The sequence below is a fragment of the Pongo abelii genome, chromosome 11, assembly GCF_028885655.2.
Source record: "Pongo abelii isolate AG06213 chromosome 11, NHGRI_mPonAbe1-v2.0_pri, whole genome shotgun sequence".
NCBI classification, from domain to species: domain Eukaryota; kingdom Metazoa; phylum Chordata; class Mammalia; order Primates; family Hominidae; genus Pongo; species Pongo abelii.
In genome coordinates this window covers 94,183,691-94,472,048 of record NC_071996.2, presented here as the reverse complement: position 1 = coordinate 94,472,048, position 288,358 = coordinate 94,183,691, and the positions used below count along the sequence as shown (strand labels likewise).

Here is a 288,358-nt window from a genome sequence, read left to right as displayed (position 1 = left end):
AACCATTTCTTTCTGTGGCAACCAGCTTCCGTTTCTCCCCTTCATTTTTTGGTGTCTCCTGTGGCCAGCCCCCTCTCCTTCACCCTGGGGCTGGACAGGAAGGCAGGGAGGGAAGAGCTGAAGCTGCGGCTTCTCTGGTGTGTTTCTACCAGATGCCTGGCAGCCTGTGAGCCTCTCAGCTGGCACGGGGGTGAGGAGACCCAGAGCTCGGTGTGGGGAGGACAAGAGACCTACACACAATGGGATCCCAGGAGATGAGCAATAACCCCACTTCTGGCTCAGTCAGCCGTGTTTGGCCTGTTTCCCCAAAAGCTATAATTTGCTTTGTTTCTGTGCCAGAGTGGGCTTCCCCAGCATGGGAAAGGATTCCTTTTTGGTTCATCCCCACAGTTTCCAGAAGCCTCCCTGCTTCAAGCTGCTGCAGTGTATGTGTCTCTACTGAAGGATAATAAAGTTGTCTTTGGAAGGAGCATTCCTGACTCAGCCACTTCCTACCTGTGGGGCTTTGGCCTCAGGTTCACCTTTCATTGTGTGGGGATGATAACAGTCTGCAGAGTACCAGGATTAAAAGAGACTAGACAAGTCTGTGATTTTCAAATTGTGCCCTGAGGAGCCCTAAGGGTCTGGAGGACATATCTAAAAAAAAACTGCTCTGGCAATGTAGGGGGAGCTCCAGCAGTTCGATATCACCCCCTTCACTTACACACACACACACACACACATACACACTTACACACATACACACTTACTTTAATCACAATAGTTGGTTGGCCTTGCCTAGAAGAGCTTGACCCTCTCCAGATTACAATCCTCCTCTTCCTCCCTGTGCTTTAGAGCTGGGGTTTCTAATCACTAGCCTTATGCAGCTATTTTCAAATGGGGCTTCCCTGGAGCTGCACTGGGGTTTGGATACCCAGCCTCATATCTACTCTGCCCCCACCCCTTAACCCCACAGGGCAGCTCCGCTTTTCTCTGTCTTATGTAATGCACTGTGGTTCTGAGTATCGTTGGTAGCGAGGCAGCAGTCTAATGCTCTCAGTCTGAGAAGCCCCTGATGGAGGGCATCTGGAAGCACTTAGGGGAGCAGTAGTGATGAGGCATGATGCCAAAAGGCATGGGGACTGTGAGCAAGAATTGAGTGGGACTGGGGCTGCCTCAATGCAATTGACTTGCCAGCACAAGGGCTCCAAAGACTTCTTAGTCCCAATACTTACTACTTGCCAATTGCCTGAGACTGCTTTCTTTCTTGGTTTCTGCCAGTTTCAACCAGAAGGAAGAAGGAAGCTGTTCGGCTTAAGCCAGGACATCACATGTTGTGGGAGCAGCGGCTCAAGGAGGGGCGGATGCAGAAGCCCAGGTGGCAGAGTGCAGCTGCCACCCACAGCCAGCCCTGCCTCTGACAGGGGATACAGCCTGCTGGCATGAATGGTCCATGCCACCATGCCGTGTGAGGGACAAGGAAACTCCTCCTCAACTGTGAAACACGCAACACACCACATTCACATATGCGACACACATTTTATTTTTGCATCTATAATTTTTTTGTCATTTTACTTTATTTTTATTTGAATTGTTTAATTTTGTCACACAAAATGTGAAATTATGTCACCCAAAAGGAAGAAGCAGTGTCTGTCAACAGATAAATGGATAAACAAAATCTGTTTATACATATACATTCAATGTTATATTATTCAGCCTTAAGAAGGAAGGAAATTCTAACACATGATACAACGTGGATGAACTTTGAGGATATTATGCTAAGTGAATAAAACAGTCACGAAAGGGCAAATAGAGTATGATTCCACTTATTCAAGATATGCAGAGTAGTTGAATTCATACAGACAGAAAGTAGAATGGTTGTTGCCAGGGTCTGGAAAGAGGGAGGAATGGGGAATGTATTAGTCCATTTTCACACTGCTGATAAAGACATACCTGAGACTGGGCAATTTACAAAAGAAAGAGGTTTATTGGACTTACAGTTCCACATGGCCAGGGAGGCCTCACAATCATGGTGGAAGGCAAGGAGGAGCACATCACATCTTACATGGAGGCAGCAGGCAAAGAGAGCTTGTGCAGGGAAACTTCCGCTTTTAAAAACCATCAGATCTTGTGAGACTCACTCACTATCACGAGAACAGCACAGGGAAGACCCACCCTCATGATTTAATTCTCTCCCACCGGGTCCCTCCCACAACACGTTAGAATTATGGGAGCTACAAGATGAGAGTTGGGTGGGGACAGAGAGCCAAACCATATCAGGGAGATAGTGTTTAATGGTTACAAAGATTTAGTTTAGGAAGATGAAAGAAGTTCTGGAGATGGATTATAGTGATAGTGTACAACAATGTGAATGTACTTTAATACTACTGAACTGTACACTTAAAATGGTTAAAACAGTAAATTTCACATTATGTATACTTTACCACAGAAAAAAGGAGTTTTAATGTTTGGTTATGAAATATTTTAATCATACAGAAAAATACATATCAGCCACTTGTGTAAGTCTTTGGATTTAATAGACACATTTTGTCATGTTTGTTTCTTTTCTTTGAGAAATAAATCATCACGGATGCAGCTAAACCTTCCCTCCTTGTTCCAGTTGCATTCATCTTTTTCCTCCTTTCCTTGTATGTTTTAATGTTTTACTGTATAATAATACACTATTTTGTGTGATGTTTTAATCAGACAAAGAATATTATATTTTCCAACTTACTTTTTGTTGTATTTTTGGAAATTGTACCACATTGACCTATGTAGTCCATTCATTTTTAACCTCTGAATATTATTTGGTTGTTTGAATCCCCCACTGATGGACATTTAGGTTGCTTCCACTTTTTTGCTACCACTGCAAGTGCTGCAGTGAATATCCTGTGCACATCACCCTGACTGCATGTGTAAGAGTTTCTCCGGTGCACAGTCCTGCAGTGGAAATTTTGGGTTGTAGAGGACATGTTTTTCCACTTCACTAATATTGTCAAGCTGATCTTTGAAGTGGTTACACAATTTGAATTCCTACCTTCACTGAAAAAGACCTCTTGTTTCCACCATTGCCCTCAACAAACTTTGGAATTATTACTTTTTTTCCCATGCTAATGGATGTGAAGTGGTATCTCACTGTGAGTTTAATTTGCATCCACCCTGCCCCAAAATCAATGAGAGTGAGCAGGTTCTCACAAGCTTACTGAACATTCCAGTTTCTTCTTTGAAAAATTGCTTGCTTCCTAAATGGTAATTTCCAGAAGGCCAAGGATAGTCTGTGTTATTTATAGTTGTATATTCATTACCTAGCACAATGCCTGGCACATGATAAGTAGGCATCATTACCTGCTGAATGAATGAATTGCCAGGCATACTGATAGGTGCTAGGTAAAAATATTATTTTAAAAACATTAATGAAAGTAGGTGCTATAAATACTCCTGACCTTGAAGTTCATAGAAGTTAAATAATTTGCCAAGGCCACACAGCTATTACACGGTGGAACCTGGACTCAACTCAAACCCTGCTCTGTCTCATGCCAGAGCTCACACCCTTAATACTACAACATCCTGCCTCCCCTCGAAACTCAGATGGAAGACAAAAGAATAAATAACAAATATATTAAGGATCTTTAATGCTGTTAACAATTCTTTGTTATAATTTAGCTCCTTTATCTTGATTAGATCTCTCAAGAAAATAAAAATGTGTTTCAATGTCTGAAAGTACAGTTGCTTTTGGAAAGTATCAAATGATTTTCTTAGTTTGGAGGCCTTGTACCAGGCAAAAAAAAAAAAAAATGCTCCTCTTATTTAAAAGAAAAGCTGGCACCAGCTGCTACTGTTTCTAGATCATTTATATCTGTAACCCATACTTTTCACCCAAGTAGTAAGCTTACCCAACTGCCTATAAGATACCTCTTAGCTTGCCTCTCCAAAATTGAACTCTAGTCACCATCTCCCCCAAATCTGTTCCAGCCACAGCTTTCTCATCCCAGTTGATGACAATTGTTGACAGCCCCACCATTTCAGTTGCTCACAACAAAAACCCGTGCTCTTTCTTTCCCGGCTCACATCCCTCCCCCTCAGCCTATCTGCTGGCTCTGCCTGAACAACACTTGCAAAACTTAACCACGGCTCACCACCCTCCACTTTCTCTCCCTGGTCTTATCATCTTTGTCTCTGCATTCATTTCCTAATAGGTGCCCCTGTTTCTTCCCTTGCCTCCAACCATCTATTGGCAACACAGCAGTCAGAGTGATCCTCTTAACATTCAGATTATGTTCCTCTTCTGCTCAGAAGCCTGCAGTGACTCTCCATTTCATTCAGTTTAAAAACTAGAGTCCGTCAAAGAGCCACAGGCCCCACATAATCCTGCTCCTTACTCCTTCCCTGAGCTCATCTCCTATCTCCCCTCATTTGCTCCTCTCTAGCTACAGTGACCTCCTTACTGTCCCTTTCATATGCCAGGGCACTCCTCCCATAGGGCCTTCAAGAGAGCCCGGAGAGCTGCTCCTCACATAGTCATGTGGCTCTCTTCCTTTCCTCCTTCAAGCCTTTGCTGAGATCTCATGTTTCAAGTCCCTCCTGAGCACCTACTAATAACTTGATTCTTCCTCCATCTCCAACCCCTACACTTCCAATCCCCTGCTCTAATATTTCTCTTTTCCAAATCATTTATCACATTCTAGCATGACATGTATCAATACCATATACTTCATCAATAATGTCTGTCACCCCCCACTGGAATATAAGCTCCTCCAGGGCAAGAATAATTTTCATTTTGTTTACTGATGTATTCCAAGCAACTAGAACAGTGTCTGGCATTGTTAGCACTCAGTTATTTGAATTTAACAGTGTTTGCATATCCAATAACCTTCCTCTTCATCCCTTTCTTACTGAGAAAATTTCAGGTTTTTTTTTTTTTTTTTAAACATCTCACTCTGTCACCCAGACTGGAGTGCAGTGGCGTGATCTTGGCTCACTGCAACCTCCACCTCCCGGATTCAAGCAATTCTCATGCCTCAGCCTCCCAATTAGCTGGGACTACAGGCATGTGCCACTACACCGAGCTAATTTTTTTGTATTTTTAGTAGACATGGGGTTTTGCCATGTTGGCCAGCTGGTCTCGAACTCCTGGCCTCAAGTGATCTGCTCTCCTCTGCCTCCCAAAATGCTGGCATTACAGGCATGAGCCACCGCACCTGGACAGAAAATTTCAGTTTTGATGGAGAGAAAATATCAGTCCTTGAGAACGAATCACAGCCTTTGCCAGTAACTGGTCCTGAGGTAAGCATGTGGCCCCACTTTCAAAACTCTAAAAGTTGCATTTCAAAAATTCTATTGCAGCCAGGCTAGAGGAGGCATATGATCTTGGTTTGATCAAGTAGATTTAATGGTGTTAGACTTGGATTGTGTATGTGATCACTATGACTGATATCCTGGCATCCATGGGGATGAAAGAATCTGGTTCTCAGAATCAGCTCAGGTGGGGATCTGGAATTATAGCTGCTGCAAGGTAAGTGGTAATCATAGGTGTGCTTCATCAATAATGGCCCTGTGGTTTCATTGTGCATTGTCCCTAGAGGCAGTTGCCCTAATTGCATTGTTCCTGGTTAAAAAGACTGTTTCCTGGCTTTCCAAGAAATTCTATGAACTATTTACTATATTTTAATAGGTCCTTTCCTTCTTAAATTACCTAGAGTGGATTTTGATGTCTGCATCTAAGAAATGTGACTCCAAGATAGTGCCATTGAAGACATCATTCATTAGGTCTTCAAATTAACCCTGGGACTCATTTCCTCTAGATTTCTTACAACAAGATAATCAGTGTCATAGTGATTTAGTAAATAGTTAGTGTATTTTCTTATACTTTCAGTTGAACACACATTGTTGTAAGTCGTACATAGTTCTTTAGTCCTATAAAAGATCTTCATGTGCTCTTGTTTTATTTTGTTTTGTTTTTTTGGTTAAGAAAAGTGAGGACACCTAACCATGGCCTGGAATGTGTGAGAATGAAACAGAAAGAGAGCTGAAATTCTCTGCCTAATGGAATCAGAAGGACTCGCATTTCCGTCAATAGCTTGGAGTAAGAAGTGAAAGATGTGTGGGGGTTATGAAGAGAGAAAGAATAAGGCACTTCTACCTAGTTTATAGAAAGCTGGGAAGAGCATCACTCCCTATCAACAAGAAACAAGCGAAAAAGCAACAAAATAATAATTTTCTTGAACCTAGTTGAGAGCACAGGGAAACCAATTAACCTAAAATATAAGGAAAAACAGGCCCTTCAAGAAGATGGGATGCAAGCACTGGCTCAAGACACAGCAAAGAAATGGAACTGGTTGCCATCCACACAGGTAAGCTAAAGTGTTTAATAACCTGCTAAATGCCAATTCTGACGATTTCCAGGAATTCCACAGACACAGGGTAAGATTGTAGCCCCAGAAAGTCCCCTCTCCACAAACCTCCACCTCACACCAGGCACTCAGAGAAAGGTTGGGGGCAGGGTGGGAGACTTAGCAAACCTCGTTTTGTGGTGGATGTCTAGAGGAGAGGAGTGGCGGCCATAGTGGGAAGATCCACAAACCCTGTCTGGAGCCATCAGCTCTGTGGAAAGAAAGCCTTAAGCTGCTAGGTGAGCAGGAGTAGCCCGGTCAATCCCAAGATGCAGATGAAACCCACCGGGGTGGCAGAAGGGAAGAGACACCCTCAATACAGCATTCGGATCCCAGGCCGTTAGAGGACTTCTATCACTGGGGAAGTGGCAGGAAATTTTCCCCCTCAAAATTCCTTTAAAAAATGTAAGGCAGTTTGGCTGCCAGTGGTAAAGAGGCAGGAGCATGAAAAAAATTTTGACTCCCAAGATCCAATAAAACAGGTTTTACCTAAGACTGAGGTTGGATGAAGGCAATATAGGACCACTCCCTGATCCCCTCCACCATCAGGCTAACGAGCATTGAGTAATAAGCATAGCCATTTGCTGATGTGGCAAAGACAGGGTATGAAGAGAGATCCACTCTGAGATGTAGATATATGAAGAAGATATAAGCTGAAGGTAGAAAAAGAGCATTGAGAAAATCTCTCTAATATAGACAGGAGACAGGGAAATAATGGGTAGAAGAGGGTGGTTCCCTGGCAAAGGCCCCACACTCAAGCCTGGAAACCTGCGGCCCTAAGTGGGAACAGGCATTCCTGCTTTCATGCCCAAATGTGCCTTTTGGCCCACCACGTCCTCCTATCTTGTACCCATATAAACCCCAAACCCCAGGTTCCATGAGCAGAAGAGCAGAAGAGCAGCACAGCAGAGAAGAAGAGAAGAGAAGGAGCACCTGAATGTTGAGAGGAGTTCAGATGGGGATGGTCAGAGAGGAGATCGGCTGCAAGACAACTGAACTCCAGGGGAAGATCATCTTCCCATTCCATCTCCTTTCCAGCTCCCCATCCATCCTGCGGTGAGCCACCTCTATCCAGCAATAAAATCCCTCGCATTTACCATCCTTCAATTTGCCTGTGTGACCTGATTCATCCTGTATACTGGACAAGAACCTGGGTACCAAGAAGGCACTGAGCTAGTTAACACTTAGGCTGTCTGCAGATGGCAGAGCTAAAAGAGCATTGTAACACACCCACTGGGGCTTTGGGAACCACAAGCACTCACTCCTAGATGCTACCGTGGGGCCGGAGCTCCAAAAGCACTCACCCCAGCTTCTGCACCTGCCTGTCTGTATGCTCCCCCTCCCATAAGGGGTTTGAGTGCATGGTGACCAAACAGATGAGCCACATCTCTATCACACATCCTGCGAGGGGATTGGAGGACTCTTCCGTTTTATCTCCAGCCACCCAGTCTCTACCCTAAACACAAGATAATACTAAAGGAATTTAAAGTTGGTGGTACCCTAAGGTAACCACAGCAACAATAAAACCCAACCCAGCTCAAACTCTTAGATTGATTCAACTCCCCATGTGAATGGCCTACCAGTTGAAGAGGCATGCTCATTTTTAGGCATAAATTCCATTTAACTCAGTCTTTCCCATTCTATATGTCATATCCCAAATTCAAAAAAAAAGTTACAAGAGAAAACAAACCATGAGATAAAATAATCAACAAAACCAGGCACATAATATCAGACAGGAAATTTAAAATAACTATGAAAAGAAATTCAGATACTGTCACCAAAACAAAAAACTGGCCATCAATGAATAGATCTAACAGAATGCTAATTCAAGGATTCAAGCATGGATGGAAGTTGGAAAAAAAAATGAATGAGTGTAACAAAGTTTTAGGACACAAAGTCAATACAGAAAAATCAGATTTATTTCTATATAATAATAGTAAACAATTAGAAGTTGAATTTTTTAAATGTACCATGCATAGTAGTATTAAAAACATGAAATACTTAGCCATAAATCTAATAAAATATATGGAATATTTGCATACTGGAAACTAAAAAGAATTGATGAAAGTAACCAAAGAAGACTTAAGTAAATGAAGAGATTTGCTGTGCTCATAGATTCAAAGACTCAATGTTGTTACTAATTATCCACAAATTAACCTAATGATTCAACTTAAATCAAAATCACAACAGGACATTTTATAGAAACAGACAAGCTGATACTAAAATGTATATGGAAAAGCCAAGAAGGTAGAATAGCCAAAACAGTTTTGAAAAAGGACAAAGTTGTAAGGTCTTACATTACTTGATTTTTAAGACTTCCTATAAAACAACATTAATCTAAACTATGTTATATTAGTAAAAGGAGAGACCACTGGAACAGAAGAGAGAGTCCAGAAACAGAGCCACATATACATGGTCAATTGATTGTAATTGATCAAAGTAATTTCATAGAGAAAGAATCATATTTTCAATAAATTGTGGTGGGACAATCTGACATTCATACAGGAATGTATGAATTGGCACATACCTCACATCATACACAAAAATAGATTTAAATTAAATGTTAAAACAAAAACTATAAAATTTATAGAAGAAAATCTTTGTGACCTTGAGTTAGGCAAAACATCTTCAGATAGCACACTAAAAGCACAATCCATAAAAGAAAATATTGATAAATTAGAACTAATCAAAATGTAAAACTTCTACTCTTTGAAAGACACAATTAAGGAAATGAATAGACGAGGCACAGAATGGGAAAAATAGCTATAAAATACATGTCTGATGAAATGTTTATACCTAGAATTTACAAAGAATCTTCAAAACTCAATAATAAGAAAACAAAGCACCCAATTTATTTTAAAAATGGGTGAAAGATTTGAACAAACACTTCACCAAAGATATACAGGTGGCATATAAGCACATGAAAAGATTTTCAACACTATTAGTCAGTAGGGTAAGGCAACTTAAAGGCAAATGAAAACCTCAATGAGATATCACTATGTATTCTTGTTTTATATGTGTGTATGTGTGTATATACATATATATGTGTGTATGATATATATATAAGATATATATATATATATGTTATATATATACAGAGAGAGAGAGAGAGAGAGGTTCTTGTTATGTTTCCCAGGCTGGTCTCAAACTCCTGGCCTCAAGCAATCCTCCTGCCTCAGCCTCCCAAAATGCTGGGATTATAGTTTGAGACACCATGGCCAGCCCCCACTACACATTCTTTAGAATTGCTTTTCAAAAACCCGACAATGTCAAATACTGATGAGGAAGTGGATCAACTGAAAATTTCATACATGATTGGTGGGAATGCAATGTGGTACCACCACTTTAAAAATCATTTGTCAGTTTCTTATAAAGTTAAACATACACTTACCTCATATTTCAGCAATTTCATTCCTAGTTATTTATCTAAGAGAAATGAAGACTTACATTCACATGAAAATTAGTATACATATGTTTATAGTGGTTTTATTCATAAATACCAAAAATAAAAAACAGCTCAAATGTCTTTCAACTGGCACATGGATTTTTAAAAAACAACTGTGGTATAGTCCTACAATAAAATACTGTTCAGCAATAAGAATGAACAAACCACCAATGCGTGCAACATGACAGGAGTCTCAAATTCATTATGCTTAGGAAATAAAACTATGTAGTATATGATTCCTTGTTAACTCCTTTTTTATGAGTTAAAAATAATGTTTTTATTAAATTCTCAAAAAGGCAAATATTAGGGATGGAAAACAGATCGGGGTAGCTAAGGGCTGGGGATAAGATAAGTGCTGCCAGAAAGGAGCACAAGAGAATTTGAGGGGGCAGCAGGAGCGGTAACAGAAATATTCTGTCTTGATTGCAGTGATGGTTATACAAATGGAGCTTTTGTCAAAATTCATAAAGCTGCTGTACACTAAAAAGTGAATTTTAACCATATATAAATTATCCTTCAATATGCCTGACTTTAAAAAGAAAGAGTGGCAGAGGGACAGAGAGAGAGAGAGGAAGAGACAGAGAGAGAGAGGAAGAAAAAGAAAAGGAGGAAGAAGAAAATGACGACACAGGTAATCCGGGACTTTGAGGAGATTAGATGTTCTCCATGAAGAAATTACTAAGAAATTTTAAGAGAGTAATAACTAAATTTCATTTCCATCCTTGGTTACCGTAATCCTTAGGAAAAATTTAAAAAGTGTCTTTTACCCCAGAGAGTGTAGTGGGAAATCCAAGATCTGACAGGATCTGAATTAATTTTTTCTTTTTTTTTTTTGAGATGGAGTCTCACTCTGTCACCCAGGCTGGAATGCAGTGGTGTGACCGAGGCTCACTGCAAGCTCCATCTCCCAGGTTCACACCATTCTCCTGCCTCAGCCTGCCAAGTAGCTGGGACTACAGGTGCCCACCACCACACCTGGCTAATTTTTTTGTATTTTTAGTAGAGACGGGGTTTCACCGTGTTAGCCAGGATTGTCTCGATCTCTTGACCTTGTGATCCACCCGTCTTAGCCTCCTAAAGTGCTGGGATTACAGGCGTGAGCCACTGCACCTGGCTGATTTTTTTTTTTTTTTTGAGACAGAGTCTCGCTCTGTCGCCCAGGCTGGAGTGCAATAGTGCGATCTCAGCTCACTGCAACCTCTACCTCCTGGCTTCAAGCAATTCTCCTGCCTCAGCCTCCTGAGTACCTGGGACCACAGGAGCCCACCACCAAGCCCAACTAAGTTTTTGTATTTTTAGTAGAGACGGGGTTTTGCCATGTTGGTCAGGCTGGTCTTCAACTCCTGACCTCAGGTGATCTGCCCACCTCCGTCTCCCAAAGTGCTGGGATTACAGGCCTGAGCCATCATGCCTGGCCTAAGGATCTGAATGAAATTGAACATGGCAGCCTTTCCTGTATTGCCACTCTGCTGAGGATGGTAATAATAGCTGCATGCTATTAAGGAAAGATACCAGAATCTACGGGGTCCCAGGACTCAGGTGAGTGGGGGTATGAGTTAGAGGCAAAGGCAGGGGACACCAGAGAAGTGGACAGGTTTGGACTGACCCTGGGGTAGAAATGGGACAAGCTCCCCTTTTTTTCAAAGCTACCAGAGATGATAATCCTTGAATAGACATAGGCAAACACTTTATCATTCCAGAAAAACAATCCAGAAACTCAGATGTTTTCCTGTACTGCATACCATCAAGTTGTAATTAATCAACCTTTCATGCTAGAATGTAGAAGCATAAACACAGCCCTAATTCAATAATTATCTCATTATTTTACAGCTTTGTGAATTGTCAACACTACAGCAGATACATTAAGCATTTATCCCACTTAGTTACAAGAATATAAAAATCCGTCTTTGCATAGATTGCTAATTGCATAGATTGCTAACAAATATGTCACTGCTCTTAGCTCATTTTATGTAAAATGAATGACGTTTTTTATTGTATTTTTTAAAATGATGTAAGATTCAATTCAGACAAGAGTTCTAACGCTACTCTTTAGAAATGCTTTCTTATAAATTAGTTAGGTTCAGGATTTTATTTGATTTAGGTCAGCTTTTCATAAACAGATACGCTGAGAATAACTTGTCCTACTTGTAAGCTTGAAAAGAGAGAGAAGAAGCTTGGCAAATAAATCAGTTTGGAAAATGTGGCACAGTGTTTCCCCTTGGTATTCACAATTCACATCAGTATATTAGATACTCTCAGGAATCTTGCAGTAAGGAAGCTTGCTTAGCTGTGTTCTGGTAGACTGTGAGCCTCATGTGGACTGGGACTAGCTGTATTTTGTTCAGTGCCCAGCAAAGCTCCTGAGACAAGGGGGCACTCTGTAACTCTTTTTTTGAACAAAGCCAGTATTTCCCACACTTTATTTGACCAGAGATTTTTTCTTGCTGTAACATCTGTTTAACAGCCTGCATATCATATCAGGGTTCTTGGGAATTGCTGACTTCGCTATTCAAAAACATAAAAATCAATGCACAATTTAAAAGGAAAATTTGAATTGCCCAGAAAGAAGAAAAGAGAGAAATTTTTATTTAAAAAAAAAAAAAAAAAGTGATGTTCCAACTGTCAAATGTAGTTGTATCCTTCCTCAACCATTTAGAGTTCAGCTCTGGGGGCTTTTTTCCCTTGGGCATTGGAAAGTTCATTCAAATGATATTCTAACTTTTTACCACTGTCAGTTCATGTTTTTAAATGATGTGTGTGGGGGCGGGGGCGGGGTGAGAAATAATAATGTGAGAAGCTACAAATCATATATTTTATAGGGGTTAAAAAAGTTCAGTTAATCATAGTCCTTTCAAGATTGATTTTCACAACTTATCTGGTCCCAGAAGGGACTAGAAATAGGAACTGTCAAAATAGATTAAGGAAGCCAGTCTTCAGCTATGCAGATCAATTAGACAGAAAGGTGCCAAAAATCTAATGGTACAGTTCAGTTCTTTTGTGGGAGGCGAGGAGTGGGAGAGGACTTCGGGTGGAGGGGCATTGCAAAGGCTTATGAAAGACTTTGGGATGACAGAAGCATTGTCCTGGTGGGCAGGCCCGCTAGAATACACCGCTCTCAGGTTTTCCCCAGCCCCCTTGACTGCCCTTTGCTGTCACAGTTGGAAACATTCTTTGTTCAACTGAGGAATCTTCCAGGGAGGTGCTGACAACACATATTGCCTGCACATAGACAGAACGCTTCCTGGTTCCTCCTTTGCCACATCGGTTTCGTGTGAATTGCCAAATGCAGGGAGAAGCAAGTGAATTGGACTGCCCCGGGCTCGCCATTCCTGGAGATCCAGCATGAATCATCAGGGGTCACTTAGGTGAGCAGAGTCACTTAAGGTGCTGTAGGATAAAGGACTTCTTAAAGGAATTAGACCTTTCACACGTGTGAGAGGAGCTGAGCAAGTACAGGTGTGTAAGGACGAGTTGGAGATGAGGGAGTCACGAACCAGTCACAAAGAGGAGTTAGTTACATTCGTGACTAAAGTAGGACGGTGAAGCAGGGATTCATGGTGAGGTCTACAAATCATTGTATCAGCAGCTCCCAGCCTGCCACTAGATACTGGCCTACAATATCTAGTGGTACAGCCCACTATCTAGTAGCAGGCTTGGAGCTGCTATTGTTCAGCAGGGCCAGCAGTCTGGAAGAACTGGACGCGGAGCGGAGTTTGGACAAGTTTTGTCCGTCTGTCACCACATATGACCCTGAAAAGATTTTCAGAAAGTAACAGCCACTGCCTCTCTTTTGCCTTTCAAATCTCATGCAAATTCCATTCTGGCCATCCCTAACCTGACACCTGCAAGGAAGAGGACTTTGGAAAACAGTCCCCAGCTTAGATACTTTGACAGCACAATCTCCCACACAGAGTACTTGGCAGACTGAAAACATGAAATATGCGTGAAGCCCCTCTGATCAACATGACCACTCAAGCCTAAGCTCTATACAGCTCCACATGCTCCTCAGCTCACTGGTCTTTGACCGCCTATTTTTCTGCAAAATGGCATGAAGACATTGTCTTTCCCAATAGCTATGGTTATCAGAATGTGGCAAACCTCAAAAGGAGTGTCAATACAGTGTCATTCACAACAGAATATTCTGTCCTCTCCTATTACTCTACTTCAGACTACCAGAAGGCCCATGGAGACACCCTTGTAGCTTCCATGGCAAAAATGCTGGATTCAGAAACACAATCCAGGCTTTAATTAGCAAATTATGTAAAATCAAGTATTACCTGGTCTCTCTGCCTCAGTTTCCCTATATACAAGTTGAGAAGGTGGAGGAGGTGATTTCTAGAGAAATTTCTAGTTTGAACATTATATAATTCTACATCTGTGGCAACTTTATGTCTGGGGAGGCGAGTCTGCCATTTAATGCAGAAAATGAAACTCCACCAGAGAAAACCTCTGGTATGTGGAAAAGAAAAGGCAGTAGTCATCTTTTCTCATTAGCAGCACCAGATTCTGCTACCTCAGCTGGATGCTGTTTAGTCATCTGCAGTAATAACCTCCATTCCCAGCTCCAAGCTGCTGCCTGGGCCTAGACCGAAGTCTCTGTGGTTATGAGTCACAAGCCCATTAAAGCCAGGAATTGACACAAGACCTTGAAAGGCAATTTGCCTTCCATACTTAGCTTCCTAGGAACTGGTTTCTTCCCAAAGAGAAAATAGTATATGTGGTTTATGAAATATCACGTAGTATTTCCTCATAAGCTCATGGCTCTAGAAATGAATTCCTAATTCTCCAATTGGAAACATCTAGATTTTTGATTTTAGCTATTATTGTCAGTTGTTGGATCCACAGCTCCTCATGGGCCATTAAGTCTAGTGAATGCAGTGCTGAACAGAATACAGTCATTGATACAATCTACTTTTATCTGGGAAGTCTGCTGAGGCTACTTGTCCTTTTGGCATTTTCCCTTTGCTAAATGTTAAGGTATGGGTTCAAAGCAACAAGGCTTTGCAATATCAGCAAACCTCTAAGGGCAGTCCTTCACCCCCACAGGTATGTTCACCTTAGCTCCTTGCTGTACTACTAGATGTCTAATAAATATTCACTGATGGTCCCCTCCCTACTGCTACCACATGATAAATCAGGAGGGAGGTGGTGCCAGCCCTACTTTCAAAGTACTACAACCAGGTCAGCCCACACTCCCTAATTTCAAAGCCTGAGAAGAAGCAACACAATTTGCAGACTATAAAAGAGCTTTGGGGATTGGATAGAAATGGAAACCCAAGTGGTATCTTCTGCAGAGCAAGCACAATGGGCCCCGGGGAATGGAGGGAAGTGGCTGCATGGACAGTGTTATTACTAAAATTTGGCCAAGGGAGACAAAGGGCAAGGCTGAGGGTGGGAGCATGATCCTGGGAATCCAAAATTAGTGCCTGAGAGGATAGAAGCACCAAAAAGAATGAGTGAGGGACAAAGAGAAGTGAGGAAAACCACAAGCGTGCTGTATGGGATTTAAAGACACAGCAAGATGTTAAAGATGTCTTCATCTAAGACATCCCAAGGGAAATGGAGAGGAGTGGGAAGGTTTTCTCAGAGTATCCATTTTCCTTCCAATTTCCCAGGAGAGGTGACATTTGTGCTGGTGTTAAGGGCTGAGTTGGTATGAGTTAGTGATACTACACAGGCTATGAAGCCAGAGTTTGGCCCAAGCAGGGCCCTACTCTTTACTAGTTGTGTCATTTTAGGGCAACTGTGCCTCAGTTTCCTCATTCATAAAGTTCATTCATTTGAAAAATCTTTGCTGACCATTACAATATACCACACAGCATTATGGTGAATAAAACAGATAAATATTCCTTTTCCCTGTAGCTTGCCTTCTAATGGATGAGAATACTACTATTACTACTAGTAATACCCATCTCATAATGTTGTCATGAAGATTAATTCGTGCATACACATCAAGCACATAAAACTGTGACAGCCCATAATTAATGCTCAATAAATGCTGGCTATTACTATTACTATGAGGTGGGCAAGCAAGCTGAGGCTATTTCAGTAAGAGATGGAAAAGGATGTAGTAAGTGTGGAAATAGCAAGAAGTTAATTATGATCATAGTGGTGGGCACCTGGGGTAAAGATAAATTTGGACAGTTGATCTGGGGACAACTGTTCCCTGGCCCTTGAGCCACATCTTTTATATCTTGAGAGGCAGAAGGGTTCAGGCTCTGGGGAGTGAACCTCAGCTCAATTACTCACTAACTTACATCACAGGTGACTCCAGGTAAGTAACTGGAGCTTTTTGTGCCTGTTCCCTCATTGGTAAAATGTTGAGATCTACGTCACAAAATCAAAGGGAAAATTAAGTGAGTTAATATTTGTGAAGCTCTTAGAACTCTGATGTCATAATTCAGGAAACATTTGATAAATATAGGCTGCAATTAATTATCCTCATTACTAATATTTCTATCATCTTCCTCCACTCTCTAGTTTGGCAACATGTACCATCATAATGTGTTATTCTTGTTTTTTGCCTTTCCTGCTATTCCCAAAATAACTTGCCAGGAAGTTCTGCTTCTTCCTTGTACTGAGTCTTTCCAATACTTCCTTTCTCTCCCAAGCCTCCTTTGCTAGTTTAGGCCCTTACTCTTTGTTCTAAGGATACAGCAGCAGTTTCCCAGTTGGCCTTTTTTTCGTAAGCCATCCTTAACCCAGTCTGTTTTTCACAAAGCTGCCAGAATAATCTTTCTAAAAGAGTGTTGTCCACATGTGCATCAATCTGTCTTGCCTATTGTACATCTTAGTCTTATTCTGGCATTCAAAACCATTTTATTAGCTCTACCATCCCCAACCATCACCACCACTGTTCTACAACCTCCCTCCACCACTCCCAGGATGGCTAGTTCAAGTACAAGGCAGAAAAAGGCACCTTGCCCTCAAGATATTTGACTGCCATCTGCAGCAGAATTGTTGCTATCAGCCAGGGTCTCATCAGGAAACAGACGATGTGTTCAAAAAGAATTACTTACAAAGCTATGGGCAGGATTTAGAGAAAGAAATAATGGGGAGTATAGTACCTCAGGACTTGTAACAGTTGGAAACCATTATCATCCACTAGGCATGAAGGTTCAAGGGCAGGGCATAGTCACCACAATCCAGAGAAAGGTAACCGTAAGAAAAGGGCTGTTTGACAAGAACTATGACATTAAGTAGAGGGATGTGCCCAAACCATGGTGACCCAGCAAAGAGAGAATTAGGGGGAGAAATACTCCCACCTCAGATTTCTTTTGCCCTCTCATCTTCTCTGAATCCAACCAGAAGTCAGAGAGCAAGACAGCCCATGGAGACAGTTCATACAGGGCAAGTTCTTGAGAAACAAAGAAGGGTAGAGAAGTGTAGAAGTGGATCAGGAGGAGTAAACAGGAGACATTCAGCATAATTGTAATAATAAACATAAATCTATGATGACCCTATAGTTTCACAACTGCACAACCAAACATAGCAGCCCTACCACTGACATATGGCCATGCCTATTGCCACCTCTAACCAGTGTTACATTCCCATCCCCCTAACCTTCACCACCAGGGCCAAGATTTGACGCAAGGGAGGTTTTGTGCAAATTAGAAAAAGACATACCTTTACTCAAGATACCTGACTTTCATTTGATGGAAAATTATTGGAACGTACTGTGTTTGTTAGAATAAGCCATCTTAAGGCCATCTACCATAAAGCATTTATAATTATCAACATACAAATCTACTATGCCTACAATGTGCGTGTGGCCCATGACTTCAGTATGGCAGCATGAGGAGTGCCTTAGACTCACTCCCCAAAGAAACATGCAAAATTGGAGGAAACTATTTAAAAACAACAACATTTAAAGTCTCTGGAAGTTGTCCTATAAGCATATAGCAAATGAAGAAATATTTAGGAAAACCTACTAAAATTTAATTTCAAGAACATAGAGATTCTATGACATTTTGTAGTAGCTCTGCCAATGCCCCATAATGTTTCAGTTTTGTTGTTTGAAGTAGGACCCAGAGTTCTTTGTCTCATGACCAAGAAAATTAAGGAGTGAGGATGCAAGGGTGAGGTTGGAGCTAAAGTTTAACAAGGCAAAAGGAGAAAACTCTCCACAGCAAAGAGGGGGCCAAAACGAGGATTGATACTCTTCAGTCAAATACAAGGGCTTTTATAAACAGGATTGTGGGCAAGATATTTCATTTATATAAGGTGCAAAAAACCAGTTAGGACTGGTGTTTCATTTACATCAGGTGCAAATTCCTGAAAGCTCCTCCCTGTCCTTTTAGTGCATATGTAGACTTTTAGCTTAGGTCACTCCATTACTGTGCATGTGTAAGGGGGTGGAATTCTCCATTGCAGATGTGCCTGATTCTGTGTTACTCCTGTTAGTCATGTTTCAAGCAAACCTCCCTGCACCCCTGTGCAAACTCCCTTATCTAAGTATATCCAAAAAAGGAAAGGAATGTACTCACTGAAGCCTACTGTGTATACGTGACCCTTGCTGGTTACACAGAAAGCATCTTTATGGTAGACCTTGCCTCCTTATCTATGCTTGCAGCCTGACCTTTCAGGCTGTTCTTTCATTAGAAAAAACAGAATTCTACTACGGACTTGTCCTAGCTATCTGCCTAACTGGTTCCTTTCTCTTTTCCCTCAATTTGAAGCATAGCCAACTCCCTCTCACAACCAGCATTATACTCCCCCTCCCCATCTTTCCTCTTGTAGCTCAGTTGATGAAAGCTTTCCTCTGGAAGGTGTGGCCAAGAAGATGGAGCTCCCTCTCCCCTTGGCTCCCCATCAGGGCTGCCATATCTCACCAGGAGAGAAAGGCCACCAGCATTTCTTATCTCTTCTTACCCTGGATTAAAGAAACTAAATTCCTAATGAGTGCAGTTGAGACACTGGGGACTGTTTTCTGTCACTCACTCACAGGACAGAGGCCCTATCTCAAGCACGGAAGGCCAGGAATACTGAGACCTGATTACTCTCAATTCAGCTCACTCATAGGGAACATGGATGTTCTATCCTGGAACATGCAAGCCAGGAAGATCAGAGGCTGTTGCCCCACCCAGCACCCAGCATATTTGCTTAGAGATTTTGACCAGGGAAAGAGGAAGTCCATAAGCCCTATAGCTCTTCCCAAAGAACTGGACTTTAAATGAAACAAAATGTAGGCAAGTTCAAGTCTAAGGGTGCTCTTGAAAACAATAGCTCTTTTCAATATAGAGCAACAAGCTAAACAATAGACCACCTAGCTCACCAAGGAAAGGGACAGCTGAAGAGAGCCTTCTTGGGATCATTTAAAAAAAACTTAAAACTATCCTGGCCAAAGGGCCTGAATTTAATTGAATCAGACTGCTGAGCAATTTATGCTCCAAAAGATTGTCATAAAACAATAGCACAATCAGCCAGTAATTAATGTAACCTAACAGTTGAGTGTGATACCAATTGAGGCAGACAGGTTAACAGAAAGATCAGGAAAAGAGACAAAGAGAGTCCTGCTAGAACCACTGTCATCCCAAGGTGATTGTGTACACATCCAAGCCTGCACCATCTGAGGAACATCACCAAAGGCTTCACACTCTGGGGGAAATAGACTACACCAAAACTGTCTAGCCAAGTCACTAAACAAATAAACAAGCAAACAACAAAAGCAAGCTCCAAAGATGAGTGAGCGGAATCAATACCCAGAATTGTTACAGTATATTACCTAAAATAATTTTCAGCAAAAAATTACAAGATAGACAAAGAAAGAGGAAAGAGTGACTCATACAAAGGAAAAAAAAAAAAAAAGCAGGCAACAGGAACTGCCTGTGATAGGGCCCAGATGTTGGACTTAACAGATGAAGACTTCAAAGCAACCATTATAAAATGGAACTAAAGGAACCATTATAAAAAAGAACTAAAGCAACCATTATAAAAAAGAACTAAAGGAAGCCATGCTTAAAGAAGTGAAAGAAGGTATGATGACAATGTCTCATCAAATCGAGAATATCAATAAAGAGATAGAAATTATAAAAAAAGAACTAAATGAAAATTCTGGAGTTGAAAAGTACAATAACTAAAACAAAACATTGATGAGAGAGGGTTAGCAGTAGATTTGAGCTAGTAGAAGAAATAATCATCACACTAGATAGATAGAGACTGTATAATATGAAGAACAGAGATTGAATAAAGAGAAATGAACAGAGCACCAACATATGTATAATGGGTGTGCCAGAAAGAGAAAAGAACAGAAAATTATATTATAAGAAATGATGAGGCTGGGCACAGTGGCTCATGCTTGTAATCTCAACACTTTAGGAGGTTGAGGTGGGAGGATCACTTGAGGCAATGAGTTCAAGATCAGCCTGGGCAACATAGCAAGGTCCCATCTCTACAAAACATACCCAAATTAGCCAGGCATGGAGGTACATGACTGTAGTCCCAGCTACTCAGGAGGCTGAGACAGGAGGATTGCTTGATCCCAGGAGTTAGACGCTGCAGTGAGCTATGATTAACACTGCATTCCAGCCTGTGTGAAAGAGTGAGATCCCGTCTCAATAAAAAGGAAGAAAAAGAAACAACGGCTGAAGACTTTCCAATGTCAATGACCCCACTTTCTATGTTATGCTTTTTGTGTAGCAAGAAGCATTAACACGTGACATATACACAGGGCAGTCCTGAGTTCACCACAACAACAACCACCACCGTCACCGTCCCTGAATCTTTTTTTCTTTTTCAAAAGAGCAGTTGTGCTCTAGCCAGGTCAATCTTCATACTGTCATCTAAACTTGTCTTAGTCATTCTAGTCTACACGTCTTTCCTTTGACATCTTTTATTTCCGGATTACCCTTTTGATTTCTTTTTATCAGCACAAACCCATCATTTTCCCCAAGCCTCCCTAGTCCCTGGATTTTTATCTAATTGCTCATATTGCTTACACGTTTTTTGGTGGTGGTTCTGTCATTTTCTTTAAATATCCAAACAATATTTATTTAATGTGTATTATGTTTCAGGCATTGTACTGGGCATTAGCAAAGAACAAGACAGAGACTTTGCCCTAATTATTCTACACACAAGCAAATGAATAAGTAGCATAATTTTGGATAGTAATAGGTGCTCTGTAGAATGTAAAGCAGGGTGACCGAGATTACATGGAAGAAGAGGGCTACTTTAGATAGTGCCCAAGGAAGGCTTTGCTGATATGAGAGCAGAGACTGTATGAGAACAAGCAGCCAGCCAGGTGAGAGTATGGAGAAAGGACTTTCCAGGCAGGGGAAACAGCACAGGCGAAGGCCTTGAGGCAGGAATATTCACAGAGGGTCTAGAGAAGAGTAAATAGGACAATGTGATTGGAGAGTAGTAAGCCAGTAGGAAAAGGGTGGGAGACAGAGTTTGAGAGGTGGTGGGGGCCTCTATCATGTAAGGCCATATTGGCGTGCCTCGTTTCTCCCTGAGATGTCAGTCTGGGAGTGCCAGGCACTGGTAATTTCCTGAAATACCCAAATCCTACCTTCTTCCCTGCCCAGGGTCTATCTGCCCAGGGAAAGAAAGGCAATTGCCATACCCAGGGCTCAGAGTCCTTGTTCTTAAAACTGAGCACTCGTAGAGCCAAGATTGAGTACCAGATTCACCAGGGGAGCAGGGAGAATGTTAGCCAAGGGATAGAGACCAGCAATGGATGATGGAGAATGATAGGACCCCAGTAAGTCAACAGAATACATTTACTGTAATATTATTTACTACACCCTTAATCTGCGTCAAGTCCTTTCTATACACAATGCCATTTAAACTTGACCACAACCCTGTGAAGGCAAGGCAGGGGAAAGCAAGGGAGGGGATGAAACGGGAAGTCCCCTCAGGGTGCTGAGAATTCCCCCAAAATGCAGAATCTTGACTGAAGTACATCTGACAGGAAAGCCCAAACGCGTCTAGAGTCTTGAACTCCTTGATCAGAGGCTTTTCTGAAAACTGCCCCTCCCTCTGGCTGCCCAACGTGTGGCGGGTTGAGAAGCCTTATTAAAGGCCTTTCATAAAAGCTCCAGTCGAGGAGCATCTGCTCCTGGTGTGTGAGAGATTACACAATGAGTGATCTTGGCCAGGGAGACCCAGCCAGCTCCAGGCTCCGCTGGGGAGACAAGATTTCAAAAGGCAGCCGCTCAATTAGGGAAACAGCCTTTCCTGGCCGTGCCTCTGAATTTCATTTCCAGCACAGGCTCCTCTGGTTAATGATAAGAAGCCCAAGATAAGAGCCTGCTTGTCACCCGAATGGCTTCCTTCCTGAGGGAGGGGAAAAAAGGAAAGAAAAAGATTAGCACAAGCATCAGACTCCTGATTTAGGTTTCCTTCTGAAATAATAAAATAAGTAAACAACAAAGAGCTTTTTACCATCAGAGGCTGTGTGGATTTCTCTTCTTGCACTGCCCCATTCAGGTTGTGTTTTATTTTCTAAGGTTGACCCTCTGCATTGTAGGGCATTGTATTCTCTTTCTATAGGAGGCACTTAATGGATTAAATTTGCAAAGAGTCAATGGCAATCAGCCATCCATTAGAGAGGTCTATTTACATGCAGTCACTCCTGTAGTTTTTGAAGAGCACGGAATTAAAAGAAAAAAATTGCTGGAAAATACAATTATGAGACTCTTTTGTCCCTCTTGCCTCCACCTCTTTATAACCTTCCATCTGCTAAGGGGGAAGGGAAGGCGCGGTGTAATGATGTACGGACAGATGCTTGAAGGCTGGGCGTGGCTTCTGGGGTAAAAAAAACGAGAATCAGTATCAGTGCAGTGTATGAGCCTCCTGGTTCTTAGAGTTTTCTATTCAGCTGCCGGTGTTATCCTTGTGAGTGCATGGAAACCACCCTGAACAATCCAATTTAGAACAGCTTTTAAAATTCTTCACAAAAAGCAAGATGGCCTCAATTAAAATTTGAGATTCAAGCCTGTCAGCGTGGTCACAATTTCCGAGTGGTTCAGGGAATTTTACATCTCCTATTCCATGTAGGATTTGCACTGGTGAACCTTTCAATGAAATGACCATGTTATTATTTGTAATGTTTGAAAATCTGCACATTGAAGATTCTGTTTTTTGCTGTTAGTGTGCTTTGTGACCTTTATATTTAACACTGTTATTAGCAGGACATAACTTATTAATGGAGAAAGCTGGTGGCAAACCTCAGGTCAATGCCTTTTCTAGGTCACATTCCTTATGGGTACAGAAATAGGATATCTGTCTGATTTGTGGAAATCACACAGCTGGGAAGGAATGCTGAATCAAGGTTCTTATCTGAAATCACTTTTTAGAGTAGAAAGATTTAAGTATTATAAAATATTAAATTAATAAAAATTCAGAAAGCTTTTCTAAAGTTGTATTGACAGCCCAAAGCAAAATGAAAATCTATTCAATTCAACAAATATTTATTGACTATGCTAGATACTTCTGTGAATATTAAGATAAATTTTACATGACCAAGTATCAGGTCTTCCATTTAGGTTCAATCAATTGCATAAACTTACAATGAAGCGGCTTTGTTGTCTGGGGCATACCAAGGCTTTGTCTTCACGTGCCAGGAACATTTAGGACACAGACACACACAAGGAGTGGGTTTAGAAGCAGAAAGTTTAATAGACAAAGAAGAAGAGAGAGAGAGAAAGCTTCCTCATGCTGAGAAAGCGGGGTGCCCAAGAGAGGTCTCCAAGTGGAAGGGGCCTGCTGATGGTGAATATGCCGAGTTTTATAGTCCAGTTTGAGGAGGGGATGTCCGATTTTCATAGGACTCATAGATTAGTTTGATTAGGTATGATGTTTTACATAGCACGCGGGGAAGGCTAGTTGCCCCACCCTAATCTTCCTATGCAAGTTGATCAGTGCCATCTTGTCTACTCCTCACAGCACACCAGGCTGGCAGAGAAGGGAAGATGGAGCCGCCATCTTGAAAATGTCTGGTCCTGGCTGGGCACGGTGGCTCACACCTGTAATCCCAGCACTTTGGGAGGCCAAGGTGGGTGGATCACGGGGCCAAGAGATCCAGACCATCCTGGCTAACACGGTGAAACCTCGTCTCTACTAAAAATACAAAAAAAAAAAATTAGCTGGGCGTGGTGGCGGGCGCCTCTAGTCCCAGCTACTCAGGAGGCTAAGGCAGGAGAATGGCGTGAACCCGGGAAGCAGAGCTTGCAGTGAGCCAAGATCGCGCCACTGCACTCCAGCCTGGGTGACAGAGCGAGACTCTGTCTCCAAAAATAAAAAAAAGAAAATGTGTAGTCTTTAGTTCCTGCCAGCATTCGTCCATGCAAGCTCACAGCTTGCAGGCTTTTCTTTGTTAGAAATGATTTGGGGCTGCATTTCATTAAAAAGAAAAGCCTTACTGAGGACTCACATGCCCTTGCTATCTGCCTAAGTAATTCTTTCTTAACTCCTGTATCAAAAATACATAGGATAGATTAATTAACAATACATGGATAGATTAAGAGTTCATGCAAACAAGGCTTTGAACCTATGGTGTGACTGGAAAACAACTCATGAAGCTTTGTGCTGCACCAATTGAAGTACAATATCTAGGTAAAGGATATTGCCTCAGAGTCTCCCCTCTGGTGGGTGCATGTCTGGAGTTTTACATTCATTCTGGGCATCACAGTGCTCTATGCTGTTTTGAAGTGGACATTGACAAAGTAGAATCCACACAACGGAAGGCACATGTGTGGTACATAATCTTGGAAAACATCGTACGAGGAATAGTTGAAGGAGTGGAGACTATTTAACCTTCAGAGAATCACATTTAGGGAAGTCCTAGCATCACAGAATTGAAGAGTGAGAATAACCTACTCTACATCTCTTACTTAACCTTTGTCTTTTACAGATGAGAAAACAGGCCCAGAAAAGGGCAATGCCATGCTGGTCTCCATCTACAGTCTTGCTTAAGCCTGGTGGTTTTATTCCTGTAGTACCAATATTCACTACACATCTCAGCTTTTGCTTCTGGTCAGCTGTTGATTCCAGTTATCAGAAGGATGGACCTTCTCTGCCCTCAAAACAATCTGAGTGTTGGAAAGAAGAGCAGGCCAAGAATCTAGTTATTTTTCCTTTATCTATTGCCTGGCAAATTCCTGCTTATCCTTCAAGGCAGCTCAAATGTCACCTCATTTCTGAGCCCTCTGTAAAAAGTGAAGTAGAAGTTCCTCTTCAAAGAGACTTTCCTCCCCATCTAATTAAGAACAAATGTAACTTCTCTTAGAAGCAAAATTTATTCAAAGACCTGTGCTAACATTCTAAAATATCTGCTAGCCGTAATAAAGAAATCAATATACTTTGCGTTCTTAACTCCCACAAGTTTGCCTAAATATTTGCCCTGGCATGCTTATACTGGTCCAAGCAAGCCTTAGGTCATAGCCTGTTCCTCTTCCTTATTTGGAGGTGTTTTTACTTTCTAACACCTCACAGTCCTCTTTGAAAATTAATCACACTCTCCCATCATTTCCCGCAGCTTTCTGGAAACATCTCATTGTAGCATCTATCACTTGAATTGTAATTGTTTACTTATACATCCATCTTTCCACTAGATTTTGAGCACCTGATCCAGCATGATTAAAGACTAGGCCTGACTGATACTATGACTGGGCATCCACGTATGACCTCTCCATTTGACTAGGGCTTCCTCACAGCATGGCTGCCTCAGGGTAGTCAGGATCTATGAACAAGTGTTTCTGTGTACAAGGCAGACACTGCATGGCCCCTTATGGCATTGCTTCGGAAGTCACATATTGTCATTCCTACCATGCTGCCAAGATTCAAGCAAAGGGGCCATAGAAACTACCTCTCTATGAAAGAATTGTCGAAGAATCTGCAGTCATGTTTTAAAACTGCCACCAGTTGATAGAAAACAAAGTTACAAATACATAAAATACTATACATAATATGTTTAGTGGTGGTACACATTATAAAGAAGAATAAAGTAATACTGGAAATAGAAAGGACTGTGACTTGGGGAACTAGGGTTGTGATTCTAAATAGAATAGTCAGAGAAGGCTTTATTGACAAGCTGGTGTTTGGGCAAAAGTTGGAGGAGGTGAATGGACTATGCTGATCCCTGGGCATGACCACACCAGTGAGAAGGAACAGCAGTGCAGTGGCTCTGGGGCAGCACTGAGCCTGGCATGTTCAGAAAATACCAAGAGGGCCAGTGGGGTGGGAGCAGAAGAAAGCAGCAGATGAGGGATGGAAGGCAATAAATAAGCGGGAGACTCAGATCCTGTCGGGCCTTATAGCACTAAAAGGACACTGGGCTTGATCTTGGGTGACATGGAAGCCACTGGAGGGTTCTGAGCAGATGATTGAGTGTATGCCAGGTGTTAACAACATCACCAGATCAGATATAGCTGAAGGGCAAAGCGAGGAGACTTTAGAGGGCCAGTGAGATGTTCACAAGAGAGTTCGTGGTGGCTAGGGGGATGTTGTAGAGGGAGTGAGGAAAAAAGGCCAGATTCTGCGTATATTTTAAAAATAGAGCCTGTAGGATTTGCTGCTGGAATGGATATAGGTTTAAGAGAAAAATACAACTCAAAGATAACTCCAAAGTTTTTGGTCTGAGCAACTGTTTGGAGTTATGTTAGCTCAGCTGAGGAAAGTTTTAGGGAAAAGACTAGGAATATAGTTTTGGATATACTGTCAGTTCTGCTATAATATGTGCTCCTAAATATTACCACAAAATTACACAATAAAAATCACCAGGCTTATGAGGGGAAAAAATGGTATTGAGGGCATAATACTCAAGGATGTCCTCAGTGACACATTTAAAAAAGAAAGAAACCTAAGGCAAATAGAAATACAGTTTCACACATACTAAATGGTTAAGATATGCATAAATACTACAATCAGTGAGTGAAGTACATCACCTTATAAAGACCTGAAGTTTGTGGAAGTAGGCTGCAGGGATGTTATTGGGAAGTGGTGAAATAGGGTTGTCTGAAAAATAATAGGAAGTTTTTTTTCAGTAACACCAGATGTGGATGGGTGTGGCCTCATAGTCCTTTGTTCAAATTGGCATTGAACATCACAGTTAAATGAGCTCTCTCAGGCTTGAATCCTGGTACAAGTTGCTCTTCCTTTGAGATGTAGGTCCTCAAATGTATGCATTTATAATAGTTACCTGTTTCATCAAAATTGCAAATTTGGTCCAAAGTATAACTGTCTACTTTAACTTCTGCATTGCTGGAAATTTTTCTGCAAATTCCTCATGTGCCTGATAGCTGGAGGCTTTGGAAACTGTAGCAATGTCTGAAACCTTGCAATGAGGCATCAATAGCATGAAAAGAAGTCACTTCTGCAGGATTTGAGGATTGGAGATTTCCTTTTGAGTCTTTTGTGTATAGATAGTGCCTTCTCATGAGAAAGATTTTTCCTGTACTTTTTACTATTTGGTCTTTAATCTATACATTCAATTGTCTTTCCATTTATTTTGTATTTCTAGTCTTTGTTCTTGCTGTCAAAGTTGTCCTAAGCATGGATTTTTTAAAATTTCATTTTTGTGGCATTGTCTATCATTGTCTACAATGTGAATTTCCTTATGCCTATTGCTCAGGAGATATCACAAACAGCTAATCCTGCATGACGCTGTTCTGCATGACGCTGTGTTAACAGAAACATGGATCAGAACTTTGTTCATGCTAAGATTTGTCAGCTACAAAGGGAGCACATCATTCCTTCCAATCTGCATGGGTTTCAATGAATGTGGTGCTGTGCAAAATGAAGATTGCTTATATCCTCCCAATTTTGTTTTAAACTCCACATTGTTATTTCAAGCATCTCCTCAATACTTAAATATTTCTCCAGGCTGGGTGTGGTGGCTCATGCCTGTAATCCCAGCACTTTGGGAGGCTGAGGTGGGCGGATCACTTGAGGTCAGGAGTTTGAGACCAGCCTGGCCAACATGGTGAAACCTTGTCTCCACTAAAAATACAAAAATTAACCAGGCATGGTGGTGCATGCCTGTAATTGCAGCTACTCAGGAGGCTGAGGCAGGAGAATTGCTTGAACCTGGGAGTTTGGGAGAAAGAGACTGCAGTGAACTGAGATCGTGCCATTGCACTCCAGCCTGGGCGATAGAGTGAGACACCACCTCAAAAAAAAAAAAAAAAAAAAAAAAATCTCCTTTTGTATGCACTGCTTAGTGTTTTTGAGCCAGGACACTTAGAACTATGTTTAGGATATAGAATGAGAGTTTTTTTGTTTTTGTTTTTACGTAGAAAAGTTCATGAAGGGGAAAGAATAGCCAGACATAACTTAGTAGGATAACACACTTTGAGGTGAGGTGGCTGATGGATGGTGGATGCAGTTTTCTGCATTCACCTAGCATTTCTCACAGACAAAATTGCACATAAGCAAAGGTAAAATTGGTGTTACGCTCAAATTATACCCTAGTGTATCAATCGCGTTGGAAGAAATTAACAATTTTAAAATGTTACAGCAGAACTGGCTGTATTGAGCTTGAGATGCTTATTGTCATGCAAATGGAGATATTGAATAGACATTTGTCTAGAATTCAAGGAAAGAATCAAAACTGGAGATATAAATGAAGGCGCCATCAGTTTAAACATATATTTAAATCTGTGAAATCATCCAGTGACTATGGACAGAGAAGTGATGCAGACTGAGGTCCTCTAACATCTAAGGATTAGAGAGAGAAGGAGCAATTGGCAAAGGAGCCTAAGAAAGAACAGACGGTGATGAAGGAGCAAAGCTGAAGACAGTTCTAGAAACAAAGAGATTAATGTGTTTTAAGGAGGAAGGAATGACTAGCATTGTTAAATACCGCTGGTAAGTCAAACAAGACGAGGACAGAGAATTGACAGCTGGATTTAGTCAGGCAAAGTTTATTGGCTACCTTGAAAATAAAGGTTATGGTGAAGTAGTGGGAGCGAAAGCCCAATTACAGAGGGTTTGAGAGAGAAAGGAAGGAAAGGAAAGAAACTGGAGAGTATGAACAACTCCATCAAGAAGAGCCAAGAATTGGGAAAATAATTGGTATGGGATATGGGGCCCAAAAAATTTTCTTTTAGGTTTTTAAAAATGTTTTGATATAGTAAAAAGTATAGCAGATGTGTATGTTGATGGAAACGGTAAGAAGAAAGGGGAAAAAATGATGATGCTCTGAGGAGAGGAAATAATTGAAGGAGGTCAGTCTTTCAGTATGTGGCAAGGAAGGATGGGATAAGTGTGTTATCCTACTAAGTTATCTATCCATCCAGGTAGAGGAGCTGGCCACAGACAGGGGTGCAGGCAGTTGGTTCACGGAAGCAAGAGGGACGGCAGAGAACAGAGGTACAGGTACAGGTAGGTATGCACACCAGGTGACAGAAGCTCTTCTCATAGCTGTGTTTTCCTCAGTGAAATAGGAAGCAAGTTCATCATCAGCGTAAGGACTTGGGGGGTAGGGAGATTGAGGAGAGGTATAACGTTATGATACAGTTTTCTAGGAAATAGGAATAAACTAGGAAAATATAGTAAGGTGGCTGGGCAGCAGGAAGGGGCCCGGTGGAAATTAGTGTTCATGAGAGGATAATGGAGGGGATAATCCTATAAAGTACTTGGAACCGTGCCTGGCACATCATAATAGCTCAATCATTGATAGCCGTATATTATTATCATCATACCACACACTTCACTCTTAAGAAATTTTTTTTTTTTTAAATGGAGTCTCGCTCTGTCGCCCAGGCTGGAATCCAGTGGCGCGATCTCAGCTCACTGCAAGCTCCGCCTCTCGGGTTCATGCCATTCTCCTGCCTCAGCCTCCCCAGTAGCTGGGACTACAGGCACCCGCCACCAAGCCCAGCTAATTTTTGTGTATTTTAGTAGAAACAGGGTTTCACCATGTTAGCCAGAATGGTCTCTATCTCTTGACCTTGTGATCCGCCCACCTCGGCCTCCCGAAGTGTTGGGATTACAGGCGTGAGCCACCGCGCCCAGCCACTCTTAAGAAATTTTAAGCAATCTTAAAAGGGGGGAAGGTAATTTAATACTTAACTAATGTAGCATCTTACAAGAATTTTTCATTACCATTTCCCACTACAAGCTCCTGCTTTAACTAGATCAGAGTGTGTATACTGCTTGAGAGACATACTCTGGGGCTGCTATGTAGACTGCACAAGCTGTGCTGTGCACAACTCTGGGGGTGCCATTCACATTCCGTGTGGCCCACGTTGAGCTTCCATAGCATCCTGTGTCCCTGGTAACAGGGATCAATCTTATGGTAGACATATGGGCCAATCAGATTATTTTGGTAAATTGGTGTAAGGAGTTGGGAGAGAGAGTTTTCTTTCTCTTGGGTTGCCGAAGCCGGGAGATGCTGTATACCATTGTCCCGTAGAAGCTTTCAACTGAGTTTCTATACATGTCCAACTAATGCTCTCCATTCCTTCTTTAGAACATACTACATGATGCTAACAGTACTTGGAATACTTGCTCACTGCTTCTAGTTTACTCTCTTGTTTTGCTATGTCTGCTGTTACTAGTTGAGTTATGTCCTACCGAGAATTAGTTGTATTTATTCCCAAACCTGTTTATGATTCTGTTCTTGACTATAATTTTATAGCATAATGTATGCAGTATAAATCAATAATATATGAATATGTAACTTTTATTTTCCAGGTAGCCAATAACCTCTTCAGGGCTAAATCCAATGATCATTGCTCTGTACTCATCTTGTTTGACTTATCATCAGAGTTGTACCTGTGAAAATGAAGTCAGATGCTTTGGAAAGACTTGATGAAAGCAAAGTATTACACAAAATAAAGTTGTGATCAATTTAAGTGCGGACAAGAAAACTTTACAAGATTGAAAAAATCATAAAAATTTAGATTTAAAAGCATCTGTAAGTTCTCCCTCCACTGTAAAGAAACCAAAACTAAAAATTATAGACAATGCACTATGGAGTGGTTTATGCAAGAAAGATAACTCAGAACTCTAATCAGAAAGAACTTGGCCCTTCATCAAACAATTGGTGAATAAATTTACATTAAAATGGTTTTAAGTAAAATAAAATATTTAAGATATGTACATATCATTTTAATAATTTTGTGCTTTAATCAACTTTTTTTTTTTCTTTGAGACAGAGTCTTGCTCTGTTGCCCAGGCTGGAGTGCAGTGGTGCAATCTCAGCTCACTGCAACCTCCACCTCCTGGATTCAAGCAATTCTCCTGCCTCAGCCTCCTGAGTAGCTGGGATTACAGGCATACACCACCATGCCCGGCTAATTCTTTGTATTTTTAGTAAAGGCAGGGTTTCACCATGTTGGCCAGGCTGGTCTTGAAATCCAGACCTCAGGTGATCTGCCCACCTTGGCCTCCCAAAGTGCTGGGATTACAGGCGTGAGCCACCATGCCCGACCTAACTTTGTAATTTACCTACCAACTCCCAGTCCTGACCTCATAGGATAAGAATGATTCTATAGCAGCTCTTAATAGTTGTATGTTCCAAATTCACTAGGAGGCAAAATATGGACAGTAGAGGGTCCCATAAATGTCACACCAGGGCAGGCATTGAATGGGAAGGAAAGGCTTAAGTCAAGGTCTGACCAGGAGTGTAGTTTATATTGTTGATGGAGAGTGTTCCTTGATGCTTCTATAGATCTAAAGAGGAAAGAAAAATATTGAGGGCTTTTAACTAAGGCAGGAGGGTTGGTGTTTCCAGGCACAGTATGTAGATATGGGAGGTAAGACAGGCAGATAATTCTAAAGTTAGAATTCACTAGTCATGCAAACAGCCACAGGTGACCACTGATCCTGGGGGAAAGACTTTCTGCTGTCTGCCCCATTTCATGCTGCTAATAAGGCCTGAGTAGCCTCAGGCTCTAAGCTGCTACCCAGAGGCAAAAGGACATAAAAAGGCCTCAAGGTAAATCTTGACCCAATTCCAGAAAGCATGACAGATGCTGAGATTAGTTCACATTGTGAAAGATTATAACATTAATTTTTAGCATGTAGCTTAGTCTTGTTGAACAAAATTATTTGAAAGTAGGAAAGCAAAATACTCTCTATTTTAGAAAAATTATTTCAGGCCTAATTCATGACCTAGATTTTTCTGTACTCAAAACCAAGTCCATATATACTCAATGCCAGCAGGCCTAGGAAACAATTTTCATTCCTATTCAAATGCCACATGAAAAAAGCAAATCTTACACACCCACCTTGCACTTAATCATTGTATGATCATAGTCTTTAAAGTCCTCATCAGTTTTACTAAATGTCAGAGGCCTATTTTATGTATTTTGAGAATTATGCCATAAAGCTAGTTTGATCACTGATACAATAGAAGTCTAACTCGAATTCTCTGCTATATTCAGGATTAACTCTCCAGAGTTTTATGAGGTTTTCTCAGGCAATTTGACTACTATTAGGTATAATTATACTTGGCAATCAACTGTTACTTTTCTAAAGACATCCACTTGCTATGCAGCAGAATTAAATAGTAACCATGGAATCTGAATATCTTTTATTTCAACAAGAAATTTTGCAATCACATATGTTCCATTTGCTTAGACAGATACTAACCTGCTAGGCATCCCATGTTATTAACACCTGTTTAGAGCAATGGCTAATATTTGTTTAAGGCTCTATGAAATCATTGCTCCATCTACAGAAGAAAGTGATTGTAATAAATATATAGAAAGAACTGGAGGCGTAACAGACTAACTTTCCCCAAATATTTGGGGGATTTGCTCCTCAATGGAAATCTGACTACACAGCTCCAAGGACAAGCAACAAGTTCAATCCAAGGAAGCTTCCTAATGATCTTCGAATTGCAAGTGAACATTTTTAGAGCAGTTAAGTTATAATCTTTCATTTGTTTATTAGTTTTCTTTCTTCAACATCAAACATATTTGAAGGTTTTCTGAGGCAAATGTAAAGATAAGATAGGACATGCTTATATGGAACTTAGAAAGAGAGTTCAATTACACTATTTAAAAAAAGAAGCAGGCCGGCGGCCAGGCATGGTGGCTCATGCCTGTAATCCCAGCACTTTGGGAGGCCGAGGTGGGCAGATCACGAGGTCAAGAGATCGAGATGGCCAACATGGTGAAACTCTGTCTCTAGTAAAAATACAAAAATTAGCTGGGTGTGGTGGCGGGTGCCTGTATTCCCAGCTACTCGGGAGGCTGAGACAGGAGAATTGCTTGAACCCAGGAGGCAGAGGTTGCAGTGAGCCCAGATCGCGCCATTGCACTCCAGCCTGGTGACAGAGCAAGACTCCATCTCGAAAAAAAAAAAAAAGAAAGAAGCAGGCCGGGCGCAGTGGCTCACGCCTGTAATCCCAGCACTTTGGGAGGCTGAGGCGAGAGGATCACGAGGTCAGGAGTTCAAGACCAGCCTGGCCAACATAGTGAAACCCTGTCTTTACTAAAAGTACAAAAATTAGCCGAGCATGGTGGCACGCACCTGTCGTCCCAGCTACTCAGGAGGCTGAGGCAGGAAAATTGCTTGAACCCGGGAGGTGGAGGTTGTGGTGAGCCGAGATTGTGCCACTGCACTGCAGCCTAGGCAACAGAGTGAGACTCCATCTCAAAAAAAACTAACTAAATAAATAAAATAAAAAAAGAAGTAACAAGGCAGTCCAATTCTAATTGCTGGTTGAGAGGTGCCCGACAATAAGTGTCATGAATTACAGGGAGGAATGAATCTTCCTAAGTTATTGTGCAGGATGGCACCCAGGAAAAGCTAGGACTTCAGCGGGGTCCTGAAGGGAACACTAGAATAAAGTAGGTAAAATGCATAGGATGAATGAGGAAAAGGAGAGAAAAAGACAAGGGGATGGAAATGATGATGCTTGTTTAGAGAGCATTGACTCTTCCAGGCTGCCTGTGACAGAGGGCTTGAGAAAGGAAGTTAATGACTAAATTGGTTTGCATGTGGTTGGTACTTATTATGTTTTTGTTTAATTTAATTGAAGGCACACTGGAGGAGAGTCTTGAATGCCAGCCTTCAGGTAATAGAAAGTCTTTGAAGTCTCTTGAGCAGGGGCCTGGCAAAATAAAATGACATCAGGAATTCCTGCTGTAGTTCAGGAATAACATAACAAAGGCCCGGATTGGGCCAGTCAGTGCATTAGCTACAGGGATTGGTTCAGGAAAGTGGAAATATGTACCAAATGTATCCATGCAGAGTGAATCCCTAGATTTTTGTGAGATGTTTAGGAGAAAAAAATAGGCCTCCGTGTGACAGAATTCTGGGCAATGAGATATAATTTGAAGTTTTAGACTGGGACTTCCAGGAAAACTCGTTTAAAAAGTTAGGCTCCACAGGTATGCACCATTTTTGCTCTTTTTGCTTTTTCCCTCATTCCTGAAAAGTGGAAGTGCTGACTGGAGCCACGTAAGAAGGGCCAGGAGACTTACTGAGACCTTAGTCTTGATGCTGAGCCACCCAACCAACACTAGCAAATATCTTCCTGCCTCTTACTACATGAGAAAAACTAATGCCTATCTTATTAAAGCCACTGTTATTTGGATTTTCAGTTACAGACAGCAAAACAGCTTCTGCTCACTTCTTGACCTTAATTTTCCAGTCTCTTCTCCCTCATTCCATTCTCTTATCCTTCATTTACACTTTCTGCTGTAGCAACAGCAAACTACTTTCAGTCCCACCAAGAGTCATGTCTTCTTGCTTACAGGCCTTTTATTAAATATATGCTATTCCCTTAGCTCCTCTCTCAACCTCACAATCTTCTCCTGGTTAATTGCTGTTCAACCTCTAGGTCTCACTAGAGGTGGCACTTCTTCCTTAGAGATGTCACTTTCCTAACCCCTACCACCACCACCATCTCACTTGCTTTCTGGATGCAAAGCCTTTCCTATGTATTCTAAAGCACTTGCTACTCTCCATGAGAAAAGTTATAGGGTTCTTCTGAGAATGCCATGCCTTCAAAATGCTCAACATATGGGAAAAGCACAGTGCGGGAGGAAGGTGTACACATCCAGGTTAGTGGTGTAGTTTCAGTCTTTCCCAGAGAGCCTTGCTGCCTGATGACCTGTCAGACTGCTGGATTCCATTACTCCCAAGAGATGATCTTTTACCCAATAGAGTGGAAAACAAAAAATAGAGCAGCTTCGTTCTTATCCTTGACCGTATTATTCTGACAGTCCACCTAAATCATAGACAGGCTCAGCCTATCCTTTTCCTCTGGAAATTTAATCTTTAGTTCACTTTAACATTCTGTGATGTAAAAGAGCCAACAGCATCTATTGTCAGTTTTATTCTGGTTTCAACCTTTATAGCAATATATTTTTCATTTAAAAATTAGTATTGTGTGGTTGAATAATTTTCTCTACCTTGTATTCCTTCCTTTTGCTTCTCTCTTTTCAAAGTGTTGGTCAGTCCTACTCTCTTGGTCTCCAGAAACATTTGTAGCAGGTCTGGAACAGTAGAGGAAGTTCTGGCTGTGTCCTGCAAAAGTCTGAGCCCTTAAGGAAATGCTTCTTTGCCCCTTTTTTTTCTCTCTCGTTAGACCAGAAGAGGATTACCTGTCACATTTGTGGGGAGAAAAAGCAGAATGTGAGAGATAGAAAGCAAGTGAGAGTGAGAGGTGGAAATAGAGTTGAGGTCTGAGAGGGTGAGAACCAGGAGCAGAGGGCACCAGTGCAGCCCCTTCCAGAAGGCCAAGGGAAAATGGCTGCATAGTGCATCTGGGGAAGGGACCACATGCTTCTGAGCAAACATTTCACTGGCGCACATGAGGCGTGGAAACAGCAGAGAGACGCCAGGCCTGCAGGCATTACACAGACAAGCATGATGGACGTCACCATGGTAACGTGTATGAACAAGCAGAAGCTGTTCTTCTGCTCTCCCACCACCCCTTCTTGAGGTCTGGGAACTTCTGGAACAGAGTTCAATGTCCAAGAACTCTGGCACCTACACTGGCAGGATGGGGGAGAAGCTCAAGGAAGATCAACGTTCTCAGGATGATTGACATCACCCTGTGTCGTGTGGGTTGTGTCCTACACAAAAGTGCCTGGCCAAGGGATGGGGGTAGAGGGTGGGTAAAAATCCAGTGTTCTCTGCAGCCCAAGCACTGCACCTAGAGGAAGAGGCTTTGTAATTTGTCTACCCAAGGTGTGTTTTGTGATTCTACTATCTGGAAGAGGTGCTTTCTGGAAATTATGTGCTGATGGAGCCCTGAAAGTTAACTACTCCCACCCACCAAGAGTCAGAAATTAATGTAAATTATAGACAAATTCCATTTTCCACTCCTGAATTTGAGTTCCATATTCACCATATAATGTTTGTGAGGCCTACATGATGAATTGCTGAGAAAATCAAATGAGATAACATATGTGAAGAAATTATTTTAAAACTGGTGAAATGCACACAAATTTAAAGCATTATCATCAACAGCTTTGAGCTTTGGGGCCAGAACACTTCCTTTTGGTTCATATTATCAATATAAAACATTAAATTTTTCTTTGTACTTTACTTGGAAGTGAAAAGGGTTCTGCCTAAAAAATTGCACATGCATTTTATTTATGTCATTGCAATTTGCTATGGAATTGTCATTCTAGGCCCTTAGATCATTTATTTATTTAACAAGCACAACACATGTTCTATGTACTATTAAATGAACACTGATGACACTAAAATTAAAAAATATAAAGTACCTTGAAACTATTAAATTGTTCCCAAAGGAATCAGAAAAGCAAACTTTCACAATGCCAAAATAATTTCCTCTTTTGGAATATCAGAACAAGTTTAAAAGGAAAATATTGTTTGTACATAAAACTAACTGGTTTTGCCCTACATTGTCACGGTAAATTGAATCATATCCATAGAGCTGTACACAGGAACTCTATTTTTGGAATGGAATCCAGTAAAACTTCTATTTTGGCTTTATAAAGGTCTTTCTCTCTTTTCCATTCCTAGCTCATTTTATTTTTTAAGCTCTAACTAAAATTACTTAGTAAATTATTTTTCAAGATGTGAATTCATTTAAAAAGTCGGTCTGCTGTAAAATATCTTTTTGCCATCAAAGTTGAATGATCTCACTTTCCCGTATTCTTTTGTTTAAAGATGATGGAAACTGGTAGGAGGGAGAACTTGGAGGGGGGAATGTTTGGAGCCTTCAGGACAGCCTGTGACAGGAAGTCCCAATGGAGCAACAGTTACAGGAAGTGAGGAGCCTTTCTTCCCAGAGTCTTCTGCAGCTGTGTGGATCGAGGAGGCCACATTCCTGGTTCGACCTCCACTTAATTACTCTGACCAACAAGTCCTCAAACTTTGTCCCCAAAGTTGTAAGGCTATTCATTCATTCATTCATTCATTTTTTTTTCAGACAGAGTCTTGCTCTGTCACCCAGGCTGGAGTGCAGTGGCACAATCTCAGCTCACTGCAACCTCTGCCTAATGGGTTCAAGCAATTCCTCTGCTTTGGCCTCCCAAGATGCTGGGATTACAGGCATGCACCACCACACACAGCTAATTTTTTTTGTATTTTTAGTAGAGACGGGGTTTCACCATGTTGGCCAGGCTGGTCTGGAACTCCTGACCTCAAGTGATCCTCCTGTGTAGGCCTCCCAAAGTGCTGGGATTGCAGGCCTATTTTTTGATTTAAAGAAAAGTTTTAGGCCAGGCACGGTGGCTCACACCTGTAATCCCAGCACTTTGGGAGGCCAAGGCGGGTGGATCACCTGAGGCCGGGAGTTTGAGACCAGCCTGACCAACATGGAGAAACCCTGTCTCTACTAAAAATACAAAATTAGCCGGGTGTGGTGGTGCATGCCTGTAATCCCAGCTACTCGGGAGGCTGAGGCAGGAGAATCCCTTGAACCCGGGAGGCGGAGGTTGCAGTGAGCCCAGATCGTGCCATCGCACTCCAGCCTGGCAACAAGAGTGAAACTCGGTCTCAAAAAAAAAAAAAAAGGTTTTGACTCTTCATCAGTGAGAGTCTAGCCACTGCTGTGGGCTCCACCCACTAAAGAGCATCTCTCCTCTTGAGTGAACCATTGCTTGAGACTGTTCTCAGGCACAAGGTGGAAGAGCTCGGTAAAACTAAAAAATCTTTAATGAAAGAATATCAAACTGAAAGTCTGCCAGATTTTACGTGTTCTTACCATCCACCCTGTTTTCTTAGTAAAAGTTTAGTATCCTAGGGATACCAACCAGTTTGGATAAAAATTATATTAATAATTTAAAAAATCAATTGGTTAGAGGAAACAGAAGTTACTGACTTAGAGTCTGGGGATATTTATATTTAACATATTATATATAATATACGTTTAATATATTATATATATGTTTAATATATTATATATAATATGTGTTTAATATATTATATATGTTCTATATATTATATATAATGTTTTATATATATATGTTTAATATATTATATATGTTTAATATATATAATATATTATGTATAATTTATATTTATAATTTTATAAATGTAAAATTTTGTGAATTTTATAAATAATTTAAATGTAATAAATATTATAATTTAAAAATTTATAAAATTACATATATAATTATATATTTTATATATATCTATAATGACTTTTCTAATACCCAGGGTGGGATAAAATGTCCCAACAAGACACATTTACTTTTGACCTTCAGAGAAAAAAAAAGTGATTTCTAGCCTTTTTAATAAGAGATACCTTTAAACAAAAAGAAACATATTAAAGTTGAGAGAAAAATTTTCATTGATAGAAATGAGATGTTCTTGAAATGATTGCCTTTGTTTCCAACATCACAGTGCTCAACTGCCAAATACATTATGACCTTTGGGGAAACCATAAAATCTCATCATTTAAATGTATATTAATTCTTCTAGGTCCCTGGGTGTCATTAAGTAAATTACCAACCCAAGACATCTTAGGGTGTCTTTGGGGCCTGAAAATACGTATGCTTATATGTTTTCTCAAAGAAGGACGAGACCCCAGGATGGTTGGCCTGCCTGCCCTTCTCCCTGGGAATATCAAAATCAATCTATTTTAAACTCACGTTTAATTCTAGGAGGTTGCTGTCTATCAATGCCAAGAACCAGCTTTTGCTGAATTGTAATTGTGTGCTTTATAAAGGTTTGATACAATTGACTCTTCACCCTAAAAGTCTCCTAACACTAGACCAGTGTTTCTCAACATTATAAATTATTGTTCTGATAAGGAGTCCTTGCAGACATTTATTTTTCCAATTGCCACTGATAAGGACAGAAGGCAGGGAAATACTGGGTAGAAGAGGGTGGTTCCCTGGCAAAGGCCCCACCCAGAAGCCTGGGCCTATGGCCCTAAATGAAAACTTCACATCCCTATTTTTCTGCCTGAATGTTGCTTTTTTCAAAACCACCCTGGCCTGCCACACCCCCCATCCTGTACCCATAAGAATCCCAGACTCCTCTGGCAGAGGAACAGAGCGGCATGGCAGAGAGGGAGAGAAGAGACGAAGTGTCTGAATGTAGAAGAGGTAGCTGGATGGTCAGAGTAGGTTTGGCTGGGGACAGCCGAATTCCAGGGGAAGATTATCTTCCCACTCCATCTGCTTTCCAGCTCCGCATTCCACTGACAGCCACCATCATCACTCAATAAAACCTCCACATTCACCATCCTTCAAGTCTGTGTGTCCTGATTCTTCCTGGATGCTGGACAAGGACTCGTGTACCAAGAGGGAAGGGTGTAAAAGGCTGTCACCCTGACTCTTCACTGAGCTGGTTAACACGTAGCTGTCCGTGGACGGCAACTGCTAAAATAGCATTAATTGTAATACACCCCTAGATACTACCATGGGGCTGAAGCCCAAAAGCGCTCACCCTGGCCCCAGCACCCATTCACTTGTGTGCTCCCTCTCTCATAAGGGGTTTGAGTGCCGCGGCGAAGTAGGTGAGTCACACCCTTGTCCCAAGTCCCATAAGGGGTCCAGGGAACTCTCCCATCTCACCACCCCGTTTCCAGAAAATAAATACTGGAAAATAAGACTCTGTCAGGTAGGTTGAGCCATATTTAAGTTACTATCCCTGTTGAGAATATATGCATTTAGACCAGGATTTCTCAATCTTGTCACTTATTGACATCTGGGGCCAGATAATTCTTTGTTGTAGGGGGCTGACCCACATATAGTAAGATGTTCATAGTAGGATGTTTAGAGCATCCTTGGCCTTTGCCCACTAGATGCCAGTAGCACCCTCTCCCTGCAAGTTGTAACAAACAAAAATATCTCCAGACATTGCCAAATGTCCCCTAAGAGACAAAACTGCTCCCACACTGCATCAGACATGTAAACAAGAAGAAGGTACATAAAAGTATAAGAAAAGTCAGAACTGCATTTTTGGCAAAGTGCAGGCAAAACTATTTTTTAAATGTGAACTAAGGAAAAGGCTAGGAAAGAGAAGGTGAAATGCAGAAGACAATACTATAGCAAGAAAAGTAAAGTGGGAAAGGCAAGGCTGTGTAGGGACAGGGGTAAGAGAATGGTTAGGAAACCAGACCGTTTATTATTTGTCCTGGAGGGCCTGCAGCTGACCTCATTCTCCTCACCTAACCTGCCTGCTCTGTCCTCAGGGCTCCCAACACATTAAGGGCCTAATAGCAGTTTGTTTGCTTATGTTTTATTTATAACTCTGTGGATTGGTTTCTTGACTTTTAATCATTAGCTCTGTCTCTTTTACTGGAAGATTCTTAGGGAAATATTGGCAGGGTTTGTCCTGACTGGGTTGAGTTGCCAGGCAACCAGGCCTCAGGTATAGCTGGAGTTATCCAAGTGAATGAGAACTTTGACTTCCTTGCCAATCCCTTTTCGTAATCAGTAGCATTCATCCCTTCCTAACCGATTCTCAACAAGTTAAGAGATGATCTAGACCAGTCTTTTGCAAAGAGCTCCACCTCCGCAACACACAGAGTAAAATTATGCTTTAATCTGTTTGGGGCATATCTGTAAGATTTTATTTGAAAAAAGAATTCCTCCATTTGAAATAAAAACATTGATCTTTTAGGGACTGTTAGTGACATCCTAGGCCCTCACTTTGCATACAGCGCTGATAAAAGGGCTAAAGGTATTACAGCAAACACACATAAAATAAGGTACACGTACCTTACTACATCTTATCACAAGGAATCCTGTGAATCTGAGGGACCTCATTTGAAACCAGCAATCAAAATGGTTTTGTTAGGAAATCCCTATGCTGATGACAGGCCCACCCAAGAATGGACATCAGTGACTTAGCATCATCAGTAACAGCCCTACTTAGATTGGTATGAGTAGATTTAATCTCTACCTGTAAGAGTTGGATAATACTAAGAAGATTTAGGAGAAGTACAGCAGAAATGTGTAAAAGGTAGGAACCAGAACAAAAGGATTAAGTAATGTTAGTTTGTTTTCTTGAAAGGGAAAGACCAAGAGATAATTTAATACACAAAAGGGAGAAAGATGGTTAATAGTTTACATGATTTTATTTTATTTTATTTTTTGAGACGGAGTCTCGCTCTGTCGCCCAGGCTGGATTGCAGTGGCGCAATCTCGGCTCACTGCAAGCTCCACCTCCCGGGTACACACCATTCTCCTGCCTCAGCCTCCCGAGTAGCTGGGACTACAGGCGCCTGCCACCACTCCCGGCTAATTTTTTGTATTTTTTTAGTAGAGACAGGGTTTCACCAGGTTAGCCAGGATGGTCTCGATCTCCTGACCTCATGATCCACCCACCTCGGCCTCCCAAAGTGCTGGGATTACAGGCGTGAGCCACTGCGCCTGGCCAATAGTTTACATGATTTTAGATGTCATGAGTCTTACAGACATTTAATCTTTATAGTAAACTAGAGTGGAAGGCTACCATTTGGCCCCTAATAGTCATTCTTCCCTTTTCTTCCATGGTAATAAAATTTTCAGCTGCCCTGATGGCCATGCAAAACAAACACTACCTTTTCCAGCCACCATGTATGTGGCCCTTTATCTAAATTCCGGTTGTTGGATGAATGCATTGTGATAGACTTTGAGACCCTTTATTCTCTGCTTCTTTCCCCCTGGCTGCTGGCTGGAGAGTAAGCATAGTAGCTCAGCCAGAAGCAACCATATTGGACTTCGGGGTACTTTGGAATTGAGGGCTACTAAGGGCAGAATCATTAGATGAAAGGAGCCACAGTCCCTAAAGGCATGGAGTGCTATACCGACTCTGGACCAGCCTCCAGACATACAGATGAAATAAGTGTCTATCTTGTTTGAACCACTATTATTTGGGATTTTTCTGTCACTCCTAACTTAACCTAATCTTAACTCATAAACCTGGATAATGGCCATTATCCTCCTCTCCAGATGAGGAAATAGAGGCTCAGAGTTGTTAAATAACTCAAAGCCATGCAGCTAATAAAGTTCAGAGTGCTTTGTACTACACTGTGTTTAAATTATTGTATAAATTTAGAGCTAGATGGTAGAATGAAGCTTATCATTGCTGTTTGCTATTTCTGGGACAAATAGGACATAGGTTTATCTTACAGTAAGAATTTGGTAAACCTGTCTTATCACCCAATCCCCAATTAGGAAAAATCAAACTCCATTAGTAAATTTGTATCTGTGGTTTAAATGTAGACCTGCCTGACAATGAGGGGTGATCCAAATTTACTCAATTTTCTTTGAACAAATGTTCAATGAGTATCTTCTAACTGCAAGGCACTGCAAGGAACTGGACATACAGAAATGAACAAAGTAGAAAAATTCTTGCCCTTATACAGCTCTTTTTTTCAGTAGCAGTAAACATATGATACATAAAATAATAGTAAACTGATAATATTTAGGTGGTGAAAAGTGTTGTGAAAAAAACTGAAGCATGGAAGGGAGATAAGGAATGTCATTTTTAGTAGTGATGGTAGTGAGGTGTGTGTGTGGAGGGATGGTGGAATGCATATTAAAAAGAATATGCAGGGAATGCCTCACTGAGGTGACATTTGAGCCAAGATGCAATTTTGGTAAAGGAGTAAGCAAGGTGACTATCTGTAGGAAGAGCATTTTAGGCAGGTGGAACAGTCAGGACTAACACTCTGAGGAAGAAGCATGCCTGCTATGTGCTAGCATTGCAAGGAAGCAAAGCATGAAATATGAGATATGGTCAGAGAGATGATTGCAAAGAGCCTTGTAGGTCATTGCAAATAATTTGACTTTTACTCTGAATGGGGTGAGAAATAAATAGAGGGATCTGATCGGAAGAGTTAATGATTGTCCTTAAACATTAAAAGGAGACTGCCATGTAGAAAACTGACTAAAGAGGCAAGAGAGGCAGCAGGAAGAACAACAGGAGGCTACAACAGTACTCTAGGTGAGAAATGATGGCAGATTTTGGTTCCAGGAATGGCAGAATAACAAGTATCAGACTAAACCTGTCACAGATAACAAGTATAAACTCTGAACAAAAATTTTTTTTTTAATTTTAAGACACGTAAAGTGACTCAACCAGGCAGAAATGGCAGTAAATTCAACCCTTAAAAGAAGGGAACCATGCTAAGTGAAACTGTGGATTTTCACTGGGCAGCAGGATTTAGTCTATACGACACCTAGAACTCACTCAGAAAGCATAGTCTTACTGACTTAGGGAGACAGAAGACAGAGTTTAGGAGTTATAAAAGCAACTGAAAATTGAGCAGAGAAATCTCAGAAAAAAAAGACAACACAGACTAGAGGACCTAAAAATCTGCATATAAATTCCATGCAAGTCTTTGGATGATCTCTGAACTGCATCAAGTGGACTCCATGGAAAACAATACATTTAAAAACATAAAAACTGACTAGAGATCTTAACTAGTTTGAAGTTTAAGTTCAGGTAAGTTAATTGCCTACTAGAATAACTGGATAACAGAATCCAAGAATCTCTGTAACATATCATCCACAACAATGTCTAGCACACAATCCAAATTACTAGACCTGTAAAGAAACAGAAAAATGTGATTCAGTTTAGAAAAAAAGTAATCAATAGAAACTAATCCTAAAATGACCAGATATTAAAATCAACAGACAAGAACTTTAAAGCAGCTATTAGAAATATGCTCAGGGACTTAAAGGAAAATGTAGTCATAATTATTGTGAATCTCATCAGAGAAATGGAAATGGTAAAAAAGCGAAACTTTTAGAATTGAAAAGTATCTCTCAAACGAAAAATTCACTAAGATGGGGTTAACAATAAACTGGAAATAAAAGCAGAAAGTTCAGTGAAGTTCAAGATAGATCAATAGAAATAATCTAATCCACGGAACAGATAGAAAAAAAACATGAAAAAAGTTTTGCTTTTTTTTTAATTACTAGAGTTTAAGTGACATATGGGACAATATCAAACAGTGCAATATCTATGTAGTTAAAGTTATAGAAGAAGAGAGAGAGTACAGACCTGCACTACTAAAATAACAAGGGAAGACTTTTTTTCAATCTGAAGGGAAGTAACACCAGATAGAAACATAGACTTTCAGGAAACAATGAAAAGCACTAAAATGGTAAACATGTGAGTAAAAGCATTTTTTAAATTTTTTTCTCTATTTATTTAAAAATTTTCTCACTTTTTAAAGCAAATAATATTGTATTATTAAATTATGGAGTTTATAACATACATAGATATAAAATACATGAGAAGGATGACACAAAGATAGCAGAAGGTAATATTGGAAGGCTCTTACATTTTACCTAAAGTTGAACGATGTATACATAGTTCTAAATTAACCAATAAGTTAAGGATACATATTGTAATCACCAGAGTACCCTCTAAAAAGAAATTACAAAGATGTGTAACCAAAGAGCCAATAGAAGTATTAAATGGGAATACTAAAATATAACTGATTAACCACTCTCCTCCCTCCAAAAATGACAGGAATACTAGAAATGGGGGGTGGGGGTGAATAAGAGACATAGATTAGAGAAAAAACAACTAGGAAAAATGGTAGTCCTAAGTTCAACTGTATCAATAAATACATTAAATATAAAAAGATATAAACACTCCAATAAAAGGGCAGATATAATCAGACTGGGAAAAAGGAAAGACTGCACTATGTGTTGTCTACAAGAAATACATGTTAACTATAAAGACACAGATAAGCTCAAAGTAGAAGGGTGGAAAAAGGCATACTATGCAAGCTGCAAGCATAAGAAAATTGGAGTGGCTGTATTAATATAACACACTGTGGTCTTCTAGACAAGAACTATTACCAGAGATGAAGACTTTTCATAAAGACAAAACAAAGTCATCGGGAAGACATAATCATAAATAAGTATGCACTTAATAATGGAGCTCCAAAATGCATGAAGCAAAAACTTACAGAACTAAAGGAAGAAATAGAAAAATCTTCAATCAGAGTTGGGAATTTTTAACACTCCCTTTCCAGTAATTGCACAGCAGATAAACTAAAAGAAAATTAATAAGGGCATAGAAGATCTGAGCAACCCTATCAACCACCTAACCTCATTGATATTTATAGAACACTACATCTGACAATTCTAGAATACACATTTTTCTCAAATGTACATGGAACACTCACCAAGAGAGACCTTATGCTGGGGCCATAAGATAAATCTCAGTATACCTCATAGCACTTAAATCTTACAAAGTATATTTTCTGATCACATCTAACTAAATTACAAATCAATAACAATAAGATACTTAGAAAAATTCCAAATATTTGGAATATTTAATATTCCACATAATAAAATTCGACATAAATTCCATATAATAAATAACATGAGTCTAACAAGATATTACAAGAGAAATTAGAAAATTTCAAACTGAGTGATAAGAAAATACATCATATTTATGACATACAGCTAAGTCAGTTCTTAAAGGGAAATTTATGGCTACAAATGCTTATATTTTAAAAAGATAAAAGATAAAAGTTGGCCAGGTCCAGTGGCTTACGCCTGTAATCCCAGCACTTTGGGAGGCTGAGGCAGGTGGATCATGAGGTCAGGAGTTTGAGACCAGCCTGACCAACATGGTGAAACCCCATCTCTACTAAAAATATAAAAATTAGCCAGGTATGGTGGCGCATGCCTGTAATCCCAGCTACTCAGGAGATTGAGGCAGGAGAATCGCTTAAATCTGGGAGGCGGAGGTTTCAGTGAGCCGAGATTGTGCCATTGCACTCCAGCCTGGGCAACAGAGCGAGACTCCGTCTTAAAAAAAAAAAAAAAAAAAAAGGTAAAAGATTTAAAAATCAATGATCTAAGTTCTACATTAAGAAGATTGGTGGAGGGGAAGGGGAAGAAAATTAAACCCAAAGTATGATAAATGAAATAATAAAGAGTAAAACTAACCTAATATAAAATAGATTAAGAATAAAGAAAATCAACAAAGCCAAAAGGTGATTCTTTGAAAGAACTGATAAGGTTTTTGAAATGCTTTGCAAAAATGATTAAGAAAAAAAGGGGGCAAACAGGAATTACCAGTATCCATAATGAAATATACCTTTCAGGCATTAAGGGATAAGGGCATATTATGAACAACTCTATGCCAATAATGTCCAAAATTTGAATGCAATGAAAGTGACACAAATAAAATGGAACATAGCCCATATCTGTTGAAGAAAATCTGTTCATGCATTATCAAAAGAATTCCCACAACAGAGACTGCATGCCTAGGTGGTTTTACAAACGAAGTCAACTAAACATTTAAGGAATAAATAATACCAGTCCAACACAAACTCCTACAGAATATAGAGAAAGAGAGAACACTCATTTTATGAGGCCAGTATAACCCTGATAACAAAGCCTCAAAAGAAGAGAAAATTGCTGGGCGCAGTGGCTCGTGCCTGTAATCCCAGTGCTCTGGGAGGCCAAGGCAGGTGGATCACAAAGTCAAGAGATAGAGATCATCCTGGCCAACATGGTGAAATCTCGTCTCTACTAAAAATGCAAAAATTAGCTGGGCATGGTGGCACGTGCCTGTAATCCCAGCTACTCAGGAGGCGAGGCAGGAGAATTGCTTGAACCCGGGAGGCAGATGTTGCAGTGAGCCAAGATTGCGCCCCTACATTCCAGCCTGGTGACAGAGCGAGACTTCGTCTAAAAAAAAAAAAAAAAAGAGACAGAAAATTACAGAACAATATCCTTCATGAACATATTCTTACAAAATTGTAGGAAATCAAATCCAGTAATATGTAAAAAGAATAATATTTCATGACCGAGAGTATCTATCGCAAGAATAAGAAGTTGGTTTAACATTCAAAAATCATGTGATACAATTACCAGGATTAATAATTAGAATTAAGGAGAAAAAATATATTATCTTAATCAATACAGAAAAAGCATCATTAATTTCAAAACCAACTCATGATTTTAAACAAACTAGGAATATAAGGAATTTTCTCAATTTGATAAAGGGCATCTATGACAAACCTACAGGTATTAATACCGTCATGCCTTAGATGACATATTACACCTTTTGCCCTAAGGAGCAAGAACAAGGCAAAGATACTCACTCCTGCTTCTAGTTAACATTGACTAGAGGGGTTAGCCAGTGCAATCAGGGAAACGAAAGGCATAAATGTTGAAAATTCAGAAGTAAAACTCTATTCACAGACAATATGATTATTCACGTAGAAAATCCTAAGGAATCTGTGGCAGACACACCCTAAGGCAGGGGTCTCCAAGCCCCAGACCAGGAACTGGTACCAGTCCATGGCCTGTTAGGAACCAGGCCACACAGTAGGAGGTGAATGGTCAGTGGGCAAGCATTACCACTTGAACCTCCTGTCAGATCATCAGCAGCATTAGATTCTCATAGGAGCATGAACCCTATTGTGAACTGTGCATGTGAGGGGTCTAGGTTGCATGCTTCTTATAAGAATCTAATGCCTGATGATCTGAGGTGGAACAGTTTCATCCTGAAATTATTCCCCACCTCCATCCGTGAAAAAATTGTCTTCCATGAAACTGGTCCCTGGTGCCAAAAACATTGGGGACAGCTGCGCTAAGGGACCCCAGTGAGTTATACCTTTATATAATCCCCTCTTCTTGAGTGTGCAGAACCTGTGACTTGCTTCTAGTCAATAGCATATGACTAAGGTGATGAATTGTTTCCATGATTATGTTACCTTAGGTAAGATTTTGTCTCAGCAGACTGGAGGGAGAGATTCTCCTGCTGGCCTTGAAATAAACCACTGTGTTGTAAGAGGCCTATAAAGTTCCACGGAAGTATTATTGAGCCAAGTTCATTATGTCTGTGCACAGCAAGCCATTTGTTGTGATGATGGGTTTTGCACAAAAGTAAGAGTTTATTCACGGAACAGCCAAGTGAGGAAGTAGGAGAACAAGTCACAAATCAGCCTCCCAGAAGATGGGGTTTTAGGAATGTTTATGGGATGGAGGAGCAAGGTGATCCAAGGTATGGGAAAGGTGATTGGTGGGTAGGAAATGTGAGATAATTGGGGTTTCTGCGCAAATGTAATTGAGCTACATGGCTCTTCACATGGTGCATGTTCATAAAATGGTGGTGTCAGATGATCTGAGGGTGGAGTTTTGGCTCTCTGACGTCAAAAGGTCACTCTTCGGTCACCCGTACAGACCCAGAGTGGAAGGGTGGGTGGTCTCAACCAGCTTGAGTCGGAAAGAGCTGCTCCCTAGTTTCTGAAAAACAACTTTAAGTACCTGTTGCTATAGTGACCCACAGTCAGAGATGTTATCAATGAGGACGCTAGTGGGAGTTATGTACTGCTTGGCTTGCTAGTGGGAGTTTTAAGATCAACTAGAAGTAAGTTATTAAAAGCAAGCAAGGCCAGTATCCTTGACTGTATCCTGTAACCCTGCAAATTTTACATATTAATTATCATAGTTGCTGTGTGAATTTTCTACTATTGCAAAACAAATAACCACAAAATTAGTAGCTTATAACTGTGTTTTAGCTTATGGTTTCCATGGTTCAGCCTCTGGGCATGGCTTACCTGAGCCCTCAGCTCAGGGTCTCACAGGTTGCACTCCAGGTGTCAGTTGAGCTGCCTTTCTATCTGGAGATCAGGGTCCTCTTCTGAACTTATGCTGGTGTTGAGAGAATTCAGACCCTGTGGTTGCAGGGCTGGGGCCTCTGTTTTCTTGCTTAGCTGACACCTTGAGTACAACCTGTGAGACCGTGACCAGAGGGCTCAGGTAAGCCATGCCCAGAGGCTGAACCATGGAAACCATGAGCTAAAACACGGTTATAAGCTACTAATTTTGTGGTTATTTGTTTTACAACAGTAGAAAATTCACACAGCAGCTATGATAATTAGTATGTAAATTTTGCAAGGTTACAGGATAGTCAATATACAAAAATTAATTGTATTTCTGTATACTAGTTGCAAATAACTGAAAAAATAGAATTTTAAGAATTCCACTTAGGAGGAGCCAAGATGGCCGAAGAGGAACAGCTCTGGTCTACAGCTCCCAGAGTGAGCGACGCAGAAGACGGGTGATTTCTGCATTTCCATCTGAGGTACCGGGTTCATCTCACTAGGGAGTGCCAGACAGTGGGCACAGGTCAGTGGGTGCGCGCATCGTGCGCGAGCCTAAGAAGGGCGAGGCATTGCCTCACTCGGGAAGCGCAAGCGGTCAGGGAGTTCCCTTTCCTAGTCAAAGAAAGGGGTGACAGACGGCACCTGGGTCACCTGGGCAGTATTTGGGTCACTCCCACCAAAATACTGTGCTTTTCCGACGAGCTTAAAAAACGGCACACCAGGAGATTAATATCCCGCACCTGGCTCAGAGGGTCCTACGCCCACGGAGTCTCGCTGATTGCTAGCACAGCAGTCTGAGATCAAACAGCAAGTCGGCAGCGAGGCTGGGGGAGGGGCGCCCGCCATTGCCCAGGCTTGCTTAGGTAAACAAAGCAGCCAGGAAGCTCGAACTGGGTGGAGCCCACCACAGCTCAAGGAGGCCTGCCTGCCTCTGTAGGCTCCACCTCTGGGGGCAGGGCACAGACAAACAAAAAGACAGCAGTAACCTCTGCAGACTTAAATGTCCCTGTCTGACAGCTTTGAAGAGAGCAGTGGTTCTCCCAGCACGCAGCTGGAGATCTGAGAATGGGCAGACTGCCTCCTCAAGTGGGTCCCTGACCCCTGACCCCCGAGCAGCCTAACTGGGAGGCACCCCCCAGCAGGGGCAGAATGACACCTCACGTGGCCAGACGGGTACTCCAACAGACCTGCAGCTGAGGGTCCTGTCTGTTAGAAGGAAAACTAACAAGCAGAAAGGACATCCACACCAAAAACCCATCTGTACATCACCATCATCAAAGACCAAAAGTAGATAAAACCACAAAGATGGGGAAAAAACAGAGCAGAAAAACTGGAAACTCTAAAAACCAGAGTACCTCTCCTCCTCCAAAGAATGCAGTTCCTCACCAGCAACGGAACAAAGCAGGACGGAGAATGACTTTGACGAGCTGAGAGAAGAAGGCTTCAGACAATCAAATTACTCCGAGCTACGGGAGGATATTCAAACCAAAGGCAAAGAAGTTGAAAACTTTGAAAAAAATTTAGAAGAATGTATAACTAGAATAACCAATACAGAGAAGTGCTTAAAGGAGCTGATGGAGCTGAAAACCAAGGCTCGAGAACTACGTGAAGAATGCAGAAGCCTCAGGAGCCGATGCGATCAAATGGAAGAAAGGGTATCAGCAATGGAAGATGAAATGAATGAAATGAAGCAAGAAGGGAAGTTTAGGGAAAAAAGAATAAAAAGAAACGAGCAAAGCCTCCAAGAAATGTGGGACTATGTGAAAAGACCAAATCTATGTCTGATTGGTGTACCTGAAAGTGACGGGGAAAATGGAACTAAGTTGGAAAACACTCTGCAGGATATTATCCAGGAGAACTTCCCCAATCTAGCAAGGCAGGCCAACATTCAGATTCAGGAAATATAGAGAACGCCACAAAGATACTCCTCGAGAAGAGCAACTCCAAGACACATAATTTCAGATTCACCAAAGTTGAAATGAAGGAAAAAATGTTAAGGGCGGCCAGAGAGAAAGGTCGGGTTACCCTCAAAGGAAAGCCCATCAGACTAACAGCGGATCTCTTGGCAGGTTGGGTTACCCTCAAAGGAAAGCCCATCAGACTAACAGCGGATCTCTTGGCAGAAACTCTACAAGCCAGAAGAGAGTGGGGGCCAATATTCAACATTCTTAAAGAAAAGAATTTTCAACCCAGAATTTCATATCCAGCCAAACTAAGCTTCATAAGTGAAGGAGAAATAAAATACTTTACAGACAAGCAAATGCTGAGAGATTTTGTCACCACCAGGCCTACCCTAAAAGAGCTCCTGAAGGAAGCGCTAAACTTGGAAAGGCACAACCGGTACCAGCCGCTGCAAAATCATGCCAAAATGTAAAGACCATCGAGACTAGGAAGAAACTGCATCAACTAACGAGCAAAATAGCCAGCTAACATCATAATGACAGGATCAAATTCACACATAACAATATTAACTTTAAATGTAAATGGACTAAATTCTCCAATTAAAAGACACAGACTGGCAAATTGGATAAAGACTCAAGACCCATCAGTGTGCTGTATTCAGGAAACCCATCTCACGTGCAGAGACACACATAGGCTCAAAATAAAAGGATGGAGGAAGATCTACCAAGCAAATGGAAAACAAAAAAAGGCAGGGGTTGCAATCCTAGTCTCTGATAAAACAGACTTTAAACCAACAAAGATCAAAGAGACAAAGAAGGCCATTACATAATGGTAAAGGGATCAATTCAACAAGAAGAACTAACTATCCTAAATATATATGCACCCAATACAGGAGCACCCAGATTCATAAAGCAAGTCCTGAGTGACCTACAAAGAGACTTAGACTCCCACGCATTAATAATGGGAGACTTTAACACCCCACTGTCAACATTAGACAGATCAACGAGACAGAAAGTCAACAATGATACCCAGGAATTGAACTCAGCTCTGCACCAAGCAGACCTAATAGACATCTACAGAACTCTCCACCCCAAATCAACAGGATATACATTTTTTTCAGCACCACACCACACCTATTCCAAAATTGACCACATACTTGGAAGTAAAGCTCTCCTCAGTAAATGTAAAAGAACAGAAATTATAACAAACTATCTCTCAGATCACAGTGCAATCAAGCTAGAACTCAGGATTAAGAATCTCACTCAAAACCGCTCAACTACATGGAAACTGAACAACCTGCTCCTGAATGACTACTGGGCACATAACGAAATGAAGGCAGAAATAAAGATGTTCTTTGAAACCAATGAGAACCAAGACACAACATACCAGAATCTCTGGGATGCATTCAAAGCAGTGTGTAGAGGGAAATTTATAGCACTAAATGCCCACAAGAGAAAGCAGGAAAGATCCAAAATTGACACCCTAACATCACAATTAGAAGAACTAGAAAAGCAAGAGCAAACATATTCAAAAGCTAGCAGAAGGCAAGAAATAACTAAAATCAGAGTAGAACTGAAGGAAATAGAGACATAAAAAACCCTTCAAAAAATTAATGAATCCAGGAGCTGGTTTTTTGAAAGCATCAACAAAATTGATAGACCGCTAGCAAGATTCATAAAGAAAAAAAGAGAGAAGAATCAAATAGATGCAATAAAAAATGATAAAGGGGATATCACCACCGATCCCACAGAAATACAAACTACCATCAGAGAATACTACAAACACCTCTACGCAAATAAACTAGAAAATCTAGAAGAAATGGATAAATTCCTCGACACATACACTTTCCCAAGACTAAACCAGGAAGAAGTTGAATCTCTGAATAGACCAATAACAGGAGCTGAAATTGTGGCAATAATCAATAGCTTACCAACCAAAAAAAGTCCAGGACCAGATGGATTCACAGCCGAATTCTATCAGAGGTACAAGGAGGAACTGGTACCATTCCTTCTGAAACTATTCCAATCAATAGAAAAAGAGGGAATCCTCCCTAACTCATTTTATGAGGCCAGCATCATCCTGATACCAAAGCCTGGCAGAGACACAACCAAAAAAGAGAATTTTAGGCCAATATCCTTGATGAACATTGATGCAAAAATCCTCAATAAAATACTGGCAAACCGAATCCAGCAGCACATGAAAAAGCTTATCCACCATGATCAAGTGGGCTTCATCCCTGGGATGCAAGGCTGGTTCAATATAGGCAAATCAATAAATGTAATCCAGCATATAAACAGAACCAAAGACAAAAACCACATGATTATCTCAATAGATGCAGAAAAGGCCTTTGACAAAATTCAACAACACTTCATGCTAAAAACTCTCAATAAATTAGGTATTGATGGGACGTATCTCAAAATAATAAGAGCTATCTATGACAAACCCACAGCCAATATCATACTGAATGGGCAAAAACTGGAAGCATTCCCTTTGAAAACTGGCACAAGACAGGGATGCCATCTCTCACCACTCCTATTCAACATAGTGTTGGAAGTTCTGGCCAGGGCAAGTAGGCAGGAGAAGGAAATAAAGGGTATTCAATTAGGAAAAGAGGAAGTCAAATTGTCCCTGTTTGCAGACGACATGATTGTATATCTAGAAAACCCCATTGTCTCAGCCCAAAATCTCCTTAAGCTGATAAGCAACTTCAGCAAAGTCTCAGGATACAAAATCAATGTACAAAAATCACAAACATTCTTACACACCAATAACAGACAAACAGAGAGCCGAATCATGAGTGAACTCCCATTCACAATTGCTTCAAAGAGAATAAAATACCTAGGAATCCAACTTACAAGGGATGTGAAGGACCTCTTCAAGGAGAACTACAAACCACTGCTCAAGGAAATAAAAGAGGATACAAACAAATGGAAGAACATTCCATGCTCATGGGTAGGAAGAATCAATATTGTGAAAATGGCCATACTGCCCAAGGTAATTTATAGATTCAATGCCATCCCCATCAAGCTACCAATGACTTTCTTCACAGAACTGGAAAAAACTACTTTAAAGTTCATATGGAACCAAAAAAGAGCCCGCATCGCCAAGTCAATCCTAAGCCAAAAGAACAAAGCTGGAGGCATCACACTACCTGACTTCAAACTATACTACAAGGCTACAGTAACCAAAACAGCATGGCACTGGTACCAAAACAGAGATATAGATCAACGGAACAGAACAGAGCCCTCAGCAATAACGCCGCATATCTACAACTATCTGATCTTTGACAAACCTGACAAAAACAAGCAATGGGGAAAGGATTCCCTATTTAATAAATGGTGCTGGGAAAACTGGCTAGCCATATGTAGTAAGCTGAAACTGGATCCCTTCCTTACACCTTATACAAAAATCAATTCAAGATGGATTAAAGACTTAAACGTTAGACCTGAAACCATAAAAACCCTAGAAGAAAACCTAGGCATTACCATTCAGGACATAGGCATGGGCAAGGACTTCATATCTAAAACACCAAAAGCAATGGCAACAAAAGCCAAAATTGACAAATGGGATCTAATTAAACTAAAGAGCTTCTGCACAGCAAAAGAAACTACTATCAGAGTGAACAGGCAACCTACAAAATGGGAGAAAATTTTCACAACCTACTCATCTGACAAAGGGCTAATATCCAGAATCTACAATGAACTCAAACAAATTTACAAGAAAAAAACAAACAACCCCATCAAAAAGTGAGCGAAGGACATGAACAGACACTTCTCAAAAGTAGACATTTATGCAGCCAAAAAACACATGACAAAATGCTCACCATCACTGGCCATCAGAGAAATGCAAATCAAAACCACAATGAGATACCATCTCACACCAGTTAGAATGGCAATCATTAAAAAGTCAGGAAACAACAGGTGCTGGAGAGGATGTGGAGAAATAGGAACACTTTTACACTGTTGGTGGGACTGTAAACTAGTTCAACCCTTGTGGAAGTCAGTGTGGTGACTCCTCAGGGATCTAGAACTAGAAATTCCATTTGACCCAGCCATCCCATTACTGGGTATATACCCAAAGGACTATAAATCATGCTGCTATAAAGACACATGCACACGTATGTTTATTGCGGCATTATTCACAATAGCAAAGACTTGGAACCAACCCATATATCCAACAATGATAGACTGGATTAAGAAAATGTGGCACATATACACCATGGAATACTATGCAGCCATACAAAATGATGAGTTCATGTCCTTTGTAGGGACGTGGATGAAATTGGAAATCATCATTCTCAGTAAACTATCTCAAGAACAAAAAACCAAACACTGCATATTCTCACTCATAGGTGGGAATTGTACAATGAGAACACATGGACACAGGAAGGGGAACATCACACTCTAGGGACTGTTATGGGGTAGGGGGAGGGGGGAGGGATAGCATTGGGAGACATACCTAATGCTAGATGACGAGTTAGTGGGTGCAGCGCACCAGCATGGCACATGTATACATATGTAACTAACCTGCACATTGCACACATGTACCCTAAAACCTAAAGTATAATAATAGTAAATAAAAATAAATTAATTAATTAAAAAAAAAAAGTCAGAAACACTTAAAATGTATTCTTTCTGAAGCCTGCTGCCTGGAGGCTTCATCTGCATGATAAAACTTTGGTCTTCAAACCTTTTATCGTAGCTCAGACATTCCTTTCTATTGATAATAACTCTTTTAACCAATTACCAATCAGAAATTTTTTTATTCTACCTATAAATCTGGGAGCCCCGACCTGCACTCTGCTTCAAGTTGTCCCGCCTTTCTGGACTGAACCAATGTATATCTTAAATGTATTTGATTGATGTCTCATGTCTCCCTAAAATGTATAAAACTAAGCTGCACTCAACCACCTTGGGCCCGTGTTCTCAGGGCCTCCTGAGTGAGGGCTGTGTCATGGGCCATGCTCACTCTAATTTGGCTCAGAATAAATCTCTTTTTAATAATACTTTTCAATTTAATAATAATTTTTAATAATAAAATAAACATTTTACAGAAAAAAAAGAATTCCACTTAGAATATCCTCAAAAACTATACAATTATTAGATATATATTTCTATATATATCTAGATGTATCTATATATATTTATATTTATATATAAGTACATATATAAATATATATATTTCCACATATATAGAAATATATATATATATATATTTAGATGGAAGTCTCACTCTGTCACCCAGGCTGGAGTGCAGTGGCGTGATCTCAACCCACTGCAAACTCCGCCTCCCTGGCTCAAGCGATTCTCCTGCCTCAGCCTCCTGAGTAGCTGGAACTACAGGCACACGCTACCATGCCTGGCTAATTTTTGTATTTTTAGTAGACACAAGGTTTCACCATGTTGGCCAGGCTGGTCTTGAACTCCTGACCTCCAGTGATCCCCCACCTCGGCCTCCCAAAATGCTGGGATTACAGGCATGATCCACCATGCCCAGCCAGAAGTAATTTTTTTAAAAAGAAACAAAGATGCAAGATTTCTACATCAAAAATTACAAAACTTGGCAGGGAGAAACTGCAGACCTAAAAAAATGGAGAAATATACCATGTTGACAGCTTGGAAAACTCAAAACTAAGATGTGATTTATCTTGCCTATCATTCTCTTGCAATATAAAATGTGCTGCACATCCTGGATTCCCTTTTCAGAACTGAGGCATTTCCTCAGCTGCTTGGAGTGTTGGCCACTTATGGTCCTCAGCTGAATCTCTTTCTTAGAATTACTCTTGGCTGAAGAGAGCCCTTTCGGACAGGCTTCTTTCAATGATTGTTGCATGCAGAAATAAAGCTATAGCCCCCTTCCCTTAAGGTGGAACAACTCTGAAGGGCCATCTCAGCTTCAGAGCTCCCTGTAGAATGGATTGAGGCCCTTGTTGCAACTGTGTTGCAGTTTGACTTCCCCCTTGCCTAATCCTTCTTTCCTCAGGCCTCACAGGTATTGTTCATAAAAGCACTAGGTAATAAACTGCCTGGTTGTAAATATCAGAGTCTCAGAGTCTGTTTCCTGGGAACCTCACCTAATATAATACCTAAATTGATCCATAGATTTAAATGCAGTTCCAATCAAAATCCCTCTAGATTGTTTTCTAGAAATAGGTAAGTTGATTATAAAATGTATAGGAAATGTGAAAGACCTAGAAGAGCCAAAATAACCCTTAAAAATAGAAGCAAACATAGAGGACACACACAATCTAATTTCTAATCTAACTCTAAAACAAAAGAATCAAGCAAGTATGATATTGGCTTAAGATAAATATGGAATGGAACAGAATAGAGAATCCAGAAATAAACCCAATTCGGTGAATTGATTTTTGACATGGACACGAATATGCCGATTTAATGGAAAAAGGAAAGTCTTTTCAACACATAGTGCTGGTACAATTGAATAAATATATAGAAAAAAATAATTTCAACTTCTACTTCATACCATACACAAAAATTAATTTGGGATTAATTATGGACTTACATGTAAGGGTTAATACTAGAAAGTTTTTAGAAAAAAACAAAATAGAATATCTGCAAACTTAGAGTTGGTAAAGATATCTTAGAGAGGATATAAAATGCAATAAACATAAAAAGAAATACTGATAAATTGAATTTCATTAAAGTTAAAAACTTCTCACCAAAAAATAGCATTAAGAAAATAAAAAGGCATCCATCAAAGAGAAAATATTTGTAATACATACATCCAACAAAGGACTTGTATCCAGAATATACAGAGGCTTCTATATATCAATAATAAAAACACACACAACTCAGTAAAAATAGTGGGCAAAATATCTCAACAGACCATTATAAAAATACACCAATGGCCAACAGGCACATGAAAAGATGATTAACAGCATTGTCATCAGAGCCATACTCATTTAAACCACAATGAGACACGCATCCCACTAAAGTTAAACCATTAAAGTGGCTTAATGGCCAGGCATGGTGACTCATGCCTGTAATTCCAGCACTTTTGGGAGGCCGAGGTGGGCGGATTGCCTGAGGTCACGGGTTCAAGATCAGCCTGGCCAAAATGGTGAAACTCCGTCTTTACTACAAATACAAAAATATTAGCCAGGCGGGTGGCAGGTGCCTATAGTCCCAGCTGCTCTGGAGGCTGAGGCAGGAGAATCGCTTGAACCCGGGAGGCGGAGGTTGCAGTGAGCCAAGACTGCGCCATTGTACTCCAGCCTGGGCAACAGAGTGAGACTCTGTCTCAAAAAAAAAAAAGCCTTAAGGTAAGTGTTGGTAAGGAAGAACAATTGGAATTCACATACATGACTGTGGGAATGAAAAATGGTACAAAAACTTGGGGAAAACTGACAGCTTGTTAAAAGTTAAATCTACCTCTACCCTATACTTTCCTAGTTATAGAGTAACTTTCTAAAATAAACTACTTATACATGCAACAACATGGTTGCACCACAAAAACATGATACTGAACAACAACAACAAAACAGACACAGAAGAATATATATTTCATGATTCCATTTTTTTATATTCAAGAATAGGTAAACTAACTTATGATGATAGACATCAGTACAGTTGCTTATGGGAAAGGTGACTAAAAGGGGTCTGTATTAGTTCATTTTCGTACTGCTATGAAGAAGTACCTGAGACTGGGTAATTAATAAAGAAAAAGAGGTTTAGTAGACTCACAGTTCCACATGGCTAGGGAGCACTCACAATCACAATGGAAGGTGAAAGAGGAGCAAAGTCACGTTTTACATGGTGGTAGGTAAGAGTGCATGTGTGGGGGAATTGCCCTTTATAAAACCATCAGATCTTGTGAGACTTATTCACTATCATGAGAACAGCATGGGAAAAACCCGCCCTCATGATTCAATTACCTCCCACTGGGTCCCTCCCATGACATGTGGGGATTACGGGAGGACAAGTCAAGATGAGATTTGGGTGGGGACACAGCCAAACCATATCAGGGTCATTGGGAACTTTCTGGGGTGATAAAAATATTCTACATCTTGAGTTGGTTGATAATATATACATTTATCAGAACTCATTAAATTATATAATTAATACCACTTAATCTCACTGTATATAAAGTGAGATTACCTTTAAAAACATCCATAAAAAATATTGAATCCTAGCAAGCAGATATGCTTTTTGCAGGTATATGAGTTAGCAATTCTGAAATTATTTTATGTGTGAGCAAATGAACATTTTATATGGGAGCAAATGAATGAAATATGTGAGTAAATGAATTATTTTATGTGTGAGCAAATGAACATGAACATATATATATATATATTCACTTATGTATATAAAGGACGGTGGGAGTGAGGTTTCTCACTGCTGGAGAAGGCAGTTGCAAATCTGGACAATGGGAAGACTTGAATGGAACCTGCAGCATTGGATTAGAATTGGGAGTATCTGTATGAACTTAACGTTTTTAAAGATAGGTAGATAAGTACATGATAAAGTCAGGTAGATAGATGATAGATTATATGATAGATAGATAGATAGATAGATAGTAGATAGACAGATGTTTTCTAATTTACGCCTACTGAGAAGGCCTAGAAGCAATAGCTCCTGTAACAATGAGCACACAAAGAGCCCATAGCTTTGTTTGTAAATACTATTCCCTACTTGAAGGAACCAGGGTTCTTTGTAGAAGTAGCTGATTCCAAGGCTGGGGCAGGAAAAAGACAAAATGAGCCTGGAACATCATGCCAGAAAGTAAGGAAGTGCTCCAAGATAAATGGGAACATAGGAAAAGGACATAGGAGCCAGTTTAAAAAGGCTATCACTAGCCAAATCTGCCTCAAGAGAGCATCAAAATGTATTGGAAAATGTAAGGAATATAACATACTGAATAAGATGAGTCACTAAGTTCATATGGATATAAATAAATATGCAATACATAAATTAATGGGAGAGAAAGGAAAGCTCTTCTGTACAGAATAATAGCAACTGATAAACGTAGAAGAAATACTGGAATTTGAAAATCACCAATGGAAGCTAAAATTAGTGGTTGAAAACTTCATGAGGAACAGCATATTTATAAAGTCTTTAAGAATCTGCTCACAAAGTACTTATTAATTATAAAGGGATGGTGGCTCATGCCTGTAATCCCAGCACTTTGGGAGGCTGAGATGGGTGGATCACCTGAGGTCAGTAGTTCCAGACTAGCCTGGCCAACATGACAAAACCCCATCTCTACTAAAAATACAAAAAAATTAGCTGGATGTGGTGGTGCACACTTATAATCTCAGCTTCTCAGGAGGCTGAGGGAGGTGAATCCCCTGAACCTGGGAGGTGGAGGTTGCAGTGAGCCGAGATCATGCCACTGAACTCCAGCCTGGGCAACAGAACAAGACTGTCTCCAAAAAACCCCAAAAAAATTATAAAGGGAGAAAAAAATAACAACATTGAAGAACCAGACAGATACCACTTTAATCAAGTAATCAAGGTTCAGAATCAAGTATATATATGTGTGTTTACGTATATACTTGTGTGTCCAGAATTGGTGGGTTCTTGGTCTCGCTAACTTCAAGAATGAAGCCGCAGACCCTCGCGGTGAGTGTTACAGTTCTTAAACGTGGTGTGTCCAGAGTTTGTTCCTTCTGATGTTCGGATGTGTCCCCAGTTAGTCCTTCTGGTGGGTTCGTGGTCTCGCTGACTTCAGGAGTGAAGCTGCAGACCTTCGCAGTGAGTGCTACAGCTCTTAAAGGCGGTGCATCCAGAGTTGTTTGCTCCTCCCGCTGGGTTCGTTGTCTCGCTGACTTCAGGAGTGAAGCTGCAGACCTTTGCGGTGAGTGTTACAGCTCACAAATGTGGCAGGGACCCAAAGAGTGAGCAGCAGCAAGATTTATTGCAAAGAGCGAAAGAACAAAGCTTCCATAGCGTGGAAGGGGACCCGAGTGGGTTGCCGCTGCTGGCTCCTGTGGCCTGCTTTTATTCCTTTATTTGGCCCCACTTACATCCTGCTGATTGGTCCATTTTACAGAGCACTAATTGGTCCATTTTACAGAGTGCTGATTGGTCCATTTTACAGAGTGCCGATTGGTGCATTTACAGCCCTTTAGCTAGACACAGAGTGCTGATTGGTGCATTTACAATCCTTTAGCTAAACACAGAAGTTCTCCAAGTCCCCACCTGATTAGCTAGACACAGAGCGCTGATTGGTGCATTTACAAACCTTCAGCTAGACACAGAGTGCTGATTGGTGCGTTTACAATCCTTTAGCTAGACACAGAAGTTATCCAAGTCCCCACCCGATTAGCTAGACACAGAGCACTGATTGGTGCGTTTACAATCCTTTAGCTAGACAGAAAAGTTCTCCAAGTCCCCATCTGACCCAGAAGCCCAGCCAGCTTCACCTCTCACTTGTGTGTATGTGAGGGGATAAGTATATGAGAGAAGGAAGAAAAAAGAGGTGAGAGAGAATGATGAAGCAACTAAAGCAAAATATAAATCATTGGTACATCTAGGCAATGGGTATATGGAAATTCTTTGTACAATGTTGGCAACTTTTTAATACTTTTAAAATTATATTGAAATCAAAGCAAATGATGGCTGCTTGAACCACAGTAGTAGGGGTGCATGTCCTAAGAAACAGTCAGATTTCTGAACATATTTCAGAAGTAGAGTCCAAAGGATTTGCTGACAGCTGGGCTTGGGGTGTGAAAGACAGGCATCAAAGACGACTCCAAGGTTTGGAACCAAAGCCAATGGAAGGAAGAAGTAAACATTTATTTAGATGGGAAAACAGTGGGTGGAGAAAGTGTGCAGACGTGGGAATCAGGATGAGCTAGGACCTAGGATGTTTGAGCTGTCTATCAGCCATCCAAGTAGAGCTGTTCAGTAAGCCATTGAAATACATATCTGGAGTTTGGGGGAGAAGTCTGAGCTGCAAATATAAAGTTGGTAGTCATCAGTTTATTTAAAGCTGTGAGATGATTTAGGGAATTAACACAGAAGACTGGATTGAGACATTCTTGATAAAGACCTTCCTATTCTCAATCTATAAATAGTATGTAAACCCACAGTCTGTATTTAGCTATTTGCATCCTCATAGAGGAGTTCAATATCTTCCACTAATTTATTCACTTACATTTTCTAAAACAAGTATTTATTATTTTCAGTATGCAAGGCACCATCTCCATATGCCTATTATGCAAGCACCAACATGTCTATAAGATTCCACCTAGGTGATATGAATTAGTAGGTAGCAAGAACAAACAATCTAGAGTCATATATCTTATCATTCTGCCTATGCTGCTTAACTGCCTCCTAGAAATTTATTGCCCTGATAAACTACAAATATGTTTTAGGTAATATTGTGCAATGCCTTTGCAAGATAAAACACATAACTCTATTTTCTCACCACTTCTGGGAGAGCAAGGGACAAAGCTTATCACTATTTTGTTTACTTGTTTTTTAAAAATAAATCTACTGCTCATGAAAGGTTACAATAAATTGGAGAAAACTTAACCCAAAGACCCCTAGAACTGAGTTTTCTATGTCAAATCAACCCATGACCTCTGTGAGGCAATGCCTTCCCAAACTAAACAGTTATAGAAAAATTTATTCAATCCTTTGGTTGTTTTGGCTTCTTTTTTTTCTCACCTTTTCTTTTAAATTTTATTGTAAAATTAAACACTAATACAGAAAAACCACACGAATCAAATGTATAGCTTACTGAATTACTATAAGACAAACACCTCCAAGGTCATGAAACAGAACTTCACCACTTGCCTTGGAAACCCCCTCAATGTGCCCAGCCCAATCACAGTCTCTCCCTTCCCCATAAGTAACCACCATCCTGACTTGTTCCTCTGGTCTCTATTTCCTGCCAATAGGACGCTGAATCCAGAGACAGGGTCTGATTCAGGTTCTATTCCCTTGACAAATTTATAGGCAGTGTTTTTGAAGACTATAGAGGCATATTGTATCTGGTTGTCTCTGTGATTTTAGAAACTGTTGATACTAAACGACTACAGCCACTCATCAGAGGTTGCAAAATGGTGATATTCTAGTTCTATCGTTTCTTTTTCATTTCTTAGTTAGAATACTTTCATAAAGTGACACTTCCCCTTATCCACTATTTGTTTACAGAGTAAAACGTTTCATATAGGAAATGAAGGATAAATGTTTGGTTTTTTGGCTCTATTTACCAAGATAATGATTTCATTTCGTATCCTCCAAAACTAATAATTATGTTTTTATATTATCATGAAATCATGGATTTAAACCTATTTGATGAATTTTAATCCATTATTATCATTATTAACATTAGCAATTATCATTATTAACTCAAAATTTTCCATCTTTGGCAATGGTAGCCTCTTCAGGTTGACTCCTGAGTCCTTTAGACATGACCCTAGTTGTCTTTGATAGCTCCCTAACCATCTGATATGACAAGATGTTCCAGGGTCGTCTTGTTCATTTCCTGCATTACACCTGGAATCAGCAATATCTCCAAAGAGACCTGGTCCTTTGCAGTGATGAATGGTATTGTAAAACCACAAAATAGATGCTAGAGATGTTTACCGCTGCTGTGTAGTTATTGTTTCTAGGTCTTTTTCTTTTTCTTTTTTTTTTGAGACAGAGTTTCGGCCTCGTTGCCCAGGCTGAAGTGCAATGGCATGATCTTGGCTTACGGCAACCTCCACCTCCTGCGTTCAAGCGATTCTCCTGCCTCAGCCTCCTGAGTAGCTGGGATTACAGGCATGCGGCACCACACCTGGCTAATTTTGTATTTTTAATAGAGACGGGGTTTTTCCATGTTGGTCAGGCTGGTCTCGAACTCCCAACCTTAGGTGATCTGCCCGCCTCAGCCTCCCAAAGTCCTGGGATTACTGCCTCTGTGTCTTTTCAGTGGACATATCTGGGAATAAAATAAGACAAAGGATCACATAGGTTTGTATTGATATCTTCACTGAGGTTTTATTTAATCTCTTCTCTACTTTAGTATCACCTTTCTTCCATATCAAGGAAGAATCTTGGTTCTCAAGGACAAAGGCGATGATAGATTTAATATCTCAGAATTATTCATTTGTTTTATTCTATTTTATACACAGTCTCAGAATGGCAATAGTAAGACTAATACCAATATAACCAATGAAATTATTCCCCCTCTCCATTTTAAACAGTTGATTAGCATTCTTTCTTAGCCCTCAGTTAGTCTTCATTCTAGGGACCCATGTACTCAATGTTCACCAACAGTCCTTATAGTAGTCAATATTTGTCTAGTTATTTTATCTGAACCTCATTTTCTAAAAGATTTTTCAGGTAGGGCTCATGAGAATAATATTCCCGGAGTTCTGTTGGTGCCTATTATAGTTGAAAGTCATGCTAGATATAGAATTCACACTTGTTTCCATGAGGATTTTAAATATCTTAATCCATATTTTTTTGCATACAGCATTAGTGTTAAAAAGTATAATAATCTCTTTTCCTTATAAACAATGTGCTCATTTTTTCTTTTTTCTTTTCCTTTTTTTTTTTTTGAGACGGAGTCTCGCTCTGTTGCGCAGGCTGGAGTGCAGTGGTGCGATCTCGGCTCACTGCAACCTCCCCCTCCCAGGTTCGAGCGATTCTTCTGCCTCAGCCTCCCCAGCAGCTGGGACTACAGGCGCCCGCCACCACGCCCAGCTAATTTTTTGTGTTTTTAGTAGAGACGGCGTTTAACCGTGTTAGCCAGGATGGTTTCGATCTTCTGACCTTGTGATCTGCCCGCCTTGGCCTCCCGAAGTGCTGGGATTATAGGCATGAGCCACTGCGCCTGGCCAGCAATGCGCTCATTTTTTTCTAGATACTCAAAGGATATCTTCTTTTTTATTTTTTTGAGGCAGAATCTCATTCTGTAGCCCAGACTGGAGTGCAGTGGTGCAATCTCAGCTCACTGCCACCTCCGCCTCCCGGGTTCAAGAGATTCTCCTGCCTCAGCCTCCCGAGCAGCTGGGATTACAGGTGCACTTCACCACGCCCAGCTAATTTTTGTATTTTTAGTAGAGACGGGGTTTTGCCATGTTAGCCAGGCTGCTCTGAACTTCTGACCTCAGGTGATCCACCTGCCTTGGCCTCCCAAAGTGCTAGGATTACAGGCATAAGCCACTGCACCCGGTTACTCATTTTTTGCTTTTAATTTTTAAATATTTTATATTTAAATTTTTTTTCATTTGGAAGTAATTTCATATTGGCAGAGAAAGTCGTAAAAAATAGGACAAAAAATTTCTATCTACCGTTTACCTATTCCTCGAATGTTAATATCTTCCATGCTTACAGTACAATTATCAAAATCAGGAAATTAACACTGATATAACTCTATTGTGTAATGTACAGACCTTACTCAAATTTTATCAATTGTTCCGTGACGGTCCTTTTCTTCATCAGGATTCAGTCCAGCATCACACATGGCATTTAGTTCTCTCTCCTTAGTTTCTTTTAACTTTGAACAGTTGCTCCATCTTTCCTTGTCCATATTTTTGAAAAGTGTGGGCCAGTTCTTTTGTAGACTGTCCCCCACTTTGGGTTTATCTGACATTTCCTCATGATTAAATATCAGTCAGGATTTTTCAGCTTTGGCACTACTGACATTTTGGGCCAGATAGTGTTGTAGGAGGCTGTGCTCTGCGTTGTGTTTATTGTATGTTTAATAGCATCCTTGGCCTTTACTCACTCAATGCCAGTAGTATTTTTCCAGTCTTGACAATCAAAAAGTCTCCAAACATTTTCAGATATCTCCTGAGTGTGAGAGGAAATGAATCCCAGCTGAGAACCACTAATTTATGTATTTTTGGCAGGCAATATACTCGACTGATTGGATGAGGGCCACTCACATTATGGACGGGAATGTGCTTTATTCAAAGTTCACTGATTGAAATGTTAATCTCATCCAAAAATGCCCCTACAAAACATCCAGAATAATGTTTGACCAAATATCTGGGAACCATGGTCCAGCCACGTTGACATATAAACTTCAATATATTTCAGGTTTATGTGATTTACAGCCAAAATCATTCCTGATACATAGTGCTATTTGAAATTTATGAAATTACTTTAATATTCCAAACATTTCTCTTCCTAGTTCACCTTAACCACAACCACACAAAGTACTTCCCTGATCTGTTTTTACTTATTCTTCATCACCTACATTCTCAACCAAGATCGATGATTCTGAAAATCTTACCTCTCTATTGTATATCAAAGGTCCTAGGAAACACTTATAAATATTTACCTATCTCTAGACAGAGGATTTCTTTCCTCACTTTTATTCAATTGTTTGCTATGGTATAGACCAGTGATATCTAATATGATACCTACTAGCCACCTGTGGCAACTGAGCATTTTAAATGTGACTAGTTTGAATTGAGGTGTGCTGTAAATGTAAAATACACAGTGAAGTTTGAGCCGTTAATACAAGAAAAAATGTAAACCATCTCAATATGTTTTTACATTGATTTCATGTTGAAATGATAATATTTTGGATATATAGGATCAAATGTTATAAAACATATTAAATATTAAAATTAATTTCACTTGATTCTTTTGACTTTTTTAATGTGGCTGTTAGAAAATTTAAAATTACAGGCCGGGCGCGGTGGCTCACGCCTGTAATCCCAGCACTTTGGGAGGCCGAGGCGGGCGGATCACGAGGTGAGGAGATCGAGACCATCCTGGCTAACACGGTGAAACCCCGTCTCTACTAAAAATACAAGGAAAAAAAAACAAAAACAAAACAAAACTAGCCGGGCGTGGTGTCGGACGCCTGTAGTCCCAGCTACGCAGCTACGCAGGAGGCTGAGACAAGAGAATGGCGTGAACCCGGGAGGCGGAGCTTGCAGTGAGCCGAGATCACGCCACTGCACTCCAGCCTGGGCGACAGAGCAAGACTCCGTCTCAAAAAAAAAAAAAAAAAAAGAAAATTTAAAATTACATGTGTGGATCGCATTTGTGGCACACATTATATTTCTATTGGACAGTGTTAGTATATACATAGAAATTTTTTTTGTAATTAATCTGTCAATATTATATGTACATTTTATAGGCTTTTACGATTTTATTCAAAAATATAAGTTGATTTGTTTTATTTTTATTCTTTTAAAAGGGCTATCTGGAGCATTGTTAGCAGTTCAGAAAAACAAAAATTACAATGAAAAATCAAATGGGTAAGGAAAGGGTTATATGAACAGGGACTCGACTCAGCACTCCGTGTCCAAAAAGCTTAGCAATTTTCCCAGCTCACTGAATTGTGGGAACTCAGCTTTTCCAGGGAATAAATACGCTATTTTTAACAATTTTATTATACAATTTGTCACAGGCTGTCTCATGAGAGTATCAACAATCAGTTTCAAATAGAATCCAACCACAAACACTTCTCCACATGGGACTCGAAACATCTGGCCTGCTGGAGTGCCCTCCGCCTCAGGCGGTGCCGGCGGTCTGACTTTGATTCTCACTCTCCTCGAAGGCTTGGTCATACTTCCCACACTGGAAATAAAAAGGGAGGAAACCGTCTTTCAGAGGCCAGCCTTCAGCAGGTCTGAGTGCTAGGCGTCTATTCCCCCTGACTTAGGACGGCAGGCCCTTCCAATGGAGGCACGTGCTGCATTCCACTGATATCACTGACTTGATGATTTATGTGGCATTTTCTCTAATGGTCGAGATGACAGCTTTGGTCTAGAAAAAAAATCAGCCAGCTTCTCCAAGCTGAAGAGATCATTATATCTGCCCTGAGAAGAACGCTTCATACAGGAGGTTCAAATTTGTAACAGGCACAGGCTGCTGTGTTCCCCACACCTTCACATGAGGCAGAAAAGGCTCATGACTGGAAAAATGAAGCAAGTAAACGTGCTCATTCAGCCAGGGGCACCAAAGCAGTGAAAGACACTGAAAAAGGGATATCTAGGGGAACATGGGAATTACTTAAAGAGACCCCAGGCATCTTACCTCCCTTTCAGCAATATGACCCTGAAAAGTTAGAAACTGAGCATTAAAAACTCACTGATGTTGTTGGCTACGTGGAAAAGCCCCACAGAACCAGGCTGGGTGGCTCAGGCCTCAGTTAAGGGTGTGGTAATCTCAGCATTTTGAGAGGCTGAGGCAGGAGGAGGATTGCTTAGCCTGGAAAGTTGAGGCTGCAGTGAGCAAATATCGTGCCACTGCACTTCAACCTGGGCAACAGAGACTGTCTCAAAAAAAAAAAAAAAAAGAAAAAGAAAGAAAAGGGCCGGGTGCAGTGGCTCATGCCTGTAATCCCAGCACTTTGAGGGCCAAGGTGGGTGGATCACTTGAGCTCAGGTGTTTGAGACTAGCCTGGCCAACACAGCAAAACCCTGTCTCTATTTAAAACAAAAAAACCCCAAAATTAGCTGGGCGTGGTGGCACACACCTATAATCCCAGCTACTCGAGAGGCTGAGGCAGGAGAATAACTTGAACCCAGGAGGCCGAGGTTGCAGCGAGCTGAGGTTTTGCTACTGCACTCCAGCCTGGGGGACAGAGCAAGACTCTGTCTTAAAAAAAAAAAAAAAAGGAAATGGCCCATGATATATTTCTTCCTAATGGGAAGAAATCTTTAAGGAAGAAAAACTGTCCCGAAATCATATTTTCCAAGTACAGGTCTCAATACAAGTGTGTCTTTAAATGAGACATGTAGAAGACTCTGGCATGACACTTTGCCTCACCCATATTCAGTAGGTAGGCACACTCTCACTCTCCTGTGATTCACATGGGTATACACACACTTAAGTGTTCTCAGCAATGATAACAAGACTCACAAGAAAGCATTTGCCTCAGCGGAAAACAGATTTCTTTCATGGAAAGAGTCTTTCCATGAAAAGAGTCATTATCAAAGTATTTGAAAATATTTAAGCAGAATTGATTGAATAAAAATTTACTAGAAGATTAAATATATTTGAATGAATATATGCCATTCTATCTTAAATATTAATGCACCTTTTGCTTTCTGCCACACTCACAATTATATAAAATAAGTGACAGAGAAGATAGAGTTTCAACTTGTTAGGTTCAATTTAGAGTCACTGCTACCATGATTAAAGTCTTTTAACTGCAATGACAATGTAACATGTAGCACATGTACATATTCCGTACACAAGGCACAATTTTGCTTTCCAGGCTTTTGGGGGGAGTATTATACACTTTTATGTTGTTATATAGTTTTCACAATATTCCTTTCTATGAATATTTGATGGATAAATGAATGAATGAAAGGGAAGCAATAATACAGGAAGATAAAGAAAATAAATGCAATTTTGCAAAAGCAAAATAGTGACCAGGCACGGTGGCTCATGCCTGTAATCCCAGCACTCTGGGAGGCCGAGGCGGGTAGATCACCCGAGGTCAGGAGTTCTAGACCATCCAGCCTGATGAACGTGGTGAAACTCCTTCTCTACTAAAAATACAAAAATTAGCTGGGCATGGTGGTGCATGCTTGTAATCCCAGCTACTTGGGAGGCTGAGGCAGGAGAATCACTTGAACCTGTGAGGCAGAGGTTGCAGTGAGCTGAGATTGCACCATTGCACTCCAGCCTGGGCAACAAGAGCGAAACTCCGTCTTTAAAAAAAAAAAAAAAAGCAAAATAGTATTTATATTGGAAGGAAGTTCTCACAATATGCCTTTTAACTTTAATACCTCACAAGAATTCATGTGATTTGCTGAAAAGGTTTGCCTACCTTTTCTAGTTGGCAAATAGTCTTCCCACATCAATAGAGGTGACAGCTATTTTGTTTGTTTGGTTTTTTCCCTTTGAAATGGGAGAAGCCTGTGTGATGGGCCCTTAGCTGGGAAGGAGATAGCACTAACACATTGCAGGACCATGATTGAGTTCTCCCTCTTGATAATGATGTTGGGTGAATGAGTAGATGCAATATTTACATCTTTTTTTTTTTAAGAGCCAAGCTATTAACACTCCGCAATTCCTCCTTCAGCAGTTCATGGTGTTTTGCCTGTCCTGAAATTCCCTCTCACCATAGATAGACTGTATTTCAAAAGTTAATTTAGTGCATTGTTAGAGACCATGAATATCTTTTGCCATAAAAACTGTTCTAAAAGATGGTTTGGTTCCCTTGCTCATCTCAAATTTATTCATATACTGTGGCTGAAACACCTCATGTTTGCAATATGTAGTTGAAAATAATAATATTAGTAATTGAAAAAGAAAAATAATGAAGTAAAATAACAAATATTTCCAATTGAAGGCTTAGGGAGAAGCTTTTTTTTTTTTTTTTTTTTTGAGACCAAGTTTCGCTCTTGTTGCCCAGGCTAGAGTGCAATGGTGCAATCTCGGCTCACTGCAACCTCTGCCTCCCGGGTTCAAGTGATTCTCCTGCCTCAGCCTCTGGAGTTGCTGGAATTACAGGCGTGTGCCACCACGCCCAACTAATTCTGTATTTTTAGTAGAGATGGGGTTTCGTCATGTTGGTCATGCTGGTCTTGAACTCCTGACCTCAGGTGATCCTTCCATCTTAGCTTCCCAAAGTGCTGGGATTACAGGTGTGAGCCCCTGCACCCGGCCGGGAGAAGCTTTAACTGGAAAAATTTGAGGAGATAAAATTTTATATGTATTTTCCAGTATTTTAGAGGTTGATCATACTGGTTTTATTTTCAGTTAAAATGCTTTTTCTTTTGTTTAGAGGAGGATAATTTGATCTATTCATCAATGAGAATGTAAGCTTCAGGAGTCCAGGGACTTGTTAATTTTATTTGCCATATGTCCCCAGCACCCAGAACAGTATCTTACATAGAGAGGAGTTCAATAAATATTAGGTTGGTGCAAAAGTAAATTGTGGTTTTTGCCATTACTTTTAATATTTATTGCATTCATTCATTAATTCAGCAAATATTTATTGAACATCTGCCATGTTCCTGCCACTATAAAGAAGGTGGGAAATAGAAAAAAAGAAGTTGAGCAAAACTGAAGAAGTCTCCACCTTCATGGAGTTACCTTCTTATAGGAGAGAGAGAAACTCATAGAAGAATCACATGAATGAGTGTAAACCTGATTTAAAGTTAGCTAAGTGCTCAAAAAGAGAGTTACTTCGCCATGACTGGCGCAGATTTTTGGTTCAAAGATTTTAATGAAATTGAGGAAGAAATATCATTCTTCCGAGGAAACTGACAGGCTAAGGAGCAAGAAGGAAGGAGGTCATAAGAATGTGCGCACGCAGAAGAGAATGAACTCTCCAGACAGGCAGTGAGCCGAGCTAATAGAAGAGAAAGCAGAGATGGAGTGCGGAGCACAGCCGCATACAACACCCCTATGAGGGGTGGGGAGAAAGGAAGTAGAGAGGACATGTCCTCCCCGGGCGCGCAGCAATGCTGTCCAGAGTGGGTCAAGGGGAATGGAATGGGGGTGGGGTGTGGGGAGACAGCACACAACTTCATCCAAATACACAGGATGTTTCATGATTTAGAAAGTTCCCATGCTGATTAAAAACAAAACAAAACAAAACCCAAAATCATGTCCTTTGCAGCAACATGGACTGAGCTGGAGGCCATTATCCTAAGAGAACTAACGCAGAAACTGAAAACCAAATACCGCATGTTCTCACTTTTAAGTGGGAGCTAAATATTGAGTACACATGGACATAAAGATGGGAACAATAGACACCGGGGCCTACTTGAGGTGGGAGAGTGGGAGGAAGAGGAGGATTGAAAAACTACCTATCAGGTACTGAGGCAGGAGAATAGGGTTTGGAGACAAGGAACATAAGGACTTCCTAGAACTAAATCAAATGGAAAACACTTCAGCTATAACAGAAAATATCCTCTCCATTTACACAGGGCGTACAACAGTAAATGACTTTGTAACTTTACTTCATCCTCTTCATTTACATAGAGCGTACACCAAGTAACCAGTGGAAACCTCTAGAGGGTATTTAAACCCCAGAAAATTCTGTAACAGGGCGCTTGAGCCCCTATGCTCGGGTCCACTCCTACTGTGTGGAGCGTCCTCTCATTTTCAATAAATCTCTGCTTTTGTTGCTCATTCTTTCCTTTCTTTGTTTGTGCATTTTGTCCAATTCTTTGTTCAAGACACTAAGAACCTGGACACACTCCACCAGTAACAGTACTATGCTCATTACGTGGGTGACAAAATAATCTGTACACCATGTAACAATACCCATGTTTGTTAATACCCATGTAACAAACCTGCACATTTGCCCTGAGAACCTAAAATAAAAGTTGGAAGGAAAAAAAAAGTTCCCATGTTGACTCTTTCTGAAAAGCTAATTGCATGATTTAGATAAGTAACTTTAGATTTAATAATAAAATAATCATTTTTTATAATTGTTCTAGCAGACTAATTGGAAGGATAAATTTAAGAATGTAATTGAACACTTTATTAATTAGAGAGTATGTTAAGGCATCCAATTTGAACAACTTTTTGCCATTGCCGAATATTTCCTCCCACTTGTAATCTCCAGTCCTTTAAACCCCCATCCTTAGCTCTGCCTTTCCTGCTGCTCTGTTCACAAAGCTTGGGCAGTTCTCCTATCTCTCTCAACCTACTTCCCCATGAATCTGTCATAATGGTCTACAGCCACAAAGGCTAATGCTAGTCCATGCCGCAGAAGAGAAATGGAGAATTTTCCCCATGGCGTGAAAGGAAGTTACATTTTTCCAGTAGTGGGGAAGGAATTAACAGTGACCTCTCGGGGCCTGACATCTGGGACTTTGGATGAGTAGGGTGGATACAGTCCAAACTGGCATCATGGCATTGTATTTTGTTCTTTTGCTTTTTTCAAATTTTAACCCAAGTGTCATGGTATTTGAGGGACAGGACATATTTTTAAGGAAGGCAGAAAGACACAGCCTTATGTTGCAAAAGAGTTACAAAAATAACTCTAGTACTTCCTGATTAGACACATCACAGATGAGATCTGCCTGTTTGCAAGTGAGGTTAAAGTTCAAGGAAATTAGCACATAGCGAGATTTTCTGTTTTCCTTCTTTGTAAATATATACCCATGTGCATATGCACACAGGCGTGCACACACACACACCGTCTTTGGAGCTAAGGATTTTGGACACTTTTTATTTTAAATAACAGCTTAGTCTCAAGAGACTATCATATATATAGTTTTACAGAATAAAATACATTTGATTGTTTTAAATATCCATCCGTCAGTCACAAGCACATGGAAATCTTAGAAACAGTACTGCTAAGTCAGGAAAGGTCCCCTCCCCATCCCCCCTCCCCCGCTGTATATAACATTTAAATGCAAATAAGGCTTCCCATGTTGAAAAAGTGCCAGAAATAGGAGTAAGACTTTATATAGTAGGCAGCTGAACCCCAAGAGTTTAAAAGGGAACAGTAAACTATCCTCTCTTACAAATCTTAAATGAAACACATGTAAAACTCTGCATATGCAATTATTTCTCTTTATGGTCCAAAGCACCAGCTGTGTAGGTTCAAAGCCATCTGGGACCCAGGCAGCAGTTTGCCAGTCTACCTCACCTCTATCAGCTGTCATTCACACCAAGTGCTGAAGGACATGCTTAAGATGCTCACACCACTGCTCTCCCAGTTGAAACTCCAGTCGTTGAAAAAATATTTTCAACTTTTCGCCATTTTTGTTTGTAAAAAACATATCTGGTCATATTATTCTAATTTTCCTCTGTAACAGAATTTTATTAGAGAGTCTAGAAAACAAGAGGAAAGCAATAGAGAAAGTAATAGCCTGGTTAAAGAAACAAGAAACCACATGTTATTCAGAATACACTTCTCAGCAACCAAATCTATCCCCAAAGGCATAATACAGACATGCCTTTTTTAGGCATTTTCTGAAAGTGTATCATTTTTGTAGATTTTATTTCTCATCATTTTACTCCCCTGCAATAGCTTGTGTTTCTGTTTTTCTCTAACTGGAAATGGCTTCAAACATGTTGGCTCTTCCAGAAGTGAGGAACTTCAGGTTGTCACCCTGATGAGCATTGTGTTTCGTTCTGGAGGCTGCATTTTAGAAGGGACACCAATTGCCTTGATGCAGGCCAGCTGGGGCCAGGATTCATACCATAAATGAGCAGAGAATTGGAGGGTATGAAGCTGATGCTTCTTGTGGGAGGAAAAAATGCTACTGTCAGGTGGAAGAAAGCAGAACTCCAGAGTTGCTTCAGAAGACAAGGCGGAAGGTATAGTTGTAGTTTTCATACAGTCATTCTTCAATCAAATTTTCGTCTGTGATACATTTTACTGTGTGTCATTTTAATTTTTATCAATTTAATTTTGAGTTACTAATTTTTCATGAGAAAATTGTGAGCAACTCGCCTCACATATCTGACTGCTTCAGGGCCAAACACCAAGGCCAATTATTTGAGTTCCTGCTTTGCATCCGTCCTGAGAAGGTTGGGGGGTGGAGAGAAAAGAGAGATTAAAGAGGTTGAGACAACCAAGAAGAACGGGGCAAAGTGAGCATTAAGAATTGTCCTTGAAAAATAAGCTTCTACAGAAGTGCATACTACAAAAGCTCTGGGGGGGTGTGTGTGTGTGTGTTTATAAACCAGGATTAAGATCTAATGAAGCCAACTCTAGAAAGAACAACCAATCTACTCTAAAATGTTCTCCCTAAAAAATTAAAGATGTTAGGGCTCTCAAATCTCAGCAGCTGCAAAATCCCACCATGATTTTGCCTATCAGAAGTAGCTAACATTGGCTCACTTTAGCCTCATGATACTCAATCCATTTCTCTTAACCTTCCTATTAAGTAAACGGTATGGGTTGCAAGCAGCCACAATTTTTCTATAAACAAATGTAAGGGCCTCATTCTCATATAGACTTAAGATTTCTTTCTTTATACATGAACACTATCAACTTAAAAATAACCATTAGGAAACTAAGAGCAGAAGTATCTAAATGCCCAGTGTCTCTTTAGGCAGCCAGAGGTCTGTTCTTTCCTCCTTCCTTTGGGAAAAATCAGGAGTATCACTTTGACTTGTCTGAAAGAGTGCTGACTCCAGGAAAGCGCCATCTGAAATGCAGTTTGCCTAACAAACCTACTCTTCATGTGTTTAAATAAGCATAAGGCCATTAGCCTGAGGTCGTTTTCATACTTTGAGATCCTACTTAACAAACTGCAACCTGTCTTAGGAGTATAACAAACAGCTGTTTCAGCCAATCACCGGCAGTCGGCTCATCAAACCATGCCCAGATAAGGCAGATGCCTAGCTGTAGCCAATCAGGTGATTGCTCTACTTTGCTTCTGTGTCCAGCCTATAAAAGCTCACTGCTCACAGTCCTGGGTGTAGCTTTCTGAACCTCTTCTGGTTCTGAGTGCTGTCCAATTCATCAATCATTCTTTGTTCAAATAAACTGTTATATTTGTCTGAAGTTTTTCTTTTAATACATGCAACAAATTTCACTTTTCCTTAGAAATTTACGTTGGCTCTGCCACAAAAGTGAGTTCTGTGGGACTCAAGTAATAATTTCATGGAGGTGGGGAAGATGCAAATGTGTTTGTGAAATGGGTGTTCGTGCTGCAGGATAGTTTATACTTATGATATAGATACAATTTTGTTTTGGAATATGCACTATCTTAATTAGCTTAGAGATAACTCCTATTACACAAGGGAAAAAAAAGACCAAGGAAAAATTTATGTAATTGTTCATATCAATATTACTTTACTTAGGACAGACTGGTAAAGAGGACATCTACTTGTGCCCACTTCCTGCCACAGGGATGGTCCACAGGAACCGAAGGTCAGCGCTTTAAACAGGTATTACAGAAAGCTATAGGGGTGGGGAGGGTAGAGGGGAGTGAGAATTGAACTACCATAAATAATTATCTTTCAATTGGACAACTTGAGTAAACAAGGACAATGAGAGTTTCATGTTTAAAAGAACTAGAATGCTTACGAAAGTAGAGGGTTAAATATGGGAAAGAAGTTATGCTTCTGTCTGCTCTATTTATTGAAAAATATGTGCCAGGCACTGCCAGTTTCGGCTTTCACATTGGGGTCCCATCTGTCCTGTGCTTTAAAAAAATGTCAGCATCTTCCATTGACATCCGCTGCTGTTAATTTCCTAAATGAAACAAGTGTTTGGGCATCTTTTCCTAATCCTCCTTGGGGAGCCTGTAGGAGTGGAAACCCAGAAGACATAAAATGCAGTCTAGTTCTTCCAGTAACCACAAAACCTTGGACCAATGACTGCATCTCTCTGGACCCTGATTTTTCTTCTCTGCAAAGTGAAGGGATTGGAGGGTACAGTTCAGCAACTTCCAACCTTTGGAGTTTTTGTAAAGGGTCCATAAGTTCACATGAACCAAGTATTGTTTGTTGACTGTATTAAATAAGACCTGTAAACACATGTAATGACATTTTCCAAACATATTTAAGTGTGCTATAATTAAGAAAATGCAAATTTACTTGTCTCGAACTTATACAAATTATATATTTGGCCCAATCAAAAGATGCTAAAAGCATGACTACCATCATGTAGGTGTTCATGAAGACATTAAAAAATGGTCTTCATACTAGAAAACGTTGGGAAACATCTAACTGGATGACATAATTTCTTCATATTTTAATATTTTGTTGATATTCTTGAAACCCAGTGTATACAGGGAAAATATTCTTTTTAGAAAAAAGTGCTTTCCTTCACTATCACAATCCTCAGCATCCATATTCTAAATCAAGATGGCAACCTTTGAGACATTAATGTACTTTCATTTGAATGGCAGTGTAGAGTTTCTGCCAAGCCATCAACTGGCATTTCTGGCTAATGACACAGATTTGGCAAGACTGGTTGAGGTGAAGTCTAAGAGCAAAATGGCTCATTTCAGGGATCTAATTTCAGTCTAAATGCATTTTATTAGATCCATGAAAAGAACACATGCTGATGCAGTTATTGTAAAGTGACTGACTTGCTCAACCAAATAAGACTTAATGGCATATTAATAGAATAATTTAAATTTCTACACTCAATACAAAGCAGTTCCTATTACTAGAATGTACCATGTCTCAGCAGAAAATATAATAAAATCCCAGCGGTGGCCCCAAAGATGGTGTATTCAAAGATGGGTTTGTTTTGGGAGGCAATTGGCAACCATGTGACCAATGATGACTTACTGCAATCCAGGAGAGTAGAGAACTATACCAGTCTCCCTGATTAGACCACATGTGCTCTTCAGAGATGGCAAGGATATGAATAGTGTGTCTGCATCTATACTATCAAATCACACTTCAGAAATAGACTTCTTCAAACAAAATTTGCCCATGTGCTTCGTGTGGTTTGAGGACAGTTCAAGACACAACACAGGGAATCTTCATCTGTGGGGCTTTTTTTCTAGTGGAAAGAACAAATTGGTGGGTGAATTTCTTTCCCTTTTAGTAGTGTTTCCACAATAGCTCCCAAGTACTTTCCATTTAATGCTACCAGTTCCCATTTCTTTTTGAGATCCAAGTCCAATTTGTGCTAGGAAGTAAAGAGTTACCAAATAGTCTCCAAGATGAGCAGATAGACTAGATTCCAACTACTGCCATTTCCTGGATCTTCACACTTACTCATTCATATTAATACTGAGACACAAAAATTTCTGCCCCATTTAAATTCAAAGCCACAGTAAAGTGAATGTATTTTCCAACAAAACAAACACCTAGATATCTATAAATATCTTCCTATTTTTGTTTATAGTCATCCACATGCTACAAAATAATGCTCAAGGTGGCAGTAAGTTTTCTCCCCTTCTCTGTAAATGGTATGGCCATCTGAATAGAAACTTATTTGATTTCCCCCTATCAGAAAGTCTTAGGTAGTTTTATTTGACAATGCTGAGTCCAATCTAGTAGGATACAATCCTAACTTCTAAAAGCAGCTGTCCCCAACCTTTTTGGCACTAAGGTCCAGTTTCGTGGAAGACAATTTTTCCATGGACAGTTGGGAGGGGGGCATCTCTTAGAGATGAAACTGTTTTACCTCAGATCATCAGGCAATAGATTCTCACAAGGAATGTGCAACCTAGATCTCTCGCATGCACAGTTCACAATGGGATTTGCCCTCCTGTGAGAATCTAATGCCGCAGCTGATCTGAGAGGAGGTGGTGCTCAGGCAGTAATGCTCGTGCTCCTTACCTCTTGCTGTGTGGCTGGGTTCCTAACAGGCCATAGACCGGTACCCATTCATGGTCTGGGCGTTGGGGACCATGTCTAAGAGCTTCTATTCTAAAAGCTGCTGTTTTCAAACTTCAGGAAATTCATTTCAGGTCATTTTAGAGACAATATCATGGAGAATTAGTCTTGATGGCCGCTCTGCTTAAAAATGGCATTATTCCATTCTAGGATTTAAGAGACAACAGAATGGAAATATTACCATATGAGTTACATTGCTCATATGTAAGAGGGTGAATTTGTAGTATACTGCAGCTGAAGGACTACTTTCAGGTTTCTGAAGGATGGAGGAAAATGTTTGTTTTCTGCTATGCAATGCCTCAACAACCTTCCACTTCCTTTCAGTATATGAATTTAGACGGATACAAAACTTATTCATTTCCTATTTGACTTTCTCAAGCAATTGATTCTTATTGGTACACATAAAATGACTAAGTTAAATATGTTTTCCTTTGACTATAATTTGCTTCTCATGAAAAAATAAATGATGCATGTCTTTACTGCTACTAAAAACAGTTCCTCTGCCTTTTTGGTACTGCTCCTCTCTGTCAATTAAAATCCCAATTTCAGGAAAGCTGAGCTGGCAGAGATTATTTTTAAAAAGGCAACTCTGAATTTAACTAGCTCAGAATTGCACACAAGAGATGGATTACTGGGAAATGAGTTAGAAAAATCTCTTTAGAAAAAAAGGTGGGAGTATTAAAAAAGTCAAACAAAGATACAAACCGCAGTTCTGGCACCATCTGGCCTCATCTATACACTATTATCATTGAACAAGATAACTGACTATAATATTTAAAGAATTAGAAAAACCCTCAGAGGTCTCTCATTACCTACTAAAGGAAGAGGGAAACAGGCAGTCTCACCTAAAAACAAGAGAAAATATTCACATGCATTTATATAAGACAGTAATTTTAGGAAGACTTTATGGAAAACTTTAAACGAAGATGACTAGTAATATGGCTAGAAACCACTGAGTCAATGGAAATCCAAAATACCACATAAAATTAGAAACTGTTAATTTACTTCAAGGAAATATCTCATATTTTCCCCATCCAATCCCATTAGGAACTCCCATGCTCAAATCCCTGTGGCAAAAGGAAAGGGCTTTATGTTCACATTTTTAAAACTCTGATGAACTATCACTACTTTCTATACCTGAAAAAGTAAATTTATTAGTTTTAATGTCTTTTTCCTCTGCCTAGCACCCAGAGCTTAGGACCTGTCACTAAGAATTATGAATTTCACTTTTCAACGACCATGCCAACATATTTCAAAGCTGTAATAATGAACACAGTTTAGTGTTGACACAAATAAACAATGTAATAGAAAAGAAAATTTAGAAACAATGTAGTGAAAAGGCAGGCCTTTTCAATAAAAGGTGTTGGGTCCGCTAGATGTCTATATGGGGAAAAAATGAATCTTGACCCCCTACATCATTAAAAAAACTTTAAAAAAATCAATTAGGTTTAGGGATAGAGTTGGCTCAAGGTGGTCAAGTTATAATGAAATCTTCCAGGTGTAATTACGCCGGATGCTTTCAGGTGGACTGAAAATCTAAATGCGAAAAGTAAAACAATTGATATTCTAGAAGAAAACATAGACAAATATCTTCATAATATTGGGTAAGCAAATATTTCATAAACGGAAAAGAAAAAGTACTCACTATAAAGAAAAGAATTGATAAACTTGATTACATACACTAAAACAGAGTTTCTGTTAATCAAAAGACACTGGTAGAAGAAGAAAAAGGTAACCACACACAATGAGAAAATACATGTCACATACATAAAGAGCTCATCATATTCAAAATATATACACAATTGCAAATCAAAACAAAAACTAGACAGAAAAATTGGCGAAATACTTGAACAGGCACTTTACAAATGGTTATATCCAAATGGCCAATATTGAAAAGGTAATTGAGCTCATTAGTCATAAGGAAATGAAAATGAAGGCTAAGATCCATAAGAAGAATCTTTAAGAGACTGATAATACCACATACAGCAAGCATGTAGAACAACTGCAACCCTCATGCATTGCTGGTGGGAGTGTAAACTGGTATATAGCTCCTTTAGAAGTCAGTTTGACAATCTACTCAAGCTGTACATATGCTTACCCTATAATCCAGCAGTTCTGCTCTTAGGTATATATCCAGCGGAAGTGTGTATGCATATTCACCAAAAGACATGTACAAGAACATCTGCAGCAGCACTATGTACAATAGCCAAATAGCCATCAACAGTAAAATGGACCACAAAATTGTAGTCTACCAACATGAATTATACAGCCAGGAATATGAACAAACTTAGCTATGCATAAAAAATACGAATGAAAGAAGCGAGGCAGAAGACTATATATTGTATGATTCAATTTATATGAAGCTTTAAAATGGGCACAATGAATAAATGTACTATAAAACAAGATGTATTACTTTTGTGGAAGGCTTATGACCAGGATGCAGAAGGGGGCCTCTGGGTGCTATCTTTGGGGTGCTTGTTTTGGGTGCTAGTCTCATGGATGTGTTCACTTCCTTGTTCGCATTTCTGATGTATATATTACAAAAATGTATATTTTTAAAGGGAATATGATAATTCTGTTACTCCGTGAGCCCCCTCTCCCACCAGAAAAAGAAAAAAACAAAGTTGGGGTGAATACAAAATAACTGAAATAAGGTAGTCAGTTTATCTTTCCCTTAGTACTGCCAGGCCTTTGGGTGAATATGGAATTAAATTCTGTTCCCTATTCCTCCTTGAAATACTGAGAAGCTGAGACTATTTTCCTTGGTTACAAGTAGATTTTTGTTGAATTTCATGGAACTGACCAGAGGTGATCTAGCAACCGTGCCAGAAAAAAAGTTAATGAGAAAGAGATTGTGGCTTTTGCTGTACTGTGATTAACTCCAGATTTTGAAAATGATCTTCAAACCAAAGAAAATGAGGCAAACATTCCATGATCTGGAGGAAACCAACTCAAAACAATTAATTTTCTCCTGTGTGGCAAATGAAATAAAAGCTGATGAGACCAGAAGGCATGTGCCACCTCATCAAGGTCATGGCTTCCTAGGGTTTAGCTAACAAAAACCTAAAATCAAAGAGCACACAACAGAATCATTAAAGTAAGACTCAAAGGAAGTGCTCCTCCAATAATAACGCAACAGAAAATCTTCAAATGTATGAGGAGAACTTACAGCTGTTTTTCTCAACAGGAGGAAAGAAAAGCAAAACTACTGCCCTTCTTTCTCTTCCATCCTACCCCTATGCATCTAATTGTTTTAGTGAATTTGAGTACCACAATATTCATGGAAAAACAATGTCCAGATTAAAAACAAAGGCTCTTAATATGGTACATTCTGGTTAAAACTCATTGTGAGAACAGACACATTAATGAATTTACTAAATCCTTCCCCAGAAACTTACCCATTTTAAAGGTACTTGCTATTTCAAGATTTCAATGAGCCTAAGAAATACCTTACCTATTATATATGAAAAATAACAGATAAGAAGTTTTGCCTTTTATATTTGGCCTAAAAGCATTTTGAACCATGCTCTAATTATCATAATTATACTCAATTACATGAACTTGAGAGTTCTCAGCATATTAATTGACATGGCATAATAAACAGTTCATTCTCTTAGATTTCTGCCAAATCCATAATATTGAAGATACCTCTATGATTCTCAGAACTCTTGGCCTGCTTCTTTGCCATTACAGACATACCCCCATCACCCCTGGGTATGAGCAAAGGTTTCAAATTTGAGCTGAAGTCCTTACATTTGAGTTCTGGGTCCAAGTTATTATTCAAGAGTGTGCAGTACAAAACTGTAATCAAGCCATTAGAGAATAACTATTCCCATACTCCCTTCTTGTCCTGTGGCAGATGGAAATCAAAGTCAAGAGTAGCTGCATCAACTACACTGCATACCTTGGCAACTACCATGTTCTATTTGGTACCCATTACCTGTTTACTTTTTTCAAGCCCATCAGTTAGTCACTCCAGGGTCTGGGCACTCCTAGTCACTACTGGACTAGATCTAGGAGTCTAGGTCCTAGGTGACTAGGTCTAGTCACTCCACTCACTCCTAGAAGTCACTGCAGGGGCCGGGCCGGGCAACCTTCTAAGTTATGGGTGGGAACAAGTTAGGGCTGTGAGGCCAGGCCAGAATACACAGGAATTCTGGAGTGTCATGAATGCTTTAACTTTCCTTTGCAGGACAGTGACAGAAACCAAGATAAAGGAGTATCAGTTTCTTGCTCACTGTAATAGAGTGATGCCAGTTATTGGTAACCTCTAGTCAGGCACTGGGGTTGGCAGATTTGGCAGGTATGCCTCACTGGGCCACGTGCAGCCAGAGGGAAGCTTTAGACTAGTGGTTCTCATATTTGGGTGAGGGTCACCAAAGGAGGACTTTTTAAGGCGTAGACGGCTGTGTGTAGCTATAGAGAAGCTCTAGTATTTCCCTTGGTGGTTCTCAGACTTCAATGTGTGTGAGTCATCTGGAGATTTTTCTTTTTTGAGACAGGGTATCACTCTGTCGCCCAGGCTGGAATGCATCTGGAGATTTTCTTTAAAATGTCTGTTTTCAAACTCTATTCCAGAGATTCTGATTCGGTTAGTATAGGGTATGGCCCAGGAACTGGCATGGGTTTTGTTTTTTTTGTAATTTTTTACAAACGAGCTTTCTAGCTGGGTGCGGTGGCTCACGCCTGTAATCCCAGCATTTCGGGAGGCCGAGGCAGGCGGATCACTTGAGGTCAGGAGTTTGAGACCAGCCTGGCCAATATGGTGAAACCCTGTCTCTACTAAAAATAAACAAATTAGCCGGGCGTAGTGGTGCATGCCTGTGGTCCCAGCTACTCAAGAGGCTGAGGTAGGAAAATCACTTGAACCCAGGAAACGGAGGTAGCAGTGAGCTGAGAACGTGCCACTGCACTCCAGCCTGGGTGTTGCAGCGAGACTCTGCCTCCAAAAAAAACAAAACAAAACAAAACAAAAAACAACAAGCTTTCTTTGTGATTTTGACCCAGATTGATGCGCGGTGACATTTTGGGAAACACTGCTCTATAGTGGGTCACCTGGGCCGTAGTGGCACTCTCCTTTGTAGTGTGGTCAGGTTATTACTGCTCTTCCCAATGGGGAATGTGAAGGGCTTTCACCTTGGTACATAAGGAAGCTTTCTGGCTGCAGTTCAGCAAATCTTTCCCAACACGTCAAGTCACAACCCATGAAGAATGGGTTCCATGACCAAAAACTATTGAATACTTCAGTGACAAGACTGATTGAACAATCTGCAAATAAGGTATTTGGAAAAATCTAACAAGTAGACCTATGGGATATTTCTCCTTTCCATCCTAGTCTTCCATCCTCAAGTTCCATTTAGGAAGCAACCCAATGATAATGAGTAGGAGACCAGGTAAATCCACCACAGCACATCCATACAACAGAAGAATGAGCAGCTCTTCATGATATTCTGCTAGGTGAAAAAGGCAAGATAAACAACAATGGCTACAATATAATATACTAGCTTTTGTCTACTAAAGCACAAGAACGTAAGAATCTATTTTGATTTCCTCTTGCAAACATGGACAAAGTAATACAAAAGCAACTAACAACAATGGTTAATGTTTCGAGGAGGGTGGGAACTAAGCAGATAGCTGGTTGATAGGATGGATAATTTGTAATGTATATATTTTAACACTTATATGCTGAACAATGTGAACACATTGCATATTATTTAAAACACCACACCCTCTCATTCCCAAATTTCTACTCATCAGTATCAGGAACTACTAATCTACCACTTTAGGCACAAGGCAAGAAGAATCTAAGTAATTACATCCTCTACCTGCACCAATAAACACAAAGACTTCTGATAATTTCTTTATGTGAGCAATTTTTAAAAATACAAGTCAAGAGAAAATCCCCAGAAAATATTTTCAATTAATGTTTCTGGTTTATAAAAGATAAGTGAAATTCAGTTACACACAGAACATATAATGTTTGGATTGTAAAACCTTTCTGAGAGATGATACATTGACAAACAACATATGAAAATAGCTTGAGATACAAAAATACAGTTGTGATTCAGGAAATGGCACCAAATTAGAACAATTTTATTATTTAACATAATACCAATGTATATACATTATCCTCCCAAATAAGAAACAATTTGATTCCAAAGTTTAAAATGTAGTTTCCAAAATGAACCCTTGTAAATTTGAAGAAAAAGAAAGCCCTGCAAATTACACAAATTTTGATCCATGACTAAAATAGGCACCCTGTACCAATCGCCTTTCTTATACAAAAATGTATATTATAAATAAAACTTTCAAAAAAGATCTTGGATGTTTTATTGCACATCATACAGAATGTTTACTGCTATCTGAGTGGCTTTTAGCCCTTTACTTTGTTAGGTGTTTAAAATATCTACTCAAATTTGGGTGAAAACAATATTCTGGAGATATTATCATTTCGAGGATCATATATGGTATTTACCAGAAACAGAAACATATAATCTTACTGCACTGCTTCTGTCACTTTTTCTAAAATAAGAATGACTTCTATTTTCTACTGTTACAAGTAATTACCAGAGGTTTAAACAAATTAAAAGTCCTGTTCAAATGTCAGTTTTCTTTTTTTTCAAACAGAAACCACATGTAGAGGGATTTAACCTGGTCATTCATTTCTGCCCCCTCTTAGGACCAGCCCTTCTTGAAGCCTGTATTGTTAAATATCATACTACAGGGTTCCTAATAATGCTGTCCATCATTAACAGTTATTGTTTTGGTCTCACCATTTCTAAACCTTCTTAGATGTCGTTAAACCAGCACAAACCAGCCAGAATGCAATGGTCTCAAAAACAAAAAGGTTCTTAATAAGTTTTCATACCATCTAGCACAGTGCCCAGCATAGAGTAGGCATGGAATAAATATCTGATGAATGAATGCAGTATCTTTTAAGACCATTTCCTATACTTATATTAATTAATGATTTATGAGTAATATGCTGATTTAGGGTACACAGATCTAACATGATGACTAAAGGAAGAACATATCAGACATGAAAATAGACACTGTTAGTTTCTACAATCCTGCTCCAGGACAGAACATGTATTTGAAAGGTTAAAACTATTCCAATAATAAAAATTGATTAGTCAAATATTTTTATTTTGCCAAAGAACTCTAAAACCCTTTGGTGATTCCCAAACATACAATGAACCCCAAATAAAACAAAACCAAATTGCACTATTACAAAGAAACAAGTCCATGAAAGTAGAGAGGAGGCGCCAGTTAAGGGACAGCAACTTCAAGGAGACGGTTGTTTTTTCGTTTACATGTTGGGACACTCCCATTTTTCTGGTTTCCCTGAATAAACTTCACACATACTTTGTCCTGTCTGAACTGTACCAGGAACCTAGGAGAAAAGAATAAAACAAATTATAGTATACACAAAACAGCTCATGATTACAATAACACTTGCTTTTGTATTTTAATGGATACTGATCTTGATGAGTACAGGCTGCGCATCCCTAACCTAATCCAAAAATCTGAAACACTCCAAACTCTGAAATGTTTAAAGCACTGACATGATACTTAAAGGAAATGCTTGCTGGAACATTTCAGATTAAGGCTGAAATGTTAAGTATAATGCCAGTACAGTCTATGTGCTACCTAACAACGTTTCGGTGAACAATGAACCACATATATGATGGTGGTCCCATAAACGTGGAAAAATTCCTATGGCTTAGTGATGTCATAGCTCTCCTAATGTAGGGCAATACACTACTCATGTTTGTGGTGACTGATGTAAACATACCTAATTCACTGTCAGTCATATATGATGGGGGTCCCATAAGATTATGATGGAGCTGGCCTATACAGTCATACCATTTTTTTGTCTTTTATACTGTATTTTTACTGTACTTTTTCTGTTTAGACAGATGACTATTTACCATTGTGTTACAATTACCTACAGTATTCAGTACAGTAACATGCTATGAGCAGTTGGCTATACTATAATACACAGCCTAGGTGTGTAGTAGGCTATACCATGTACGTTTGTGTAAGTACACACTCTATGACGTTTGCACAAAATCACCTAGTGACACACTTCTTAGTACACATCCCCATGTTAAATGACACATGACTGTATTCCAAAACAAGAAACTGGGAACACTTCTTGTCCCAAGCATTTCAAATAAGGGAGACTCAACCTGTATCACTTCTTCCCATGAGCACTTCTTACATAGAATTGTATCAATGCAATTGACCTCCAGTAGTCCTCATTTAGCCCTAAGAAAACTAAAGTTCATTAACTCATCATATTCTAGTAAGGTAGAAAGGCTAAGAATTATTTCTGTGTTTCAAATGGAAAGACCAACAGGTTATATTTCCATTTTTCCATGGCAAAAATGTGGGAGGGGCTCCTACTAAATTATCAACAAATTGAGAAAATGAGGTAAAGAATTTCACAAAACGGGCCTGGCAACCCTCTAGTCTATGGCTTCTAAACACTGGTTACTCACACACGTCCTACATAGTTTTTGTCGTATCCGCATAGTATGCTAATAGCTATTGCCAGCTTAAATGTACTTCAAAATAATAGTGACCTACAGAATATGGATAAAATCATGTGTTTGATCTACCACATATATCTTTAATACCCATTAAAATATTTATATAAAATTATAAAAATTTAAAAAATCCATTAGTGTATAGAAATTAATTCATGGATTAAAAAATCCATTAGTGTATTTTTCCCTCAGTGTATCATGTGGACCACTGCTGGGATAAGAGATGACTTTAGGTGTACAATTGAGCATCCACACAGCGTTCTTCACACCATCCCTGTGCTGGTGCTGTGAGGAATCCCCAACTGTATATGATAAGATCCCTGAACTGAGGACAGCATCACTGGGGGGACATGAGAGCTGCATCGCTGGGCCAGAAACCAGGTCTTCCAGTTCCAAAACCAGTGATCTCTTCTCTGTACCATCATAATTAGCATAGCATTATGACATTTTCCATATTCTCAGGGATGGTTTTCTCAGTCAATGGCACATTATTAAAGTGAGTCAACCTAACAACCACTGACCACTTACTGACATCCACCAACGATGTGAGGATCCACAGCTCTGCTCTGTATACATTAGTTTCAGTTTCAAAGTCTAAAGAGGCCACATTTTGCAAACATTATCTGCTAGAGTGACACAAGGCAAATGTGTTTCTAATTCATCAGTTGTTTTATAAGGATAGTGCTCCTGATCTTTTAAATGGGTTCTTCATTTTCAACTTGAAAGCAATGAGGAAAGGACAGCTATAGTTCCAGATTCAACTATCTGAGCTATATCTCTGGCATATATACTTGTATGTATGTGTCTCAAAAAAAAAAATCTTTCAGGTTTATTGAAAATTCACACATTTTAAAAATCAAACACTTTTACATTTTTATTTTCAAAGACCACTTGTGGCTGGGCACAGTGGCTCATGCCTGTAATCTCAGCACTTTGGGAGGCCAAGGCAGGCAGGTAACTTGAGGCCAGGAGTTCGAGACCAGCATGGCCAACATGGCAAACCCACGTCTCTACTAAAAATACACAAATTAGCCAGGGATGGAGGTGCATGCCTGTAATTCCAGCTACTCAGGAAGCCGAGACAGGGGAATCGTTTGTAGCTAGGAGGCGGAGGAGGCTGCATTGAGCCGGGATCACACCACTGGACTCTGACCTGGGTGATAGAGAGAGACTCTGTCTCAAAATAAATAAAGACCACTTGTAAGTGTAATAAATGTATAGGAACTTCTTTCCCCAATAACCTTGGTCTACATTAACTGTTTCCATGTCTATAATTCATGATTAAGATTCACACTAGAGGCCAGGCACGGTGGATCATAACAGTAATCCCAGCACTTTGGGAAGCTGAGGCGGTCGGATCACCTGAGGTCAGGAGTTTGGGACCAGCCTGGCCAAGACGGTGAAACCCCGTCTCTACTAAAAATACAAAAATTGGCAGGGCGTGGTGGTGCGTGCCTGTAACCTCAGCTACTTGGGGGACTGAGGCAGGAGAATCCCTTGAACCCAGGAGGCAGAGGTTGCAGTGAGCCAAGATCTCGCCACTGCACTCGAGCCTAGGTGACAGAGCAAGACTCTGTCTCAAAAAAAAAAAAAAAAAAAAAAAAGATTCACACTAGAAATAACAACAGACAAGATATACTGAGGATTTGCTACATACCACACTGTTCTTGGCCATTTACTATGTTATTAGATCAGGCTTGAAGACAATCCTAGGACGTAAGCACTATTATTTATCTTCACCTCATAGAAAAGAGAAAATCCTCCTCCAACAAACAATAACATGGAATGTATTATTTCATGGCATTCATACCAGTTAGAATTTCAAGGTAAAAGGAACATGGATTAGTTGTTTGGATTTCAAATATTCAGAAAACCAATTGTATAACTTAAATGGTATATGTGTATCTATTGTATACACGTGTATACCTATATGTATATACACACACATATATTTAAAATGTTTAATGAAACAAATTCACTTTAGTTTTTACTCTATTTGGGAACTTGATTTTAGAAATATAGTCATGCATCATCTAATAAAAGGGATACGTTCTGAGAAATGCATCACTAGGTGATTTTGTCATTGTGCAAACATCATAGAGTGAGTGCATTTACCCAAACCTACATGCTACAGCGTGTTATTGTACTGTAGGTAACTGTAACACAATGGTATTTGTATACGTAAACTTAGTAAACATAGAAAAGCTACAGTAAGAATAGCATAAAAGATAAAAAATAGTGTACTTGTCTAGCGCCCTTACCATGAATGGGGCTTGCAGGCCTGGAAGTAGCTCTGGGTGAGTCAGTGAGTGAGTTGTTAGTGAACGTGAAGGCCCGGGACATTACATTACTGTATACTTTATAGGTAATTTTTTCTTTCTTCAATAATAAATGAACCTTTGCTTACTGTAACTTTTTGCTTTATAAACTTTACAATTTTAAAAACATTTTTGACGCTTTTGTTTTGTTTTTGAGGCAAGTCTTGGTCTGTCTCCCAGGCTGGAGTTCACTGGAGCAATCATGGCTCAGGGCAGCCTTGACCTTCCCGGGCTCAGATGATTCTCCCACCTCAGCCTCCTGAGAAGCTGGGACTACAGGTGTGTGCCACCATGGCTGGCTAATTTTTTAATTTTTTTGTTGAGAAGGGGTTTCGTCATGTCGCCCAGGCTGGTACTGAACTCCTAAGCTCAAGCAATCCACTGGCCTTGGCCTCCCAAAGTGCCAAGATTACAGGTGTGTTGAGCCACTGGGCCTGGCTGTTTTTGGCGCTTTTGTAATAACACTTAGCTTAAAACACAATACTTTGTACAGCTGTACAAAAATATTTTCTTTATAACCTTATTCTATAAGCTTTTCTCTATTTTTAAAATTTTAATTTTTTTATTTTTACTTTTTAAACTTTTTGTTAAAAACTAAGACACAAACACATTAGCCTAGGCCTACACAGGGTCAGGAGCATCAATTTCACTGTCTTCTATCTCCATGTCTTGTCCCACTGGAAAGTCTTCAGGGGTAATAACACACATGGGGCTGTCATCTCCTAAGATAACAATGCCTTCTGAAATACCCACTGAAGGACCTGCCCGAGGCTGTTTTACAATTAACTTTTTTAACATGTAGGCATACACTCTAAAATAAAGATAAAAAGTACAGTATAGGCCGGGCGCGGTGGCTCACGCCTATAATCCCAGCATTTTGGGAGGCTGAGGCGGGTGGATCACGAGGTCAGGAGATGGAGACCATCCTGGCTAACACGATGAAACCCCACCCCTACTAAAAGTACAAAAAATTAGTTGGGCGTGGTGGCGGGCGCCTGTAGTCCCAGCTACTCGGGAAGCTGAGGCAGGAGAATGGCGTGAACCCAGGAGGCGGAGCTTGTAGTGAGCCGAGATCGCGCCACTGCACTCCAGCCTGGGCAACAGTGCAAGACTGCGTCTCAAAAAAAAAAAAAAAAAAAGTATAGTATAGTAAATACATAAACCAGCAATAACATCATGTATTATCATTTTCAAGAGTTACATATTGTACATAATTGTACGTGCTTTTACTTGTATACAACTGGCAGTGAAGTAGGTTTGTTTACACCAGCAGCAGCACAAACATGTGAGTAGTGCCTTGCACTATAACATTACAACAGCTGTGACATCAATAGACAGAAGAATTTTTCAGCTCCATTAAAATCTTAAGGGACCACTGTCATCTGTGCGATCCACTGCTGACCAAAATGTCATTATGTGGTGCATGACTGTATTACACATCTTGCAGGTTAGCCTTAAAACGCAATCTAGTTACACACTGAACAGCTTAGAGGTTTAAGGACTAGAAACTATAAGGCAGTTGAATCTCTGAATGAATTCAATTCTCACTTCTATATGTACAAGTTTAAATTCCACTGAAGAGGCCAGGTGTGGTGGCTCATGCCTGTAATCCCAGCACTTTCAAGGCCCAGGCGGGCGGATCACTTGAGGTCGAGAGTTTGAGACCAGCCTCACCAACATGGAGAAACCCCGTCTCTACTAAAAATACAAAATCAGCCAGGCGTGGTGGTGCATGCCTGTAATCCCATCTACTCAAGAGGCTGAGGCAGAAGAATCCCTAGAACCTGGGAGGCGGAGGTTGCGGTGAGCCAAGATCGCGCCATTGCACTCCAGCCTGGGCAACAAGAGCGAAACTCTGCCTCAAAAAAAAAAAAAAATTCCACTAAAGCGTAAACAGGACTTTGACTCTCTTTCCATAAACTGACATCCACTTATCCATAACGATTACAGAATCTGGGTTTTTTAAGAGTAACTACTTCTACTTCTGGGAAGGATAAAGCAAGGAAGGGCTTAGTCACTAAACTGCATGTGGTTTTCAACACTGGTTCTATAGAGCTGGTGAAGCCACTTAGGGCTGACACATAAAGGAACAGGCGCCCCTGCCTATGACTTTGAACATTTTCGTTTAAATTCAAAATGTTCCCCAAGGAGATTTACGATCCTTACCTACAAACTTCCTCTCCAGGCTTCCTGTGCCACCTGGGGAAGGGACCCACAGGTGCTACGTAGAGTCCTATGAACTATTTTATTTTTATGAGACCAATCAATAATTAGGGACTGGCGAATGAAAGGCATTATAATGCTACCCAACGTTTGTTTTCTTCATGTGGCCACATTATAAATCTTCGCTCAGACAACTGTTTACTGAAAGCTTACGGCATCCAGAACATCACATACACTCTGTGACAGGGCAGGGCCCTTGCTGCCCAGAAGCGAACTGTCCCCCTTTCCCAGATGGCACACCTTCGAACACAAGCTGTGAGAGCTGCTGAAGGAGCTCTGTGGTTGACTATGTTTAGGAATCACACCACACGCTATCCCCGCAAAGCTCCTCAGGAGAATCACAACAAGATTTCAGGGGCTCTGAGATGTAATGTAGTGAAGAAAGATTTTAAATTTCCATCACAGAACAATTTTTTCACAGTACATCGTTATTAGCATCCTGTATGAGCAATGTTCCTAGAATCCTGGTTTGGGAAATGCTTAAAAATAGCAGTACTTTGTGGTCTGGATGTTGGTGTGATTCCCTTTCTGTGTAAAGATGAGTTTATTCACATAGTGGGACAACTATGAGACTGCTTCGTCTGTACACTGAGGAACTTCTGCTGTCTGGGATACATACGATCTTCCCATGATGAGTGAGAATTAGCAGCCCCACCAAAGCCCATTCTCCCAGATTATGAAAAACTTCAACTATTATAAAGGGATTTTAAAGCTCTAATAGGCCCTAATGTGTTAAATCCTTAACTGAAACACACCAACTAGTATCTTTTTTCCTAATTTCTTTGTTTTATGAGAAAGGTCTCATTAACTAGAAAAGTTATTTAGTCCAAACAGCAATTTCCAATATAGAGTATACATGAAGCCCAACCTCCCACCCAAATCTAAACACTTCAATAAGAACTTAAGAAAAGCCCACGGCATTGAAAAATCCTAACATATCAAAGAGAGTCTGACTTACAAAGGGGCAGAAATGGGTGTAAATTTATTTTAGAAAGACTTATAGGAAGAGTTGAAACAGAATAGACTAGAAAATTCTTAATTAGAAAAGAATATAATTTCCTGAGCAATCTAGACATGCAGAGAAGTATATAAGCAGGTAAACGATCTATTGAAAGGTAACCAATTAAGTATAATCAACATAGTAACTCAGATTTGTCCAAAAAACTTACATAGATAGATACAATACATCGGGGGATGCCCCAACCTGTATGCAAATAACTAACTTCTATAATCAGAACCCTAATGAGAAATTGAAGAAGCAAATTTCAAATTTATACCAGTCTCAGATGTCACCACATCAAAGAGGCCTCCCTCTTTTTTTTTTTTTTTTTTTTTGAGACGGAGTCTCACACTGTCACCCAGGCTGGAGTGTGGTGGCACAATCTTGGCTCTTTGCAATCTCCGCCTCCCGGGTTCAAGAGATTCTCCTGCCTCAGCCTCCTGAGTAGCTGGGATTACAGGCGCCCACCACAACGCCCAGCTAATGTTTTTGTATTTTAAGTACAGACAGGGTTTCACCATGTTGGCCAGGCTGGTCTCGAACTCGTGACCTCGTGATTCGCCTGCCTTGGCCTCCTAAAGTGCTGGGATTACAGGCACGAGCCACCGCGCCTGGCCTACTCTCTGACTCTTAACCCTTTTTTTCCTCCATAAACGCTTGTCGTTAGCCAAACTCTTATCAACTATTTCATCATTTTATTTGTACATACTGGTCTCTTCCACTAGGATGTCACGTACAGGAGGCTGGAGACTTGGTTAGTGTCATTCACTGCCCATTTATCATGTGGAACAACTACTAGACACATACCTGGTACTTAATAAGTAGTTGTAGTAATGAATGAGATCAGAGAGCTGAACTAAAACAAAAAAGCTAAAAGAGAAAAAGAGTTTTCAAACAATACATGAACGTACTCATCGGAAATCTCAATATTGAGCTTCTGTTTGGTTTGGCTGAGAGTCGTGCGATAGAGCTTGGTGGCCATTTCAATCAGGTGATCACTGCTGAAGAGAAAATCTCCTTTACTAGCTGCTTCTGAGCCCTGCAAGGACAAACCAAGAGTTGGTCATAATTAAAGATACCTTAGAAGGTCAATATTTACAGGCTTGGCTAAAAACATATTTACAGTCTCTTTAAAACATCAGATTCTGGAATCCATTCTCCCAAGGTAAACAATAATGACAAAAACAGTGTTTCTTCCAACTTGCTCAGAGCACTTTAGTAAGGTTACCTAACCCCCTCCTACCCAAAGTTGGTGGATGCGGCAGAAGCACCATCTGCATCACTTGGAGCTTGCTAGAAAAGCAGAATCTCAGGCCCTACCACAGCCCCAGTGAATACGAAACCACAACACAACCTCCGGGTATGGGTTTACACATTCAGGTTTGAGGAGCATGGAACTATCCTGCAACTCTTCTGAAGGACTTGATTAAAAAACTTTTCAGTGATTTGGTTAAAACCCTAACGACAACACTTCCAACAAATATCCTAGGGCAGTGGCTCTCAGCCTTAGCTGTGCAAGAGAATCATCTGGGTTTATTTAAAAAAAAAAACACAAAAAAACCATGATGCTTGTGCCCCTTCTGAGAAATTCTAATTTGATTTCATGGGGGTATGGCCTGGGCATCAGCATTTTTAAAGTTCCCAAGCTGTTTAAATGTGTCACTGAGGTTGAGAATCACTGTCCTAGTATTTGATATGCCTCCTTTAAGTTAAGATCCAAAGTAGGGTAAACAGGCTAAGGGAAGCTTTGAGGATTTTTCTAAGTTTAGGGTCAGCCAGAGAGTAACATTATTAGCTAGACACATGTCCCTACATATGATCAATATTTGGTAGCTTTTGTTTACTCAGTGACTGTGTATTATGTGACAGGCCCTGTTCCTCCAGTGTCTCATTTAATCCTTAATCCTTACAACAATGCTACCAAGTAGGCACTCTTACTATCCCCATTTTAAAGATGAGAAAAAGTAGGTAGGTACACACAAATTAAATGCCTTGGCCAAAATCATCATAAAGTGAGTGAAACCAACTCCAGAACCTACATGTAACCACTGCATCCAAGCCAGGAGTCCTGGTTAAGCTAAAGGCACAGAACACTAAAAATTACTTAGGTTAAAATTAACTGGCGGTTATTTTATTTTAGTTGTATCCTTTAATATAAACCCCCAGATTAGAGATGAACATTAAGACATTTACTAAGTTGATACATAGAAGAAAAAACAGGAGAAAACAAAATTTAAAACATCTTGATATTTCTATGTATTAGTCTCAAAAAGTGAAGTAAACTGGTCAATAAAAGTGATTAACTTTATTCAATTACTGAAAAACCGAGTCCGAGATTTTACATAGGGGCGAATATCCAAAATTTGCAAATTAGCAAGGCAGATATTAAACTGCCATAGGATGATCAGAAATGGAAATTTTTTAAATCAATGGCTGAGAGATTAAGCACAGAAATCTTCTGTTGAACCTTTACCTCTTTGAGGTGGACGGCGAAGAAGCCATCATTTTGTGAGCTCATTGACACCTTGGTCACATCCACCAAGGGAACCTCTGACTTGATTTGTCCAGACTTTTGGTCAGCAAGAAGGAGATTATTGTTTGTTAAGAGGAAAATCCGAGATGTACTCTAAATCAAAATAAAAAATAGTAGAAAACCAATGATCACAAATACTCAAAAATGGTCCATGAGTTTAAGGCATTATTTGCAAAAATTCCAATATCCTTCAACAAACATACCTATGTAAACCAAGAACACAGTAAAGAACATAAATAATGTTTTATTTCATAAAAATGTCAGAGAACAAGCAAAATTCCACCTAAGCTTAAAGTTAAGGGGAAATAGCCCCCTTCACAGTTAACTCTACTGAGAACATGAAATGCAAATTTTTACATTCAGAAAACAGGGTGACTATCCCAACTAATAGGTACTTCTTATCAGTCTTCAAGGTTAGCATTTTTACCTTCCCATTAGCACGGTTAATTTTGTTCACGACTTCAGCAATGATGATCTTTTCTTCAATGGCATCTTTGAGTTTCTTATACTTGGGGTTCTTGTTGATTTCCAGGTAAGCCCCTTGGAATGGTTGCCCAACACTAAAGGAAAAAAATTCCTGCACATTAGAAATAGTTTCATATGAAAGTACCACTAAAAAAAGGAAACAGGTCAGTTGATTCTAAGGAGTAGCTGACAACTTCATAAAAACTGATTTCAATTTATTTTATATATTACACTTGCATCTGTCCTAAATATAAGTTGGAAATGAAACCTTAAACCTATTTCAAATACATTTTTGAGGTGATCATGGCATTTGGTGGGCAGGACTTTGATAATAATCTTATCACATGGAACAATCAAGATAGAAATCACTCATAAGAACAACAGCTAAGACTCAAGTACATGGCCTCATGTGAAGGAAAAGGCAATTTCTTCTAATCTGTTAATATAAAGTTAACAGCTGCTCACAAAGGATTTACTAACGCCTTCAAACAATATGTGGCAGTGAAAAAAGAGCTGAAATCATTACCGTCACCTGCTCTAAAGAAAAATTTCATTTCTTGTAGAGAATAAGAAAATCAATAGGCCTTCTGGGAAAGACCAGATCCAGGGCAATCACTTTAGAAGAAAACTATAGAACACTTAATATTAACATGTAACTGTGGTTCTAAGTAGGCAATGCAGATGGTCTCTGACTTGGTTTGACTTAGGGTTTTTCAACTTTACAGTGGTGCTCATACAACCATTGTGTTTTTCACTTTCAGTACAGTGGTCAATAAACCACGAGATATCCAACACTTTATTATGAAACAGGCTTTGTGTTAGATGATTTTGCCTAACTGTAGGCTAATGTAAGTGTGCTGTGCATGTTTAAGGTAGGCAGGGCTAAGTGATTGTGTTCAGTAGGTTAGGTGTATTAAATGCATTTTCAACTTATGATATTTTCAACTTCATATGACATATGACAACTTCATAAAAATTGACTTCAATTTATTTTATACATTACACTTGCATCTGTCCTAAATATAAGTTGGAAATGAAACCTTAAACCTATTTCAAATATATTTTTGAGGTGATCATGGCATTTGGTGGGGAGGACTTTGATAATAATCTCATCACATGGAACAATCAAGATAGAAATCACTCATAACCCATATGATGGGTTATCTGTGTGTAACTGCATCATAAGTTAAGCAGCATCTGTATATGAAAGGAGAATCAAGCCTCTTCTCCTAGAATATGCCTCCAAATGGACAGAAGTAACCAAAGCAAACATTCAGAATCAGGGCAATTTTTTTTTTTTTTCCAAACAAACTAATTTTTGTAAAAGGTTAACTGTACACTTATCACTAAGATGTCAATTTCCCTAAAGACTTGTCAGGGGACTCTTTCAGGACAGCTTCATCAAAGGCACGAAGGAAAAACTGCTGCTTCAAGGAATCTATAAGCTTCATTTTGAGCTACAAAGTTCTGGCAATTTGCAAATACAAATTTAAATGCTTCTGTTGTGGGTGGAGGATCAGGGAAGAAAAATCCATGTAGGTGGTCAGCGTTTCACAGCTCTCAGGATATAAAAGGCCAACTCCCATAAGAGCTGCCACTTTGCAGGGTGGTGGGAGGCTGAATTATTCCACCTCTCTCACTGCTGTGGGGTGAGTGTGCCACTATCCCTGAAAACTGATAAGACTACCCAAAAAGGACTTGGCTTGAAGTTAACTTTTTTTGGTTCCTATTCAAATGTGTTTTAAATTATAAAAATGCTAACAGGCTTTTAAATTGTTTCCTCAAAGATGTATTTTCCAGCCTGTAGTTTCTGAAGAGTCATCCACAGGAAATGTTCATTAAGGTTACTCTCTAATTTAAAAATGTATAAAAAAAAAAGCTGAATAAAATTAGTTGCTGAAGCAAGCACACAAATTCTCCTGTTTGAGTATGCTTTATATAACAGGCACTTTGGACAACTTTGGATTTAGACACTGTGTTTGACTTAAGGGAGTATATATCACCTCAAGTAGCCACAACAGCTAACCAAGGAAGTTGTACAATTTAAAATATTTAAACCCAGTGAGTCTGGCAATGTATGTTCATTTAATCCTTTAAAAGGAAGATATTTTAAATGTGTATAAAGTCACAAAGAATATAAACATAATATATGTAATAAATGTGAATATACTCAGCATATAATACATTCTTTCTTTGGCCATTCTTTGGGAGAAGCTTAAAGTTGTTATAGATTTGGCTTGAAATTTGGCTTTTATAAACACCAGATGAAAATGGGATTAGATTGCTGGGAGAAAATGATGAATGCAGGAGATGTAAGACTATTCGGATAAACAGTCTTTACCAAGGACGTCACTTGCTGAACTTGGGATTGGTGTTCCTTCTTTTTCTGAGTCCACGGTGTCTAAAATAAAGGAACTGAATGTGCTGTACAGGCCACAGAAGTCATATCCGTTGAGTTAGCAGACCAAAGGGCACCACGGACCAGTGCTCAAGCAACACTCAAAAAGTACTATCCTGGCTCGCTCTTTCATTTACCTTACAAATAAGTTTCTGACCTTGCTTGTTATGGCAGGAAGACTGGGATGGTGATTAAAGTATATTGCCAACAGAAATTTGGCTAGTCTTTGAAAACTACGGAAAAGGAACAGGAATTTACAATGCAAACGTATCTTAACAGCCTATATAACTTTTATATTAAATGACTTCTAATTATTTAGTAAAGTGTTTGAGCTAATGCTAATGGAGTGAAACCAACAATCGTAACCTCATTTCATTAAACTGTACTATAGAAGCCATAGCTCAAATAAATGTGTTTACATCAAGCTGATTATAAAATGATTCACAGAACGAAAAATCGCTCATCTAAGACTGAAATCAAACACCAGGCAAAATGGCGTACAAATATACTTGAGAAACTTTTATAATCCTGAATTTTACGGGTAAAGCAAAGCCATAATACCTAGATGGGTATAAAGCCTTCTTGTCTTTGAAGAGTTCACTGGCTTCTAGTTTCTCTTCATAAATAAGTTTCTGCTGGTCTGTGAATTGGTCCCTGTATTTTTTACACTGTGAGATATGAGAAGAAAGAAACAAAACATCATTTATATAAATAAATCATTACTCATTCTTAAATATGCTAAGACAATTTATCAGCAACAAGAGTAAGGGAGAGTACAAAACATTCACTAAAAAGGCCAAAAACATTTTTCCCTTGTGGGTTTTAAAAAGTTTGTCTTGGAAAATGTCAGAGTATTATTTGTATTGCAGAACCTGGGATGCTTCTTCAGAACACACCAGGGCCTAGTGGGCATGGGCCTTGCAAGTACTATTTCCTCCCACTATGTCAATCCTTGGAAATCCTCTAGTCCTAAGGCTGTCACTCTTCTAGAGAGACTCACAGTAAAAATACTGTGCATCACAATCCACTAAGCACGTTTCCACACACATACGCACAGAGAAAACTGACACAAAAGCATCACAAAACAATACTCAATCCTTTCTATTTATTGTACACTCTGCTATTTTCTATTCTATTGCATTTTATTGAAAAATGCTGGTAGTAATCTACTAAATTGATTTCATGACCACAAATATGCTATGACAGTTTGAAAACCACTGCTCCAAATCCCCTCACTACCATTTTACAATAGGGACAAGGGACCTGAGATATCCCCTTTCACTCCATCCCTGAAGCTGCAATGAGAGGAGACAGTGGCCAGAGGAGCAGGGCCAGGTTTTTTAGATGAGCATTCCTAGAAATTCAGTTACAGGTGTGGTCAACTGCTACTGAAATAATTGCATGAAGAAATGTGAGCATTGCTGCTGACCCTTTCCATGGAAAGGCTCCCTTCAGGAATAAACAGCCCTCATCTCCCACCTCCAATCCAATGGAGGGATGGGTGAGACTGCAAAGCCAGGGGAGGGCAGAGGTGGTGCAGATCCCCATCACTGGGAGCTCCCTGTCATTATTTCTGAAAACAGTTTCTGGGTTAGACTCAAGAAAGGAGACAAGCCATTAAGAGGTTCATGAATCTCGCCAAATTGGCTGTTAGAGAACAGAACTCAGAATCCAGTTCCTTATGTTGTATGGTACCACTTATCAAGCTAATCAGCGATAATGTCACTCTACACATAGATGATTCTGATAAAAAAACAAGCCCACCGTGCTGGGCAGGAAAGTTTCCTGGAGGATGTGTGTACTGAGCATTCACTTACTAAATACATGCCCTTCCATCTAATGATTTTATTACATCTGATAACTGCATATATTTAACATTCCACATATCAACTGACTAGGTTATCAAAATAAGGTCAACATCTATACAAGTGCCCCACGTGCTCCATGCTGGGCAACATCTAAATTACATGCTGTGTCCTCTTATATAAAATAAGAAGCTAAAATAAAAGGCAATATAAAACAGATTTCCAGCTTCCCTGTAATTTAGATAGAGAATGTGTTACTATCTTTAGGGACAGGGAAGAGCCTTTTTTCCCACCCTTCAAAGTGTGTATGTTCACATGTATTATCTGATTATGTGTTCTGTACATCTGATAAAGTAAACTCTTCAATTTGCAGGATTTAACTATGTTGCCTGAAGGTGTCCAAATTTTATGATTTCTCTGTCCTACAGTATTCCTTTACACAAAGAGAAAAACATATGAACAAAAAACTGAACTACTTGAGAGCAGCTGGAACCTGGAATGGAAAGAAAATGCAGCCCTGTGCTCCCCGTTCCAGCCAGGGCTGAGAGGTGACCACACAAGGAATGCCTGGGCCGCTGCAGGGGCTCTCATAGAAACTCAATATGGTGCATGGCGGAAAATCACCAAAGTCCTCAAGTAATCCTCTTTGAGGTAAAGGAAGAATGTGTTACAGTTTTGATTTTACGTAAGTTTTCAAACACTCAAAACAAATAAGAAAGTCTCTGAAAAGATGTAACATGACATTTTTTACCCTCCACAAGTGGAAAATCCTTTTTAGCTCCTTGTGAGTAGAATCCAAGAATAAGTAAGGTCTTGAGGGCCAATTCTTGTCTATTGGAGATAAGGAAGGCATCTTATTTTTCATTTCCAAGAAGTATTTTTGCACCTGTGTTGGGTTTGACAGAAAATACTACATGAGGAAAATATGCCACAAAAGACACTGTTTTATATACATCATGATCAAATACACCAGACGATAATAGAATTTATTTAACTTTGGAATTTACAAAACTGTAACTCATCTGGGAAGTCTCTATTCCACTCTTTCATACTGGTTGGGGAAATATGAGTTCCACCAAATGGTTAAGAGAAAAGAAGAATACTAATGCTAACACTCATATTAACACTAATGCTAATACCAGCTAGCTCTATAGAGCTGTATTGTCTAAAATGCAGCCACTAGTCACACAGGCTATTTATCTTTACATTTTAAGTAATTAAAATTAAATTAAATTTAAAAATCCAGTTCCTTAGTCACACTAAGAGGCAGTGGGGGCTGGCTCCAGAGTTTGTAGTCTGTTCAGCACTACATACACCTCTCTGAAAGATGGAGAACTCCAGAGTCCATACGGGTGGAGCTGCACAGCCTGGCTCCCTGTCACCCCTCTCCCCACTAATTTGCTTGCCAGCCTTGCCCTGCCACAGCTCATGGCAGTTTCACAGGGTAAGGCCCTGGCTTTCTTGGATCCACTTTCCCCCAAAAGGTCTCTCTGTCAAATAAGGCAAACACTGTATTAATAATATACGGGCCACTAACAACTCTTTCTGACACAATTCTACCTGAATTTGGGAGAAGATGATTTTAAAAGATAACTAACTCTCAGTGTCACCGCTATGATTTAATTATTATTTAAAAAGTCACTTTTGTCATTTAGGAAAAGGCACATTTTATGGAGTCGTTGATATTAAGTGGGTAATTCCACAATGCTGATTAGCCACAGACATAAAGTGTCAACTTACAATTCTCTGAAGCGTAAACTCATAGATTTTCTTTCCAGCATTGGCTCTGAAGAATTTCCTGTATTCTCTACGTACCTTTAAAAAGAAGATGTAGGTTACAGTGGTTAATGTGTGGCTGGTACAGGTCCATAACGATACACCTCTATTAAAAATGAAAAAGTGTCAAACAAGTCAATTTATAAGTGTCCTTTCTAAATTTAGTAAAATAATTGAAACACATTCACATAGTGGATCTTAAGTCAGAGAGAAAGAAATTAAGAGATGTAAAACGATGAAACCAGAATGAATTGATGTTTTAAATCCTCTTAGTAGTTTTTGAAGAATCTGATGATTTGACAAGAAACATTTTACAGGCACAGCTGCAAACTCATCCCAAATTAAAATACATTAAAAAATTATATAAAATAATGTTCTCTTCAGATTGTTTTGTAAAAGGCAAAAAGAAAAAAAAAAAAAGTCTGAAGAACTGTATGTTTCCAAAAGCCTTGCATAGAAGATAAGGCTTTAGTACTACACTCTGAGAACTGAATATGGCTAAAAATAAGAATTTAAATAGAAGCTTTGAAACTACCATTATCTTCCATTTCATTGCATTAATTTTTCTCCATCATCTCTACTCCCACCAAACTTTATACTTAATGCTATCAGAGCACTTAAAACATCATATTATAGTTTTAGTTCACACATTTTTTCCTTGCTACATTGTTATATTTACTTCATATACTAATGTCTAACAAATAACAGTAACTAAGTGGAGTGTTTGTATAACAAATGAATACATTATATAGTTAAATTTTGAAATTGAGGGAAAAATATCTTAAGTATTTATTACCATCCAGATATAAATGGGAGAGTTAGAATTTAGCAAAATATTAGCCTATCTGAATAATTCAGATATTACATATCTTTTTTCTTTTCTCTCTAGTTTTCTAGGTTTAACTGCACATGTTCAAAATATTTCCACATTAGGGGATGTAAGCTAGTAATCTTCTATCCAAATTCAGTTTATAGATAAATGTTTTGCATGCATATTTTTAAGTTAAGAACTTAATATAACAATTCAGACTGCAGATTTCTCTTAAAGTTGTCTAAGATCTAGCAACATTGAGGCCTAGTCCTATAAAATAAGGGCCAGGGAGACCAAAGTAGCTGCTGTTGCCTTTAGATGAGGCATGCATGATCCAAACTACACGAGTCCCCTTTGCTCCTGATCCACCTCCCATCTGCTGCTTTCCTCATCTGTATGACCAACCTGGTCCCTCTGAGCATTTGTGCACCAGATCCATTCTCTACATCTAAAGATTGTTAAGGTTTAAAAACTGTAAGATATAACCATACAGGCAGTTTTTCCTTTTACAGGCATACCTCATTTTAATGCACTTTGCAGACATTGTGTTTTTACAAATTGAAGGTTTGTGGCAACCCTGCATCAAACAAGCCTATTGGCACCATTTTTCCAACAGCATGTGCTCATTCTGTGTCTGTCACATTTTGATAATTCTCACAATACTTCAAACTTTTTCATTATTATTCTATCTGTAAGATGGTGAACTTAATCAAGAGACAATGTATGTATTCTGACTGCTCCACCCATTGGCCATTCTCCCATCTCTCTCCCTCTCCTCGGGCTTCCCTTATTCCCTAAGACACAGCAATACAGAAATTAATTAATATTGAGTTAATAACCCTACAATGGCTTCTCAGTGTTCAAGTGAAAGGAAGGGTCATACACTTCTTACTTTAAATTGAAAGCTAGAAATGATTAAGCTTAGTGAGGAAGGCATGTCAACAGCTGAGGCAGGCCAAAAGCTAGGACCCTTGTGCTAAACAGTCAAGTTATAAATGCAAAGGAAACATTCTTGAAAGAAATTAAAAGTATTATTCCAGTGAACATACAAATGATAAGAAAGTGAAACAGCTTCATTGCTGATAAGGAGAAAATTTTAGTGGTCTAGATATAAGATCAAACCAGCCACAACATCCTCTAAGCCAATGCCTAATCCAGAGCAATGTCCTAACTCTCTTCAATTCTAAGAAGGCTGAGAGAGGTGAGGAAGCTGCAGAAGAAAAGTTTATTAACTTCTCATGAGGGTTAAGGAAAGAAGCAGCAAGTGCTGATAGAGAAGCTGCAGAAAGTTATCCAGAAGATCTAACTAGATCACTCATGAACGTGGCTACACTCAACAACAGATTTCCAATGTAGACAAAACAGCCTTCTATTGGAAGAAGATGCCATCTAGACTTTCATAGCTAGAGAGGAGAAGCTAATGTCTGGCTTCAAAGGACAGGTTGATTCTCTTGTTAAAGGATAATACAGCTGCTAACTTTAAGTTGGAGCTAATGCTCATTTACCATTATAAAAATCCTACAGCTTAGGAATTATGCTAAATCTACTCTGCCTGTGTGCTCCATAAATGGAACAACAAAGCCTGGATGATAGCACATCTGCTTACAGCATGGTTTACTGACTATCTTAAGACCCATATTGAGACCTACTGCTCAGAAAAGAGAGAACTTTCAAAATATTAATACACACTGACAAGGCACCTGGTCACCCAAGAGCTCAAGGCACCTGGTCACCCAAGAGCTCTGATGGAGATATACAAGGAGATTAATGTTTTCATGCCTGCTAACACAACATCCATTCTGCAGCTCAAGGATCAAGCAGTAATTCCCAGTCTTATGATTTAAGAAATACATTTTATAAGGCTATACCTGCCACAGACAGTGATTCCTCTGGTGGATCTGGGCAAAGTAAATTAAAAACTTTCCAGAAAAGAGTCATCGGTCTGGATGTCATTAAGAATATTCGAGATTCATGGGAGGAGGTCAAAACAGCCACATTAATAGAAGTTTGGAAGAAGTTGATTCCAACTCTCATGGATGACTTGGAGGGGGCTCAAAACTTCAGTGGAGGAAGTAACTGCAGATGTGGCAGATACAGTAACAGAACTAGAATTAGAAGTGAAGCCTGAAGATGGGACTGAATTGCTGCAATCTCAAGATAAGATGGAAATGAACAAGGAGTTGTTTCTTATGGATGACCAAATAAAGTAGTTTCCTGAGATGGCATCTACTCCTGATGAAGATGTTGTGAACATTGTTGAAATGACAACAAAAGATTTGGAATATTCCACAAGCTTAGTTGACAAAACCAGTGGCAAGGTTTGAGAGGATTAATTCCAATTTTGAAAGAAGTTCTACACTGGGTAAAATGCTATCAAATGCCAACATATGCTATACAGAAATCTTTCAGGAAAGGAAGTCAATCTATGTGGCAAACTTCATTGTTGTCTTATTTTAAGAAATTGCCACAGCCACCACAACCTTCAGCAGCCACCACCCTCATCAGTCAGCAGCCATCGACATCAAGATAAGCCAAGACTCTCCACCAGCAAAGAGATTACAACTTGCTGAAGGCTCAGATGATGGTTAGCATTTTTTAGCAATTAAGTATTTGTAAAGTATGTACTTTGGCTTTTTAGACATAAGGCTATTAGATACTTAATAGACTATAGTAGAGACAGTGTAAACATAACTTTTATTTGCATGGGCAAACAAAACATTTGTGATTCACTTTATTGTGATATTCACTTTATTGCAGAGATCTGGAACTAAGCCTGCAATATCTCTGAGGTATGCCTGTATTCATATTCTAGTTACTGATTATCATCTGTCTTTCAGCCACAGAGCTGTCAGATCCACAAACATTTCTAATCTCAAACTAAGGTGAGAAGGGACAAAGAGAAGAAAAATGTTACCTAATAATTGGCTCCTGAAATTATAATAGTATAGGAAAGCAGACATTCTTATGTAATGAAGTTACATAAGAATATATCCTTAAAAATATACCTGAAGTCATACTATATTTAGTTGAGCCTCATTATAACTGAGCTCATTGCTATATGCATTTTGATATTCCACAGGGCAGGTTATTTCTCCCAAAATACAACTACAGACCGTAAAAGCCTGGTGACAACATGCTGGCATATACGATGGTGCCCCCTGGGGAACTGGGAGTCTTAAAAAGGCCCACTGCACTTTTTAATTATTTCCACAAGAAAAGTCAATCATTTGAGAGGGCAAAACTATCATTCATATTAACATGATTCTCTTTTAGAAAAAAAAAAGTACAAAATTATTATATTCTTGGACTTCAAGTAAGTTTGATCTTATTTCATATAATAAGATCTTATTTCATATAATAATACTGGTTATATGGTAAATTTGATCTTATTTCATATAATAATACTGGTTATATGGTAAAGTACTTCTGTTTTGTTGGAGACTGAGAGGAAAAAAGTTATGTCTACAGTAAGCCCAGTTAACTTCTGCTAAAATAATATTCCCCTACAAACTGAATTTGCTTTATAGGTTGCTAGTGTACACCCCTAATGCAAAAATGTTTTGAAATCATATGCAGTTAAACCCAGAAAACTGAAGATAAACATATTACTGATGGAAATCATTTTAGGGAATAAAAATCCTGATTCAATGTTAATTTTTGTTCTTTTTATGAAAATTAGAATGCAAATTAGAAGATGTGAATTAAATGGGAAAATGTTTACTTTTGTTTGACTTAAAAAAAACCGGTTATAGAGCTTGTTCGGAGTTCTTCAAATAGAACATCTGTTAAAATTCATATTTAAGTTACTTCTTAATTACTTCAAATATTATTTGGTGTATACTCAGTATAATCAAAAAGGATAATTGACTAAAGTTTATAGGCTGAAATTGCAGAAAAAAATGCAGATTGTTCAAAGCAGGATTCAGGGATATTTCTAATGGTTGTTCAGACTTAGAGTCAATGATTACTCCGATAATATTCAAATATTTAGAGTAAGATTAAATGTCATAGGATTAAAGTAAAAACAATGATAAGGAATACTGTCAGAAAGGGGCCTAATTATCCCAAAAAGGCAATATGGATGGCTTCCTATGGTGATTAATTATTCAATTTGGAAGACCAGATCCTTACCTGTCGTAAAGAATATTCTAAAGGCTTCTCAGAGCTCGGAGTTATTTACTTATGTGTAGTTCTGTATGCATAAGTGTACCCTACTGTAATAAGCACCACTTCAAAATAAACCCTGCCATAATCACAAGGTATTTGAATTCGAGGTTCTCTTTAACATGAATGATCCACTGATCTCTGAATCTCTGAACTCATTCATCAAAATCTGTAAGCTTAGTGATGCAAGACCCTCTGGTTCCGACACTGAACAATTAGAACAATGGTCGCTCTGAAGAAAGCTCTACTCCAGGCAGCCATTATTGGGGCAGAATTGGCACAAAAAGGGAAACAAAAGCCTGGCATCCCTAGGCTGGTCACTGCGGATGTAGGGCAGCTTTTAGCTCAACTATTGTAACTGTGTCTCACAGATTTTAAAAAAACAACTTTACACTCATAAAGATAACAAACTAGAACTTTGATAACATAGTATCTTGAATAAAACATGCCATATTGCTATTACATTAAACCTATTATTTAAAGAAATAGAAATCACAAAATCAGAAAAAAAATTTGTGTATAGGTTTCTTCTGAAAAAGGCACAAAATTAAGCAAGATGACATTCTACAAGACTGTGCAGACCATCAGCAAGCATAATCAATCGTTTTCTCAGGGTTAGTAGGTGCTAGGCTTTATGAAGTTCACCCTGGACAGAAACAAGTGGTTGAGGAAGTACCTTCAGTCCAAGCCAGTAAGCCCAAATGACAGCAACTGCATGCTTACGCCTAGCCTCCTCCTTCAAGCGTTTCAATTCCCTTCGAGCCTAGAATGTTTTAGATAGTAAATAAAAGAGACAGCCCAATGCAGACAGCACAAATGACCAGAAAAAGATACCCCACCAAACAGAAGAGCCAATTTATGAATAAGGATTTCAGAATGACAGAGGAACAGTGCATAACAATTTAAACCCAAAGAATTGGTGTCAGGCTGGTGCAGCGCTTATGTTTTCAGTGCACTGAGATTCTGTTCCAGAGAAGGGAAATCTGTGTGGTTCCCAATGTAATCATTTCCCACCCCTTACTTCCATTCCTTTCCTTTTTTCTCCCCTGTTCTCTCTCTCTGTTCGCTGCCTTCTCCACACTCTTTCACTCCCATATCAAAGCCTTCAAACTCTGAGTAACAGCCCTAATGACGTCATTAGACTCCCCTTTGCTGACAGCACATTGGGCTGAAGAAGCTATGCACTCCTGTCTGAATTCATCCCTTTGGATGGATAAAAAGACAACTCTTGTGAACAATCATTTAGAAAACTGGGAGGAAAAAAGTGTATTTCTCTGAAGGGCAAACAAAAACCAAAACTAACAAAACTCAAAAATTCCTTCCAGTCAAAAAATGAAAACTGGCATGTGTAAAAATTCAATTTTAGCTAAGGTCCCAAAAGTAAAATATACTGAAGACTGAAGCAATTATAGGTTAAACTTATAGGTTTAAAAATTACTCTTAGGGAAAAAATAATCTTAGGCAAGCTATTCTAAAGGATACAAACAGGCACTGAGTGTTCAACATATTATAGTACTGAGACTGGGAAATGAACTCACTGGATGGAGAAATCCTAGCAAGACCCATCTAAGAGGCCTTTTGCTTTTGCTATGACATTTCCCTCAGTTGACTAGAGGAACAAGTTTGTTCTTCACAGATTTTCAGGAAAAGCACAGATGAACAACTCTGGTTAGTTTTTGGCAAATTAGCTCTTTATGCAGGCAGATGTTGACTTTTCTCATTTTCTCATAAGATAGGCTTACAACACTGACAAGGTGGACTTCAACACACAGGACTCTGTTGATGTTTGTGTTTCTAACTGGAATACACATTTTTAGCAAAGATGACCTTTGATTTTCTAAGTAACAAAAACATCTAAAAATCTTGTCCCTTGGGGTATGTGAAATGTTCACAGAGCCCACGACTATGCCTGGGGATTAGTGAGAGTATTTCAGGAGGCCTTTGTTTCTGAAAACAAACAGCTGATGCTGAAATTCCTGGGATTCTTCAGTGGCAATTATAGCTAGCAGTGCATGAACATAGTTTTCTGTTAAATCACAGATGATAATTCTTTGCACATGTAATATTTTGCTTACAATAATCAATAGCTGCCACACTGAGCCTAAAAAAAAATTTCATTCATAAATTAATATTTTTAAGACATATGTTAGAGGCACTTCCATTGTCAACATGTTGCAGAAGACCGACTGAAGCCCAAACTTGAACATTCCCAACATGCGCAGCCCCTCCAGAAAACCTCTAAAAAACTGCTAGCATTCATCAATGGGGAGGGCGGGAACCTAAACGTGCATGTTATTTAAGAGTTGTTTTGTTTTGTTTTAAAGAGCAATGATACTAGTGCCTTTTTAGTAAGCAATTAGTTTTATTGGCCTATGCATGCCTAAGCTTCCTATGCATACTACTGAACCAATGTTTCCAGGTGTGTTAAATCTGGCGGCTAGGACATGCACCAGTGTGAGCCACTATTAATTGTAGTCATTCATCCCCTAATAGGCTAGAGGTAAGGACTGATTATTGCAGAATTCCAGGATGGAGTGTTGGGATATGTGCATCAAGTACCTTAGATCCAAGCCAGTAAGCCCAAATAACTGCAATAGCATGTTTATTCCTAGCCTCCTCCTTCAGCCGTCTCAGTTCCCTTCGCGCCTGTGATGCATTTGAAAAGGAGTTACAGAAAAGTTTAAGGCAGGAAAGGTTACTGCTGGTTTTCAATGAAGAAAGAAAAAGAGAGACACTAGTCACCACCAAATGGTAAACGCAAAAGCATGTGCCACCACCCCACAACCAATGTTGGAAAGAGCAAGAGGCAAACACGTGCTCAGTAGCTCAAGCCAGTGAAACATTTTCTGCCCCTGAAGCCGAGGGTTCATGGTTCCACATGACGTTACTGCTGACCCACCGCCTTCCTTGGGGTCTCTGGCCTACCTGGGTCCCATGCCAATATGCAGCAATGGTCGTGACTGCTTCCTTACAGCGCTTTTGATGCTTCAGTTCCCGCAGAATTTTTCGAGCCTGAAGGGCAGAATCACCCAAAAGAGAGAACGTTTAAAAAAATGGAATTGACAGTGACTTGAAAAAAAAACCTGAAGAGATGATCGTCCTAACACCCATGCTATTGTGACAAATCAACAGGTTAAAGAAGGCGAAGATGACTAGCCCCAAACTGACTATGAGAAGGTGGACAATGAAGACATCATTAAGCATGGGTTTCCACTTGATTGGAACAGCAGCTTCCCGTACCCTGATACACAATGGGAAAAATCTGACTACAGCACCACAAGCTGGCACACATCTGTGGGATGAAACAGTTCTCAGAAGGGGGCCAGAGGATTCCAATGATCCTCTAAAGGCCACTGTATCTCTTTCATTATTATTGCCTGGAATGTAACTGTAGCTATCCTTTTTATTCAAGATATTTTTAAAACTCCAAAACCAAAATGATCTCATTGATCCCAAACCAGTGGCTTCTTTCCATTAGTTGCTGGAAACAGATTTTATGGGGGCCAGGAGGACACCTGGTTTCAAGATGGACTTTGGGTCCTTCCTCTAAGGTCTCTAGCCTATAAATAGGGCCCCAAGGTCCAGCCATGAGGCCAAGGAAGAGCCTGCAGGCAGCAGTTTCACTTACTCTACATGTTCAGATTTGTGTTTTGCCATTTGCTGTGGGACAATTGCTAAGCCCTTAAGTTGTCGAGGGCCTGGGCAAGGTCAGTCAGTGTTGCTGGACTCGGGACCCAGCGTCTACCCTCTGAAAGGGCTCCAGGCCTGGGCACTACCCCTCTGGATCCAGACCATACCACAAAGTCTCCTCACAGGAAAGTGGTCAGAACAGGCTCTGAAGTATCGTTGACCTAGATCAGGGATCAGTAAACTTTTTCTGTAAAGTGCCAGATGGTAACTGCTTTTGGCTCTGAAGGTCACACAGTCTGTCGCTACTACTTGACTCTACCACTGTAGTGCTACAGCAGCCAGACAATCTGTGAAATAAATGAATGTGGCTGTGTTCCAATAAAACTTTATTTATGTACACTGAAATCTCTATTCCATATACTTTTCATATGTCATGAAATCATCTTCTTTTGCTTTTTTAAAAACAACGGTTTAAAAATATAAAAACCATTCTTAGCTTGCAGGTTGTATGAGAACAGGCAGCAGGCTAGATGTAGCCTGTGGCCCGTAGTTCATTGACCCTTGAACCAAGCCTTGGCAGGAAGGACCTGCAACCACGCTGTCCACTGTGACGGCTCCTCCATGTCCCCATCACTAGACCTGGCCAGATCTCAGGATCTTTCAATCGTGATGGGTAGCCTGCAAGATGGTTACTGGGCAGTTACGGAAGTCACTGGGATAGGGGTTCTGAGTACGAAAGCAATGGCTGTGAGATAGCCTTCTGTACCACAGCTTTTCTCGAAAACACGGGGCAAAGGGATACTGAAATCATGTACAGGTATTATTTCAAGGACTTCCTGCTCAGAGAACAAAGCGCTTTTAAAGAAAGCTGGTTAGAAGGAAGTGGCCAAGACATGGTCACCAGGGTCCCCGTTTGGCCCATAATATTTATTCTTTCCATCTGACTGTTTACAGGCGAGGCAGGAGACAGAGGAGCCCCTCCTCTGCAGGGTGAGCCTAAAGACATTATCCTTTGTGAAAAACCAGAAAACCCAAAATAAATAAAGCATACTTTTAAACTCACCTTCCAACCCCGGATATAAGACTGAATTACTAAGGCGGAACTCTTTGTCTGCTGGTACCTCTTTTGTTGCTGTAGGATAAAAGGGGAAGATATTGGCAGTTGTAGTTACATATCTGTAACGCATACAAGGATTGAGAAAGGGTATTTGCTCACTTCGTCTAACTGACTCTTAATTATCCATACTCCTTCTGGAAACCAATACATAAAGAAACCAAAATATCAAACAATCCAATATTATTACAGTTAATCCAAACTATGCTTTAAGGATGCTAAATAAAATAATTCCTAAATGACTCAGGACACAGCATTATTATCATTATTCTCTTTGTCTCATGCTGTTATAATACAGGGTTCCACACACGGCAGATACTCAGTAAATGCATACTGAATGAAAGAAAACCCACTGAGTTCTGCATCTGCTTTTGAGTGTTCTTTCTTCTTGGTGTCATTTCTCACCATGCTACTTACTGGACCCACCTCTAAACCTCCCTAGTTTCTTTTAGGTTTGCTACTTTTACTCTGCCTCAAGCTGGAAAATCAGCTAAAAATTTAAGTAAATTGCTATCAGTCAACTAAATATTTATATATTGAGCCTCTACTATGCATAAAGCCTTTTAATAGAACCATGAAGATCTAAATGTGCATCTGACTGCATCCCTGCCCTCAAGGAGTAGAAGTGGACACAGGTCAACAGTATAAAGGATAAACAGTACCCTGGGAGAGACGCAGCACAGAGAGCACAACAGTCAGGCTCAGAGGCAGCAGAGGTTACTTCCAGGTGGGGAAGGTCAAAGAAGACCTAGTGAGGCTCCCAGCTCTGGCTCAACAAGCTCAATGCCCAGAGGCCTTTCTTACTTCTAGGGCTGATGCCCTGGAGTGGAGGCTGCTGGAATACTCCCTAGAAAAGTGAGCTTTTACAGTATTCACTTTGGAATATACACTGAAACATGGGCATCCCTAATGAAAATTCACAGCATTTCAAAGTACTAAAGTTACATTGTGAATCCCTCATGTTAGAAGTGCTAGCTGGCTCAGCCCCCATTCTCTGAGGCGGGAGAGATGCCTTCCCAGGCTTCCAGGCTATGTCTTGGAAGATCAGAGGTAATGGGTGATGGTATCAATAGATGGGCAGAGGAACAAAAAAGGATGCCAGGGAGAAAATCCAAGAGGACCCTGGGACCTCAGACAAGCCACTCACCTTCTCTGGGCCTCAGTTTCCCCAGCTGTTAAATGAGGTGGAAAATCTCTAGGATTCTCCCCAGAGTAATATTCCACAGACGTAGCTGTAGAACAGCTACAGTATCTGACCATCACTCTGACATCCATTTGGTACCTCTGTGTTTTCTTTTTTAATTAATAAATGTCTTGAAAATAAGTATATCTCACTTGAAAATTCATCTCTAGGAAACATGAAATATTACAAAATATGGAATAACTTAAAAGTAATCAGCAACTAAAAAGGAGCATTCAAGAAATCTTTTGAGTTATCTGGTTGAGGGAAAATAATGAGTTTAATCACTGGCTTGAGTAACATGTAGTGAAGTGGTTGAGGTATGTAGTTCAAATTTTGAAAGAGATGTAACACTAGAGCAAAGTTAATGCATTCTCTAAAACTGGGGCCATTATTAGTTTTCATTCTACAAATTAATATTGCTCATAACTCCTGACATCATGAACTAATGATAAATAGTGACTTTTTAAAATCTGGTGATATAAAAGCTTTATATTGGGAGAAAAGGTACAAATAGTACTTGAGCTTCCTTTGCTTTGCCTGTTCTTTCTCATCCTTCTGATCAAATGGCCCCTCCCCGAAGTTTCTCCTTGACCACTCTAGCTTAGGTCACATCCCGCCTCCCCATTATTCTTTATGTCAGTTCTCTATTTCCTTCCTAGCACTTACAACAGTCTATAATTGTTCTGATTATTTGTTTGCTTAAATGCATATTGTCTTTCACTAGATATAAACTTTAGGAAGTCAGGAATTAGGTTGTTTTGTCCACCTTGCTAACGTGCTTCAAAAATATTTGTAGAATTCAAGACAGATGAATCCAGCACACTTGTAAACTTTTCTTAATGACCTCAAAATAAGAAATTATAAAAAGGGCTCCTTGAGGACTGTTTACTTGTTGGTCCTCCCTTTCTCAGGCAAACAGAAAACAGCATTATGAATCTGCAGCAGAGTTAAGGAGTGGTACTATGTGTACAGAGGAGACTCCACGGCCACCAGGCTGGGTGACAACAGTCCAAAGTGCCTCTGCAGAATGCATATGAATGACTCTATCAGTCACATGGCTGGGCAGACTCATATTTTAAGACTTACACACTGCTGGTTATAACCTTAACTAGCATGAGCCATTGTAAAGATACTCTCAAGCTGATTTTCTTTAGCTTTATCACTTAAATACCTCATTAATTTATAAAACTTGGAAATAATAAACTAAAATGTATCATGTGAGAATAGGTCAGCGTAAATTATGTCTTGATTATATACAGCCCTAGAGCAAAGTCTCTTTATGGCTGAAAAAGAGGAAGAATATAAGAAAGGAGATGTGAGTGCAAACTTAATTCATTTTGTGAGAACACAGCCCAAGTTTCAATTAACCCTGAGGCAAACCTTCAGGCTTCTCTCAAACCTGTGGTATGCCTTCAACAAAACCTCTACAATCAAGTGAGGAAGGAAATGACAAAAAGAAACTTCATATTAACTAGGTAAACATTATTTATTATTGAATCTTTCCCTGTAGTTAATAGAGCCAGATACCTAAGGACTAAAGAGAATGCAATCCTTTAACCAAAACCAGAAATCTACAAAAACATGGCATTAGCTTTCTGGAATTAAAGCCACTTTTAAAGCTTCTACAATAAAGAATAGCCAATTACTTTGAAAAACTAGCCCAACCAAATCAAAAGCTTAAAGGATATTGTCTCTTCCAATCTGATGACCAAATTACAAATGTTATTTCCAACCAAATACAGCTAGATCAGTGAAAGGCGGTGTGGTACACTGAACGTGAGCTCTAATACTGTCTTGGATTCAAATCCCAGCTCTACCACTTATAGCTATGTGGCTGTGGGCAAATTACTTAACAGCTTAGTGTCTTAGTTTTCTCATCTTTAAAAAAAAGAACCATTAAGAACATCCATTATCTCATGAGGTTGTTGGCAGAATTAAGTATGTAAAAATCACATACATGGTAAGTACATAATAAATGTTGGCAAATTAGCATTGTTATTACTGATTTAAAATGACTGAGACTCTTACCGCATATCTCCTGTACCAGGCGGCAATCACAATTTGGCTTTTTTTCATTAGCAGGAAGTGTGTGCGGCATTTCCACCCCCGATATATCTTCTGAATGAGAGTGGCCAAGTCCTCCAGGCGTTGCTTCCTCAGGTCTTCTAATTTGAATAACTAACAAGAAATGATAGATGGACTTATCAAAAATCCTCTGAAACCTCACAGCATACAGGAAAGGAATTTTCAGGAGACAAAATGCCATGATGTTGGAGTCAATTACATTGAAAAAAAGAACTGAATAACCATATGCATTATATATGATATGGATAATGGTCCATGAGAAAATTATTTTGATGAATTCATGAAAGACTTACAATTTTTATTCCAGTGATTCAGAATTTATGACAAATCAGAGACGGGCTGAATTGAGCTTAAGTTTACCTTCACACTGTCTATGAGGATGCAAATTACTAATGGAAGGTAGATGCTGGAAAATTCCCTTAAATGAATTAAATACTTTCCAAAATCTTAACGTTTCCAAATTACCAGTCATCTGCTATACTCATTATACTTCACACTCATCTATTCATTGACAAAAAGATTTCTTTGGGATTCTATGAGGTAGAATGCTAAAAGTATTTTTTTTTTACTTAAAAAAATTTTTCATTTTAGTGCTTCCCTGTATCTCTAAATAATGGGGCTGTAGTTCTTAAAATTAACGTATAATTCAGGTATTACAAATACAGACTGAATTTACCTGCAGTTGCTATGAATGTTGTACTGTTGTCCTAACAGTTTCTTTGTGATTTCTTAAGTGTTGTACAATCTGTCAGAGCAAAGACTTTGATGGTTCATAAAAAATACGCATTCTTCCACTACCCCTTACCCTTATCTGTCCCTGCCTCTTGGTTATTTGTAGATAAACAAGAGTTTTGTGGCATTCATGGTGGCCCCTCATATAATGTTATAAAGTTAAATGTATTTTAAGAACTTTCCTATACAATTCCAACTTAAATTCAGAGTGTAAAGGTTTTGGTTACATACTGTTCTTGGGTTTCGGATGAATATCTTTGATCTACCAAAGGAGTATTCTTCCACAGGAATCTCTAGTTCATTAAATAGGACCTCCACACCAGACCTAAAAAAATAAAAACAAAAACAGTGAGTTTTCTGAGTTACAAAAATAGTTTTATCTTCTATCATGGTATCAGGTTCTCAGTGGTATAAAACATGGCTTCATTTCCAAGTGTAATTGCTCTTTCAGCAATCATCCATCTATCAAAGAACTTTCCACAAATTAAACGAAATCCAGTAAACACTGAAAAAGTAAATTTGGGTTCAGAACTATGTATTCTAAGAAAATGTGGTATTAAAGCCAATTTCTTGATTTCATTAGTAGAGGCAATACTTGTATCAAAAATACCTATAATGATGTACCAACCTTGGCCAGGAGGGTGTGCAAGAAACTCAGATCTATTTTAAACTCACTCAGTTAATTCCTGAAAATATTTTAAACATTGTCTCTGCCCCTGAGAATAAAAGCAGAGACCAAGAAACAGTCCTAGACCAACGGGACGCTAAGGAACGTGGGCCTTACACAGTAGGAGCAAGAACTGGACTTGGCCCTGACCTCTCCATCCTGGACCCCGGTTTCAACATCAGTCTTTAGAACTAAACCTCACTCCACCCACCTGCAGACTAGATACCAGGCAGGGAGTGAATACACATTCTGTATTATGGTACCTGTTTACCATAATAGCCCGGAAATTAGCAATGGGAACTGAAACAGTACCCAAATCCTACATTAAATTACGGTACTAAATTAGGCATCAGAGACCGCACCATACATCTGGACTTTCTAGATCTTCTTATAGTACAAGGTAAGCGTCCTAAGTTTGTTGATGTTCCTGTGAAAGGCCAGGTGCACTGAGAATAATGTGTAGGCAATACCAGTACAGTTAAATGAAAATCGCCCATTTCCTGCCTAGGAAATGAAACAGGCATGTCAGCCCTCCAGCAGTATTCAGGGGCAAGCCTTCTTCAGCCTGCAGAGGAGCAACCTCTCTGGTGAAGGCAGAAGGAATAAGGCTTGATTACTCTCCTGCAGCAGCCGCCCGTCAGTACACAGTTCTCTCTGCCTGTGGAGAGCTCACAAGACATGGGGATGCACCACTGGGCCTGCGGTGTCCAGCACTCCGTCTGGGACTGGATGAGTAAATGCAATTCAGGACAGACCAGCTGAAAGCTGTATGGCCCTGGGTCCAAGCTACATTCTCTAATCCAGTTCTCCTAGCAGTAATGCTGACACTGTGAATCCTACCTGCTCGTTATCGTCTATTGATTAACTGGTATAGATATAGGCAAAGAGAGGGACCTTCACCCATCCACTGATTCTCTCTGCAGCCAAATTCTTCATGGGAAAAGTGACAAGTGGTAATCCAACCTGTCTCTAATTCCACCCTTCTATGCTTCTACACAAATATAAATGTATCAAATCACAAACCACCTCCTACCAACCTACCTTGGGCATATTCTAAAAATTAATATTATTGCCATACAAGTCCCAATGTGGATTTGGTAAGTCTTGTTTTGACCTTAGCACAAAACGGTATCCTAATGGAAGAAGGTCCAAAACAGAGGTTACATCCAGTTTTTCATAAAATTCTGTTTTATCTAACAGCATGTGAAAAAAAACCGTATTATTTGACCACTTAAAACATTCATTATTAAATATGGTCACTGAATTTCTTACCTGGCTGGTCCTTTCCAGTGAGGCCACGTCTGTTTACAAAGCATTTTGTATCTTTCTAGGCAAGGTTCATAGGCCTGCCTGAAGGCGTAGCCTGCCCTCCGCACTCGGACGTTCTCCAAAAGCCCCAGGTACCTGATCTGATGACACACTAGAGCCTCGTTGAATATGTGTGCTGCTTTTTTATCATTCGGTTTGATACACCTTAAAGATGACAAAGATTTTAGGTTATAAACTGCCTCTTATGGATATAATTGTCTATGTTTTCACAAAGTATTATATATAACTGTTTCATAGCAAAACAATTATTTGTTATTCTTAAGAAACCTAGTCATTACTTTTGAAATTATTTCAAATCATTTTACAACCACCTAAAAATAAATACAATACTGCAGGCACAGTAATTTTAAAAAGAACACACTAATAAATGCAATAATGTGGACAAGTATCACTGACATTTCATTGAGTGAAAAGAAGCCCAACACAAGAGTACATGCTGTAGTTATGATTCCATTTATACCAAGTTCAAGCAAAACTAACCCATGGTTAAAAATCAGTATTGCTGTTACCTCTGGGGAGAGGGAGTAGTGGGGGATCAACATGCAAGGGACACAAGGGAACGTTCTGGACTGACGGGAATGTTTTACCACTTGGTCTGGATGGGGTAACACAAGTACATATATCTGTAAAACTTCAAGAAGCTGTACAGTTAAGATCCATGCACTTTAATGTATGTGTATTATACCTCAATAAAAAGATAAAAAACACTGTTTCCTCCCTATATCTGTTCTCCTTTCTTAACAGGGCACTTTGCTGCCCAGGGAAAAACTTTATTTCCCAACCTCCTTTGCAAGTAGATGTGGCCAGGTGAGCAACTTCTGGCCACTAGGATCAGAGGGGAAGTAACGTCTGCAGCCTCTAGTCAGTGTTCTTAAAAGAAGGGATGGGCACTCCCCTTCGTCTCCTCCAGCTTACTGCTGGCTGCAAATGTTGACATGGTGACAGCCATCTTCCTCCATGCAGACGAGGAACACGCCCAGGAAACGGCAGAGCCACAAAACAGAAGGAGCTGCCCTGTCAGCTCTGGAGTCCTCATACTTAGAAGTTACTTAAGAAATAAACATCAATCTTGCTTAAATCATTGCTAGCTTTGGATCATACTGCAGCAATCCCTGTGTCCTAACTAATATTTAAACATTCATGATTATGGCTGCCTAACTACAACTGTGAAATTACACACTTACGTGGACAACTACATCTTAGCTAGTTTGGCATCAGTGTTACTATGCTTTCTCTTTTACCATTTATAAAAATAATGTCTACTCTTTGGCTTAAATAAAGATGGACAAATAGATAAATGGAACAGCCTAGTAAGTTCAGACCCCTACATATACATTCAACAGATTAGCAATAAAGACCACAAAGCAAATCAATGGGAAAAGAAGATTGTTTTCATTATGGTGTTAGTGCAACAGGATATCTACATGGGGGGGAAACAGACCTAAATATGAAATCTGAAACTATAAAGCTTCTAGAAGAAAATATACGATAATATATTCACAACCTTGGGGTTTATTAATTAAGATTTCTTAGAAAAGCTGTAGAAATAAAAAAAGGAGGGGAATGAAGAAGCTTTCTGAGGTAATGGAAATGTTTTACATCTTAACCTGGGTGGTGGTTACTAAAGTACATATAATGGTTAAAAAAAAATTGAACTGTTCACTTCAGATCTGTGCATATCACTTCACATAAATGATACCTCAATAAAATATAGTTAAGATGCAAAAAAAATTCATTCAATTGAGAATAACAAAAGCAACTCATCACAGAAACTTTCTTGGATTTTTTTTAAACTAGGATCCTCTCCAACATATGTTCTAATCTGACTGCAATCAAACCAGAGGGTTTGTCTACTTACATTTCTGTAAATATAAATATCAGGCACACACACTAAACACAAAAATATTCTTCACTCTAGTTTCCTCATAACTGCATTTTCAAAGACAACTATAGAAGGTACTTGTGGGTATGGGTGTGCTCTATGAAATCTCACCCACCAGACACATACCTTCTATTATTTAGCTCACCAAATACACACATAGCAAATTCTAATCCTAGTTGGTCTTTATTAAATCTAGACAGAGTTCTGTCTAAGATGCCCTAGAAGCAGAAAAAGAGAAGAGCCCAGAAGCCTTTTTCCCTTTTTTTTTTTTTTTGAGATGGAGTCTTGTTTTGTCACCCAGGCTGGAGTGCAGTGGCACGACCTTGGCTCACTGCAACCTCTGCCTCCAAGCGATTCTCCTGCCTCAGCCTCCCAAGTAGTTGGGATTATAGGTTCCCGCCACCACGCCCGGCTAATTTTTATATTTTTAGTAGAGATAGAGTTTTGCCATGTTGGCCAGGCTAGTCTCGAATTCCTGACCTGAGGTGATCCACCCGCCTCCGCCTCCCAAAGTGTTGGGATTATAGGTGTGAGCCACCACGCCCAGTCCCTTTTAAGAAGGTCTTTCTATTGCCTTGAAAAAAATTCAGATTGCTTTAGGAATCATTACTTTCTCCAGGCCTACACCTCTCACAAGGAAGAAAAAAGTGCATGTCTCCTAAGAAGTGCCAGAGCTGTTAACTAAAGCACTTGCTTCAATGCTGTGCTCTAAGCTAATAGAACAAGAATCCCAAATGAAGCCAACAAGAGTTTTCTGCAAAACACTGACCAGAAAAAACATACATTTTGTTTTTTAACTTGCCATTAAAAAAATAATAATAAACATACAGAAAGTTGAAAACCCCTAGGTGTCAACCACTGAGCTTCATTAGGTATCTACTATCTTCTCCACCACACTTTACTTTTTTGCTTTCTTACTTTAGGGGAAAGGACAGTGGAGCATTTTTTAAGCCAATCCCAGATAAGGTATTATTTAATCTGTAAGTATTTTAGTTACCCTCTGCTTCGGCTACACTCAGATTGAAGCAAAGCGAAAAATGATATTCCTTCGGGGTGCTCTCACATTTGAACTGTGAAAGTTTTATGTGCCAGAAATACCTAATATAGTTTGGGTTCTTGGTCTGTAGGTTTTTCATCAGAGTGGCCACGGATGCCTTGAACTGTGAGCCTGCTGTAGGAGGCCTTTTCAGGTTGATCTTGGCGGGATTCCCTTCGGGGAACAAAGACTTGATGAGGGCATGGCTGGCCTTCCACATGGCTTGGGACAGGTCTCGATAGAGAAGGTCGTTGTTTTTGTCAACAAATCCTTCCACCTGGTACAGCACCTATAAGCAGCACATGTAACTCAATGACAGGCACACTGCATGCTATAATGTCAAACAACTATTAAAAATACTCCAAGACTATCTACATTGCAGCCACTTCCTTCACCATCAAAAAATCCCTGACACGTTAGTCACACTCTCATAATGAGTTCGCCTCTAAGTTTAAATTCCATCTGTCTAAATCACAGACAAGATCAAAATAAATTCTATTACCATTCAGGATTCGCAAGAATAAACTCCAAAAATGTTATCATAACATTTTCAATGGATTTTGCATTTTTTAAGAGTCTGAACATATTCTGGGGTTTTACTTTTACTTTTTAGTTTTCATATACCAATTCTAGTCTGTTTAAAAGTAGATGGGGCAAAATAGAAACAATACTAACATTTTCATAAATATCCTGAAGCAGCAGAAAAGCTGATCAGAAATTATCTTTTAATAATATAAGCTAATAAAAAAAATAAAGTACCAAGTTCTAACATTTTGAAATTAAAGGTAATTCAGGTACTATATACTTTTTACAAATGTATAATCAAGAAGTTTTTTTCCCTTTGAAGTTTGCAATTTTATGAAAAAGGAAGCATTAGCTCTAATCAATATTCTTTCAGGATTCTAAAGATTAATCAATTAAGATTGTTTTTAGCATTGTCTTTATATATTAGACATAAAATTAATTCCCCCAAATATTAACCAAATAAATAAGTGCTTTTTAAAAAAGGTAAATATTTTCCCTAAGGTCATTTCAAAATCTCAAAGAATTCATTATTTTTGCTAAATGGCTTGTGTTTTTAAAGCCTTAAGTCTTTATTGACTCTTAATTTGTACTGGCAAATCTCCTTCAATAGTGTTAATTGGTATTTTTTATAGGATAGCTTAGAGTTTGAAAATAATAAAGATGATTCAAAAATATATTTAGACTCTTCATTAAGTCCATTAGCTTTGCTTTCGATTTTCTACATTAATAAGATTTTAGTCAACATGGTCCAGATTCTATTTCTATTGAACATTTATTGATTCAACCACTTTAGCAGCTCAATTTTTCCTCACAAGTTAATGGGGTTTCGAACACCCATCTCTGAGGTACAGCCTCCTCGCAGGGATAACTTGGCAGGCCTGACTGGGTGCTCACAGCTCCCCCATACCTTTCCAGCATAATGCTGGATCCTGAAGCAGCTGTGAGGCAGAGACGTGTCATTGAGGAACCGAGAGCACTTGCTCATCCTGCTCTCAAAGTGCTGGTGGGTGGCACATACTTGGTTCAGCTTTTCTAAGAAGGTCTCATCGGTGACTGTGCCAGGTCTGAGGCACTCTTCATCCAGCATGGCCAGGATTCCATTTGTGTTCTGGGAAAACGGAAATAAAGTTTCCTTCCTTCCTCACTGTATTGTTTTAATAATTATTCCTAATTACACCATCAAACACAATCAACTTAGTCACAAGAAAAGTCTGTTCAGTTATAACAAAAAGCAGAGAATCGAAACAATAACAAAAGCCACAGGAATCAGCTCTTTCCCGAAGGATCCCAGGTGTGTGTATGGTGGTGTGGTTGGGAAGAGTGTGTCTTCTTGGTTTCCCTCTCCCCACACAGAACAACAGTACCTAGGAGTTGCCTCAGACACCTTAGCCTGATGATGACTGAAATTTATACTCTTAGAAAAAGACAAGTTGGACCTCAAAGATTTAAAAACAAATCTAAAAGCAGAAATGAATGTGACAATACAGCCTCTATAACATGTCTCAAATCACAAAGCAGTCTTCTAAGGCCATTATTTGATTCACTCTTAAGAAGGAAACTCGTTTTCTGTTTCCAAATTGTTCATGTGTTCAAAATAAAGTTTATTTTCTAGAAAAAAATGCTGTGATTTGAGATGCTGTTTTTAACAATCACTGCAATCAAGCTGATTTCAAGAATATCTGTTTCATATAGATTTAGATTTTAGAAATTCATGTGGAATTTCTAAATGGATGTTAAACATAAGTGAAAATGTATTTGTTGCATATCTAGACCCTGTGGTCATTTTTATTCCAAGAGTAATCAGCCCTAAACTGAATCAGAAGTCAGGAAGCTTCTACTTTGCTAAATAAAGACTGCTACTCCATGGACTGCCCCTATGGGGTCATAAGTCTTGATTCCAAAAACAATCCACTCCACTGACCATCAACCCCACCTACTTCCACCCAGGCAAAGTCCTCTGTTCCTCTCCCCTTCTGCTCACAAGGCCACGACATCCTCTGACCAGCATTTATTCATTCCACACAAAACCCTGGGGAAGTGTGGACTCTCAGGAATCAAGTGTGTTCATAACATCCCCAGCACAAACATTATTGTTTAATGATGCTGAAAGGAAACATTTCCTTTATATACCCAGGTTCCTATGTGAACATGAGCTTCTTCAATCATATAGCAAGGGGATTTTTGGCTGAGATAATCTAGTTAAATTAAGTGCATTACCACTGTTCTTTTTCTCCCCTTCTTAAAAGAGAATAATTAAATGCAAGGTTATATTTATCAAGGAAAACATACTAACCAGAAATTCTGAAAATTAAGATTCCCATAGCAAATTACCTCCTTCACAAAATGTACCAGGAAAATTTTCAGGAAATTCACTTTTCAGAGCCAAAATCAGAGATCTGAATTGCTTATGTGGAATATTAGTGTTCCCATTCAACACTGTTCAGATTTTTTGAAACACAGTTTATTTCTTATTGAAAAATAGTGATGCCTTAGAATATTGTTTTTAATGTTTAATTTAATCAGAGAAACAACTTTTAGGAATATCTTGAATACTGAGAAAAAAAATACTGGCTAATTACATATTTCCCAAAAGCTTTGTAAAAGATGAGTAGAAAATGATTTAATATTCATTCAGAGCATGTGACTGTATTCCTGAAACACAGCACTCATCTCACTAAACTGGTCTTGCTAAAAAGACTGCAGGATAATAAAGCTTATACACTGTTTCAAATTACTTATTCAAAGTCAGGTATTAGTAATCCTAAGCATAAATTAGTTTCCTGTTTTCCACACACAAAATCAGTCTTCCTACATTTAATTCATTTACAATAAACTACGGAATATGATCTAAAAACAAAAATCGTGGACTCAGAAAGCTTACTCGAAATTATCCAATAATTTTTCACACTTTAAGCCTTTTTGCATATGCACATACTTGGGTCATCTGAAAAATTCCAGGTCCCTGGCCACCTGCAGTCACACATGCAATGCCCTCTGCGTGTATGATCTGAATCAATGCTACAGGTGCACTTAAGCCACTTCTGGGGTCTCACTTAATTCAGCTCCAGAGGTTGTCCCTTTATGTCTCTTAAACTTAATATAATACCCGGTGAATAGTATGTTAAGAGGTCATTAGAGTTTTGGGAATGAAATGGATATTTTGATTTGGCAAAAAACTGGATGGCTGCTCAGAGCCCACACTGATCAGTACTCACATGCCCAGGAGTCATGGAATAGACCTGGGCTCCAACCATACAAGAAAGGCTGGTACCTTTAAGGCCTGGTGTCTGAAGGTCATAAAAGAGTGTTGTGATAATGGCCACAGGGGATCCTGGCTAAGTATCAAAACATCCAGCTGTCTATGTATGTGTTCAAGAACTGTGTATGATCTCTTAGGGCTACAATAAAATCTCTAGAACTCTGCAGTTCCTTAACATATGTGGGTGTGGGGGGGTGTGTGTGTGTGTGTGTGTGTGTGTGTGTATACATATATATAACAGTGAAAATACTAATGCTTAACATTGAGGCACTGAGAACATTTATAAGGGTGAATTATAGGACTAAAACATTCTTTAGAAAACTGTACCTAAGTACTCACATTTTCTATTAGGTCACAAATGATAGCATTATTGAAGTAGTCAATGTGAGTCCATTCTATATCCTAAAAGACAAAACAGAACAAAATCCAATGACACAAGATGAAGCCACGACACTACCATCCATAAAACAGACTTTGCCCATCTTATCATATTTCCCTTCCTCTCTGAATTTATTTTCTTTATAGAATGGGTACTGCAAATGTCACAGGCAGTTCCCAAAACTTTCTCAATGCAGCTGCCTACCACTGACATAATTTGATTGAAGCAAACACCCTTGACCTGTTCTGAGACTGCCTTCCATTTCACTCTCCCATCTGCAGCAATTTCCCATGCACTTCACTGGCCCTGGGCCAAATATTTACTCAACAGGCCCCTGGGTCAATATTACTTTGTGTATGTTTACAATGTTTATAAGGAAATAAGTTAGAACTTGATCCCAAGAATTTAAAGCCTAGATTCTTCTGTTCTGAACCTCTAATCATAAGGAAAAAAATTAATTTTAGAGTCAATCTTGTGTTGTAGGGAAGTTAACTCTTTGAAGTGTTTAAAAAAAAAAAAAAAGGCCAGCGCTACCACAAAGTATTTTCAACATAAGGAAAGACGTGAAAATCTATCCACTGGTTCTAACACTGGCTACAAAGCCAAATCCATAAAGCCAAATGTAATCTTTCTGTGTCTACTTACATTCTGTCCATAACTGTAAACATTTATTTGTCTTCTATTCATACAGCAAGCTAGGAATCTTCCTATATATTCTTAGAAGTGTTTTAAACAATCTGTACAAACTGTTTTCAGTTACCCATCAAAGTTTGGGCATTCTCTTCATGAGGAGAAGACAGGAAAAGAATGAATCGTGCTTTTAGAATATTTATGTTACTAAAAGGTGCCAGACAAGTATAAAACATTTCTGAAGCATAATGAGTACTCTAAAATAAAGATGAAATATTTATGATTTAGCTTTTGAGTAAATGGGTTGTTTTACTAAGCCACTGGGGATAACAATCACATTAGAAAAATCTATATGGAAAGAAAGATAAAAGAGAATTCAGTGTCCTTAATGGCTGAAAATGATACTAAGAAAATAAAGGAAAACACGTAATATCATTACTAAAATATTAAGGCAAATAAACAAAAAAGGAAATAAAAATATAAACATAACAATTCCTTTTTATTTTTTGAAATAACTAATTTTACACTTGGAAAAAGACTGGCTATTTTAAAAAATAAAAGGGTGAAAAGCAAATATATATTTTTAAATTAATGATGAAAAGACTCTGCAAACACTACTTCTGGTTGTTTTAAGATTACATTAAATGAGATAATCCATACATAGCACTTAATATAATACCTGCTATGTAGTAAGGACTCAATAACTGTTACCTATTTTTACTATAAATTTGAATACCCAATACTTTTTTATATTGAACAAAGTCTCAAAATATTTTCAAATCTACTTACAGTGATACTGACTTTTTTGGTATACAGTTCTCTAAGTTTTGGCAAATGTATACTGTCAAGCAACCACCACCATAATCAGTCCCCAAAATTCCCTCGTGCTGTCTCTCTGCAGCCACAACCCCCTCACGACTCCTATCTCCTGGCAATCCCTGACTCTATAGCTTCTTATAGATAATCAGTCTCTATAGCTTTGCCTCTTCTAGAATGACAGATGGAATCATACAGTATGTAGCCTTTTGAATATGGCTTCTTGTTTAGACTATCTTCTGAATTAGAATTTATATTACGAGTAAAAAAGGACCAACACTTTAAAAAAGCATTTCAACATTACCTCCCGTATATACTCCTCCTGCTCTTCTTTAAGAGTAAGTTCAATGAAGATTTGTTGCAGCTTTTCATTACAATAATTAATAATGAACTGCTCAAAGCTGTTGTCCTGTATGGAGAAAATGAAAAACAGCCTTATAAACCATGCCACTAGCTCTCTCAAAACAATGACACTCAGACATCTCAATCCATGAGAAATGCCACACATGATCTCTCAGATTTAACTCTGGCCCAGCACACGGCTCCTAGGACAGACGCTTGCCCATCACAGGCACTCGAGGAGTGGGTCATGAGTAAGTGAATGAATGAAGTATACACAAATGATGCAATATTTGAAGGATGAAGATTTTTAGTTGACAGAGAAGCACCCCAAACAGAAAAGCTAGAAACAATCTCACTTCCTTTGCTGAAGGATCAGCAAAGACACAGTGAGCTCCACAATTTCTGTCACCAAGTTCTGAATCTCCCATTCTCAGGTGAAACTTCAGAGCTCAAGGAAGTCCCCCTGAACTGACCCCTTATTGTCCCCATCCAGGGACAGATCCCTCACTCTGACTCTTGCATCCTAACCCTTTTTGTAAATCATGTTATACGAACATGTGTGTATGTGTAAGTGTACACATTTACAGATTAGTTTCATATACATCTGCCTCACTAGACTGTACATTCTTATGGGTGAGGGCTGATCATGTTCTCTTGTTCACTGTATTCCTACCCCTTACACAGCACCTCACACCTAGCAAGTTCTCAATATGTATTGGCTGACTGAATGAACAAATGAAGTTCCTACCAAATGGAGACCCAAAGATTAAAGCATCTCCCTGACAAGAAACAATCTCTCTCTCTGTAGAAGGCCCACACCCTTGATCACTCTTAGAAGTCTCAGCAGCCTCTCCTTCATATTAATCTCTTATGAATTCGTTGACAGAAGCTTTATGCCTAAATCATTTCTGAACAATCTGCAGGGCTTAATGTATTGCTGCATCCTGAGGGCACCAAATGAATAAATTTATCAAGAACCACATGGTCCAGGAAGAAGTAGATCTGACACTAAAACTTGTTTTCACCTCTATTTTTCTTTATTGCCCAAAGATGGTGGCAGTGGGAGCGAGGGACAGTATGACTCCACCACTGGTAAACTGGACTCTTCTCCCACAGTGGTGGCCAGTCCTGGTCTAATGAGGAAGGAGAGCCCACATGTAATGGTGCAGCCAAAGCTCACTGCTCCTTGTGAACAGGCAGAGTCACTGGCCTTCAAATCCCTCCGTACGTGATAGAAGTGAAAAAGTCACAGAGTCTTCTGAAAGTTGATCTTTAAAAATCAACTTTGGTCTTACTTAGGAAAACTTAAAGATGATACTTACGCTGCAGCATCTAACTACATTCTTTCCTGGAAGTCAGCTAGGAATTTCTAATCACCAGTGACGCAGTGATCAGAGGAAACTTTAAACTCAAACTCATAAATAACACATGTGAATATATTATCAGTGACTTATCTTGTTAATGCTAAACTTAGTCAAGGATAAAAGTTTGTTTGTTTTATGTCTTGAAGGGTCTTACTAAAGGGCAAACATTTATTTTCAATACTTTTGACAAATATAGTCAGATACAAAGGGCACTCCTCAGTCCTCATTTTCACACAAATTTTTTAAAACCCTGTGCTCAAATTCACAGAGCTAACAATTTCAATTAGAAACTGAAGTTGGTCTAGTATAGATGCCTTATTATTATTTACTCAGCATAAAGGCATTCCATATATCAGAAAGTCTCAATTGCTTTGCTAAAGTATGTCTCTATATGATGCAACTATAAATAAAACCTATAAGTAAAAGTAAAACATTAATAACTTATAAGAGCAGATCTTTGACTTTTTTTTAGACAACAGTCTCATGGAGCAAATCTGTTATCTGGCAAGTCTGTGCCCATGGAGCTATTTCAACCCAATTATGCTAAATCATCAAATGGCAAATGATGAGAAGGAAAGGAAAGCACTAGTGTCCTCAGACACACTATGTAGCTATGAACAGCTCAAAGTACACTTCTAAAACAGGACCATGAAATACACACAAGCAGATTAGAAACCAGAGGCAAAGCTTCACAATTACAAAACAATTTAAGGATTGTTACAACTAAATTAAATTTGCCCATAACCTTTAAAAATTCCTGTACGGATTCTGTATTTTATATCCACATGGTTATTCAACAACCACTTACTGCAAAACTCACACAGCTAGAGAAGCTATTAACACAAGAGCATGCAACAGACCAGCACTGCAAACAGGTCATACTTACTGCATTCTGGTGCAAAAAGGGACAAATTACACAAAATGCAGTCAGTTCTTAATTAGCAATAAACTTCTAAAAGCGAGCATGTATTGATAGTTATTCATGGTTACAAATGATGGCTTTTACCATTCAGGCTGTATTTTTGATCAGTGTAAAACTTTGGATCAAGACCCATATCCAGTCAATTCAAAAGACAGGACCACAATACCTTCCTGTGGTGTCTGAACTGTGGTTTGCTAGAGGAGAGTTCTTCGGGATAAAAACGGTTTGACTGAAATAATGATACATCATATAACTTGCCTGAAGCTTTAAAGCTTTAAAATCCAATGCTTCTAATTATAAATTATCAGGAAAAAGAAAACATGCCATCCAGGCTATCACCAATAATTCTATATGACAAATGCTCCTTCTAACAACCCCACAATATCACCTCTTACCCCAAAATCTTTCTTCAGTTGAATCTCTCCCACTGTAGGTTCCCACACTGCCCCAATCCCGCTCGAAGCAGCCCTGAGAAACATCGCCCATTATCTTTCCATACCACCCCCAAAAATTTTTGCCGTCTCAACACTTTACCACTATTTTGTTTTATTTTTCTTATCAATATAAGAAGACAGGAATGTCAAGCCTCTGAGCCCAAGCTAAGCCATCATACCCCCAGTGACCAGCATGTATATATCCAGATGGCCTGAAGCAACTGAAGATCCACAAAAAAAGTGAAAATAGCCTTAACTGATGACATTCCACCATTGCGATTTATTTCTGCTCCAACCTAACTGATCAATGTACTTTGTAACCTCCCCCACCCTTAGGAAGGTTCTTTATAATCTCCCCCACCCTTAAGAAGGTTCTTTGTAATTCTCCCCACCCTTGAGAATGTACTTTGTGAGATCTGCCCCCTGCCCCCAAAACACTGCTCTTAACTCCACTGCCTATCCCAAAACCTATAAAAACTAATGATAATCCCACCACCCTTTGCTGACTCTCTTTTCAGACTCAGCCTGCCTGTACCCAGGTGAAATAAACAGCCATGTTGCTAAAAAAAAAAAAAAAAAAAAAAAAAAGAAAACATGCATGACATGTATCCAAGGTCCACATCCACCCAAACAGTCAGGGGCAGTGGTGGTTGGTGGATCACCAAAAAGTGAAGAGATCCATCACGATCCAAAAGTAACTCCCCTTTCCCACACCAGTGACACATCCCTGTGTAGTACCGTGCTGAGGCTCCTTTTCAAAAACCAACAAGGAAAGAGTATTCTCCTGGCGATGCCCTAATAACAAAAACTTGACTGTCCGAACTTACTCTACTGCTAAAAAAACACCGTCCCCCCCCAAAAAAAAAACCCAAACAAAAATAGAATAGCACAATCACTGATGTAGAAATTAACTTACTTCCCCACAGAAATCAGCATCTATTGCAAACTCACCTCCAAAGTCTCCAAAACATGTCATGGGTCACCTAGATGATCATTACTGCTCAAAGTGAAGGCTAAAGACACACACACCTCTCTTGTGATCTAAGCTGAAGTTGATGGCATTGTTCAAATGTGGAGGAAAATGGGACTTCACATATGATTAAAAACTTTCAAAAATTTAAGGAATAATCAATAATCTGCAGAAAATTAAGGAATAGCCTGGCAGCAGTTCACAGAACTCCAACTTGTATAGGTCTAACACATTTTTCCATTAATACAAATATTAAATTAATACCTGGTTTTCAACTTGGGCCCCTTCTCCTTCATAAAATAGCTAAACTGAGACTAGAAACCACCAGATGAATAGGAAGGCCCCAAAGCACCTTTATATTTGGAGACTTTTTTGGTTTGTCAAGAACTGTGTGAATAGCCAGCAATCCCTGAGACAGGCCCTCTCCCACGTGTCAGGCTCATGAATCAAAGTCTCCAGAAGAGGAAGTGGGCAGGAACTTGCCCCAGGAATGACTCATCTCCTCTCTCCAGTTTTCCACCCATGCTCCAAGCATGCAATTTTTCTCTACTGTCTTACCCACATTTATCCCTGAAGACTAAGGAATAAAACTAAAACTTAGAAACATCTTCAAACAAGTACCTTCTGGGCTTTCTATTACATAACCTCCCTAAATGAAGCTGAGGCTGCTTTAGAGAACAAAGGCAAACAGCAAGGTGTCTGTTCTCTGCTGTTTCACACTATAGTTACCAATTATAGATTGGGATAGTGAGCACTTACTATGTTTAGAAGTATATAATATAACCAAATTTTAAACGCTAGGGCTTTTAAGAATTCTAGACTTTGAGTCCATCCTTTCAACATCAAAACAAACAAACAAACAAACAAACAAACAAAAACTCAGAAAATCTTATTCCCAGTCGATTCATAACTACTTTATACTCACAAGTATCAATCATAAACTCTCCAATATAAATTATTTAAGATGTATCAAAAATACCGGCCCCTTTGTGTATTCTCCTTAGCAACAAAGGAGGCTGATGATATTTTAAACTCTTTAAGGAAGACAGATATTTTTTAAACTCTTAGGCTCTTTAAAAACAATAAATATTGAAAGGAAGACAGTAAATAGAAGTGGCAGCTCTGTCCCTCTGTATTTGGGACAGAGAAATGGGAAGGAGTCTGTAGATGAATATAATGTATTTGAAACAGTGAGCAGTCCAAACACAACGACCATGACTTATGTTAATTACATATTAGTGTTTCTTATAGTTCAGCACTTTCATTTGAGATCAAATTTTGAATATAACATGCTGGCTTGGGGGTTTCTGTATTTTTACATACAGTAAAGTCTCCTGCATAGTAAATGAGTCAATAAATTTATATAAAAGTTACAGGATTTTGAGTGTATATTATTATTTTAGGGAAGTTGGGCTATATTATTGCTGTAAAATATGCTGTTGGTCCTTGCAAAGATTTATTTGGTGTTAAAGCCTTTGACAGCTTCTGATTATAATGCTGTTCCTATAGAAAAATATAATGCACTTAACCACGGTCCATTTTTAAATATCACAGCATCAAGAAATAGGCTCCAAAACAAGAATTGCTTTTTTTAGAATGTAAACTTAAAAAATCCTCAAAATATATGAGAAAACCATTTAATATGAAATAGTCTCCTTTTTAGACATTTACAAAATTGAATGACTAGCTAAAGGTTTAGAAAATTTCTCTTAACGTTTTTTCTTCCAGGTATATACTAAAATACAGCAAATTTTAAGAAAAACAATGTTATCGTGCGCTTCTGAAATATTTTAAAATAGGCTTTCATCTGAAAACTTTTTATATCTGGAAGAAATACACACATATTATTACACAGAACAGAAGTCCAACTTCACAAAGGAAGAAAATTATAATCCAAATATTCCAATTATTCCACACTTTTAAGTTTGAATTTTTTTTTTTTTTGATATGGAGTCTCGCTCTGTTGCCCAGGCTGCAGTGCAGTGGTGTGATCTCGGCTCACTGCAACCTCCGTCTCCCGGGTTCAAGTGATTCTCCTGCCTCAGCCTCCCAAGTAGCTGGGACTACAGGAGCGTGCCACTACGCCCGGCTAATTTTTGTATTTTTAGTAGAGACGGGGTTTCACCATGTTGGTCAGACTGGTCTTGAACTCCTGACCTTGTGATCTGCCCGCCTTGGCCTCCCAAACTGCTGGGATTATAGGATTGAGCCACCGTGCCAAGTTTGGACATTCTTGTAACTGAAAAGATGGTCTGTGATTTCTGAGAAATATTTACAGCATATCCATAAAAGATACACTATAAGACTTTGACTCATGAGACTGACACATGGGGAGGGGTGCCCGGCTCTGGGATTCAGGGATTGCTGGCTATTCACACAGTTCAATCTATCTATCTATCTTATCTATCTATCTATCTATCTATCTATCTATCTATCTAATCTATCTATCTTATCTATCTATCTATCTTTTACCAATCATAGCAGTTGTCATCTTTTTTTTGTTTTTAAATCTACTTTAAATTGTTTCCTTCCTCTTCTATGATAAGCTTTCTAGCATAAGAAGGACCAAATGAAGGCAAGAAACTAGAGTAGAAGGTGCTGACTATAGCCAGAATTTCTTTTAAAAACAATTTAGAAAACAAATCCTATAATCATGAGGTGACCCTACCAGACTACAATGACTCTTGCCCAAGTATTAGATTTTTTTATTTGAAATCATCATTGCATCTAGCCTATCATACTCTTACCATATATGGGTCACTTTCAGTGAGGTTTATGAGGGCAAGATAAATAAGGAGTCCATAACTGAAAGTAATTAGCACTTTGCCTGTGTTAAACTAGCTCCACTGTATGAAAGGTGAAATAATCAGCTACTACTGCCTGCTTTGGTCTACAGAACACTAATGACCAATCAGATTTTCCCAGTAAAATATTTGCCAGTTTTAATGCCTGTCAGATAAGTATGTAGAAAACGAGCTGAAATCAATGTAGATTGTTCAACTTACTTTTTAACTTAATATCTTTTTTTAAAAAAGAATAGCAGTTCTTTTATGGATATGCTATAAATATTTCTCAGAAATCACAGACCATCTTTTCAGTTATAAGAATGTCCAAACATAAATGTGTGGTATTGGAGTATTTGCATTATAATTTTCTTCCTTTGGGAAGTTGGTCTTCTGTTCTACCAGGAGGTACAGCTAGATTTTTTTTCCTCTATACATTTTAATTCACTTCACCTTATTTTTGGTATCATTGTTCCACTGATCTGTTTTCCAAACTGACATCGGATCACATGTGGCCAGCCAGGCAGCACTTCTAGCTGGTACTGGAATGTTTTGCAGTCAAATCCATGTGTCATCAACCCATGGTTTAATGCATCAGTTTCCCTCTTCCGTTTAGAGACAGACCACAGGGAATGAAAGGTTTCCACCAGCTCAGCTAAAAAAGGCATTTTCATGGGAACTGCAGGGCCATGGGACAATTAGATGCATTTTTTTTAAAAAGTCTCACCCTTTACTGTCCAGTTTTTAAAGAGATGCCCAGGGTATTCTAAAAGGCAGAACTCTTAATTCCTACAGTCAACTGAAGAACAACAGAACAAAGAAAAAAATAAATGTTATCTATACTCCAGCAGTTTCTTTTCACTTGGGTGGAAAATATCACAGAAATTTTCATTTTTGCCTTGATGTGGATCTGAATACTTCTTCCATACTCCGACCCCTTGTACTTCAACTTGCAGTACTTTTAAGTTCTTAATTTTCTTGGTTTCCTAACACTCTGAGCTTCCTGATGTCTCCATGTGTTCTAACATTGCTGAGAATCTAGGAAAATATAGGCTGGCATCTGGGAATGTATGTGAATAATTTATTAAAAGAAGAAAAAAACTTCTGTAACTCTGTATTAAAAAGCAGGTAAAAGTACCTAAAAATCCCCAACCAAATCTCTAATCTAACCTCCCCACAAATAAATTTATTTAAAAAAAGTTATTAAAAATCAAAACTGAAGATTAATCTGAGAAGGCTTAGAAAGGAAAATGGAGGGAACAATTAAATATAATGAAAAAACAAATCTTGATTCTCTCAAGGAACTGGGGGGAAAAAAGAAAAAGTATTTACTGCATGGAGAAGGAAAGTTAACTTTTTATAATTTGATGGCCATTATAAGATTTGCTATAGACATATAACTGATTGGATTTGGCCTTGGCTGAAAGTTCTGTTTAAACTGAGTAAAAACCGCCTCCTGGGTTCAAGCGATTTTCCTGCCTCAGCCTCCCAAGTAGCTGGGACTACAGGCGCAAGCCACCACGCCCAGCTAATTTTTGTATTTTTAGTAGAGACAGGGTTTCACCATGTTTGCCAGGATGATCTCGATCTCCTGACCTCGTGATCCGCCCGCGTTGGCCTCCCAAAGTGCTGGGATAACAGGTGTGAGCCACCATGCCCAGATGAACAGTAGGTGAGGCCCAGTGTTTTACAAGGGTGTTTCACACAGTGGCCAAGCAGCATGAACACCACGTTTGGAATCTGCAGTTTACTCCAGAGATTACTGTCTAACAGAGCATTTGGTCTCAACCTTGAGTGCACACTGGAATCACCTCAGAGCTTTAAAAATGTTGCTGCTGCAGCCCCATCTCCAGAGATTCCGATGTAATTGCTCTGGGTACAGCCTAGACATCTGAATTTGCAAACGCTCCCCAGGTGATGCCAATGCACAGCTGTTTGAGAACCACTGAAATAGAGTAATCCTCCAAAGAAAGGAAGAATATTTAGAAATGTAAGACAGGCAGCCAGGCGGGTGTGGTGGCTCATGCCTGTAATCCCTGCACTTTGGGAGGCTGAGGTGGGTGGATCATGAAGTCAAAAGATTGAGACCATCCTAGCCAACATGGTGAAACCCTGTCTCTACTAAAAATACAAAAATTAGCTGGGCGTGGTGCTGCAGGAAAATCACTTGAATCCCGGAGGTTGTAGTGAGCCGAGATCGCACCACTACACTCCAGCCTGGCAACACAGTGAGACTCCATCACAAAAAAAAAAAAAAAAAAAAAAAAAAGGAAATATAACGCAGGCATTTTCATAAACTGAAGTCTCTAGTTGAAACAGTGTTGAGAAAAATGATGGTATAACTTGCAGAAGGAGGGCACATTCAGCAAGACAGGTATGGAGAGAAACGTGAATTAACCAGAAGTGAAAAATATTCTTGGATTGCTGAAGGGTATAGGGTATTTCACCCAGCAACAAGTTAAAGGATGTTTACACAGGAACATCTGACTTCTGTTCTGATTAGGTCTGTAGCAAACAAACTTTTAAAACATAATATAGTTTCCTGATTAGACTTCCCTACCTGATAGGATGCGTCCTCTGGCAGCCACAGACTCTCAATCTTAGGGCCAAGACTCTAAGCTCCATGCAGACAAGGAATATCTTAGTTATGTTTACTACTGGTATCTGGTAACTCAATAAACACTTGAGAAATGAATTGTTTATGAGTTATAACTCAGTTTCCTTTGAGTGTTGTAAGTGTTTCTTTTTCCCATGGCTAATTAGATCTTAGGACCTATTGGAAGTCAAAGTTAACTAGATATCCCATCATAACCTCATTATCCTATTTTTTAAACTTTCCATGTGTTGTGATATGATACTAAGCCATTGCCCATTGGCTTAAGATCAATAATCCTTTTCTAGCAAAATTAAAACAAAATCAGTTTCTTTGACTTCAGAAATGTCATTGAATGTATCTTCTTAATCTAACTTTCTAGTGAAATCTCTGCTTACCATCTCTCCTGCTCATGAAACCATTTAAATCTAGATTAGCACAGCAATGTGCTAGGTAATAAGTCTTTTTCCCTGCCAACTGTAAAGAATGACTTTGGCATTCTGCCCATTTAGTGACAGTAATTTGAGGTCTTGCTAGAAAGAAATTAATTTCGGCAGTGATTTCTGTGTGTACTCAAGCATTTCTCCTAACTCAGAAACCTCAAATTCTTCCCTTTCTACCAAGGAATTGGTAGCTTTCCTTTGTAGATCCTGCTAAATGGGCAACAATACAAGCAGATGCTGTGTTGAAGACCTCTGTTCTGGGGACCCCATGGGGAAGCCACCAGCACACATACTTCCATCTAGGAAGGCACCCAATGCTGGCCAGGAGCTTGGAGTGATGACAAGGGTGGAGAAATAGGGGAGTCAGAGACTTACCACATTTATTTTTTTCTTACTTCCAGATACTGGGGAACCTGTTACTTTGGGAAGAAAGGTGAGGAAGTGCCCCTGGTCTCAATCTTAGTAAGAAAGAAAAGCAATAAATGAAAATATTAAAAGGGCCTGGAGTTTAGGTCCTGAGTCTGCCACTAAGTAGCTGTATAATCCTGGAGAGTTAGTTGACCTGAGGAGCTTTACTTTCTCATCTGTAAAATGGGATTCATAATAATAACAGCTACATCATGAGGCTGTTTTGAAAAGTAAATCAGACCATACACACACCACTTACCACAGTGCTTACATACAGTCGGACCTCAATTGGTACTTACCATTAGCTATTAAATATAGAATATGATTGAGGGAAAACATACTAAGAAAAAGGCATTCGCTAGCAAGGTCTGGTTTAGGTGAAAGGAATGATCTGATGTTTTTTTCTGAGATTCTGTGACCCTAATTTTTTAGAACATGTAAATTCTTTGGGAACATTCTGGGCAGAGCCTGGTTCCTTAAAGAAATTCACAAATCTTACTTGTGGGGGAGAATTAAGAAAGGAGGAGCCCGATCTACTTCTTATTTCCCTGAACCAAACTAAAATACCACTCCTAAAAGTGAGAATAAATGTTTTAATAGATCCTTAAAACTCCTTCTAAATGTCAAAGTTAGCAAGGGGGCAAAAAGGAAATTCTAACATAAGTACATAACGTTTATTTTATTTTCCAAATCACTTTTTTCAGGGGCCATGCTCATCTTCTCTATATCATTCTAATTTTAGGTATATGTGTTGCTTAACCAAGCACAAATGGTTTAAATATTTAATCTGTAACAAGCATAGAATCATTTTTAAAAATTCACCATGAGCTTCAGCAGAAATTATTTCAACCTCTGCAGCAGAATTCATTATCATAAGATCACAGTAATGAGACTCAACAAATCACCTAATCCAAACTCTCTTTCTCTGAGTCTCACAGATGAAATGATCAGCCCTGGCAAGGCCAGAACCTATGTCCAGCCCTCCTGTGGCTTTCTTTATGGCACCAACCTGCCACACTTTCTAAACAACACACAAATGGCCACAGACATACTCATGTAGCTTGTTGGAAGCCTCACAGTTAGAAATTTAAATACGCAATTTCAAAAGTCAGATACTAATACAAGTTCTTTTTAAGCAGTACTATCTCCAAAATGCTGGCTCTCAGCATACACACAACACACACACACACACACACACACTCAGGCACACGTGGGAATACACAACCAAATTTTGTTACATCTACACAAAGATTTGCTGGTAGATTCAAAGTGATAGTGTGTTACATCTACACAAGGATTATTTGTAGATTCAAAGTTACAGTTACTTATAATGTCTACATAATACAGGATTTAATTTCCAACCATTCCACTTTACTAAAGACACTACAAAAAAAATTTTAAATCTTACCTCGAAAATCTCAAAGCCATAAATGTCCAAAACACCCATGACCTTCTTTCTCACTTTTGTTTGTGCCTTAAAAAAGTTTCAAATTAAAGGGTTAATTAAGGCATGAAATATAACACTACAAGCATCCAAGGAACATAGATATATATTACAAGTTAATTATGTTTCTTAAGTAAGAAAATAACTGTAATTTAGTTGTTTTTTAAAAAATTTATGAGATGGGGCATTGATATAGAACTCTTAGAAATTTTAATAATAGGTGATATATTTAAAGAAGGCATTAGAGGTGCCTTTCAAAATCACCTAGTCCAACACCCTCATTTTAATAATGATTAGATTATGACCTGGTGAAGTACAGTGACCTTTTCAGCGAAGTGTGTACCACTAGTTAGCAGGTGAGCCAGGCCAGAACCTGGGATGCCGACTCCCAGAGTAACTCCACAAAGACCATCAGACTATTCACCAGTCAGAAGCAACACACATGGCAAAACAAAATAAACAAAATCCCTGACAAATTTCAATCTTATACATGGTAAACTCTTTTTAAGGAATAATCTTTATAAGGGGTAATCAATTATTTGATTATAAATTTAAACTTTCTTCACCTTAATGTTTATACTGTGAAAACCACTTATTACAACTGATTTTGCTCACAGAAATTCAGTACCTTAATGCTTTCATTGATTCGATTTACCAACCATGAAAACAACCTGCTGTAGAGGTTTTTAGCCAGAGCATCACGGGCATAATAAGCCTATTAAAAAACAAACAAACAAAACTTAACACCCACAATTCCACAATGCTTACTTTTAATAAAATCATAAAGATACTTTTAAAAAATATTTAAAGCTCTTTTATTTCACATTTCTTTGCAGAACCAGTTTTATTGTATCATAAACAATCAAGCCTTTAAGAGAATTAGGCAAATTGTTTATACACAGTTACACTTTTTCACAAACCAGGAAACTAATTTTAAATACTGCAAAAACTTTCACCACAAAGATACTTATTTCAATGTTATGGAACAGAGAAAAATCAGACGCAATTTAGACGTCCAACAATAGGGGGTAGTAAGAGAAACGTGCACTGAGAGTAATGTTACATAGTCATCAGAGAGCGATGGTTATGAAAATCAGGTAATGAAATGGAAATGCTCGTGTAATAAGAAAATTAAACAACTGTCTACTTAATATGATAACAACTATTTTTAAAAACTCTTATACACAGAAATGGAAATTCAAAGGAGATATATTAAAATGGCTTTGACTGATGGAATCTGTAAATTTTTTTTCTTCACTCAATCTTTTTTTATTTTAAAATTTTTTTGGAGACAGAATCTCACTCTGTTGCCCAGGCTGGAGTGCAGTAGCACAATCTCAGCTCACTGCAACCTCTGCCTCTTGGGTTCAAGGGATTTTCGTGCCTCAGCCTCCCGAGTAACTGGGACTACAGGTGTGTGCCACCACGCCCGGCTAATTTTTGTGTTTTTTGTAGAGACAGGGTTTTGCCTTGTTAGCCAGACTGGTCTCGAACTCCTGGCCTCAGGTGATCCACCCAACTCAGCCTCCCAAAGTGCTGGGATTAGAGAGGCATGAGCCACCATGCCTGGCCACACTGATCACTTAAGTATTTAAAAAAACTTCCACAATGAGTTCTTTTAAGTTATAGAATGAACATAAACCCCTTCTTACATGCTTATCTACTTGTAAAGCTATTCAGAACTACTTGACAAAGAGGCAGAAGACATATGCATCTCTATGACTCTTAGAATCCAAAGGACGAAGAAAGTCAGGTTTGGACAGAAGAATCTAAACACCCTTAAATGTACCGAGTGCCCAGAGCATACAGTAGGTAAATACTAATGAGATGTTTAATACCAGCATCCTGGGGAGGCCTGGAGATTGGGTGTCAGCAGCCTAACAAGGAACTGGCCTTGGGAGAGAAAAAGCTTGAGGTTTTGTTGCTATTTTCAACATACTGGCCGTATGTGTGTATTTTGCTGCTTGTAAGTAAAAATTGGGGTATTACTGTTAAAATTAACCAGTATATTTTTATTTTACAAAGAGCACAACTTGTTAGATTATGTGGGAATACTTTCTCTACATTTCTTCCTAAATAAAATGTAACAACTTTAATAACAGATTCATTTCCCTGGCAACATAACACAGCTGAAGATAACACCTTTTCCCTTCATCTGACATTTCCATGCTAATTCCAAACCTCCCTCCCTACTCCAATTAGGGTTAGAGAATATACCTAAGAGTTGGCAACAAACAAACAAACAAACAAACAAACAAGTGAGGGAATGCTTCCATAGTAGAAAATGCATGTCAAATGCTAAAACAGAGAAATCAAAATATAATTTAGATGCATCTTTCCCCAATACCATTTCTTCTAGTTTTTACTTTCTTAAAATAGGTAATTTAAGTGCTTAGAATAATGCCTAGCACACAGTTAGTCTATAGATGTACTTATATTGATTTCTGAAGTATCCTTTTCGTCTACTACCTCATGAGCCTATATAATTTCCAAATCTTTTCCTTTTTCTTCTTATAAATTCAAGTTATCTCAAAACACCACATAATTTCAAAACGCCATGTTTTTGTAAATGAGCCCTTTTTCATCTTAATGTCGTCCAGCTTTTTTAGTTATATGCTATCTACTTTCAACAAGCCACTATTTCAATAAGCAACTGAACTAACAGTGACAATTTATTCTGATAAATTGCTTTATATTTTTTAAAGTGTATTCACAGCCAATATTAATCTTCTTTGGTTCCTTCAACAATATTTATTCCAGGGGTCTCAAACTCAAATGTTTCCAGGGACTGTGTGATAGAAATGAACAGGAAATGATGGCTCTCTCTATCGGGGTTAGAGGATGCATTCCAGGCTAAAGGCACTCAAATTCAAAATTTAAAGAGCAAACAAACAAAACCAAAGAAAATACTACCCTTTAGTCAACTAAAAATATTGAGCTTTACCTGGTCCTAGGAGCTGCCAATTTGCCACCTGGCTGCCAACGTGCCACCCCTGACTTCCTGAGCCTGATTCATGCCACCAAATCTCCACAACATTATCCTATAAAGCAGTAAGGGAAGGAACGTCTATTCCCACTTAAGGACCACTAATATGGGGGTAGAAACGAGGGAAGACTCAAAGTGCACTAACTCACCATCTCAGTTTCAAAGCACACTATGCACTTCTGCAGCTGCATGAAACTCACAGAGGAAAAGCCCAGGTGGAATGTGCTGCAGACATGGCCAGTAACAGGCATGGTCTAGGACAGCAAGTGACAAGCAAGATGGAGACTCAGAGATGCACAGACATGGGGCCTGCCCTCCAGGAGCTTAGAGTGGAGCTAAGGAGATCAAACTAACACAGAGGAAACAAGCAGAGGACAGGTGCCAAACTGCAAAAAAAAAAAGGGGTTCTGACGGGGGTGGGGGGTGTCTCAGGAGGCCTATTTGATCAAAGAAGTCTCCTAGGATAGGGCACAATCAGGTAGAGCATTTAGATGAGCAGAAGGAATGAGCATGACATGGGGGGTGATGGGCAGGTCAGAGCAGAGGCAGCAGGTAAGAGAGAATTAGCAAGGAATAAACTGAGGTAAGCTGTGTGGGATCAGATTTCAGAGGACATCAGAAGCCAAGGAGAGAGTATGTAGGAGAAGCTGAAAAACTCTTGTCTTGAGTTTCTATTATTTCAGTATTAGTCCTCCTATCTAGAGAAAGGTCTAAATGCCTTGGGAAAAGGAGGCATGGGGCAATAAAGATGATGCTGAGGCCCAGGAATTGAAGCTATGTGGAAAGGCTAATAAAACAAATCACTTCTCACAGCAATCAAAACCTCCCAGGCAATAGATCAGTAGAACCAGATACTCTGAATACTACATTAAAAATAAAAAAAGAAAAAACAGTTGACTAAGGAACCGAATAGCTGAGGATCTCTAGCCAAATTCTTTTATGCCAAAGGTTAAGAAAATGTGGAAAGTTTTCTTTAGTGATGTAAGGTGACTAAAATAAGCTTATAAAAGTCAGAGGCACCTGGGCCTGGTTCCCATACAGGATGATTAAAAAAGCAAGAGTAAAACATACAATTTTAAAAAGACCCAAAATATACATATTCCTAAAGGGCCTTCTTAAACAATACAGGCTTTTTCATGGCTTCCTTACAGACTTAACAATTCCCACTCTGGCTATTGAAAATGTCCAAACTCAGTGGCTCTCAAAATGTGATCCTGGACCAGCAGCAGCAGCAGCAGCAGCAGTGTCACCTTTGCATTCATTAGAAATGCAAATTCCTCGGTCCTACCCCAGACCCACTGAATCAAACACTGGGGGTGAGGTCTGCAAACCATGTTTAGTCAGTCAGTCCACCAGGTGATTTTGATGCACGTTCAAGTTTAAGAACTACTGGTGCAGATTTGCCGCTCTGACTGCAGACTTCACCTTTCCAGGCACATTGCTCTGAATCCTCTTTACATATCTACAGCTATAGCCAAGCTTGATTAATCCTTCTTCTGATATGTACCCCAAATCTGGCTTTTCTCAATGTTTTCTTTTTGATATGCCCTTTCAGCCACACTTCACACATCTAAATCCTTTGATCGTCTCCATGGGGTCTTCCCTAACCTCTTACTTCCCTACTCAGGGCCTATGTGTGGGCTTGTGCTGTACAGGCTCTCAGCAGCATTTCCTTGATTAAGTAAGTTACTTCGTATCTGACTGTGAATTAGTGAGAATGACTTGGACAGATGTGACAGCAGAAGCAGTAATTTAGGAGGAAGGACAGGCAATGGCTATAGCTAGGAAAGGATTGCTACAAACCAAATTTCCATATATATAAAGTTATGGTATTTGCCACAGCCAAAATAACTCACCTAAAATAAGATATCAATGTTGAAAGCTAAGGACACAAAGGCATTCTTGGATTATAGTAGGAAAGGCTGGTTCAGCAACAGAGAGCAAGCCTGGCTCCACCCTACTATTTATGAGGGCTTTATGGATAGTTATGAGGATGAGACAACAAGAATACAGTTGGACAAAGTGGGCCTGAGTAGAAGTCCTAAGTTAGTAATTTAATTCTAGCCTGAGTCATTGACTGGTGGTAAAATGTGTAAGCCATAGCACAAAGGGTTTTAGTGAAAGGGGCTGCAGAAGCTGCCTGGATATACATGCATGTATACAGGCATGCAACCATCCAAACACCCACCCACTTAACTTGAAGCAAAAGGAGAGAAGGCAGCAGCTCAGATTTGTGTCTTACAAAGACTAAAGACTTCACTGGCCCCAATAACAAGGGTAGAGGGGGTTCAAGAAGTAAGGCAGGGAGGCCAATTTGGCTTCTCCCGCTGTCTTTTCCAAATCAGTAAATGACAACTCCATGTTTCCAGCTGCTTGGGCTAAAACCATTAAATCACCCTTGATTGTTCTCTTTCTCTTAAACCAGCTAGCACCAGCAAGTCCTGTAGCCTCTACCCTCTAATAATATCCACAATGTGACCACTTCTCACTGACTCCACTGCAACTACCTGGTTCAAGCCACGATCATCTCTGGGTTAGTGCACATCTCCTCGAAGGTCCCTAGCTTTCACTCCTTTTTTCCCGACCCTCTGCTCTCCACATCACAGCCAGAGTGACCCTTTGAAATACAAGGCAGTCATGCCACTGTTCTGCTCAAAACCCTCCAGTCATTTCCCACCTCACTTGAGTCTCCTTCCCTGCCCCAGGGAGCTCCCCTATTCTGCTCTACTGTTGCTCTCAGTTAACTGATCATACCACGGGCTAGTTTGCTACAGCACTTATTTCTTATGTCTACTGATTATTATCTAATTCCCTCTACCAGAATTTTAACCTCCATGAGGGCAGGGATCCTTATCTGTTTAGTTTACTGCTCTGTTCCCAATGCCTAGAACATAGTACAACGATTCAGATAACAGCCTGTAAACTAAAATCTTTGTTTATACTTATATGAAAATAGCACAGACTTTTAAGAAACTTTCTTCTGTACATTATGTTTCACCCACCTGAGCCACATTCAGTGTAGTTGAAACTTTCTCCTGTTTGGCCTCAACTGTTCGGAAACTGAATGCTCGTTCTAGAACTGATTGATCAATGCCAGTCAATTCACAAATTTCTTTTAACTCTGTGGGAAGGCGGGGGATGGACACAAAAAGTGACTGTACACGTGCTGCTAATAATAATTTTGAGGGCTTAGGATGTTCTTTCTAAATCATAATCAAACAGATCGTATAAAATATATATATCAAAAAACAAGGCTTAGCCACAGTTCTATTTCTGCTCAGTTTCATTAGAAAGCTTTCTCAAACCAATGCAAAGCAAAAATTTTACTTTCTACATTAAAAACTGGGGGGAAGTTCAAAGCAAGTTTCCTAAACAAACAAAGTTGATTCTCCACGGATGTACCATTTTTATCTTTGATTTTGCTTTCATCTAGACCATTCACTCGAGATTCGGGCTTGAACTCAATGTTCCCCAGTTTCAACACCGCTGCCACCACCGCCAAGACAGACTCAGCTTCATGATCCATAAAGCCCACAATCTGCATGGCATTCTGGGGAGAGAAAAAAAAAAGCAATTTTTTTTTTTTCTGTAGTTCTTTTCTTTTCTTTTTTAATGAATCACATTACAGATTTATTTCTGGGGGAAAAAACCCATAAAAGACAAAGCTATATCTTCAGTGGTTTCCAACTGTGATTCGAGGAACCCTGGGGGTACCTCTGGTGCTGTGGCGGGGGTTGCAGGGCACATAAAGAGGAAGACAGAAGAAACAGAAGGCTGGGAGCAGAGCCTTGGGTCCCTACTTCCACTTCAACCACAGCAGCTCAGTTTGTATGTATGTTGTTTTTTTTACACTGAGGTTTTGCTACTAGAAACAAAACCAACTTGCACAACTCCATACAAAGAAAAGCTCCTCATTCATTTTACATATCAGAAAAACTGTGCTTTGCAAAGGTGAAGAGCCCAGCCCAAGATACTGGGTAACAGGAGGCATCTGTTCATTCATAAATTTTTATGGAGTGCTAATTATGTGCCAGGCAAAGTGGTTCTAAAACCAGTCTTAGACTCAAGGTTTAAACAAAATCATGTCCAGGGATCAACAGACTATTGCTTCCATATGAAGATGTTTATACAGTTTTTTAAAATGACATACTCTAAGAGATACTTTCTTTTTGAGAACAGCTGGCTTTTTAAAAATGACTAGGCTACATAGCAATGAGAGTAATGTAAGTTTTTGTTACTGTTGTCAAACATATACAAAAGTAGAGAGAGCAGGGAAATAACCCGCATGTCCTTTAACTCACCCTCAACAATTAACGGATGCCAATTTTGTTTTATCTATAATTCATCCTACTCTCCCCTTTCCCCATCACCACAGCTGTCTCACTTGCAAGTAAATCCCAGTTACCATATCATGTCAAGTGTATCACACATTAAGACAGAAAACAGAGTATAGTGTTATTTAAAATCATCTTTTCTAATGAATGTGGAATGCTAATCATCCTGGTTTATATATGAGTTTCTAAAACTATATAAAAACAAGATTTTTTTTCTGTCTCAAAAATAGTTTTGATTTAACATGATCCAAGGGCAGTTGGAAATGAACTTTTGCCATAAAAATATTTGGAATTTAAAAATAACCTTAAAGGAGTCAAACCCCAGGATAATAGAATAAGAAAGCTCCTTATGATAAATGGTAAAATCACATGCTCTAATAAAAGCATGGCCTTCACAATCTTGTGTGATTTTTGAAATAGTAAAAAAATCGAAGTAACAAAAATAGAATTCTTGTATAATTCTAAAACCTTAGGGAGAATGAGCTACACTTTAAAGAAAACTCAGAATTGCTACCAGCTCCCGCTGAGCAATGCAGTGGTATGCAATTTAAAGCTTGATGAAAGTACTACATCTTACCCGCACGGTTCTAAAATTTGCTGCATCATCCACTCCGTTCACTTTGGCTGAATCCAGACTCAGGTAGTTATACCTGCTGAAATCCCTCTCAAGCTTAAGTTTATCTATTGAATCAAAGACACAAGTTGTTAAGTTGCTTCAATAAATCCCATCTTTAATATCTCATTCCCTTTGATATCTTGTTCACATTGGTAAAATGGCTTTTATATTAAGTATTGAATCAAAAGAACAAAAATTATACCCAAATATCAGGAACAGCATATTCTTAAAATGACTTTTATCATTGTGATAGCACAAACTCTGTTTTATACTTATCTAGATAAGTCTCTTTCCAGAGTTTTTATAATAAAAAATACCTTCAATGTATTATTTAATTATAACATGAGGTCTGCCTGGTAATTCAATGTATTATTTCATTATAACATACGTGGTCTGCCTGGTGATTCCCTCACCATTGGATATTTGGGTTTTCTCTAGTTTATAATAATAAATATAGAGCAGTCATTAATGTCTTCATACCAATTGGTTTTTGGATTCATCTGAATTATTTTGTTGGAATATAGTCTAAAAAGTGGTGTGACTGGATGGCAGGCTCTGATTATAAGAGGTCCTTGCTTTGAAGTAACACCCACAGCTCTACGCAGATGAGTATACCACAAGCTCCAAGCAGATCAGTGACAACCCTGCTAGCTTGATCCTTAATAACTTTTGCTAATATATGTGGATACTTCTACATATATTATACTATATGTAGTATATGTATATATACTCTATATCTACATATATAATAATATAGTAGATACTTCAGGGCTGTTTTAATCTGCATTTGTTGATTATCAGTGAAGATGACTTTTCCTAAGTGGTGTTGACTTTTCATAGCTCTTCTTTGAACTATTCGTTCACTACTTTTCACCATTAGCTATTGGCTATTAGATAGCATCTTTGTGGAATTACGTTAATTCTCTAAAATTCCAAAGATCAGATTTTTATCTCTTGTATCAACTGCAAAATGTCTTCCCCACTATTTTTAAATATTCACCTAGCAATTTGTTTTTATAGAATTGTACTCATTTAATTAGAACCCTGATAATTTTCTCTCCCCAAATAGAAAAATCATATTCTTCCATTTTATTTTTTAAATGTATGATTAGTCCCTCCCCTAACAATCAGCTTTAGCCAAGTCCAGACTGAGGTAGTTCTAGCTGCTGAAATCCCACTTGAGTTGACTGAATCATCTGCACAGTCCTCAACACATCGGAGACGTATGGCACAGTATCTGGTGAGGTACAAGAATATTACACAAACCCTGGGGTGTGGTAGAAGCAAACACACCATGTTCTTCACTTCAAGAAGGAAGGGGCAAAGCATATGGAATATATTTTAAAGAGAATGCTTCAGAAAGTGCTGTGACACTGAAAATTAAAACACAGAAACAATTCAGGCACAGTGCTCATGCCTGTAATCCTAGCACTCTGGGAGGCTAAGGCAGGAGAATCGCTTCAGCTCAGGAATTAGAGACCTGCCTGGGCAACACAGTGAGACTCCCAGCTCCAACAACAACAACAACAACAACAACACATAGAAACAGAGACTTACTGAGGAGCTCTTCAGAGGCACCAGAGAGCAGTTGATAGAACACATGGAAGTTTCTTTCACCTCTTGGCTGTTTAACAACCCGAGATTTCTCTAAAAGATCTAAAGAGAAGAGTTAAATCATAGTATGGCATTTGTTTCACTTTCAAATCCACCATGCTTTTTTTCCTTCTCACTTTCTTTTTCACTTTCTATTCTGCATTAATAAAATGAAATAATAAAGGAAGATATATTTTCAGTTCTAGCTTCAGGAAGAAGCACAACTCTAATGAAAATCACCAAATTACACAGGTCATGCTCTTTTTAAATAATGAATATATAAGTAAGTTACATTCAAAACACTGATTAAAGATAATACCATATTTATACTAATAAATGCTCTTGGTTTTTTATGATGACATTAAATTTCTGAAAATGTGACATTACGAATGTAAGCAATGAAATACAGCCATTCAATTATGAGTCTACCTAGTAATTATAATAAAAAATTAGTTAACACTTTGAGATCTTATGTGCTAAGTGTTTTACAGATGGTATCTCACTGAATCCTCCCGACCCTTTTATAAGGTATCATTCTACAGCTGAAAACACTGATGGTCCAGGAGTTTACATAACTCAGTTGGTAACTTGTGGAACTAGGATTTGAAATCAGGACTCTTGCACCCATATGCCCCACTACCTGGGAGAAGCAACGTAGAGTTTGTGGATATCTTGAAGTCTTAGAGAAAGATGGTTCTCATTGAATGGAATTTGGTGTTATTTGATATTATATTTTCATTGACCCCAGATAATTTTTCAACCCATAAATCTGAGGTCTTCCCAAATTTTCAAATGGGGAAGGAGGAAGGAAGGGAGGGATGAAGAGGATATTCTTGCCTGGAGCCCTGCTTATCACTGAATAGTGATACAAAAGGCTGTGGGCAAAGGCAAACTTCAACTACAAAATTCCAAATTAGTAATGTCATTACTGAGCACTAATTCTAGAGAACACACAAATTTCACGTCCCCCCAATCAGGCTGCAATCTAAAACATCATGATAATGCTTGGTAAGGGAGAGAATTATGTGCCATTTAATCTAGGAACGATCATTACACTTTTTAATTTGTATTTCTGGAACCTACACCAGCATTTGCGGAGGAGTTTAGATAGAGTGAAAGGGTATATATTTGATGAATGAGAAGTCCTAGGGTGCTTCAAATACCTAAGATTGTAAGAATAAAGAGATGCAGCATAAGAAAACATAAAATTAAGCCAACTGAAAAAGAACAAAAATATGTAAGTACAAAAATTATTAGGTGCAGGATGCTGCAGATTTTTCATGTTCTCCAGCTCTCATATGACTTGGAAGACTGCCAATGTCCTCAAATCATAGATGGAAAATAATGAAGCCTTCATATTTAGAAAACATGAAAAAAAAAAAAAGCCCCAAAGGTTGAAAAGTACAAGTGGGATATAACTTAGGGAAAAAAGGATTGTGTAATAGTTACCATCTCTAAAAAATGGAATGTTTCAGTCAATTAATAAGTAAAAACTGACATGCAAAGCACAAGATAGACTAAATAAGTAATGTTAAACATGCAGTAAGATTTTACTTATCATGTGACTGAGCTTCTGTGGGATCCTGTAACAGTTTTAGAAGAAAAAATCCACAGGGCATGGGCAGATTCTTCATTGAAAAGCTAATTTTTATAGGAAATTCCTCAAGTTTAGAAGAAAGTGGCTTGATTACATAAAAAATATAAACAAATGCTACATTTGACTTCATCCATTCATGCACAAATTCCTTCAAACAGGTCATCTACTGCTAACGCACTATGTGCCAGCGATTTAGGAAGAAGTTTAGCACCAGCTGGACACGTGATGACCTTCCACTTGGTCTACAAAAGTCACACATGTTCCTGGCTGCTCTTGCCACCCAAACAAACAGCAGCAGCTCTCTTCACAGTGAGATGCCAAGGCTCCTGTGAGTGAGGACGAGGTGAGCTGCTGTCCTCTCACCTTACAGTGGCACATTATAATGATGACAAGCGATTGTTTGGCAGCACTTCCACAATCACATTACAAAAGCAAACTGCAGTAGGTCAAGACACAAAATAACACCTTCAAAAAGCCCGTGACAACACTACACTGTGCAACAGCAACACACTGGCCAGTCTAATGTTTGGCACCTTTTGAATAAATGCTCATAGACATTGCAGAGTGTAGAAATGGCAATGGCTGTAAGATTCAGCAGATAACAACCACCAAGTTCAAGAATAATATTCACTTGTGCACGATGTGAAAAGGAATGCTGGCCAAGTGTACTTCGTAAACTGCACACACTGATATGATCAGTGATTAATCTCATATTCCAATGTGAAACATGATACTAGGGGAGTTTAAAAGGAAAGGCGCAAAGGGAAAATAGGAAGAGAACTTTCCCTGACCTTTCGCTATGCGTTCAGTGCTTTTCATTTTTTATCATATTCAACCCTGAACACCTTCCCTGAGGTTGGTTTTATAATCCCTATTTTACAAATGAGAAAATGAAGCTCGCATTCCAGTCTTGGTAAGCAATACAGCCAGAATTCAAAGCCCTGGGTAACTAGGTATCATGCTTACAGTCTTTATAATTTTCCAGCCAAAAAAAAAAGCAATGTCCTTAAACACTTGGAAATGCTGTACTTTGTATAAATACATGAATTCGCCTAAGCAACTCAATCACACAAGATGAGGAATCTTCTATTACAAAGCAGTTGAAGGTTTTACCACTTAAAATGCTTACTCTATTACCCTAGAGCCTCCCATTTCAATTTCTTTATGACTTTTCTCGTAAGTCACAAGCTTCCAGGTAGAAAAGCAATCAGGGAAAATGTTTGCCCCCAAATTTACTCATGCTTAAGACCATTCCTTATTGGTTTTCTTCCCCTAAATGTGCATGCACCAACATAATCTAACAGCTTGAAGCCACACCAAATAATTACTCAAAGTAGAGAACATAAATTCAATTCACTACAGGGATTCACCATCTGACCATTTTAATTTACTTAAATGTGCCCTTGAATTAAGTCAAAGCAGAACATTGGCATGGCCTTCTCTTCTGCCTTAGGTACTTCTACCACCACCAATTGAGCCTCTGCTAACAAGACTTAGTAAAGAAGGGTTATTATTAGACACTGGATATTTAGTACAGAAGAGATATTCCAGATATTCTAATGCAGCTACATCCTCCTCATAAGATACAAATTTAAGTTTATATTAAATTTAGCATAAATTTCCATTTTAAGGAAAGAGATAAACATATTAAGCCACTCTAGTGGGGAAGTTAAGGGGGCAGGGACAAAGAAACAATGAATCAGAACTTGCCCCCCTGCCCCACTGCGCTGCCGCCACCCGAATATCAACACGGAGCCTGGCCATTATGTAGGGGCTTTCCTAGTTCGACCCATTACCAGCTAGTCCACAACACGTATAAGTGCCTGTGCATGTCAGAGACAGCCTCCCAAGGCACAAGGTGTGAAAGAAATAGTCTAAGACTGCACCTGCTGGAGGATGAAGTTTTTTGGCAAATAAATAAAAAGACATGTATTGGTCGGGAAGAAAAAAAAAATCACATCACATACTTTGGGATGTAACAGAGAAAGGATTAGATAGTATGATAAAAGCTTCATTATTTTATGTATACTCTCCTCTCCTGTAAAAAGAAGTGGTCCAAATTCTTGATTAAGGCTAATTATGAAAAAATCAGCTTTGTCTTGTGAGGTGAGAAAGACAATGAAAGCTTGACTGAAAGGCTATCACTCAAACTGACTGCTCACAGAGACCCTGTGCCTCCTCGCCAGTTGCTCCAAGACTAATATTATGAAAAAAGCATCTCAGCGGCATTTAGGTTCTTTCAGTGAATTTATGCCTCTTCAGTAAAGCAAAAGGATATATTAAACAACAAGCATATGCCAGTGCATAAGGTAGATAATTGAAAGTTTGTTCATGAATGTACCTGAATCTAAAATTCTAGACCCAATCCTGAAATAAAATTAATGAAATATCTGGTCCTTACTATCTTGATTTACTACCCTAATAAACACCAATTAATGAATGAAGAAATTAATTCATTCATTAATCTGAGGTTAATTTAGATATATTTCAACACCTGGTTTCTTCAGTATTTGTATATAGTCTCATTTCATGATAAATACAGTCTTTTTTTTCATGATAAACATATGTTTGTAAAAAGAACAACAAAGTAAAATTGAGATAAAGAGAAAGCATCTACTGTCATATAAAGCCACCCATTACGAAGTCACAGCATTGTGCTTTTGAAATTTCAGTTGTATTGCTACAGATGCTCCACAACCAATGATTGACTATTTCTGTCTTCTTCAGGAGCTTTAAAACTCAAAACTCAAAACTCAAAAAAAAAAAAAAAAAAAAAGCCCAGCCTTGTATGTATTATAAATTAGGCAATGTATTATCTTAGTTTTTGATTTGTGACCCTAAAAAGGCAGATTAAAAACAGACACTTTATTAACGAATACCCACTCACTACTGAGAACTGACCCATAGACAAGGAATCTTCTATTTCACCTCAATACATATATCCCCAGAAAACTGATCAGAGATTCCTTTAGGAAGTGTTCTAACAGGCAGTTTCATGCCTTTTATTGATGATTTTCCATCAATAAAATCAACTATATGATATAAAAGGAAGAACAAAGCTGTAAATCTCAAACAATTTAAAAGAGTAAAACTACGTTCCATACAAAATGGCATGAATGCAGCACACACACAGATTAAACAATGTGCCACGCGATAGACAGCACATAAAGGTATAAGCCAATTATGTCGTAAATTCAAAAGAAATGTGAAAAAACAAAGCAATCCAGAATAATCTGTTCCATCCTCCATCTCCATTGTGAGGAGGGTGGCCATTTCCTTTTGCTTTACGTTTCCATGTGGAAGGATCTCCTTAGAGTAACTCCCCCAGCCTGCTGGCCCCTTACTCAGTCCTCCCCAGGACAAGAAAAAAAGACTTTGCTGAGCAGTGAGGTTTGCAGAAGGAAAGGGCCATGCACAGAGGGCTCAGCTCTCTGGGTTCCCCACACTGTGCACACATCTGGCTCTACTCCTCAGTGCTGTAAGACAGATGGGGCAACGCACACAAGGAGACGCCAGCAGTTGCTTAGTGTTGTCAATCACTGTCTCACTACCAAAGTGCCAGAGCACTACTAACACATCTACTTGGGTGATAAACCAAAAGCCACTTTCCTCAACCTTGCCTTTAACAGTAATAAAGCCACTTCCTCTCCAGCTTGATTCTTGTGCCTATTTTACAAGTGCTTCCAAACTGGGTGAGGGAAAGGATATATTATCAATCACACCCCTGTATCAGTTAGTTTTTGCTGCATAACAAATCACCCCAAAACTCAGCAGCTTAAAACAATACCATTTATTAGCTCATGATTGTGGGCGTCAGCTGGATATTTCTGGCCTGAGCCAGCTTGGCTCATCTCTGCTGGGATTGCTCATGGGTTGGTTGTCTGCTGGCGACTGGCTGGCAGCCGTCTGGGCCAAGATGTCCTCACTCATATGTCTAGCAGTTCATTCCATGTGTCTCTCCTCATCCAGCAGACTAAACCAAGCTCATTCACTTGATGGTGATAGTGAATTCCCAAGATCAGCAAGAGAGGACAAACTCCAATACACAAACAATCCTCAAGTATCTGGTTGTGCTGTATTTGCTAATTGTTCCATTGAACAAAATAAATATCCCAGTCAAGCTTTGAATCAATGAGAGAGGGGACTAATCAAGGCTGTCGACACAGGGTGAGAAATTATTGTGCCATTTCTGGAAACAATCTATCAGACAGTGGCTGTCTAAATAAAATGATTACAAATTATTTGACACTCTTTCTGTTGAGAGGTATGATCTGTGTCCCTGCCCCTGAAACTGAAGCTGGTGCCCACTGTGACTACATAGAGTACAGCAGAAGTGACATGCCATATGCTTTCCCAGGCTACTTCAGGCTTCCTCCTCAACCTCTTGAAACACTGGTTGCCAGGATGTTACTTTCCTCTCAGAACCTAGTTGTAATACTGTGAAACACCCAAACTTGTTGTACTCTGCTACTAAGTTTGAGGTTGTAGGGGACGGGGGGTTCTCAGGCAGTGCAGCAAGAGTAACTGGAACATAGACCAATCACAGCATTTGCCTCCATTCATAATTAGCAGAATTTTTTGTTTTCAAGCTGAACAAAGTCAGTAACAGGAGAACTCTGACTACCAATAATTTTGTTTGCCTTTCTGGGATTTAGGAAAAATATTCATTTAGAAGTATTTTTAAATGATTAGCACAGAATATTCAGACAAAATTTTCCAATAAAGCAGAAGCTTTATTTCTCAACAAAACTCTCAACTGTACATAATTACTTTTGTGATCATTAATTCATTCAACAAATATATATAAGGTGTTCGACATTATTATTTTTATTTTTATTTTTTTAAGACGGAGTCTTGCTCTGTCACCCAGGCTGGAATGCAGTGGTGCAATCTCAGCTCACTGCAAACTCCGCCTCCCAGGTTGAAGTGATTCTACTGCCTCAGGCTCCCGAGTGGCTGGGATTACAGGTGTGTGCCACCACACCCAGCTAATTTTTGTATTTTTATTAGAGACGGGGTTTCACCATGTTGGTCAGGCTGGTCTTGAACTACTGACCTCGTGATCCGCCGCCCGCCTCAGCCTCCCAAAGTGCTGGGATTACAGGCATGAGCCATGACACCCAGCCTATGTTTGACCCTATTTTAGTTGCTGGTCACTCAGTAATGAACCAGACTAAGGCTCTATCCTTATACAGCATGTATTTGGTGAAAGGCTAGAGACAATAAACAAATAACTATAGTGAAAAAAGCAAATATTTATTGAGTGCTCACTATGTACCAAACACTATTACAAGTGCTTTAGATATTAATACATAATTTATACCTCAAGACAACCTATGCAATCGGTCCTATTGTCATTCTCATTTCAAAGTGAAGAAATGGAGGCACAGAGAATGAAGTAATTTGCTGTCTTTTGTTTAGACACTGGAAACCACATGATAAACCAACAAGAGTTGCAAAAGTAGGCTCACGGGTATGCCCCAAATAATGGACAAGGAAAAAAGAGCCTGCCCGTATTTGCACTTACACACCTGCTGTGTCAGGTATTACACTAGATTCTTGATAAGGTAATGTGAACAAGACGACCTGTCTAGACCATAGTTCGCTCAGGTGTCTGCACATCTGAAATAATAGTTTCTTCATAGCGTATATTTCTCTGTGCTATTCTTCTTCTAGAAGACAGAATCCCTTGCGACTTGTACCATATGTTCTCCACTGTCTAAACTGCCACCAAATGCCTGTGGTGTTAATTTTAAAAACTAGTTTCCAAAAGCTTCCAGTTCGTAACACTAGATGCAAAATCCCCAAATACAAAAACATAAATGTTATCAGACCAAACAACAAACTAGGAGAAATATTATTTAACATCACCTAAACATTTGGATGTGCTTCTATATTTTATCTTCTCTATTGAAACAAATGTTTTACCATCTTCTATTTTAATACCTCTCTTAATGACACTAACCTCAGGGATATGTAGTTTTCAAGTGAGTCCCAGACTTAATTTGTCTCTTTTAGAAAAAGAGAGAGAAGTTACTGGGCTTTCTTTTCCACTTCCTGGGTACACAATTGGCTCAAGGGATGTTGTGCCTTTTTCAAGGTAAGAGTTTTAGCCAATGACAATCTATGCTTTCACTAGGCAGCTGCTGGAAAAGGAGGCAAAATATACTTCCTACAAAATGGCAAATTTTGTCTTCTTTTCTACACTACAAGAAGCTAACTTTTAGCTTCTTTAGTTTGGAGAGAACACAAGTTGGTTTATCCATTGCTTTAAACTCCCTTCTGCCAGAAGGCAGCAACTCCCAGTGACCACCTATGAGTCAGTTCTCTATACAGGATGAAATTTCCTGCTCTTACCACTAATGTATTCCTTTTCTCTCCAAAGCAAAGGATACTCTTAAATACCAGGGTGTTCTCACTACCACAAATTTCAATATAATTTCACTGTGGGAACAAATGGTAACAAACACCATATGAACTCCATTCATGAAGATATATTAATCTTAATTGGAAAAGAACTGAGTGTTTAATATTTATTCTCCATGGATACTGCAAGAATCAGGGGACAAGAAGACATTTGTGCTTAGAACTTAAACTTCAAAATTTAAAATCAAAGTTATTTTCTAATCCTTATAATAATAAAGTCATCCTGAATTATTTTCCTAAAATCCTCAAGAGTAATAGATTAAATCATTCCAAAATGTTCAGCTATAAGTTCTGTAATGAAAACAATAGTAAACCTACTCTCATTTTTAAAAACAGTGTTTTATTAATTTTATAGCTAATTTGTCTTGTAAAAAGAAAGCACTAAAGGCTCATGAATATCATTCAGAATAAATATTAATCATTCCTTAAAATGGTGATCTTAAAACTGAGGCACACCACTAGCTGGATAGCTCTGATCAGATGCCATATATTGTAAAAGGAGTTTTCCTAACAAGTTTGGCAGGGGTTATAATCACTTGCCTTTGGTTACATCGTATGTGGTTTGCATGAGTACTTTTACTCCCATATTTTGTGTATGAAATCATTTAACTTAAGTAGCACTATCCCATTCAACTTCAATTCATATTAAAACTTTCTCTTCAAGGCATTTCTCTAATAATTAAACATTCTTATAAATATGGACAATCCCAACACATGGCATACAAAAGTGTGTAGGTGGGCAAACTAAAATGGAAACTTATTTATTTATTTATTTATTTTTGAGATGGGGTCTCACTCTGTCACCCAGGTTGGAGCGCAGTGGCTCAATCTTGGCTCACTGTAACCTCCAGCTGCCAGGCTCAAGTGATTTTCCTAAGTCAACCTCCTGAGCTGGGACCACAGGCATGTGCCATCACATCCGGCTAATTTTTTGTATTTTTGGTAGAGATGGGGGGTTTCACATGTTGGCCAGGCTGGTCTCAAAGTGATGAGCTCAGGTGATCCCCCTGCCTCAGCCTCCCAAAGTGCTGGGATTATGAGCCACTGTGCCCAGCCAGAAATTAAATTATTTAAGAACTACAGAATGCTGGAAATGGGAAGAACCATGGAATTCATCCAATTCAATCCTATCATTTTAAAGATGAGAAACCTCTAGCCCTAGATGGTTACTCTCTGAATCATGATTTAAATTTTTTTTTTTTTAAATAGGCTGCATAGTTTGACCAAATTACTAAATAATAATTTTCAAATGGCATTCTTCTGCTAGGGCTAGTCAGGAAGATCTCAGTGGCATCTGAGAATGCCGGGATTCTGGGCTACCCATCTCCTCTTCAACCAGATCAGGTCTCATTTTACCGCGGTACCTTCTTTGGGGTTCAACATAACATTTCCTTTGAAGACGAAATGCCACTGTTATAAGAAAAATAAACGCGCACACTCTGGATACTTCAGTCAACTTTTTTTTTTTTTTTTTTTTTAGGTCTAAACATAAATTTTTTCATTCTAACAATCCCAATAGCACCATGGGATGGTGAGGCAGTCAAGGGCAGGAGGTGGTTCAGTTCTATGGTCCTCAAAAAACCCAGAGGACTCAGAGGATAACCAGACTGTGGCTGAGATGCACAAAGCCCTGAGTCATCATCTTACATTTTCCAAACTAATCAACCACGAGTCAAGAGGAGCAGGGACATCAGGGTTGTGCTGTGGGCACCACAGCTCCAAAGCACTGACAGCACTGTCATTTTTACAAGAGACACTGAAAACCCCGTGTGGCACTCATACACCCACTTTAGAAAACTGCACCTGGGCTAGTATGAGCAGACCTCATCTGATTGTGTTTTTTTTTAACTTTTCACATAAAATATTTCACTTCCGCAGTCACAAATCATGTCTAAAGAAGGTTAAAAAAACTGTTTTACCTAACAAGTGTATCACATTCCGATCACTTAAATACACTGGAAGAGAAGAAACATTTCTCAAAATAAGACTAAAGTACAGGTCTACTCCTTTTATTGAATAAATATTACTCCAAAAGTTATTAATTTAAAACCAATTATTTATATTTTTTTATCATAAGCATTTTGTTAAAGAAAATAACCGTTAGAGGATCTTTTTTCATACTGGATTGCCTTAAAGACCTATAGGATTTTAAAAAGACCTATAGAATATAAAAAACAGTAGAGCAAATATTTATTTAGCAAACTTCTAAAAAGTTTTTCCAAGGTAAAGATGTTAAATTATCTTTAAAAAGATTTATAAATTACATTATATTATAAAACAATCTGAAATGCAAAGCTTAAAGTCTAAATATAAAGCAAGGAAACATATTCTTATGCCTCAAAGACACAAGTATCTAAACTATTCTACTATAAATATATGTTTTAGTATTCTGAACTTCTTTACAAGGACTCAAGAAAAATACTCACAGTTACTTATTACTCCTCCTAGTGGATCGCCTTTAAAGTCAAATTCAATATCCATATATTTGCCCTGCCAAAGAAAGATTTTGTGAGTTTTCTAGTTCATCTCAAAATATTCATTCAGTGTACTTAGAGAATAGCAGACTAAGCCCTTATTTTAATACATTTGTTTAAATGTAACTAAGACACAGTTTATATAACCACGATGCAAAACAACATGCCTCCATAAATAATTCATACTAAATACCCCATTAGTTCAAAGCTAATATAACCCACTGCTGATTTAGGAACAAATCTTCTCAGCCATCATGTGACTTTTCCATTTCAGATTATCTTTCAAACTTCTGGAGGATATGTACTCAATTCAAAAATAAAAACAGAAGAAAAATAAGTCGTCTGTGTATATAGACTGGTTGGGAAGATAGTCTTTTTTTATTGGCAGAATACGTTTTAAGCCATTGCTAGGAACTTGAAACATATCAGTAAATGAATTGAAATGTTCAGAGATCTGTTTTTATATCTACTCAAATCAAATACAAGATTATGTGTTATGAACAGGTCAGAATCACACTGATCATTATTACTTTTTTTGGCTTTTCACCCAGATTATAATAGCAATATATAACGCAGGTTCATTTTACACTTTATAGATAGTATCTTAAACACACAGAAACACACATGGAGTTTAATATTCTGATTGTTAAAGAACTGGTCTATAATTGCCTAAAGAGTAACAAGTATAACAGAGTGTGACAGCTGTTTCTTGTTTGGAAAAGTGTGTGTTGATCTAATAAGTAAAGTCTTTAGTTTTGTTTCATGTCCTAAGAATTACTTTAACTCATTAATTTTCAAAATGAGGGTAAGGGAGAAGAAATACAATCACACGGAACTCTGTCAACAATGCAATTTGTGCCTTTTTATCAGCTTATGCATGCTCCTGCACCTTCTCTTTTTTCATCATCATGGGTCCTCTACCCTTTTAGGTCTGCACTTATTCATAAGGATATGTCCGTCAACCATTCCCTTAAAGCTGAAGTAGGCACAAGAGAAAGCATGGCATGGCTCCTGCCTTCAAGGAGCTTACTGTCTAGTGGGGGAATTGAGACAGGTCAATTGGACACTCCAGTCTAGGAGGATATGTCCTGCAGTGGGTCCTGGTGCTATGCCAAAGAAGTGGGAACAAAGGGAGAGTAGGAAGTCTGCCCCATCTTAATTGCAAAGTATCAGCAGAAGTCAGGTGGGCAAGGAGGTGGGAGACCAGGAAGGAGTGGGCATAAGAACTGGCAACCGTGAGGATGAGTGGGAAACAAGGCTGGAGAGGGAAGTTGGAGCACATGATTACTTTGAGATATTCTCGTCACACCAAAGCCATGTCCTTAAAGGCTCCTAAACAAAAACAAGGATGCCATGATCAAACCTGCCTATTTACAAGATTTCCCTGGCTAGCATGGAATGAACAGAAGAGAAGATGTAGCTGACAGGAGGTGGCTACAGTGATTAGTGGAGAAATGTTGGTGGCTTTAAGTAGAAGTAGTCAAAGAGAAAAAGTAAACAGAATTGAGAGCTACCCGGAGAGTCACAGGAACAGGCCCAGGTTGGATGCAGGAGATGAGAGAGGAAAAAAAAAGTCCAGTCATGTGGCCCAGGCCACTCAGTGGACAAGGAGGACCTCCAAGAAGGGGGGGGACCAAGGAGGCGAAGCAGCTACAAAGGAGGGAAAGAATGGTTACTCTGTCAAAGGAGTCAGAGGTTGACCATGTAAGAGGGGATCCTTTTGATAGAAGGTGGTCCCTGGCCACAGGAGGCGACAGAATCTAGAGCCTAGGTAAAAGGAGTGTACATAGACATACATATAGGTCAGGCACCAGGAAGCAGGATTAACTCAGTTTGAAGGCCTGTATGATGACGATGGTGATTTCTGTGAAGTAGGCATAACATCATGAGCTGAGAGTAAAAAAATAGGAGATTTGAGGAGAGTAGAATAAACACTGGAGAGAATGGAAAAGGAAGCCAACCAGGGATAAACCAAAGAGTGGCCAGCCCTGAGAATTCAGTTGATAGTGGAATGACACTATTCCCACTAAGCCACTTCCTGATTACTCGCCAAAAGCTGGGTTCTGATCATGTCACTAATCCACTGAGAAATAACTCGTAGCTCAATATGTCAAACTACAGTTGCTGTGGTGGGGATCGGACACTGTGAGGCATCTCCATGGGAATACTGGTTCAAAATGTGAACTATGATGAGCAAGCATTAACTACAACATAGCAGGGTCTATCAGACTACTCAGTGAAGAGGTCAAGGAATTCATTCCAGGTTAACCAGACCAACACAGACTGGTTTGCAAGTCAAAGACATTGCAACTTCCCTGGAGTACAAGTACATAAACCACTGTTAGGTACAGTAGTAACTTTAAATACAGTAGAGTCCTGCTGTAAAATTAAAACATGGGTATATTACTAGTCAAGTCACAGACCACAAAGCAGAGAAACTGCTAAAAACTGGGCATGAAATGATTTAGCCCATAATCAGGTATTAATCTCATATCCTAATACCCGTGTTATAATAGGATTTCTCTGAAGTTACTTAATAAGCCAAATCACCTGCTAAGCCTTTCACTAGATTTCAAATATCACTAAGTAGTAATAGCCTTTTAAGCAATATGGGTTTCTACATTTTTGTGATCTACAGACTAAATATATTTGCAAATATTAAATACTGTGTGTGCATGTAATTTGCAAACAGCAAAAATAAAATCTCTATCACATAAAGAAGCTTGGTCATTAGAATTACTTCTATCGCCCACACTTCACTTCTAATTCTATTTATGTAATGAGATTAGCCATGTTACCACAACAGGAAAAGGCACAGATCAAATCAGTTATAACAACTTAAGGGGCTAATCTGATGGAAAAAATTCACAGCCTTGGAATTAGGAACCTTATTTAGCCTGCCATTTTCTAAACTATCAAAACTATCTCCCTTGAAGTCACTGTCCTGCTTTAAGCACAAAATAACCTTAAGGAGGAAAGAGCCAAACGGGATCTAAAAGAAGAAGGTGGAGAAAGGTCAGGAAGGGTCTCAGGTAAGGAGGCATAAAAGAATATCAAAATTGTCCCTGGTGGCAATCAGTAATGTATGTAAGAAGATGGTTCATTAAACAAATGATCTTTTATTATAAAAATGTATACATCAATTTCAAAACACCACCATCAGACTCCACATTTCCTACAGCTGCATCCAGGCAGCTGTGTCTCTGTAAAGGGCAGAGGCACCAAAGAGCATGGCCCGGCTGGAGGAGCCCACTGTGTCAACATGCAAGGCACAGGCCAGGGAGTAGTGGGGGATGAGGCTGGAAAGATGGACCCTGTTGGGAGAAGTAGCATTTTCCAACTCAGTCAAGCTCAAAACACCAAATAGATTTGGTTTTAATTATTCAGTTCTGCTCTACAGCCCCATACTCACCCCACACGCTTGCATTTGTTGCCAAGCCTATGGACTTTACCTCTATTAATTTTAAAATACATCCCCCATCCTTTCTGGACCCACTAAATAACGGACAAGGGCTATGGTGCACCCTAACCCTAAACTTGAGACCCAGTTTATCTTTCTCTTAATTTCTGATTCTTGATTTCTAAATACCAAACTCAGATAAGTAAAGTGTTACTCTAAATAGCCTCATTCAAATTGCTGATGGGATTTTATGATAGAAGATGTCAAGAAAACATGATAAAAATAGCTTGTTACTCCAAAAAGAATTCAAAAGAAAAATTCCAGAAATCAAGAGTCCTTATAGAACTTTGTGTCTCAATAGAGATGATGTTCCTCTTATTTTAAAAATGTGTGTATTAAGAAATATTAAACATCTACTGGTTGTTTAAACATACATGAGCTAAATATTAGTGTTAACACTTATGCTTATACAAATACTTACAAATCTAGAGGAGTTGTCATTCCTTACAGTTTTGGCATTTCCAAAAGCTAGTAGGAAAGAAACAGATGTAAGGTTAAAAAAATAATAATAATCTCAAGCAGAAAGATAAAGCAAATAAAGTATTTGAAATCTATGATTTCTAGAAAATACAACTTGTAGCAATGATATTTCTGTCCAAAACTTCCATAGAAATATACTTCACAGAAGTCTTAGTAAGCTGCTAAAGCTTCCATGTCTTACAAGTTCATAGAAAAAGAGAATCATTCCTATGACTCATGGAAATTTTTCAAGTATTACTGTAAACTTAATCTAATTCAACACCTTTTAACACTTTCAGAGAGTAGACAATTGAGTAACCAGGAAGCAAAGCTTCATGCTCTTCTAGGATTATCATCCACTGAATAAGGTTATTTCAGAGATTACTTCTTATTATCAAAGGCTTTATGAAACTTGAAGTTTCCAGATCATGGGGAATGGCATGTGAACCTTTAAATTGTTTAATTAATTTTAAAATAAAGCTATTTAAATATTATTAATTATATAGCTCTGGAATATAGGATGAGTAAGATATTTGGAAACAATAGTCATTTCCAATAGGCTACAAGTGCTACATGGTTTCATCAGTTTACGCACATCAGGCCTAGGTGAAACTTTCCAGACAACAAAGAAAAACAATTTGGCCCATAATGCAAAATACAAATGTTCCAGTCTTAGCTGTTTCCTGGAGACAAATCCCTCACAGGACTCCCTTTTAAATGAGAGCGTTTAAGAACCCCAGGGTTGACGCTGCTCCAGGCACACAGTGCTCTTGTTTAACACAGGGAACAGCACGGAGTCATAGGATAAAGGGATTGTTTCACCAAGCCTGTGAATAAGATAGGAGCAAGTTAACCTGGGCCATGGTAGTAGGAGATCAAGTAACCTAAATGTAAGTTGAATAAGTAGAGGCGATCCCTGTTTGACAGTCTGGAAGCCCCACCCCACCCATCTTTACCATTTCAAACTCTAATGTGCAAACTAACCACATGAGGATAAAGTGCAGACTCAGGTTCAATGGGTCTGGGAAGGAGCATGAGATCCTCCGTTTCTACCAAGCCTCCCACCCGCCCAGTCTGTTACTGGGTTCCAGGGGCCACACGGCAGCTAGCATGAATAATGTGGTGAACAGAAATAAACTTTTGGAATCAGAGGCTAGGCATCAAATCTCTAGAGGCCTCCATAACTTCTTCAAATTAAAGAGGGAGCAGATTAGATTACTGAGTGTTCAAATGAGAACTACGGGCTAAAATCTAGTCTGACTTTTGAAAGCAGTCACCTGATCAAGGAGAGAGGGTGTGTGCTTACGTATGTTAACTCTGGTAATTCAGCAGCCACACTTGATGCATTATATTTTGTGTGGAGTGGCTTTTTTGTGTTTTTGATTTTTAAAAAAATAGTCGCTCAAGCTTGGTTAAGACAACATTTACAAAGTCAACAGAGGCAAAGTTCTTTGCCTTAGAGATGCTGCTTGGGCTGAGTATGGCTTGGTAGGTCCCTGGCAGCAAATTCTGTTTTCAACAGAAGATGAGCAGAAATGCTATACAGAGTGAAGAAATTTGCACACTAAAAATATTCAAAAAAGGATGCTTGCTGGAGAGGTTCCCATTCTTATCCCATGTCCACCACCAGTTAAAAGGCTTTCATGAATGTAACCTTGATAATGGTGTATATTGACCTAGTTATCATGAAGACGATGACATTTCTTGTGTTTTCATAGGCTAGTCTTTTGTGGTGGGTGTGAACATGCAGGGCTGCCAAGTTAGCTAACTTGCACAGCCCCAAGTCCGACTAGAGATGTTGATGCATAAAGGACAGTTTATTGTGGCTTGAAGGTCAGGGGCAAGTGAAGGAATTGCTTCAAAGAAACTTTATTCAGGGTGCTATTTGCAAGCCATAAACCATCTTTTCATCAAACAAATCTGAGTTGCACATTACTAAACACAAACCTAAACACTAAAGTCTTTTATTGTGAGCCACAGAATAAAAAGCAAGTGTTCCATTATAGAACACTTGAGACACATTCTTCAATTGGTTTTTTTAAAGTTCATTGTTCTAAATGTTCATTTACAGTAGCAGCTCCAGCTAAAAAGTAAAGCATTCCCATAAAAGATAATGCATGCCCACAGTAGACATTTCTTCTATTTCCTGCACTGGAGCCTAGTTCCAAATACCACTGAATAAAGAGCCAGATTCCAGTCACAGATGCAGGCTACAGCATTCCTCCGCATTTCTCCTTTACATCACAGCATTCTTAAAATAAGCATATACAGAAATACAGCAAATGTATAGCACCCTAACTTAAAAGCAAAAGACAATAAACAAAAAGTCAAATATTGGAACAATAAAGTTGAGAGATACCGCTTTCCATAACAGCTTCGTTATTAAGATATTGAAATGGAGGAAAGATCAAAAACAGCATAATAGATGATTTGCCTTCATTTCTCTCTTATGCTACTAACTGGGGATACAGATGCATGGTGTGTCCTTGTAATGGTGAAACTGAAGCATGGGCAGTGTGTCTTGGGGTCACAATGAATACTCAGTGTTCGGGAGCCTCTCTGAAAGGGCAGGAGAGGCTGAGCCTGAGTACAAACGACAACAGGGCAGGGTTTTAACCCTTCATACTGGGAAAAAACTACCCCAAAGCAGTTCTGCTTTAATCCGTGTTGAATCTCATCCTTCCATGACTTTACTTCCATGACTTGGACCAAAAGTTTCCACCAAACTACTTATCTAGCCTAGAGATTCTAATCAGGGGTGGTTCTGATTCCCTAGGGGACATCTGACAATGTCTGGAGATACTTTCAACTGTTAACAACTAGGGGCAGGAGTGCAACTGGCAGCTAACAGAGGACAGAGATGCACAGGACAGGCCATCCTACAATGCACAGGACATCCTTCCACAGCAACATGTAAGCAGTCCAACAGTGCTGAGGCTGAGAAACCTTACTCCACCACAACAAATATGTTAAGTGACAGTAAAGACATGCTTACAATATAAAGCATTTTTTTTTTAAGACAGAGTCTCCCTCTGTTGCTTACAATATAAAACAAGTTTTTTTTTTCTTTGTTTGTTTGAGACAGTCTTCCTTTGTTGCCCAGGCTGAAGTGCAGTGGCGTGATCTCGGCTCACTGCAACCTCCACTTCCCAGGCTCAAGCGATTCTCATGTTTCAACCTCCTGAGTAGCTGGGATTACAGGCGTTTGCCACCATGCCCAGCTAATTTTTGTGTTTTTAGTAGAGAAGGGGTTTCATCACGTTGGCAAGGTTGGTCTCGAACTCCTGGCCTCAAGTGATCCGCCTGCCTTTGCCTCCCAAAGAGCTGGGATTACAGGTGTGAGCCACTGTGCCCAGCCATAAAGCAAGTTTAATAGCTTGCCATTAATAGGGAAAGACTTTGATATACTGTTTCCAATGCCAAGGTAGTTCATACTGATGTTGTATGCCATTCTCCATGGCATTAAGGAAACTCGTTTCTGGTCTTATTTTCTGATGATGTTATGGGCTGAATGCTTATCTCCCTGCAAAATTCATATGTTGAAGCCCTAACCCTCAAAAAGCTAGTATTGGGAGGTGGGGCTTGTGGGAAGGAATCAAGGTGAGATGTGGTCATGATGGGTGAGGCCCTCAGGATGGAACTGGTGGTCTTATGAGAAGAGATTCCAGAGAGCTTGCTCTCGTCTCTCCCAACTCAAGCACAATGAAAAGGTCACGTGAGCATACAGCAAGATGGCAGCCACCTACAAGCCAAGAAAAGAGTCCTCAGAATAAAACCTACCTAGACAACAACTTGATCTTGAACTTCTAGCCTCTAGAGTTTGAGAAAATAAGTTTCTGTTGTTTAAGCCACCTAGTCTGTGCACTTTGTTACGGCAGCCCAAGCTGACTAAGACAGAGAACTAAATGGAGAATTTGAGCACTATCCAGTCAGGTTTAGGCTTTCTATGACTCTGGAAAAAATGGGTCCTTAAGTGTTTCTCTGGGTGAGCCCTCATTTCTCTAACAACAAAAATAATCAGCCACAGGTGTTATCCTGAATAATAAAATAGCACTGCACCATCACATGCAAATAATCAGTTGATTATTTTTAATCAAAATTTAAATAATTCAAATAAAAATTGAGTGCAAAAAAGTGATTGTTAAGTGAGGAAGCTCATTTTACATTAGTAAACTATTCTGCTAAACACTTAGGCCAAGAGGTTCTAGAACACGGCTTATTTGCTCAGCAGGTCTTGGCCTGAGTCTCTTCCTTCCTCTTCCCTCCCAGAATACCTCCCAGCAGACCAGGTACTCAAAGCACCCACATAACTCAATCTACTGTTCGAGTCACACCGACTTAATGTACATAACACATCCTACCTTCCAGGACCGGGTTGGACTGTAAAAGCTGTTCTTTAACTTGATTAACTTCTGCTCCTTTTCCACAAACAGCTGCCACATAGGACATGACAAGCTTACTGGCCTCTGTGGATGAAAATAAGCCATATTAATCAATAACACAGAAATTTAAAAAATCTTTTTGGGGAAGAGGAAATGTGGGGGAGAAGACCCACTAATGGCATTTTCAAATGTCTTTATTCCTAGAGGAGTAAATAATGTTTTGGAAACCTTTCTAAAATATTTGTGCTTTTTATTCAGTGACATGTCATTAATTCAGACATAATAAAAATTGTGCTTTAAGTTTATCACTGGGCTGTTAAAAAAACTGCTTAGTAACATGACCAACAAAATATCAGAATTATCTTCTTAAAGCAATCATTTATATATAATTATTATATTATATACTGATAAGCCAAAAATAACTTGGTAACCTGGGTATCTTTACCAAACGTATTTTTAAAGTTTAAAAGACTGCTCTTCTTCAAAGATATGTTCCAAATCACAAGTTCCAAGTCGTTTGCTCAGCCAGGCACAGTGGCTCCCGCCTGTAATCCCAGCAACTTTGGGAGGCTGAGGCGGGCGGATCATGAGATCAGGAGTTTGAGACCAGCCTGGCTGATACGGTGAAACCCCATCTCTTCTAAAGTACAAAAATAAGCCGGGCATGGTGGCACGTGCCTGTAGTCCCAGCTACTTGGGAGGCTGAGGCAGAAGGAGTGCTTGAACCTGGGAGGTGGAGGCTGCAGTGAGCTGAGGTCGCACCACTGCACTCCAGCCTTGGCGACACAGCAAGACTCTGTCTCAAAAAAAAAACACCAAAAACCAAAAACCAAAAAACTGATTTGCTCATAATTAGACCAAATTCATTATTCTTCAACTTAATTCAAAAACTAAGCAGCCAATGTAAGGATTTAATAACAAAAACACGCAGCCTTTTCCAGACATGGTAGTCTTAATAGGCTTCACTAGTAACCCCATTACTAAAGCTGCTAAAGAATAGGCCACATGAGGCAAAGGATAAAACCACCTAAAATTTTTTTAGCTCAAACTGGGGAGGTGGACAAAACATGTCTTTGGTGGTTTTATCCTTTCCCTATCAGTCCGTGTCCCCTCTCTCAGCATCTGCCTCCTAGCTTCTGATTCTTTTAACACTAAGTTCAAGGAATGTTAATAGATATTTAAGGAAAATGAGGTCCAAAGTGGATGTGGAGCTACAGTGAGTCAGATGCAGTGAAACCACTTTCATTATCAAAAGGCTTCTCGGAGCTTTTAATATGATCATGTGCACTGCTGAACTCTAAAAAAGGATCTAGAATGCTGTGTTTCCCTAATTTATTTTCTAAAGAATCTGTTTTCCATTGGGCTGTCCTAATTAGTTGTTCTAATGTTCCGTAACCGGGACCCAGAAAATGCTTGACTATTTTATGTTGGCAGAAGAAAACATATTCCCTGGTCTGGGTAGTTAAGGTAAGGAAACCAGTCTCTCCAAATCCTGCTTTGTCTCAAGTCTTTGCTCTACTGCCACTGTCAGTGGGCAGGTGAGCCTCCTCCAAGTTGGAGGGAGGGTCTCTCTGCCTACAGGTATAATGAGGCAATCTTAACTGTCTCACAGGAGACCTGCAGGTGGATTCCAGTCCCATCTCCCACCATTGGGAAAATAATACGTGAAAAATTGGAATGCCACTTTGAGCACACTGCCCAACGTGTTCCTGAGGGCTTTTGCACAACCTAAAAGTATCAACCAATAGGAGCCACTGAAGACCAAGAATCTATGCAGGTCACATAAAGCTCTCAAGTCCTAAGATGTCTGTTTCTGGAGTACTGGCACATACATTAAGGGGGAAGTAAACAATCTCATGGAGCACAGAACTATGGTGGGACATTAGGTACTTCTTCAATGGTTGGAGGTAACTCTCTCCAATTTGCTTCCTGGGTAATGAAAAGGAATCCAAATAGGTTGTCTGGTCATCTGTGTGGTTGATTTCTGCTGTCTCCCTTTAAAGACTGCAACTGAGAAACAACCATCTTTCCACCTTTGCAATACCCTTCTTTCACAGGGCACTCACTGTCCACGTAACACAACCACCAACATTTAAAGTTCCTCAACTACATTTTCCATTATTCTCATGGTTTAACTAGAAAAAAGCCGGTGAATTATACATAGATAATCCTGTTACACCATTCAGGCTGTCCTGAGCCATCACTTACAGACAAAGACTTTTATACTATTATATTTCATTTCACTCCTGGGGGCTACATTGCCCTCTACCCTCCAGTCCAAGGTATAGCTCTTCTCTGCTCACTTCAGGATATTTCTAGGCTCTCTGCCTTTCAATTCAGGTGAGGCTGCCCTCCTAGCAGGTTCCTAACATCCGGTGCTATCTAGTCTCCAGCCCTGGGGCAGCTCTCTTCAATCACCCAGGCATCCAACTCTGTAGTCTGGCCTTGGAAGCAATCCCCTCCAGGCCTGCTTTCTCATGTTTCTGCTTTCTCAGTGGCATTCTTTGTTCCCCATCCCCACCTGAACTCTCGCATATATTATGTATATGCTTCTTTCTTGACATAAATTTCTGGCCTATCTATCCATTATAATGCTAGGGACTGAAAACATTTAGCAGCAAAATAACTGTCTTAGACAGTGGCAAATATACAAACATACTAATACACACACACAAATACACACTCACACATTTTAGATGAAAAGGTAAGTTTTCTTTTAGGTAAACTGACAAAAAATATATAAAGTTTAGGTCAGGCTCTTTTGTTTATTCTGGTAATTATGGACCTTACTGTGGCCAAACCTCAAAACCTCAAAATTCAGATTCATGGCTACACTGAGTCCTCTGAAAACTTGTTCTGGTCCAGGATTAACTTAGAGGACAACTGCTTTAGCAGGGTGGTGGTGGGGGGAGAAATCAACCAAGAATGAGAATCTTTTGGTGGCTACTAGAATTGATTTGACCTCTCAGAGACCTTTTTAATGGCCCGAACAAGATGGGATCAAGTTCTCTCAGGGTCAAATGTGTTTGAAAATGGCACCAGGAGCAGATCTCCTGTAATTTGGGTCAGGCTTACATCACTTGGCTGTTAAAGTATATATAAACCCATAATATCTCCTGGCATATAAAGATGGATTCATTTAAACTGAAATTAAGAATCACTTTATTAACTTTAAAACCTATTTAAGCAATTCAAATAAAATTTTTAAATATAGTTTGAGAATAAAGTTCAAGCTGTTTTAATAATTTATTTCCAAGTTGTTAAAAATATATTCAGATTCTTAACTATTTTCAGGAATTCTACTACTGGGCTCATCTTAATAAGTCATTTTTGGAAGCTGGTATTAACAGTATTTTCTCCAAAAAAAAATCACACTATTTAAAAGAGACAACTCTTATAACTTTTTTTTCCTGACATAATACTTGACCTTTAACTCAAGTAGTTCATTACATATGCACTACTTTAGAGAAATTAATAAACCAGTAAGCATGAATTACAAGGTCCAACATACTTTAAGGAACTGTTTTCATAATATTTCACCACGCTGGAAACTGGAAATAATAGTTACCTCATGAGACTTTGTGCTTCATTTCCTTTTGACTCTTTGGTGCTAAAGTTCAAATAAATTTGGATCTGTATTCAAATATTTATATACTTATACAAATCAAACCTTTACATAATAACCTCTATAATGAAAAACTGTATTTCTGAGGAGAATCAAAAATGGAGTATCATCCACCATATTTCAAAGTCTGGTTTTTGAATTATGTTGACTGTTAAATATAAGAATATTGTCATTTAAAATAGACAAAATGTAACAGCATTGTTTAGAATCAACTCTTGGTTCATCATTTTCTCTAACTCATAGATACTTTACATATGTAAACTTACGTACATATATATATGTTTGAATGTAACTTGAATCTTAAAATTCATCAACAGCTGGACTAACAAAATATATGAAGCCTCTGGGGTCAAAATCTCTTCTCATCAGAAAATGGCAGAACATTTAGGGTTAACACATATTCCTCACTAATGGACAAAGGGCCTGTTACAAAATACTTCTAGATCAGAATATCTAGATCAGAATTAATTTCTACAAACAATGGAAAGGAAGTACAGATGACAGTTTAAATGTGTGAGGATTTTAAAGTCCTGTAAGGGTAAGAATAACTAATTGAATTCTGTATTCTCTGACACCTTGCACTGTACTGTGAGTAAATATGTATTATCATGTAATTATCACACAACATAGAATTATATAAATTCATATATAATAATCTTTTTAATGAAAGAAAGCATTGTGAAGTAGCGGAAGGTGAATGAGAAAGGGAAAACAATTCAAGGAAAGACAATTGTGATGATGACAAAAGGATGGGAATCTCATGCCTAAGATACCTAAACCTATCTATGTTAACGGAGCAGGCTCCACATGGATTCAATCACTGCATTGGGGGAAAAAAGGCATGAGAACAGGCAAGGATTATTCTGCACTTTTTTCACAGAGCTTCTAATAAATTCATCCAGGAGTAACAGGTCTCTACGGATAAATTCATAGATATAGGCAATATCATGTATGTTGCATATTGATCTACAGGTCATATGGCATATAGAGATGGCCATACATTTATTCATACACATTTATTTATCTCCTTCTTTACCTCTCTATCTCTCTAGTTAAGACACCAAAGTTTTTCTAGGAATTAAGCTTTTGTAGGTCTGGTGGTTCGGAGCCCTAGACCAGAGTTTAGGGCTAAAGAGTGAATGCCTAAATCAATGAGGCCATGTTTGTGTGCAACAAAACAAGCACTCTACAGCTTGGAGAAACCACCTTTTAGCAGTCCGGAGTCTACTGTGCTGCAAAATAACCCAGCTCCCGCACATCCAAATGGATCTAACAGGCAGCAGTGAAGTGTTCCAGAGTACTAAACGCATGGGCCCTGCAATGAGAGACGCAGCCTTTGCTACAAGGGAAGTCACAACTGGTGATGTTTTTATTGTAATAAGCCTGTATGTCATCCTCTTCTGAAAGAGGGCCACAAAATCTCTGATAATTTATATAAAACACACGGATGGAGAGGGGTCTTTCTCACACAGGAGAAAAACAAAACAAAAGCTCACTACATTTTGGCCTTGACTTCACTTATCTATTCTCCTTCAGTGTGGGTATTTTCAACACTGTGAAATGCTCGCCAATGTTTAGGCTACAGTAAGTCAGTGGCATCTCTGTCACTGTCCAGTTGGAGAACCACTGCAGATATATAAGGTCATTTGGGGTTTAGAACCAAAGGTCTTAATGAGCAAGGCAGGCTTCATAACTCTTCTAGCAGATGGCTAAAGAGTTCCTAGAAACTGATGTAACTGTAAAATTAGAAACCAAATAATTATGTTTCGTAATGTTGGGATCATCTTCTCAGGCCCAGAGATTTACTCTGATGTCCTTGGAAAAATGTAGTTTTGATGGTTCCCTCATACTCTGCCTCCCTGCCCCCATCAGTGCTTGAAAGGTTCTCCACAAACCATCTGTATTCATGGGAGTGAGTTGTGAGTTCAATGCCTAAAAATACTTGGGCACTTTTATGAGGTCTGATGAATTTTTTATTTAGCACAGCAGTAATGAATTAAATAGCACCCCAAAGGACTCAAAAGAGTTCATGCCTCTCCCTAAGTGCCCATGTTATATAACTCCGCAGCTTAAGAGCGTCTCCAATGTTTAAGACCAATAACATCATCATCTGCCAAGGAGGGTTTACGACTCAGTTAAGTTAATTACTTCTTATAAAATAAGCCCTCTAATACTACATGGTGGTTCTATACAAACTATTAAGTAAAGACTTTTATTGAAAGGAGATATTATATGTCAAGCACACAGCACATTCCAGGCCTTCAATAAATGTTAATCATCTTCTTTCATTTATTTACTAAAACAAAATTTTCAATAAACACATGTACACAAAAACAATTTTAGTGCATAAGATGATATGACATTTCAAAATGGCCTGGCATCCCTCTTCTGCTCAAAACTGAGATGAAACCCCCACTCCAAATTCCTTGTACAACTATATACTGAAATTTCTATATTATCTTCCATCATTTTATTTTCCTGTAAGTAATCTCCATAAAACAGAGACTTTAAACAACACACATATTTTTGGCTTTACTCAATTTGATAGACTAAAGACAATTAAGACCATCATAAAATATTAAGCAGCTTTGTACCACTGTTTTAAAAAAGAAAGAAAATACAGTAAGTCAGCAAACCACTGTATGTCTACAGTTGACTGAGAGGTAGGAGAAGCTGTTGGGTTCTATAAGTGAAAAGGACTCAAGGGCTAGGTGCTACCAAGCATGTAGCTAAGTGGATATTCAAAAAGAACCACTCTGAGGAGCAGTATCCACCTCCCAGCTCCAGGCATCTTAGTGATAACAGACAGCTGAAGCACCCAAGATGATAGTTCATCACGGGGTCCAAGCAGCACAGTGGCTCAAAAACAACACAAATGCTTTGAGTGACTTCTAGGCAGCGTTACTGAAAGTATGGTCCAAGGACCAGCACGACTCAAAGTTGGTCAATCCACAGACTATTAACTGATCTACACATGAAAGTAGGCTTTTAAAAGTTTCTGTACTAATTTGGTTGTTTGTTTTGCCTGTTGAAACTAAAAGAAAAAATTAAGGTTTAAATGCTCTATTTTGTCTATTATTTCATTTTTCTAGTAACGATGAACATGAGATTTGGAACTGGTGCTTCACCGCAGATTTGAGAAGCAATGCTCTAGAGTCTCTGTTGGACTCTCCTCCAGCCTCCTCCCTGAAGCAGCACCTAATTCTATGTGCTGTAAACACAATGGCACTACCAGAGGAAAGGGTGACAAGCCCTGGGAAGTGCTGTCCATTTTCCAGCTTATGATAAAGGGCAACGGGATCCCCAGAAGGACTAAATCCAGGGAAGATGACAAGGAGAAGAGGATTTCAAGTGGTGATTTGGGCACTGAAACCAATAGAACAAATTGTCAAGCAGAAAAATATCAAGAGAAAACTATAAAAAAGAAGAATGAACTCCATTTTACTACTAGAGTTCTACCAGAGAAATAGGGTGGTATTTATTTTTTTTCCTAAGAAAAATGGATGCCAATCCTCTGAAACAGCACTAGCAACCTCCACTCAGTTTTTCAGTAAGGAAGATACATGAGCCCACCAGGAGATGGAATCTGGCTCCAGGAGGAAGTAGTAGTGTTAAGAACTCTCTGAGAAGGCGGATGTCACATACTGACATAGCTAATTAGTGGACGTGCTGTCTTCTCAGAACACATGTTCCAGAGGAGATGAAGAATTGGCCAAGACCCATCAAAACAATGACCGCAACCCACTTCTGATGACTCATTTAGGAACGAATTGATACAATTAGAATATCCTAAAAAAAATCATTAGTCACAAAGAAGGCTGACTAAAAAGCTAAAGAATGTAAGAATGAAAGAGGCTTAGGAATATTTTCTTTTCTTCTTCCAAGCGAAAATAAACACGAAGCAATATGAAGTGAATATGTGTGCTTGTAGATAGAGTCAAATAGGATGGGGGGGAGGGCTGGGCATGAGATACAGCATCAGTACAGATGCCTTCAGCAAGAACAGAGTTTCTAACTTGCCTTGCCACCATTTTCATTGGCCAACCTAGAGACAAACAAGAAGCTGTACTGCTTCTAAGAATTAAATTCTGTTTCACCTGAAAGAACTGGTTAGTGACACGGAAGGGGTAAAAACATTTTCTCAAGATGCCCATGTCCTGTAAAGTTTCCCACAGGTTAAGAGACACAGAGAGAGAGATTTGAACAAGCAAAGACTGGGGTCTGTAAAATGGAATTGGGGTAATCAAGAGAGAAAGGAGATAAACCCATTAGACATTGCTACAAATAATCTTCATGAGAGATAATGGTTGGTGGCTTGTGAGTCTCCATGTGGACAAAAAGAAAAGGAAGAGAGAGCCTGGTATGAGATATATTCTAGAGCCAGAACTGACAAAATTAGGAAAGGGATTTGATATGGGAAATATAGGAAAGGAAGAAATCAAGGATAACAAACATTTCTAGTGTGATAACTAGGTTGACTAGTGGTCTCATTTACTGAGATCAGAAAGGTTGGTTATAAGAGGGTAAAGAGAGAAATCAAGAGTTCCATTTTGTACATGCTTAGTCTGAGATGCATGTTAGACCCCAAGTGGAGATGTCAGACAGGCAGTAAATACATAGCTGGGAGATCAGCCAAGAGGTATTTTAACTAGAAGTATACATGTAGAACACATTAACATTATTGGAAAACAGTTGAGACTGCCTAAGGAAAAAAACAGAGAAAGATAAAGATACCCAGAACTAAGCAAATCAACTACTTTTTAGTAAGATAGACTTATATTTTAAATGAGACCTGGCAATTTTCATACGGATCAGTCTTTGGCCCACTCCTATTCAGTGTTTTTGTCAATTACTTAAATAAAGACAGGAGGCTGGCTCCTTGGATTAGTACATGATGTTCATTCAATTATTCAAATATGTACTGACTGCCTACTGTATGGCAGGCATTAAATTAGGTAGTAGAAACACAATACAAAATCCCCCGCTTAAGAAGACATGGGAGGCTAGTTGGAGGAGACTTAACAACATGGGCAAAGTAGTGTGGCACTCGGAAAGAATCATGTTCAAGAACTACTCTGTACTGTGTTCAAGGTACAAGAGATGCAGCTTAGTACAGTGGATAAAAGCAGGGACTCTGTAACTACACTACCTGCATTCAAAATCCCAGCTCTGCCACTTATTCACTGTATAAGTTTTGGCAAATTGCTTAACGTTTCTGTGTTCCTATTTTCCCATCATAAAAACTGAAATAACAAAAATACTTATTTCATACATGTAAATAAGCACATCGCCCAGCACGTGATAAGTGCTGAACGTGGGTTAGCTAGTATCATTATTACCCAGCAAAATGACAACAATCCTAAAGGAAGGGAAAGAATCAGCATTTGTCAGCTTCTCAAGACATTATAACAATGGATTAAAACTAATAAAAATAAATACAATATTCTGCATGTAAGTTTAAAATAATTTTGTTCATCAATAGTAGATTGAGCAGATCTGACCTAATGGAAGTTACTGTGAAAAAAAGAAATCCTATAATATCTTACTTGGTTTAAAGACCAGTATGAGTCAATACATGCTTTATATTAATAGAAGCCCAGAGTCCACATTAAGAGGGATAATAGGCCAGGCACGGTGGCTCATGCCTGTAATCCCAGCACTTTGGGAGGCCAAGATGGGTGGATCACCAGAGGTCAGGAGCTCAAGACCAGCCTGGCCAGCATCCTGTCTCTACTAAAAATACAAAAATTAGTCAGGTGTGGTGGTGGGCACCTGTAATCCCAGCTACTTGGGAGGCTGAGGCAGGAGAATCACTTGAACCCAGGAGGTAGAGGTTGCAGTGAGCCAAGATCGCACCACTGCACTCCAGCCAGGGCTACAAGAGCGAGACTGTCTCAAAAAGAAAAAGAAGGATAAGAGTTCCACCACAACCAGGACCAAACCTCAAGTATTCTGTTTATTTTTTGGTATGCAATTTCATGAAGCATATTGACAAATTAGGATGTTTCCAGAACAACAGGACCAAGACAATGAGAGATTTGTAAGATCCAGTTCTTGTAACATGCTCTCATAAGCACCATGTGATTTTCCTTCACTCCACTTATGTTTTGCATGTAATTTGTATGTATAGGTATGTACATATATGTCTATGTAAAGAGCTATTGTTTTTCTCCCCTACTAAACTAAATGTGATAAGGGCAAGGACAGTGTCTATGTCCCTAGTATAGTACCTTTCACTAAGTTGGTACTCAATAATTTTTTTTTCATGATGAATGAATTAAATCAATGTGTATAAAATGAGAAAATTTGAAGAAAAGGGATTTTTAGCCCTAGGAAGATAAAATGTTGACTTCAAATAACTGAGTGATTGTCCTGTAGAGGAGAAGGAAGACTAATATGGTAAAGTTCCAGATAGCGGACTGAAGACAACAAATAGGTAGAGGCAGAATTGAACTCTAGGTAAGGAAGAACTTTTGTTAGCTGAACCTGTACAACAAATCCAGGGGGGCGCCATTCTAAGTGGTGAGACTTCATCACTTCAAAAGGAGTTTGGCTGTCCCATGTGGAGGAGCCTATACCAGGTGGTTTATAACTAAAATCCCTTCAAAAATATGACAGCATGTTTTCTGTTATCTAAGGCTCTTACATGCCAGTCCTTTTCCCTTCAGTTTTGACCACCTAGAGCCTAGAACCTGCCTGGCCCTGCAAAACAATGGTGCTCGGTGTCTCCAAAGGGCTCAAGAAAGGGGGCTGGACACATTCATCTAACCACTCTTTCTTCAGCTGCACGGGGTGCAGGGAGGAGTTACTCCTAAGGCAAGTGGAGTAAAGAGTAGGTGTAGAAGGAAAACCATTTCGATGTAGACAGTGAGCTTTTCAAGGCACAAATCTTTCTAAGAGCTTGTGAATAAAATGGATTCAGTCAGTTGACTCAACACCTATGGCAGATTTTCTTCTCTTGATCAATGGGAACTCAAAATATGTAAATGTGACAACTAAACAGCCATGTAGAATAGAAACATTTAAAATTCCACCTTTGAATACTAAAAGAATTGACCAATTATCAGATTCTTAGCTATAAAACAAAAGCATTTTACAGATGAAACTTTACGAAAATACCATCTCCCTCACCATCTTCCTCCTTCACAGACTCATCAGTTCCATCAAAAAAACCCACTGACAACAGCAGCTTTAAACTTTCTAAGGTCGAATTCAGAGAATGTGGCTCTTCTGAATCTTTTCCAGGTAGCTGGGCACCATCTGTAAAGTCATTTTCTCACTCAAGACCACCAATCATATGAATTGCATTTATTAAAAGCACAAGGGGAAAAAAGCGTAACCCTTCCATTTGGAGGGTTGTTTTATGCGAAGCTTGCCAGGTCTAAAAAATACATATAAAAATCTCAATTCTTCAGGCTTCAGAGGAAAACTCTTGAGTAAAATGTTAGCATTTTTCTGGTACCTTCCCTCACGTTTTAGCAAAGGTAGAGTGTGTTTGTACCCTCTTAAAACCTAAATAAATTGGCATTCTTGGGGAAGCAGTTTGAATCTGTAAGAGCACACAGGTTTAATGTCTTGGGAGAAAAGTAAAAAGATCTCACACCATCCAGAGACTATGCTAAAAAGGTCTAGAATCCAGCACTAGACTTCATATTGGTTGGAATCCCCTTGGACAGGCACCTTGTTTCTCTGGGGAGTCCAGAGAACATTCTGTGTTCCTAACCAGTATCCTCCTGCAGAAGCACCCTCACAGTGGCCCTGCGACAGATCTTGCTAAGGAGGCCACACTGGTCCTCTTTGCTGTCGTCATTCTGTGCAGCATTTACCTTCTGCAGAGTTGCTTGGTAGGAGCCTTACCTGTTTTTCCTGCTCCGCTTTCCCCAGTAATGAGAATACATTGGTCCTTATCTTGATCTCGTAGGGATCTGTATGCTTCATCTGAAAGGGCAAAGCTGCAGGGGATAATGGAAAAAAATTCCTTAGAATTCAGATCATTATTATGTGTTTATCAGATGGAACTACAAGCTCCTTAAAGGGCCACTGTGATATGCTTTTGGAAAGCAAGCTATCACTTTTTATTTCCTCTGAATTCTTAAAATCCATAAATAAATAAACCCATCCTTTGTGGCACATGTTACCTTCTTCCATGTATTCTCTATTAACCAAAATAGTACTGTTATATTGTATTCTAATGATATGCTTTATTTTTTATATAAATAATATTTACTATTTATATAAATTTATATAAATTTATTTAATACATTTATATAAAATTTATATAAAAATTTAAATAAATATATAAAATAAATATAAATTTTATATAAAATTTAATAAACTTATATAAAATTATTTATATAAATAAATAATTTATTTATTTATAAACCCAGCAAGCTACATTTACGGGTTGTTAAACTAAAATCCAGGTAACTCAGACAAACAAGGAGAAAATGTTATACCTCATATCTAAAATTGGATAATGTTGAGATTTTTCAGGACGATACACTGAAGTTTCAATATGAGGGAAAAAAATCTTTTCAAACATTAGAAAAATACTATCAAATACCAAACAGCTGATGTTACTACAATAAGTTAAATACAGAACTACTGCCTTTACAAACAAATGACTGCAACTCTAAGATCCATCAGAGGCAAAATTGGGTTTGCCAGGGTTTTTGTCCGGCCCAAGCCTCCCAAAATTCTAACCCTGCCTTAGGATGACAAAGGGCCTCTATCAAGTAAGGCCAGAGCAGTGCTCCTGTTGCTCTTCCCCATTTCAAAATTTACTAAAGTAAATTTTGCCCCTTCTAGCTAATTGAAAAAATGATTCTGACAATAAGACAATGTATTTAAAATAGGTAAAGTCCTCACTTCATTTATTAACAAGTATTTGTTGAGAGTCTACTATGAGTCAAGAACAAGCTGGAAGTGTAGAGACAATTAATGCTTGACCCCTTCTTTCAGGAGTTCTCCATCAAAAGGAGGAGAGAGAGACAAAGAGAAAATGGAGCCAACACATTAAGCCCAATGATAAAGGTATGTGCAAAACACGGCAGAACAAGACAGAAACCTCAAAGGGGTGGAGATTGGACTCAGAGAAACTCAAGAGGTGAAAAACTCAGTCCTAAAGAATGAATGAGCAAGACAAATGTCTTTTAGGCAAAAATAAAGGCCAAAACATCATGGAGATGGGGTGAAGGATTATGGGCAGTTCCATGTAGCTGGAAGGCAAAGCAAAGCATAATGAAGAGAGAATAAGAGATGAGCTGGGGAGAGAGATAGGCAGGTTCCAAATGAAAAACAAACGAGCTGATAGGAAGCTTCAGTGCAGGATGATAAACAGCGAGTAGCAAAGTCAGACAGTAATTAGAATTAATAATATCCACATTTACCATGTACCAGAACTGCCTCCAAGCTCTTTACGTTTAGTCATTTTAAATCTCACAACAAGACCAGCACAAAGCAAAGGCATAACTTGCTGAGGTCCACTGCCAGTGAGACACAGCAGGGCCAGAGCTAACCCCTGCGACTGACCACTGGGATACAGCACCTCTGCATTTTGCATAGACCACAGGGTGACAAGGGTGCAGAGAGCAACCAGTCTGCAGCCAGGAGACTGGTGAAGGACTGGGATACAGGAAGAGTGTACATTTGGCCAACCAGATCACAGAGAGCTGTTCACACCAGTCAAGGACTTTGGCTTTTCTTCCAAAGGCATATGGAACCATAAATAATGACAATTTACTGAACACCTTCGATGTGCCAGGAGCCCAGTAAAGTGTCCTAGGATTCACAATTGGACTTAATCTTCAACACAGATCTGCAAATTAAATGCTAGCCTCCTTAAAGAAACATGGTCTTAAGAGATGACATGAGAAGCCCGTGATCCCATTCTCAGAAGAATCATAACTTGAACCCAGAAATACTGTGAAACACATTTTTCCCTCTCTCATCATGTTCTCTTACAATTATTTGCCAGCATATCTTACCTTCCAGCTGAACTACTGTGAGATCCTCAAGGATAGCCACCCCTAGTCTTATTTTGTAACCCTCATATCAGTGAGTCTGCAGCCTTGCATATAATAAGTACTGTATACTCTAAGTGCATTTGTTGAATGAATATATGAATAAAAGAAAACGACAGACAGAAAAAAAGTAATAAAAAGATCTTGACACCAGGGTCTTTTTTGAATAACAGCTTGTTCTAGCTTGTTCCTTTGAACAATGTGCACTGATCTCTGTCTCTCAAAGCCCTTTGAACCATTCTCTACACAACCAAAGCCTTGCTCAAGCTTCACAGCTGCTTGTGGCCTTAGCCTTCTCTCACATTCTCTGATTCCCCAGTCTGTGCACCATTGCATAATGGGGATAGTGGAAAACAATGAATACAGAGGCAGAAAACATCTCAGATGCAATTCCCTGGGCCCTATAGATGTAACTCAACACCTACTTGACTTCGAGCAAGTCATTTCCATGGCTGAACTACAGTGTCTTCATCTCCAACATGGAGAATGTAGCCACATACTTTAGAAGATCAAATAAAAGTGCATACAAGCACTTTGAAAGTTATAAAGCCCTGAATAAATGTCAGAAAATCTTTGCGTGTTATAATTAGTTACGTACACAGCTTCTTATTCCCTACCAGAGTACAAACTCCTCTAGGGCAGAGCCTTTCTAATTAATCTTTATGCCACGTTTATGCCACAGAGACATAAACATGAAATGTAACCGATACCAAGTCATAAATGAAGGGATGGATGAATAAGTGGATGCTCTCGAAGCAGTGGCAAAGTCCCTACTGGAGTGAGCTCCATGAAGAATAATAAACAATGGGAAATTCATTTCTTCTATGACCTTCATGCAGGGAAGGAAAGCATTGCTTAGATTTTTTTATGAGCCTTCCTCCCCTTTTGCTCCTCCAATGTTCAGATAATATTTCGAGATGCCATTTTCATTATCATCATTGGCAAGAAATGCAGGAAAACACATTACAGCAAATACAAAAGAAGTTTTCCAATATATAATACATACTCACTGATTCTTCAAATATTGTTGAATACAGATCTTTTCCCCATGCTCCTAGGGCTACAACTTTGCATTATATTTACCACTGGTTCCAAAATAATGCAAAATTACTTCAAAAATGAGTAACACATATGGCGCGCGCACGCACACACACACACACACACACAGACACACACACATATATATATACAAACACAAGGCTTTGGAAGATCACCAAATCACCCTGTTGTGAGTTCTTTTTAAGTCAAAGAACCTAAGTTGAATACTTATTTTTTTCTTCTCTATCCAGGCTGAAATACTTAACTGCTGTCCTCAAAGACAGGGTCTCATTCATCTAACAGAGAGTATAATTTTAATAGAAGACAAAGGCTAAAAGGGATTTATTCTTTCAGGATTCTAGAGAGCCACTGAGTTCAAAGTGACGTGAACATTTACCAATTAAAGTACTTAAGCACTGGAAAAACTGGCTTGTAACTACTGGCATACCCATCTCAAGGACAGTATAAATGTGATCAGACTTATTTCTTATAAACACAGATCTTCAATTTCTTTTTTTTTAAAAAAAAGGCGGGGGGGGGGGGGCAAAAGGGAGGGCCCCAAAGAACATGAATCCCCCTCCCAATCTTGTTCCTCTCCCTTTCTGGCAATATAAGCACGTACCCATCATCAGCTCCAACATTTATAACTATAAACTGAAACCACATGCCAGTCTTCCAAGCCACTCTGTAATTAAGGAACCTAAATAAATCTTTAGAGAAGTCTTTAGTTAAAAACAGTTGTGACCCATATGCTTCACATTATTTTGTGACCGTGTCAGCATTGTTATTTACCACACAGAGAAATGAATGGTTAATTATAATATAATGACGATAGCGTAAGGGAGTAAACACGGTTTTAGTCCTACCACATCAAGGGCATGGTTTTATCCTCTTCTTCTGTCCTCTAGTTGAGCTCTAAGAATAGGGTCAGCCTGATGTTTAAATGCCATCTCCGCTTCATTTCCAGATCAGCTACATGGCTGTTCTCTGAGAGCCAAACTTTCCCCAGCACTAAGTATGTTTCCAAACAGCTGTATCTATCACTTTTAGGTTTTAGAGGTTTGGTTTGGGGCTCATCTGTTATTTTCTGTCAGGGTGGAAGGCTGAGTTGCATGTTCACAATTGTCTAGCTGGTATTTATGCTCCTCTCCCATCTTATTTCTGTTCAGAGTGTTCATCAGAGTGGTTCTGCTTTTGTGGCCATCAGACGCAATGGCAGGGCTTCTTTTCCCAAAACTCCATATTCTCCACCCTGCCATTTCCTTCCTAGGTTTGTTTCACCTCAAGTGCAAAGCAGAAAAGATGTCTGTGACACCCAAATACATCCAAAGCTTATGCTCTTTCAAACATGGCCCCATGTTTCAGCCTCTCCGGCTCTTCCCTATAGAGTTGCTTGAGAAATCATTCTCCAAAGCCAATTTAATGCATTCTGAGAGCTGGTAGTTGGACCTCTCCATTAGCCAAAGTGTTTAACAGAACTAAATTTGTCACAGGAAACTTACCTGAACTTAGATAACTGTTTCTATCTTCTTATTTCAAGTCATTTTCTTCAAAAGCTCTCAAAATGGTATTCCTTTTCATTTAATCTTGAGCCCTAGAGTACTTTCAAATAACACCAGGAAATTCTCCTTTTGAATTCAACCCTCTCAAAATAGCTCAGTCTCAAAATTCCCACCTACAATTGGGATATACAAGTCTCAACTATTTCTTTTCCTTACTAGCTCTGGTTTAGTGCTAAAACTGGGTGTTTCTAAACTAACCCCCAAAAAAGTGTTTTTTAAAAATGCTTAACCTCCATGAAGCACATACTTCCCCAATTCTAACTTCACACTAAGCCCAGTCAGGATTTAGGTGCCATAAGGACATGGAAGAGAAGGAAAAGGAGAAAGGGAATTATGTATGCTGTGTTTTGCATGGAAACCCTGAGTTTTCTTAAGGAGAGGCACTACGTTGGCCTTCCTTATATCTTTATATCTATAATTGTCTCATATTCTTCATTCAGAAACATCTGCCCAATTGGAAAATATCCCCAAGTTGATATTTTGATATCATTGTCAAGTTAGTGTTATGCCCTTCCACCAGACATTCATCTTATCACATCTTAAGGTAAAACTTTAGGGAAAATAAGTCTTTATAGTTATTTGAACCTTTATCCTGGAAAGCTTCACTGCAGTCTTGTCCTATGCCAGTATAAGCATGGTAATTTAATTTATGTACACATTACAGTTACCCCTGCTAGCCACAACACTGGTAAACATTCCTAAATAGTTCCAAGCTTCAGGGCAAGAAAAGGTAGAAAATAAATTCAAAATAAATGACAATGGGCAAAGTGTGCACTATGCAGTAAAAAGAAAACAATGTGAAAACAAACATAACAGATGGGACTGGGGGGAGATGGATGGTAAATATACCTAAATGGTTGGAAGGTTTCTACATTTCACATAAAGTGGGACAATGTTAACTCTATATGGATTCTAAAAAGTTAAGGTATATTATAATCCCTAGAACAACCCATGAAGAACTACAGCCAAAATAACTAAAAAGTAAATGAAATTATACGAATAAAAAATTCAAATAATCCAAAAGAAGCCAAGCATAGGGGAACGAAAAACAAAGAAAAAAAAGAGGGAAGAAACAGAAATAAATAATTAAATGACAAATTAAATCCAACCATGTCAAAAATTACATTAAATGTCAGTGGACAAAATACTCCAATTAAAAGGCAGAGAATGTAAGAATGAATATAAAAACAAGACTCAACTATATGTGCCTACAGGAATGACATTTAAAATATAAAATCATATGTTGAAAGGAAATAAAATAGAAAAAGACATACCATACAACAACAACTTATTTTTTTTAAGGCATTGCACTTTTATTTTTATACATCTAATCTCAAAGAAGTCCCTAGTTGCCATCCCAATATAACAAAGATGCTATGCCATAGCATGACAGATGGCAGAATGCAGGTGAAAATTATCTTAGAAAATGAGCTACAATCATTTTTTCTAAGACTGTTTTATCAACATGTAATTTTCTAATTTCATTTACATTCTTATATCCTAAACATAAGTGGCCGTGTTGCTTTCCTTTGGCTACATAACCGGAAAAGGATTGTTTTTACTAGCTACAAAACAAAAATAATATCATCAAGATAAATCATTTGAAGATGACATCTGTTTTAGAATGACAATAGTAAAGCATTAAATAAAGCTCGAAAGTCAGGCTTTAAAATAAGATATGATGAATATGCATTTTAGTTTCTTCTTCCTTTAGAATCATACTTGTTTTCAAAACACAGATCTCACAATATTTTTGTGAAATTTCATAGATTACTTAGGTCAGCCTCAACATATACCACGTTTCACATTTTTTTAAATGGGTCACTCAAAAATATACTTTAATCTTGGCAGTCAAACGTAACCACTAAGGAGGAAAATCATACTATCTGAATGTTACGTGTATATAAAATGGTTCACATGTGTTACGATGTTTTAAAAACTAGAAATCCCTGTGTAAGACACCTTCAAAACAGAGCAACTCCATCTTGAATAGGGACTGGGTAAAACAAAGCTGGGACCTATTGGGCTGCATTCCCAAGAGGTTAGGCATTCGTAGTCACAGGATGAGATAAGAGGTCGGCAGAAGATACAAGTGATAAAGACCCTGCTGATAAAATAGTATGTGGTTAAAAAAAAGCTGGCCAAAACTCACCAAAACCAAGATGGCAATGAAAGAGACCTCTGGTCCTCCTCACTGCTCATTACACACTAATTATAATGCATTAGCATGCTACAAGATACTCCCACCAGCACCATGACAATCTACAAATGCTATGGCAACATCTGGAAGTTACCCTACATGGTCTAAAAGGGGGAGGAACCCTCAGTTCCAGGACTTGCCCACCCCTTTCCCGGAAAACTCAAGAATAATCCACCCCTTGTTTAGCATATGATCAAGAAATAACTACAAAAAATGCCAACCAGCAGCCCCTGGGGCTTCTCTATCTATAGAGTAGCCATTCTTTTGTTCCTCTGATTCTCTAATAAACTTGTTTGTCACTTTACTCTGTGGTCTCACCCTGAATTATTTCTTGCACAAGATCCAAGAACCCTCTCTCTTGGGGTCTGGATTGGGACCCCTTTCCCATAACACCTGCATAATTGGACAAGAAACTCTTCTACTTCAGCATTAGAATTAATAAGCAAAGCTCATTATTTCAGGAGTTCACATACTAGTTACAGAAAATAATCTAAAACACAAGGAGTAGTTTTCTTTCAAGATTTTAGAACTTTTATTTGTAATCCTTGTGACAAAGAAGCTTAGGGACACCCCAAAATTTTTTCTAGCCTGGAGGCCTGACCATTATCAAATCATAATGGAGATCCTCAAGTCTGCCCCAGCCAGGACCAGCTTGCTAAGAGTTACTCAACAAAATAAGCACCTTTCCTCCTACTGGACTGGTAAGAATGTGAACTGGGCCAAAGAGTGACTCTTTTTCAAAGGTGGATTGCAAAAGCCAGGTATTGGAGACACACATTAGGAAGTAGATAAGGGATTTAGAGAGACTAAATTATCCCAGGAAGGAAAAGGACTGAACTTAAGATATAAAAGCAGAGAGAAGGAAACATCTGTCTTGAGGGCCTGGAAGCCGCTCTTTGGAATTTAGTAGCAATCCCTTGTGCTGCTGAGGACTTCCTTCTGAAACGTGCTTCAAAGAAAACAGTACCTAGAAATGCCCTAGGCATGAAACCACCACAGCGGGGAAAGTTCCCCACAGCAGAGCATCCTGTGGCAGCTTGGCAAGAGGTCAAAAGCAAAAAGGCTAATTCTACTTCTTTATCTGCCCTTGCTACTGCAGGCTGTTATCTCACAAATTAATGAAGCATGAATGGCTTCCACTGCCTTGATTTAATCCCTTAATAACTAAAATGGAAGAGTATGTGGAAGCAGGGGTAAGGTCATCCAGAAGAGCAGGGCTCCCAAAGGATTTCATGGATACTCATGAGATAAGAGGCATTGTACTCACTGTGAGGGCTCTGAGGATGATGATTAAGAGAATCTGTCGTCTAGAAGCTTAAAATCTAACAAGAAAGACATCTAAGTTCCCCCATAAAAAGGGGGTAGGAGAAGGTAATAAACATATCTGTAAACTCCTAAAGATATTCAGAAAAGGAAAAGATGACTTTTACTGAGAGAAGCATGTCATGGAAAGCTGCAAAATCTGAACCCCAATGCATATGCAAGGAAAGAGGCTGGGAGGAAGCAGACAGCAGGGAGGAAATTATGCTATTTCCCCAGTCCAGAAATTAACCAAACACATCGATTTGGGGAAAAGAATAAATATGCAATTGGGGCTCTTAATTCAAATTCAATAAGCTCTTAAAGCATTTTTACTCTTTTAACAAAAGAATTCTAACAATCACCTTTTAATACCCAACTCTTTTTAAAAGAATTGCACAGCTATGGTCTACAAGAATAGCCTTTCTGGCTCACTTTAAACAAATTCCCAACACGAATGTTTCCAAACTTTTTGGCAAAAATGGCTTATTTCAATTAATTTCATGATCGATTTTTATGACTTTGTTTCAGGCAACTAAATCATGGAAACACCTATCCCAAGAGAAGTTACTCTACAGACCTTGCTAATCACCTTTACAACTTAATGCTAAATTTAATGTTGCGCTTATTAAAAGGAATGGTTTCTGCTGATTTTTTACAGACAGATGTTCCCTACTGATTTAAAGCCTTAAAAAGCAGCACCTCATATGCCACTTTTTCTTTGTCTAACTTAGAAACACATTCTGATCTAAAGTACGTCATATCCGTATCCCAAACAGTTAGACTGCTTGGTTAAGTGAAGCTTTCATATTTACAAGAGTCAAATGTAAAACACTCTCCTCTAACTCTGACAGCCCCAGTGCCCTATCTGCCCTAGAAAGCACTGTGCTGGGGACCTGAATAGCACCATATACTGTGGAAGTGCAGAGAGATCTGGCTCAGGTTATCACAGAAGGCAATAGGTAGAGATGCCATTTGAACTGGAACGCCAAGTACATACTGTCTGATTTTTTTTTTAATGCATAAAGGAGAGAAAATGGGCAGTAGTAAAAGGCTATCAACTTCTTCAAGCTTTGGTTTGTGCTTCAAGCCTCACAGGGCTGTGCAGAGGATGTCTATAAAGTACTCTGGGTCTGAAATGCAGCAGGTGCTCAATAAAAGACTGAAAGGTATGTGGGGGCTGAATCTGTGGGTGTGCCTTACAGAATCAAGGTCATCAATCTATTCATGTTTAGGAAAACCAAATCTGTAGCCATTTCATGGAGTGGCTGCAAAATTCAATTAAATCTACCAATATTAATGAGATGCCTGAATATAGATAGATACTTGCACATACATACACACAGACCACTGTATACATACCATGAAATGTCTGAGCTTGCATATATTATCGTACAGAAAGAAAAGTGAATTGGCAAAATAATAAAAATAAGAATAATAAGAGTCTTCCTTGTTAATAGCTAAATTCATATCATGATACTGTAAAGAAGGAAGCATTCTGGGAATAATTTTAAGATAATTCAGTACTCCTTAATTCAATAAACATTTTAGGTGTCAGGAGAGCGTCAGGCAGAGGCATACAAAGGATACTGTCCCTATCCTCAGGAGCTCAGTTTAGAGAAATCATGTACTATCTAACTAGAGAATAATTTAGTGATGTGAGGACAAGTCATCTGGTCCATGTTGCCTGTTGAAAACAACAACAACAAAACCTTCCCCCAAAGCATGAGAGGAATACTAAGACCAGAAAAAAGTTTTGGTGATTAAAATTTTGCTTTTCTTCTTTCATCCAGCCACCCAATACCTTCCAAAGCCACCCTTTCCTTACCATCACCAGCTTGCCATTGTCTTAGAGGAGTTTCTCATTTTTGGCCTTTATGAACCTCTTAATGGGGATTTCTATATCTAAGCAAGACATTTTTACAAGCCATCTTGATACAATGCTGTCAAAAAATGTCGTTTTTTTATTACCATGACTCCTTCTCCATTCCTAATCTTGTCCCCCTTGCAGCCAGATTTAACTTCATACGTTTAAACATTTCTGTAAGAAATTTGTTAGAACTCAAAGCAAAATTGTATCAGTTCTGTCCCCCAAAACTATGGTTCAAAGATGTACTCTGATTGTAAGTATAATGCATTTATTTTGCTTAGGCACCAGAGAGATGTCTTAGCAGCAGTTCCAAGGATTTTGGGGGCAGTCTTGACTGACATGATCCTAATGTGGTCCGGAGACTCAACATCCCGCCATACCCAGGGTTTATGATGTACCTATTCAAACAAGGTTTGTAAATTTGCAACAGAGATAAAATGTGGAAACCCTTCCTCTAGACTTTCAAATAGAAAACAAGTAAGTTCCATCATGACTTAGCCAAATCCATGTCTTAATTTTAAAAAGAAAATCAGTGACTCAAAAGGACATCAGAGGACGATGATTCAGACCATGGAGAGAGAAGCCCCCTCAGAGACTGAGCAGGCTCCAGGCCTAGAGTGACTGACAGCTTTCTCTGAGAGGACTGTGTATGGTCAACATAGTAGGGCTTATGGTTTCCACTCCCATTCCCTCCCTTACCCAAGTCCTGGTTGCCACTCTAAGGAAAGGGTTTCAACAATAAGGAAACTCAAGATGCCAAGTCTGTTCTGCACATTATTTGAGATTGCTTATGTTTATGGTGTTTTCAGTGCTAAAATGTCTGCATAACAAAATGACTTCAAAGTGGTCACATAAGAATGGGTAAAGCAAAAATACCATATACCACTCGGCCTGCAGGCTCTCTTCCCTGCAGCCCTCCTCTTCCTTACTGGAGTTAGCCTAAAATGCAAAGAGGCCACTCCCTCCGTTATCAGTTTACAAGCTTGCTATGCTCTCCACCAATCCAGGCAGAGCCTGGTCCTGGACTTTAGGCAGGGAGTGACTAAACAGCCATGCTTTAAGCTTATGTGACTGCTAGAGGAAGATTTAACATTGGTACACAGAAAGTGCCCTGATACAAAGGGTTTCAAACAACTCTTGCATGCTTCCATCAGACAGACAGTGCTGCTTCAGAACACATCCAAATGCAGAGCACTCAAATACTGCTTCAAGTGTTTTAAGTCATGTCAATACATCTCAAAAGTGGCTACAAGAAAATGACTATGTTGAAATATCACACACAGATTACATATATATTTTTTGAGAGAAGCAAACACTTGGATCTGCAAGCAGGAAGTTGGTATTTATTACTACGTATCTGCAGGGGCTTAAAGTTACCTGATAAAAGACTAGAGACAATCCTCCCAGAACAGCTGGGTAGAAGCGAGAGACCTTGGATCAGAACAGAGACTGCTTCAGGGTAATCTGGAGACAGGCATCAGGTCCTTGGGAGCTCTACATAGTACATATATTTTTATTACAAAATATAAGCTTGATACAAGCTTGTATCTTCAATATGAAAGCTCAATTTCTATATATCCAGACTGATTTCTGGTTACCCAGAGAGGTCAAAACCACGCAAGATACACTCATACAGAATCAAACCCTAAAAGCTTGATTTCTCACTGATGTGCTACAGATTACAAAGCAAGCAAGGCCCTTCTCTAGGGCTGGCCCTGCTGGTTTTCCTGGCTCATTTCCCTGGAACTCCCTGCCTCTCAGCTTGCTCTAGGAGTCCCTTGCCTGTACACCTATAAAATCCTATTTCTACATCTATTACAGCTTTGTAATATCGTGTGTAATATGTTGTGTTTTAAGTTTGGGAGACTTTTTTGTTTACAGTTTCCCTTTTGAGAGTGGGAATTAAGACTCATCATCTAGTGCCTAGCACAGTGCAACACATGGTATATGCTCAGAAAAAAACTGGTGTAATTAATCCTAACATCACCTTTTCTCCTATTCATGCAAAATAAGAAATAAAATTAATGTATGGCATTTTCAAAGTCTATGTTTGCTTGCCAACTATTTACAAATAACAAAGAGGAAATGAAATAAAATGTTATTTCAGTAGGCATATATAAGTGCACATTCATATGCTTACAAAGAGCTCTGTGGGCTTAAAATACTCGAAGAATTAAGTTAAAGAGGAGTGAGGCTCTATTTTACACCCTAGTTAAAATTTTTCATTTGGGTTATTTGGATTCAACAATTCTCTCTAATGCTGGTCTGTATAAATTCAATGTGAAGACATAGGCAGTCACCTAAAATCTCCTTTTAAAAGTCAAAGTGTGGGGTGGGGGGAGGGGGGAGGGATAGCATGAGGAGATATACCTAATGCTAAATGACGAGTTAATGGGTGGAGAACACCAACATGGCACATGTATACATATGTAACAAACCTGCACATTGTGCACATATACCCTAAAACTTAAAGTATAATAATAATAAAATTTTTTTAAAAAGTGTGATTACATTTGCACTAGTAACATTGCAGGCCCTTGCTAGTTCTTGAACTAAGGAGCAAAGGCAATTACAGTCATCTTCAGAGCTGGCTAATGAGAATATGCTGCTCCTATCCTTCCTGCCTTGCTTACAGTCTCCAGCTGATATGCCCTCTCGTCTCCAAAAACTGTTGGTCAGCTCTCTAGGACCCCCTTGAACAAGTATCACTTTTATCCTCATTTCCTTCTTGAGTTCTATAGCGGATGTATCCAGTACCTACAATCTGCCAACAACTGTGCCCAGCATTGGACAGGATGCAAAAATAAAAACGAGGCTGCACCTGCTCTCCAGATCCTCAAGTCCAAGACTCTCCCTCCATCATGGCTTGCTAAAGCTACCAACAGCTACCTATCACAGTCCCCTGCTGCCTCCGCACATCAAATACGTCCTCCTCCAAAGAAGGATTACTTTCAATGTTCCGAATTTATGTTGAGAACAGGTTTTCTGCACCAACAAAATCACCGAAACCTGCAGAGGTGCGGCACTCAAAATTTTCCTGGATGAATGAACCAATACATCTTCAAAGACTCCACACGTTAAATCTTCCTAACTTAAATTGCTAGGAGACTGCCTAGAAAAGCTACAGTGACAACCCTCTGCTCACCTGCATGCCATTCTTGCCACTGAAATCTGACATGCTGTCACATCCAATCAACTCAGTGACAAGTCCTAGGATGACGCCAGAGGACCCTCACTGGAGCTTTCTATATGCCAATGGTAGGCTTGCTGACAGAGAAGAAAATCTACAGAGATTTGAATGAAGGCACATGTCTCCAAAGATTTTAGTGCTAAACACCTGCTAAAGGAAGACATCCCTAAAATTTTTATAAATTGTCAAATAGGAAATGCCAATTTCTAAAACTATTCTAGACTAGTAGTTCTAGCTTTATTGCTTAAAGGTTAAAACACACACATACACACACACACACTCACTCACATATGACTGTTCTCTTCAAATATGTGTACTTCAAATACCTACTGACTGAGAAAACAGCAATCCCTACAATAACTCCCGAGGCCCAAAGACTGGGAATCATTATCATAAATCAGTTCCAGTCTGGAGAACTTTCTATTTGTCATATGACTTATGGCCCCTAATCTTTGTAGAAATCTCTGTAGAGATGAGGGGCCATCTATTCAAACAAGTCTAGGTTTGCTTCCTAAATTTTCATAAAATGAAGGCAGACCAATCTATTAATGAATTTTAAAATTAAGGATCTTTTATTGGCAGTGGAAATTGTGTACTCTAAGCCTTACCAGAAAATAAAACCTCCAATTATCTGAAGACCACCTTTAATTCAAAGCCCATTTATGAGAAAACAGAAAACAAATAAATGAACACAAAAAACTTTCACAGAACTACGAGGCACCTGAAGGAAATATGCAATCTATCTGTTCCTTGTACTCTTTAATTGAGTCAAACCATCAATAAGCTCAGCACTTGTACCTACGGTTCTCATCCCTGGATGTATACTAGGCACCTACAGAGCCGAAACCTTGTTCCCCCTCCCCAACCCTATAGATTCTAAGGGAATTCTGCACTGGTTCTAACAGACAGCCAAGGGTGACAGCCACTTACTTATACCTTTTATAGATTTGCTTTTCCTAAACTGTGCTTTGGTGTTATGTCTGCTGCTTCCTCTTAGTAACATGAGAAGCAGCTATCTAAAATGCATTACTAAGTTTTGGGAGGTGTTGTCATGATGACACCCTTCACATAGTCAGTCTCATAGGAGAAATCTCTTTGAAATCTAACTGGCAAGGAAAACTTTGCTTCTTTTGAGCAAATGCACTTTGATCTTATATGCAAAAATAATGTAACTGATCACATTTCCCTTTTTTGCTTTGACTACCAGGAAATGAAAAGTTCAAGTTCAGTAAGCTTAGAAGATGTCATGGTATTAACTTTCACTTGGGTCTCATCTATTTTCTATGTTTCCTTTGCTCTGAGTTTTAGAAAGCTATTTATTTTATTACATTGACTATAAAATACTAAGCTGCCTTTGGTCAGCTTACTATGCAGCTTACTATTTTGAATAGTAGGGAAGATAATTTTGAAAGTGGGGAATAGAACAATTAGTTCACACTGATCTTCTTCACACGTATCTGAACTATAAAAACTAAAAAAGGCAATTGGTATGACTAAAATATATGCATACAAGAAGAGCTTTGCTTTTAGGGAGGAGGGGAAGATGGATGGGAAGATGGATGGATGGATGGATGGATGGATGGATGGATGGACAGTGGGAGGATAAGGGGTGGGGGTATGGATGAATCTGCCTCACAATATACAAACTACCCTTATAAGAAGAGCTAAAAATTTGCCCAGATAATTTTTGTTTATTCACTTACACCTGTAACATTTGCAACTCTTGCCAAATCTAGAAAAATCTTCAGTATGCAAACAGACACACACAGGTTCAGCAGAATAAAAAATCTACAATTTAAAAATATAGCACCACTGAGTCAAGAGAAGCTTTGAAAGCCTATTGCCCTGACTCATATTATGGAAATAGGAACTCTTAATGCATTACGCAATAATCTGAAACTTCCCCATCTCACCTGCGAAAACCCAATATTCTTCTCCTTTCTTAACAAAAATATTCTTCTGTAATCTTTTCTAAAATTTTCATATTTCTTCACCTTCTATCTTTGACTACAGTCATATGTGGAAAAAGAACTTAATTAAAGTTGTCCTTAAACACAACTTTAAGCTCTTGAATATAGGGGAAACTGACTTTTATTTATTCATCACCCATCTGGGAAGAGTTGAATCCAAAAACATTAACATTGCATTGGCTTAAGTTTCAAAGCTGGTTAGAACCATTTTACTGAAATTCCCAATGGATGAATATGTGAATGAATATAGAAGAGACCAACATCTAATTTTCTAATAATTCCAACAGACATATTGGTTCCAAGAAAATCAGTAATATGAGAATTGGAACAAAGATGGATCTACTCCAATAAATTACCAATGCACTAAAACATCTTCAAATAATCACCAATAATCACAATAATCACATATCAACTATTTCTGTAAGCAATAGCAACCAAATATAACACTACTAAAAAAGTCTTTATTCATAATAAATCAAAAAGCTACTAAAGTCTGTTGAACAATAGTGTGAAAGAAAAAAGGTAACAACAGAAACATGAAAAATGGATGAACAGTTTTACTTCTGTAGAAATGCATTCAAATAAAATTAAACTGGAAATGTGGAAATTCACCATGATTACAATTATTATTTTTTTTTAAATTGAAAATATTTTAAGAGGTCTTTCATTCTAAATTATACTACTGAACTCATGTTTAAATTCACACAGTAGCTTGCTTTACACGATATCCACAAATTAAATTACCAAACAGCCAACAACGTTACTGAAATAATCCGAGCAGACAAGAGACCATGTGATATATTAACTAAATCCCATTCCATTCTCCCTTCCTGGGCACAAGAGGAGACTGTATTTCCCAGCTTCCTTCGCAGTTAGGCTGGGCCCATGTGACTATGCACTGGCCAATGAAGAAGATCTTATCATGCTCTCTCTTCGCCTTTCACAGCAATCTTAAAAGCCATGTGGGCCGGGCACAGTGCATCACATGTGTAATCTCAGCACTTTAGGGGCTGAGGCAGGTGGATCACCTGAGGTCAGGAGTTCGAGACCAGCCTGACCAAAATGGTGAAACCCCATCACTACTAAAAATACAAAAAATTGCTGGGCGCAGTGGCTAACGCCTGTAATCCCAGCACTCTGGGAGGCCGAGGCGGGCGGATCACGAGGTCAGGAGATAGAGACTATCCTGGCTAACACGGTGAAACCCCGTCTCTACTAAAAATACAAAAAATTATCTGGGTGTGGTGGCGGGCGCCTGTAGTCCCAGCTACTCAGGAGGCTGAGGCAGGAGAATGGTGTTAACCCGGGAAGCGGAGCTTGCAGTGAGCCGAGATCGTGCCACTGCACTCCGGCCTGGGCGACAGAGCCTAGACTCCATCTCAAAAAAAAAAAAAAAAAAAAAAAAATTAGCCAGGCGTGGTGGCGGACAACTGTAATCTCAGCTACTCAGGAGGCTGAGGCAGGAGAATTCCTGGAACCCGGGAGGCAGACGTTGCAGTGAGCCGAGGTCGCACCACTGCACTCCAGCCTGGGCAACAAGAGTGAAACCCCGTCTCAAAAAAAAAAAAAAAAAAAAAAAAAAAAGCCATGTGTTCCAGGTATTATAACTACAATATAGAAGCAGCTTGGATATCAGAGTAACCATTTTTAGGACAGCCTCTGAGAAAACCCAACGGACCCCCATCAAATTGTGTTTCATGAGAAACAAACCTTTGTTGTGTTATGCCTTGAGCTAGGAAGGCCTGCCACTCAAAAATAACCTACCTTATTCTGACTAATCATTCCTTATACCCCCTTACTAGGTCTCAAACACACTTAGACTATAAACTCAAGTTTCATTTCCAATAGGTGGGAATTTTGTCGGTAAGCAGCACAGAATAGCTGAAGGCTAAAAATAAATATTTCCTGAATACTTACTACGAACCTAATGCCGGGTCTCCAAAGTGAGGTGTGGGCATCCCAGGGCATGCCCAAGATGAGCCACTGGAGTACAAATATAAACATCAGAACTTCTATTTATATTTCTGTATTCATCACTTTTTAAAAATTCCCAGTCTTGTGTATGTTTTATAACACGCACAATACATTAGGATGGTGTTACCTGACAAGTTATCTATAAATAACCAAAAACAGGCAGATTTTAAGACCACTGATCTTGAAGCAACAAAGTATCATGTATAGTCCCTCTTCCAAAGATGCTTACTATTGTAGAAGTCTAATACTTAAATAGGAAACAATCAATGAGATACATAAGATAAATAAAAGTTATATGATTAATAAAAATCATATATAAATAAAAGGTCATGGTTGTGACAGAATGCACAATATGGACCATATGTGTTCGGACCACCGAGTGGCCTTTAGAGAACAGGCTTCAGAATGGAGTGGTTTCCCATATACCGCAAAAGATGAGCAGGATTTGAATATGTGGAGTGAGTAAAACAGAATATAGACCAGAGTGTCTGTGAAAGAGGAGAAATGAAGCAGTGGGATTTCAGAAACAGTAGGCCACAAGAGGCCAAGTGAAAAAAAATGTACAACTGATCACTAGCTACAAATTTATCAAACTCAATTTCTCTATTTTCACAGCCAGAATTTTTAATTAGCGCTGGCTTTACTTTTTTTTAATTTTTTTATTATTATTATACTTTAAGTTTTAGGGTACATGTGCACAATGTGCAGGTTAGTTACGTATGTATACATGTGCCATGCTGGTGTGCTGCACCCATTAACTTATCATTTAGCATTAGGTATATCTCCTAATGCTATCCCTCCCCCCTCCCCCCACCACACAACAGTCCCCAGAGTATGATGTTCCCCTTCCTGTGTCCATGTGTTCTCATTGTTCAATTCCCACCTATGAGTGAGAACATGCTGTGTTTGCTTTTTTGTCCCTGCGATAGTTTACCGAGAATGATGATTTCCAATTTCATCCATGTCCCTACAAAGGACATGAACTCATCATTTTTATGGCTGCATAGTATTCCATGGTGTATATGTGTCGCATTTTCTTAATCCAGTCTATCATTGTTGGACATTTGGGTTGGTTCCAAGTCTTTGCTATTGTGAATAATGCCGCAATAAACATACGTGTGCATGTGTCTTTATAGCAGCATGATTTATAGTCTTTTGAGTATATACCCAGTAATGGGATGGCTGGGTCAAATGGTATTTCTAGTTCTAGATCCCTGAGGAATCGCCACACTGACTTCCACAATGGTTGAACTAGTTTACAGTCCCACCAACAGTGTAAAAGTGTTCCTATTTCTCCACATCCTCTCCAGCACCTGTGGTTTCCTGACTTTTTAATGATTGCCTTTCTAACTGGTGTGAGATGGTATCTCATTGTGGTTTTGATTTGCATTTCTCTGATGGCCAGTGATGGTGAGCATTTTTTCATGTGTTTTTTGGCTGCATAAATGTCTTTTTTTGAGAAGTGTCTGTTCATGTTCTTCACCCACTTTTTGATGGGGTTGTTTTTTTCTTGTAAATTTGTTTGAGTTCATTGTAGATTCTGGATATTAGCCCTTTGTCAGATGAGTAGGTTGCAAAAATTTTCTCCCAATTTGTAGGTTGCCTGTTCACTCTGATGGTAGTTTGTTTTGCTGTGCAGAAGCTCTTTAGTTTAATTAGATCCCATTTGTCAATTTTGGCTTTTGTTGCCATTGCTTTTGGTGTTTTAGACATGAAGTCCTTGCCCATGCCTATGTCCTGAATGGTATTGCCTAGGTTTTCTTCTAGGGTTTTTATGGTTTTAGGTCTAACGTTTAAGTCTTTAATCCATCTTGAATTAATTTTTGTATAAGGTGTAAGGAAGGGATCCAGTTTCAGCTTTCTACATATGGCTAGTCAGTTTTCCCAGCACCATTTATTAAATAGGGAATCCTTTCCCCATTGCTTGTTTTTCTCAGGTTTGTCAAAGATCAGATAGTTGTAGATATGCGGCGTTATTTCTGAGGGCTCTGTTCTGTTCCATTGATCTATATCTCTGTTTTGGTGTCAGTACCATGCTGTTTTGGTTACTGTAGCCTTGTAATTTTAAGAGTCCTATTAAAGATCAATGCAATATATATGTAAACATCAAAGAAAGTTAAAGTCTCTAAATATAGAAAAGGACAAAGATTTTCAAAATTTAAAATGCATCTATGCTACCTAAGCTATGCCTGTAAGACAAAGTATGACATTAAGAATCAATCATAGATATAATATTCTTATAATAAAAGTTATGTTAAGTTACGGAAAGGATGCAAATGTTCAAAGTGTTATATATCATATTCTACTTGTTTTAGGAACAATGCCCAACACCCATGCACATGTTTCCACTTCCTCCTTCCCTATACCCACATTCCAGGTAATGAGTAACCAGATAGCCATGACTCACTCTATCATGTAATCTTAAATAGCTACATGTGTTCATTTTATAATTTATGCCTTTAACATCTTTATACTTCAGTAACACTTTTCTTTAATACGTTTCCCTGACCTTAGATGAGATTCTGCCATTTTGAATGTCCTTTTTTTAATCCATAATGCTATTCACATGAGAAAAATATGCATAAGCTTCTGCTATTAATAACGGCCAAACCAATTATAAATATAGATAGAAGCAGCAGCAACACTGCATGGCCAAATGTGAAGTAGGGTGTATGAGTGTGAAAATATGTCTTTTGAAGGCAAAGCAACGGCTTAAAAACTAGCAGTTCCTAAAGAAACATCCAAGGGCCCTTAGCGACCCAACCTTCACGAAAATATAGAGGATTAAAGTAGAAATGAAACCCTCCGGTCTTAAGCCGGTAACCTAAGACCTTCCGCAGGTAACCTATGATTATGCCTGCATGTGTTTTCCCAAGATAGAGGTCTGTGGTGCAAAACCACCCAAATCATCTCTCCCTCCAGGTGCTAAAACAGCCTAAGTTTTGGCTGTTGATGTGGACTGATGGAAAAAGATTAGTAGAAAATGTATATACTCTAACTTATTCCTCTATTGTTAAATTTATGTGAAAGCAGGCTAAGTCATCTATAAGGCTTAGGAAGTTCCTACTGTAACTGAGGATACAAGGATATTCTTTTTGGATCTCAAGCTGATCACGTATGCATCCAATGAACACTAATATACTAAGGGGGTGGCTTCAAAGGGCTTCATAAGAGTTAATAAAGATTAAAATCAGCATTCTTCATATCAAATGTTGCCCCTTCCTAAATTACATTGTGACTCATCACCAATAGCAACTAGAAATTCTGTTGTAAAACAAATGAATTAACATCTGTTTACACTTATATCATTTCAACATTAAATCATTCACCACTCATTCATTAAAAAATTGCATTTATACACATATACATTTAGGCATATTTAACAAGTCTGAAAATTTTTTCCAGTTCATGACCGAAATGCAAGATGGCAATTTTTCCAGACACATAGTTTGTAATTTTAAGTAATTTCCTTATCCCAAACTCTCCTCCTATTACTTTGGAATAACCTTCACAATCCTTCAGTCTTCCCAATGATTCAGGCAGATTGGTATTGGAATGTTTTATTAAAATTAAAAAATAGCTCTACATTCTCAACTCTTAATACCGTTTCCCTTTCCTAACATTCAGGGTCATTATGCCATGGCCAAAACTGGTCTTTTGTCTTATCTTCTATAAACTACAAAAGCCACCTACTTCAAGAATTCCTTCTTCAGGTCGGGCGTGGTGGCTCATGCCTGTAATCCCAGCACTTTGGGAGGCCGAGGCAGGCAGATCATTTGATGTCAGGAGTTCGAGACCAGCCTGGTCAACATGGTGAAACCCCATCTCTACTAAAAATACAAAAATTAGCCAGGCGTGGTGGCGCATGCCTATAATCCCAGCTACTCAGGTGGCTGAGGCACAAGAATCACCTGAACCCAGGAGGTGGAGGCTGCAGCAAGCCAAGATCGCGCCACTGCACTCCAGCCTTGGTGAGAGCGTAAGATTCTGTCTTTAAAAAAAAAAAAAAAACTTCTTCTTCAAGACTCAACACAAGTGGCACCTTCAGAATTTCTGAACCCACCAATTTTTCTGCACTTCCAACTTGTTCCTTGTAAGTATACTGTTACATTAAAATGTGGCTTAAGTAGCCACCCCCAACCCACAACTAGAATGGACGATCCTTAAAGACAAAACCATGTCTTCTACAGTTTCTAACAAACAGCAGCTCTCCCACCCCCCACCAGTCTATTCATTCATTCACTCACTCCACCAATGTTTATGGAGTGGTTGCTCTGTGCCAGGCATTGTTCTAATTACTATGGATACAGGGATGGTAAAATAAAGCGCAAGTGCTCATGGAGATGACATTCTAATGCAAAAGACAATAAAGTAACAAAAAATGAGCCCATGGCGAGATGTCAGGTAAGTACAAATGCTCTGAAGAAAAATAAAGTAGTCTAAGAGAATAACAGGTGATTGAGGAAGGACTTGCTATTTCAGGGACTGCTATTCCTGATTGCAGTAACAGAACAAGTCAGCCCCTCTAAGGTACAACAGTGATGCTGAGAGTGGCATGTTCAAGCAGCAGCAAGGAGGACAGTGTGGCTGGGGAAGAGAGGGTGAGAAGTAACAAATGCAGTCAGGGAGGTGGCCAGAGCCCAGATCAAGTGGAGCCATGCAGGCCACAAGGGAGTCACTGCAGGTTTTGTGAGCAGCAAAGAAAAACAATCTGATGGAGATCTTTAAAAAAGATCACTCTAGGCAGCCGCCATAACATTCATGAAGATAAGAAAGTTGGCAGCTGAGGGGAGGGAGGCGGAGGCAACAGGAGAGTTGAAGCAGGGACGCAGTGAGGAGGCCACCACCATAATCCAAGCAAAGGAGGGTAGTGGCCTGGGACACACACAAGTGGCTATGGAGGTGGTTAGGATGATCAGGCTGATGATGGACTGAGTGTGCAGTAGGAGAAAAGGAAAAAAACAGTTTTGCATCAAGTAACCAAAGGATGATGCTGCCACTGACCAAGGTGAGAAAGAGAAGAGGGAGTGGGGCAATCCTAAGTCTGGTTTGAAGCATGCTAAGGTGTGAGACGCCCCTTATCCAAAGAGATGTTGCAGAGCTCAACATAGCTGGATTGCCTGCAGGTCAGGCGAGAAATCCAGCTGAAGATCTAAATCCGGGAGGCATCGTCAGCACATAGAGGGTATTTGAAGCCCACGTGGGCTCATCTAAATAATGCCTACAGAGGAGAAAAGCAAAGGTCCCAGAGTGGAGCCCCTGGACTTGCCACGGGAATGCGGAGGCTGGATATGGAGCAGCCAGCAAGGCAGGGGAAAGACAGGAAAATGTGGAGGCCAGAAAGCCAAATTTTAAAAGGGTTCCAGGAAGGAGCTGGTCATGTTGTCAAATGTTGCTGATAAAGGAAGAGGAGGATTCAAAATTGACCACGGGATTTGATAACATGGAGGTCACAAATGATCCTGAAAAGAAGTTTTAGTGGAGTGGGAGATGAAAGCCCAATTAGAGTGATTTATAAAAGAAAAAGGGATGAACTAGAGACAATAAGCATACCCAACTTTTCAAACAGTTTGGTAATAAAGGAAACAAATGGCATGGTAGCTAGGAGATGTGGAATCAAGAGAAACATTGCAGCATGTTATGTTGGTGGGAATGGAAGAAGAAAGAAAAAAGATAAGGCAGTAGAGAGGGGAAATGACTTGGAGGGGTTGGATGGGATCCTGGGCACACAACACTCAAATGTTTATTGAGTTGAACTGTTGCTACCCTTAGACATGTCTTGGAAAAATGTGGCCTACTAATTCAGGTTTCTAAAATTGTATACAGAAACTCCAACAATAACCTGGCTTCAGGAAGCCAGCATTCGCGTATTTCAGGACAAGCTTTCTACGGCTTCTTAAGAACAATGTATAATACACATGTCCACATCTGTGGTATAAAAACAAATGTATCTGGTCTGTCTCAGGTTCCTGACACAGGGCTCCTAAAGCCTTTGGAATTTCCTGGGTGATAGGAATATCTTGTATTATTCATAACAAGTCCCTTTCGCCCATACCTGAGGTTATGCAAATGAGGGGACTCAGGTGGGGCCCCTCAGTAGCATCAGTATAGGGATGTTTACCAGAAAGACCAAGCCTGTGATTAGAGGGGGGGGATCTTTCAACCCCACCTCCCCACCTCCAGGGAGGGGAGGAGAGCTGGAGATTGGGTTATAAAAATTTGAACACAATTCTGTTTTTTTGGGGGGATGGAGGGTCTAGGTTGGTGAACAGACTGACATGCTGGGAAGGTGGTATTCCCAGAGTGCACAGAGGCTGTGCACACACACCCCCACCGTGCCCTCTGCAGCTCTTCCATTGGACTGCTCCTGTGTTATATCCTTTATAATAAATCAGTAAATGTTAAAAAACGTATCATCCTGAGTTCTGTGAGTTGTTCTAGCAAATTCTTGAACCTGAGGATCATGGAAACCCCCAAATGTGTGGGGTTGGCTGAGCAGAAGTGTGAGTAGTCAGGGTACCCCATTCGTGGCTGGTGTCTGAAGTGGGGCACATTTGTAGGACTAAGCCTTTGACCTGTGTGGTCTGTGCTGTGTAGTTAGTGTCAGAACTGAGTTTGTCGGAGGTGTTCGAACCAGAGCAACTCCATCTTGAATAGGGGCGCGATAAAATAAGGCTGAGATCTACTGGGCTGCATTCCTAGAAGGTTAGGCATTCTTAGTCACAGGGTGAGACAGAAGGTCAGCCCAAGATACAGGTTATAAAGACCTTGCTGATAAAACAGGTTGCGGTAAAGAAGCTGGCTAAAACACACCAAAACTAAGATGGCGAGGAAACCGCCCTCTGGTCACCCTCACTGCTCATAATACACTAATTATAATGCTTTAGCATGCTAGAACACTACCAGCAGCGCCAGGACAGTTTACAAATGCCATGGCAATGTTGGGAAGTTACTCTATGTGGTCTAAAAAAAAACAAGGAGGAACCCTCAGTTCCAGGAATTGCCCATCCCTTTCCCGGAAAACACATGAATAATCCACACCTTGTTTAGCATATAATCAAGAAATAACCATAAAAATGGGCAATCAGCAGCCCTCAGGGCTGCTCTGTTCATGGGATGAAATGGCCATTCTTTATTCCTTTACTTTCTTAATAAACTTGCTTTCACTTTACTCTGTGGATTCACCTCAAATTATTTCTTGCACAAGATCCAAGAACCCTCTCTTGGGGGACCCCTTTCCAGTAAACAAATTGAACTGTCGGACACCCAGTTAGTGTCAGATAACTGGTTGGTGTTGGGGGAAAAAAGTCACACACCTGGTATCAGAAATGATGTTAGAAACATACAATTATCTGCTGTCAATTACCCGGAGCCATGCTCTTCTAGGTACCCACTGCTGCTTCACAAGACTATCTCCAGGCTATTGCAATTCCAGGAGTTGCCTGGGACTCTGAACCTCTCCATTCCCAGCCAGGAATTGTGGCTGGGCTCTGATCCCCCTTTCTCCCTCTGATCCCCCTTTCTCCCTCTCTCTTCACCTTTTCTGGTCAGCCACTGCATCCTATGGATTTGCCTCTAAAGTGTCCCTCCCATCCTCAGATGAGCCTTCTGTCCTTGTCCCTTACTGCAAAAGCCTACCAAGTCCCTAAACCTAAACCTCTCGTTGAGTTTCTCTTTTTCTGTACACCCACAGCAGTTCAAATCCCAAGGTTCATATTCTCTCTCCTCCTACCTGCTTAAAAATCCTTAGCACAAAAGTTCTTTGTGACCTGGGTCTGTTCTTCCTCTTCCACCTCATCTGCCCATCTTCAGTTTGAACCCTAGGTTCCAACCTTAGGAAACCACACAAACTTAGATCACTGACGTGCCACGCTGTTCTAGCTCAGTCTGTCTCCCATTCAGACCTGTGCATCTGCTGTTGCGTCTGCCTAGAACATTCTTCTCTCAACACATCACATGTCTCTCCCTCTTACCCCTAGAGGATGATACTGAAATATAACATCTCAATAAAGCACTCCCTGATTACCCTATTTAAAACAGTAAACCACCCCTGACTCCCCCACAGCCCTGATGCCCTTTCCCCACGTTAAGTTTCTCCACAGCACTTGTCACCATTTAAAATGCCATTTGTTTTATTAATGTCTCTTGTGTTTTGTCTCTCTCTGTGCTAGAATGTAAGCACAAAAAGGCCGAGATTTTTGTCCACTGTGTCCCCAGTATGTACATTAGTACGTGGCTCACGGTGGGCACTCAAATAACGTATGATGAATGACTGAGTCAACACTGTTCCCTCTGACTAGAAAATTCTCTCCTGAGCCTAGAGTCCTATTCTTTATCCATGCGGCAAACTCATCACCCAAGGGTCCTCCATCCCATCTCCTAGCTCCTCAGGCAGGGCTGTACCCCATTTCCCAGGGGACCACACCGCTTACTGCTCATTCTCAGACTCTTCTGTTAATTCCAAGAGCACTATTAATAATTATGCTGCTACAACAGGAATCACCAGGGCTGTCCAGGGCAAACCAGGACATGCCCCACCTTTTTTTATGGCCACTTTCTCCCTTCGGTATTTATTTATCAGTCTGTCTCCCACACCAGCCTGTGAATCCTTAAGGGCAAATTCATCTTTGTATTCCCAGCACCTCAACATGTTGTAGATGCTTAATCATGTTTATCAGATGAATGAACAATCACTTGCACTTGGGGATCTGGGATCCCTGGGACAGGCTGGAACTGGAACCTGGGGCTGGTACGCCTGGGCCTGTTCCCCTCTACGTGAGTTTCTGCCCCTGTGGTGGCCCCATCCCCACCCTCAGTTCCGCAGTCTCACGACTTGGGCCTCATATTCGCTCTGCTGAACTCTTTCATTATCCCTGGCTTTGCTAACTTCCCCGGGCTGGCTGGATGGGCACCAGCTTTTGTCAGCCCCTGTTCAGACAAACCCCCACAGGGCTCCTTTGGCCCTACTTACCCCGCCACACCAGTCCCAGCAACAGATTGTGGCAAAGATTCCAATTTCAACAACAAAGGGTGGGGCCAGCACCCCTCCCATCTCCCTAGACAAGGCTTCCCAGGTGGGTTCCAACTGTAGCTCTCTCTGTCAGGGATGAAGTAATTACACTAATCCTTCTCAGGGCCGAGGCCTCAGTGCTGCTTCTCCAGATGAAATGGATCTTTTCCAGGATGTTGCAGAACTTCTCAGAGTCTGTCAAAGGCCAGCCACATCTTGGCAGGAAGCAGCTGTTTTGCTGAGAACCAAACTTTTCCCTTTAAGATTGTATCATTGAAATTATCATGTATGCCGGTGTGAACATAGGCTTGGCTTCACAAACAGCATTTTTACAATAAACTCTTTCGAGTCTGAGATGTGCATTTGGTGAGAAGGGAGATAAACTCTAATTGAGGGTCTAGAAATTAGGATTCTGAAACTGCACAGATGTACCAGAAACACTTTTCAATTAACAAATGTATTCTTACATCATAACAATTTTCATGATAAAAACATTAGGCTGGCATCAAACCAACCTTCCTTTTGAGTTTTAAAAGCTTCATGATCTGGAAGAAAAATTAGCTGAGGTCTCTTTCTGCTAAGAGTATATATCCTGAAAGAAACTGGGTTGTTGTTGTTGTTGTTGTTGTTGTTGTTTTTGAGATGGGGTTTTGCTCTTGTTGCCCAGGCTGGAGTGCAATGGCATGATCTCTGATCACTGCAACCTCCACCTCCTGGGTTCAAGCAATTCTCCTGCCTCAGCCCCCCGAGTAGCTGGGACTACAGGCATGCACCACTACACCAGGCTAATTCTGTATTTTTATTAGAGACAGGGTTTCTCCACGTTGGTCAGGCTAGTCTGGAACTCCCGACCTCAGGTGATCCACCCACCTCGTCTTCCCAAAGTGCTGCGATTACAGGCGTGAGCCAACGCGCCCGGCTGAAAGAAGCCGTTTTGAAAACAGCCCCAAAAAGCAACATACTGGGAAGAAAACTTTGAGAGTCAAAGGCAGCAAGTTCAATTCATGGAGCATTTACAGAAGCTGATTAGGTGCGAGCCCCAGAGATGTTTCCCACTGCAGACCCAGCCTCAGGAAGCTTCAAGTCAACAGCAGAGCTTGACCACCACATGGACATTGCACTGCTGATATGAAACTCGCCTAAGTCAAGAAGTTTTCTAATCCTTGTTGTCCAGAATCAAACAAATATCCCCCAAGACTGACTGCAAACACAGTGCCTGCCTTCTGCTTATTTTGACCCATGACAGTCAGGCATAAAAGGAAAAGGGTAATTTTAGCTATTTTCAAGATGGTGTCATTACACAAGAGATGTTTATTTAAGGCATCTAAACTGGAGAGCAAACAAAGCTCTAATCCCCTTCTGTACAAGCTACTTGCATATATCTGAGGCCTGGACAGATGCAAAGCCTTGCAGACCACAACCTGTCATCTACTGACTTAAACTGCCTTAGATATGGCTCAAAGGGGGTTTTATAAGAATATCCTTTAAGATTCAATTTTTTTTTTTCATGAAAGCTTCCCTTCCTCTGCTCTTCCCTTTTTCCCTTCTAACCAATGGTATGTACAATCTTGACTTCTAAATACTTAAGCTGGAGTTTAGCCTCTCTCATGAAGACAGGAATTTTATCTGTTTCGTTCACTGCTGTATCCCAGTGCCTGAAAGACTTCCTGGCACATAGTAAGCTCTCAATAAATACTGGCTCAGTAAATGAATATCTCTTCTACAGCAATAAATAAAAAGAATGCTAGATGAGAAAGCATAAAACTCTTTTCTGCAACTTATTTGTGGAGACGTACTGGATCAATTTAAGGACTCAACTATTCCAAAAGTAAAATGAAAGAAATAACACAACAGCCTCAGCAACATCACATCAACACACACACGCACACACACCCTTCAGAAAGCACTTTCACATCCAGTTGCACAAGCAACCTCTACAGGAGAATTCAGAATCTAGTTGCAGTAAGAGCACTCAAAATAAACACAGCTTTAATTCACAGAATTTCAACTCTGTTGCAGAAAAAAAAAAATTGACTACATAAAAGAAATAATGTGTGAGTCTTCTGCCCTGGAATCTTAACCTAACTTCTGTATACTCAACCACAGCACTGGTACATTTTGAGATATAGTCAGAAATGTTCTTTATAAAATTACTTTGGTTCACCTTGAATGGAGTAAAATGGTAACAGGATCAACAAAGACTCAAAACACACAAGCATTATAGCAACACCACTCATGGGCAACGGTATGTGATCCTGAAAAACCAGTCTGGCCCAAAAGTAGGGGTCAAAGAGTCCACAGACAGAGGGCTCACTTCTGGATAACCGACATTAGCACCATACCAAGTGCCACCACTAATTGCTTACCCATTTTTAAGTGAGGGTAACCAGAAATTATTCAAAGCTGTAAGCCACTTTTCTAAGTTTTAACATTTGTTGCTGAGTTTGTAATTTACTAACATGGAAAGACTGCTTCACCTTGTGACTGCAATGCCTAAGGTAATATGGCCACCACATTATATCCTAACTTAAGGACACATCTCAGCTCACTCCTGGGCTATGACCACCAGAGGGCTTGTTGCCAGGTACCACAATACACTCTTCTTCTGGTGGCAAGTTCCTTTCAATAGACATACAGACAACATGAACAAATCGAAGCTGAACAAATACTTAAGAGTTGAAGAGCACCATAAAAATATCTTTGCTTTTTTTAAAAAATGAAAAAAAATTCTCATTGTACTGCATGAAATTTTGAATAAACTCCACAAGTATCCTATCAAGTACATTTTTATTTCATTGAACTCTCAGCCATAACACAGGTAAAATGTAATGAAAAATCACTTAAAACCTCTTTTGTTTTATAGTCATTGAGCTCTTAAGAGAAAAGCACTGGAGACAGCCACAGAGATGTGCAGGATAAAGTTTCTAACCTACAGAAGCTTTTATCTCATTCAAGAGGGTGACACCAAAACCTAATCAACCATAGCAAGAAGAGGTGTGTTTAAGACCAAATGAGTGGTCTGATAACTCAGGGCCAGTTGTCCCTTGTGGATTCTGCTGGGGCTGACCAAGCCTTTCAGACAGACCACAGGAGACTGGCAGGATTTTAACAGTGGAGATAAGGTACAGGGTATGAGACGTAGAAAGGAAAAGACATGAATGGCTCTGACTCAACAGGAGATTCCACAAAGGAGCGTAGTAGGGTTTGGAGGAGAGCAGGGAGGACAGCTAAAGCTAGACTGTAAAAGGCCTTGAACACTACACTAAAGGAACTGGGAGTAATAGGGAGCCCATGAAGGTTTCTAGGAAGGTGAGTAACATGATCTGATTTTAGAAGATCCATCTGTTGGTGATAAACTGCATCAACTGCTGCAAGGTTAAAACGCAATTACCCAACAAAAAAGGCCAGTGGATTTGGTAACTAAAATATCTGAAGGTGCACTGTCACAATGCTACTCCAACTAAGTGGAAGGAGATTAAGTATCGACTGAGTATCGCTTAACCAAGATGTTTGGGACTAGAAGTGTTTTAGATTTCAAATTTTTTCAGATTTGGGAATATTTGCAGATACAAAATTATCTTGGGTATAGGACCCAAGTCTAAACATGAAATTCATTTATATTTAATATACACCTTATATACATAGCCTGAAGGAAATTTTACCTTTCTCTTAGGGACATGGAATCAATTCTATGTTGCATGACTGCATTTTGACTGCATTTGGATGTCAGGAGTGGTGTTTTCCACTTGTGGTGTCATGTCGTGATCAAAAAGTTCCTGATTTTGGATCATTTAAGATTTTGGATTTTCAGATTAAGGGATGCTCAACCTATAGTTTGATTATTTCCCTCATCTCTCCCTTCTCAGCCTTTCCTTATCAATGCTGTTTGGGAATCTGAGGCAGTTCTCAATGAATCCAGTTACTGAGTTTTCTGAAATGTACTCAGTCCTCCCTGGAATACATTTTTTACCTTCCTTATTTTCAAAGAAGTTAAAAATCATACTGGAAAGACATCACTTACCTAACTATAGAAAAGCAAATGGTGGTATAGGCTCTGCCACGCAGCACAGCCACATTTCCTTGCAGATGCCACCCTGCTCAAAGATGTGGCTTAACACATAACAGGGACAGTTCAGAGAAGGAAAGGAGCCACAGAGGAGTCGTCCAGCTGAGGAGTTACATGTCTGGGGGACTAACAGACCCACAAATGATAACAGAAAGCTATTTTTGAAAGGAAAATAGGTAAGAAACCAATCTATACACTTCCATGATCTGAAAGTCATATACTTACACAAAATTGAATTATTTTTTAATTATCTAAAATTTAAAGAAAGATAAATTGTAGACACCTTCAAAACATATAAATTACAAAAGTATCTGGGTGCTTTTGCAGACTAACAGTGAATACAGCTCAAATTAAATTCCAAATGTAAGCCAGGTGCAGTGACATGTGCCTACAGTCCCACCTACTCAGGAGGTAGGAAGATCTCTTGAGCCCAGAAGTTGAAACCAGCCTGGACAACATAGCAAGACCTCATCTCTTTAAAAAAAAAAAAAAAAGGCTGGGTGCAGTGGCTCACACCTGTAATCCCAACACTTTGGGAGGCCGAGGAGGGTGGATCACGAGGTCAGGAGTTCGAGACCAGCCTGGCCAATATGGTGAAAACCTGTCTCTACTAAAAATACAAAAATTAGCCAGACGTGGTGGCGGACACCTGTAGTCCCAGCTACTTGGGAGGCTGAGGCAGGAGAATTGCTTGAACCCGGGAGTTGGAGGTTGCAGTGAGCCGAGATCGCGCCATTGCACTCCAGCCTGGGCGACAGAGCGAGATTCCGACTCAAAAAAAAAAAAAAAAAAAATTTACAAGTAAATTTCAAATGTAATATTGGGCAAGTTAATTGGCAAAGTTTTCAAAGCATGTAGTCTGAGCAGCTGCTTAAGTTGCTTTCTATTCAAACTGGAACTAAATTCATGAAATATTTACAGTTAGAATGCATCAAAAGCTAAGGTCATCTCACCCCCTTACATCACAAACATCCTGTTTGAGAATGCCAGGCTGTGTTAGTAGGGAACCAAGTTAGCATTGACCCTGTTTCAAAATACCGTCAAAGATGAACATTCGCAAAGAAAAATGCAGGAAAATACACTAAAGGAAGTGGAAAATGACCCACCATGCAGAAAGTGGTGAGACAGAGCATGTGAGAATGTTGGAAATGTGTCCCACATACCTTATTATTACAACAATTCCTATAATTCTCATTGTTAATAGAAATAGCTCTCCTTTCTCACAGAGTTATGGCAGATTCCATGCTAAGCACTTTATACATATTAGATCATTATCTAAATATCAACTACATATTTGGCCCTCACAAAAATCCCAGGAGTTAATTAATAATTCTTTTCCCACTGAATAAGCTAATTACTTAATTTCTTTGAGTTGAAGTTTTTCAAGTAATTTGCTCAAGATTATATAGCTTGTAAATGGAAGACCTGGGACTTGAACCCAAGTCCTGTTCGCTATGTTTTTACCGAACCCTTATCAAATTCTTAGACAAATCATCCCTTAAACAAACATTAAATAGTAAATGTGGCAAAAGCAACAGATCTAGCCTCAGTACGGAGCAAGTGAGGAAGGTTCCTCCCTGAAGAGGTCTTCTGCAATTTGAGGTCTGAAGGAAGAACACGAGTTGCTTTGCAGAAGGAGGGAAAAGCATTCCAGGCAGAAGGCACAGAATTCTATGCAAGGATGCTCTCATGGGAGGGAATGTGGTGAGGGTGGGGTGAGGACTGACAGAACAAGCAAGATGGGAGGGAAGGAGAGGGATCTGGCAACTTCAGATGCGTTAGTAAAACTGTACTTTGCTCACCACGTAGTGCTTTGTAGGCCATGGTAAAAAGTCATTTTCTTTATCCTAAGCACATTGAGAGTGTATTTTATTTTAGTGCTGGTGGTGGTTCTTTTCCTTGGGGGTGAGGGGTGTGAACTAGAGTAGCAGTGCCATGCTGCCTCCTACAGGAGTCTTCCAGGCGCCAGGATAAAAATGTATATTCTGGAGCATGAACTTCTATGATCTAGAATAGACTTCTAAACATTCTCTATCTACCCAAACATTATATATCTAAACATTCCCAGAGTGGAGATTAAAGCTGAAAATGCAAAAAGAGCATGTGGACAACTGCTGGAGGTAAATGAGGCACAGTCAAGCTTATCCTGGAGGGTTTGTGGTGCAGGAACACAGGCAAACCAAGGGTAGTGGGGTGGAAGTGCACAGGAAGAGGCCCTGTCATGAAAATGGCAAGCCCATTTCCAGCTAAGAGGGGCAACCAATGTTAATACCCCGGCTCCACTCCCACCAGCTGTGTAGCTTTGGATAAGTTACTTGATCTTTCTGTGACAATTCCCCCATTTGTAATAGTGCCTACCTCAGAAGATTATTTTGATAATGAAATGAGTTATAAAACATATGAAGTATTTAGAGCAGTATAGTAAGTACTTAGTAAAATATTAGCCATAAATATTTTTATTATTACTATTATTATTGTTAAAGATCACAAATTGCAGTAAGTAGTTAAGAAAGGAAAGAAAAACATCTTAAATATAGATCTAAAGCAACACGTTCTCAGACTTACATGCGCCTAAGAATCACCCAGAAAGCTTGTGAAAAACGTAGATTCCTGGCTTATGAGAAGTAAGACCTAGGAATCCAGATTTCTTCATAAGCCCCTGGGGGAATTCTGATACAATTGGTCCAAGCACCATACTTTGAGAAGTGGGGCTTTGAGGACTAGAATTTAAAATATTCAGGTATCAAATAAAGTATTTCATCACAGGGGCTTAACTATCAGGATAACTTCATAAAACAAATTTCAGATGTTATTTGTCTTAAGGCAAAATGAAACAAGATCACTTGCAATATTTACTTCTAGAAGAAAACTAAATGATCAGAACTTGCTTGACTGGTAAAATATACCAACAGATTTATTCACTAATAACCATTTTCATACATTTAAATAATAAATAATCTTTAGTTCCAAACAGCCCAAATATATCACTGCATGCTGCATTATCAAGAGAAACTAAAATAAGCATCTGGACAGTGGTATATATATGCTCCTTAATTATTAGATTTTATGTTCTATCAAAATTAATAAAGCCAATCTTTAATCATACAGAGAAAATCCTTTCTGCTAGGACATAATGAAGACTTTCTGCAGGTTCTTTCACTTCATTTCAGGGTTTCTTAACCTTGGCACTATGGACATGGTGAACAGATAATGCTTTACTGTGAAGGGCTGCATATGCTTTGAAGGATGCTTAGCAGCATCCCTGACCCACTAGCAGCAAGCACCTTCCTACCCCCAGTTTCACAATCAAAAATGTCTCCAGACATTGTCAACTGTCCCCTGGGGTTTTAAACTGCCCCATTTTGAGTACTACCGCTTTCAGTAAAAAGACTGAAAATGTCTCAACTCTAGAAGCGACCCAAGTTACCAGCTTAACCATTTTCAAATGCCCCACTACCAATATGCCAATGACCAATAAATCTTTTCTACAACCAAGACATTTACTGAACATTTCCTAATCAATATCTATATGCACATGTATTTATGTGCATTTCATGACAATTTGGGGTTGTTTTCAGCATATCATCTGTTTTGAGAGAAAGAGGATGATGCTACTGCGAAAAAGTAATAGCAATGGTGGTAATAACGAACAACATAACTTTGTAGAACGCTTGACACCTTCCAAGGCACTTCTGCACACGTTATTCCCAGCCCACGTTCAGCAGCAGTTCACAAATATTCTAAATCTGCATTCAACAGTTTATTGCATAAAAGATGTTATGCTGCATCAACCAACTCCCATCTGCAAGACACCGTGGGCCACTTGTAGCAACTGACAATCATAAGTACGTGAATTCTGGTAAAAATGCTTGCATGCCCACAGGAGACGAGGCAGGAAATGTTTCTGCCTAAGCAACAAGCAGAGAAGTCTGAGGCTCTCAACTCATTACATGACTTGGCCCAACTTAGCATATCACTCTTTCCTTTTCTTTAAACTCAGTAGTGGACATGAGAATGTAAATAGTGAACATATTTGTCTTGGATCAGTAAATGTAACATAAGAATAAATAAAGTTTTTTGAGAAATAAAAAGTTTAAGGTATTGTTTGTGATAATTTCTGGGTATTCTCTCTCCAACTTTCTTTATCAGATATTTTTATTTGGAGGAATGAAAGTTCGAGGGTTGAATAACCCGGTTCTACCACTGATCTACCAAATCTAGGAAAACTTTTCCAGTGTTATGTTTCAGTCATTCAGACTAGAAAACAAAATTGTAGTGGTATAAAGTGGCCAAATCATTTCGACATCTCTTAAGCACGTCAACGAAGAACTCTGAAAGAGCAGACAAACAGAATCTACAGGTACTGTGAAGGAATTATTTACACTAACAAGTGACCTTCTTCAGAAAAATCAAACAAGTGACTTTCCAGAGTAAGTGAAATCACTGGCCTATCCCACGCATCTGGTGAACAATGTCTGCAAAAATTACAAACTGAAGGTATTGTTTGGTCCTTTTACCCAAACACCATGACACAACCCAACACTCAGGATTTTTCTTGGCCCAACAACACTATGAAAAAGCTGCTTAGGCTCTTTATAATAATAAACAATGCACATTCCTGTTTTATTTGAAAAAATAATTAGCAGCAGCTGCTACTTGCAAAGAATTTTGAACAGAAAATATTTTACATCCTGAATCCAAATATTTCAGAAGTGTCTGACGTCAAATGAAGTATTCTGCCTTTTTTTAATTTAAAATAAAGAATAACAATTAAAGTCTTCACACTTTTATCAAACTTTAAAAAAAAACTGACAAAAACATTATTCTGAAATTCAAAGGAGACAGCTGCACACATCTGTCAACTACACATCTCTGAAGTAAAAGAGAAACTTAATGCTTTAGTACAGTACTTACATGTGAGGGCTCAGTTCATAAAAATTTCTGTTCCTGTATTCTTCCACTTTCTCTGGTGAATAAATGGGCAAAGACCGATATGGGTTAACAGATATAACCACACTTCCAATGTATGTCTGCAAAAGAAAGAAGAAAACACGCCCATTAGTTAGTACACAAAATGTATTTTAACGTCTTAAGCTTTAGTGTTGTATGGTTTCAACCTTTTAAAATCAACACTAGTTCTGCTTCACCATTCATTGTATACATTTTAAGAACGCTTTCCATCTCTGAAGACAGATGGTCAACAATGTCTATTTATTTTGCTGATAAATGGAAAGCATACATTTATATATTTAAAATCCTTTCAAAATATATCTCTGAACTAATTTACAGTTCTCGGTAAGAGTTCTCCAAAGCCCTGTCATATTTTCCACAAATTTTGTCACAAGCTACTGCTAACTGTAAGCAAGAGCCATGCTCTCCCTGATTCTAGATAGAGCTATAGTTCCCCTTCTTCTCTCATCTTCTTCCACCTTTTTAGTCAACAGTAACCCAGGGTCCCCCTCCTCCCTACCCACACCTCATAGGGCCTTCCCTTTGACACTGGCCCTCTGCAAGTCTGTCAATCTTTCTACAATGAGCTCAGATCACGTTCAATTCAGTATCAGAGCTACAGGTATCTCTTGGACATTCAAACCACATAATCTCATTATATCTAATATAATATAATATAATATCAGAGTTTTAGTGTCAAATTTAAATGTACTTTCCAGAAAGTACATTTAATGTCAACATTTAAATTTAATGTCAAATTTACATTTAATGTAAAATTTAAATGTACTTTCTGAGGGATCAATGCTACATTTTAGCATGTGCTAAACTTTTCTCACTGAACTTTAAACCGGAACACAATTTCTCTTCCTTTCTACTTCGACCCTAAATTCCTGGCAGCACCAGTGATGCTGGTTTAGTTCCTTCTGTGCAATGCCAAGGACAATGCCACAAGCAAACGTCACTTAACTGTAACTTATCTTGGCAGCTCCATTTTCCCCTTCAGTTTCAACATCATAAAAGACAGGAGGGGGAAAAAAGGTGCCAACAAAAGTGGTAAAGTGATAAACTAAGTGATAAAGTGATAAGCGATAAAACTTTTAAAAAGAAAAAGGTTCATAAACGAAAGAAAGAAACAAGAGGAAAAAAGACCTCCAACTTCCCACCTTTCCAATGTCATCCCACAAAAGGTAGCATTTTTAGAGCAACAAGTTTTTCCAGTATTACCACCACTGGGATTCAAAAAGACTGTCAGATATTTCTAGAAAATTAAACGGAATAGAAAATGAAGGAATGTAGAAATGTTCTGCTGACTTTTTTTTTTTTCTTTTTACAGGGGTCACAATGATATTAATTATGAAGGACTTTCTCCCAACTAGGAAGACTGAACAGATTATATATATATATATAAACACACTTTCATCCTGTAAGAATACTATCTTGTCAAAGGTGAACAAATATTATCTTGTCAAGGGTGGACAAGATTGCTGTTGTAAAAGAAAACTCTCAGTTCCCATGCAATTTTTCACATTTATTTCTAACATTCTATCACTAGGACCCAATTAATCTGGCCTCACAAACAATGACAAGACTTTCTCAAGGTTTTCTGGTTGTCCTCACGCTGCAACCCACCTAGGAGATGGGAGATGTCTCCCAAGGACAATGTCACAAGCAAACATCAGATGGGAGACGCCTGACACTGAATACTTGTCTGAATAGCTTCTAGCTAATGCATTAGAATTAGTAGCCTCGGTAAATATGAAAATATAGCCATTGGTTATTTCTTTAACATCTAGTGGTTAAAAAAATCAACCTTCTTTAAGTAGAAAACTACTATTTGAATCCTTCTCCCTTTTTAGGTAATTTCTTGAATACAATAGTTTCTAAAATATATTGACTTGCTGTTAGCAGAAAAACCACTTACTGAGTTGCTCTTTAAAACCAAACTTCACAGTGGCTAAATTCTTGATAAAAATCTGCCTCTGTGGCATTCTTGCATAGAGAACAAACTCTGTTGCCTCAAATTCAAAATCAAAAGCCACAGTAATAAGTTGTAAGTTTCTCTTTGTTCCTTGTGACTGTTATACATATGAATTACGTGTGTTTGTTTTCCCCCAGCTGCATCTCTATCACCTAGAACAGTGTCTGGCCCACCATGATGTACAATAAATATTTGTTAACTAAATGACCGAATCACACAGGGTATGTTCATCACTAATTGGAGGGTACAAGCCACTGAAACACATATAATTATTCTTGCATTGAAATATAACACCAAATATACTATACTCAGTGCTTAGTATTTTAATCAGCCTGTATGCCATGTGTTACTGTTAGAGGTGTTTGAACCAGAGCAACCCCATCTTGAATAGGGGCTGGGCAAAATAAGGCTGAGACCTACTGAGCTGCATTCCCAGACGATTATGCATTCTACGTCACAGGATGAGGTGGGAGGTCAGCATGAGATACAGGTCATAAAGACGATGCTGATAAAACAGGTTGCAGTAAAGAAACCAGCTCAAATCCACCAAAACCAAGATGGTGATGAGAATACCTCTGGTCATCCTCAGTGCTACACTCCCACCAGTGCCATGACAGTTTACAAATGCCATGGCAACATCAGGAAGGTACCCTATATGATCTGAAAAGGGGAGGCATGAATAATCCACCCCTTATTGAGCATATAATCAAGAAATAACCATAAAAATGGATCTGCATATGGAGTAGCCATTCTTTATTCCTTTACTTTTTAAATAAACTTGCTTTCACTTTACTGTATAAACTCACCCCAAATTCTTTCTTGCGTGAGATCCAAGAACCCTCTCTTGTGGTCTGGATTGGGACTCCTTTCCAGTAACATTACCATTTAACAAATCCCTAAATGTCGTTTGACTCTGGTAGACTGTAAAAACATCCAGAACAATTCTTTCCATCCCTGCATGCACTTCCCATTTGAAATGTGACTTTGTTACTTTAAAGATAGAGTTTCTTTCTCCACTCCTTGAATTTGAATTTGTCCCTGTGACTTGATTTAACCAAAGGGACGTTAGCAAATGAGACACAAGTAGAAGCCTGAGAAGCATTTGCGTATTAGGATGTGTCTCCTTTTTTATGACTGTGGCTGGAAGCCATGATGTGAATGAGCTTGAGCTAGCCTGTCAGAGAGGTCCTGTGGAGAGCTAAGGTATCCTGACCTACAGCCTGCTATGCTAACTATCAGACATAAGTGAGGCCATCTTAAACCATCCAGCCCCAGTAAGGACACCAGATCCCTAAGGCCACATGAGTGATTCCAGGTGAGACTAGCAGAAAATATACAAAGCTAAACTCAGGCTAACTTGCTATCCCAGAGAATCATGAGCAAATAATTGGCTGTTGGTGTAAGCCTTTAATTTCTGAGAGGTAGTTTGTTACATGGCAACAGTAACTGATACACCTATGTAAACCAAAAATAAAATTTTAAGGCCCCTCAACCATCAGAATAGACTTCCTCCTAGGCCAGGGTACTCTAAAATTTAACCTGAAAGATTGGTTCAGGGTCGAACATGCCTCATTATACCTCTCCAGCATTAACATCGACACAGACCTTAAGTCTGATAAGAAACATTTACAATCTATTGTCTCTGAAGCTGGGTATCTGGAGGTTTTATCTGTGTGATACAACTTTGGTCTTCACAACCTCTTATAGCAATCCACACATTCCTTTCTATTGATAACTCTTTTAACCAATTGCCAATTAGAAAAATTTTAAATCTACCCATAACCTGGAAGCCTCCCTGCTTCGAGCTGATCTACCTTTCTAGGCTGAAGTTTCATATCTGCCTAAAATGTCCCAATCATCTTGGGCACATGTTCTCAGGATCTCCCAAGGAGGGCTGTGTTATGGGCCATGCTCACTCATATTTGGCATAGAATAAATCTCTTTAAATATTTTAGAGTTTGACTCTTTTCATCAATACCTACATGACTCAACAAACTAAAAATGGTGCCAAGCAGGACAAGTTTTATCCACCTAAATAAGCAAACACTAAAAGAAACTACGCTTTCTCTCTCCATTCCACTTTATACAGTTCAGATATCCTCTTTATCCTCTAACCTTGAACTCCTAACAGGTTCATCCTATACCTGCCCTTTCTGTTTATGGATTTCTTCCTCGAAGTACTATGTGCATTAGCCAAAGGTTTAAATACTCCTACACGGGCCAGTAGAATAACTCAAATGTTCACAGTCACAACTCTCCTTCCTCTGAGACACAGAAAGACATTCCTGATAACAGCTGATTGCTGGGTGGGGCTTAAAATTCTACTCTAGTTTTAGGTAGCTACCAATTCTACATTCAGGTGACTACAGCACCAGATTAAATCTCCTTTTCAAGGATCAGAATGATAGTGACCAGACAGTTCATTTTTACATCAATTAACATTTGGACTTGTGAATCAGATGTCATTTTTTTAATAAACAACTGCTTACTATTTACAGTTGGTATTTTCTTATTGCATCACGCTCTAAAAAGGATGGTAAACCAACTCATTATGAAGTAACCAGCCCAGCCATTTCTGGGCTCACCTCTCCATGTTTCTGAACCTCAGCTCCCCTAAGCCCTCAGGTCCAGGCCACCACTAACATGACAATGGAAAGCTCCCTCCATGCCACTGCTCAGTGGGCCAGCCTCTGACACCCAGGAAGGGAAAAGAAAGGAAAGAGATGTGGGAGGGAAGAGAAGCAAACAAGAATGAAAGAGAAGAAAAAGGGAAGAGGGAGAAGAAAACAAGCTCTACCTTTCTATAATTGGCACATACAGAGAGCAAGGTTATATTTCATTTCTCAAGGGCAGACACTGAATCAAGAATGCACAAACATTCTTAAGTCAAAACCATCTCGACCTTCCTAGATTTCAAGTATCTCTAGCATTTCAAAACAGATGTCTTGTAAATAATCAAATAATACTTGAGTGTTCTTAGCATAATCACCGTGAAAACAGAGGTCTTTTCTGGAGGACATTCAATCTAGCCACCTCCACTCTCCAGACCACTGTTCAGAAGCCAAAAGAAAAGCCTTTGAGTAGTCAAAATATAACCTAAAGGCCACGTGTTTTATTCTATAAGAAAGTTCTTTCAGAACTCTAATCCTCAGAGCTTCTACTTCAATGATGTAGGGAAGGGCCAGCGGTCAGTGCTTTTTTGAAAGAGACCCAACATAAACTAATGTGGAACCAGGGTTGAAAACCAATGTCTGTAGCCCTTCCCTTCCAGACTCACAGGACCAGGTTTTACTCTCAATTGCAACAACCTGCTAGTGCTGCTGTTGGCTTATCTTCTATTTCACCTTCCCCTTTAAATACTCCTATGGAACTAAAAAGAAAAGTCCTTCTAGCCTCACTCTCATTTTAGCCACATTTCTAATAAACTTGGCATAGTCTCAATAGACTACAGAAAAACTGCAGCAACATCTGTAAATTGGAAGAGGCAAAAAGGGCCATACTATAGCTGTGAATTTGAAATGTTTGATTACAACTCATATATAAGAAATAAAATTTTCATCACAACCAGGTGTGTGTATGTGTGTCTATTTATGTGCACACACATACACAAGATAAAAACTTCACAAAACCAAAAGTACCCTTTACTATATGTGATACATTGATATCTTTTGTTCAATTCTAATATTTCTTACAAAATTTTTAAAAACTCTTGGCCTTAACCCACTAAATGATTTTCATGAGCAATTAATGATATGAAACTTGCAGTTTAAGAAATTGTGCTACACAGCACTCCTTAACCTTTCTTTAGTTGTTGATCCCTTTGAGATACCAACGGAAGCAATGACTCTTCTCCTTGGAAAAACACACATGCACAGTGAAGTCTGCATACATGTGATATACCAGGTTAAGACTCCCTCTGCAAGCTGAGAAACAACGGCCACTAATAGAAAAGGAAGAGTAGGGAGGGACAAAGAAAGAAAGAAAATAAGTAAGAAGTGATGAAGATAATTATCAAAGTATAAAAATATTTATAGTAAGACCCAACAGCCCCATGGCTTAGCCGGCCCTGACTGCTTTATTACGGCACTAATTGGGAACGTAGGGTAATAATCAACAGCCAAAATGAGTGTATTCTGTTTTTGATGACAAGGATATATGCAATACATTTTAGAATGATATCTAACCAAAGAGTTAAATATTTTAGCACAGCTTTAATATTATGTAAGTCTCAATAATGTGTAACATTCCTTCGCAAAGGCAGATAAATGAAACATTAGCACACATACACAGAACAGTCAGAATATTTCCAAGTCTGTATATAAAACTTTTTTTAAAAAGTCAGAATAGTTTTAATATCTTTTATATCATAATTCTTCCCAGGGTAACATAGAGATCTTTAGAAGCCCTAAATCCTGAAGGTTTACATTTCAGTTTCTCATATGATATTAAAATGTATAACTACACCATAAAATACACGTAAGAAAATCCCATAATGACCTATTTTTGCCATCATGTACTCTGATGCCTTTTTTGAAATATCGAATTCTCCCAAAACCTATTTTTAAAGCCTCTGTTTGCTGGGCTCTAACTAGGCATCCAATCTGTCTACCTACCTGCTTCCTTATTTTCTTCAGGATGAATTTCAGTTATTGGTTTACATGTCTCTGGAGTTCCTTAAAAACTCATCCTCAATCTATTGAACAGCTGGCATAGAATATACACTTACGCACCTTTCTACTAAACTACTCCCAAATCCCCAAGAGACAGATACAAATTCTCTATCTTAATGTCCATAACAAAGGAGCACAAAGAAGTTAAGTGATACAACCACATTAGCTAGCAGAAGTGAAATCAAGACAAGGAGACAAGAATCTGTTCTCTTTTCACTAGAGCATGCAATCCGTCTGTTAGGCCTGGGAAGCTTTGATAAAAAGCACGAAAGAAGAACGGAGGAAACTTGTGTTGCACAATGCCACACAAAGCATCTTCAACCTTTGTGTAATAAAGCGCTCCTCTGTTAGCCAAAAGCCTCCCATTTTACCACCCGAGAAATCCTTCTACCACCAGGAATAAACAAAACAGGAAAGGAAAAGATCTTCTAGTTACAGGGAAAATGTTTGATCTCACCAGAAAAGATTCAATCATAATCATTCTTTAGCTTCAGAGAAATAAATCAGGAACGTGGCGATATAAAAGGCAATATTTATCTAAATATCTTAATACGAATTAGTCTAAAATAACATCAAAGAAATATTAGAGAAGGTATAGGAGTCCTCTGCATCTCCAAGGGTCTCCAAGTCATGTTACTTTTGCCTCTAAAGTATTGGGCTGGTACAAAAGTAATTGCAGTTTTTGCCATTACTTTCAAAGCAAAAATCACAATTGCTTTTGCACCAATCTATAGTTCAAATCCAGGATGGGCCAGGATTCAGGTAAGAACCCATCACAAGGCTGCACAATCACACTGACTGATAGAGTGATTTTAGGTTACAAACCATTTTACCTGCAAGCAACAAATTTATTAAGGGCTAACTTTATGCAAAACATCATGCTGGGCATGGTAGGAAAGATACAAAGCTCCCAGTGTCTGTGTGCCTAGGGAGTTTATAATATAGCTTAGGAAGTGAGTCTTTTAGATAGAAAAACATAAAATTTAAGAGTTAACGTCTCTAGACATTAAAACAGATGAAACAGGATGTGATTGCTGGCTAAATGAGCCATTAGTCTGATTATTTTACTGTCTAATGAGTGCACAAGGGTTAGATAAAGAAAGGTCACTATGAACTGCAGAGGTCTGAGAAAGCTCCAGAGAAGACAGACAGCTTGAGCGGTCTAAAAAGATGGGCATGATTTGGACAAAGATCCCCCAAAGAGTGACACAAGATGTTAGGTTTCAGGTGATAGCTGAATGCCACCCAGCCACCTTTCTTTCTTCCTTTTTTTTTAAGCTAAGCTATCTTCTTCAAAATATATTTTTTTAAGTACAATTTGCCAGGGACTCAAACAGATATCTGCACACCCATGTTTGTAGCAGCATTATTCACCATACCCAAGAGGAGGAAGTCACCCAAGTGTCCAGCGACAGATGAATAGATAAATAAAATGTAGATACATACAATGGAACATTGTTCAGCCTTAAAAAGGAAGGGAATTCTGACACACGCTACAATACAGATTAAAACACAGACAGAGGCACAAAGGCCTACCCAAGCACATACCAAAGACAGAGAATGGAACAGCTTCCCTAAAACAAAGACATCCCCTGAGTAATTACGACTGAAATAAAAAATTCTTGCTAAAGCCAGGAAAAAAAAAAAAAAAAAAAAAAGACTGAGATCAAACTGTAGAGAGCCTCTGAACTTCACGTAAGGAGTCTGAGCTTGAGTCCAAAAGCAGTTTTGAAGTGAAAAGTCAGTGGGGGATGAGGGGCTTAGATGATGAAACTGATGGGATTTGAACCCATATCATTCTGACCTAAGTATGGTATTGAAGCTCTTTACTCAGATTCTACCTATGTCCTTTCGTAATAATAATTCTTCAATGTATTTGAAATATTGTGTAAGCCTTGGCTCCAAATTAGCTGGCAAAATTCTCTAGTTTTGTGTGAATGTGGGCACATTATTTAACTTTTCCATGTCCCAGTTTCCTCATCTTTTTTTTTTTTTTTTTTTTTGAGACGGAGTTTCACTCTTGTTGCCCAGGCTTGAGTACAATGGCGCAATCTCGGCTCACTGCAACCTCCACCTCCCTGGTTCAAGCAATTCTCCTGCCTCAGCCTCCCGAGTAGCTGGGATTACAGGTGCCCGCCACCACGCCAAGCTAATTTTTTTGTATTTTTAGTAGAGAGGTGGTTCACCATGTTGGCCAGGCTAGTCTTGAACTCCTGACCTCAGGTGATCCGCCTGCCCCGGCCTCTCAACTTGCTGGGATTGCAGGCGTGAGCCACCGCGCCTGGCCTGAGTTTCCTCATCTTTACAAGAAGAAGCATACTAGCTCCTCCCTCATCTAATTCTGAGGATTAAATGAGGTTGTGTGTCAAAACACCAAACACAGCACCTGACCCACAGCAAGCATTCCATAAATATTACCTATTATAATTATATAAGTTTAGCTGGGCTCTACTGGAATCTATTGGCTACTGTAAAGAGCCAAATGAGGACTTGAAAATCTATATAAAATATGTTAATACCATGGCTAAATTCATTAATGAGTCCTACCATACCAGCATCTTGAAAACTTTTACAAAATGGTCTGTTTTGTTTTGTTTTGTGTTTTGAGACAGGGTCTAGCTCTGTCACCCAGGTTGGAGTGCAGTGGTGCGATCCTGGCTCACTGCAGCCCCGATCCCCAGGTTCAAGCCATCCTCCAACCTCAGCCTCCTGAATACCTGGGACTACAGGTACACGCCACCATTCCTGGCTAAGTTTTGTATTTTTGGTAGAGACGGGGTTTCATCATGTTGCCCAGGCTGGTCTCGAACTCCTCGACTAAAGCAATCGGCCCGCCTCAGACTCCCAAAGTGCTGGGATTATAGGCATTAGCCACAGTGCCCAACCCAAAATGGTCTTTGTATACAGGAAATTGGTGAGTTTTCAGATAAGCACATAAGGTATGTCTTAATAAAACTAATATTAAAAGTCTAGGATACTAAGAAAATGACTATACAAGACAAACCAGTGGGAATCCTCAAAAATGACAACATGCTATTCACTCCAATATGAGGAATCTACTTCCTTCCTAGGTCTCAGACCCTGGGAATTTGATCACAAGACATTAAGATGTCATATGCCACGGTGTTTTTAATTAGACATCTGTAAGATTTCCCAAATTTCCTTGCAGAGGGCCTCGGTCTTTTTTTTTTTAAAGACACAGTATGGTCTACCAAACGCTTTGGTTGTTTTTTAGACATAGTTCAAAACTGTGCAAAATGCCTAAGTAAAAATTACAAGTATAAGGTGAATAACAGACTTAGGTGTCTATCTGGGCCTTATATTTTTTAAAAATGTAATTCAGTGTATGCATCTCATGTCTCCAGTCTCAGAAACATATTTGTGATGCATATGCAATAGACACATAAAATTGATGGTAATAGCCTAATCTTACAGGGGAACAGAACTGGAAACATTAGAAGGTTTTAAATAACTTGCCCAAGGTTTCTAAATCAGTGGCAGAAGCAGAGTTTCATCCCAAAGCTCTGCATCGAAGACTATGACAATAGGACAGAGAACAGTGACTTGGTCAGGATCTTTCAGCTGCTTGGCATCCAGGTCCATTTCCTGTATTAATGAACTCACCTAGGAACCCCTGACAACTATCCCAAGCTATAACAAATCTGGGACCTGAGGGTGACTATGGGTCCAGGATGGCTTATGAACCAACACAACCCAAGTTTGTGAAGATTTCCTCTCCAGTTCTGGTATCAATGAGCCTCGCCCCTGCCCATGTCTCTGCTTCCCCCCTTGTTTCTTTCACGCCTGCTGCGAGCTGGTTCCCTCACTTTCTACTCCATCGGCTGTCCGCTTCAAAGCCTCTTATTCATAGGTTCTGTTTGCCTGTGGCCTATCATGTCCTCCTCTTGACTTCATCACCCTCAGCATCTTGATCCCATTGATATCTTATTTTTTCAGTATTTCTCAATTCAAAGCTTGAGGAAAGAATCTAGCCTTGCTCATCTTTTTATCTAAGTTGTGCCTTAAATCACTGGCCTTGGGTCAGGAACTCATTCAGAGGCCAGGATGTCCCACAAACCGTGGCTGCCGACGGTGGCCGCAAGTTTGTCAGGCACAGTCTCTGCTGCCTAGTCCAAGACATGCCTACACTACCATCATATTATACTCTTGTTCCTGGGCTGCAGCCAGTCATTTCAGACTATGAATTAAAGAACTATATATGAGTTCAATGCCACGCTGAAATACTGGCTAAAAATATCACCTCAGGCAGTCTTTATTTTAGAGCAGGATAATACAATACTGCCATATCTTCGTTGAGACAAACTGTGTCATGAGACAAGTATTTTCCAAATATATACCATTCTCCAGACTTAATAAAACTCTCTTAACAGCATGGTCCTGTGGTCCTGTGTTAAAGGGATAATATTTGCAATATGTCTTTAAAATAATATTTCTATGGTTAATTGAAAGTAGTAATGTAACAAAAATGAATCTGCTATGAAACACAGGAACTGCTATGAAAGGAATACAGAAAGAGGGAAAGAAGTAGGCAGGGAAGGGGAGAAGAGAAAAAACCTAACTAATGAAAATATCAGGGTCTTGGCTAGGCTTGGTGGCTTACACCTATAATCCCAGCACTTTGGGGGTCCGAGGTTGGCTGATCACTTGAGGCCAGGAGTTCAAGACCAGCCTGGCCAAAATGGTGAAACACTGTTTGTACTAAAAGTACAAAAAATTAGCCGGGTGTGGCGGCATGTGCCTGTAATCCCAGCTACTCAGGAGGCTGAGGCAGAGTAACCGTTTGAACCCAGGAGGCGGAGGTTGTAATGAGCCAAGATGGTGCCACTGTACTCCAGCCTGGGGGACAGAGCTAGACTCTGTCTCAAAAAAAAAAGAAAACATCAATGTCTGAAACCTCAAAAAAAAAGTGATTCTGGATTTCCAAGTTTTTCAGACAGTCGGGGCACCTAGCATGCACTCCACTTCCATCATGTGATAGGCACTGGACTAAGATGTCCCTTAATTCCCACCACAACTCAACAAGATAAGTACCACGATGACCATTTTATGGGTGAGAAAACCTCTATTCCTTACAGTGGTCACAGTGACTGTAAGTCACCAAGGTTCAAACAGGTCTGTCAGCGAAAAGCTCACACCTTTCCCAGTATGCCACATCATTTCACCCTCCACTCCTTCCAAAGCAGAATTTGAACAACAGAATAGCCTCTCTTCAGAAATTGGGATTATTAAAATTTTTCTGCACTACGGATATACAACAGACACAGATGCATGTGTACAGGGGACAGTTGAACTGGCCACAGAATTAACTGGCCATGTATCCCCCCTGTGCTGTACTGCTTCCTCTTCCTCCTCTCTCTTGTGCTCATAAAGGCGAAGGGCCATGTGCAGCTGTCAGTTACCTGCCATCCTGTGAACATGATGAAATATACTTTCCTTCCAGTATCTTCTCCCACCTTCCACAGTGGGGAAAAATCATTGTCATGGCTGCTATCACTTTTCCTTTGACTTGACAGCACCATGTAATGATCACCTATGACTTTAGAAATGAATGTCCTTGCTCTATGTCACGCTGGTTCATGTCACTGCACTGTTGAGCAGCTCAACACATGGCAGGAATACTGATTATCATTTCGATTATTTGTCCGGGTCATTTTCAGATTGCCTCATTCCAAACCTACACATTCTTCAATATCATACCCAATTATTTTGAAAATTGAAAGGGCTTTTGTATCAGTAGTATCCTTTGATGCTCACAGCGACCATGGAAAGTCAGCAGGACTATCATTAAGAGCATGGACTCTGCAGCTGAACTTCCTGGGTGTGAGTTTCAGCTCCATCACCTACTCGCTGTATGACCGTGGACAGTTACTTAGCCTTTATGAGCCTCGGTTTCTTCATATGTAAAATGAAGATAATTTAAAAACCTATAGTACATAGGACTCTAGTGAAAATTAAATGAATAATACATGTAAAGTGCTTAGAACAGCAGCTGGTACCAAAAAGGAAATCAAAAATGTCCTTTGTTATCATTTATCATTTTACCAACCAATAAGAAAACAGTCTCCAAGGAGTTAACTTGTCCCAGGTCTCACTAAGTGGCACGGCCAGGACTAGACGTCAAGTTTTTGCTTCTTAGTGCTACCATACTGCTTCCAAAAGATCTGATGTCAGGCCTTAATTTCTTCCAAATCAAACCTTAGGTTTAGCTTCAACCAGAATATTTAAGTTAATGCACTGTAAGTATTATACAAATATTTCAAGCCCTATACAGTGCCTCCATGATGAAAAAACTCTCTTAAGTTTGGTAAGCAACAAATATGTGTCAACTTTGAAAATTCTAAGAGGAAGAAATTTTCCAGTCACCAAAGGTTGTAGGAAAGTTTGCATGGGTTGAAGCTGGCAAGTTATTAGCAAAAATGACTGTCCAACAGATAGACGGTGCTCAGAAATTAGACACATTTCCCTTCACCCTCATGATTTGCTGTTTTTCAACAGCTTTATCTAGGCTTCTAAAGCTGTGTCTCCATTTCAAACACCAAAGCTATACTCTGGAAGGCACACACAATTTGTTCTCAATGTTTACCTTAATGGTCTACCTTTGCAGCGATCAGAGTAAGCTGAGCACTACCGATGGTAAACCACTCACAAACAACCAAGTCCAGGCATTTCATGTTAACAGGGCTAGGATCCCTCCTCCTTCCTTCCCTACCTCATCTAAGTGGGATTGGAGGTGGCATTAAAGATTGCTCTTGTTCCACGCAAACTCTGTTGGGTCTAGATTACCTGGGTAAAGGTCTGCCCGTCTAGATAAAAGAGAACCTCCTCCTACTTCCAACTCTAGAACAAGAAAATTAGTTTTTTCACCCAACATAATCTTGAAGATTACACATCATTCTATTAATTACTGTTGACGCTGGGAATGGGCCTGTGGTACTGAAGGGAGAAAACTACATTTTTATGATATGTCTGGCTGTACTATTTGAATTTTTTTTTCCAAAAGCATTTGTTATTTTGTAGTTTAAAAAACCTTTAAAGGAAAATTTTATAAAGAATAAAACTTGGAGAACAGGGCTGAGTAGCAGGAATAACACTCAGCTGGTTGTCTGAACTCCAGCCCTGCTCTCCACCAACACCACCATGAGCCTGCAAAAGGTTCAAGCCTCAGACAAGATTGCAGCCCTGCTGAAACCTTGACTACAGCTGGGAAAATCCTGAATAGAGGACTCAGCTAAGCCAGGCCCCAACTCCTGACCCCAGGAATAGCAAGATAATATATGTATGTTATTCTAAGTTGCTAAGTGTGTGCACTTTATTTTGTAGCAAGAGAAAACTACTACTCCATCTACGCCAAATTCCCAGGAATAGAGATTACACCCATGAGGTGGGATTTTCATGTGTATAAATGAAAAGTGGTTTTGAAACTTCAGATAAATGTGTTAATCAGTATTGTTTTCATTAACTTTACAATATTTTAAATCAAATATACGGTACTTATATCTTGAGTATCTTTCATAAAAGTATCTAATCTCATCCTGGGAATCCTAATTCTAGTATTAACTTCTATAACTTAAGACAACTCTTCCTATACTTTTAAAGTAGTCACTCCTACAACTACAATTAGTTTAACATAAGATCCAAAAATTAGACTAACTCAGGCCCCTATATCTAGATGATCCCCAATCTTACAATTCAGATAGAAAACAAACTAAATTTACTGGTCAACACCAAATATACTTCTCGTCAGAGAACAGACACCTTGGTTCTCTGGTTTCCAAATTCGTACTGGGCCTTGTTCTTGCCTAAATTGTAGCTTTCCTGTTCCTGAATAGAACCACAGTCCTGACCAGTCACCCTAAAAACAGAACATGTCTGGCCGGATCTCAGCTCTGCCATCTCCTACATCACAATAAAAGTCCACATGAAATCCTGCTACCATCCATCTGGCCTGGGGGCCGGGGAGGGGAGGCCAGAAGAAGGTCTGACAAAGGACAGAAAGCAAAAAGAATAGCAGTGCTCGGCAACGTCACGACCAGCATTTCCCAGCCATTGACCCCACGGAGCCTGCCAGACCAAACGGCATGTCCTGCAGCTGGGCCCAGCTTGAACCACACTCCGCCAAGATGGAGGAATAAAAAGCAAATAGAGTCTCTGACCCTGTGTGTTGCACCATCACTTCAGCATTTCCCCCATCTCATCTCACCTGATCCTCCTCCATCTACAACTGAATAGCCCAAAGCCCTAACTGCGAAGACCACGTCAATATCTGCTACTGTCCCAGATTTAGAGACTCAACCAGGCCACAGATGGCTATGAACCAATCCAGTGCTATTTAAACAAGTGTGTCAACCCACCTCAAAGTGAAGAACAGATATTTCTGGAGCATGCAACTTACTCAAAGGGTTACAAGGGGTATATTAGTTCAAAGCAACCTATCTGCACTAGAGAACAGAATAAAGCTTTGAATTACACTTGAAAATAAACATTTTAGCAAAATTTCCCTGAAGCAGGACTTCAACCATGCTCCAGAGTTCCTGGGGGAAGCTGTTTACTCTTCTCTGCCATTAGAAGTTCACCAGCAGAAAAGTCTAAGAAGCAAGCCATTGGGCGCACTTGAAACCTAGAACTCAAGCGAGCAATGCTTCCCATGGACACACCCTTTAATACGACATCAACATCAAAAAAGCCACTTCATTACAGAACTCCCTACCAAACCGGTGAGGAGTTCACAGTGAGTGGGCTCCTCGGCATCCATTGCCCCTTTTCTCTTCTTAGTGTGTGAACAGATACATTTGGTTGGGAACCCACCCCCTCACATACAGCCTATCTACTTTGGAAAAATCTGGTTCAACTCCAATCTTAAACATCATTTTCTTAAGTCGCTCAGGTCATGCCATCTCCAGGCCACAGTCAACGGTTTGAGAAGGGAGTGTGACTCCGGCAGCCTAACCAACATAAATCTCAGGACTCTGACTTGGAATGCCAGAAGAGAAGCACTGCCTCTTCTAGCCAGCGCGATGCGGGAATGCAAACCTGGAACACTGCAGCTGGTTTGCTACTATGAAGCCTCAGAATGAAGAAACAGCCAAGGAAGGCAAAGCAGACAGTAAGTCACAAAGTCCTTAGTGATACCAGTGAGCCACTAAATCAATCCAATTCTGAAAGCAGAATGACTTCTGGATTTTCAGGTGAATAAATGTGGGTGTGATGGCTACTTGCAAAAAGCACATTCTAACACAACCTGACATTTCCAACTAACTCCAGAATGCCTCGTTCTACCCAGAGCTTCAGGTTTAGTACGACAGGATGACAAGGGACTCTGCTTCCAGAGTCAGCTGCTGCAGATCCAGAGGATCACTAGGGGTTGTGAATGTTCTAGAGAGTCGTAACTCATACCCGGGGGCAAAGCAATCCCTCATGAGAGCTCTGGGAAGGTACAGACTATTTTTCATTTCTAAATATGTTGGGGGAGGGAGGAGAAAAGAAGATGGACGGCAGGATGTTAGAACTGAACCCCCCGATTTAGAGCTGGTTCACATAGGAGATTGCTTAGGCTATGGGTGTATCCAGAGTTCAAAATTCTGGGGCAAGGGTCTTTCTGTTCACTGGCCCCCTTATCAGACATAGCTCTGAACATACAAATTACTATGCGATATGCTCACATGATGGATCATCCCTAGAGAGTCACCCACTTTTATAATATAAAATGAAGCTATAAGACTTTAAAAGATGTTTTTCTTTTTTTTTTAACTGCATCTTCATTTTCTTGGAAAGAATTGAAAAAACAGAGTGAAGCAGAAGACAGTAAAATGCTGCATGTCATATTAACTTAGCCTTCGGCATCAAGCTAGACAATTTTGCAGCAACCCATGAACAAAAGCAAAGCAGGAGTATTATCAGAATAAGAGCCAGAAATAGATTTCCCCAGGGAAGAATACATGGCATGTGGGGCTGGAGAGTGTGGTAATCAAATTTATCATGCAGCTTTTTTTTAAATTACAAAAGCAACATATGCTTGACTTAAGTCCTACAATACAGAGGTCTAAAAGAGTAACCTTCCCTGTCCCCATGCCCTATCCCAACCCACCCCACTATGGTACCCAAAGGTAACATGCCTGTCTCTCTGTACATACAAATACATACAAACATATGTACATATTCGTAAACCCCCATACACATCTTTTACAAAAGGATCATACTATACACATTACTTTACAATCTCGTTTCACTTATAACAGAGAATGCCCAGCCCTCCAACATGAGGTGTTTGAAGTTACAAAACAAAGGCACACATCTCATGGAAACAGTAGCCCTGAATTATCATGAAAAACATTAATTGATATGAATATCTGGAAGCTGAAATCAATTTTCTGCTTTTGTTTTATAACCACAAACGATGTTTAGAAAATAAAATTACATAGAGCTAAAATCCAGACATTTCGTCTGCTAAAGACTCATGAATGTTAACACTTGGCATTTTGTTAAAAAGGTGATTGTTTTATTTTTAGTGGCCACAACAAATCAGGTATTTGAATGCACGTAATGTTCTACTCTCCATCTTATTTTCAATTCATTTAAAAGTGAATTGTGCTTCTCAGAGCCAAAAAGAAAAATGATCGGTAACGTTAGTTACAATATAATTGATTCAGCCTATCTCCATCTCAAAGACCAATGTTTAAAGTCTGTCTTTTATTTGATATCAGACCATACTTTCAATTAAAGCTGCAGAACCCTCAGCTTTCCCACCTGAAAGCAGAACTGCTACGCTTGGAGGGAAGGTGACACCAGGCGGCACTGCCAAGCCAAACAATGCCACCCCCTGCTCTGCAGCAGTGTTTTATACCTTTTCCATTTGGATCAGCACTTTAAATAATGGCATCTCTGAACTGTAAACACACTTCAGTTTAGTATCCAGTTATCCAATTAAGACTCCAAAAGCAGTATTCACAGGCCTCATGTTACCATCAACCTTACCCCACCTCCACCAATACAAAGTGAGAAGAATGAAAAGGTCAATTCCTAGATGATGACTACTATCTCATAAATAAATTACTCAAAATCATCCTTGAAACATGTTTGGTGCTATGGTCTCAAAGTTTCTATCTCCCTAAAGTTTATATATTGAAAGCTAGTCACCAATGTGATGGTTCTAGGAGGTGGGGCTTTGAGAGGTGACTAGGTCATAAGGACAGAGCTCTCATGAATGGGATTAGTGCCCTTATGAAGGAGTATTCCTCTTCCACCATGTGAGGACACAGTGAGAAGGCGCCATCTAAAATAGTCACAGTTGATCATAGAAAGCAGACTGACTTGTCTACTCCACATTACTCATCTGCTAAATCAGTAAAAACTCAACTCTTTCTGAGGGTATAAGCAAATACCGCTGGACTCAAACAGAGAGAAAAAAGAAAGAAGAGTCTGAGGAAGAAAAGACAGCTCTCTGGCACAAAATACAAAGTCTAAACACTACAGATGACCTTCGTGTGTACTTACGTATATTTCACTGTGGTCAAAGCGCTTCTTGAGGTTGTTGATGAAGGTCTCCTCATTCAGAGGTTCTAAAAGAACCATATCCCCAACTCCAATCATATTGTCCAGAAGTGAGGTTTTCACCTCCATTTTGGCCATGGTCTCCAGCTGCAGGAGAGAGGGAAAGGGGTCAATTTAAATGAGCAAAATAATTTCAAATAGGTTCTTGGCACTACTGCAGAAATCCAACACTGGTAGTTCCAAATGACTCTCACTAGCCTTGAAAAATGTCATAACCTCTCCTCCCTATGAACTACATCAGGAGCCTCTGACTTGGCTGCAGCTGCCCCATTTGCCAACCTGCTGCCACAAATGAACCTCCTTCCCAGTCCATCCTCCCTGGTAAAGTCCACCTACAGAAAAAGCCACTAGAAAGTCATGGTCTTCTCCCCAGCAGAGAGTTGCAAAACTCTGGCGGGGTGGGGGGGGGGGAACTAACCCACCCCCACTTTCCCTCAGCCCTTGTGTACCAATGTCAGACTATATGAACCTGCTTCCTCGAAGATGACAAAAAATGATGCTGCTAACATTTGTTGTTTACTTGCCACATATCAGACACTATACCAAGAACTTTAATTTAACCCTCACAATAACTCTATGAGGTAGGTATTGTCATTCCCACTTTAAGATAAGAAAATTGAAGCTCAGAGATTATGAAACTTGCTATGGTTACTTAAAAATATTTTGCATTTGATGTGAAAGAACTCAATCACCAAGTCTAACATGGCATCTATGGGAGGAAATTTCATTCCAAACAATCAACACTGACTAAAAGAACACAACCCACTTGTAAATCACAGGCTGCCAGTATAACATAACCTGCTAAAAGTGGCCTCTACGTTCTTAATTCTTGTACAGATATGCCACTATAACAGCAGAATCAAATTAACATGCAGTAAACAGACCAGAAATACTACAGTTTCCCTTTGGCTCAATGTGAAAATCTACCAAGTGGAAACAGAGGCATGCCACAAAGGCAGCATTCTATCCTGCTACTAATGTGCATGGTGCCACCCAACAGCAGAATGCTGATCCCCAAGGCTTCCAATCTGATCACCGTCAAGAGTGCTAAACATCTTTCAAATTTCTGAGCATAGGAGTGTGTGGGATATGTGTGTGTGCACACATGTGTCTGTATTACTTTTCCTAATATTACCAGAACTAAATGGTAAAATGGTAAAACTAAATTCATCTGGGCCATTCTCTCTAAAGGTTTCCAATGCAGAAGCCAGTTTTATATAACTTCAGTGTGCTGATACTCAATCACACTTCAGAATACTAATAAATACTTACATATATACCTGCCGCTGATAATGAGTGGAAAGGACATTTGATTCTTCCTATTAAGGAGTCACTCCAGCACACTATGTCTTATAAAGGTTGGTGTCCTTACTGAAATCTCAGCAACTTAAACAAATGTCCCCCAGTTCTAGTCTAAAACATCCAGTAGGTCTTGTAGAGGCAACAGAAACTACATTTAGTTGGTCTGGTTTAAAGAGAACTGGTAAGGGCTAGTAATTAAGAAATTCATTATTATTAATTACTAGCAATTTATATGAACCCACAAACATATCCTTTTTCACTGATCCTATTAAAACAAGTTTTTGGCTATGAAAAGCCAAAGAAGAGAGACTAAGATGAATTTATGAGAGGTTCTCCCATAAATAAAATAAGGAAGTATTTAACACTAAAAAGTAAAACAATAGAGTAACTTTTTTGTTACTGTGTTTTATAATTTTATGCCAAATACATCTGGAACAAAAAGTCCCAGATAGGTCAGGTGCAGTGGCTCACGCCTGTAATCCCAGCACTTTGGGAGGCTGAGGCAGGTGGATCATGAGGTCAGGAGTTCAAGACCAGCCTGGCCAAGATGGTGAAACCCCATCTCTACTAAAAATACAAAAATTAGCCAGGCATGGTGGCAGTGCCTGTAATCCCAGCTACTCGGGCGGCTGAGGCAGAGAACTGCTTGAACCCGGGAGGCGGAGCTTGCAGTGAGCCGAGATCGCGCCACTGTAATCCAGCCTGGGCAACAGAGTGAGACTCTGTCTGAAAAAAAAAAGAAAAGAAAGAAAGAAAGAAGAGTCCCAGGTATCACCAAAACTCAACAACGTCGGCCCAAAGAATTGCTCTGTACATTTTGAAGTTGGCTGGGCTCTGTTTCAGAACAAAACTGATGGGGGTGGGAGGCACGTGCCATGCTATGGAAATGCAGCAGGAGCCACAGAGACGGTGAAGCCAGAGCCAGAGTCCACAGAAGGACTTGCACAGGGAGAGGACCATTTGTCACAATAAATTTGTCCACAATAAATTAACATTTGAATCAAAGTTCAAGTTCTCACGCTCCATGTAATGCCAAAAGCACTCTAGCTGCCATGCATTACATATAATTTGGCAGATGAGGGAAGAAGGCTTAGGGATTAAGGGGGAAGTCAACCTGAGAAGGGTTTCAAAAATAACTACCTCAAACTAGCAATTTAAATTAAGCAAAGAGGAACTCTGCCCTGGGGTGGATTCCTGTATATAGCCTATTTATAGGAACAGCTGCAGAAAGACAACACAGCTTCCCTGCAGGTAACAATAATTAAGCAGCCAATCTTTCTCTGCAATTACCCGCTTCACCATCTTTTCCAATGTGGAAAAGATGGTGAAGCGGGTAATTACAAATTTATATCTAATTTTTACACCTCATCCCAACTTTCTAATCCAAAGAGGAATAGAGTGCAAAAGAAATGCTGAGTTACAGGTAACTGGTAAAAAGTGAAGACCTCTGAATATTGTATTTTGCAAACCAAAATACAATAAAGCAAGCCACACTTAAAAGGTGACACCAAGAGTCATTGAGTCATGCAAACAGTTTTGCTTTGTTTTATCTTTTTAGCATTTAGGGACACTGGGAGAAGATCCAGTGACAGCCTACCTCATTCTCAAGGTAAAAATAGGACACTAAGGAAACGGTGTGGGGGTATTTCCATATCTTCTTACAGTGGTTTCTGGTATTGTGACCACCATCTCTAGCCTTGGTTTGGTTCACTTTGACATGTCAATGAAATTAGTTTGTGTATTTGCTCCACCAAAAGGATCCATTTGTTTTTTTCTCTGAAGGAGCTATGTGCTTACCATTGGCACAAGTTTCAGAATCACTTGCTAACTCCACATTTCCATAAACCATTAGAAGAATTCGCATGGGGCTCTAGGGAGAATTAAATGAAAATGTATGTAGAGCACTGCGGATACTTTTTGTTGGACACATACTGTTATAGATCTACCTCCTCCCTTCCAAGAGCCCTCACAAGGAATCCATGCTGTTCTGGGTACCAAAAATGAACAAGTGATCTAGGCTAAATCAATCAACATATTCTTATCTTCTAGCCAGTGTAACTGATTCAAGGCTGGACATGTGACTGAGCTTGAGACTGGCTTCAAATACTAGGACAAAGGTTCTCTGTCTCTGGATGGCGTGACTTGCAGACGTGACACTTGGAACTACTGCAGCCATCTCTACTTTCATGAGGAGGGTTGGTAGGAAGAGGAAGACGACACATGGAGGAGGACAGGGCAAGAAAATTACTTAGAATTGGCCAGGAACGGTGGCTTACGCCTGTAATCCCAACACTTTGGGAGTCCAAGGCGAGTGGATCATTTGAGGTCAGGAGTTTGAGATCAGCGTGGCCAACATGGTGAAACCCTGTCTCTACTAAAAATACAAAAATTAGCCAGGCGGTAGTGGCGCACCCCTGTAATCCCAGCTACTCAGGAGGAGGTTGAGGCGGGAGAATTGCTTGAACCTGGGAAGTGGAGGTTTCAGTGAGCTGAGATCGCACCACTGCACTCCAGCCTGGGCAACAGAGTGAGACCCTGTCTCAAAAGAAAAAAATGAGAAAAAGAAAATTACCTAGAATTATTAGTACTGGAGCCTTGATGACATCCCAAACCTCTTGATCAAACTGCACTTGAAGCTTGCTCCCATCTCTCAAGTTTTCAGTGATGTAAGCCAATTAGTTCTCTTTATTGTCTAAGCTGTTTGAGTTGGATTTTCTATTATTTGCAACAAAAAGCATTTTACCTAGTAAGAGACTGGTACCAGGAAGTGAAGTGTTCTAAATAATACACCAAAAAGCAAAAACTGGCTGATCTAAGGCACAGGCATGAGGACCTGCTGTCTTGGAATGACAAGATGATCATCTTCGCTATTTAATAGTGAAACAGTGGACTAAACCATGGCCCGTGGTATCTTGAGACTTGGACCTTTATGCCTGCGGCATTAGAGAATTTGAGAAAAATTCAAGATGCCAGAGTATGGGTTGGCTATTACTTAAAGATTTACAAGAAAAAGACAAGCTTGCTGTGAAACTGGACTGTCTGAAACGCCAGAGAGGAAAACATATGGCACTGCTCAGAGGGCTCACTCTGCCTGGAGGTGGGAGACATAGAGATGTAAACTATCCTAAGCACCACCTCTGCCTCTGTGGCCTGAGAAAGAAATAAGCACTCCTGCCATGCAGATGTAGCCCAGAAGAGGTGCCACCTCACTCTGCCGCTTCTTACTAGCCCCAGGTGGATTCTACTACCAAGAACTATGGCAATCTGCAAAGTACTAAGGCCAGGAAACAAATTATCAGACCATGTTCTAGTTTCAAAACTTTGGGACTTGGCAGTATATTCAGTTTGGGTTACTAGTCCAGAAAAGCAGTCTCTCTATCTAAGGGTACCAATTTAGGCCAGCCACAAGCCCGCCAACTGGTGCCAGGCAACTCCATAGGCTGTGCCAGTTCTTTTCAGCTCTTTGTCCATCCAAGAAGAACAAAATATATTATCGCAATTGTTCCTTCCCCTATCTACTCTTATCTCAAGAACTTCCAAAATTACTACCTGTATTTCAACATACACTAATTCATTTACTGGTATCTTTTGCAAAGTTAAAATACCATTTAAAATACTGACAGCAGCATTTCAAAAGTTCCTCAAAATCCAAGAGAATGCAGCATAAACATCCTATAGCATCTGAAAATGGCCATCTGTGACCTACCACATAAACTTAATGAGTCTACCCAATCACTAACCTTAAATTGCAAGCCACCTACCATATGTCAACATCATCTGCACTTGGGAATGTCAAGACCAACATAGCCCCCCAACACACAGAGATGGCTACACAAAACAGCACATCCAGCATGGTAATTCCACTATTCAATATCAAAATGATACTACAAAGGAGTTATTCCAAATTAATAATTAAATAATAACTAAGAGGAGATGGATGGTAAGTTAAAATAAAATTCATCTTATCTCGTGCTCCTCCATTGAATTTGAAGTTCTCAGAGTACCACAGATAAGAACAATGTATACGTTGAAACACTTTTATTATAGAATTTGAAAGAATATTCACAAATCAGAGCAGAGGTTGCAATGATTAATAAGAATATTAAATCACTAACATGGTTTTAAATTTGAAGGAACTTCTTTTTTTTTAGATTTAAGTAGAAAGAGGATCTTGCTATGTTGCCCAGGCTGGTTTCAAACTCCAGGTTTCAAATGATCCTTCTGCCTTGAACTCCCAAAGTGCTGGGATTGCAGGCATAAGCCACTGCACCCAGCCTAAAGGAACTTTTAAAACAAAGCCAAAAGAGTCATTTGCAGGAAAACTTAGTGAAAGCAGTTATCTATTGCTTTGGTAATTGTAAATGAGGACATTTAAAACACATATATTATAACATCATTAGCAATATACACCAGAGGCAGCATCTACAGGGATTCTTCTTCGCATAGTAACAAGTGTGTTTTATCTGACTCCAGTTCCACTCATTAACCTCCCTGTATAGTGGTCATGTATGCATGACAGCACCTTTTCTAGAAAATCAGCTCTTTGGTGTCAAGAATTACGCCTTATTCATCTTTATTTCCTGAAAGCACAGTACACAGCCTCTTGCACATGGTAGCCATTCAGTGATATACAAAGGGAAAACAAGTATGCAAATTTCCGATTGACAACTGAGTCGTACAACAATGCACATCCTCACAGCTGCCATCCTTTGGTTTGGTCACAGCAGACCAGAAGGCAAAACAATGACAGTGGCTTCAAGCCACTTTGATCCATTCCTCCAAAAACATATTATCAACAAAGGGCAGGAAACAGAATTGAGCCACTTGGCTCCCAACAAGATCACTAATGCTTTTAAGAATAACATGAGAAACATATTTAGGTAAGAAAATGGAGCCAATGTGGCAAGATTTCATGAACACAATAACTCTCAGCAAATCCTGACAGCAAAACAAAGGCAAAAGAGGGGCCAAGTCTGTAGGATGTGGTTCAGTACAAGGGAGTGAGAAAAACTGGAATTTCCTTCCTAGAGCTTTTAAAATAGCACCAAATCTCATCTCTCTGAGAGGGGTTAGATTAAATTTCCATTCAATTCAGTTCAACCAGCTTTTACAGTATTGAGGCCTGTTGTGTTGCTGGCATGCTGTAAAGTGCTAAGAACACAGTGAACATTGTGGTACCTCCCCCTCCCTGCATCACCCTCTAGGAACTCACAGTCCAATAGGAAAGTCAAGAAAATAGGCCACTTGTGAAATTTTCAAGGAACTTTTTAATAATTAAAAGTAATACATGTTCACTATAGAAAAAAACTAGAAAATATAGATGAGCCAAAAGACTATAAAACAAATTCAACATCCTTATGCTTCGGTCTAAATCCTTTTGAATTTATTAGAATCCTTTTGAAAGCTGCTTTTTACAACCAATGAATTGGCCACCTTTCCTTGTTTTGTAAATTTTTATATGTTGTCTCAAGGTAGGAATGTGACATCATTTCTCAGGAGCTGAAATTGTGGCGCTGCATCCATAATGCCCCCACCACTTTTAAATTCAGCCAAATTATATGGCCATCTGCTACTTTATTCTTACCTTCTCCTTTACCCCAAATTAGCAACCCATATTATCGACAGCCTGCCTACCAATCATCTCTACCACTTGGCTGTGTCTAATAGCTCAACACATTTCCAAAATTTGTATCAATCATCCCACACCAAAATATAAAAAACAAACAAGAAAAATCTTATTCCCTCTGAATTCCACAAAATAACAATTGATCCATCCAGGTTCTCATCCTTGGCTTCTCCCTGTCTCTTCCTTCCTCCCCCCATATCCAATCTGTCTCACTGACTGCATCACCTTGATTACTCTCACTTCTATCTCTTCCCCTCAAGAGCCTTCTAAGGGGTCTCTCTGCCTTGTCTCGCCACCACAGCCTTGCCAGCCCTTTCCTTTTCCCCATCCCACACCACCCAAGTTACTTTTTCAAATCACAATCTGATTAGGCATATCCTGCTTCAAATCCTTCAATAACTCTCTAGTGCCTTTCAGCCAGCATTATGATTCTTTAGCAGAGCCTCCAACAAATTAAACATAGACTCCCTATGTGACCGAGAAATTCCACCTCTGGGTATATACCTAAAACAAGTGAAAGAAGGAACTCAAACAGATGTTGGTACACCCATGTTCATAGCAGCATCATTCACAACAGCCAAAGGGTATAAGTAACCCAAATGTCCATCAATGGATGAATGGATAAACAAAATATGGTACACACACAAAATGGAACATCACTCAGCCTTAAAAAGGAAGGAAATCCTAATACATGCTACAACATCAATGAACCTTGAGGGCACTAAGTTATGTGAAATAAGCCAGTCCCAAGAGTACAAATATATGATTCCACTTATATAAGGTACACAGAAAAGTCAAATTCATAGAGACAAAGAAGAATGGTGGTTACCAGGGGCTGGGAGGAGAGAGTAATGAGGAGGTGCTATTTAACGGCTACAGTTTTAGTTTGGGATAATGAAAAATCTCTAGAGATAGTGGTGATGGCGGCACAACAGTGTGAATGTACTTAATGTGACTAAACTGTACATTTAAAAAAGGTTAAAATGGTAGATTTTATGTTATGCATATTTTACCAAATTAAAAAAAAATTCCTTAGCAGAGAACACGATTCCACAGCCTTTCTCCTTAGTCCAATCTCTCCCCTGCAAAGTCCCCACTTACACACACACAAAGATGCCAAGGCCTGCCACAGCACCTTCAACCAGACCACAGCTAACTGAGTGGTAGGTATACACCAGCCCAAACAAAGCTTCCAAAGATCTGCCATCAGGACACAGACACCACAGTCAGGTGGCTGTGGGCAGCAGAACAGGTTGCTCACAGAGATCCAGAGAACAGCGTATCATGTGGGGGAACCTTCCCAGACTCCTCCAGAGGAAGCTTGTCTGAAGAGAAGAATGAAGCATGGTGACAGACCATGGGGGGCAGACAGAACAGCTGCCTTTGCTGCCCAGAGTGGTTCTAGCTGTATGCCCTCGAGAGGTTCCGCTGAGCCTCTTGTCAGACATAAATACCCCCAACTTAAACCAGTGTCAATAACCATTCCTCATAGGAGACATGCTGTGAGCAGGCCAAATCTTACGGACTGAATGCTTGCGTCCTCCCAAAATCCATTATGTTGAAGCCCTAGCCCCCAGTACAATGATATTTGGAGATGGGTCCTTTGGAAAGTAATTTGGTTTAGATGCAGTCAGGAGGGTGAGACCCCCATGAAGAGATTGGTGTCCTTATAAGAAAAGAAACCAGGGTTTGCTCTTTCTCTGTAGTGTGAAGACACATCAAAAAGGCAGCCATCTGCAAGCCAGGAAGAGGACCCTCACCAGAAACTGAATCTACCGACAACTTGATCTCCCACTCCGCAGCCTCCAGAACTGTGAGAAATAAATGTCTGTTCTTTAAGCCACCCAGTCCATGGTATCTTGTTACAGCAGCTCGATCAGACCAATATGCCAAAATACTTCCCTTCCCTCACAATTGTGAATTTGTTTGTCTGCTCTTCCCCTGGAGAAGAGAGGTTTAAGTTCTCAATGTGCAAAAAGGCCCCATGTCTGGCAGCGTGGCTGACACACAGGGCTCTGGTGTGTACAGAGAAAATGAATAAATAAACGCACATTAAACAGGCACAGCCCATTCTTCTGTCCAGGACGGTTTCCATCATCGCTACCCTTCCACTCCAGGTCATAACTGGCAAAGGACCATCAGAGAGCCTCGATGACACACCAGGAATGTCCTCATGAAGGATTAAAGTTGGAAACCAAAGGACAAGATACTTCCTTAGTATTTACCAACCAAAAAGGCAAACTGGGTGAAAACTGGATTCTATAGGACAATTTACTCAAGCAGCATTATTCTCAAAGGTGATGGGGCTGGTGGGCCACACAGAACCACACGGGGTGCCCTGCAGGGCTCCCTAAAGCATTGGAGAAAGTGAGTGCCCCAACATGCATTTGTGGAAAGATTTAGGTGATGGCTGATTTTCATTCCTACCTACACACTTGCTTAGAGATATTTATATAAGGTGTGTCTATTCATGGCATTTACCTCACCAATTATAGTTCTCTCATTTTCCAATCCTTAATTTCACTGTGAAAGCCAACTATATATTGAGAAACCCCTCACCCCATTTTCTCTAAAGCTTTCTGCTGAAAATGTCTAATGGAATGCTAGTAGGAGGGCTTTTGTTAAAATCTTGGATTATGGAAGAAATAGGCACAACTACTGGGCAATTTCCATATAGTATGTTGTTGACTTGTGTTCAAATTCTGGCTAATACAAAGGACATGAAATTACCAGGCAATGAGGAAATCCAATAGATTTAAACAGGAAGTGAAAACAAACAAGTGGATAAAAGCAAATGGAAGCCCATTTGCCATACCTGACTCCAACCTTACAAAGCTGTGAGTGGGAGCGGCTATTAATTCAACACTCTGGTTATCTAAGGGTTAACACCCTAGGTTTTGTCTGCATAGGCAGAGAGGGACCAGCACCACCAAGATCAAGGTCTGTTTCTGTCTGAGTATAGAAAAACTGGCCTTATATCAACAAAAGTCATCAACAAGGAGATACCCTCAATCAACCACCCTCAATCCCAGGCACAGGCCAGTGATTAAGGACTGAAAGACAGCATCTAGAACCTTACAATTCGCAAACTGACGAGGGGGAAGAAAGTTTTTTTCCCAACTGCGTAAAGTGAGAATGACAAAATATACCATCTAGACTAATTAGAAGAAATTCTGAGTCAAAAATAACAGTGGCTGCTATAACAACATGGAAGGTTTTGGATTACCAGTTACCAACTCTCACTTGTGACGTAAGGGCAAAATTTCTAAGTGCCTTTGTTTATAATTAAAGAACAAGGAGGGAGACCTTAGAATCCCAGGCAAAACCTTCTTTTAAAAGAGAAGGCGGTGGAGCCAGCTGGTTTCTAGAAGAGCCAGGGCGAGGATGAAGCTTTTCTGACAGGTCTGAAAATGGTCTTTCACACCTATTCTATTACATATACGCTTCAGTCTAATTCCTAAATCACCAAGCTCTTCACAACACTGCACAGTTTTTCAAAGAGAGTTTTTGCTTCTATATTACAGAAGGCTTGCAGCAATGGTTTACCACAAAGGATCCTTTCGATCCACCCCAATGTGGTACGGCACAGGCTGTGGAGCCACAGACCCAGGCTGGAATCCAAAATAATTCATCTCTGGAATTCAAATTTCTAATCTAAAAACCCAGGGATGACAATATCTATTCCACAGGGCTGTTATGTAGCCTGATTGAGAGAGCAAACTCATTAGATGAATTTCTCCCTCTCCAATGCCCCTTTCTTCTTTTCACCCGGAAGAGCTTACCTACTCTTCTGTCCTGTCTCCTAGCAGGTGTGTCCAGGTAACTAACCTAGTGAGTTACCTCATTTGCAGTTGATCTTGCATGAGGTTTAACACCCCAAGGAGGAAATGCAGCCAACATCACTGTCCCTACAGTCATTTCCCGGAGGAAGCTCTGCAGAGTCATGGCAGGAATGGCTGCCAAAGGGCAGGTCAACTTCAGAGAGCACACACCCCACTCCAAGGCTGGGTCTGAAAGTCATGCCCTGCCTCCCTCTCCACCCCCTCAACATGGACCCCCCACCTGCCACAACCCTACAAGGTCCAGAATGGGCAGCATGCAGCCCAGCTGTAGGGGAACCAGTCGTCATGCTATACAGCTCACAATGACTGGAGAATTAATGAGCTAACGTCTGAAAAAAGTCTACAAATTCCTGAGGGACAAGGTAGCCAAAAACTATAAACCGCTGTTACATCCAGAAACACAAACTCAGCTGTACAGGGGAACGTGCTAATTATAACGCACGGACTTTTCAATGCGTTCCTTTGAGGCAGATTTTAAAAATTCCAAGAAGTCGATGTGTTTAGATTGGCAAACCTGAGACTCTGGAACCCCTAGGTGAACGTAAAACTGTTCAAATATAACTGGCACACCCGACTCTGATTTGTTCCTGGTGGGTGCACAGACGCCAAGAAAGACTGGTGATTACTGAATTGAATATAGCCACCAGAGGAAAACCAACTTCCCTTCCAAATGAATCAGCTTATTAATCAGAGGGTCCCAATCTCATTCCATGTGCTAAGATCCTCAACAAAGTCTTACACCACTTGTAGATTCATTCCTCTGTTCTCTTTATGCCTGATCAGATCATGCAATCACTCAAGGTACACCTTCATTATAATTAAAAATACAGTGATTTGCACCTGGTAGGCACTCACATGGGGTTTCCTCTACCCATTAGTTTTGGAGGCCACTCCAGATTGGTTCTGAACAAAGACACTCACATAAAACAGCCTGGGATACACTATGGCAGAATGGTCTTCTTTAAAAAAAAAAAAAAAAACAACAGGGGCCTTCCCATCATTCAGTCTCTTTTCAGTGACAATGGAGAGAAATGTACTGAATTTAGTGCACTATTCTTGTTTGTAGGCTAAGGAAGCAAATTATCCCTCCAGAAAACAACAGCTTTGGCATTCTGCAACAGATCATAGGTTACAATGACTACTGCGGTGGTTCTGGAAAAAACATCCACAAGATCCAAATGGCAGGCCCAGCTCTGCAACTAACTCACGGTGAGACACTGGGCACAGTGCCACCTTCGAGCCTCAGTTTCCTCACAAAGTGTATAACACATCATCTCCTAGGATCTTGTCCCAGCTTCCAACACTGTTGATTCAACAAAAAAAACAAGGCTCAACTCTGGAAAGACTGAGTTCGCTCATTCTGGGGTGAGCATGCATCATAGATCTGGTTATAGAGAATGTTAAAAACCAAAAACCCAGCAAATGCCAGACCACAAGAATCTCTCTTAGTGACATTACTCAGAGGCAAAGGAAAGCAGCTCTCTTTATTCTGATCTCATAACCAAAATAAAATGTATTAAGAGTGCAACCTTACACAGCACAGAAAGATGCACAGAATAACCAGGTAAGTTAAGCCATCAAGGCACATTTGAACATATTTTCCGTGTGTTTACAATACATGGTTAGCTACAAAATGGAACTGGCTACTTTTAAAAATTCATCTAGTTAGGAAAGCAAAAAAAAAGTCTAAAGATTACAAATTAAGTAATCTACATGTAAAGGAGGGGAAAAAATATGCATCACTCAACAGTGAAGCTTTGGTAATGCCTTCATACTCAAGGTTTAAAAAAGTTTTTTAGAATAATAAAAATTCAGAAGCTTCCTCAAGCAGTAATCCACTAAAATAAAGTCCAATCAACTATGTAAACAAAGGGAGAGATATTTATACATTTACATTAGGATTTCATGAATGTTTATTAGTTGAGAATTGATCAAACAAAAATAGCTAAGATGTTCCAAAAAAGACACTGATAATGTAAATTGAGAAATAATTTTTAAGGAAAATAGCTAAACTGCTGCAGTGGGTTATTTCACCTACACTGATTAAAATCAACAATCATTTTAGAATTTGGAAACATTTTCTAGGTCAATTTCTGTTTTTTCTAATGTTGGAAGCATTACTTTTCAAATCAAAGGCACCATAATTCTTACATATCCTTAAATACATTCTGAAGTATTTATGAAGAACAAAAGACAATACAAACAAATCAACCTATAAGACATGCCATAACTAATCATTTTTAAGTCACAAATAAAATGTTTACTGAAATTTTTGTTTATAAAATTCACATTTATAAATGTTAACTAAATTTGAATAATAGTTCTGCTAATTTCCAAATATTCTACAGGATACAGCAGTTATTTCATATATTTATATAAGGAGACATACCAACAAATAACACCCCCACACACAGTTTTTTCTCCTTGAATATAGCACATGTTACTAACCTGTAAAGCTATAGGAAAATCCATTTTTAAAGTTAATTACCTTGACCACGTATGGAGCAATACAACAAATTTTCCCAAGGAAAGTTTTGGTAAGAAATAAAACATACAATAGTGAATTACCTTGTAGAAACCCGACTAAGAAAAGTTAACTTCCTTCTACAAGTAGTTTATCAAAAAAGGGGCTTTCAAAATACATTATTATATTATAAATCATCAAAACTTAAAATTTACATTTCTACTCTTACGTCTGTCTCTCAATAGGTGGGTAGAAAAACTAGAGTTCTTTTTAAATGACAAAATTATAAGGCCCCTCTGGGTTTAGAAATTAAAACTGCTTACCAACTTTTCTTCTCCATTGTTTTTTCCACTGATTTAACTAGCACTTTAGCCTTCAGTTCATATGAAAGAGAGAGACAAACATTCGTTGTGACAGGGAGAACACACTAAGTACAACAAATATTTTGCAAGCAGATAAGAAGGGGAAAGTAGGTCAATATCCTGTGGCTAGGAAGAGGTGGCCTCAGCTTCCATACAGGGCTGTTTTATACGAGTTAATCATATAAAATTGATCGACAGTCCATCATGGATACATGCTGGACTCTCTTCTATTGACAACCTCCCACTCTGACCCATGCTCCTGGTATACGAACAGCACGAGGCAGGCAATGAAAGAAGAAAGAATGAGAGACACATCTACTGCTTCTCATGCATGTGCAATCTAATTGAGGAAAGAACACTTAAGAGTAAGATAACCAACATAATATGTTCATATAGGGCAGGCGATTCACCTCAAAAGAAGGAATATAGAGATGAACATTTCTGTTTAGAGGTGGAGCTACTATCATAGAGCAGGAGAATCACAGAAGGATAGCTGAAGAGGTGAAACTCCACCTTGAAAGGTGAGTTGGATGTGATTAAGCAGAAAAGAAGTTTAAAGCAAGAAATAAAAAACATATTCAGAAGACGGTGACCTGGCAGAACGGTAGCAGAGGACGGCCAGTATAGGAGCCTGATGAACAATGAAGCTGGGATGAAAGGTAAGCCAAGGCTAGACTAGGAGTCAGACCTAAGGAGCTCACAGTTGTTAGAGTGGTGGGAATGGGTGGGCGGGGAGAGAAAAGCATTACACAGCCTAACCAGCGCATCTGTGCTGCAGTCATTACTTACGTCGCACATCAAGATGGCAACAACTGAGGCTCAGAGTCACTGGTGATGGTCCCATGGAAGATAAAACTGAGGACAGCCACTACATACAGATGACAGGGAACCACCAAAATAATTTAGAGCACAATAGAGACAACAAATTTAAAGGAGGCTTAAGCAGAGGACGGGCAGTCTGAATTTGTTGGCAAAGTGACTAAATGCGGGGAGAAGGACTGCTGTGTGCAGTTGTTCAGTTTGTGTACTGCATAAAAGTGGACCAGCCGGTGGGGAGGGGGGGGCGGTGGGAATAAGGTGACTAAAATAAAGTTGAGCTCCTGTGGGATTGTGTCTGCCCCAAAGAGTGCCTTTTTCTCACTGCATACAGGCCCTATACAAGATAGTATATCAAGGAATTCATCTGGGGCCCCAATCTAGTAGTTGAGGAACAAGAATTAGGATAATGCTAATGGAAATGAAAAGGAGATGTGCCAAGGGAAATCACAGATGAGTCTATCATAAAAGGTGGGAAACTAATTTGACAGAGGGTGCAAAAGAGACAGGAGGGTTTAAGACTAAAGTAGAGGTTCTCTTATCCAAATGCATAAGGATTGACAATTTGGCTTATTTTTTTTTTAAGTCAGTTAAATTTGGAAGTCATAAAAAATGACACATACCTAAACAAGTCATTTTAAATGAAGCTCTACAAATATACATTTATTGTCAATCTTTTGTTATAGTGCTGGAGCCTTTTCTTTGAGTATATGTCCACTGTCGCACTCAATGGTCTTTCTTTTATAAACCATCCTGAAGGTATCATCCTCCAAGTCCAATTTCTTTAAAGAACGGTGAGGCTCTAAAGAGCCCTGGAAAGTGATGTGTGGTAGACCTCGTTACCTTTTACAAATGCCCCATACCCCTCTCTACATCCCGCCTTGCTGAATTTAGGCATATAGCCAATAAGACCTTCGCAGCTGGCATCCCCTCTGCCACAGGGACCAGCAATGTTCCAGAAGGTACTGCCCCATCAGACTGTGTTCTGGAGTAAGGTTAAGGACAAATGGAGCAGAGTCCCCATCTGATCCACAATGGACACACAGTGTGAACATGGGTTACTGCTTTGAGCCAGTACGATTATCGAGTTTTACATAATCACAACTTAATCCACCAATCATGAATGACTGATAATATCAGTAAGAATACTTTTATTTTATGATCCCTCCAATTTTTTACTTATCCCAGCCATTCCTAAATTAGCTTCAGTCATTTATGGAAACTCATTCTTATCAGGTGATTTCCAAAGCATTCAAATGAATTTTCATAGAAACAACAATTCTTTTGGCACACATGTTTAAAATCATTATATTAAACTATAATAAGTACACCGGGCACACGCAGGTCTGGGAATTAACACAGTCAGGTCTGGAGAAGCATTCATCTCAACTGGTGGGAAAAGAAACTCAAGAGCACACTACAGGGTAGCCCTCTAGCTTGGAGCATTAGTGTATCTATGGCACCGGCTGATCCACTTTAAAGAGGAAAAGAGAACACCAACTAATCCAGCAAGTCTGGAAGTCAATAAAAGCTTATACTGTTTTCTAAAGCTGTGAGTCTGGACAATCATAAGAATGAATAGTACTATCGTATTACCAGGTTAAAAATCTGGTTGGCTTTTCAAAAGTATATCCAACTACCATATTTATTCTGACCCAAATATATAGTCATAAGTGCTTAAGTCATTTAGGAAAGCACAAAAATAACACTTCAAATCCACAACCAGACATAGAGTCAAGAGTACAAGGTCACATTGTCATTCTATAACTTGGCTCTTAAAGATAGAATAAACACAGAAATTACTATTAAAAAATAAATTTGAGTTTCATAATTTAAAATTACATACTTCTTTAAAATTGTCAACACAGACAAATGTTTCTCTGAAAAGGAATTTCACTCTCTTGAAAAAAGCAAAGGCTCCCAGAAAAATCTGGGTGCTTCTATTATAAGTAGCTAAATGGTAAATCCACTCATGATTGACATACTTTTAGAAATCTGACATTCACTCTCTTCAATAAAAATACATTCTTTTATGTAAAAATATTGATATATTTCAACAGACTACTAAAACACTGTATAAAGACATATACACCAGAAACCCCAAAACAACCAACATTATGTAAACACATACACACCAAAAGCCCAAAACAACCAAAACAGTTTAAATAACACATACATACAAGTCAATCCTCATCCCAGTACCATGCATGTAAGGCTCCCCACTCAGCACCAAATAGAATACCTTAACTTCTATATAGCTTTAATTAAAAAAAAAAAAAAAAAGCCTATCTGGGAAAAAAGTAATATTATACCCTCCAAAATAAATCTGCCCCCAGGCTCTACAGGGATAGCTACCCACTCAGTCTTATTTTAACCAAAGTAAGCTCTTGAAAAGAAAGGAAACCCTGGCTGTCCACATCCCACTCCCGGACACTCCTTATTTTCCATAGTGCTTCTCCATTCTCTACTTGTCACAGAATGATGTTCCCAGAGTTCTATCCTCCGCCTTCCTCTTCTCACTCTACCCTCTAAGCAATCCTAACATTATCCACACCTTCCACCACACGTAGCTGCCCATGATCCCCTCATCTTAACCCCAGGCCCTGGCTTTTCCCTAAGCTCCGGACCTTGCATTTCAACAGTCCCTGAAGCTCCCTCACTGCCTGGATGCCCCACATCCCAAAATGAACCCCTCACTTGTGGCCCTGTCTATGCAAACCATTCCCAACATCACACAAGCCACAAACTAGGGAGTTATCCCAGACTCCAACTCTTCCTGCCCCACCAACCAAGTCACTCCATCCATTACCTGATTACATCAAAGAGTTCACAGCAATCTTTGACCCAATTACCTCGTTCTCAATATCTACTGTCAGAAAATTATTCAAAATATAGAAAAGGTTATAGATACAAAAAGGCTCATCACAGTATTATTCACAACAGCAAAGTGGCAGAAGGAATCCAAATGCCCAAAAATAAAGGGATGTTGCAGAAAATGGTGGTACTCAATGGAATAATACACAACTATAAAATGTATTTCAAATACTATGTAGCAATACAGAAAATGTATGTACTCTATGATTACGATCACATTTTAAAACATTCACATAAAAAGCCTGGAAAAGAATATTCAGAAATGACCACAGTTGACACTTTTAGAGTGGTAGGCTCACAAACATCTTTTTAAACTCCATTTTCCTGCATCCCTTCGGCTGCTGTTCAACCTCCTGCTACATCTGTTGCAATACCAGCTCAAACTCCCATAAAATAAAGTTTCCCCCTAAATCCTATTATGCTTGCAGCCCTCGGCATGAGATCTTCAAAATTGATTAATTCTTTCAAGAAATCCAACTGGACATATCAACAGCTGCAAAACTGGGCTCCCAACATCTGTGGGGGTTATTAACTGTTCTAGTCAGAAAAGTTCACCATGCACAAGCTGCTGCCAGGACAGCAAACCGTAAAGCTGGAAGCTAAATCACAGAGTGGGTGAAGTCGACTATGTATCTAATGTCCAACCTGGCTCACTGCCTGCCAGGTAAGGAAGGGGCATTTTCTCCATCCGAGTTGCACAAGATAGTCAGGTACTACAGTCCAGAGTCCATGAGACACAAAAAGGTCACTTCAAAGGACATAAATTAGTACAAGTTTCCTTTAACATTTTACCTATACCTTTGTATTGTTTTTTAAACTGGCAACAAGTGCAAAGTATTAAGACAGGGCTGGCAGTTCTAGCATTATGTGTTCCATGCTCATGCCATACCCTTGGCATGCCTAGGCTAAACCCAACGACTTGATCCTCCTCCACAGTATTAGTGTGTATGAAATGGAGATACAAGGTCATGCCAACATCATATAGCTCTGTGACAAAAGCAAACAAGCAGCTATAACCGCTGCCCTACTCAAAAAGGGGATATAGTCACGCACCGCATCCGTTTCCGTCAACAACAGACCACACATATAATGGTGGTCCCATAAGTTTAAAATGCAGTTGAAAAATTCCTATCGCCTAGTGAGGTCATGATGCAATTACTTTGTGTTTTTATAAATTTAGGGTAGCCTAAGTGTACAGTGTTTATAAAGTCTACAGTGGTGTACAGTAATGTCCTAGGCCCTCACATTCACCCATCACTCACTGACTCCCCCAGAGCAACTTCTAGTCTTGCAAGCTCTATTCATAAGTGCCCTAGAGAGGTATAACATTTTTTATCTTTTATACCATAACTTTACTATTCCTTCTCTTTGTTTAGATACACAAATACTACTGTGTTATAATTGCCTACAATACTCAGTACTGTAACACACTGTACAGGTTTGTAGACTAGGAGCAATTGGCTATACTTGTGTTGGCTGTACCTGTATACGTGTGTTGGCTATACCTGTATACGGTTGTCTGTCCCATCTAAGTTTGTGTAAGTCCACTTTGTGGTGTTTGCACAACGACAAAATTGCCTGATGACACACTTCACAGAATGTATAACCATCATTAAGCGATACATATATTGGTTCTAATTTTAAAAATTCCTATGATGTCTTCTTTTGAAAAAACCAATGCTAAGTCTAGGTATACACATTCTATAAAACTAGATTTTACTGTAATTGTCCCAGACTTCCTTAAAGCAGAAAAATAACGATCATAAATATTTATGACATGTTCAAATTAGGCATTTGTCATTGAAGATAAAATACCTAAATTGTGGAATAAGGTACAGAAAGGCATCACCTTACTTCCGTTTATTTAAATGCCCTCAACTAGATTTTACACTCAATTGTGTAGCATCATTAAATTAGCAATATTCCTCATGTAAACAGCTCTTCAGCTGATAGCAGGTGACATTACTGTAACCCACTACCTTCTTTCAAATCTATGTCAGCATTATTTTTAAGATACTTATAAAATGCCACTGCTAAGAATAAATTCCTGTAGATAAACACACTTTGCAGGAAAGTACATTTCTCCACCCACAATTACATAAAAAGAGCAGCATGAAAGAAAAGCTGGAAAGTTCGCTCAACTTTTCAGTGATTAAAATCAATGGGCTTTTGAAGAAATTTGTCAGATTTGGCATGGTTTCTTTGTAAAAATGTATTTTGGGAATTTTCCAGAATTCTGTCGGAAAAGTTCAAAAATTCTGACATATACCAAAATGGCAGCAACACAGATAACCCTACGCAAAATAGGCAAACAGGAAAAATTTAACTTCAACATCCCCTCAATCTTCCCTTCCTTGCAGCCACCCAATCTTCCAAGATTCCTGGTGCTTTTAGGAGGTCACAGACCCCCAGAGTTCGTTAATTTGTCAGCAAATAAATTAACTAATCAATTAATTTAGGTGTAAGTAAGTAAAGGGCAACTTCATTTAGATTTCTGAGAGTGAAAAGTTATATTTACTTATTTTGACAATAAAAATAAAACTGATGCTTTATTTTGAATAAATGGGTGCATAATTTCTGCATGACAGCAGGTAAAGAAGATGGATTAAAAGGAGAGACTTTCAAGGGGAAAGGGGAGGAAGAGGGGACTGAATGAGAGACAGATGGCAAGAGGACCACTAAGAGAGCACAGAAAAAACAAAAAGGGAAAATGACAGATTAAAAAAAAAACATTCACAGAAAAGGGGGATTCACAAGGAATAGCCCCATCTTCTAACTTTTGGGGACTTCTGCTAAAGACTATTCAATACTGTTACCTAGTTTCTGCAACTATAAGCACGAATGGGAAGGTACTTCACCTGTGAATGCCACTAGCACAGGTCCACCCCTGGCTTCTCACTCTCTCCTGTCCCTTTTTAGCAAACCAATTGGAGACTGCCAGCCTGACTTTTCTTTCTTCAAATCATTTTATTATATTATTAGTACAGAGGTAACATAACCAGATTATAGAAGATTTAGAAAATACAGAGTTAAAAGTAAAAGTCACCCCAATCTACTATCCTAACACAATCACTGTTAACATTTTGGTTTCTTTTTTTGCCATCTTTCTCCCCATATTTTCCAAAGCAGTCCCCCGTATGAAATCCTAAATTATGTGCACTGCTAGGATTCAAACAGATTTAAATATCTAGTGTAGGGGAGGAGGAACCCCAGGAAAGCATTGCAGGAAAGGCTGAATAGTAGTAACGAACATCTACACCAAGTGCTTGCTCTGTGCCTGACACTGTTCTAGGGGCTGCACATGTGTTGATTCATTTCATCCTTACTATAACCCAAAGAAGGCAGCTCTGCAAAATTACCCACATCACCCAGATGAGAAAATGGAGGCAGACCGTTTAAGCTACAAGCCCAAGGTCCGTGGGCTACTAAGCAGAAGAGTCAAGTTTCAAAAACCAGCATTGTCTCCAGAGCCCAACCCATAACCACTGCACCACATAGCTTTTCACTATACAGAGGACTCATCTCAACTAAGCTCAGTCAGGCTTGCCCCAGAGCAATGCCTCAATGACCAAACAGAGCACGGATTCTAGGTAGGTGTGTAACTTAGCTTGGATCCCATCCCATTGTCATGCCTGAGCCCTCAGTGTGTGTTTAAGAGACGGTGAAGGAGGGAGAGCGGAGAAGGCTGAGACACTGGAAAAAACATAGAAGGCCCTGCTCACTACCCCTCCCAGGAAGGGCAGAGCAGTCTTCTTCCGACCTGACCTGACCTGACCTTAAAGGACCCCGTCTATTAGTGCAGAGCTCAGGAGAAAATTGCTGAGCAGGACGCTCGTGTCCAGCAGACGCCAGGACCCAATGGCAGCAGCAGTGGCAATACTCACGATGCAGAGGGGGTAGGGGGTGGGCAGTGGCCCCATTCAAGCCTCGCCATGGAGGCAGCTCTCTGAATCTAGCCAGCTTCACTTGGCAGGATGAGGATATACTGATCAAAAATAAATACCTTCACTTTGTCATAATAGTGTGTAAAACACTGTTAAATACCACTATTATGATAATTTACTAAGAATTAATAACTTGATTTAAGTCATCAGTCACTAAGAATTCCCATCTTTGTATCATTCAGAGTAGAGTCCCACCTTGGGGCTTCTGAGCCTCTTTTCATTAACTAGAAAGTTCTTCCATCCTCCTCATTCTTTAACACCAACTCATCCTTCAGGCAGCTGTGTGAATGTTTATTTCCTAAGTCAGGCTCTCCTTGTCCCCCAATCTAAATTTCCCTCTCTCCGCCTTTCTGTTTCTCACAGCCCCCTGTCCTTTTCCTTCACAGTATCGATGCTAATTCATGAATACATATTTATCCGTATCCATTTCCACAATGTCTCCTCCCCTTCACATTCATGAGAGCAGAAACCCCATCTGTTTTGTTCAACATTAAAGATTCAGTACAGCATGGGTGTGGTGGCTCATACCTGTAATCCTAACACTTCAAGAGGCTGAGGAGGGAGGATCACTTGAGACCTGGAGTTCAAGACCAGCCTGGGCAACATAGAAAGACCCCATCTCCACAAAAAAATGTAAAAAATTAGTGGGGTGTGGAGATGCTGCCTGTAGTCCTAGCTGCTTGGAAGGTGAAGACAGGAGGATCGCTTGTGCCCAGGAGTTCGATCCTGCAGTGAGCTATGATCACACCACTGTACTCCGGCCTGAGCAACAAAGAGAGACCTGTCTCTAAAACAAAAACAAAAACAAAAACACAGTACCTAGTACGGTGCCTGAAACATACTAGGTACCTAAACATCTGATGAGTTAATAAATGAACACATTAAATGACTAAAAGTCACCCCTTCCTTACTTCTAAAAGTATTGCGTATAATTTTTAAATTAGGCCAGGTGTGGTGACTTACACCTGTAATCCCAGCACTTGGGAGACCAAGGCAGGAGAACTGATTGAGGCCAGGAGCCTGGGACCAATGAGACATTATCTCTACAAAAAATTTAAAAATTAGTTGGGCATGGAGGCGCACACCAATAGTCCTAGTTACTTGGGAAGCTGAGGTGGGAGGCTCATTTGAGTCCAGGAATAAGAGGCTGCACTGAGCTATGATCATGCCATTGCATTCCAGCCTGTGCAACAGAGCCAGACTCTGTTTCTAAAAACAAAAAATAAAGAGGCCGGGCACGGTGGCTCACGCCTGTAATCCCAGCACTTTGAGAGGCCGAGGCAGGTGGATCACCTGAGGTCAGGAGTTCGAGACCAGTCTCAACATGGAGAAACCCCATCTCTGCTAAAAATACAAAATTAGCCGGGCGTGGTGGTACATGCCTGTAATCCCAGCTACTCAGGAGGCTGAGGCAGGAGAATTGCTTGAACCTCGGTGGTGGAGGTTGCAGTGAGCCAAGATTGCGCCATTGTACTCCAGCCTGGGCAGCAAGAGTGAAACTCTGTCTCAAAAAATAAATAAATAAATAAAAATAAAGTGAATTATGACATTTTCAATAAATGCTAAGTTATTTTGTGCTGTATTGGAAAAGCCACCCAACTGCAGGCTCCCATAGCAAACACAGGTTTAGATGTGAACTTGATCAATCAAGAACTATTTATAAACAAATACAAAATCAGTCCCTTTCTTGTATACCAGCAACACTAACCAGAAATGCACTAAATCATTCATTCAAAATGACCACAGAAACCATGAAGCACCTTGGCACAAATCTAACAATAGGTATGAAAGAGTTTTACACATAAAATGATAAAATTTCACTGAAGGACATAAAAGACCTATTAAAGAGGCTTATGAGGTTTGTGGATGGGAAGCCATTAAACCATAAAGATGTCAATTCTCCCTGAATTTCTATTTAAATGCAACGCAATTTCAATAACACAAAATCAAAGAAAAAAGCCCCACAAGCAACAAGCTTGTTGAACATATGTGCAAGCTAACCTGTGGGGGGAAACAGAGGAGAATGTGATGTGCATGTGATACGTCAACTGACGCAAATATGGAAAATGGAATTTTGTGGGAATTCCAATAATTTAACCATATGAGTGTGTAAGGTTACTTTCAACATTTCATTGGGCTTCAAGTATTTTCTTTTTTTTTTTTTTTTAAGTTGTGAAACAGTAAGTGTAAGTTCAGAAGAACAAGGGCAACCTGAGTCTGGGAAAACTGACGGAGAAGATGGGCACAAAGCTGGGCACAGAAAGATGTGCCAGTGTGATAGGGGAGAGGGGCTTCTGGGGGGAAGGAATGATCCAGAACAACAAGGTAAAAGCACAAGACACAGTTGAGAGTGAACCAAGTACGGCTCACATGGAATGCACATTCCCACAGAAAGCCAGGCAGTGACAAAACCTAAAAAGGTACAGTGAAGTGACTATAGCACTGTTATCTAGAAAATGATCCCCCCAAAATGTGGTACAACGGTGACATAAGTTGGGACATGTGAATACTGTATCTTTCTCTTCAGAATTCACAGTACACAGTCACAAATGAAGGCCATGAGAAGTCTTTCTGCAAAGAAACTTAACCAACTATTGTAACATGTACCTGGCCAAGGAACCCTTTTTACAGGAACATTTACCAACTTTATGGGTGGGGTTTTTTTTGTTTGTTTTTTTTTTTCCAACTTACTAATTTTTTATGGAACAACTCACTCTGGGTAACACTATACTCTAGTAACTCAGCCTTTTAAAGGTCTGAACCAGAATGAGGGCTTGAGGATTTGCAAAGGGCAAAGATAGGGGAGAACAATAAATCAGACATAGTGACTGACAGGAGGAATTTAAGGGTCACAGAAAATGGGGAAGTAGGTGATGTTCCAGAATCCAAAGTCAAGATGGTGATGAAAAGGCTATTAGCACAAACAGTGAAGTGAAATCCACAGGGGACCAAGTATTAGGTAAGAGGTAATAAATTTAGATTTCGACAGGTTTGGAGAGACAGATATCTCCCTAGAAAGAAAACTAAGCAAGAGGTTACAACTTGGAGTCAGTTTCTCATATCCGTCCCCTGTTAACTTTAGGAGCTGAGCAGGTCTCAAGCACAATGAAGGGGTTACAGTGGTGACCTTTAAGACACTTTTCAATAGCAACATTCTGCCATTCCAAAAATTGAAAATTTGAAATAAAAATACCAATATAATCAAGTTCTATCTTTAAGTGTGAAATGTGTGAATGCAGGATAAAAATAAACAATTCAAGATGAATTTCAGTACATGGATAAGAGGTTTTTAAGAGATCATGCAATTACAGATACACAAGAGACATCTATGAACCTTTACAAAGCTGACATCAGGAGTCTAACTCTATTTTCCTTCCTGAATGTCACAGAATACCTGCAGAATACTATGGCAAATAAGCCCTGAACCTGATCAATGTGGCAGTTCATATTCATTTTTATGAATAGCTCTCAACACTCTGAAAATTTCAGGCAATTGAGAACTTTTTCATAGATGGCTCACTATATCAGGGGTAGCTCAAAACTGTGATCTACCTATTATGACTATAAGCAGATTATATGAGGATCACAAAAACAACAAGCCATGCAAATTGGCATAGGCCCAATATCTATGAAAATTAAGCTTTTCCTTAAAGCATTTAGACTGTGGGTCTAAAATGAATAAAACAGTGACCAATCACTCTGAAGTACTTTTAAGGGAAAAAATGATCAGTTAGGAAGCTAGTATATTTGCAATCTGAACATCACAAATAGCACTTCAGGATCTAATATAAAATGTAAAGCAAAGCAGCAATGATGGAGGAGAGAGAAGGTGTACACTGGAAAATGTAAGTAGGACCAGCAGGAATCTTGCAATTAAAATTCTTTGTGTATTTCGGGGGAGCTTTTTGTTGTGGTTGCAGTGTGAAAATGCTTTCATGTAACCAGTGAAAATTAAGTAGGCAAATGACATGTAAACGTACTATAATGTCAATAACTAATAATCTGTTCCACTGTCCTTTCAATTCAATTTTCTAAAAAATCTTTAAAGATATTGCATTCTTTTTTTAAACAAATTTAAAAACCTGTAACGTACAATTCTGAACTACATTACTACATTTTCATTTTAACACAGCAAACTTAAGCCATCTGTGCAATCTTAGAGCATCTTGAGTCCAGGAAGAATTGGACTGAAAGTCCCCGGAAGGCAGAGATTTGGTTTCCTCTTAAGCCTCTCTTAAGTTATCAAGGAAAGACAGGCCCCTTGCATTTTCAGAAACTTATCAGGTGCTTATCTGATAAGCAAAAGAAGAATGTCAATTTTTACTTTTCTGCTATTTCTAAAACTGCCTATCTTGGAAGAGTACAAATTTCACCCCAACTCTCTTCCCAAAACCCAGCTCTGCAATGGCATCCGCACCGCTTATTCTCACACATCAAAGATCTGAGCGAGCTCCGAGACTGGATGCCCTGTGGCATGCTGCTCGCAGGCAGACTGGAGACCAGAGATCAGACAAACGCCCAGAAACTCCCAGATGACAATCTATTCCTGAAGATAAAGGCATGGCCAGCAAGGGGGTAAGAGAAGGGACTGGCTATTCAGTCTCTCACTAGCAGGCTGAATATTGTCTCCCTCAGCTGGGGAAGGAGAATGACGCAGGACTGGGAAGCCAAAACACCCAGAAAAGGACAAACTGAGAAGCAGTTCAACCAATTCTCCTAGCTTTGGACCAGCCAAGGACATCTGCAGGAACCCTGACTTCAGGTGACAAAGGAAACAAGCCAGGAAGGAGAGGGACAACAGGTGGGCTCTCCCTCTAACTCCTTAAAACGAACTCCCTAAAGTGACCAAAGCATCAAAGTACTCACCCAAAGAATCAAAGTATTTGCCCAAAGCTTCACAGTACTCATTCAAAGCTTCACAGTACACTCTACCTGGTGGCACTTCATTGTTCTGGAAAGCAAGGGGTCTTTGAGGCTTGATCTCTGGGCTAGTGACTCAATTCCCTCATCTACAAATACCTCCTACTAAGGGATAGTGATGAGAAGGAAATCAACCTACAGAAAGTACCCAGCATGAGGTCTAGCACAAAGCAAGCACCCAATACTTAATAAACAGTAGCATGAATAATATAACTCAATATGAATGACTCATTCTTTGGAGATTTGGCATGTCTTGTCCATAAGCGCTTTTTAAAATGCAAATATGCCTGAAGTCTATTAACAGCCTTAGTTGACAGCCACGTTGAACACAGGATGAGGAAGGGATGCTGGCAGGTGTGCAGACAAGAGAGTTGGCGGAGGTACCAAGGACCTGCCACGCACCAGGGAAGACACTGTTATTCAAACCTTCTCGCATAGAATGGTAGTTTATATATTATTTTTTGGACCTCAGTCAGGGTTCTGAACCTGAACCCTTCCACATCATTGGAGATTGGAGGAAATAAAACCTAAGTCAGAGAAGCTGGCACCTGTGTTCAGTTTTCTTCCACTCTCTTGCTTCTGTTTGTTCTCAGCTTTTGTCTCAAAAGAAAGTGTTCCCCCGGCCTTGGTCACTACAGCTGTCATAGCCATTTTCTTCATTTCACCAACATCCACTCTTGGGATGCATCCACCTGCCCTGCTACAACGTCCCTGAAAGCACAATGGATTTCCTTTCTTCCTTTTAAAATGTGTCTAATGCATTGTCTTGCATGACCTGTGTGCTTAATAAAATTTGAACTGATAAAGAAGAGGCTGACAACTGCAAAGACCTATCAAAATCTGTAAGAGTGTAATGCTGGGAAGCATCCTTTTTCCTCCTCTATGCTGCTTATGGTAAGTTGGAAGGTGCTCACCTGTTAGAGTTTAGCAAACCATGTGTCTGCCTCTCCTCCAGAGGCAAAAGTCTAAAATAGCCAGTGGAGGAGAATTTCATAGTCTGAGGAGACTAAAGTTACTGTCACCTATACCACAGAACTTGAAGACCCCAAATGGTGTCCTAGCTTCAAATAAATAAACAAGGCAGAACTTCCAGTCTTCAAATTCTTATCTTAGAAACAACAACAACAAAAAAAACCCAATATTGACTTTTCCATTTGCCCAGGAGCATTCTGAGGAATCCACAAACAATCCATGATGCCAAGTGTTAAACTCCATTCTGCTCCTGTACTTGGTGTCAAAGTCTGGTACCTCTTGCCCAGTGCCACTCTCAGTGCCACCCTAAGGACAGACACTACTGCTATTCCCTTTTCATGCAGATGCCTAAACTAGTTCACTTCTCCTGTGGGGAAGGGATGAGCACAAAAATCATGCGGAATGAGTGTTCCCACAGAGCTCAGAAATTTGATGATCTCAGAGGATACTGTAAAGAAAGACCCTTGACACTTCCCTAAGGAAGAATGTCTTCTGTAAAAGGCTACTGCCAGGACAAAAAGCATGTGCTGGGAAAAATCTATGGCCTGCTGCTGCGAGTGTTTCCAATTCTGATGTCCCACTTCCTCTTTATAAGCACATTCCTTCCCTCCTTATTTCTCTTCTTAAAAAGACACTCTGGCATTGGGTCTCAGTTAAGAAGCAAAGTGCAATGTTCTATTAAAGGCTGTAAGATAAAAAGGGCTTAAAATGGATTTCAATAAACATAAAAGCCTTGAATGCAACATAAGATCTACTCTGTTCTACCACTTCTAAATGTTTGGAAAAAAGAACTTATTTTTAAATGTTGGCAGCCTAACTTTTTAAAAATAAAGTTTCATTCACTTACAGCTTATTCACACAGGCCATAACATACAGCTCTTTAGCAATACAGTTCTAAGAGTTGCAATGTCTTAACCTGGGCTTCCAAACCTATCTCACAGTGGTTTTTGGAAGAATCAACTACAATAATAGATGTGAAAGTAATTTGACGTCTGCCAGGGGCTAATCAACTAGATAATCAAACTGTTGTTATTCTTATTATTAAAATATATCATACCATACAGTATATACCTAAAGAGTATGGACTTTGGGATTCCGAATTGCACTTCCACCACTCAGTAGTTAGCTACACAAGCACAGAGGGTCCTCAACTTAAAATGGTTCAACTTAGGATTTTTTGACTCTACAATGGTGCAAAAATGATAGGCATTCAGTGGAAATTGTACTTAGAATTTTGAATTGTGATGTTTTCTGGGGCTAGCCATATGTAGTACGATACCCTATCGCAATGCTGGGCAGTGGCAGCGAGCCGCAGCTCCCAGTCAGCTACACCATCACAAGGATGAACAATCAATACTCTACAGTGGACTGTGTTACCAGACGACTTTGCCCAACTGTAGGCTAACGTGACTGTTCTGGACACATTTAAGGTTCGGTAGATTAAGTGTATTAAATGCGTTTTCAACTTACAATATTTTCAACTTATGATGGGTTTATCAGGACATAACCCCATTGTAAATCTAGGAGCATCTGTACGGTATAAGGGGCAAGTTACTTAACTCCTCCAGGCCTCAGTTTCCACTGGAAAATGGAGATAACACCCACTTTATCAAGTTGTTGTGATGATGAATATAGTAATGTATGTAAAATTCTTGGCATGTAATGAACACATACTAAATGATAGCTATAATTATTGTTAGGCTATTTAATTAAAATCCAAATGTTCGCTATTGAAAACAGTACAAGGGAGGTAGAAGACAATCTTACCCAAAGGAGGACAAATGCTAAAAACATGGATGCTACATGCTCAAGATCCCTTCTTAGCCAAACACCACCCACCCACCTCACTCCCTCTTCTTCCCCATGATGTCAGACGTTCCTCCTTGCTTTGCATAACTGCAGCAATCAGGGAAAGTTAGTCTTTAACTCCAGGCTTGACAAAGTGATGATTCATCCTGGGAAGGGGGTACAGCCTGTTGCCAGCCTTATCACACAATCAGGCATCCACCAGAACGGCCAGAGACCAGAGACCAGCCACTTAGGATTCTGCTATCTGTCCGCATCTCCAGTAGTGGCAATGTTCAGATGCTTTACATTTTGTTAATGTATAGAACAATGAGTACTTGAGAGGAATTCAATCGTGCTGTATTTTATAAAACAATTCACAGCATAAGTGAAAAGTCCAAAATGGTAAGACAACAACAAAAAAAGTCTCCCTCTGTTAGCTGCCCTAGCACAACGTTTTGCCAGGCAGTGTGTTAGTTCTAATGACAAACAGCTTGACAGTTGGACACCATCCCATTTCAACTTCACATCATAATGGCTTCTGAGGACAAGTCCCAGTGCTTTTCAGCCTGGCCTGAAAATTTGACCACATCCCCCACGAAAAAGACAAACCCTCAGCAGTAGCTTATACAGCTCTTTTCCATTACCACTTAGCGGGCAGGAGACGTTTTTTCCCCCACAGCAAGCTCCTAATTAGCCTTCTAAGGTTAAGAGGCTTTCAAACTTGGTTCATCTCAAAATAAATGGCCAAAGGGGTGGTTTAATGGCGGACCCTCAGCTTGTCAAAGAGGCAGCTCTGGGCCACTTCCCAGCCCTGTCTGCAGCCAGACTACTACAACAGAATGTCTCCTAAATTATCACCACAGTAATTCTAACCTTCAGTCCGACTTTGGGAATCCTTCCACCAGTGTCCCATAGGCACAAACCATGAATGCCTGGAAATGTCAGCCTCCTCCCAAAACAGTTTTGCTTGGAATACCCCATTCAAAAAACACACATCATTCAATCCCCCATAGCTCCCTCCCTAGGTCAGCCAATCCGTTGGGGAGTCTCGATTCCAATCTAGGAAAGGTCACTTAACAAATGTCTGACACATTACCTTTAATTCTATCACCTCTAAATGATCCTCACACAGAGAGTGAAAGCACAGAACACTTCAATGCCAGGGCTCTTCAGTTCAAACCCTAAACGCTGGTGTGTGTGGTGTGTTTCCTGGGACAGACTGTAAAAGGGTTTTTCAATTGTGTTACATAGTCTGATTCATTTATTTATAGCAATGTCTAATTTTCTGGTGGTTTCTGCCCTCAAACAGTCCTGGAAAACTGTTGTACTATATTATACTATAAAACAATTTTACGTCAAAATTGATTATATAAAATTTGTCTCCTACCCATTCCAGCCAATATCCACTAGCTACACACAGACCCAGAGGCACACACATACACACCAATACCATAGTTCATAGCAAAATTTTTTCAAATCTCAAAAAAAAAAGGGGGGGCTTCTTTCACTGTAACTAACAAGATTTGCTTTGAGCAATCTAACATTGGGAGCGCCTAGAAACTCAAGAAGCACACAACTTGTTGCAGCAATAAACGCTGGGCCGAAGCCTGAACAAAGCACTACAAATAAGCTCCAGAAACTCACATGGCCCTTGAACAAAATGTTGTGTGTTTGTAATTACCTCTCCAGCGCGCTCTCATCACCCTCTCCCAACCCTCTCCCCAACTCTCTTCCCGGCCCCACCACCCTTCGTAGCTCCCGTCTCTAATCTGGTTTCCATTCCAGCCCCGCCCCCTTCCCCTTCCCTCTCTGGGACCGTGAATCAATCCCATCCCCGGCAGGAAACGAGACCCAGGGCAACCCCCTCCGCTGCGGCGGAACAAAGGAGGCGAGCGCAGCTGCACGCGCAGGGAGGCCCACAGCGTCCCGGGCCCCTCCTCCCCCGCCGCCGCCGGGGCACACCGCACCTGAACCCCACTCCCCAGGACGCCCCATTGTTCTCCCTCCGCTTTCCTGCCCGGAGGCAGCCACACCGTGTCTTTGTAGGGGGCCAGGAAACAGCTGTGGGCCAGAGGAATGGAGGGGCTGTGGGTGAACACCAGGACAGCCGAGATTCGACTCTACCCACAGGTACGAAAGGCACGGGGCAAAGTAAGAGCAACTTAGTTTACAAGCCCTTCTTCCCTCCCGCCACCCCCGAAGCCACTGCGGAGTCACGACCACCCTCCGCGACCTACGGTGTGCGCCGTTCCCGCCGCAGCGCCGCGTCTCCCGAGAGAGCGACAGAGCCCGCTGACCCCCGCCCGCAGGGTGCGACGGGGCCAGGGACCGCGGGCACAAAGGCGCGGGGCAGGCGCCTCGGGGCTCCGGCCGGACGCAGAGGGAAGGGCAGGGAAGAGAGAGAGAGAGAAAGCGCTCGCGCTACCTCGCCTTGCGCTACCTCGCCGGGCGCCACTCCGCCTCCACGTCGTCCTCGCTCTCCGGTGGCGCTCCGGGACGCGGGCCCAGCCCGGGGCTGCGGGGCTCCCGCCGCGGCTATTCTGCCAAGGCTGTCCCGCGGCTGCCGGCCGACAGCGCGCCGCGCGCTCTGGTACTGCCTCCACGCGCCGCGGTTAAGGCTCCCGTGCGCACCCGGCTGCGGAGTACTCAGCGGCGGCGGGAGGAGCCCGGCCACTCCCCTCTCGCCCGCTGGCGGAGGGGCCGGCCGAGGGGCGGGGGCGGCGACCTCGCAGCCTGGGATTCGCCCCTCGGCGCGCGGGCAGGAACGGGAGCCGCCGCCTCCAAGCCGACTCACCTCTGGCCGCCCGGTGCCGGCTTCACAGCGCCCCCCGGTGAGCGTCGCGGCGGCCTCCGCGCCTTGCGGGTTTGCGGCCCGACCCTCCGCACCCGGGGCGAGCCTGGATGGGACGAGGCTTGAGGGAAGGAGGGGCGGTCGTCGCGGCCCCCACGGAAGGCAGTCTTTCTACCTTTTTTGCTTCCAGACTCACTGACATAAAATGAGAAATACATTTTGACAACTCGAAGCCAGCCTGGGGTCACATTCCAGCAAAGAGTGGGAGGAAGTCTCAATTTTTCCTCCTCCCCAAGATGAAAATGTTTGGATGCCAAGAATATCAGAAAATATTAATTTCACAGAAAAAGAAAAAAATTATACTGAGTGGTGTGGTGTGTCTTCATTTACAAGACTTTTAGTATCTTTTAAATTACTTAATCTCACGTTGTGGGAAATAGACACTGGCCAATTCTTTTTGTTGTAAATACATGAGAGGTAGTTTAAAAGGAATTTCAAATACCCATACGTATTTGAATAGAGTGTATTAACAGGCCCTGAGTAATGATTGGTGATGGGGTATATTATACAGGCATGTAGGGGCCAGAGAATCAGGACACCCCCCTACACACACACACACACACACACACACATACACACACACACACATCTTCTCACTCAAGCCCTATTACCTCATTGGAGAATTTAGAACAATCCTCTTGACCCAGGTCCTGGTTTCTTCATCCTCGCACAGGGAAGGGTGCGCATTCAAACTTACTCACTGGGTGAGATGAGGATTACTTGGCTGAGGTGTTAAAAGCACTGTAGACACAGTAATTATTACTCATGGTTCTAACTACTTTATCCTGTAATGCAATAAATTGCCATAAATGGGCCAGGTTTAAATGGACTGACCTGTATCTGGAAACTGTCACTAAAGTGAGGTGAACCAAAGAATTCAGACCATATATAGTAACTGTTCCCACTGGCATAAGAACCACAGGCACTGGGATTTGTTAAATGCCACTAGTAGAGTTTGGAAAGGTGGGACCTTCACAGACTATATCTGCTGGGAACTGTCTCATCATTGATGTCACCATCAGCATCACTTCAGATGTACAGGTGGTGTGATAATGGCCGAAACTAACACATACTGGGTACCAGGGACTGTTCTTTGTTTAATCCTCACAAAAAGCTCTGAGGTAAGTTTCTCTCATTATCCTTGTTTTACAGACCAGCAAAGCCAAGGACAGAGAGGTCTTCAGGGAATACATGGCTATGGTGGGTTTGAAGACTCCCATTAGAGAGTGGATATTAATTGCCCTCCTTTTGAATACGGTCTGGACTTAGTGATTTGATTGTAACAAATAGAATACAGCAGATGTGATGCTATGTGACTTCCAAACCTAGGTCATAAAAGGAGGTAAAGTTTTCACCTGGCTCTCCCTTGGGACACTCACCCTTGGAACCCAGCTGCCATATTGTGAGGAAGCTCAAGCTACAGGGAAGGCCATGTGTAGGTGTTTGGGCTGATGGTGCCAGCTGAGGACCCGGTCTACTGCCAGTACAACTTATACCAGGCATGTGAGTTGGGGAGCTTTTGAAAGAACTCCAGCCACAGTCACTGACTGACCATGCTGCCTGAGAGACCTGGGGAGAAAACCTAGCTGAGCCAAGTCAGGCCCCGGAAACGTAAGTGATAATAATAAAAGATTGTCATCTGGGTGGTTGTTACATAGCAATAGACACCTAGAACAGTGACAGAGCTGGAATTTGAACCCAGACAGTCTGACTCTATAGTCTTCACTATCAAGCACACTACCTCAGACCTTGATAACCTAGCATAATGAAAACCCTGGAGATCCCAGCCTTCACAATAGACAACATATGAACTTGCTACCTGGTGACGTGTGTTAGACTCACTTCTCCATTTTGCTTGTCTGAGTTTAGGTTCCAAAGTGACTGCTTATAGCAGTTTGGCAGTTCATGGAACTTCTGACCTCTACTGCCCAGTTCAGCTTTTCAAAAATAGCAGAAATGCAGATGGCAGGTTCATGAATATAAGATGTAAACAAATTGAAGAGTGGGGGAATTCTATAAACTTTTGATCTTGGAAAGTGGCCAGGTTTTAGAAAAAGTAGGTTCGAGACAACTACGTGCTGCGTAGGTCTATTGAAATAGCTAGCTGCTAGAAGTAAAGTTTTGAAACTCCTGACTCAAGAAAGGGATAGGACACAATTATGTCAGAACAGTTCTGCCTCTAGAAGGACCTAGCATAGTGAGGACAATTAAGACTTTCTCCATGTTTTTAGCAAGTTCAAAAAAGAAACTAATAGAAACTGTAGAACTTATCCTAATAAACACTAAGAAAATGAACCAAGTTATTAGCCAAAAATATTTCTAGAGAAAAATCATGCTTCTCTTTTAAAAATACTGTTTACCTAGTTTTCATAAATCTCAAAACCCAAGTTTCTAAAGATATAACATGCGGTTTTAAAATACTTTTACCTTCCTGGCCATTTTTTTTCAAAAACCAATCAATCAACAACTTTTGAAATTATAAAAAGCAGATTAAAGTTATTCCCACAATAGTCAAGAATAGATAATAGGCTGGGTGCAGTGGCTCGCACTTGTAATCCCAGCACTTTGGGAGGCCATGGCAGGCGGATCACGAGGTCAGGAGTTCGAGACCAGCCTGGCCAATATGGTGAAACCCTCATCTCTACTAAAAATACAAAAATTAGCCAGGCGTGGTGGCACGCTCCTGTAGTCCCAGCTACTCGGGAGGCTGAGGCAGAACAATCACTTGAACCCAGAAGGTGGAGGTTGCAGTGAGCCAAGATCGTGCCACTGTACTCCAGCCTGGGTGACAGAGTGAGACTCCATCTCAAAAACAAAACAAAAAAAGAATAGATAATAAATCCATCAACTACAAAGGCATTTTTTACTTTCTCCTCAATCTATTTGGAGGAAACAGAAAGAAATAAAAAGAAGTAGAAAACTATTATTGAGATTTAGGGTGAAAAACATAAATTATCAAATTACAAGTAAAAGAATACAAGAAGTGTGCTTTGCCTCAATGGAAACATGCAACAATTTAAATTCATTCAGTTGAAATCTTGCCATCCTTGTGTCCTTGTGGAAAATACAGAAGTAAAAGCATATCTCTATGTGTCCCAGGAAGAGAATTACCACTAGGCATGTAAGACTTATTTTTTCTTAGTTGGTTTTACTTGAGCCCTTTCAAGAAAATTAAAAGGAGTTCAGTGTTGAGAAGAAGACTAACGAAAGAACCATATGACTGCCTTTTGGTGTAGCAAACATAAAAGTGGACTGGAAGTCATACTTTTAGATTTTCTCACTGGCTCTGTCTTCGTTCAACTAAGTTTACGAAGAGGCTCATACTGTCTGTCCTTAGGTATTTTACATCATGTTGAATGTGTTAAAGACTCTATCTTTAAAATTCTCAGTCTTTGTTTTTGCCATATTTTGTCTCTCATCTACCCACCCAGTTTTCACCTGCTTTACTTATCTTTTTTTAAAAAATAAAATAAAGACAGGATCTCGCTCTGTCACCCAGGCTGGAGTGCAGTGGCACAATCACAGCTCACTGTAACCTTGAACTCTTAAACTCCAACAATCCTTCCACAACCCTTCTGCCTCAGCCTTCCAAGCAGCCAGGACTACAGGTGCATGTTACCATACCCGACTAATTTCTTTGTATTTTTTGTAGAGATGGGAGTCCCACTATTGTTGCCCAGGCTGGCCTTGAGCCCCTGGCCTCAAGTGATCCTCCTGCCTCGGCCTCCCAAAGCACTAGGATCACAGGCGTGGGTTACTATTCCCAGCCATTACTTATCCTTTCAAACTAAATTGGGTTTTCGCCTAATCCTGACCATCATCTTGAATTAGATTCTGCTTTCTTTCCTATGGTAGCATCTGAATGCCACATCCTCTCAGTACCTATTAATTTGCCCCAGGTCATGAAATCTTTTTATCTATCCTCTTCTGGATGTTTGACTTCTCCACCTAGATAGTAGGCCTCAAGACAAAACTAGTCAATCAGTTTGAAAACACCAGGACTGAGATAAGATCAGTCTTAGAGAGCTGACTATCCTAGGAAATATTCTAAATGCTGTACATATGTGTTAACTCGTTGAAGCCGCACAGCAGCCCAACAAGGTAGGTTATATTATAATCCCATTTTAGAGATGATGAAGCTGAGGCAGGCACCTTACACTGAGTGTGGCTGCCTCTCCTGCCTCCTTTCCACCTCCTCCACCTCTTCCACTTCTGCTACCCCTGAGACAGCCAAACCCACTCCTCCTTTTCCTCCTCCTCCTCAGCCTACTCAACATGAAGAGGATGAGGATGAAGACTTTGATAATCCATTTCCACTTAATGAATAGCAAATATATTTTCTCTTTCTTATGATTTTCTTAATAATATTTCCTTTTTCTCTAACTTACTTTTTTGTAAGAATACAATATATGATACAATGTAAAATATGTGTTAATAGACTGTTTATGTTATCAATAAGGCTGATATGTCAACAGTAGGCTATTACTAGTTAAATTTTGGGGAGTCAAAAGTTATACGTGAATTTTTGACTGCATGGAGGGTCAGCGTTCCTAATCCCCAAGTTGTTCAAGGGTCAAGTGTACTGTATTATTTCTTTAGTATATGTCTCTTAGTTTAGGATAGTCCTCCAAATGCAGTAAGCACTGAGTTAGCTATTTCTTAAATAGCTTCATACAAAATAAAATATTTTAAAATATATTTAAAGAGTGCTTTAAAAATAAGTGCTTCATGTTTAAAGTATTATTTGAAATTCAGATTAGGTATTACAAAAAAAAAAATGTTTCTATAGCATTGCTGGTGTCCAAGACTCAATGGTAAAAACACAACTCTTATTCTAAGTATTTAACAAACTATAGATAAATGACATCAAGAATATTTGAAGGTAAAAAGACCGTTGGAACTTATCCCAGGCAGGGAGAAAATTTACTAAAGCTATTTGAGGGTAAAAAGAGGAATTTGAAAAGCTCACAAATAGGGTCCCTTTTAGGTACTGTACTAGACTATTTGAAAATCAAAAACAATTCTTTATTTTAAAAAAATGTAATTTGAGCACTAAAATCAGGCAGTGAAAAAGTATAATTTTTTCTCCACAAAATGCATTTCTCTGCAGCTCAGAGTACTCTGAGCCGCAAATAAATTATAGACCCATTGCCAGGAAATTTAAATTGCCTAAATTTTTTCCCTTGACATTTTATAATTTAGCATTCTGTCATTTCAACTAGTAAAATAATTGTCTCTTTTATTTCTTCTCATGCTACAGCAGGTTAGTACTATGATGGCAAAACCTAGCTGTGAAACAATAAATCAATCTGAAAAATGGCTAGGCTTTTCCCCAATCTTTTTAAAAAATCATTTTCATTTTTCTAATGATAACTGGGGAGCTGTCACCTTGTTGCTGGGGAGACCCTAGGGGTACTGCAAGTAAAAGCAAATATTATGGCAAAGGAAAAAAAATATTGGCCGCCTATACCAAATGAAAAGTAATTTAGCAAACATATGATGTAATAGTCTGTTTATGCTTCAGTCCCTAAAACTAAATCCGTATATTTGATCTGGTGCATACATTCATCACAGGTGTTAGCATATGAAAATGCTGTAGAGAAAGATAATTGTGCGTAATTCAAAAATACCCTATTGTATTAACAACCAAAATGGCATAACTAGGTTTAGGGACCATTGACAGAATAAACCAAAATTTAAATTAAAAATATAAACAAAAGGTTAGTTGCCCATTATGTCAGCTGCATTCTCAATCTTGACATCTGTAGAATATGAGAAACTCCATGAGGGTGGAGTTTGGTTCACTATTGTGTTCTCAGAGCCTAGGAACATAGAAAGTACTCAATAGTGTTAGATTGAGGAACTAATTTCATGAGTTATTATTATGTTAGGTAAATCAAGTTAGCCTATAATCTCTGCCAAGAATTTCAGATATCTCATTAAAGACTTTCCAGAGCTCAAGGTAGGACAAAAGCAGTTCTTGCCGATGGATTTGCAGGAATGATCTTCTTAAGCTTTGAATAAAGCTGGAAAAACTTTATAGAGAGTAGCACCAAAGCACAGCCCATCTCATGCAGAGGAAGAATCATACCATGGAGGTCAGGGTATTGACAAGCAACCCAACTCCCCAAGACAAGCATGGCCTTTACTAAGTAAAGATGCCTGCATAATCCTTCCCATTAGACACATGCTACACTATGGGTATTTTTCCTGAAACCTATTCATGCCAGTATGAGTAAGAGAAGAGAGCAGAAGCTTGTCTTACATGCTTATGGGCCCTCTTGCCAGGCCCCAACCTCATCTGCCCCTAGCCCCCCTCTCAGTGACTAGGAGTGCTACAAAGTTCCCATAGATCTTGAGTCTGGACCTGAGATAATCTTGACACAGCACATGGGCCCCATTTTCCCCTCAGGGGCATTGGGTCTATAATGCTTCAAAAAGTCCTTCGTTCCTAGTCTCCTCAAAACTCTTATCTACTCCCTGAGGGGTTCCTTCAAAGACCTGCATGTTTCTTCAAGTCCACAGTTTCATTAAATTGAAAATCATGTTTTATAATTTTATAGTTTGCTTTATAAATCTTTATCAGTCAAAAGCAGCTATCACCCTCAAGGTTTACCCTGGGCAGGGGAAGAAGAATCTCTTTATTTTTGGTATATAAGCTTCTTGGTGCCTAAATACTTTTAGTCCCACTGGGTAACTTTGATGGGTGTTGTAATTGTTCTAGATTATCAGACATATAACAGTCTCAACCCTGAGGACTTCTTCCATTCTAGTGACTTGTGATCAGGCACCACTACCCCAGGGCCAAAGAGTGAAGTAGATTAAATTTGTCCTACATCAAGAAGTATTTACTGAGTATCCCCGAGGACTTCTTCCATTCTAGTGGCTTGTAATCAGGCACCACTACCCCAGGGCCAAAGAGTGTAGTAGATGAAATTTGTCCTAAATCAAGAAGTATTTACTGAGTATCTATTTAGTCCTGTGCTAGCCCTGTCACTACAACAGGATGGTAAACATGACGGTCATTGTCTGTGACTTCCTAGAAGGTAGGGTCTAGCTTCAGGTCTTTGTCTTCTCGGATATACTCCCTGTTCCTTTGTAAAATCCCCCCAGTCCCAAGGCAACGAGGGCCCTGATGCTGCTTCCAGGCTCCCCCAGGCCTCACCAGCCCTCTTGACCTCTCATGTGTTGTTCCAAGTGTTTTTAAATCAGTAATGTGCAACCTGGGGCTCAAGGGCTACAGCACAATCCAGGATTTCAATTCTGAGTAAAAGATTAGAAAACAGCGTTTATGGTCCTCTTTTTCAAACGTTTAAATATTGAATTTCAAATATTCAAAAATTTAGTGACTAAAAGTCACTCATCAACATTTTTCTAGCCAATCAAATAAAAAAGAAACTACTTGAATTGCCTTTTAAGCTGTGGCCCACTATGAACTTTCAGATTTCAAGCTATATTTACTTCTTTTCATACAAATAACTTTCAAGTTTTGTAATAATAAGTGAGTATTATTTTTATAATCAGGAGAAAATAATAAAGCTATTTTCATCTTGGACAAAATATGTGGCCTGCAAATTTTTGTTGCTTTTCCGAATTGGCCCAACTGAAAACATAAATAAATAAATATTGCTTGAGTGGTTTTTTCTAATACCCTTCCATCAGAACATTTCAGTACTTGGTGATTTTTCCCATTAGGTCGTGTTAGAGACTGGCAAATCTAATAACCAACTCATGCTGAATGAGGGTTTATACTAATCACCCATGGAGAACATTTGCTTTGAGTGCAGGGTCCTTGGATTTCTTTATCGCACTCTTTTCCAGAAGAGATTCTTCTTTCCATATCATGAAGTCAGGTGTCCAAGGTAGTAGGCAGGGTGGGAGGCATGGGTAGGAGTGCTGGGGGAAGTCTCCCCATTGCAGGCTTGGTGGTTGGCAATGAGGGCCACTTCAAAGGAGAATTTCAAAGAAAAAACACAATCTGCCAAGGGCGATGCATCCAAGATCCTTGGGCCAGTTTGATGAGCTTGCCTTAATCCAAAAGAAAGAATAAAGTCAAGATTTTAGGTAGAGCTGATAGAGATGGGGGAGGGGGTGGTGCATGTATCTGCTAGAGCCTTCAAAAATGGCTGGCCCACTACATATATGTGAGGATTCTTATATGGTATTATGGAATGCATGTTTATGACCTCTCAAAATTCATATGTTGAAACACTAACCCCCAGTGGGATGGTATTAGAAGGTAGGACTTTTGGCAGGTGATTAGGTAGAACCCCCATTATGGGAGTAGTTTCCTTATAAGAAGAGAAAAACCAACGTTCACTGTCTCAGCCATGTGAGGATACAGCAAGACGGTGGCTGCCTACCAACCAGGAAGCAAGCCCTCACCAGACACCAGATCTGTCAATGACTTAATCTTGGACTTCTCAGTCTCCAAAACCATGAGAAATAAACATTGTTTAAGTCACCCCGCCTATGGTATTTTCATCATAGCATCCCAAACTAATACATATGAAATCTTCAAACTCCAGACTAGCTGTTTCTTAAGCTAGTTGCTATTGCAAACAACATAGTTCTACCTGGTTTCTGTTCAATAGTTTATCCATAACTTCTTGCCTTTGAAACCAATTCTGGAACTTACAGATTATACCCCCTCCTACCCCTATCACTGAGATGTCCAGGTAGACTCTATCTTCATTAGTAACCTCAGTTTGTGCTGGGCATATCAAAGTCGTAAGTATTGGATGATGTTTTATAGTATACTATATGATAAATATATTTTTGGAAAAAAAAGATGGCTTTTATAATATAAATAAGTAAAGTTTTAAGAAATCAGTTTGGTAGGTGGAAGTATCCAGAAATTTGAGCTGTGATCTTCTGGGAGAAGGAGGCTCTATCTGGTCAGAATTTAGGGGTACAAAGTGAAATTTGTATGTTTATTGAAAAAGAAGCCTGGATCTTAACAGCTGTCTACCCAGCAGTCAAGTTTTTTAAAGTTTAGTATATGGTTTCTGTCTACTTTCTCACTTCACTTTCACATCCCAGTCCTTTGCTCTTATGACTACATTAAAGCTGATCTTGCCAAGGTCTGCAGTGATCATCTGTCAGTTGCCACATCATTTCTTTTTTCTTTTTCTCTTTTTTTCTTGAGATGAGGTCTCACTCTGTCACCAAGGCGGGAGTGCAGTGGTACAACCCCGGAATCAAGCTATCCTCCCACCTCAGCTTCCTAAGTAGCTGGGACCACAGGCGCATGCCACCATATCTGGCAGCTAATTTTATTTTTTGTAGGGAGGAGGTCTCCCTATGCCCAGCCTGGTCTTGAACTCCTGGGCTCAAGTGATCCTCCCACTTTAGCCTCCCAAACTGCTGGGATTACGGGTGTGAGCCACTGCGACCCACCAGTTGCCACATCTTAAAGGCAGTTTTGGGTCCTCGTAGCATTTGACTCCTCTGACACGTGGCATCCTACTGCCTTCTTTTTCTTTTTCTTTTTTATTTATTTATTTATTTATTTTTGAGATGGGGTCTCTCTCTGTCACCCATGCTGGAGTGCAGTGGCGTGATCTCGGCTCACTGCAACCTCTGCCTCCGGGGTTCATGCGATTCTCCTGCCTCAGCCTCCTGAGTAGCTGGGATTACAGGTGTGTACCACCATACCCAGCTAATTTTGTGTGTGTGTGTTTTTAGTTGAGACAGAAAACGTTACCTCCTCTGAAAAGGTCTCCTGATCCCCCAAACAAGAAAAGAGCACTTATTCAGTGCTCTGATAAAATTCTGTTGCCTCCATCATGGAGTATATCACACCATGATCAAACTACCTATTCAATTATCAGTCTCTTTCACTACACTGAGACAAACTTGAGGGCAGAATCATGTCTATTTATCTTCCAATGCTGTGTTTAACATAAGTCCTGGAATATAGTGGGCACTCAATAATGCTTGTTGCATGCATGCGTGTATGCATGTGTGCACAAATGAATGGATACCAAATGTTTCCAGTATCTTCTTTCATGGCTCCTTCATAGCTGCTATCACTCACTTTGAAAGCTTGCCCCATCTTCTTATAGCAAACCCCAATAATTTTTGTGTAATAGTTGTAAAAAGCAAAAATATGACAAATAGCTACAATGTTTAAAATAAAGCTGATTTTTTATTTCTAGACAGTGATTAAATTGACATCTCCTGTACTTCTGCCATACACTCTCATACCTTGATGCTAAAGAATTCCCACTTCTGCAGCAACAGATGCTCTAGGCTGACCCCACTCAACTTATCACTGATGTTTCATAATAACTTCTATCTCTACTTCAGAGCCAACACATATGTTTTTCCTAATCTTTCTGCACAAGTCAGTCTATAAGTACTCTAAATTTCTAAATGTTTAAGCTCAAAGAGAAGATTTATTGGGACACTTTAAATACTTATTTCTTGCTTACATGGGATTGAATGATCACAGTGACTCAGGATCAATTGTATTTCATCTTTTCAGTACTTATTTCACAGCTGAGCACTTCTCAGAGTTATGAACATGAGTCCAGTTTTTGACAAGCCACAGCAAAGGCCAAAAGAATGAACAAAATTATCCACCCTGGAACCCACATGGGACAGCAGGAAGTAAATAGACAGCATCTGCCATGGCTTATTACAGCATACGTGTTACCCTAGGCCCCAAATCAATCCCAAAATGGAAGTCTTGGGTTATGGGTCTTTTACCACAGGAAAGCAACATACACATATATTCAACAAAAACACTTCATAAATCTCTGCCCCAGTCACCGAACTTTATCTTATGTGGTGCCAATAAGAAAGAGGAATATCTTAAAACAGCAGGAGGAAATTACAGTTTCACATACAGAATCCTTTAATATCACTATAGAGACATCTTTTTACACAAGTAAAACATGGAACTATCTTCCTTAGGGTGAGTCCAAAGTATCTGACACAAAAATAGTGTCTGACAGACTTCATGTTTTGAAGTTTAATTCATCACTTAAAAGGAGGTAAACTAGAAGAAATTAAGTTATTTATAAAACTATAGTTACATAATAGGCACCACCCAGGGCATCCTGAATGAGGATAGAATAATATTATATGGCCAAGGACCATACACGGTAGGGGTAGGGTTCTGAATCTGGGATTGACAAGCTTTATGCCAAAGTGTGTGTGGTTGCGTGTGTATGCACCACATGAACACGCATAGATGTACACAGGCTCACTGACAATCATGGTACGTGTGCATTTTTCTCTGTGGAAAGCATTTTGACCATCCCTTAGAATCTCCCAAAAGGCCTTTGACTCACAAAATGCTACAAATCACTCCTCCATAGCAAATATTTCCCATGTTTATAAGCCAGGGGATGCTGCTATCAGGTGAGATTCAAAATTATTGGACATGTGATGATGAAAAACACATTACTGGAGTGCAGAGGCAGTGGTGCGAAGCAGACAGGACGTGCCCACTCAGATGGGAATGAAAGGGAAAGTGACTTGCAAATTAATAAAGTAATGCAGTCCAACCTTCTGCTCTAGAGAACTGTTATCTGAGATGTTTTTGTAATCTTGAACCCCCTATTTTGGTCAGCGCCCAATTAAGAAAACAGAAACCACTGTAGGTGTCTCAAACGGGGAATTTAATACAGGAACTTGTTTTTTGGTGTTTTTGGTCTGTTTGGTGTGATTTGGTTTGGTTTTGAAACAGGGACTCGCTCTGTTGCCCAGGCTGGAGAACAATGGCACAATCACAGCCCACTGCAGCCTCAACCTCCTTGGCTCAAGCAATCCTCCCACCTCAGCCTCCCAAGTAGCTGGGACTACAAATGTGTGCCACCACACCTGGATAATTTTTTAGTTTTTTTGTAGAGACAGGGTCTCACTTTGTTGCGTAGGCTGGTCTCAAACTCTTGGGCTCGAGCAATCCTCCCGCCTCGGCCTCCGAGATTGCTGGGATTACAGGCATGAACCACCATGCCTGGCCAGGACCTTGTCATATCTGTGATGGAAGAAGCAGAACCCAGGAATTAAGAAGTGGGGTAACCGAAAGAATAACAACAGTCAGAAGCCACTAACTCCCCCCAGGGCTGGAGAAACTCAGGGAGAAGATGGTGTTACCAAAGCCTGGAAGATAGGAGAAGTCAGAAGCACAGTGGGGGGCATTCCTGACAGATGCTGAGACAATGCAGGGAGGGGCTGTTCGCCACCAGCTAAAATCATAGAGGAGAAGCAGCCACTGCCAGAGACACCATCAAAGCAGACAGAGAGGAGGTGAAATTCCCTGGCTTCCTCCCTCTTCCCACTCTCCAGTCTTCTGTTTATGCCTCCCTTTGGTTCAGCCTATGTGGAAGCCAGAGGGCAAGGGAACTAGAAAATGCAGTCCCCTGTGATAGACAGCAGAGCAGGGGAAAGGCCAGAGCAACCAGGGACATCACCAGCACATTCCCTTTTATGAAGATGATGTTGGGATGGGTTTGAAGAGGAAAGCCAAATCGCTATGGGATTCTTCATTGATATGGAGTGGGAAATGGAGGTGAAACAAAGAAAGGCAGGGAGGAAAAAGGGGGTTGGCAAATATTGGAAATAAAGAAGAAAATGAAGAGAGGAGTAGTGGAGGAAGAGGTGCGAGGGAATCTCTCCAAGGTTGCTGGGACAGCTGCTCTGATTAGAGGCTCCATTCATACTCCAGGAACAGCAGTAGGCTAGAATAGGCCAATAAAAGAATTAGAGAGCTGCAAGCAACCTTAGAAACCAGTAGAGAACTAAAATCCGTACTTTGATGTTACTGAAGTTTGTTTAGATTGAATTCATTATTGATGGAAATTAATGTGAATTTAATTCTCTCCTGTCAAAATGGAATTTAAATATCTTTCAAGAAACTTATGAAGGGATTTCAGAAAGCCAAATCACTGCAGGCCCTTCTGTTCAGCACAAAGGGAAAAAGAACTGAGAACAAACAAAGCAGCAGAAAAAATGTGTGTGGGGGGATAGGGTGTGGGAGAAAAGAGCCCAAGGGATTTCTTTAGTAATGTTTGTTTATGGCTGTTTCAAATTAAGGAACTAATTTTGGATTGGGGAATAAATAAAGTTCTTTGAGAAAAAGAAGACTATTGCTAAGAACACAACGCCGCCTAGAGTTAAGGGAAAAAAAAAACCCTCTAATCACACTTATAGTTGGCTCGTTTATTTTTTTGATGTTAATGTGTTTGTGAAAAGAACCCAACTCTTGCTATGTTTCTTAATGTTTCGTGTTTGGCTGCTCATCCAGATAAATAACCAGCACCTCTACCTGCTTTCCTTACTCAAATCTTTGATGAGACCATCTTTTCAGAAGAGGCAGGTGCAGCACCTCTGGAACCCGCATTAACTCTCCCAGCAGGTCAGTAGTAATTCAAAGCCCATACTACACTTCCTGGGTTCCATGGACTCTACTTCATGGGCTGGTGCATGGGATTTTGTCAGATGACTAAAGATGTCTTGGCCCAGCAATATGCTTTGGTTAAGAGCTTAATAGAAGAAAGTCCTTATGAAAACAGTCAACTTTTAAAAGGCCAGTTATCTGGTTTGAAATAGAACCTTCAAAGTGGGATTGCTAGAGCGCCCGCCCTGGCACACCTGAGCTGTGGCTGAGGAGTTTGTACAAATGCCATAGGATTGTTGCTGGCTTTTACTGAGCTGTGCTCAGCTGCATAAGAAAGGAAGCAGAGGCCTGTCTGAAGCTATAAAGTGTTTCATAAAATCATTTTGCCAGTATGAAGCATTCATCCAGGAATAGTTTTTGTTTTTGTTGTTTGAGCCACCCAAAGAGAATATTGCTATGAGAAATTTCCCGTTTAATATTCAGTCTCAACCAGGTTATCAATAGAAAGTAGTTCATGGCAACCATTTCTAACATGCTGATAAATGCCTAATATTACAACAGCCAATGAAATATTGATCTTCTTATGTGGATTTTCTGAAAATAGTCGCTTTGGTCCGACCTTTTAGAATGCTGAAAATGTGCCATTTCTGAAATACATCTTCTTAGCCATTTTTGTTGTAGCTTACAGGCCGTATTTTTCAAATTCATGAATGCATGAATCCATGCTAAGTCAAAGAGATGTTGGTACTGCAGAGAGCACAAGGTGCTATTCCCACGTTAAGGAGTTTATGATAATCTGCTAAATCACCAATCTGAGTTATCAGTTCAGTCCTTTTTTCTTCTCTACCACTAAAGCTCCTTAAAGGTAATCATTATAATATCGACAAGTTATCAAATGCCTACAATAATAAGCCAGGCACAATACTGACTTCATTTAATGCTCACAAGAATCCGAAGTGATAGATAAATTAATGATACCCCTTTTAGAGAAATGGAAGTTGAGTTTCAGCTAGATTAATTTTCCCAAGATTTACATAATTTGTATGCAGTGGGACTCAAATTTGTATGCTGGGACTCAAACTCGTAATTTCAAAGCTCATGCCCTTAACCACTATAGCTAGAGCTGGCTTCATGGGGTGGGACCTGGGCCATAGCACAGGGCCCAATGCCTCAAAGGACCCACACTTGGATTAATGCTCTGTTATCACTGTCTGGAAACTCTTAAAGAGGGGTCCTGCATTTTTATTTTGCTCTGGGTCTCATAATTCTTGTACCCAGTCTTGACTACACCACATTTCCTGACATCCTAGATGAATGCTATATGTGGAGGTTTTAAAATGTGTCCACAAATTCTTCAACAGTTCTTCCTCCAAAAGATAGAACCTAATTCCCACCTACCACTTAAGTGTGGGCTAGCCTAATGACTCACTTCTAAAATATGACAGAAGTGGTGGTGTGTGTGTGTCTTCATGATTAGTAATAAGACACATGGTGGCTTCTGGCTCTTTGGATCACTTGTTCTTGGAAAACCCAGATGCCATGTCGTGAGGATACTAAGGCAACCCTTGGAGACGTTCATGTGGTACGGAACTGAGGACTCCTGCCAGCAGCCATGTTAAGTGAGCCATCTCAGAAGCATTCAGACAAAAGTTCAAATGACTGCACCCCCAGTCCAGGGCTCAAATGCAGGCTCATGAGAGACCCTGAGACAGAACCATCCAGACAAGCATTAGATAACTTCTATATCACAGAACACTGGAATTTAAAAAAATGAGAGGAATATGCAGTTAAAAGGTGGATATGGCCAGGTGCAGTGTAATCCCAGCACTTTGGGAGGCTGAGGTGGGCAGATCGCTTGAGCTCAGGAGCTTGAGACCAGCCTGGGGAACATGGTGAAACCCCATCTCTACAAAATATACAAACATTAGCCAGGCATGGTGGTGAGCATCTTTGGTCCTAGCTACTTGCAGGGCTGAGGTGGAAGGATAACTTGAACCAGGGAGGCAGAGGTTGCAGTGAGCTGAGATTGTGCTACTGCATTCCAGCCTGAGCAAACAAGTGAGACTCTGTCTCAAAAAAATTTTTAAAAAAGGTGAATACGTCCTATGTCCTCCAATATTTGGTGCAATGTTAAAATTAATTTTAAATCTCTTCAGAGTGTATAGACATTTTATTCTTTTGTTTTGTTTTGTTTTGAGACAGAGTCTCACTCTGTCACCCAAGCCTGGAGTGCAATGGTGCCATCTCAGCTCACTGCAACCTCCGCCTCCCAGGTTCAAGCAATTCTCCTGCCTCAGCCTCCCGAGTAGATGAGATTACAGATGCCCGCCACCATGCCCGGCTAATTTTTTTGTATTTTTAGTAGAGATGAGGTTTCACTATGTTGGCCAGGCTGGTCTCGAAATCCTGACCTCAGGTGATCCACCCGCCTCGGCCTCCTAAAGTTCTGGGATTAGAGGCATGAGCCACTGTGCCCGGCAGAGGTATTTTATTCTAGGGGCCATGTTAACAATGCACTTTAGTGAGTGTCAAAGGTCTTCTTTCTACATTGTGTGAAGGCCTTTGTTTAATTTGAGCCACAGCTTTTGATTGTAACACCTGACATTCTGTCCTGATTATTAATTCACAGACAAACAGACACATTTCTTTCACAAGAGCCACCTCCCTTCTAATTGAGAAGTCTGTTGCTCTTGGTGTTCTCCGGCCTGCCACGCCTACATTGTGTGGCCTGGAGTTGTACCCCAGTGTGGTCCAACAGCATTTCTTCCACCTGCCTGGCATGGAACTGGGCCACCTGGCATTGCTCTCCTACAGCTGCCTGGCTTTTCTGCTATCATCCGACTCTGCATGATCCTGCCCAGGGGAGTAACAAGGAATAAGCAAGCCATCCTCAAGTGCTGCCAAATTGGCTCCATCCCATACCCATGTTCTTCAGGATCTGGTCACACCGGTTAATAGGAGAGGTAACAATGGTTCACACATGCAACAATGGATCCACTTGCAAAATAGGTTCAACACAGGCTATGCAATAATATCCAAACATCTGAATCCTAAGTGTGAATTCCAGTTCAACAGCACAGACATTTAAAATCTAATGCCTAAAGTCAGATTTTAGGCATCTGATTTTAATCATCTTGGGGTGGCAGAGATTGTAGTGAGCTGAGATGGTGCCACTGCACTCCAGCCTGGGTGAAAGAGTGAGGTCCTGTCTCAAAAAAAAAAAAAAAAAGTATGTCCTATGTCCTCCAATATGTGGTGCAATGTTAAAATTAATTTTAAACCTCTTCAGAGTGTTTCAAGCAATCCCTTGCTCAGGGACTTCCCTCAACATACATATATAATACCCAAAGGGCATGCCTAACCAGGACCACAGGGAATAGATGAAGCCAAACTTAAGCTTCCTCCTTCTGCATGGTAAAGAAACCTTATATATCAAAAGCAAATTATTACACTTTAACATAGAAAATTAGAGGAACGCGGCACCCTTTTAACAGAACCACAGATGAAGTGGAAGTTACCTATATCTGAGAATAAGATGGGCTAAGCTTATTGAAAATGTTGACTCCAGACTTTGTTTTTTCACTAAACTATATAAGGCAAAACAAAGGAGGAGAGTGGTGATAAAGGGTGGGGAGGAGGGGAGAGAGGAAAGTCAGGAGAACTGTATGATCATCACTGTTCTACAGAACCAATCATAAATCCATTGTTCTCAAGGAAACCAATTCACTTTCAATTGTCTGATTATTCTGATAGCCGATATGGCCAAATATAACTAAAGCCTAATACACCTAAACGAGTATTTTCAACAGAAGCATAAAAAATGTATTTATTATCCTGACAGTTTCCCCCCCACCCCGCCCAGTGCTGTGGTCCTCTTCTAAATCTCATTTTTTAACTGAGTGCTTCAGATGTTGAAGGTTGGGCCAGTCAGCCCCATAAGACAGGGAACAGAGTGGGCGGAGCTCCCAAGAGAAGACTTCTTTGTTGCTTCTCACATTGTGCAGGTCCTATTCTCAGTGCAGACAGGACCAGAGCCAGGAAGATTTGTACTACTTGTGGTTATTGACTAGCTTATGATTGTGCTTTTTTGTTTTGTTTTGCTTCTCTCTACCTTTTTTTTTTTTTTTTTTTTGAGACAGAGTCTCGCTCTGTTGCCCAGGATGGAGTGCATGGCACCATCTTGGCTTACTGCAACCTCCGCCTCCCAGGTTCAAGCAATTCTCCTGCCTCAGCTTTCTGAGTATCTGGGATTACAGGCACCTGCCACCACGCCCAGCTAATTTTTTTATATTTTTGGTAGAGACGGGGTTTCACCACATAGGCCAGGCTGGTCTCGAACTCCTGATCTCAAGTGATCTCAAGTGGTGCACTCCTGAGCAGGCACCAACTACCTTTATGATTAATTGGCCTAAAAATTTACCATATAGTTCACATATAATTCTTATTAGTACATCAGAAGATACTTTCACTAGATGGAAGTAGTTTTTCTACTTAATGTGTTTTAGGTTATTACTGTTACAGGAATGTTAGTGAAAATCAGGCAAAAGTCATATTTCAAGGACCTAGTCTTTCCCCCCTTCCTTTTAATTAATTTACTTTCCCAGAGAAGAGTAGCAATTGATCTCAAGCCAGTGTAGTGGCCTCTGCTGTTTCTGTGTCTAATTCTGGAAGTAAACTTTAAGAAAACATTTTAAAGAATAAATAGGCTAGGTACCAGGCAGTTGTTCTCTTAAACGGGACTTTTTTTTTTGCATCTTTTATGATGTGTGAAGAAGAAAAATGATATGATGCACTTTAGAACCACATTTGATCTATCACATGGCAACTGTTACTCTGAATGAAGAGTATGCATAGAATGTTTGAAAAAATTATTCTGAGACATCATCTTTTTGAATGGCCTCTCTCAACACATGGTTTAGCTATCTCTTTCAGGCAAATGGGGGGACCCCTTTGGGATTCAGAAAATGCTTCCCATCCTAATACAGGTCTTTGTAGGACATCTAGAACAGCGGAGGGAAATAAAAATATTTTCCCAAGGCAGAAGACTTCTGGTCAATAGGAACACATGTGGAATCTGGAAGGATTCCAATCAGCTTACTTGAAGTAAAGTAATTCCAAGGCTTTTCTTATTTTAAAAACATATCTTTCACTCATGTAGGCAACATGGACAATAATTGATAAATGTCATGAACATAGCAGTATGGATCATATGGGATAAAATATTCTCTTTGAGAGCAAGTTCGTTTTTAAATTCTTAATGTCCTCTACTCTCAATTTTATTTAGTTTATTGATAATGTTATGGTTTCACAGGTGATTTCATTGTTTTCATGCACACAGATGAGATTTGAATTATGTATTTTTAAAGTTGTATTAAAAGCCTATTTCAAATCCCTCTTAATAAAAATAGTTACTGCTTGGGATGGTTCTGACTCTCAGTGGAGTACAGTAACCATCATTTTTATTCTTGAACAGGGCTCTGCAGGAGAGAAATCCTTCCAGGGACCTCATTTGGAACCCTCAGCAGGGGTAAAATTATGAGTGAAGCAAGAATTTATTTTGTTTGTTTTTCCAGAAAAGAAAAGAGAGATGCTCTAGAAAATAAAATGTTTTACTAAAGAAAAAAAATATATATGGTTGCTTTTCTACCTCACCTCCTGCCTCGGTAGTTAAAGGAAAGGACAAAGAGCCAGGACTTTACTCTGTGGGGACCTTAACAAAATCTCAGGAATCACAGAGTTCACAGCACCCTCTCTGGGCCTCAGTTTCCGAATCTGTTAAAGAAGATACAATATCCACTTCATAAAGTAGTTTAAATAAAATGTAAAGCCCTGGAACAAAACCTGGCACATATTAAGTGTTCAGTAAATATTAGTTTGTGTTAAAAGTAGAAACGACCTTCTATAATGTTGATTGTAAGAATATTTTGCTGTTAGAATTTGTTCTAGATAGCTCAGTAATGATACAAGACTCTGGGGGTGGGGGAAGCATTTGGTCTGGCACTTTCCATAGCTATTGTATCTTCCAGCGAACACCTGTGATTGCTTACTGTTTATGAGCTACTCTGCTAGGAAAGACAGAGGCCAGGATCCAGGGCCTGCTGTCTAGGTGTTCACAGTCCAAAGAGGGAGTCATTCCTAACCAGTCATTGAAATGCAATATGGCAAGTTCTGTAATAATAGTAATTACACTTATTATTTATTGACTTTCTGTCTTGGGGTGGATCAGCACTTTACAAATACTGTCCTACTTTGCTCTCACAGCAACTCTATAAAGTAGATGTTGTTATTACTGTTTCACAGATGAGGAAATGGGTTCAGAAAGGCTAAATAATTTGTCCAAGGTCACATAGCTAGCTGGTAGGGCTGGAATTAGACTTCAGCTGTTTAAATCCAAAATCAATGTTCTTAATCATAACACTACTCTTCTTCCCTTAAATATTACATATAAATAATAATATATATTATTTTATTAAAATAATGAATATATTATTGTATACAGATAGTACAAATATTTGGGAGCACTGAAGGACTAGCTGGCTAATTCTGCCTGAGGGACTATAGGAGATCGTCAGTGAGGATGTGACATTTGAGTTAATCAACAGAACTATTTTCATGGATATATCATGGATCAGATTCAAGTATATATTTTATTTGGTTTCCCTCCCTACCCAGCTGCCAGAAACCTGAATTTCAACCTTTTTTAATTGCAATACATTTTCAAGTTTATTTCATCTGTGTACTATATTTGGTCATGGTATACACTTGGTCAGTGAAACTCTAATAACATCTTCCCATTTTCAGGAGAAAATGAAAATCACACACACACACACACACACACACACACACTCATTCACTGTAGTATATCAGAGATTTCTTTAAATAACAAATTCCAATAGATCATGATATACTTTTATGAGGCATATATAATGATATACACCAAAATGTTAACATTGATTATTTCTAATTTTACAGGTTCTGAGTTTATAGGTATAATTTGTTTACTTCTATATTTTGCAAGTGTTCTCAATTAAACATTTATCACTTTTGCAATCAGATTATCCATGTATTTCAAAACAGGCAACAAAACCTCCTAGGTGTTATCCTAAACTCAATGCATGTTCAATGCAATCAGCTACAACTTGTCTACATCTCCAATAACAAGTTCCCTGAGGACAAGGACTACATTCCCAGGAAGAGGTAGAAGTAAGACCTTGCCTGTGGTGGTGCTTGACAATATTTATTTCTTAATGTGAAAAATGAATACTTGGGGAAAACTGTACAACCTATAAATGAAATCAGAGCTGAGAAACCCTTGGACTGATGTTCTAGTTAATAATGTATAAACAAAACAATTATTCACGTCCTATTCCATAGGATTTCTCTCAAAATGTGTCTTGTTATGTACAAAGTGCTTAGTAGAAAGAAAAGAGGGCTACTCTGGAGCCTTGAATATCTTGCCGTCTAGCTCTGGAGACCAGACATGAATGCAGGAAAAAATAACTAGCAATATGTGTGTAGAATGTGAATCTCTGTCCACAGACTCAAGTGGGCAAGAAATATGAGTCCATTTCTAATTTTAAAAAGGTGCATTTCTTTAATACAGAAAATAGTGAATGTCTACAATTCATATCAGGTTTAGATTCATCTGAGTGGCAGAAATGTAATCCTAGGCAATTTAAAGACCTCCCTCTCTCTTTTTCCATGGTGTCAGGCCTAAGTTTGAGGGGGTCAAGGTGCTAGGAAAAATAGACAGGTATCCAAGTTGGCATCTACTGGGATCTGTTGTCCCATTGGCCTGCAGGGATTGAACTACTCAGACTGCTGCTTGGATGGGCCTTGTACCCATCCAAAGGGCTCCTTCTGGTCCAGTGACTGTCCTTGCTGACAAAGTTCTTCCTGAGGCCTCAGCATGTCACTGGGCCTGGGGTGGGGTTTGAGGGGCTATCCAAGGGCCTTCAGCAATTCTGTGTTCTTCATGAGCATACAGGAATCATTCCCTAGATGCACATCAAGTTGGGCTGGGGGCACTCTGTGAGGCAGCCTCAGGCCCATGCATCTAGACAAACTCCATAGCCACACCCCATAGCCATTTCTATTCTGACATCTTGAAGCCTCTTCAAGCTCTCTGTGCAACTAGGGTCAGCAATCTCTACTTCCCTGAGATTACTGTTGTCTCCCAGCCAAAACAAACCAGCAGCTCATGTTTTTTATTTCCCCTCTTATAGTCAGGGACACTTACTACTCTTGACCCATCAAATGATCCTTTGCAGTGGGAAATCTTGTTCCTGAATCATTGCGTATCCTCTCAAATCTACTAACTTCTCCTGAGAATGCCTTGTTCCCTGTAGGCTTTATATATTTGAACTCAAGTCAGAGAAACACTTCTTTTTTTCTCTGAGCCAGTGGATGGCCCATCGTCTAGCTGCAAAATGGAAGAAAGGCCATAGGGTTACAAGAAAATACACACAAAATCCTCAGCTAGTAGGTTAAGCCATCTTGATACCAGTGAATGTTCAATATACTCACAGAAGAGATGGGCAGGTCTAGACTTGAGACAGGCTCGGGCCTGCTGAGAAACTGACCTTCTCTTCACTTAGTCTGGCAGCCAATACTCAGAAAGTGCAGGGGTTGCTCTGCACCCACTGCTTGTGTACAGGCTTGCATGTAGTTAGAGTTTCCACAATGGTCAGGCAGAAGGAGAGACCGGAATAGAATAAGGCCTCTTGTAATTGTGGAAGAGGCCATCTGGCTCTGGCACAACACTCATTCCGTGGCAGAAACCCCAGGGGAGACTTCAGGGCGTAGCAAACCTCCAAACCTCCAAGATGTGTTCCTTCCTGTTTTCTATCACCATCTCTTTAAATTTTTGTCTTCTTCACTACCTGTTGTATCTGTTCATGTCCTTCACCCATTATGACATACATGAAAAATGTCACAGAAGCATAAAGTTTAATGAATATATTTTATAAATATTAATATAAATATTAATGTTACTTTTAGTAGGTTCAATTAATGACTTTGGGCAAATTGCTTCACCCCTTTATTTGTCCATTCATTTAACAATTGTTTATTAGGCACCTACTATGTGCTAGGCACAGTGCTAGTTGTTGGAATATAATAAGTAGCAAAACCTACATAACTGCTACTCTTCTGGGGCTTATACATTTGTGGGAGAAACACAAAAATAATTTTTTAAAAATCACACAAACACAAATAACTTATAATGATTGCTATGAAGGAAAAGTTCATGGAGCCACTCTGAGGGAAAAGGAGGCTCTTTTTGAGGCAGTGACACTAAGCTGATACCTAAAGACTGAAGGTTGAGTAGAGGTTAACTTGATAAAGCTTTTGTGCTAGGTGAGGGCGTTAGTATTTTAGGCCAAGAAAACAGCCCTTGAAAAGACCAGTGACTGGAAAGAAGCATCATGAGGCGAGGCCAGAAGGAATTAACAGGCGTTATAGACCATGTTAAGGATTTAAAAAATCTTTTTCCTCAGAGCAACTGGAAAGTTTTATATGTAAGCATGACATATCCAGACTTGCATTTTAAAAGGTAACTGGTTGCTGCGTCATCATCTCTCCTTCATTCAGCCACACGTTCTTAGAGCCACATCAACATTTCACGTCAGGAACTCAGAAATCTTAGTCTCTGGACACAATCTCCTATTCCATGGTTGTAGCAATTACTCCAGGAGTTCTGGTTTTTTAATTTTATTGACACCTCCAGTAGCTTCCTCACTCTGTTGTCTAATATTCATCAGTCCCTGATCCCTTCACTTTTCTCTCTATCTAGCTAAGATCCTGTGGCCATCACTTAAACCACTCTCATTAATATCCGAAATTACCTTGTCCCAGTCTTGTTTGTATGACATCCACCCAGAAGAACTCTGTATTATCCATTTTCACATTGCTAAAGATACTACCCAAGACTGGGTAATTTATAAAGGAAAGAAGTTTAATTAACTCACAGTTCCACCTGGCTGGGGAAGCCTCAGGAAACTTACAGTCATGGTGGAAGGGGAAGCAGGCACCTTCTTCACAAGGCGGCAGGAGAGAGAGGAGTGAAAAGCCCAGGGGAAATTGCCATTTATAAAACCATGAGGTCTCATGAGAACTCCCTCACTATCACGAGAACAGCATGGGGGAAACCACTCCCACAATCCAATCACCTCCCTCCAGGTCTCTCCCTCAACACCTGGGGATTGCAATTTAAGATGAGATTTGGGTGGGGACACAAAGCCTAACCATATCAAATCCAGTATGTACCAGAGCATCTGGCACAGAGCAGACACACAATAAAAATGTGTCAGTGAATGAATCCAACTATATTCAGCATTTATCATCATCATTTTCTCACATTACATTTAGCCTTTCAACTCATTGCAATCTGGCTTCTGCCTTTAGTTTTCCATAGAAACTGATCTTGCTAAGGTCACCAATGGCCTTCTTGTCCCCAAGACCAAGAATATGTTTTAGTTCTCATCATCTTTGACTTTTCAGGAGCTTTCAATACCATTGACCACTTCCTCTTTCTTTATTATTTTTGGGGGAGGGCACTTGAGCCTTCTGATTTTGCTCTTGCACCTCTGACTATTCTTTCTGTTTTCATTACTGAGTATTGATCCCTCATCTCTACTAATGTAGAAAATGGTGAGGTTCCCTAGAGTTGTGACCCAGGACATCTTTTCTCACTCTTCACTTTCTCCCTAGAAGGTCTCATCATGCTTCAATTTATAGCTATGGTGACAACTCCTAAATCTACTTAAACAACCCCAGTCTCCTTTCGAGCTCCATACATAGAAGTACTTTCTTAACAGTTTCTCTTGAATGTATCGTTGGCTTCAAACTCATCCTATCCTGAAATGAACACATTAACTTAAATTTCCAAAACTGCTACTTCTCCAGTGTTCTCTGGGTCTTGGGAAATGGTAATACCATCAACACTCTTGTTTAAGTCAGATACCTAGACTCCTCCCTTCCACACATCTAATCAACAAATCTTGTCAAGTCCACATGTCTTAAGAGTCTCTCAAAGCCATTTACTTCCTGCCACAGTGGTTCAGGCTACCATCGTAATCAGGCTGAAATAATACAAAAGGTTTTGCCTTGGATGCTCTCAATACAGTCTTACCTCATCAAACTAGCCTCTTTATCTCCTCATTTCAGTCATAATGATCTTTTCTTTTAATTTTTTTAGAGACAGGGTCTCATTCTGTCACCCAGGCTGAAATGCAGTGGCATGATGATAACTCATTGCAGCCTCAAACGTCTGGGCTCAAATGATCCTCTCACTTCAGCCCCCCACCCCAAGTAGCTGGGACTACAGGCATGTGGCACCACACCCAGCTAATTTAAAAAAAAATTGTGGAGATAGGTTCTCACCATGTTGCCCAGGCTGGTCTTGAACTCCTGGCCTCAAGCTATACTCCCACCGCAGCCTCCCAAGTTGCCCTCTTAGAGTAACAGCATCTGATGTTACTTTTCCATTTAAAACCCTTTAATACTTCTTCCTGCCCAGTAAGTAACCTCTCCATCTGCCAGCCTCTCTGTCCCACTTTTTCTCCCCTTCAGGTACACTGGACTTTTCTCAGGTGTTTGATTTTAGCAGGCTTTTTTCCACTTTAAGACCTGTGCAAATGCCAGTTCTTTTGCCTGGAATGCTTACCCACTTTTTTTTTGCTTCATTACCTGATTCTCTACAACCACTTCCTCTTGGAAGCCTTCCCTAACCCCCCATACTAGGTTAGGTCCATCTGTTTTACATTCCTTTGTACATTTGTAATTGTTTACTTTTATGTAATTATTTATTTATCTTCCCTGCTACATTATATGCTTAATGGGAGTGGGGATAGGACCTGTCTTGCTCATCTTTGCAGCAAAAGCACCTAGAGAAGTGACTAAACTGGCTCACTGGAGAGGCTAAATCAATATTTCTTGCTCTTATGAGTAATTTACATCTAGTAAATAGTCATAGCTTTACTTTACCATTTAAAACTGAGACTTGATAGGGTGCAGTGGTTCATGCCTATAATCCCAGCTATTTGGGAGGCTGAGGTGGGAAGATCACTTGAGGCCAGGAGTTCAAGACCAGCCTGGGCAACATAGCAAGACCCCATCTCTACAAAAAACAAAATAAAAATTAGCCATGTGTGGTGGTGCATGCTATAGTTAGTTCTGGCTACTTGGGAGGCTGAGGTGGGAGGATCACTTGAGCTCAGGAGTTCAAGGCTGCAGTGAGCTATGATTGTGCCACTGCAGTCTAGCCCAGGTAACAGAGTGAGACCCCATCTCTAGAAAATAAACAAGCAAACAATAACAACAAAAAAGCCTGAAACTCAAGTTCATCTCTTTGATGGTATATTCTGAGCCAAGTAAAATTTTAATTGCATTTTAATGCCCAGCTACTAAAGGGTCATATCATTAATTCCATTTCATAGAACATTTATCTGGGCTCTCTGTGAGTAGAGAGGACTGTTAAAACAGGCAATTGAAAATGAAGTAGGTATAATGATTGTCCGCATTTCACACATGAGGATCCTGGAGCACAGGAAGGTTAAGTAACTTGCCCAAGTCATACAACTAGTGACTGGTAGGCCTAGGATTTGAAGAAACCTGTATTTGAATTTGGATTTGAAACAGAACCCTACATCCATCAACTACACCATACTGCTGTGCAGCTGAGAACTTCCTCTCCTTTATAGGAAAATAGGCAGGATGCACTTGTGGGTATCTGACAGCTCCTCAACTCACCCTGGATAAAAAGCTGTAGGCTCAGGAAACTAAAGGTCAGTACTTGAATCTTTTTGCCAAGGGTGCTGACAACACAATCAGAAGTGTTTCCCCCTCAACCTATGCCCCTCATCTAGAGGGATGAGTGCCACCTGGTGGACATAGTTTTGCGCTATCTTAACTCCTCTACAATACGACGTATTTAACCGTGAATGTAGCTCCAACATAAACATCCACGTAGGAATGAATTAAATAGACTGTTATGCATTGATAAACTTAGGCACTGTGATGGGCTTCTGAGGGATGAATTCCTCTTTTTTTTTTCTCTTTCTGTTTGAATTTAATTCCTCTTTTTTTCTCTTTCTGTTTGCATTTAATTTTTGTTGAGTCTACAATGAAGTTTAA

General features: G+C 39.7%; 1 protein-coding gene, 1 long non-coding RNA gene and 1 other non-coding gene across 14 annotated transcripts; all 3 read right to left on the bottom strand.

The window, feature by feature from the left end:
* Positions 1 to 60,061: 60,061 nt before the first annotated feature.
* Positions 60,062 to 66,043, bottom strand: LOC134759611 (uncharacterized). Its single transcript, XR_010136064.1, has 2 exons — positions 64,977 to 66,043; positions 60,062 to 63,517 (listed from the first exon to the last, which is right to left on the bottom strand). It is a non-coding gene; the product is annotated as an uncharacterized LOC134759611 (long non-coding RNA).
* Positions 66,044 to 83,850: 17,807 nt separating this feature from the next.
* MYO1B (myosin IB) lies at positions 83,851 to 261,808 on the bottom strand. Of its 12 annotated transcripts, none has more exons than XM_024243260.3 (31): positions 261,448 to 261,673; positions 230,056 to 230,199; positions 211,861 to 211,976; positions 176,603 to 176,697; positions 165,100 to 165,204; positions 160,701 to 160,747; positions 156,772 to 156,835; positions 146,287 to 146,385; positions 144,691 to 144,794; positions 143,182 to 143,329; positions 142,782 to 142,900; positions 137,422 to 137,508; positions 136,758 to 136,823; positions 125,395 to 125,499; positions 123,605 to 123,667; positions 120,914 to 121,114; positions 119,544 to 119,770; positions 116,507 to 116,707; positions 114,799 to 114,892; positions 113,779 to 113,928; positions 110,517 to 110,585; positions 108,749 to 108,835; positions 108,383 to 108,469; positions 106,500 to 106,586; positions 100,813 to 100,887; positions 99,824 to 99,958; positions 97,829 to 97,935; positions 94,832 to 94,964; positions 94,345 to 94,497; positions 92,783 to 92,910; positions 83,851 to 85,171 (listed from the first exon to the last, which is right to left on the bottom strand). In XM_024243260.3, exons 2-31 carry the CDS (start codon positions 230,188 to 230,190, stop codon positions 85,048 to 85,050), a joined length of 3,411 nt encoding a protein of 1,136 aa, XP_024099028.2. In that variant the 5' UTR covers positions 230,191 to 230,199; positions 261,448 to 261,673; the 3' UTR covers positions 83,851 to 85,047. The 12 variants fall into 12 exon arrangements, with proteins under 12 accessions (XP_024099028.2, XP_024099029.2, XP_063568988.1 ...); XM_024243261.3 differs by having other exon boundaries at positions 261,463 to 261,673; XM_063712918.1 differs by lacking the exon at positions 261,448 to 261,673 and adding an exon at positions 261,260 to 261,387.
* Positions 136,009 to 136,116, bottom strand: LOC112132442 (U6 spliceosomal RNA). Its single transcript, XR_002914213.2, has one exon. It is a non-coding gene; the product is annotated as a U6 spliceosomal RNA (small nuclear RNA).
* Positions 261,809 to 288,358: the final 26,550 nt, after the last annotated feature.

What these genes read in the sequence shown, in the direction of transcription:
- MYO1B (XM_024243260.3), bottom strand. Translation starts at nt 230,190, where the DNA reads ATGGCCAAAATGGAGGTGAAAACCTCACTTCTGGACAATATGATTGGA. An exon ending in AAGAACCCAAACTATATTAG is followed by an intron (nt 116,708 to 119,543) that starts GTATTTCTGGCA and finishes GTCATCTTTAAG; the next exon opens with GTGTATCAAACCGAATGATA. An exon ending in AATATTGAGATTTCCGATGA is followed by an intron (nt 85,172 to 92,782) that starts GTACGTTCATGT and finishes CTTTTCTCCTAG; the next exon opens with GTTCCTGGTACAGTTCAGAC.